Genomic DNA, 286,316 nt, shown 5'->3' with positions numbered 1-286,316 from the left:
TCTTTAGAGGAAGTAGCTCTTGGGATTGGTCTGAGAGTAAACGAGAGCAAAGCAAAATATTTGCCCTGCCTTAAAACAAGCTTCAATAGCAACCATTTAGAAATTGAGGAATATAAATTGGAGGTTGTTGACAATTTTGTTTACTATGTTTTGAATTCAACAGGGTCAATATTGCAATGGAAATAGAAAAGAGACTCGTTATAGCCAATAGATGTTTTAGTTGAATTCAAAAATATAATCTAATGTAATTCATAGAAAAATAAGTTTTATTGTATAAATATCGTTTAAAATCAATTTTAACATACGCTTGTGAAGCCTGGACCATGTCTCCTACAGATGAGGGTATTTTGGGTACTTTAGAGAGAAAAGTCTTGAGCAGTATTTTTCGAGGTATTCAAAAAAATGGCGTGTGGCTTAGAACAAATTTAGAGCTTTATCACTTATATAATAAACCCAACATTATTAACTTCATTAAATGACAAAAAAAAAAAAACTGAGCAGGCCACATTATCAGAATGAATGAAGATCATACCCAGGGATGAAAGACTTCCGCGAAAAAGCGGAAATCCGCCTTTTCTCCCAATTTTTAAAATTTCCGACCATGTTCCAAAAACTAAAATTTTTGAGGAGTCCAATTAGAGAACCCAAGCCTCCCGAACGATAGTCGGATTACCGCGACTTCCGCTATAGAGAGGAAAGGAGTCTAAGCGTTTCGTTTCCGACCGCCGATATTTGATTTCTTTTGTTCGGCTGATTTTCGGAATTTTAAATATTAGAAACAGCGCCGGAATCTGCTAAAATCGCGATTTTAATATCAATCATCGATTTTCGTATTTAACTGATTTAAAAGTTACGTGTTGCGATTTAAAAGAAGTACTAGCAATTCCTATTCACTCAATTTAAAAATCCAGTATAGCGATTTGTATTTAAGCCTTTTTAAAACCCAATATCGCGATTTGTATTCTCGCGAGTTTAAAATCCAACATCGCGATTCGTATTCACGCATTTTTAAATCCAATATTGCGATTCGTTATCACGCAGTTGTAATATCAGATATCGTTTTTCTTATTTGTACGCTATTTAAAAATTACTCATTGCGATTCGTATTCACGTGATCTAAAAATTATGCATCACGATTCTTAATTACGCTATTTAAAAATTCAATATCGCAATCTGTATTTTCGTGTTTTTAAAATCCAACCGCACGATTCATATTTACGCGATTTTAAAATCCAAAATCGCGATTCATATTCATGCGATTTTAAAATCCAAAATCGCGATTCATATTCACGAGATTTTAAAATCCAAAATCGCGATTCATATTCCCGAGATTTTAAAATCCAAAATCGCGAGTCATATTCACGTGATTTTGAAATCCAAAATCACGATTCATATTCACGCGATTTAAAATCCAACCGCGCGATTCATATTCTCGCGATTTTGAAATCCAAAATCACGATTCATATTCACGCGATTTTAAAATACAATATCGTGATTCATATTCACGCGATTTTAAAATCCAATATCGCGATTCTTGAAAGAAGTAGAAGTAAGTTTTCTCTTGAATTAGTTACTGTAAAGATGTGGTATATTTTTCATTAGTAAGTAATTTAATAGTCGTGCCTTCCTATAATTGCTTAATTTTTTTTTGATATAGTAGTGGTCACAATTTTAAAATTATATTTATGAAAAATTTAAAGTTAACTGTCTAAATGCTTCTGCCACTTTAAATTTTAAACATAAATCTCCCAGCATAGTTAAAAGTTGCTTTTATAAATCTCAGTATCATATAGAGAACTCCCCCCCCCCTCACCTCCCAGAGGCATACATTGTAAAAGTTCAGCTTATTTTTGTCCACTTTCATGCCTGCATACCACAAAAAGAGTGTTTAATGTCAGATCAATTAACACGCAAAAAAAAAAAAAAAAGGTAGAACGAATTTGAGATGGACAGAAGGTCTAGAAAAAAAACCTTTTGGTCTTAAAAACTAGAAAATGCTAACAGGAAAAAGGTTTGCTTGGAAAAACTTTTCGAGAAGACAAAGGTCCACCCTGGGCTGTCGAGCCATTGTTTATTGAATAACTCAATAATGTTCCATGATTTTTTGTAGCATATAATGCATGTTAATAAAAATAACTCATAACATTTCTATGCACAAAGTTTATTTCAAGAACGTACACAAAGTTCTGCAATTTAAATACATAAAAATCACTTCATAAGCTTCATGTGAGAGAACTCTCCTTATGTTTCAACCATGCTACTATTATGAATAACTGCTACAAACTGACAAAACTTATAAGAATACATTTTATTTGTTAAAAGGTATTTCATTTAGCAAAAGACTTCAGAAACAACCAACCATATGTTCGAAAAAATTACAAACTCAAATTTCTTCAGGGTTAAAATATTAGAAAATAAAAAAAAATTTCTAAGCATGAAATTTTAAAAAAAATTGAAGTTACAGACACTTAGTGTCATGATGGATGTAACATATCTACATCAGTTACAAATCAATAAATTTAATTTAAAAAAATAATAAATATTGAAAATGGCACTCGTTAGTCATAAATATATTTGAGAGAGATAAAACTACTCTATTAACTCTTGTCCTTTTTGATTATCCCAAAATTCAATTCAAATTCGATATCATTTAGACTTAAATATATTTGCAAGGTAAATATTTTCAGATGAAGTGTTTTACTTAGAACTTTAAAAGAAATTGCATTTTAAATATTGACAACATTATTTGATGTCAGGACTTGAAATTAATGGTGGTTAGTTGTTCCAAGCGTGTTAAAATGAGACTCAGATCACCGTAAAATATTTAACAATGGTCCTTCAGACCAGCACATTTCATCATAATTGTGCAATCACATAAACTCTATATTAAAATTTTTTATATCAATTTATTTTATTAACTAAAAATAATAGAAACAGATAAATGAACCAGGGAAAATGTGTGTAGACTATAGTCCATTCCACCTTAAGTTGGCACTGGAGAGAAAGGTAGGAAATGTAATACTCCGCCTTAGAAAAGTAGTTCTTCGCTATTTTGGAATTAATTGCAGTTTAAATGCGCGTACAAATATAAATAAATGTTGTATAGTAAGAAAAGTTTGTCTTGAAACATGCATTAGAAGTTTTTCATGTTTAAATGTATTTAACTTATAAATATCTTCTCAGTAAAGCGAATGTACAAAGAAGAAGGTGTTTTAGTTTGGCGCTGAATTAGTTTTCAAGGCCAAGGAATCGGCTCGTTGGCTATGTTTCTACACTAGTCAGCCAGCTTTTCCATTCTCCTTGGCTTTGCTTAAGTGTCCTATCTCTTGTGCAGTTCTTATTTTGTTTTCTTTTTGTATTTGATTATTTAATTTTCTAACTATTAACCTCATCTGTACAATATTTAATGAACAATTTTTTCCCCTGAGAATGAATGAAAAAAAAAAAAAAAAAGAAAACACCCTAATAGACAGGTGAATATTATTAAACTGATGACAGTTGAGCATATTTGCTGAGTAGCTAATTCAATATGTGATTTTATTATTATTTTTTTACTGCAAATGTAAAAATTGTTTTCGCTTTATTCAATCTCTGTGAAGATTCAGATTTTGCGCCATGTGTAGCTCTGAAGTACAATTCGCTTTTTATAGGAACTTAAATAATGTGATGGCAGAAATTTAAGCTTTTTAGTTTGTTCAATTAAAGGGACTTTTAAATATTATCTGAAATACAATTTCCATAATAGAAGTGTAAAAATCCGTTAGTTATAAACTAATAAAATGTATAGGAATTGAAATAATTTCAAAAAAGACGCAAAATTTGAATCATTAATTTTTTTTAAACATCGAAAGGTTAATTTAAACCAATCAATATTTTAATAATTATTTTTGAAATACAAAGCCAAAAAAGCTGAGAAATCCTTTCTCTTATGTAGAAAATATTAAGATATTTCAGTATCTGACAAAATATTTCGACACTAACTAATTCTACTATACTTAAATAACAAATTATACGGATTTTTCTCTTAAGCCTCCTTTCACCCGCAAAGATCCTGAAAAGTAAAGGAAAGTTCTGATATTTCAAAATATGTATTTTCTTTTGAAGAAATGCGCCTACCCATTCATGTAGAATTTCGCCTGATGAGAAATTGTAGATTGAATTCAATTAAGGGCTACCCCACAAAGAGTTTGCAGAAGGAACTGTCAACTGTTAAAATATTAAATGAATAACATGATAACCACCAGGATAGGTGGTTATCATGTTATTCAAAGAGTTCCTGTTGAGTCTAAGAGGGTGGGATATGACAGCTGAAAACATGGGTGGGGGGCGTACAAGCAGTATGCGCCCCCCATGTGGATAATACTAATTATTTTTTTTAGGTAAGCTCTTTTGTCTCTTAGAAGTAAATATATTTCAGAAAAAAAATATTTTTATAGTAAAAAAAAAACTTTTCTGAAAATTTTTTACTTATAAAAAAAAAGAACAGTAAATATTAAAAAAAAAACATAGGTATGATATTTTTCATGATCAATGATTTCCTGCCTATGTTGACTTTTTCTTCCCCAACAAAACACCAATGAGGGATAAATTAATGTACATTAATCTACAAAAAATAAACATATAAAAATAAATATTTTAAACAAAGTATTTATGCGCATCTATGCATTTCTTTTTTTTACTTAGATTTCAGCAAAAAAGAATTTATTTAAATATATTTTTTTCTTCTGTTGTTTAAAATTAGTTTCGTTTAGTTAAAAAATCATAATAAGAAAAATCTGCTTCTTAAATACTAATTAAGAAATTAGCTTACAACTAGTATCTTAAAATAATAATTAAGAGAAATGCTCTAAAAAATCGTGCTCTTTTCCGTATTCTGTACAAAATTTTAGTACGATTCTTGGTTTAAAAAAAAAAAAAAAATTGGCGTTTTGCTTTCTTAAACGCCAATACTGGCCATTGTCTCTCCCTTTTTTGCTACCTCATTCCCATAATGACTTAAAGAGTAACCCAATTTCCATGACAATGGCTGTAATCCGGTCTACCTACCTTTCTCTCTAGTGCCAACTTAAGGTGGAATGGACTATAATGATATCTTTTAGTCACTGGTCCCTGAGGCCAGTAATTAAGTTTTCTTATTTTTAACCTTTTTTTTTCTTAGTATGTCATTAGTCCTAAAATCTTTAATAAATTACCAAATTTGTCTTCAAATAAACGTAAGAAATACATTTTCTTATTATATTGTTTGTAAAATAGTGGTATTTTTTAGGATATAATATAAAAAGTTGAAACTAATCTAAATTTAATTTACTAAAACATTAAAGTGCTTAAAACCTTACAGAAATTTCTATTTCTTGAACATTGGTATATAAAAACAGAACAACAGCTTTACTTTGGAGAAGGCAAAAATCAGATATGAGATAAAAAGATGTAGCTACTCATCAGGTGGATTACAGAGAGAACTTAATCGGGGGGGGGGGGGAACGCACTGGACAAATGACAAAGTTACACAGCAGATACATACATTATAAGAGGTATATATTCATATGCAATGATCTCAGATCATATGCCGTGTGACAATTTATTAACAAATCTGAGAAAATAAATTTAATTTTCATTATGTCAATATTTTTTCTGTTACAGCACATTTTAAACAATGATAGAAATAATTGATTAAAAAAAATACTAGCTGAGCATATTCAAAAGATCTGACTAGCCTATCACAGATTTAACTTTTTAGATTTCTTCCTATTATAAGATTCTTTATGTCATGGTAAATTAAGTAATATTTAATACAACATTAATTACTTCTTATATAATCACAACATGATCAAAAAACAAACTTTTCACTTCTTTGCGTAATTGTTTCTTTTATAAAAGATGTGTACAAAAAGTAATTGTTTCATTCAAAAATTTGTTAATAAAATGCTTTCTTGTTTATCACATATGTTCAGAAAATCATTAAGACTATTTATTCTTAATTATAAGTCATTCTCCTTCATAATCTTTTATTTATTTACGGTTTCCATTTTGTAAAAGTTAATCTATTATTTATCATATAATGTAACATCTGCAACACCAAATGTTACTTCCATAACAAATTAATTTGCATTTCTTATAATTATAAAAATTTTTTTTTTTTAAAAACTAGAATGTTTTTGAATTGCATAATCCCCTAAATAAATATTAAAAAACTTTCTTTTTTTTTAAATTTTGGAATAAATAATTGAAATAGGAAAATTAATTGCCTATTGTGCAATTTTGATATTTGTGAGTTACAACATCCGTAAAAGTAGATTTTTATGTTTAAAAAAATTTCAAATTCTGGAAGATAAGAAAGAAAGTTTTAGAACAAATAGACTGGACCCCAAGAAAAATATTAAAGCTATTTTATGATTTTTAAGTTATAAGCATTAAAAAGTCGACAAATGCAATGTCCTTAACAGTTGCCTAATTGCTCCAAAGTAAGACTGGTCCAACCAATATCTAAATAAGAAATCATATATTTTCAGAGGCAAGCAATAACAAATAATTTTTTAATTATATAAAATAAAACCAATGCAAAAATAAAAAAATTAATTAGCAAAAATGTTAGAGATGTAACATAATTTAAATGATTCAGATAAATAGCAGATTCTATAAAGCAGTGTTCCCCAACCCCCGGTCCGTAGATCAAATGGTACCGGGCCGCCCATTTCATTGAAACTAAATTTAAATTCCCAGTTCATAGTTTGATTAGTTAAATTCTTAGTTTGAATTCCTGGACATAAGCAACACACTTCGGGTGTCATTGTCTCGGATTACCCCCAGAGGGAACCGTCTCATTGCACAGAAACAAGCTCAGGATTCTCATTGATTTAACGTTCTAGTAAGTTAAAAAACTTTATATTTGTTTTTTGGTGTAACTGTATTTTATTTTGAAGGCATGTTTAAATACAATTAAATTAGAATTAATAAATCAAAATAATCTAAAATATAAACAATCTACGCCCCCCCCCCTTAGTTGGCCACAGTAAAATTATGAAACGTTGTCAGGTCCGCGATGATAAAAAGGTTGGGGAACACTGCTATAAAGTATATACTACGGATAACAACTGACAAAAGAAAATTTTCACTATTAGCAAAAATGAGAAAGAGTAAAAACAAGAAATTATTCCCCCACCACTTTTTAATGCATAAGTTTTACTCTAAATACTGTACATATGATTATTATGCATATGACAGTACATATGATTATTATTCATAATAACAAGACTATGTTGAGTTAAATTACTTAATTATTGTTGAGTTAAATTCTGGAAGATAAGAAAGAAAGTTTTAGAACAAATAGACTGGACCCCAAGAAAAATATTAAAGCTATTTTATGATTTTTAAGTTATAAGCATTAAAAAGTCGACAAATTCAATGTCCTTAACAGTTGCCTAATTGCTCCAAAGTAAGACTGGTCCAACCAATATCTAAATAAGAAATCATATATTTTCAGAGGCAAGCAATAACAAATAATTTTTTAATTATATAAAATAAAACCAATGCAAAAATAAAAAAATTAATTAGCAAAAATGTTAGAGATGTAACATAATTTAAATGATTCAGATAAATAGCAGATTCTATAAAGCAGTGTTCCCCAACCCCCGGTCCGTAGATCAAATGGTACCGGGCCGCCCATTTCATTGAAACTAAATTTAAATTCCCAGTTCATAGTTTGATTAGTTAAATTCTTAGTTTGAATTCCTGGACATAAGCAACACCCTTCGGGTGTCATTGTCTCGGATTACCCCCAGAGGGAACCGTCTCATTGCACAGAAACAAGCTCAGGATTCTCATTGATTTAACGTTCTAGTAAGTTAAAAAACTTTATATTTGTTTTTTGGTGTAACTGTATTTTATTTTGAAGGCATGTTTAAATACAATTAAATTAGAATTAATAAATCAAAATAATCTAAAATATAAACAATCTACGCCCCCCCCCCCCTTAGTTGGCCACAGTAAAATTATGAAACGTTGTCAGGTCCGCGATGATAAAAAGGTTGGGGAACACTGCTATAAAGTATATACTACGGATAACAACTGACAAAAGAAAATTTTCACTATTAGCAAAAATGAGAAAGAGTAAAAACAAGAATTTATTCCCCCACCACTTTTTAATGCATAAGTTTTACTCTAAATACTGTACATATGATTATTATGCATATGACAGTACATATGATTATTATTCATAATAACAAGACTATGTTGAGTTAAATTACTTTTGATGGGAAAATGTTACACAGTAGACAACAATAGGGTTTTATGCTAGTATGAAGTTTATAATGCTTATCTAAGCTTTCCTTCAGCAAAAATCTTTTTTTGCATATATTACAAGGATAAGGTAATTCATTTGAATGAACAACTCTGTGTCTCATTAAATTTCTGTGTTGCGTAAAACCTTTATTGCACACTATACAAGAATAATTTTTTTCTCTAATATGAATAAGATTATGTCTCTCTAAATACTGCTTTTGAGCAAATCTTTTATCACATACATTACAAGAGAATACCTCTTTTTTATTCTTAGAATGATCAGACATATGTTTAGTTAACCGCGATTTTATTGCAAATCTTTTATTACATAAATTACATGAAAATGGCTTGGTATGAATCATACGATGACTGTACAAATTGTTTCCAGTTGTGAACCTTTTTTGACATATACTACAAGAGTAAGGCTTCTCTTCAGAATGACGACGACTGTGTTTTCTTAAATATGCCTTCACAGCAAAACTTTTATTACATATCTTACATGAATATAGCTTCTGTCCAGTATGAATAATATTATGATCCCTGAGAGTAGGCATCGAAGTAAACTTTTTATGACATATGTTACAAGAATATGGTTTCTCTCCTGTATGAAATCTCAAATGAAGGTTCAGATAGCTCTTACTTGTAAACTTTTTATCACATATATTACAAGAATATAGTTTCTCTCCAGTATGAAATCTCAAATGAAGGTTCAGATAGCTCTTACTTGTAAACTTTTTATCACATATATTACAAGAATATAGTTTCTCTCCAGTATGAGTTCTGTAATGTATGTTCAGTTGGTTCTTTATGGAAAACTTTTTATCACATATATTACAAGAATAAGGATATTCTCCAGTGTGAATATGAGAATGCATTGTTAAAGTTGTCTTGTAGGAAAATTTTTTATCACATATATTGCAAGAAAAAGGCTTTTCCTTACAGTGAACTACAGAATGCCGAATCAATAAATTTTTTTGACGAAACGATTTATGACATATGTCACATGAAATTGAGTTTTTTGCAGACATGGATGCAAATATAAAATATTTTCAGTAGTTTTTTTTTCCTGCAGAAGCAACACTGAATATTGTTCCTTCCTTTGAACTTGATAATTTATAAATATAATATAAATATTTCCTTTTTTTTTTCAATCTAAATTGGTTAGCTTCTGTCTAAGTTATTAGTGAATGAAATTTTTTTAATGCACAACAAATACAACTGCTTAAAATATGTATACTTGCAATATGATTTAAATACTAAGACAATGTTTTCTAAACCAACAAAGAATTATCAAAAATAAAAAAATTCTCCCAAGAATCAATGCAATTCAATTAAAATATTTTTTTTTCCTTTACTTAAATTTAACAGAGGTCTTATAAACAGAAATACTTAAATTTATGAAATAGAAATGTCTTTGTAAATTATTATGCTTTTAATGATCAGTAGCGATTACTTTCAGATAACTGTACCATCAATATATCATCAAGGAGTGAAATATCTTCCCCTCTTGGTGTAAAAACGGATCTCCTGAAAAAGGCTGAAGAACTATGAAAGAAAAAGGAGAATTTAACTCAAAGAATTTTAAGAACAAAGAAAATTTAACTATGCAGACAGATATTTAAAAGACATTTGACATTTTTGTATGCACACAAATTCTTAAAATCACAACTTATTTCAAATATTATTCAAAATAATAAATATATAACTAACTTTTTTAACATGCACTTGTGTTTATCTTAAGTATCAATTTTAAAGATATATGTAGACAATAAACATCTGCTTATAGCTTTCTTAGTAGTAATATCTTAATGTGACAGAAATAGGCCAAGGGGCACGGGCAGGGTTGCCATGCGTAATATTTTTTCACAAAAAAATAGGGATGCTGTATTGGCGGGGTCTCTATTAACTAGGTTTGGAATTGGTAACTAATTTTAAACCATAGTTTCTACTACAGAATAGCAACAAGGAGATGATAACGTCGGATCAATGGGCTTTTCGCACTATGATTGGCTGTTGAGTATCACTCATGGTTGCAAGAATTTGAGAAGTTATCGCGTTTATTGTGAATTAAAATAAAAATTTCAATAATTTTGTGCACGCCTGTTTGTGTTCTCGCGTAATCTCGTACTTGGTGTGATGAAACAATTGGTTCATTGATGGATTGTGTTTACATTTATTTCGTAAACAGCATAGTAAACAGCCACTGGAAAAGAGGAGATTTGTGCTTAAAAAAGAAATTAGGCGAAAATGTTTTCGAATTTTTCGATATTTATAAATGTAACAATAAAAATGAATGTTTTCTTTGCTATGTTTATTATTTGTTTTTAAATAAAATTATGTCATTTTGATATTAAGAGTATGTTAACGGGTACTCTTAAATACTTTTAAATTAGTATTCTCTTTTAAAAGCTTAGCTGCAATATTTATATAATTTTCTTACGTTCTGTTGTAAGGAAAAGAAAATTCGGATCTAAATTAAAAGAATAATTATGCCATGTAATGTCTAATCATCCTATGCATATTTCCTAACATTTGTACTTAATTATTAAGCATTGTAATTGTAACATAAAAAATAATTCTGCAGTAAAGTTCAAATTGATGTTTAAGTGTTTATATATTATGTTTATTCGACATTAAAAGTGTTTCTACTTATAACATTTTTGAATGAATTTGTAACGAGCAGTTTTAATAAAATGAAATTATGGCTAGTTAATAAAACTATGGCAAGATTTAAAAATTATCGATAAAATTTTTATGTGGTTATCAATTATTATATATTTATTTGGAAGTAATGAAAAGTAATAATATATTTGTGAATCTAAGCACATCATGATAAACAATAATATTGAAATGATAAAAATTCTGTGGAAATAACAATAATATTGGAAATGAAAAAAATTCATGTTACATGAAATTTATTTTCGAAATAGTTGACTACTTACTTTTATGATGATAGATTAGATTTTTGATTACATATTTACTGCTGTGTATTAAGAGTTAGGTCAAATGTGCATCAAGTGGCTAGTATAAAAATGTTGCTTTTTTTAAACTTACCACTGCCTTATTAGAAAAACAATTTTGTAACAATCAAATAATAAATATATAAAAATCTATATTTGAAGCATATAAGAGTAAAATTTTTTATTTTTTGATTTAGAAACTATCAATTAAAATGATCCTTTAAAATTTGAATTATATTTATATAATAAGTAGAAGGAAATATTAGCAAAGGAAAAATTTCATAATGAGTCATTCCACAACAGATCAATCACTTTTGAACTGACCCACCTACTATTTTAATGAAATTTGGTGGAGCATGCACACATGATAATGTAAACAATTCGAACAGTTTTTAATTTGAAATTTGTCCAAGTTATAAACACGTGAAAAAATAAAATTTTCATTGAAAAAACCACTAATTTGCATGCATATAAATAACTGCAACTTTTTTTTTTTTACTTAAAAAAAGTTACTTTAAGAACTTTACTTTATAAGTTACTTTTTTTTTTACTTTAGAAGAAAGTAAATGGTGTTTAAAAAAAGATTTGAAACACCATTGCAATAGACCTTTCATTTGATACCTTATATGACTTTCTGAGGCTAGGTCAACTTTCAAAGCAACCTGATTAGGCCTTTGACCTGTGATATGTGATCTCAAAGAATTACGAAAGAAATATTTTTTATTGACTGCAACATTCTTCTACACCTTTCAAATTTGTAGCATAGAAATTGAAATTTAAAAAAAAAAACATTAATTATTGCAAACCAAAATTTTTATTAATTGAAAGTGGTATGCTGTACAACTTTTTTCCCCTTTAAGACATTTCATACAATATACGTAGAAAACTGAGTAAAAAGCCTAAAATTCTTAAACCAATATATAAATCAATGATCATTCATACCAAAAGTAATATTTATCCCATACTTTTGGCTCCTAAAATGTATCGAAAATAACATTTTTATTTTTAGCAAGTGTATTATATTTTTCTTATTAAAAAATGGTTTACCTTTTGATATGCAAAAAATATTTAAAATAGTTTCGAGATATGAATAACATTTATTTCATAGAAAATAATTTATAAAATTAAAATTATGATTATTAACTCTGTTACAATATGTTATGAACAGAATTAGTAATTTTTTAAACATATAAGCATTATAAAATTTTATGAAATAGTTAGGAATGATGTAGTGCTATTTTTTTGTTAATTATTTTTATCTCATCAGACGGTATGAAAAAGTCTTAACCTGTTGTTGTTAGTACTTCAACCTTCTAAATGATCCATGATTTATTTACTTTCAATATCAAAGGCTTCCGTGGGTACGAGTATGACAGTAAGGGTCCATGAGGCTGTAGAAAACGTATCTTAACTTCTTCGTAGTTTATATTTACATCTAAAATACATCGTATCCACCATTGACTGTACTGCAAAATAACAACATACCCTCTAATATCTTCTAAGAGCAGTTCTAAAGGATGTAACACCACTGACTGGATCTTACTTTCAGATGAATTTGAATACATTTTCTTTTTAATTGATGTGTGGCTTTCGTGTCTGTTTTAATTGATTTTTTTGTGTACCGGAGATTGTGTGGCTTTTCTAAAAAGTGTCTCTATTTCTCACAATCATAATATGATTTTATAATACACAAAATTTGTTTATTGATGACAATATTAAAAAGTCTAAATAATTTACTCTAATTTTTATTTCATTAAAGTTTTTTTTAAAAGTTTTTTACAGGATTGTTTTGTGTTGGATGAATATCTAATTTAAACTGGTCTAAATGTTGCTAGCATATATATATATATTTTTTTTTTCTGAAAAAGTTATGTATGAATGCTGAAACATGAAGGAAGAAATTTTTTTTACAGTACAACTGTCTCGTTTTATGTTAAAAGGGCATTTATTTTTTATGCTTTGTTTAGAAACATAAGGAGACCAAAGAACATCTTAAGGGATTGTGGATCTCATTTCAAATCAACTTAAGTAAATAGAATTAAATTGTTTGTTATTATTTGAATTAACAGTATTTGTTTATGCTTACATGGTTACTGCTACTTTATAGCCTAAAATAAAAATTTTTTGCTTTGCAATCTAATGGAGAAGTGTATTATTTCTTCTTAGTCTAAATCAACTACAGTTTAAATGGTCATAAAAAGTATATTAAATTCTTAATTTATTTACCATTTGTATCAATGTTAATGTACTCAAAGTTTGGTATGAAATAAAACCTAATATAAAAAAGAAGCTGCTTTTTTACATAGTCTTAAAAAAAAGCTACAAGTAAAGTAAAGTTTCATTTTTTCATAACAGGTTACACATATATATTTTTTTTTTCATTTTTTTATCATGGCTAAAATAAATTTTTATACATTTAATACAGAAAATGAGATTTGTTAAATATTTAGTTAATTTTTTACGCATGAAAAAAATATATATATAATTTTTATTTTATTTGCATGTATAGAATTGGCATTTTATTTATAATCTGCACTAAGGCTCTTTCTCATACTGTTTAGCAGTTTTGGAATTTTGACATTTTTTTAAAAAAATTATTGGATATAGCTTTTCTTATTTTATTTATTTTTGTCGTTTCTTAGATGACCCTTTGACTATTCTTGGGCTGCAACCCGCAAACAGTAAGCCTATACTTATCCCCATGATTCATGCATAGAATGAAAAGGCATTACTCCATTAATTTAACAGTACTTTTTATTATTTATTTTTAATTGTTCATTTGTAAAATCGCTGTTTGAACTCTAATGCACCATTGAAAAAGATTTTCCTTAGAGCATGAGTGGTGAGTTTTCATTGCTTATTACTAAGGAAAATAGTGAGGTTAACTGGTAATCAATAAATAATGTTTCAATTTTGATTTGCTACATTTTATATATGAATTAATTGTATTTGAAGAGAAGTGTGCTTAGGATGGAGCTCAAACTGGGCCGACTCTTTCTAGATGAAATTTCATTTATAGTTTAATGACAGCATTACCAGAATCGACTATACTGTTCCAAACGTCAATGATATTAAAAACTCTAAGAAAGCTCATCAATATTTGCAACATGCCTGATAAACCTAGTATGAAACACAAGGATAAAAGCAGCAGAATTTTATTTATTTACTTTTTTTTTTCCTAAGTGCCTTCGACATTCTAAATGCTCCTCAATATCGTTTGAACACTAAGTTGTTCTTTTTTTCGTAAGATCTATGTAACTTTTTGCAATAGCTCATTCTAAAGAGCGGTCGAAAATATGAGCACAAATGCTATGACAATTCGCATTTCAGTTGTAACTATGAAGTTAAATTCAAGAATTTAAAAATATTTTTACATTACAGTAAAATTCATTTGTCCAAAACTAATGTTGAAGTTCCTTTAAGAATTAAATATTATTTGTATTTTATTCATTAATGATTATAAAAAGAAGTGTATTTTAAAAGGTATGAAACATTTTATATCATTCTTAACATCATAAATTTTCAACATAATTTTGAAGAGACGTAGTAATTACAGGAAGTTAAAAAATTATATTTTTAAATTTTAGGTATTAGAAAAGCTATTTATCTTATTTAAATTTGATTGTGAAAATTACCTAATTAATAATCACGTAAAATACTGTACATCATACAGGGTGTTCTGTAATTACATCTAATACGTTGTAAAAGCTGCAAATTGATATTTCATAGAGGAGAAAAAATGACAACGTCATCGTATCAGTTAAATTAATTGTTAAATAGGCGGTATGAAAAATAGAAAATCAGTTTGAATGACCGATGACACACGAACGTGTTAAGTTTTAATCGCCTTCTAAGTATTGTTTTCTCTAGTAATCACAAGTTTTTAGCCAATCCCACCTTCATCAGTCATGATTCATTAAATTTTGATTTTTTTTTCCTTGCCTAGTTATTAATTTATGACAATGTGTGTACTCGTTTTTTTTACTTAAATTTCATCAAGGATTTTAAAAATATACATTATGGTTGAACTTTATGAAATGCCCTGTTTAAGTTGAAACCTTTTATTGTTTTTAAATGAAATTATTACGACAACCAGTTTCGACAACAATGACTGGAGTAGGATGATTTGAATGCAGTCATCCAACTCCATCCAAACTCAAATATGTTATGCAGTTTAAGTAATGATATTTAAGAGCTTTAAATCTGACTCTAAAAAAAAAAAAAAAATCGGGATATTATTGAAAAATGTGATTGGAGCGCGTGATTTTTATTTTATTTCATAATCGTCGTTCAACAGCCGACCCAATTTTGGGTTTACTGTTACCAATGTTCAACAACGTCGCCTTGTAATTTTGGACCCAATCCAGAAGACCAGGGAACTCTTGGATCAAGTGTTGGGAAAATTTTTTATTGAAACTAACCCGCGTTTGCGTTACACGAAGAAAAAAACCACGAAATCCCATAATCCGTCTACCGTGGAGGATATTTTACATCAGCACTGTAGTAGGTGCGAGCCGGGTGCGGAATTCGTATCGACCAGCCATTATTGGGATTCGAATCTGGTTCAACTCATTCGGAGGCGAATACTTTTTCCCTTGGTTCCATCTTCACTGAGTATTAACTCTACAGGATGTTCCAATTTTATTGATTGGTACCAATTTTATTGTTTTGTCTAAATTTAGTCATCTTCAAAATGTAAATAGCAATTCAAGCGTAATTTATGGAAATAAACGGTTTTTTTCTCTTAATCCGCAACGATTAATGAGAAGCAACCATGAGGGTTGATCAGCAACGTAAGCAAGGGGCGGAACTTTCCAGTTTTTAATTATAAAATTACAAAACTACGGAGTTGAACATTAGTGGTCGTAAACCCAAAAAATGGGTCAGCTGTTCAACGACGGTTATAAAATAAAATCTATATTTTAAATAAGGCGAGTGAAAAAGTCCACAGCCGGCCGAAGACTGCCCGTATAGTAAATGGTGACTGATGCAAGTTAAATCTATCGAGTTGCAAAGTCCTCCATGTTCCTATAACAAATCAAACAAAAATTTCCTTGTCTACTGAATTTGTTCAAAATTAAAAGGTTACAGAGTTGAACATTAGGAGTCGTAAACCTAAAATTGGATCGGCTGTTCAACGACGGTTATAAAATAAAATCTATATTTTAAATAAGGTGAGTGAAAAAGTCTTTCTCACAGTTCAAATAAGGGGGGAAATCAAAACTGTTACTCAATGCATGATTTGAAACCAAAAGTAGATTACAAGACAGGATGTGAATATTAAAGTGCAAAAGCGTTTAGTTTAGAATAGTAAATTAAGAAAAGGACTTCGACAAAGGAATAACATAAAAAGATAAGTTGAAGCGTTTTATGTCACACACACACACATATATAGGGAGGGGGGAGAGACTCCCTCCACTCTATAAGTACTGCCGCGATCATAATTTTACTGCTTATAATCTTAGCTTAACTAAATTACGCCGAAGGAAAAAAAATGTAGCTTTAACTTAAACTAAACTCAGTGGCGCGACAGCCCCTAGGGGGCCAAGGCCTACTAGGCCCATCTCAGTTTTCTTGACATTGGGCTCTGGGGTGCAGGAGCAGATGTTCCAGTTAGGTGGTCAGCCGAACGCGGAACCCCCAGTGCATGTTCCCAAGCATGCTTGGTACTCATTTGTCTACCCACTAAGGGATGAAAGGCTGAGTCAATCTTGCCCGGCCTGAGGATCGAACCCAGGACCTGTGGCACGGGAGCGCGAAGCACTACCACTCAGCCACCGGGCGTCTAGCTTTAACTTACGATAATTTAAAATCTGTTCTCCTATTTATATCCAATTATGTTAGAGGCCATGTGTCCTTTTCGCTCGCACTCACTTGTTTTTTCCTATATTTTAAAAACATGAATGTAATTATAAATGGATGCAGAATTTAACAGAGTATTTATAGTTTGTCTAAGCTAAGAACTCCCCCCGCCACATGGTCTGAGACCGTCTGCTGCTATGGATACAATAATAGCGTATTTCAGGGAAGGTAGCTAGCCGACCGGCCTGTGGAAGGGTTAGGGAACTGCCCTTGCACCAGAAAGGTTCTGGGATCGAATCCCGGGCAAGGCATGGATGTTCTTTTCTTCTCTGTACTATCTGTCCTTACTGTGGGAGCAACGTTGGCCCACCTAATATGGTGCCCTGTTAATGTCCGAATTGACGAAAAATGTTAACACAGGCGGGCATTGAGGGGGAGGGAAGGTAGCTTCTCTTCACTCTAGGGCTAACACAATAGACCGAAAAAAAAGTCCTCTTACTCTCACCGAATCTTAGCCAAAATCTGTCCTAAGCAATGACCCCACACTCCTTGAAATAGTTAGACCTCGTTACCATAGTCACCGCCAAGGGTCTTGACAAATGGCTAGGCGAGTTTTTACTTTAGACAAACTATACGTTAACTAGTTCATTAAACATTTTTTTAGGAAAAATTGCACGTTGAGACATAAAGGTTTGCCACCCCTGGACTAAACCATCCGACAGAGAGCAATGAAATTTGGCATACTAATAGTTCGTCGCACGAAGGTTACTGTTGACATTAAAACATTCTATTACAAACCGTTCGAGTGAAAAACGGATTGGAACTTTCTTGCGTCATGTCCACTTAATTGCATGTTGGATAATCGAATAACCCGCTTACACGAATGGAACCAAATCATTTTGTATGCAACTAATGTTAAATTTCCCCGTTTAAACTGACATTCTTTGTTTTTTGTCCCCGCCTAATTGCATGAAGAAGAGGTACTGAAATGAAAAAAAAATTATTTTGGAGAAATGCTTCACTAACTAAAATGAAATTTTCGTTTTTCAGTTAAGATAAGGATACAATAGGTGGTCACTTCAAAAGGGTCCTGTTCATTAGTTGGTCTAAGCAGGTGTTAGGGGTAAAATTGAAAAAAAAAATCAAATCTTGCTGCTAGTTATACATTGAAGTGAGCGACGAGTGCTTTACATCTCATTGACTTATAGTTTGTTTACGGTAAGAACTCCCCCCGCCACTAAATCTGAGGCCGTCTGCTGCTAAGGAAACAAGAATAGCGCATTTCAGGGAGGGTAGCTTCTCTTTACTTTAGGACAGCGTTTTCCCAAACTTATGACTTTTGTGTACCTTTTCTAAATTTTTCGTAACGCTGTGTACCACTAATAAAAAATGAGTGCATTTTTTACTATAAAAAAATTGCACAAAAGTTAAAAATCACAACTGGCTGTTGACACCACTAATTATTAACTGCTAACTCCGTAAATTTTCATGGCTAGCTTTGTTTTTAAATAAGTTTGTTTGAAATTTTCGTTTATTGCAAGATACTTCGCATAAGGACGCGTACCCTCGCTAAACTGTGCCCGTATCCCTGGGGGTACGCGAACCACACTTTGGGAAACTCTGCTTTAGGGCAATATGAAGAAAAAGATTCCCTTTCTCTCTCCCACCCGAGACAAAATATATCCTAAATAGTGACCCACACCCCTATTTGAAATAGCTATACCTTGTTACCATAGTCACCCCCACGGGTCCAGACGAATAGGGGAGTTCTTACTTTAGACAAATTGTACTTACTTACACATCATTTAGAATTTTAAAAAGGCACAGAGTGATTTGTTTTGTAGTCAAGATTTGTGGTCCCCTCCTGGTGCGCTATAAGCTTAATAAGAAAAAATTTCAAAAACGTAACACATCAGTATACAGTGCAAGGGCGCCAGCAGAATAATCTAAAAGGGGGTGCAACCCTCTAATAAACTAATCCCCCCCCCCCAAAAAAAAGAAGAAAAAGTTTAAAAAATTCCGTTATTACATTTTGTTTTGTTATTACATATACTTTCATTGTTAATTTTCTTCAAGATTCATTTCTTCATTATTTTTTTAAAAAAAAAGTTCGAATTTGATAGAGGGGCAGCAAATTCATCAAAACAATGCATCTGAAGAGTTTACTGCAATTTTCACGAACGCAGAACACATTTACGAAGAATCAGGCATTGAAACGAATCGACCTCGAGTGGCATCTAGACAAGTTCATAGATCGAATGTGCCTTCTGAAAACGCAGAAGAATTTTTTAGGAGATCAATCTTTATTCCTTATTTGGACTTCATTATATCTTCTTTAAAGACCGTTTTTCTTCTACACAAAGAAAAGCATTTTCACTCTTACAGCTTTACCCGAATGCGATGAACAAACTGGACGAAGTGTCATATCCTGAAGTTTTATAAGATATATATACTATGTATAAAGATCTGCTCTCATCGAATTTCATCACTGACGCTACAACGTGGTACGAAATGTGGAGGAATAGAGAAAATTCTTACGAATCCCTCGAATACATCGATTTAGTTATTGAAGTCACAACGTTTTATCCGGCTGTAGAGGCGGCAATCAAAATTGGCCTAACTCTTCCAGCTACTACGTGCACTATTGAACGCACTTTTAGTACAATGTGAAGCATCAAAATATGGAATAAATCTACAAAGTCTCACGAGAGATTAAGTAGTTTGTGCCATAGAGTTGTATTTCAACTCTATGGTTTGTGCATGCTCAGTGTGCATAAGAAAAGAATCAAAGATGACTCAGAATTTATTGAAAACGTTGTAAACAGATTTGGACAGCAAACAAGACGATTATAATTCTTGTTTGATTAAACAATTCTTTAATTGTTTATGTATCAATGATTAGTTAATTATTTGATTTTGAATAAAAATATTTTTAATAAAAATTTTTTATAACAAAATTGTTTTTCGGTATCTCCTTAATTGCTTTTAAAAAAAGCCAGGGGGGTGCAAGTGCACCTCCTTGCACCCCCCTGCCGGCGCCCTTGATACAGTGTGTCTTTCTCTTAAGTAAGAATAATTATTGCTTAATCCAGAGAATAACTCTGAGAATGGTTGCAAGTTCAGCGAGAAAAGGATGGATTTGAATTAATCGGGGGGGGGGGGACAATGAATCTGGGAAACGATATACTTAAAAAAATTCCAAACTAAAATAGCTCATTAATTTGGAAATTCTCAAGACGAGGTTAGAAAAAAAAATAATCTGAATATGCGTTTGAAAGGAATACGCAATTATTCATGAAAGTCTTAATAGAAACTGAAAATCTAATTTTGATAAATTGACAAATTAAACGAGTATAAAAATAGTCTTCAATTATAGATTTTTTCAGAAGGGATCAAATAATATTTTAGTACCTATATATTATACTATTCACTAATATTGATTTATTTTTATATAACTTTAAATGACATTTATATTTTATGATACTAACACAGATACTATTAATCAAAATTGTTTATTGATCATAAAACTAAGTTTATTTAATCAAAACACTATACTTTGCATTAAATACAATTAAAAATAAAATTTCGCAGAAATTTAGGATAGAATATTGCACTATCCTTTTAATCGAATAACCCGCTCAATTGCATAGATTTCGCTGGAACTGATGATATTCTTTTAAGCGGGGTTGACTGGTTAAGCCTTAGCCGTTGTTTCCTCAAAAATCTTAAAGATAACATCATTGATACTTTATAGATCTATTTAATAACAATAAAAAAGAGTTATTGCTTGTACTTTATTTAGTTTTTTTTCTCGCTATGTCATAATTTCAATCAACAGTTCCGCAATTGACTGATTGTTGACACGTTCTCAGCAGATCACCGAAGTCGAGCATCACTGGCCGCTGTCAGCGTGCGGGTGAAAAACTACTTGGATCAATCTGTGAAGGGACCGAGGGTGTGAGGTATTGGTCCTCGTTAAAATGTTATACGTACGTACTTGACTTCACGCGCATGTCGTCGGTCTATCGAAGCGAAGGGAGCCTCACCTGTGCAGAGTTCAAAATTGTGATGGCATGTCTTCAGATGATTGTCAGGAATGTTTTCCAGACCGTTACCAATAGCCCATTGAGCAGCTTTAGTGCGACGTAAACAACAACAATGAAAAAAAAATTTGCGTGGTAGCACTATATCACCAAATTATCTCTAAAGTTATCTGAAATCACGTATTTAATTTGTCACGTCTGTCAAAATGTGTTTCGGTATAAGTAAATAATTTAAAAACAGCGGTAATTAAAATAAAATAAAAATTCTTTTGCAATGAAAGGCAAAATTAATGGGAAAGTGGTACTAATTTGCTTAGGAAAAACGTACAAAATTACTACAGTGTTATTAACCGCTGTCCCTCTTTTCTTTTTCTCTGGCCTTTTAATTCCTAGTAAGAATATATATATATTTTTGGTATTCTCTCTTTAAAAATAAAAAGTCAAACAGCTGATAAAAAATATTTGTTAGATTACGGAATTATAGATTTTACTGAAATATAAAATTCAAAATAATTAGTTTGGAAAAATCTTTTTTTGATTCATATTCAAAAATGTATTAATGATTTTGTAAATTAAAAAAGTTTCAATTATAAATAACTGCTTCGCTAAGATTTAAATAACTGTATATTAGTTAAATTGTTTGAAAATGAGCCGCGTTTGAAATATTTGACTTTTTATGCAGAAAAAAACATGGTGTTTCACGTTATATTTCATCTCACCAAATATTATTAAAATCACCAAATATTATTTCTCACTTATCCTGACATGAATAAATACAAAGAAATAATGAAAAAAAATATATTTAATGAAAATTCTGAGTCAAAGTGTTAATGCTGACACTCAGTTCATTTAAGTAATGTAATAGATGCATATTGAAATACTAAAAAGTAAGCCATTATGTTACAAAAAGCAACATTTATGGAGTACAGGTGCTTATTCGTTTAGATTAATCGTAAACAAGCGCCATACTATTATTGCCGCCAATGATGCTTAATTAATATAGGTAATTCCTTTTATATAAATTAAAAAAATTACTTATTTACAAAAATTTCAAGTTAATGGTAAATTTCGATATTATGCCTAGTAATGCTGAATACAGTTAATCTCAATTTTAATGGGCTGAACTACAAAAAACAGGTTTTGTTATGTTTTTGCTTATTAATTTTGTCAGTATATACCTTTCAGTTTTGTCCACGATTTCATTGGGTTTTTCAGTATCGAGTTATTGTTTTTTAATTTTATTAATCCTGTTCGAAGAGTGGATATTCAGCTAGTTGAAAATAAAATAAAGTTGAATTACAGTTATAAAAATTAGTTCGTTAAAAATAAGTTAACTAACGCTTTTGGTTTCCCAAAACTCTGGTTTTTTTCTCAGGTCAAGAGCTCTTGCTCAATACTTATCAATATTTTAGTCAAATGACTTCTAAACGTACTATTGAACGTATTTTCAAAATTTTAATTAAATATAGTAGCATTAAATTCTAACTTGAGATTCATTTAAATCTAAATAGTTGCAGTGTTAAAGTAGTAGCACCTTGGATACATATGTACTATAAAATAGTATCTTTCTCTTGATATACATCTTCAAGAAAGAATAAATAAATGAGATATATTTTCTTTTGAATATATTTATTTTTAGTGGTAAGAGTACAGCATATGTAAAAAGTATAAAAAAGGAAGAAAAAATTCTGAGAATTTGAAGCACGTATATTTGTTTTTATTCTTACACAATAGACAGAATATGATAGCTAGCTTGACTCTATGAAGGTGCTTGCAGATGCAATCATATAAGGTCTATGACCACTACTAGTGGCATCATCCTGAGAAAAAAAGCAGCTAAGTCTTTCTTTATAACTATTGCATAGCTGCCAACCTTAGGAATCAAAAATTAGGAACACTATAAGAGACAAAATTGTATGCACTAATTACGAGAGTAAGATAAAAATTTAACTATTAAATCATAACATTAATAGACATATATTTAAATATGTAAATTAGTAAAACAAAACTATAAACGCTATCTTTTGTGGGAAACTTATAATATTAATATTTTATAATTAGGAATACCGGTATAATATATTAAAAACAAACATTACCTAATAATATATAATTATTTATCTCAAAATTATAAAACACAGGTAAATAATAATCTACATCATAAACAAATATTTCTGATGCAAGTGTTTAAATACTACAAAAAAAAATTTCCAAAAATAATAATTTAGTAAAATAATCAGCAACAGACAGCTATTGGAATAATATTTTCCAATAAAAAGCTACTAAAAATTACTTTAGCACAATAATCACAGGATGCGTGCTTGTGGCAATCAGAAAAAAGGATTGGTTTAAAATCAAAAATTTTATGAAAATTCAGATTTTTTATAAAAATATCAGATTTTCAGATTGTATTCCGTGCCGGAAAATAAAGAGCTTAATTATTTTTATGAATTTTAAAAATATACAATTATATTTAATACATATAGCAAAATCAATGACTGAAATGTTATCTTGTTACGGTACAGAGATATTCTTCAAACTAAATGAGAATCTGCATAAACCATTGTAGAAAATCAAGTCCTGGTAAACATATCTCACAGAAAAGCTTTAAGCAGAAAATGCTGTGAGACTATTCCCCGGGACAAACATGAATCATCAGTAGAATCCAGGCAAAAGCTAGAAGAGAACAAGTTGATTCAAGCTTCAAATTAATATTGTAATCAAGATACCTTTTTAAGATTTCAACCAATGGTTAAGTATATAGATAAAAGCACAACTCTTCACCTTGTGAATCTAATAAAGGATTGCATACATTAGTTTGAATCAATTTGAATTACAGAGTGAAAGAACATTTAGCACAGAAGTATACGTTTTAAGTTATAAGCACAGATTAACACAAAAAAAAAATTAATTATTAAACTTGGCATATCCATCTTTTTCCATGCATATGGCATACTTGCGACACTTTCAGAGTGGTCTCACAACTCTTTTGGGTGGAAGCATCACTCAAACTTATACTCGGGGATTTGACACATCTGTCACTTTAAAATCAAGACATAAAAAAGGAGTGTAAATTATTGCAACGTTAGGTTTGTTGCTCGATTTTTTCTTTTAAATTCTTTTTGCAGATCCCCAATTTAGTCAGGTTACTTACATCTGAAAGAGAGGGGAAGTGTCTGATTAATATTATTTAATATTTCTATTGCAGCATCAATCAGGGTTTACACATAAAGACTAATGGCTTTAAGAACAAGACAATCACAGGACATTACATCACAGCATTTAATAGTTAGTCACAGGACAGATTTTTTTATTATTTCTTTACACAACCTAAACGACCCCACAGACAATTGTTCAGTTGGTGTGTGCACTGTTGAGTAACTGTTTACCCTAGAGACAGCCATGTAGGCTTCTTAAAGGCACGAGTCCATGATGGATCATGGAATGTGCATGTTGTGTTATCCCCACGCTGACTTTTATTGATGAGCCAGTACATGTTGATGTGTTTGTCTGTTGTTCAGGTTTGATTGCACTGCTCCCAGTTTTTTAGTATCTAATCATCTAAATTCTGTCGACATCACCAGTTCTTTAATGAATATTATTTTCTAAACCTTTTTCAAGAATAAAAAATAAAATCATAAATTAATTTTCTAAACTTATTAGTATCTAGATCAAACATTAAATTAGTTTTTATTTAGAATGCAATAAATGCCACGAATAAAAACAAAAGTAATAAATATTTTTGAAATAATCAAATTAAAAAATATATATATTATTAATTTTATTAATAAAAAGAGGAATATGCTAACTGGAAGGGCACTGTCTTTTTCTTAACCAGGGTTTGATTAAAGACAAATACTGATAAACATTAAAAGATCATTTAATTCATTCAGACTTTAATTATTTTATTAACACTGTAATAATTTATAAACAGTGCTGTACTAACAGTAAACAATCCATACTATAACAATACAGTTGGGGAAAAAAACTCTGGTAAATGCCACTGTTTATAATATACAATTCTCTGAATAATCAAAACAAAAAACATTATAGTAATAATACAGAAAGATACTAACTGAGACACTCGTATTAGCTTCTGTTGAGTCTACATCTCATTTAAGCTAACAAAGAATAGAATTAGATTAATCTCCGTGCAATCGGAAATTTTTTATAATATCTTTTAGTGTTGAACAATATACCCATTGCTATTTTGAAATAGCAATGGGCATTATTCATTAGCGTTATTAGCATTATTCATTTAGTATATTTTACCATAGGCGTTTAAAGTGGAAGAGAATTTATAATTCAGGGACAATGCTCTAAACAATCTTTCCTCTGTGCTTTAAGGGTAGAACCAGAATCATTGAGAGAGAGAACTAGTCATAAAATATTCTATTGCATCTAAACATTTTTCTGCATTGTGTAAAGTAGCACAGAGAAGAATATTAGAAAAAAACACTCTCTACTGAATACATTCTGAATATTTTTCTTTACAGTATCATAGTACTAAATCTGTTCAAGTACTGTCAGGGATCTGTCCAGACATTTTGTGAAAGGTCCATATTTGTAAAATTGAGAAAAAATTACTCGTAATTTGTGAATATAAAATAAACGTTAAGTCACATTCTTTCAACCAGGGTCCTGCTTTTGTGAATTTGTGCAAATAGGGTCTGCTATTGCAAAAAAAAACTTTTTCAAGGAGTTCCCAACATTGTAAAATTATAATTAAAAAAATTAAAATTTAAAAAATAAACAGCAATTGCTGCTACTAAATTAGTGATGCAACATACAAATATTTGGCATTTTGCCTATACTGCTGAACGTAGAATATTCATTTCGGACGAATAAAGGAAGAAGCGTCTGCCGAAGACAAAATTTATTTCGTTTACATCTGACGTTCTCCCCCCTCTCCTGGGAAGGGTTTATTCAATTAACAAAACAATAATGAAGATAAACGAATTTGTGAAGGGCCTGAGTAAAAGATAAATTATTTTGTGAAATGTCCGTTTTTATGAGAAGATATTTTGTGAATAGTTTGTTAACGGACCCAAATTTCTTCTAAACAGACTTCTGACCATGACTACTCTTTCTTATTTGTATGGGATGAGTTCTGGTTATCTGGCTAAATGTCAAGACAAGATTACAATATTTTCATATAATTAGTATATAAAGTTGTGTATATATACACTTCCTTTTTTTAGCATTCTTCAAAGATGTTTGCCAGTTGAATATGGACCTGGCAGTTCAAGTGTATGTGATCTTAACCAATACATTCATCCACAGATAAAGCTGATTCGCAGAACATTAGCCCAAGTAAAATTCACAAAGTTTTAATTACTTCATTGAATTGCTTTACAGTGACGTTTTCAATATCAACAAAATGTTGTATGTTTCAATATCAACAGCATATGCTGATCTTTTAGCAAGAGAAATTTCTAAACTCTTGGTTCGAGAAAAACAACTCAGGAATATTTCTGTAATGTGATCCGCCGCGACAACTACAATCGCCAAGGTGTTCAACAGATTTTAAACTTGCAAATTTAATAACAAACAAATAAAAAAAAATACATGTAGATAGTTGCCCGGGGGTGGTTACGAGTTATACCTTCCGAGTTCTAGTTCTCTTCACTTTTTTTTAGACTGGCTGCCCAGAATTATTCTTCCACAGATCACTAAACAAAATCTCCCCAATAACCCCACAAATTTTATTAACCACAAAAGCCAGTTTTTTAAAGTTGGGCATTGTACCCAATTGCACATCATTAGTTCCTTTATTTTTAAAAAAAGCAAAACAAATTATTTTTTTATAGCACAACCATAAGTAATATTAAAAAATAAATAAATCAGTATCTGAATTAGAATAGTTACACAAGATACAAACAATGCCAACAAATGGTTTAGATACATAATCATTGAATATGTAAATAAATTACATTTTAACCTACCAACATGAATTAAGACAAAAACACTATCGTCCCTTCACAACTGCATACTTAATTTGTCCATACCGATTCCAGGGTGTGCAAACATCGATATCCCATTTTCATTCAGCATTTAAGTAATTAGCTAAATACTTCTCCAGGGAATCACCTAATTAAAAAAACAAAACAAAGTATTTTATTAGTTTGTATTTTATGAAGAGAAAGAAGAAATATGAAAGGTTTGCTTTACATTGTCCATTTATATGTAAACTGTCAAAAATCTTAGGATAATGAAAAAAATACAATTATAGATATAGTTTGAGAAGTTAAATAATTGAAAAAATTCAATTTCATATTAATATCCAATAAAGATAACTTGCTAATCTGAATTATCTTCTAATTTATTATAGTATTTGTATTATTTATTTTAAATAAAACAAATTATTGAGTACAAATTGATTTGCACATAAATGTGATACACCTACAGAATAAAAATTTTTTTTGAAAGTATGCATGCTCATAATTTATTCAATAGTTAAGACAACCTAAAAGAATAATAATGAATGCAGTAACTGTGAATGAAAATGATAAATATTATCTAATTTTGTTCCATTTCTCTCAGAATTTTTTTTTAGATTAGTTTACAATAAAATTGAAACAAATTATTTTAGACATGATCAAAAACTCTTCACTATTTTTAAGAAAATTCAATATTAAACTTTCTATATAAAATAAATTTCAATTAGCAATATATTTCCTAGAAAAAAAAGATACCTCTGTATTATGTCACTAAAATAAACATAAATCAAGTAATTTAACTAAATGAAATTTCATTACCAGTGTTTTCACTACAGCGCGAGAATCTCGCATATTTTTTTTTATTTTCCCGCATTAAAAAATGATTAACGCGAGAAGTTCGCGCACTGAATTTATCAATTTTAAAATGCACGAATCTCTTGAATTTTGGAAAAAATTTAGTCTTCCGCCATTTTGAAAAAGACATGAAAACAGCTACGACAAGTGTTGAGAAAAAAAGTGAGTTCTTTATAAGTTGTTTAAAGTTATCTCTAGTTTTCGCTGTTAATGAATTACCAAACTCCCTCATCGACAATTTAGAGCAATTTGTATAAGTTTAAGTCTGTGAAAACTAATCTGGAAGACCTGACAAAGAGTATGAACATGGAAATAACTTCAACGAACTTCACTATTCCATAACAGAAATAATTGAAGAACCTATGCTGGCAGATGTAGAGAATAGGAAAGTGTGTGCACAATGCTACAAATTTAATTAGTGATTCCGAATAGTTCAGCATCTGTTGCAAGGTTATTTAGCCCCCAAACCGAATTAAAACAAAATATCGTAACAGATCGATTGGTAAGCATTTGAGCAAACCTAATGAGAATAGCTAATGAAAAAGTAGATACAGAACATTTTCGATATGATAATGCAGCAAAAATATTCAATGTTCAATGGTTTAGAAGTCAGAAGATGTTAAAAAGTTATTATAATTACTTAAAAATATTATAATAAATTTTTAACATCTTCTGACTTCTAAACTCAGAATAGAAAAAATAGAAATGTTTTTTTTCCAAGTCTATTCCTGTTTTTTTAATTTTTAGAAATCTCACTTAACTTTTTGAAATCTCACCCTGTTTTTGAGAAAGGGTGAGAAATTCTCTCCATTTTTTTTTCAGCAATGAATACACTGATTACTAAGCTGCTTCACACATTTTCGACAGATCAAACAAAGGATTTCTAAGGAAGCAGAGAAAAACTTTGATAAATGAATTTTTTTTATAACGATTTTCTTAAAATACATACATTTTACAAACTATTTACTTCAAAATCAAAAGCGTGGTATTCACAGATATTTAATAAAATTCATTAATCTTTTTTGAATTTCATGTAATTTTTTTAATATACTGCTATGAAACGTACACTAATATTATAAATCTTTAATTAATAAGAATTACCTGTAATTAAAACTTTCACGATGATAAAATATGAAATCCCGCGCAGTTAAATAGAGAAAATGGCTTCCTCTAACAATAGCTTTTGTTTAAATAACGCCAATTGCTTTGGCGAAAAAGTTTGTAGGGTCAATCAATATAGGGTTATAAGAAGATTGATGGATAAAAGCTAGCGTCAAGCTCACTCCGCCCAGTTATCAATTCCTAAATTGACCAAATATCGTCACAAATCTGGTTCTCATTCGAAGCTCCGATTTCGCAGACGCGAATTTTGATGAACGAATTTTTGGTATTACCAATTTTAGTATTACGACTACTGATATTCAATTCCCTAGCCTTGTAATTTTGAACAAGGGAACTCCTGGATCGAGTATCATGAGAAATTTGCCGTCGTGGATGGCTTTTTGAACCACGAAAACTTCCCATGGTTAGCCTGGCGGCAAGGTGACTCTAACCTACGATCCTACAGCCACTGAGGATATTTTACATCAGCACTGTGGTAGGTGCATGCCGGATGCGGAATTCGCATCGCTGGGATTCGAACCCGGTTGGTTCATCTCATTGCAAAGCGAACGCTCCATCCCCTGAGTCATCACGGCTCATAGTATTTGATTCAGTTTTTTTAGACATCTCGTCTGAAAATTGTTCTGCTTATAAAAAATTAACGAATGGATTGAAATAAATTCGTAAATAGATATTGCCTAATTTCTTAATTATCGAAGTACAATTTTGAATAATTAAGTCTTTTTTGAAAAAAAGCTTGAAAAATCAACACTTGTTTCATAAGTTTCTCATAAGTCCTACAAATTTATAGTAGTGGTATTAAATTCACATAGTACGAATTAATATTTTTAAAAACTACTTTACTGTTTAGTGTTCTGATTATAACATTTGAAAGTTGTTCTCAAGAGCGTGGGTTCGAATCCCTTGGTTGCCTGTCGTATCGTATGTAAATAAAAGAGAAAACTATTGAATATTATTTTTTTAGTACAGAATTAAAAGCATTTTTTTTTATGGATGGTTAAACATGTAAAGCTAAGCACAGATGGTGAAATGGGTAAAAATTAGTTGTAAGATTTCCGATTATTTTTTTACGCCTTTAGTTATTTTACACAAACATACCAAATAAGGGATAACACTCAAAACGTGGCATAACATTCAGGCAACCATCCATGGTATAACTAAGCACCGGTAGCGTTAGGGATAAAAACTCACCATAAGACTTCCGGGCTACTAACGATTGATTTTTACGCATAAGCTTGGAAACGTAAGCCAATATTATTATACTTGTAGTGTTCACAATATTACGCGTTCTTTCAATTTAACTTTCAATATAACATATAACAAATCTATTGAAATATATTGCAAATCTATGATGCTACCCAAAAAATAACAACCGGTGGTATTTTACGCAATTATAGCCAAATAAGGGATAACACTCAAAACGTAGCAAACCTTACACTTTATTTATGCTGTAACATTAATTTTCTTAAATTTGCTCTCGGTTCACGACCTGCTAGAATTTATAAATTACAGAAAACTCATATAAATGGTAAAATTTCGCTTAAATTTGATAAAATATTGCAATAATAAGACTTCCTAGTATATCAAAGCCTGTTCACACATCATCTCGAAAGCATAACATAAGCGAAGGGATACACTGGAAGTTTTCTATAGTTCATCCGGTTCCATGGAGCTTGCTGTTGTTTACATTCAGTCAATCATCCCATGGTCGACCGTATAAACATAAGCACAGGTTGCGCTAGGGGTTAAAATTCAACTTAAGACTTACGGGTTACTACTTCCGATTCATTTTTATGCCTAAGTTTGAAGAAGCGAGCCATCTGATAGTATCATACTTGTTGTGTTTTTAATGTAACACGTTCCTTCAATTTAACTTTAAACAATACAAACAACGAATTCGATAGACTTCGCAAGCATGCTTCTCAAAAAATAACAAACGGTGATATTTTACACAAATATAGCCAAATAAGGGATAACACTCAAAACATGGTAAACCTTACGCTTTATTTATTTTGTGATATTCATTTTTAAGTATTTTATGGCTATCGACTTTTTAGAATTTATAAATTGCAGAAAAATCTTAAGAATGGTAAAATTACGCGTAAACACCGATCATAATAAAACTTCATAAAAAAATCGAGCCTGTACACACATTGCCTCGGGAGGGATACACTAAGTGGAGGGATACACTGGAAGTCTGAATATTTCTTGAGTTCTTTATAAGTAGTAATGGCATATATTTTGCTTTAACATTTAACTTTAATTTTCAAAATTTGCCTCGTTTATTTGAGTACCCTGAGAGTAAACACGAGACAAAGCCACAAAATTGCAGAGATATTACATCAGGCACAAAGGGGTCCTAATTGTAATGTCCATGCCTTTAAAATAGAAGAATATGGATGGTGTTTTCTACACTAGGGAAAGCTGCAAGCTCGGTACCTCCTAAATTTCCGGGTTACCATTTACTCTACTATTTATTATTTTTATTTATTTATTACTATTTACTATATACTCCTAAATTTCCGGGTTACTGGTGTTAACAATGCTAAAAGTGTTAACACTAATGTAAGATGGTGCACAGCTTGCAACAAGAACAAAGAGTAATAAACTTATGGAATGAGGCCATATCAGGACTGCCAAAAAAGCGAGTTATTCAAAATCTAGCAACCATGTCACCTTTTTTAACAATATATCTCTAAAAAACTAAGGCAAATTTTCACTTCAAACTCACCAGAATTACATATTAACATTAATATCTTATGAAATATGGCAGATTTGAGCTCAGAAATTATCTAATTTATTTCTTTTATTGAAAACAAAATTATCCGTTTGAAAACATTGCCTATCAGAATAACATGTAGTAAGCAGCTGCAAACTTTTTAACCGGAACTAGAGTAGGTGCCGAGCTCGAGATTGTTATTGTTTACATTTCTATTGAAAACACCATCCATAGCACGTGCTCTAAACATACATAATATTATATATTTTCTTTTAACATTAACCTATGATTTTGGCACTTCGTCAGATGTATAATTATAACGTACTAAACTAATACAACAATTTGCAAAATTATGGATGGTGTTTTCAATATAAATGTAAACAATAACAATTTCGAGCTCAATACCTGCTCTAGTTCCTATTTAGAAAGTTTTCGACTGCTTACTACAGCTTATTCTGCGAGGCGAGATTTTCAAACGGATAATTTTGCTTTCAATAAATTAGATTCTTGTGCTCTATCTATATGCATAAAGGCCTTTATTTTGCTTCAATAATTGCTTATAATTTTCAAAATTTGCTCCATTTATTTTATCAGTTGGTGTAAACATATTCCAAGCAGCAACTTTATAGACAAATTAGAGTTCAGAGACAAAAGGGTCGAATTTTAATGCCCTTTTTTGTGTACATTTTCTGCTTATACATGAAGGCCTATATTTTTCTTTAATATTAACTTATAATTTTCAAAATTTTCCCCATTTACTATTATAACATATCTAAACATAAGGTCAAGCTACAAAATTGAAGAGGAATTATTTTTAGCGCAAGGGGGCTTCATAACTTTCCTTTTATTTTAGAAAAATATATCTTTTGTTCTAATTTTACATAATGGTTTATATCTTCTCTTAATATTTACCTATAATTTTTGAAATTTGATCAGATATTTTCTAATTGCGTACTAAACTGCCACACTAAAAACGCTACTGTCTTTTACAATAATTCAGTTTTTTTGTCTGGTCTTGTAATTTAAAATATTGTTTGCACTAATTAATTAGCGTACTTGAAGTCACCCCTTTGAACCATTAATATTGAGTCCCACACAGTTGAGATCCGATTATTAGATTAAAAACCAAAAATTATTCAGGGTAATTAAGGTCGAAGTAAAACAATTTTTATTATTTTTTTTTGTTTACTTCTGTTTTATATTCTGACTTAAATTATGAGACTGCTACCGAAAAAAGCAAACTAATTTACATGTAAAATACTTTTTTTCTTTTTAAAGTTTTTTTTTAAAATATTATTTCAAATTCTTTAAAATACTACAAATTCTTATTTAAATATCGGTTGAAAAGTTTTTGAAAAAGTTGTTTACTTTTGAGTTTTTGTTAAAACTGTTAAGATTTTAACAAGTGTAAGAGATTTGTTGCAAGAAAATGAATATATGATAATAAATTTTTTTTTTTTTTACATTGATTTGGATGCAAAATTTTCTTACATTTTCTTTCATACGATGATTATATTTTTTCGCTAGATCTTAGTTTACTACTGTTCAGTAATACGAAAGTTCCTGGTTCAATTCCTCCTTCTTTTCACGCAATTGTAATTCCAATGTAATTGATAAAACTATTTATCGTTCGCTATTTTTTATTCATTCTCAAAGTTTTAAACTTATAATGCTGCGAAACAGTAGAAAAACTGAAAATGTTTATTGTTTACCACCAGATGGAACATGCAAAAAGGTTACAAGGTTAGAGGGCACCATTTGACCAACGTTCCGCATGTTATACACACATAAAATACAATGATACATACCCATTTTTAACTGTTTATGTAGGAATACTATGAATTTTTACTTTCGTTTAACTGCATTTTAAATAATGATTTCATCATAATTACTTGAGAATTTAAAAGTTATTTTTGTAGAACCATGTGTTCTTTTTGGGTACCAGTTATTATTATTTTTTTTTTTTACGTATATCTTGAGAACTAACTCATGAATTTAATTGGTAAGCAGTTTTTTCTTTCTTTCCTCATAAAAGTAAAGAGAAAAAAATGTCTTTTTTCTTAACTTTCTTTTTGACCAGTTTTTTTTACTTCCATTAGACAACATACTATACTACCAAAAATAGATGGTAAATAAGGTCAAAACCACAATAATTGGTATTAACTATCCTCTATTCTATACAATAGGGTATTTTTTATAGATTGAAGTTGATCATTGACTATTTTAAATAATATTACTGAACTATTTTAAACATTTTTATGAATACCTACGACGGAATAATAAAATAATCGCACTTTTCTATTTCACCGTCTCAAGTAAATTCAGCTATTATATTTATTATTAAAAATAGCGGGGATATTTCCGTATCGTGACCTGTTGCTTCAAATGAATGAAGAAAAAAATATCCCTCGTAGGGAATTTTCCTAGGTTGACAATGAGTTATACCCATCAAGTTGGTCCCGTTCTGTGATGTTTTTATTCATTTGTTTATTTTTATTTTTTTTACTTTATTTTATTTTATTGCAAGCCGATATGCGCAGAAATAGCCAAAACTTGGTGATTATTCTGTCACAGATCACAATTTTCCTGAAATATCTGTCACCGAGAAAATAATATTAATCATCATCATAATAATAAGAAATAAACAGTTGTGTGCTGCCTGTGAAACTTTATTACCTGGGGGGGGGGCGAAAAGGAAAAGTATCAAATTAGCAATTCATATGAAAACTTAGTACAATGAATAAAAACAGAAAGTCAGAATTTTTTTTTTTTATTTTTTTTTTTTATTTTTTCATTTATGTATTAATGTTTTAGATAACTTTGTTTACAATAGCTTGGTTATTATGAATTTTCTTTTCACATATTGAAATAATCAGCAACACCTTTGAAGCTTTTATCTTCTAATGAAATAATTTTTTTTTTTTTTTTTTTTTTTTTTTTTTTAGGATTCTGATTTTTTACTTGAAATGAAAAGATTCTTCTGCAGCTATTGAAACTTTTTATTCTAAAGGAAATAATAATGAAATAAATTAGTTTCTTTCAATACAATTTTCGATAAAAACAAAATGATTCATGCATTCATCTAAATGATATTAAGGCTGTTTTTCGAAGTCTCCGTAGTATGAAATTATGCTTTTTTGCGAATAATATGCTATTTTTATAACTGCTGTGAGTTTACAACTTATTATGTCAAGTTTAGCCTATCTACAGCCAGCGCTGTCAACGCTTATTTTGAAAATGACCTCAAACCGTCAATATGGAGAAAAGCCACAGTTTTGAGAAAATGAAAAAAGTTTGTGGTCTAATTTTTTAATATTTAAAAACTTAATCACTGCTGCATTACTTGGGCTTATAAAAATTTTCAAAAACTGAGAATAAGGCAGTGATTTTGATAATATTCTTCTAGGTGGGAAAATGTCACCAAATAGATGATTTTTAAAAAAAGTTTAATAACTTTCAAAATATTTAAGTTATTTGTTTGTTCTAAAGCCCAGATAATTCTTCAAGGTAAGTTTATATATATAATTTAAAATCATTGCATTGCCTCAAGTGTAAGGAACTTAAAATATGGCTTTTTATTTATTTTCGTTGGCTACAGAGCTTGGAAAAACAGCATAGAGTTCTTAATTTATATTATATGCCTCCAGATCAGTTCCACAAAATCTCAAGAGATGATCATTTTCAAAAATATTTTTTCTATTATTTATTTTTCATTTAACTCTAATTAAAAGCTGTTGAGTTCCTCTAAATCCTCGCCTTACAATTTGCTGTGCACTTTCTAATGTTTGGCCAAGTGGGCTGAATTCTGTAATTCTTTACTAAGGATTAAATATAAATTGACTAATGGTAGTATAACTAAGAATAAAAGATGAAACGGAGAGCTTTAATGTGCTAATTTTTATTTAAGATTAAATAATAGGGCTGTTGGTTATTAAAATGAGGATTAGTTTTAGTCGGTGTAGTTAAAAGAGTTATAATAGGGTTAAAAGACGCCATTTGTTATGGAAAAAATGCATGATGGTTAGCAACTATTGTGTATGTCTAATTTAGTTCTGTTGAAATAATTTTATTTTTAAATTAATGAATAATTTTATTGAATTAACAATTGAGGATAACAAACTATGCAATCAATTAATCAAATTAGAGTTAGAACCATACTTTTCTGACAAAAACAAAATTAGTTGCCCAAAAACATCGCCTCAGACGATAATCAATAATAAGCAAACAGTGGCTTTTTAACCGTTAACGTATAAGATCGAGTTCCATTATTAAATATGCATATTTTTGAATTAACAACGCCATCGAGCCATAAGAGGTTTGGACAAAAAATATAAAAAATTATAAAACACAATTAAATACAAAACTATTCAAATGAAAGAAAACAATTTACTCACCTGTCATACTCTTCTTGCTATTTTATCATCAACCAATAGCTCAATTATGGAATTGTTTATTTGAAATTTGACCATTGTTTCATTTTTATCATAAGTCTGGTTTCAATCATAAGATAGCATAATGAAACGCAGCACACTTTTTGAATCAAGTACAACAAAACTTTTCTATTCATATTTTCTTTTACTTTTTTCATAGCAGCAATTATCAATAGATCAAGTGAGCGGTTATTTAGAACTTGACCGCTACTTAATCTTGATCATAGTGTTTGTAATCCAGTTCCAGTCCATTTATCACGTCCAGTTCCAGTCCATTTATCAATTCCATGTAAACATTAAATCGTAGCACCCTTTTAGTTAAGGAAAACCAGATATTTGACCATCTAGATTTTTCTCCAATTTTTTCAGAGTAGTAATGGTATCATCGATCAAAAAATCCAATATGGAATCGGCTATTTGCAGCTTAACCATTACCTCCTCTTGATTATAATTAATCCAATCTGGTTCTTCCTCTTTGATCTCACTTACTAAAATAGTATCCACAAGATCTCTCTCCTCGCAGCCAAGTTTCATTGTAGACCATGTTGGTCTCTTCTTTTCCCATGCATTTATCTGATGTTTTGGTAACAGCCCTAAAGATTTTTCCACTTCTATCTGAAGCACGGACAATATTTTGTCTTTGTCGCACGGGAAAGTTGGCTTTGGAGCTAACCTCTTTGGCTTAAGCCACGGTTGAAACACTTCTTGTGTTTCCCTAAAGGGATATTAAATAAGTGTGAGGAAATTATTTTAAGTAAATGACGTAGTTTAAGTCTAGAAATAAAATAAAACTTTTATAATATGTTACCATGAAAGTGAGTGAATGTTGACATTGGTGAACGACTAAAATATTTGTTAAATGTCATTTCCTTGCACTGTCAAAAATAAATGTCTAAATTCAGTACGAACTGATGGTGACAAAGTAATTAAATTGAATATTTTTACTTTTCAATTAACTAATTGAATATTATAATTTTCAGACATTCATCGAAGAAAATATTTGTGAAAGTCAATATTCACCTGTGGGAAATTTATTTCATTTTTAATAAGAACTTCTTCCATAAAGATTTCCAAAAAAATATTTTGAATATTGAAAGCTTTATTAATCAGTTTAAGTTAAATATGAAGAAAAACTTATGGATTAATAAATAAAAAAATTATTTATCATTTCAGAAAAAAATATCGTGAAATATTTGATTGAGATACAAGTGTAAAGACTTTTATTTTTCTTAAGCTGTGACATAAAAATAAATTACAGTATAGCTATTTATTGGAGGAAACTAAAACATTATGATTAACAAAATTGATTCAATAAAAAATTAACTTGAGCGGCATTGAACCTTTTGCAGTTTATGTCTTTTCCCGTTACGAATATTTTTTTTTTACTGCTCCAGTCGTGTGTCTGCTCTGTGCCATACTAATCTTATCGGATAGGTTTTGAAAATATGTATGATTCAGGTATAGTTTCCCTGCATATTGTGTTCATTCTATAAAAGGTAATTCGTTCCAGTGTGACAACTGCGTATAAACTTAATATGGTAGCAAAAAGTTAAACATCTAAAACTTAAATGAGAGAGTAAAACTCATTAATATAATTTTTTTATTTTTGATAATACAAAACTAATTTTTTTTGCATTTTTGCTATAGAGATGTCCACAAGTTACTTTCTATTTAAATTTTTTTAATAAAAAATATTACTTTATGCTGTTATTAATTAAACTTCTTGTTAAAGGAGAATTTAATTTTTTTTAAAATTTTTTGTTAATAATAGGATTTAGGATTTAAAATAAATATTAAGTGAGGTGTTCTTAAAAACATACACCACTTTATAGTAATGAAGAAAAGAAAAAAGTCCCAACAAGGTCATTAATAGACGTTAAGATTTCTTTTTCCTGGCACTAAAGCTTTTTCTACCCAAAACTGAAATTTTTTTTTGCCGAGCATAAAAAAGCTATAAATAATGTTTGTTTTATAAATATTTTATTATTAAATAATTCCACATGTGCTCCTATGATGTAAAACTTTTAACTTCAACAAATTATGTTTTTAAAGTTAATTTAAAAGGATTGGGGTAATTTTAAGGTAAGTCCTACTTTCAGCAAATGTTGCACTTTCACATCAGATGATTCCTAAGCAGTTCTTCCAGTGAATTTTTATTTAAATTTCAGTATTTTTACTGGATAAGGATCAGAGAAACATTTTTGTGGCATTTTACACTGAAAATAATCCCCAGAACAATTTGAAATTGTAGCTGAATATTTTGACCCAAGCCTTTCAATTCTAAGATAGAAACTTTATAGAAATTTTTTACTCACTGATACAAATCCATCAAAATCTCTTTCGAAACATCAAAAATCAAGTCCAAATATTCAATTTGGCAAGGGCTTGTAAGCCCTAATTTTTCTACCACATCATCAAAATTAGGATCATTAATGTCCACTAGTAGGACTCCATCCTTTTTAGCAGCCATAAATACATCAGTCAGATGTTCCATGATGTGGCCAATATTTCCTGTCACTTGAGCAATAGGATCACTCTGATCGCTTGCAATATAAACCTCTTTTTCAGAGGAAGATTGCTCATTTTGATACTTGGTGGAAGTTTTCTTTGGCCCTTCAAGGGCATTAAGCATATCAAGAAGTTCCTCATCCGTCAATACTACTTCAAAATTGACATTATTATCTACCTTTGATTGCTCAATTTTATCAGCCAACATTGATTTTACGTTGACACCAAGCATATCAAGTAGTTCTTCATCAGTCAATATTTCCAAGTTGACAAAATCATCCACAACTCCTCTTTCAATTTTTTCAACCAACATTGGCTGTACATCAACACCAAGTATATCAAAAAGCTCTTCATCCGTCAGAACTTCTATGTCAATATCTATTTTGATGACATCATGCTTAGTTCTTTCATTTGAACTAAACTCGCCACTGGTGTCTTTTTTGAAAAAGAAAGAATACTATTTAACAACTGCGAGTATAGAAATGATACTAATAATTAGCATACCTTAATATATTTGTTGCTTGGCAAATAGCAATCTTTAAGCGTCAATCGTTTAATAGAAATATTTATTTATAACCTTAATTATATTCATACTGTTAATTTCATTAAAAAATTTAATGTTATTTATAATTTAATTTATAAAAAATATAACTAACCATAGAGACTTTGAAATAATGTGTCCCTATAATTGCTCGCTCCCTTTCTATAACTGACTTGTGTAAAAGAAACGTCTAATATCAACGGAAAGTGATTTTGTAAATAACATTCCCCCTCTTACAAGGGAAAAAAATTGGTATATTGCATCATAGTTTTCGAGCTCCTCTATTTGGGAAAAATATGATTAAGGAATCATCTTTCTAAATAAACTAAGCTGCAATATTCTTCTGGAGTTCCTGATAAAATTTAAACAATAAAATACAGTTTAGTGGCAAATGTTTTACAGGTTTTGTATTTGATATTTGACCCTGAAGAATGAATGATGAACCATGATTCTGTTTTCGAAACTGATTTCGATAAACATGTAAAGAGATGCTGGCAACGAAGAGGGCTCATCTCATTGCACTGTACATGGTAAAGAGAAGTTCTTCAACTGTAAGACGATGCCTTCTCTCATTTCACGCAACAGATTATTCAGACATTGTTTCAGGCTATGAAGTGTTGCCTCAGCCTCCTTATTCATCTGACTTGTAACTTTTAGAATTTCAATTGTGTAGTCTCCTAAGTCACAATCTGTCTGTCAAAGGGTTAACCCAAAAAAATGCAGAAGTTTAATGAGCAGAAATTTTCGCATGCCAGTCACAAAAATCTATTGGACTGTTCATTGCGTAACCAGACAAGGGACAATAGTGTGTTAATGTAGTGGATGGTATTATTTTTCTATTTGTGATCTGCAGACTTTAATATGTATTATCCTCCTTAGATAACTTTCTGTTTGACAAATGATTCGTGCAAAGGTATATATATATATATATATATAGTTGCATCACGAAAATTGAAGCTGATAGTTTCGTAAGAAACTGTGCTTTCGGGCAGTTTATATGCAAGTTCGGTGTCAAATTAATTTTCACGAAAACAAAGGGAAACAAATATAGTTAAAATATTGAATAAGTACATTATTAAAATTTCAAAGAAGTGATATTTCAGTATTTTAAAAAAGTAACAAATTGTTGATATGCAATCTTCGCTTGTTTCACAATATCTTGTTTGAAATATTTAAATTAAACTTATATTTATCATTAGTGATCAATTAATTATTGTGCTAACTATATACATATTCAACTTTCGCAACTGCGCATTCAGAGATTAAGAGGTTTGTATAAGATAAGTGAAGGATTACCATATTTGCCAGAAAAATCATCACTAGAATCAATTGATTCCACACTACTCAAGACTTCAGCACTTTTCTCTGGCTGGAAAAAATATTAAAATAATTAGATATTTTGCAATAATTTTATAAATGTTTTAAGGAGAATGAAAAAATAAAAGGAATTTACACTTGGTTCGTAATCTAAATTTCATAAATGATATCGTGATTGCGTGATTTAATTGGAGCAGATGAATCAAAGTTAAATCTCTATCAGGATTGCATCAACATGAAACTGATCAAAGTCACTTTTGACGAATAAATATAGTTTTTAAATTTGTTTGTATTTGAAATCGATGGAGTAAAAATTTACCCTTGGGTGTCTCTCTTATTTTTGAAGACAGCCGGAAAGAAAACTGACTTAAAAGTGAAATTTTATAACATTTAATTGGGATAATAGTAGGATAAAATAGAAGATTTTCTTTAGAATAAAAGCTCCAAAGTACAGTGCCGAATTCAAACGGAACCAAATACCATGCTTTTACCATCTGTTTCACTTGATGTAATATTATACTTTGATATTTCAAGAAATTCTTAAAAGTGGCGAAAAAAATCTTAATCAAATTTCCCTACATTAATAAAAAAAATCTTAATCAAATTACCCTACATGAAGCGAAACATTAATTTCAAATATTTTGTCCCAAAGCTTAAATATAGCATGTAATTGCATAAGAACACATACATGCATATTAAGAGAATTGAGATGAAATTTGCATTAAGTATACATTAATATATGAACAGAATTACATGAATATGGGTAAAAAATAATGTTAAAAAATTGCCCTTAAATGTCATAACTTCCAAGTACCACAAAAGAGATTAAATGTAATCACGATCTAATAGTTTGAAATATTTTTTTAAAAATAAAAATGTACTTATAGTTATTTAAAAAAAGTATTTCAAACTATAGAGGGATAGAGAAACGTTAGCACTAAAAGTAAAGCTTAATTTATAAAAGGCAAAATGATAGAAAATCATAAACTGATTATGTACAAAAAATTAAAAAAAACTAGTGCCATCCGACACAACTTAATCAATGTCCATGTTTAACTATTCTATAGACCAATAACAAAATTTCGAATAGAGCTGAGGAGAAATGTTTGGTAGTATGTCACATTTAATTTTTCCTGAAATAACTGAGTGAGACGCTATACGATAGCTAGAACAGTAGTATCGTTGGCATTTGTATGAGGAATGTTACCATTTACCTGAAACTCCAAATCAGCACCCTCACCATCATCAACATCACCATCGCCGCCACAGCAGCACAAATAAGCGAAAAATCGCTTTATTCGTTGAAAGTATTCCATAATGGAATCAAAATCACTTTTTGAAAACTCTTGAATAAAAATCAAGTTATAGCCCCAAATACAAGCTTTGGAATGACAAAAATTTCTTTTAATTCTGTCATTGTTGCGTTTTGAACAATCATTTTGCTTAGTTACATTTTCCTGACAATCAAAAATATTCTTACTGCACTTAATGTCGTTGTTTCCCATTGTTAAGAAGTTGTATAAAAATACCTATTGTTGATAATATTGTAACATTGTTTCAATATGATTAAAATGCACATCCTTTTAGAGTATTGATACCAATGGTAACTTTTATCTCAGGTTGACCACTAAAAGTCCACAAACCATTTTTCCCACTTAACTCAGTAATAGTTAAGAAAATTAAACACTCGTTACTCATTAAACCTCCAAGCGTTGAGTCCTTCAATAAAATTTTACAGAATTATTTCTGTTTCCTATTTTCCCATTCAATAAAATGGAGAATATTTTAATGCTTTTAAGACTGCATCAGAAAGTTAGAGAAAAACTGGAATTAACGCTCAGAGGGTTAAGAGAAAAACTTACTCTATATTAGCGATGACTTTGGGTATACTTTTTGAGACCTGAGCCCACTCAAGCCCGAGATTGACGCCTGATAATTTCTTCTGTCCATAGTATGAGGATAATTAATCTTTAAAAATATACATTAACAAATGAAAATTACATAATTTTCCCAAAATGGATTACATATTAAGTTTAAAAAAATAGAAGAAAGAAATGTTTTACGCTACATTTATTAGTAAAAAGCTCGATATTTAATATCAGAATAAGGGAATTGGCTTACTCATTACATGTAATAATTTGTTCCCTCTTATGTTTAATATTTATTCAAGTTGATTGAATTGTCTTTTATATTCATAACTCACAATTACAGTATTGGTATAAGTCATAACTCACAATTGTAATTGATTGCATAGCGTGGTACAGATAGAGTATTGAAATGGCTTCTGCTCTTATACATTTTCTTCCCTTTTGAATAAGCATAATGCATTTATAAAGTATCGAGCCCACAGAATTCCTAGTCAAATTACATATTTCTTCTAAAACACTCCCAACGAATCTGAAAATCTCTTTCACTCATTATTCAGCTGGCAGGTATACTTGAAATTTTACGTTCAATTAGTGATAAATTACGAAAAGAAGAATATTTTCTGCACGCCAACGAATATTCATGTTCAATTTCTTCTTTTAGAGAAATATACTGCGCTTAATCATATAATTCATAAATTTGCCACCTTATTGGTGCTTCATACCATATTACCATTAGCATCTCATTGCTTTACGAGAATCAAACTCCTTTTTTTTGGTTTTGAATAATTATTTTTCTGAAATGTAATATTTAAAATTTGTCCACGTACAGGGTTCGAACCACGGACCCTCGGGATCAGCAATATGTTATTTCATACCACTTAACAGTACCGGTTCACCTGACTTATAACAAACTTTTTTAAGTAATTTCTGCTGTTTGTCAAGATAACGCCTAAGATTATGCCTCAATGTGTGCCTTCTAATTTGTCTATAATTATTTCCTTGGGGCTGGGATAGCCTGGTTGGTAGGGCACTGGGCCCATGTCCATGTCATGGTTGTGGGTTCGATCCCAGCCGACCGAACACTCCCCGTGCAGGAAATGGTGACTGGTGCACGTTAAATCTGTAAAGTCACAAAGTCCTCCATGTTCCCATAACAAATTATATCTCTGGGGGTACTGATCCTGGAGTTTTTTATGTCTTCCGGATTGGTACAAAATCACAAAGATACGGAGTTGAATATTAATGCTCGTGAACTCAAAATTGGGTCTGCTGTTCAACGACTATTATAAAATAAAATGTAATTATTTCCTTCGGTATAGTAACATATTATATTATAGCATCTCTGACCGAGTTTTAAAATTATAGGTTAATATTAAGAAGAAGTATGGGGTATTATATATATACAGCATATGAAATAAAATTTCCCTTACTTAACGTTTTTATTATCTACGCACTTACAAAAGAAAATTATATTAAGTAAAGGAATATTTTATCGTTAGTTGCCAAATACGATTCCCTACAAAATTATAAAAAAAAAAAACTTTTCAAAATTTTTTCTGCGAATGCGCAGATAAAAGTACTAGCTTTAATATTCATATATTTCGCAGTTTTTAACGAATTTTTTTAAAATTTTAAATCAATAATTTTTTAATTAATATTAAATTTCTCCAAAAATTTCGTTTAATTCCGTTGAATATTAATGAAATTATAGCAAAATATATATATATTTTTTTAATAAAAATTTAATATCTCCATAAATATTTACTCTAGGTTTGCAAAACGTTATGCAATTATCGAAAAATAACAACAAAATTAATCGATATAAGTTAAAAAATTTTTAATATATATATATATATATACACTGAAGAGCCAAAAAAACTGGTATACCTGCCTAATATCGTGTAGGGCCCCCGCTAGCACGCAGAAGTGCCGCAACACGGCGTGGCATGGATTCGATCAATGTGTGAAGTAGTGCTGGAGATAACTGACACCATGAATCCTGCAGGGCTGTCCATAAACCAGTGGGAGTAAGAGGGGGTGGAGATATCTTCTGAACATCACGTTTCAAGTCATCCCAAACATCCCAGCGATGTCGTAGATTTGATGTTTTACCGGATTTCTGATACTCACGGTATACTCGTGAAATGCATACTTATGCCTGTACTAGTTTTTTTGGCTCTTCAGTGTATATATATATATATATGTATATATAAAGAGAGAGAGAGAGAGAGAGAGAGAGATAAACAATGCAATGATTTGAAACTTATGTGGTAAAAATTCATTTATTTGTGGAAAGCATTTAATTAAATCTAATATAATTTTATACAAATAACGAAAGTTATTTCAAATTTCCCCCACTGTATTTATAAAATTTCAACATAAGTATATTATGGAGTGTTTCCCATTTCTCAGTCATTCCATAATACAAGGCTTGCAATGAGCTGATAATGTGTTTTTGTAAATCCATTTCACAAAGCTGGAAACACGTGTATAGACTCCAGCCACTTCTGGTAAGGCACAACGACGTCCAAATGAAACAAGACCACATAGCACATATTCATCATTTAGGCGGACAACTAGACCGCTTCCAGAATCTCCCTGGGGAAAAAAAAAAGAGATAGAATCACATTTGAGAAACCTTATTAATAATTTTAAGGATGGTAAGATAAAAATTGTAAAACTTCTTTTTGTCTGTTATACAGGGTGACCTAGGATCAGTGGGACAGACTTTTAGGGAAGGTAGTGGACATCAAAAGGATTGAGAATTGCAAAGTGACCCGTGGTCGGAAACGTCGTGGGAAAGAAGTATGGCAGGTATAGGAAATAAATCAACACAAGAATAAATGAGATAATTTAAAATAGTTGTTGCACAAAGATATTAGGTCTATGGTAGATGATGTGTGAAAATGTCTCAAAAAGAAGTTTTGAAATTTCCACCATTGCTAGCGATGCATGCGTTACATCGGGTTATGAAGTGGCGTACTCGCACAAATATGCATGGATTTTGTTCGATATCCGTAGCAGCACACACGATTCTTGTAACCGGATCCATTTTGGAAGAAACAGGTGCTGCGCACAAAGCACTTTTCAGTGCACTCCAAGGGAAGAAATTCTTATAGCTTAAATCTGGAGAGCGTGATGGCCTGTGAACAGGTCAACCACGTCCAATTCATTTCGTGAAAAACAAAATCGAACGAAGTTTCCGATAAGTTGCTGTTCAAATCTGAACCCTTGTTATGTCCCCTACCCACCCTTAAAGCTTGTCCCAATTATCCTTGGACGCCCTGTATAAAGAACTAAAATTATAACAGTGTTTGTAACTTGAACAGCGAAATATTTGATCAGCCAATAAAAATTTTAAGAAATTTCAAAATACTGGCAACTTTATTTCGGTCGATCATGTATATAATTCTTATGGCTATTCTTGACCAAAAATTTGGTTCATATTTCTCAGCTTCGTAAAGTCTTAAAAGGAATTTAACTTACAGTGCATGCGTCCCTTCCTCCTTCCCCTCCGGCACACATCATATTAGACTGAATTTCAGTTTTAAATTTTGATTGGCATTTTTCATTTGACACGACTGGAAGTTCAACAGACTGTAGACTGTCAGCGCTGATGCCACCTGCAATTTATAAATTGAATACTATAGCGCTATATCCTATTTTAATTCTAATTTTCAGTGAGCAAAAATATTAATTTTAGGTGGTAATTATTTATTTTTATTGGAATATTTACATATTGGACATTTTGTTATATTGGACACTTCTACAACTATTCAACGAGTTTTATCCTTGATTCAGTCAGATATCGAGGAAAATTTGCTAGGGCAGCCCCAGACATTTTATTTATGCTGAAAGGCTAAAAAGAATTACTGAGCTATTTGCAACAATTTGGATTTCTCTTAAGTAGCAGTGATTGTCCTGAATGAATCGCATGCATTGGGAAAGCTGTATTAGCGACAATACGAAGACAATAATGGCTTTACACAATCGTATGGCGAAGCAGATTTTGGTAGAAGCATTCAATCGCCACATCCTAACTGTGCATGGACATTACATTTTCAAAAAAACCAACGAAAGAACATTCTGTGGTGTTTAGGGGAAGTTTCTTTGCAGAATAGTATGTTACCATGGGGTACATCAGCGAGAGAAAGCAAATAATTTTATCAATATCTTATCTGTATAGAGCAATTAGAAGTTTTTTTTCTCTAACAGCGATCTGTATGGCAAAATTTCTCTAACACCACAGATTGAGCCGTGATGGTTCAGGGCTTCCGAATCCCGCCGATGACCGGTCAATACGAATTCCATATCCAGCTTGCACCGACCACAGTGCTGACGTAAAATATCCTCAGTAGTAGACGAATCATGGGTTAGAGTCCTCTTGCCATCAGGCTAACCGTGGTAGTTTCCTCTCTATGTAATGCAAATACGGGTTAGTTCCATCAAAAAGTCTTCCACGAAAGCAAATTTCCCCACTACTTGATCCTGGAGTTCCTTTGTCTTCTGGTTGGATTCAAAATTCAAGGCAACGAAGTTGAACACTAGTAATCGTAAACAAAATAAAATAGCACCACAGAGTGTTCACTTGTTAGAAAAAGAATATTTAATAGTAAGAAAGATCTCGTAGATTCAATGTTAAACAAATTATTCACACCATAAAAAAGCAAAAACAATCAGTATATGAAGGGAGGTTCAGTTTTAAAGGGAATGATAGTGAGGGGGAGATTTAAAAGACTAGTGACGGACGTTTCAGTTTTTTTTTTAATTAGTCGGCGTAACAGAGTACGTACCTCCTATTAATCTTGTGTTGATAAAAATATTCACAGAATGTTAATCAACACATTAAACAAACTACGAGTAAATAACACTAAAATAATTATCATATAAGAATTCTGCGATATGGTTGTGACCAAGGCACCATCTTCTACAATCAGATTCCCAATCTACTGGAATCCCACAACACAGGAATTATATTACTTGATTAAAATTAACTTTATTCGCTTCAAAAATATACAAATTGGAAATAACAGTAGACATATTTAAAACGCTCAAAAACAGGCGTCCATTTTCAATACTTACCTGATGTAAATGTTCATTCTCTAATTTATTCACGTCTGTGCAACTCTTAAAAATGGGCGCCTGTTTATGAGAGCTTGAAACATGTCGATTGTTATTTCAAATTTGTACATTTTCGATGCGAATGAAGTTTCTAATAAAGTACTAATCCTAACGCTTCAGTTTCTTGGGATAATTTATTTATTGAGTAGCACATTTAATGCAGAAAAAATGTCATAATTATTTAATTTATTGCTATTTAATTAACTTCTAATTCAAGTAACTGATAATATTTTAAGTTGAAATTAAGTTTTCAGATTTGAAACTACATACAATGTATGTTAAACCATGCAAAACTTTGTGTAAGTTATAATTCAATTTTTTTTAATCATTACTAAATCTTTGATCATTACTAAATCACAGGTACATGATCCAACGGTATGACCGGTTTGAAAGTCCACCAGCTCCAATAGTAAATTGAGACTTGATGCTACGCCGTGTAACAAAATGAGCAGTACATTAGGAGTACATTCAACACACACGTTACATTCAACACTTGTTGGAGTACATTCAACACATACCTTCTGCATGCTTATACATTTTTTAATGAACTTTTACACCTTACGTAGAATATCTATGAAGTAAGGGCATTCATTATGACCTGTACTCTTTATAGACTTGGATTAGCCACTCTTGAAAAGTATTCATTTTTTCATTGACGAAACAGATTAGTGAGTAAACGAAATTTTTTTTTCCAAACTATATTTTTACAAGGTGCAATATTTAATTTTTACGACACTTATACAGGGCGCTCCGTCAGTACTTCCTTTAATATTTCCTTTTCCTTTTTCTGAAAATGAAATCAAAACTATATAAAGATTAAGGTTAGCAAATCTAATGTCAAACGTTGACAAAACTATCGAAACCAATTGATTGCCAGAGAAAACAGAAGGTGAAATGTGATTAATGGGAACAAACTCAAATTTAAACCGGCAATCAAAATTGATTTTGGTGCAATTTTGATTGGTTTTTGTCTCGACTTTTCAATAGTCATTCATTCTTTTTCTTTTACTGGGCTAACATTAATTCGCGTATGCGTTTAATAATCTTTTCTCCATTTTTTTTATTTGAATTCTAAATATTAAAGGCGGTGACCAAGGAGCATCCTGAATAACATTTATGGTCATTTTGAACTTACTGTAATTTAAGCGTCCCCATCCATAAAGATTGACTATTGTTCCTGGCTTCAAATTCAAATTTGGAGATGGCAACCATACAGTTCTTATTCCGGAATCCCACTGTACTGGTTCTTCGAATTCTATCACAGCAATGTCATGAAAGAATTTGCCAGGGGTGTAAGATGGGTGACTCTTTATAGATCGAATTTTGCGTAATTGCCCTTGTGGTGAACTGTGAATAGCGTAATCTCCCACATCTACCAGGACCTCCTCAGCTTGTCGACTGCCAATAAAGGACATATTGTAGCAAAAAAATATCAAAAACATTATTTTTTACGGGTAACGAAGCTTTTGGGATGTTGTTGCATGCTGTTCACGCACCCCTGATCATGGTTTTCTAGAAAAGGAGAATATGATTTGTGATTTTTCAGCAAAAAATTTACCAATCAGAAGCTCATTTTCCCTCGACGGTAATTGGAATGGTCAATTAATCAACATTTCACTTTGTGACTAGCTAAGTTAACCGAGCATAAAGCCCAAACAAACGAAAAACTCCCTGACCAGCTTCTCCTTTTTTCTTGACGATGATTGGAGGTGCGTGAATTACACGCAGTGAGAACAGTTTTTTTAAGTAGTTAGAAGGTTTCATGTGGTCCCGAATCAACTCGGATCGTATCACTGTCACAAGTGCAAGTATTTCCATATTTGCCGTGTATTCCGTAATCGCCTCAATTGATACATATTTTAAGAATTATTGCCAAAAACGCAACTTGTAGAACAAAGGGAGAATTCACGTTGCATGGGAAAATAATCGAGTGTGCGAATTCGGTGATGCAAACGGAATCCCGATTGTTTAGTTTTTTGCGGTTAAAATATTTCATCAATCAGATTCTCATTTGCACCTCCTTACTTAAATATGCGACTTTTTTCGCATATAATGTAAATGATCCTATACACATTAGAGGTCACATATTAACTATATAATTAGAAGGAAAAAAAAGAAAAGAAAAATGACATCGTCAATAAACAGTCATTTAAGAAAATAATTCCCAGAAAAGTAGAATCAAATCCATCAAAATCAGTTTGTCTTACCGAAAAACTAGAGTTTTTTTTTTTTTTTTTTTTTGCATTGAACTTTATGAAAAACTGCATGTTTATGGAAAACTACATGAACCTAAAAATATGTACTAAGGACGGAGATTGTAGAACACCAGAGCAAAAATTATGCACATTTATAGATTTAACAGTAATAACTTGGTTAGCTATAAATCCACTTCATTAATGATTAATCATGCAATTAAGACAACACATATATCATTGCTAAAAGAACGAACAAAAGAAAAATCGTGGGGAAATGACATCCTTAATCTCCCCGCTTGCCCAAGAAGTAGTGCTGTAGCTGCCTTTCGTCTTGCTACCAAGCACGATAGCTTATACGCCCATCTTTTCCGTCTTAAAATAGTGGATAATCCTGCCTGCCCCCTCTGCCGCAGTGATGCGACGATGAATGCTGAACACAGGGGCGTACGCAAGGGGGGGTTTAGGGGTTTAACCCCCCCCTTGAGCTCAGACAAAGTGAATTTACAAAATAATACAGACAAAAATAAAAATTTTAGTAGAAATTATGCGGGTTATTATTTTTTAAGACTATATATTTTTATTTGCCTTATGCCTACTTTTTTTTTCTCACGGTATTTCTCAGAATACTGATAAAACATTTACTATAATAGGGTTGTATTTTTGAAACCAAATTCACGTGATACTGTTACGGGCGAGGCCCGATCATTGGTTCCTTACTGACCTGCCAGTCGCGATAGTTTTCGAGACTGGCTGGCATTCGCGAGGTCTGGAATCCTAGACGTTCTGTCGTCTTTGAGACAATTCGAGAATTTTGTAGATGCGGTTAAAAAAAATTATATGAAAGGGGGTTACATTTATTTTCGATTTTAGTCAGACTAAGAGTTATCTCTGCCGCTTGTCCTTCGGAGCTTGTTTCTAAATCTGTTTTGTTTTGGAGACTCTGTGCTCGTTGAAGTTATTCATTCCAGCTCGAAACTTTGAGATCGTAGCTTAGTGGATATTTCTGTGCCAATATATATGTATATATTTTTGCTGTTCTTGGATCTTTAGGATGTCTAAACGCAAGAATTTAACAATTTTTAATTACTTTGAGAAAAAATCACGACCTGAAATTAGTGAGGTGACAGCATCTAGTACCAATGTAAGTTTTTCTGTTGAACAGAAATGTGATACTTCCGTTGAAGAAAACGTTTCTAGCGTAACAGAATCTGATGAATGTGAAAGCGGCCCTCAAAGTGTTACTTCCCACCCATATGACATTGGACTTTTTTCAGAAGATAATACATGCGAGGATAAAAAACTGGATATACTTAAAAATGTTTGGGAACCCAATCCAGCATTTGTTTTTTCTGAAAAAGGAAAAAGAAAATTGAAATTTCAGTACAAATGGCTTTATCGCTGGAAATGGCTTGCATATTCAGAGGTTAAGGGTGGTGCTTTTTGCAAATTTTGTGTACTTTTCGCCCCAAGTGGTGCCGGTTCTGGAAAGCAACCTTTAGGCCAACTGTGCAATGTAAAATTTGACAACTGGAAAAATGCTGTAGAGCGATTTTCTGAACACGAGAAATGTCTTTATCACACTGCTGGGACATTAAACGATATTTTATTTGGAAAGATGAAACCTGTGGATGAACAAGTTGACAGTGCAGCAAGCAGAAGAAAATTAGAAAATAGAAAAAACATTACTCCAATCATTGAAACCATCTTATTTTGTGGAAATCAAGGTCTCGCTCTAAGAGGACATAAGGATTCGGGAATAATTGCTGAACAACCAGGTGAAGAGAACGACGGAAATTTTCGAGCATTGCTTCGTTTCCGGAGTAAGAACAATTCGACTCTTAAGAACATTTTAGAGTCAAGCAGAAAAAATGCTCAGTATACCAGCCCTCGATTTCAGAACGAAGTTATTGAGGTTTGCAATATTTTAATCCTACAAAAACTAGTCAGCAAGATTAATGATGCAACTTGCTTTTGCATTCTTGCAGATGAAACAACTGATATTACAGGTATAGAGCAATTATCGTTATGCGTTCGATATGTCGATAAAGAAAATTTTAACATCACCGAACAGTTTTTTCAATTCATTCCGGTGCATGACTTAACCGGAAAAGCAATAGCAACAACAATATTAGACCAATTACAGTCTATGAAAGTTGATATAAAAAAGTTACGTGGACAGGGGTACGATGGTGCTGCATCAATGAGTGGGAAAATTAATGGTGTACAAGCCCACGTAAGAAGTATTGTCCCATCAGCTCTCTATGTACATTGCTCTGCTCATAGCCTCAATTTGGCTGTATCAAATGCATGCGAAATAACTGGCATTAGAAATTGCTTAGGGACAATTAAAACATTATACGACTTTTTAAATACGCCAAAAAGACAGTATGTCCTATCTTCAGCAATAGAGGAGATGTAAACCAGCTCTAAGAGGGAGAAAATTAAACAGCTATGTGCAACCCGTTGGATGGAAAGATACGACTCAGTAACCGCTGTGGTGGAACTTTTCGAGCCTATCGACGAAACACTACAAAAAATATCAGAATGGAAGGATAAGGAATCAGCTACCCAGGCTAATTCTTTACTGTGCACAGTATCTAATTGCCAGTTCGTAATATCTCTTTTGTGCATTTACAAAGTTTTCACCATAGCAATCCATCTCTGTAGATACCTACAAAAAACAAGCATAGATTTGATAGAGGCAGTGAGTCTTGCAGAAGATGTCATTAAAGATCTAAAATTAATGCTTGAAAATGCCACTGAAACATTCTCTGAAATATTCAGCTCTTCTTCTCTTATGCTAACAAGCATTGGATCTTCCACTTCCATGCAAATCCCTAGAATAACAGGAAGACAGAAAAATCGCGATAATTTTCCCTCATCGACACCGGAAACATATTTCAGAGTTAGTGTTTTTATTCCATTTATAGAAAATTTTATAACACAATTAAACTTAAGATTTGTATCGCATCGTGATATTTTGAAAGGATTTCAGTGTCCTCTACCTGCCGATCCTTTCATTTGCCAACCTTCAAACATAAAGGCTTTTGAAGCATTAGTGGAATTTTACGCTGGAGATTTGGATACCTGTAAAGAAAGCCTTAAGTCTGAACTAAAACTCTGGTATAAAAGATTAAAAAGGATTAGTGAAGACGGAGGTAGTGTTCCAAAAACTGCGGCGGATGCTCTTGGAATGTGCAATAAAGATATAACACCAAACATTTTCAAACTCCTAGAAATATTGGTCGTTCTACCTGTTTCAACGAGTGCAAACGAAAGATCCTTTTCGACTTTGCGCCGTTTGAAGACTTATTTACGCAACTCAACGGGAAATAATAGAATGAATGGATTGGCGCTCTTAAGCATTCATAGAAACTTTACCCCAGCTGTCGAAGACATTTTAAACGAACTTGCAAAAAAAACCCCGTCGTTTGGATATTACAGTATAAATCAATAAATTTTTAGCGTGTTTATATACTGGTTTAATTCCCTATTTGTTGGTAAGTCATTTTTTAGTTAAATTCATTGGTTTTCTATGGAATATTCACATTTATATGGTTATTATTTAGGTAGCTGTTACAGTATGAGTAGTATTTTCTGCCTTGATTTATTCCTACTTTTTAATAAAAATAAAATATTTTACCTCTTATTATAAAAAAAATTATATTCTTAAACTTAAAAAATAAAAACAAAATTTAACTAAACAATGTTGTCGAAATCAAAAGTCAAAATTGTCTAGCTGTCTAAATTAGGGAAGTAATAGTGCTTTATTACATACTCGAATTTCTTTTAGTAATTTCTGAAAATTATGACCCCCCCCCCCCTTGAAAAAATTCTGCGTACGCCACTGGTTGAACATCTTCTCAACTGTTCAGTTCTCACAAAGAACTGCATCTACTCCCGATACTAGGAGGCCAGAGAACTTTTGTTCAATTTAAGTTCTTGATTTAATTTTTGTGTTTGATGTTTTGTTTTTGAATTTTGTATATTTCATCTCCTTCTGTATTTGTATTTTTATTTTCTCTTGATCTCTGTACTGAGTTAGGATAACGTCTATACCGCCTGCTGCATTAGAAGTAAAAAAAAAAAAAAAGATTTAACAGTGGTATAAACTAATGCACAGTTTGCAAACGGAAAAAAAATGAAGAGCATTCAGAATTTTATAAACGAACGCATCTTTATATAAATATTAGCTTTCTTCAATATATCCTTGTAATATGAAAATTAGAATATCTGTGATTCAAGCACTTATGGAAGGTTGACCATGTAAAGCTAAGCACAGATGGCGCTGGGGATTAATATTCATCGTAAAACTTCCGGGTTACTTCTAATTTTTATGTCTAAGCTTGAAAAAGCGCCCCATCCAATATTATTACACTTGTAGTGTTTTCAATATAGCGTGTTCTTTCAATTTAATTTAAAAAGAAACAAATAAAAAATGAATTCGAAACCTGAGCAGGCTTGCTATGATACTACGCAAAAAATAACTAACTGCGCAACTTTAGACAAATATTTCAAAACTAGTGGGCTGCGCCCCCTGCTCGCTAACGCTCGCCAACTCCCGAAAATTGCTACGCAATCTTATATGGTTTGCTTCGCAAACCAATCTCGTTTCGCTCGCTACTAACTTAGGTACATTGCAAATGCACAAAATTCTAAGAATTCAAAACAATCATTAAAATCCATTTAAAAACTTTTTTTTTAAAAAAAATTAAATCTTTTTAGCCAATACTAAGTCAATAAAATAAATTTGAATTCAAATAAATGACATGCAATTCGTTAAACCTATTAGAAATGTGCTATAGTATAATTCGTGATATAAATCAAAAATCCTCAAAAAAATTCGTAATATATAAATTCTTGAAAAAAAAGCGCTTTCGACAAAATGCTAAAATAGAGATCTATCGACAAAGACTACTCACTTCTGCCTAACTTAATAGTATGAGATTGCCGCAGCTGATGCTCTCTGGTTATTTCAGTTTCCGTTTTTAAAAGCGCTATATGTTGAACCACCTCAGCTAGATTTGGCATATGACATTTTTAGCGGCAATCATTGGTCGATTCGCCGTGTAAGAGAATTAGTAACGTAAACAAAACAAAGCAAAGCAAACGTTGCCATAGGCGGAAAAGAAATACCGCCAAAATTTGGGAGCCACGTAAGAGAATTATATATGGATGGTGTGTTCTACACTAGGGAACGTTTAGTTCGAGAAACTAAACGATGCTTAGTGCCATCGTTTAGTTCGAGAAACTAAACGATGCCTATAAGAAAACTAACTTGAAGGGTATAACTCATAGCTACTCATATATATATACACGTATATATACACAAATAATAAAATAAAAATTAATATAAAGAGAAACTAAAAAAGGGGGAAACCAATAGTCGTTTTCAAGACGCATCTATGGATGGTGTTTTCTATACTAGAGAACGCTGCAAGCTCGGTACCGCCTAAATTTCCGGGTTACTGTTTCCGTTGTATTTTAAAGCCATTTAGCATCATTGTGTTTTGAGATTCTTGCAAACAATGTATTTTATTACTTATTACTTATGTTTACAATGCTAACAATACTTGTGTTTGCAATACTAAAAGTGTTAACACTAACGTAAGATGGTGCACAGCTTTTGCAACACGAACAAACAGTAATAAACAAATGGAAAGAGGCCAAATCAAGACTGCCAAAAAAGCGAGTTATTCAAAATCTAGCAACCATGTCACCTTTTTTAAATAATAAATAACAAAATAACTAAAACACATTTTCACTCTAAACTCCCCAGAATTACATAATAACATTAATATCTTATGAAAGACGGCAGATTTGAGCTCAGAAATTATCTAATTTATTTCTTTTATTGAAAACAAAATTATCCGTTTGAAAACATCGCCTATCAGAATAACATGTAGTAAGCAGCTGCAAACTTTTTAACCGGAACTAGAGTAGGTCCCGAGCTCGATATTGTTATTGTTTACATTTCTATTGAAAACACCATCCATATTAGATAAGGGATAACATGCAAAACATGGTTCACGATGTGATAGAATTTATAAATTACAGTAAAATCTTACGAATGGTAAAATTTCGCGTAAATTAAAACGAAAATCACAGTAATAAAACTTTTCGGAACGGTACTAACGAAAATATAACTAACGGTAATAAAACTAACGGGAGTTTTCTAAATTTCTTTCGACTTTGGGAAGCTAGAAAAGATCAATCTCAGATCCAGTAGCCCCAGAGGTACTGATTTGTGATGGGAACTTGGGGGACTTTGCGACCCCGACAGAAGAATTGTTCGAGTAAACATGCATATGATTCAATAACCTTTTCAAGCAATGGGCGGCAGTGACTGCGTGACTATCAGTAATCAGAGTTGCTCCACAAAACTGGTGATAACCTTCTTTTTCCTCTCTGGCTTGAAAATCATCCACCAAACAGCTCTGCATTGGTACAAAAAAAAAAAAAAAAAAAAAAAAAAAAAACAGTAATGTACAGTGTGCAAAAAATAAATGGACCATCTTGAATAAGATTTGATTTAATGATTGGACCTTTGAGTTCTAGGAGTCAATCTTGATGGTTTGATGAGGTGATCTAAAATGAGCTAATTAATTAGTACAAACTATATTTTAAGTTCCAAAATTAGACATAAAAACACACTTTTACAGAATAAACATACCTTTTTTATGATGGATTAGGATCTCTGACTCCCAAAACATATGGGGTAGCCGCAATCTGGGAAATAAGGTCCCAGTAGTTTGATCAGGAGAGCGATTCAAAGTTTGCACCCCATGTTTATTTTACTTTTCGCGTACTTCATATCTCGAGAACTTATCAAGAGAAATGAAAATTTTTTGCACACAATTATAAAATTCTTTTATCCGAAAATAATTCCACGCAAAAAATAAATTTTAGTAAACATTTATTATTTTATTTAATAATTGTTGAAAAAAGTTCGAATTGTAAAACGCAATTTTTACATAATTTAAAATAGCAAACTATAACATTTGAACGAAATCGGTCGAATAATTCCTCAAAAATCCAATTCTAAAAAAGCGATTCGATTTCTTAGGAACAATACAACAAATTTAGCTCAACTTTTATATTTTGCCATTTAAACTTGCATAGTTTAGAATGATGTAAAAATTGTATACTTTACAATTCTAAATTTTTTCGACTATTATTAAATAAAATAAAAAATAATAAATATTTACTACATTTTTCTTGTGTGGAATTACCTATGGATAAACGAATTTCATAATTGTGTGCAAAAACTTTTCAATTTGCTTAAAAAGTTCTCGAGATATGGCGAAATGCGCCAAAAATAAAATTAACATTGTAAGGTCAAAACTTTGGATCGCTTTTTTGACCATAATATGGTAACCATAACTTTCAGATTGCGGCTACCCCCAACATTTTGGGAGTCAGAAATCAGAATTTGTCGAAAAAAGGTATGTTCATTTAGAGAAAGTACGTTTTTGTGTCTGATTTCTTAACTTAAACTATCATCAGCACTAATTAATTAGCATACCCAAATAGATAACCCATTTGAAACATTAAGTTTTAGTCCTAAAATGTGAAGATCCTATCATTAGATCGAAAATAATTCAGCGTGGTCTGTTTTTTTATTTTGTGCTCAGTTAAACAAAGATATTAAAAAGAATCCTTATAGTATCCATTAAGGTATTAAAAAGTATTCAACATTAAAAAGTACTAGTGGGCTGCGCCCCCTGCTCGCTAACGCTCGCCAACCCTCTAAAATTGCTACGCAATCTTATATGGTTTACTTCGCTCGCTACTAACTTAGGTACATTGCAAATGCTCAAAATTCTAAGAATTCAAAACAATCATTCAAATCCATATAACAACTTTCTTTTTTAAAAAAAAATTAAATCTTTTTAGTAAATACTAAGTCATTAAAATAAATTTGAATTCAAATAAATGACATGTAATTCGTTAAACCTATTAGAAATGTGCTATAGTATAAAATCTTAAGATAAAATTTATAAAACTGATATCTCTTTTAAAAGGTTAAAATTTTGGCTATAATCAAGTCTATTAAAAATTGAAACAAGTGAATTGCAATGGAAAAACCTGCATAAACAAATATATTCTAGTAAAACAAATAAATTCGTGATATAAATCAAAAATCGTCAAATAAATTCGTAATATATAAATTCGTGAAAAAAAAGCGCTTTCGACAAAATACTAAAATAGAGATCTATCGACAAAGACTACTCACTTCTACCTAGCTTATGCTCTCTCTGGTTATTTCAGTTTCCGTTTTTAAAAGCGCTATATGTTGAGCCATCTCAGGTAGAATTGGCATGTGACATTTTTAGCGGCAATCATTGGTCGATTTTCTAGCGTTGCCATTCGGGGAGTTGTAATGAGGTTTTTTTTGTCGCCGTGTAAGAGAAATATATATATAGATTCCTATAGTAAATTAATGTTTCATTAAGTTATAAGCAAGATTTTCTTAATTTGACTAAATTTGAACAATTAAAGTAGTTGTTTATGAAAATGTATTATTAACATGAGATTTAAAAAATAAAAGGAATAAAAAGTAAGAACTTACTAATTTTCAACCACAACAAGTTGGCGGAGAACCTAGAGGATGAGTTTACTTTTTTGTATGTTGGGTAGAAAGCTTTTTAAATAAGCTAGATTTTTTGTTCATTTCTTGTTAACAATATGACAAATAAAGTGTCTATATTCACTTCCCCAAGATTCATCGTTCCTCTTTCGTTTCGTCTTCCATGGCCTTCTTCCCCCTAAATCACTGGAGTAAACTCTACCGGTTCGCTTTACTCTCACTTAGCCCACACTAACTTGTGAAGGATGGAAGATCCATTCATCCAGTTCAACAAAATAAAGTTTGTTATAAAGTCTTAAGATATCGTTCTTTTACTTTAATTCCTTGAAATTTTTTTTGGAGAACAAGTTGCGTTTCTTAATTTTTTTTCCTTCCTAAATTGATAAAATATGCAGTTCTTATTGATTTCTTAAAAAATAAACGAATATTATTATGTCTTCTAGTGTGATCGAAAACTACCCGGCGTTTCTGCCATAGCTGTCAAAAGATAGAGCCCATAAAAAATAGCGGCACAATTCGGTTACGTTACTACTGATGCACAACCAATGATAAATAATATTGGGTGAGTTACTGAATAACGGATACTGTCTGCCTGAATAGAGAACTCCCCTTGTCAGCAGTCTAGAGCACCGTCGGTAACTATGGTTATGAGGAGTTGCTGGTTAAAGTACTTTATGTAGGGGTAAATTTTTAGGATCAATTTTGACTCTGGTCGGCGAGCAGATCATTAAAAGTTTCTCTCTTTGAATTGCACGTTCCTTGCTTCCATAACAGCAGTCAGTCACAGACTCAGCGATTGGAGTTCTTTGGTTAGAAAGACAGTAGTTAAGATTAGTCTGTCCTATTTTTATTGCACTATAAACCCAATTGTTTCAGAATTATGTAATTTTGAGTCTTCTTTTTAAAAAATTACATTGAGTCCTGCAAAACTTTAAAATATCTTTTTAAAAAAATTAATAAATAAATAAATGTCAATACTTACAGCATAAGGAAATAATCCTCGTGCAGCATTGTGTCCACCAACTACTCGTGTCTGTTTAAAACTTCCATTACTACCACAAGGACAAAGTTCCCCTGTTTGTTTGTAGGGGAAAAGGAAGTTTACAACGTAATTGTGTGTTATTATGAGCCATCAATAAATCTAGTGTATACAAAAGCTTCGTTTATTTTTGAAGAATCTATCATTTGAACCACTTATTATATAAAAAATACAACTTTAGTCATTTTAAAATACGACTGATATCGTTAGAATTCAAACCAAAATTTGCTACTCGCGACCTAAAACACTCGAATACGCCATCTGGGAATAAGATCAATTCTTGGGAATAAGAACCTCTCTCCTTCCTTCTCTTCCCCTGCTCTAATGCATGGAAATGATGTTCTCAATTTACATAATTTTTTTTTCTTATGCATCTACATTAATCAAAAATATATTTACAAATTTCCATGATGCTAAAATTAAGTACTATGTTTAATGCAGTTTTGAGTTCCACACTTTTTCCAGAATTCTGTTATGCGCCACCAACAGCGCATTTCGATCGCCAATCGACTACGTTTCGAACTATGTTTTAGTTAAATGATATAGCATTATCGGAAAGTTGCAACATTAGCGATTTTTCATAAATTTTTTCTATCTTCTCTCCCCCTGAAAACACCAATGGAGGAAAATGTGAATAGAAACGATAATTAATAGATTAAATAATAAAGTTTTTAATAAAAAGTTAGTTTTTATAGATTAAAAAAATTTCGCAACAACGCAATAGGAGATATATACCTACAAACTATTAACAAAAAATTATTAACAGAAGCACACTTTTGCATTAAATCAAGACAACACAAACAAATACACAATTATGCACACAATAACACAATCAAAATCTAAAAGGGTATTTATCCATAGCCACCGAGAGTGAAGGCCTCTCAGTAGATTTGTGACGTCATCCTCTGACGGGTTAGCGAAGCATAAGATAACGCGGTATTCAGGTTTGTATTAAGAGAAAACTATAATAAATAATTCAAACTTTTGAGCCACGTAATATATTTTTGCCTCAGCTAATTTAATAGCACTTAAATTTTTTTTCAAGTGGTGAATTTTTAGCTTTTTCAGTTATTTTTAAAGTTATAACTCAATAAAATGAACCTGTAGGACTTCTTGATGCTTTTCAATAGAAATGAATGAATAGAAATGAAGAAAGCAAATTTAATAAGAAATTTTTCACTTTTAATTTTTAAATCTTGATTCCTTATAACTATTTTTAATATCAAAAGAATAAATCTTATTTAAGTGTATAATTTATTATTTTCTAATATGTAATTAAACATTAGATTTAATCATATATTTGAAAATAAGAAATAATACATTTTAATAATGAAACGGTTACGAGACAAATAAAAATATGTTATATCATGGCAAAACAAATAAGAGACAAATAAAGAAATAATAGTTTTATTGGCACATTTATGAAGTTTTTATTTTACATATACTCTTCCAGACTTATAAAATAAGCATTAAATTTGGGATAAAATGAGAATAGTATATAAATATATATATATATATAACTTAGATCTCTGGAGCAAACTCAAAATTCATTAATCCTTAAGATTGCAAAAATCTAAATTCAAATTTTATTTATTTTTTCTTAAAGAAAAGGACATATACTCTTCCAGACTTATAAAATAAACATAAAAATGGGAATAAAATGAGAATAGTACATATAAGCTGAAGCAAACTCAAAATTTATTTATCCTTAAAATTGCAAAAATCTAAATTTAAATTTTATTTATTTTTTTAAAAAAAAATAGTGTTTCTTTTTTAGTTTTAGTATAGATCATTATATGGTAGTTCAAAAAATAATAAAGAAAATAATAACATAACAATTTAATAATATTTTTTTGTTGCCAGATTTGTACAAAAATATATTACAAGGAGGAAATATTGATTGGATAATTATAGGGAAAAAAACATATTCTAAGAAAATAGAGAAGATTTTTTAATATGAACAAACTACTTTGAATATTAATTAAAAAGTTGTCTATTATATTCTAATATATATACACTAGCAAGTAACGGCAGAATTTTAGATTGGTTAGCTTCGTGGGGAAAATTACAATGTTCGGGCTATATATATCTATACATATTTTAAATATAGATATATACATACATGCCTTTCACAAAATGAGGGAGAAAATGATACAGAACGAAACAGTTTCAGGTGCGAGTTTTAAAACGAATTCAACATAGTAAATAAAATATATTAGTTTACAGAACTGTCCTTAATTGGTATAAAATGTTAATTGTTAAAATAGTTAAAAAAATTTTTTTAAGGTATCAGCACAAAGACAACAAAAGATAACACAAATACGATTCATCTGTATTCGAAAGATTCATACCATATGAATCAAGAACAACAGTTTCATTAATATTCATTAAAATAATAACATACAAAACTTAAAATGGCTACTAATAATGAATCAAATTCTTTTTTTATTAATATAATCTAATGTACTACCGGAGTTTTTTTTTTCAAGTATGAATATTTATGAAGTTTTACTCATATGATCGTAAGCTATCGTTAAGAATAAATAAGCTTCAAATGCCAATCAACATTGTTATTAATTTTTCTTTCTTTTAAAAGTATAAAACTAAAGATTCTTTACTAGTTTTTTTAAATAATATAAATGTTAACTCTTAATGACATCTTATATTTGTTTATATATACATTTAGACACGACAAATGATGTTTAAATTTGTTTTATTCCACGTCTAAGAGTTTTGCAAAAGCACGAATGTTTTGCTAGTTTCATATTCTAATGTTTGCCAACAATAAGCAATACCTAAAGCAATGTAATTCTTAAATACAATTTATTTCAATATTTAATTAAAAAGCTTATTATTAAGTCTGCAAAAACGAATATTAAAACATGAAAGATAAATAACACTTACTCGACTATTAACGGTTATTTGATAACTGTCTCGTTTGGTAGAATTAATCCATTTTTTTTTTTTTAAATTTCCTCATTTTTTGGAAACTTAAATACTGATACTTTAAGCACATTTTTGTAGTTCCCTTTACATCTTGGAACTACACACGATTATTTTAAATCGTTTAAAAGGACACATCCGACGGACAAACAACACTGCTATTCAATGAAGGACAAATATTTGAAATTGGCGGCTAATCACATATCCCCACAGAATGTGACGTCACTGAAAGACCTTGATGATCTCGCAGGCCTTATTTCTCGGTGGCTATGATTTATCTCACAGGAAATACATACATCTAGTTTTTTATTTAAAATATTTTTTAAGGATTTTTTTTTATCTAATTATAAAATAAGACAGGATGTTTATAAATCGGGTATTTTGAATCTCTAAGTGTCTAAAAACTTGAATTGTATCGTCAACACAAATTTAAATTGTTGCCATTGTTTGATTAAACTTTTCTCCTATCTGTTCCAATTTTGGTCTTAGTCATCGAAATGGTAAACCATAAAGTTCTTAAATTTTGTTTTAAATTCAGAAAAATGTTTGCGATAAACAACTCTCAATTTTCTTAAAGCCTTAACTTACACCAAGAAATTTTTACAGAAAAAACAAGAAAATTTTGGCATGTTTGATACTAATCGGTCAATATTAACAATAAAAATACGCCGGATAAAAGTGAATATTTTAAACTAATTTATCACATTAACCGGTTGTTATTAATAATAACCAATGAAGTTTGGTCAAAACCATTCTTCCATGTTTTTATTTCTCACTTTGACCAAAAGAAGGGATTATTATAATTTTTGACCAATTAGTATTGATAATAACCGAATTTATCACTTGTATACATATAGCGAAATATACATATACAGGTATATCACTCCTGGCTCTAAAAGGTAAAATACATTTTGAGAACTTACTTTTGTCAGCTACTGGAAATACAGTCTAAAAATTAAAAAAATTCTGTACTTGAAAGAAATCAATTAATATTAATAAATGCATTGATTTAACAAAATACTTTATACATTTTAATAAAGAAAAGATTTTTTATTTATGACCATTGCTGAGCAGCCGACGCAATTCTGAGTTTAGAATTATCAATGTTCAACTTTGTAGTCTTGAAATTTTGTACCCGACCTAGAAGTCAAGGTAACTCCAGGATCAAGCATTGGGATCAACTAGCCTTAGTGCAGAACCTTTTAAAGAAACTAACCTAACTATGAAAAATCAAGAAAACCTCCCACGGTTAGCCCGATGAAAAGAGGATTCTAACCCATGATCCGTCTACCACTGAGGATATTTTACGTCAGCACTGTGGTCAGTGTGAGCCGAAACAGAATTCGTATCAATCAGCGGCCGCTGGGCCATCTTAGTGGAAGGCGAAAGCTCTATCTACAATACATAGAAGAATTTTGCAGAAATAGTGTATTCCATACTGGCCGTTCTCTTAGCTTATAAAATTATTTCGAAAATAAAAATCATAAAATTTATTGCAATTTATTTAAAAATTTATTGCAATAAAATGGCGTCAAGCACAATTAATTTCAGTCTTAAATTGTTAAATATTCCAAATCTCTGAATGCTTAAGCACCGAGCAAACTAGCAAATCCTATTAAATAGTTAAATCTATCCGAACATGAAAGATCTTTTCCTTGCAGCTTTTACTTACATAATTCTTTTTTTTATATATATAATAACGTGATTATTACTTATTAAAACAAGAATAATAGCAATAGACAAAAGTACATATATATTGAATTAAACTACATTGCACATTTTATCTTCTTTATCAAAATTAAATAATAGCAGGGTTTTAACTTTCTTTACGAAAAAGGTAATTTTTTTTACTGAATAAATTGCATTGCTTACATATTTAATTTTTAAATAAATCCTTCCATCAAATTTGTTTTAATCATTATTTTAATAAAAAAAAATAAATGAAAAATCAATCTTCTGACGCATTGATTTAGCATTTTGAAATTTTGATCTTCTAACTTTGTACAATTCAGATGTGGGCTGATAGTTAGACACGGATAATTACAACGGTCAGAGAGCGGGAGGGTGACCACTTTGATCAGCTGGCAAAGGGACAGAGATTGTTTGATATCAGTCCTCGTTAAGCATTGATAATGTGAAGTGCACAATTGTGCGCGCAGGTCGTCGGGCTACATAAGTGGAGAATTAAAATTGTTATGGCATGTCTACGGATCATCATGAGGGATTTTTTCCAAACCGTCGCCAATAGCCCATAGTGCAGCTCTATGATGACGTAAATAAAATACTACTATTACAACTAATTATTTTTAAAAACTTATTGAAATTAGTTTGAAAATATTAAAAAAAAAATTTTTTTTGTCAATTGTGTATTTTTTTTTTCTTCCAATAATTTATTTTCGGAAAACCAGAGCTGCAATTTGACCAGTCAAGCCGCAGGTTGTGCACTTCGAAGTAACTTTTCATATGCAAAGAAACAAAAAGTTTTCTTTTCTTTTTTTTCCTTAAAGAAATGTTTGAGATATTTCAATTAGTACTGAGACAGCTGAAAAATGAAATTTTAGAACTAATTATTTAAAACGATACTATCGCAATTAAAATTTAAAAAAAAATACATCTTACCTTGGCATAAATACCCATAAAATGAAAGTACTGGAACCAGATTGTTAAAAACATTATGTTTTTTTATACTACCTCAAACAATTTTGAAAATCTGTCACACGAAGAACAGCTTGAAGTGGGCAACGTCATTAGAAATGTCTTTGCTTTTTTTGACAGAGCTTAGAAAAAACACATGTGGTTGGAATAATGTGCGATTTGCACTGATTATACTTTAACATTTGTTACGTCAAAGAAAACATAACTGGCTTGAGGTTTATTTTAGGAGTGTAACACTACTTTAATTATACACATCAAAATTTATATAACATTTAATTTCCGGGCGATTTTATTTTTATTTTAGTACATTTTGCTGATTTCCTTTAGTGATTAAAAAATTGAATATAACCATGATCTAAATTTAATATTATTTCATATTTTAATATTTATCACTTGGAATTATAACAGTTTTCTTACGTGATGCGAAGTTAGGCCAACTGCAAAATTTTACTGAGAGATACCTCCGAACTTTACTAAATTTCATGGACTATAAATATAGCTAATAAGCATAGAAAATTTTATTAATCATGTTCCTTTTTTTTGGCGCAATAGAAAATTCTACGAGTCCCCCAAGTCTTACGTCAAAACACTAAACTCTTTGTAGGGAGAGTCTCGCAGGGAAGGAAGGGGGTGCAAGGAACAAAAAAGAATACAATCCAGTAAATACCTTAATAGTAAATCCTTGGTTCTAAATAAATTATAATGATCAATTTTTTGAGTAGATCTAGCAGAAGCATAAAGCTCTTCCAATAATCCATCCTCTATAATGAACAATATTTTACTGATCTTAAAAAAAAATTGAAGGACTAAATATTGTTTAAGGCATACATAGAATCACAGAAAACCTGAGATACTAAATAAAAAATTTATTATTGCAAGAAATAAAAAAAAAATTTTCTTGCATGGTTAATTGTTTTTGCTTGCCTGGTAAATAATTTTTCTTGCCTCATTAAAGACGAGACGGGCTTAGCCCGAGACCAACGAGGGCTCGTCGACTGAAAAAAGGTTTCAAGCGGGCTCGGACTTAATTTTTAGTTCAGACTCGATACAATTTTCATAAACTTTTTTATTACCTTTAAACCAAAGTATGGTATAGTTATGAAGTATAAAAAATTTAATTGCTGGCGATAAAAAGCTTTTAATGACTAATTTACTTGTAGTGGCATCAAAAGCTCAGTGGTGGGATCTTAAAATTTGGACGTATACCTCGAGCGGACTAGTACTCAATGTAATCCTATGTGTCTCGGGCTCCAACCTGTTTAAGCGAGCCTGAACTCATATAAGATTACTCATCCAATATCTTCTTTGGACCCTCAAATTGTCTTCTCTGTAACGTCTGATTTCTCGGACATTGGCGTGTCTCCGGTTGATACTCTGACATGGATAAAGCCAAGGATCACTTACATTCCTTCCACTGTCCGAGAGATCGACCATTATGGACAAGGAAGTTTGATGGTTTAGGAAAGCATCATGTTGGAGATTAGTATAATCTCTCATGTCTATTATGAATCGCAACTGTTATGAACAAATAGACGCGTCTTTGGAGTCGTATGCTTGCTTTCTTAGGGATTCAGTTGGCTCTAACTCTCTTTTAATGAACGACAGTGCGCGGTCACATAGACCTCCTCATGTTGAATACTTTGAGAATTTGAAGATATTTGCCAGATGGATAGGGCATCCAGATCTCCAGACCTGATTACGATAGCAATTTTTTTAAAGACTACTTTGACAGATGAGTTGCTGCTTTGAGTTCTCCCTGTTTTGTCTCCTCTCCTCATTCTAAGTACTTACTTTTTAGTATGGAAGTGGATGATTTAATATATTGCAGATAGGAGTGGACGCACTCCTTACTAGAGCCAATCTTTTTATTGTTACCACGAGAATTTTCCAAATATAACTGTGATTGCTTTCTCACAGAAGATACTATTTGGCTAAGTGTTTTTTCTTTTGTTTCTTAATTTTTTAAAGTCATGTTTTGAATTCATGTAAGTTTCCATGCTAAATTTCCTAGAAACTTTTTGTCTCTACATTCCATATTTTTTAAATTAGATACAGTAAATCTTAGCTCTGGAAGGTCAGAATACATGTGTAATATTCTGATCTTCCAAATTTAAACGGTAATTGTTATAAGTTTCAACATTAACACTTTCCCCCCCCCCCACTAGTTTGTTATCTATAAAAAGGAAGCTTGCTTAATCAAATATAGAGTTTTTTAAAGGAGCATAAATAATTTATCAATTACAATAACAAAATTAACTAAAATTAGAAATTTTAAAAAAGGTTTGCCACACAAGTATTAGCTCCTTGAAACAAGGGTATACACTACCCTTGTTTCAAGGGTATACCTATACCCTTGCTCGAAGAAAAATACCTCAATTTTGGTCCGGTTTGGAGAGACAAAATTTTATAAAAAATTCTTGTAAGGAAAAATTGGAGTTTCATTGAAAAAGATCTGGAGAATTTTGTGATAAATTGCTTGTCTTGAGGACAGGATGTAGAAGTTTAGAGAATTAGTCGTGTAATTAACATAATTCTGCAGTCTCCGATTCATTTTACACACAATTCTGATACATTTTGCAGTGTCTTAAGGAAAAATCAAAATATCCTTCAAAGGGGTCAGGGCTAAAGAGAAGAGCTGGTTCATTCCTTACTCAAAAGCTGAAGCTACGATTCCCACCTCATGATGTCACACCACACACAGATCTAGAAAATCACAGCTGAAGGATATGAAAATTTAGCTGTTAGTATAAGAAATAAGTTGAATGTTCGACACTTTTCTGATAATAGCTGTCAAACTTTACACTGCTAACAAATTATTTCTGTTTAAAAATATAGTATTCATACATTTTCTTGATATTCCCTTATACGATTAAAAAATAACATTTTTAAGTTAGAAAAATTTTATCAATGGTTGTTCACAGAGCTCGAAAAACCGCCCGTCCTCGGCGATTTACTTCATTTAGAAGACATTGCTCGACGTAGCGAAAAAGAAAATGATATTGATTAATTAAAAAAAGGCAATACCCTCGGATAACTAGACCTTTGTCATTTAAATTATTTCATAAAAGAAATACTAGGTTACTATTAGTAACCTAGCATTTCTTTTATTACTGTATAATGTAATCATAGTAACTACTAATTCATTGTGCAATTTATATAAATGTTTGTAATAAATAAGAGAAAATTATATTTTTATTCATTTAGAAGCTACGGGTTAATTTCAAAGGAGAACGGGTACATTGTTGGACAAGCCGTCTTCGGGGACTGGTAAAATTTCTGATTTTTTTCGAGCCCTGGTTGTTCATTATAGTTTTTCTAATTATAGATTTTAACTTTTGCTGTTAAATAAAAGAAAGTATATAGATGCACTTTTATAGTTACATATTGTTCGATAATTTGGTTCGATTTAATTGGGATGTCTATTTTAGTATATACATATACACTGGTTATCATAAATTAAGGAAAAATCACAAAAATAGCGATAACTCTTTCAAAAGTAAGCCAAACCGTGCAAAATTTGCATATGTTGTCCACTAAGAGTAGCTGAGTAAAATTGCAATATGCAAATTAGTGGCGCTGCACTCGGCTTACGTCATCTGCCTGGAGCATAAAAGTCCAAGTTTGAGAGAAAGCACACAAATTTTACTGTGATTGCGACATTGAAAATCTGAGATAGCCAATTCGTAATAATGACCTCTAGGCATCATTTGCCTGAAGAACTACGATGGAGAGCCATCGGGAGACTAGAGGCAGGGCAGAGTCAATCAGAAGTGGCCAGATGGCTAAATGTGAGTCCATCTGTGGTTCATAGACTTTGGAGGCAATTTCAAACCACAGATTCGGCATCTAGGAGGTTCAGTCAAGGACGGCCAACAGTTACGACCAGTGCCGATGACCGATATTTGACATTAAGTGCACGCAGGAATAGAACCGCTACTCCGACACATCTTAGATCCTCTCTTGCTGCAGCCACCGGAAGGTTGGTGTCAACGTCAACTGTGCGCAGAAGGCTCCACGAAGGTGGTCTGTATGCGAGACGACCAGCCATTTGCGTGCCGCTCACATCACGCCATAGAAGAGACCGTTTGCAGTGGGCCCGACAACATGTCCACTGGACGTCAGATCAATGGAGGCCTGTTCTCTTTACGGATGAGTCCAGGTTTAGTCTAGAAAGTGACAGTAGACGTTATTTGATATGGAGAGAACCTGGGACCCGTTATCATCCATCAAACATCCGTGAAAGAGATGCATACGGAAGAGGCAGTGTCTGTGTTTGGGGAGGCATATCCTTAGGAGGGCGCACATACCTCCATGTCTTTCCAAGGGGAACCGTGAATGCTCAGGTTTATCGAGACAACATCCTTGATGCTTATGTGCGCCCATATGCCGGGGCAATTGGTGATTGCTTCCTGTTACAGGACGATAATGCAAGACCACACAGAGCTCGCATTGTTGATGATTATCTTCAACAGGAAACAATTACTCGCATGGAGTGGCCAGCTCGATCCCCGGACTTGAATCCTATCGAGCACGTTTGGGATGCTCTAGGGAGGCGTGTATCTGCCATCAATCCGCCCCCTCAGACCCTTGCAACTGCTTTACAAGAGCAATGGCTCTCACTTCCTATTGAACTGATAGACCGCATAATTGAAAGCATCACACATCGCTGTTTGTGCTGTATTGCTTCTAGAGGCAATCATATTCCATATTAAAGGTACTTTTTCTATTGCAAACCGATACTTCCAATTTGTTTATTTTATACATGTGCTAATTTCTATACTACTATTAATGTCTGATAATTTCTTTTTATGTTGTTTAATACCTTACTATGTGTTGTATATTGTGGGTAAGTTTCATAAAATTCCATGTGTAATTTCTTGAGTTATCGCGATTTTTGTGAATTTTCCTTAATTTATGATAACCAGTGTATAATATAAATTTTTTTAATACACTATCACTAAGAAACAAGAACCTTAAATGCTAATTACTTAAAAAAAATAATAATAATCCTTGAGCATATAATAATGTAAATATAACACTTGCGCATAAATATTTTGAATAATGACATGAAATTGGAAGAATTTTTTAAGCATTAATAACAATTATTTTTGATTCAGGATTTTTTTGACCTTGTAAATCCCCCCCCCCCTTTTCTGTTTAAAGTTAGGAGACAGTATCAATTTCAATGGCTAATGAAAGTTCTTACCCGTCTCTTATATTCACAGAAATTCTACCATAACATTTTATAATTCATTTGATGTCACCTTTTATATATTCTGAAGTAAAACATGGAAAATAATGATTTCTCATTTTGTGCTTTATAATTCTCGTCGGTTGCTATCTGATATTTGACAACTACTGTTAAATTTTTGCAATCAGATGAGGAAGAAATCGCCTCAAAATAAAAAAAAAATATGGAAAACAATGAATGTATTATTTTAAAAAAGAATGCTAGTTACATGGGAAACAATTTATTTTTAAAGCTAGAAGTTGATGCTGCACTGCCGTTACCTCACCGACTGAAATCAGAAGCTCGCAGTTGCACGAGTCTCTTCAATTTAGTGACCTAACCCTTCTGATGACTCTTTAGCCCAGTCAAAAGGTTACATCCTTTAAGTGTGAATCAAAAATGCTATCGAAATCTAACAAATCACTAGAATACTAGAAGTATGAAACCTGTTTGATTGCCGAAGGAAATAGAGCCTCAGAGCTTTTTTATTGACAACCTCAGAATTGCTGTTTTTTGACTTGTGTCACTTTTCTTGCCGGGGGTGCGACTAATGTTACATCAGGCAAATAAGCCAAAAACAGTTTTGAATTATTTGAATCTCGTTCTCCCGACAAATGATTTAACAGATATCAAATATGTTTTCTTTTTACCTCACTTTTAAGTGAGGTAAAGATATTACTTTGCGACTCATACTGTGAATGCTTTTTTGACTACATTTTTGAAAAATATTCTTAAACTATTGCTAGTATACTTGACAATAGTTCTTGAGGTTTATAAATGTTTGAAGTTAATAGGACATAAAAGACATTAACTTATGAAAACAAAATTTATTATAAGCTTTTATAAATAATACACTGAATTTTTTTTCAGAAACAAATGCCAGCATTTGTTATGAAAATGAAGCGATAAATATAATTTATAATAAAGCCTGTTAGAATTATATACATTAGAAATAGATATACAGTCAAGCAACATAACTTTCTTTCAAACATTAAATACATGCTAGACAGTTACGTGATTTTGCATAGAACCTTAAAAAGATCTAAACATTTTTTCAACTTCAATTACCAACCAAGGGATCTCAACAAGAAAAAAATTTCATACTAGTAATGCAAATATAAAAAAGAGCACAACAAAAGCAATTAAGCAAATATACTAGTTTATACTAAATTTCACACTCTTGAACTAATGCACAGAAATTAAGTAAAATATTAAAAAATTATCTGAAAAGATATCCTGCAATGACTCTTTTCAAATATTGTTTGCATTTCTCAATTGACAATATAAATTTGAGCCTTAATCCTATTTTAAGGCAGAGAGTAAAAAAAAAAAAAAATTAAAAAAAAAAAAAGATTTTTTTTAAAAAATTCAAATATTTATTAAGCATTACCATAAACATAAATTAAATAAAAATTCATTTATTTTTATATAAAAAGAGGTATGAAAACAACTGGCATGAATTGTAATGGCTAATATTTAGATCAGAACTTCTTATTAAGAATTAATAATAGAGGGCTGCCATGGAAAAAAATGAACAACACAGTTGCTTTTAGTAGCCTAAATCATGAAAATAGTTGCCGAAAACTATGAAAATAAATGCCTAAATAAGAAAAAAAATAAGACTAAAATTTAATTAATGTCTTAATTGTCATATACCATGATCCATTTAGTCTAATTGGTGGCAAATATGATAATTTTTATATAAACATTAGCGTTCTAGCACTAAATTCTTATATCAAAAAAATTAGTACATAAAAAAAAATTCAATAACTGATTTAGCAAATATATATTGTGAAACAAAATAGATGTACAATGGAATCTGTGAAAAATTGAGTGCATTAAAAAGTGATGACTCAATTTTGCAATTCAAATTTTTTTTTTATTCTTTAAAAAAAAAAATTTCATTATGTTCAGAAGCTACCATATGCCACAGGTTGTCAACCCAATTTATACTTAAAAAAAAATTGCTAGGAGCACAGAAAAGTCTCCTTTTCCTGAAAATAGTTGCTTTTTTAGACTTTTCATGCAAAAAAAGTTGCCATAGTTGCCTCAGGTCAAAAATAGTTGCTTGTGGTATCCCTGTAATAGAACAATAATTTGTTGCCCTACTTGTGGAAAAAAAAAAATGTCATACTATATCTACACGCATAGATATATATTTATTTAGCTTATAACATGTATCTTGGTATATATTATAAGCTTAATATTTAAAATTAAATAATCAGAAATCAAAAATAAATAATAATAAAAAATTTAAGTAACAAAATCATTCATTTTATTTATCCCTTTAAGAGTGAGATTTCAAATTCAGATCATGGTTGCTTTATAGCAAACTGGTTTTTCCTATTTATTAAAAAAATATGAACACAACAGGAGAAATCTTTATACACATTTGCCCAAATGACATGATACAAAATTGATTAATACAAGTGTGATTGATACACATATACCTGATTCTTGAATAGATCAATGGTGGGTGAGCCTTACCTATAGCAATGATTTATACAAAATTACAATACTCATATTACAATACAATGAACCAGGGGTGCATACAATTTTCAAAGCCTAATATTTCGCATGAGAGCCGTGATGGCTAAGGAGATAGAGCTTTCGCGTTTCATTGACGCAAACTCAGGGTTCCCACTCTATAATGAGATTGAAATTCAAGGACTTTCCAGGACTTTTCAAGGACCTCAACAAAATTTTCAAGGACCTTAATCTAAGACCAATTTTAAAAATTATTCTCTTCTATTTTACTAGAAGCAACAATGCTTGTTGCGGCAATAATTAATTTCAAATATAATACCTAAATGCTTTGCCTATATAGAGAGAAGAGAGTATATGTATTATGGACTAAAATTTATATTTTTTTAAAAACAACCCTACTGGTTTTACATATTAATTCACAAAATCATTTTCAGCACAATCTATAACTAATGGTAATGAGGTGTTAATGGTGAAATCTTTTAATCCTGTGTGTGAAGGCTGCATGAAAGACAGAGCTAAATCTTAGGTATTCCATATTCCATAACCCCCTCCTCTCCTCTATTAAACATCGTTTCTGAAATTATTCATCCATAATTTACACAACGTCCTCTAAATGTTATGCAGCAACAATTCTTTCTGAAAATAAAAATTTGAAGGAACATATCCCATTTTCACCATGTTTAAAAGCATTATTCGTTATGTGTAATCCACAACTGCCAATGAATATGACCTGGTGGGAATATTTCTCTTTTAATTCACACTGAAGCTTCTAATAGAATTTCCAATTGACATAGGGTCCATCCATGGATAATTGAAGTATTTTAGAGAGCTTATATTTTAGAGAGCTTAACCATCATCCATGCATTTGTAAAAAGAGGACAAAATATTTTCTGCAGTTCCATGACCCATAAATTGGGAGTTAAGATACTTAGTGCAAACTTTATTATCAATTCCTTACCATAATGTCCATCTGCTTAGATTGTAGAGACTGATTTAACGTCTCATCAAAGAGTACAGTGTAGCAATCAACATTTTTCAGCTCATTTATAAGAATCCCTTTGAAGTATAGTGCCAATCCAAAGGAGCCCAAATAGCTCACTTTGTGGCACTACAAAAAAATTTTCTCGCTATACAGCTATCAGCAAACATTTTGGAGAACAATTTACTAATCCCTTCACAGGAGTTACATGAATAATTACTAGTGATGCACTTCAGACTCCAGAGAATTTCAGCATCAAGCACATTCCTTTTGAGCAGATAAAAAGACTATGTTACCTCGGCCACTAAAGTTTCTGTTTCACATGGGGCACACGATGTTGAAGGAGTATTTACACCAGATGAATTAGATGTTGAGGTCTTTGGAAAAAGAGAACTCAGGGCATGAGACTGCTTTTTTGTTTTACCTTTCTTGGATGTGTGATTTCAGAGCAGATTCTTCCATTTTCGCGATATCGATCTCCTTCATGCATATACGGCACTTGGCTCTGAACTTCTTTTCAGACATCGATAAAATCCATTCTTTATAAGCTTGATTATCCATCCATTGGGGATTAAAATAGCACTTCCCAGGCATAACTAGTCTAAACTACATAACACAAATACGAAGCCGTGCCTTTGCGAATAAGCTTTACAATAAAGTTTTGAAATGACGCAAACGTAAGGACAAGTGCGGATGGTAACACGGCAAATTTATTGAAAACTACAAGGTACATATTGTTACGAAATTCGAGAGTATTCCAGTTTCGATAAGAAAAAAGATCTAAGCATATGCGACAGAAGATGAAGTGGTGTCTCGCCCCGAACGCATTGATTGTCTGCTGTGCTCCGCGCGCTTGGCAGACACCAAGACGCTACGCCCGGTTAGAAACGGTGGCGTTAAAAACCACGTGAGAGAGCTCGGGAACAAAACAGAAAGAACGAGAAAGACCCGCGGGTGTTTTATAAAAAGGGCCGCCGGCAGTATTGGACAAATTCAAGAACTTATCAAGTTTTTCAAGGACCCAAGACGTTTTTCAAGCACTTTCAAGGACCTAAATTTAGCAAAAAAAAAATTCAAGGACTTTCAAGGACTCTCAAGGACCGTGGGAACCCTGAAACTGGGTTCGAATCCTAGTAGATACGAATTCCGCATCCGGCCTGCACCAACTACAGTGCTAACTTGAAGTATCCTCAGCGGTAGATAGATCATGGGTTAGAGTTTCCTTACGGTTAGGCTAATCGTGGGAGGTTCTCGCGGTCTTCCTCTCCGTGTAATGCAAATGCGGGAAATATTTCTCATTAAGTTGGGGGGTTTTTTCGGGGGGGGGGGGATTTGAAATTTCTCCCAAAATGAAATCACTTTCTTTAGTTACAATAACTTTTCCTTAACACAGAAAAAAAAAATCATTTAATTTTACACAATTCTTAAATATACTAGAATATGTTTTAAAAATAATAGAAATCGAAGTACATAGAAAAAGTAATGATTTAAAAAAACTAAACTTAGAGCTCTTCACTTTAAGAAAAATCAAAATAGATAATCAAAGTGGCGTATAATTTATTTATTATTTTTGCAGGGAAAAATTTTCTAAAGCAAAATTTTTTTACAATGTAGTAATATTTATTAGTTCGACCAAATATTTCCCCATGGCTGTGTGAATTATAGTCAAAAATCATTCCCACGATCAGACATACCCTGCACCCCTGAGCATTTTTTAATCAATTAATGGAAGAACAATGATTCGATTATCTTAACGTAGAGAATTTAATTCATTCAATTTAAGTAAAATAAAATTTTTAGTATTTTATTAAGTACAAAATGACCTTAAAGATGCAGATATTTTCTTTTTGTTACAATAATCAGAATTGAAAAAAAGTAAAAAGCAATTCTTCACTTTTTTTTTTAAAAAATTCTAATACTAAAGCTTAAATTAGCATTTTTACTCATAGATATGTACACATTCAATGCAAACTGAGTGCTCATTTAAAAGCCAGCTAGGAATTTTTGCACATAACTAACAGAAAGAAACAAAACAGTCAAAAATATTAAAATGAATGTTGACAATGCATGAAAGGAAAAGGAACATAATGGATGACTTAGCTCTTATCTCAGAAAAAAAAATCTCTTATATACCACTTTTTTTTAAAAAACTCATTGCTGTTTAACAATTAATGAGATTATATCCTAAAAATTTATTAGGTAAAAAAATCTTCAAATATCGTAGAATTTTTATGAAATTTTTTGTAACTAGTAGACATCTTGGTTATAGAAATGTATGTTACATATTTAGGTAATAAGATTTCTATAATAAACAATCTTTTTTAGTGAGGGGAGGAGGTTACCACTGGAATATTTGATGAGAAATAAAGATTTAGTAAGAAAATTCAAAAGAAGTGACTAAAAATAGAAATCTGGAATACACTGCGGGGTGTATACAATAAAACTACCATGATTTATGAATGAATAATTGGGAACTACAGCATGTCCAAGATATTGGACAATATGCAAATGAAAACATTGTACTTGCAGTTTTAAAATTAATATTTTGAAAGCAAATTTCATTTCAGATACCTTTTTTTTTCCATATTGTTTTCTTAAAAAAAAAAAAAAAATAAATAAAATTATCAGGAATAAAACCAGTCCTGATTAATATGACCTATCCTACTATATATACATAAAAATTATAAGTATTAATAGAAAATAAAAACTTTGACTGAATAACTAAAAATTTAACAACATTAAAATAATTTATTATCTTTACACAGGGTTTGTTAATGGATCCAAATCTTTACTAAACAAGCCCCTAACTATACTACATGGAAGCAGCATTCATTTGTAGCAGCATACTGTTAATATATACAGACAATAAATAAAGGCATTGATAGACAAGAAAAACTTCATGCAAATTACAAAAAAAAAAATCCATCCTTTTTTTGTGTGGATTTATTTAATAGTATTTAACTGCTTCAGACTGTTACTCGATCGAAATATGTCTTTAATTAAAGTAATATATTTTTCAGTTCACTAACTTTTTTCTTTGCTGAAAAGTAAAAATAGGCTAAAAAATTATGTTAAAAATTGCCTTTTTAAACAACCTATAACATATTAACTTTTTCCAAACATAAATTCAAGCCTCAAATGTGAACTCCCTAGTTTAAGGAACCTACCTCAATACTGTACAAAAAAATGTTAAAATATAAATAAGCTAAGAGAATAATTATTAATGCTAACATTTTCTTTTTAAGGACATCTCAATTTCCATATTTTGAACCTTTAACGACCCTATTTTGGGGTCAGAATGGCTAGAAAGTTAGTCAATATGATCATTACATTCAGAAGTTTTTAAGTAAACAGTTTTATTTCAAGATTTGTTTCATCTTGCAAATTTAAATTCAAAACATTGTAAGCACCTCTAGAATACTTAACGCTTTAATAATGGGTTTTACATTATATTATGACAGTCACAACGTTATTGTAGTTTGTTTCAATTATGCAACAGATAAGATATTATATTGCCATATTTGTATGTTTTTAATTACTGTTATAAGAAATCTTGCAATTTTAGGAAAATGTAAACAATAAAAAGGGAAAACTATTGCATATAATTTTAGTTAATTATTTTCTTAATTTAAATTAATTGGCAACAAGAACAACAAAAAAATATCTATCTGAAAACAATATCTATCTAAATTGAATAGCTTTTGAGTTTCCAAAAAGTTTTAAAAAAAAGTTGGAGATTTGAGAAACTCTGAGAGTTTAAAAAAAGGCAAACTTTTAAAATTTCATTTCACAAGAATTATTGGATCGACCATGTTCAAATTTCGTAATTTAAAATTACATATTTTAAAATGTAAATATTTGCATACCTTACAAATCAAAACTTTCTTAACCATTATTAAAAACATCAAATCATTTTTTGCATGAAACTTTTTTTTTGATGAGAGCTTCATAATTATGTGCAAAAAGTTTTTGAATATCTAAAATACATATGGTTAAATACGCAAATAATATTAAGAGGGTTATACTTATAACTGATTTCTTGGCTTAACTATCGGAATGTGGGTATTCCAATTTGCGTATATTTTGGCTACCAAGAATCCACGTGTATTGGAAAAAACTAAAAAGAAAAAAAAGGATGTTTATTCTGAGAGTGTAGGATTTTGCCTCTAATGGTGTTACTAAATTAATAGTAAGAATAAATTATTTAGGATATAAGAGGTCAAACCATTGAAACTTCAGAGTAAAAATAATTTAACATGATATCATTCTTTGTTCATTACACAAATTCAAAAAACCAATTCTAAATAAAAGAGAAAACTCAACATACTTTACAACAATAATCAGTAAATACAATTACTTAATTGCTGGTATGTACCTCTCAATTGTGCCCAGAGCCATTAGTTTTTCCATTCTAGCATATTGTTCTTCAGAAAAACAACAATTCAACTTAGCTCTTAAATCTTCATTTTGTTTTTCAAGATCTTGACATTTTTTGCTCATAACTTTATTGTCTTTGTCTAGTTCTTGAAGTCTAAAACTCATGGCTTTGTTGTGCTTTTCAAGTTCTAAAATAACTCGGCTCATTGCTTTGTTGTGTTTTTCAAATTCCTGTATTTCTTGCCGCATTGATTCATTTTCCTTTTTTAATACAGCTATTTGCTTCTCTCGCTCATTTTCTTCTTCTTCCTCTGCTTCTGATTCAATTTCTGTTTCAGAATCCTGAAATTATAACCAAAAGTTGTAAATACTTAAAAATATTCAGTACAATAGATTTTTTGTTTAAAAAAAGTTACAAATGTGTAAAAAGCTTTCACATTAATATAATAATACTTCAGCGAAACTATAATTCTGAAGTTGAAACACATGCATATAAGGCATCTAACAAACACACCCAGACGTGCCAACCTAGCAAAATTAACATTCAGGAGTTTCCTTAACAAGAATTCAGGAGGGATAAAAAAAGGCACACGGTATGCAATATTTGACACTTCTAAGGAATTTTAAGTAAAAAATTTATTAAATATAAGAATGCAAGAAATTTTACACACTAATAGAGCACAAATTGTGGAAAAATATTAAATGGAAATAAAATAATTAAACACAGATTTAGAAACAAAATTATATTAGGTAAATACTCTTTATTTAAAAAATAAATACCATTTCCTTAATAAAACATTATTCAAAAACCCTTGACACTGTAATAAAAATGAACAAAAACTTATAAAAAATAAACAAATTGAAGAACTATTTTATTTTAAAAAACCAATTCAATACTAATGTATAATAATACTAATGTCTGTACAATAGAGAATCAATTATCCGGGATGCTCGGGACCATCGCCATCCCGGATGTCTTAATTTCCCGGTTTTCTGGATTGACCAAAAAGTGTCGTTAATCGATATTTTATCGAGCCCAAATTACAAGGAAAAAGTGTAAACACATTTTAAAGTAAGAGAGAAAAAAAGAGCACCCCTAAATCGAAAAAGGAAAAAAATTGTAGAAAAATAACATTTAAAAGAATAAAAAAATTTGCAAGTTTAGACAAGAAAAACAAGCTTAAAAGGAAAACTTATTAATCTAAATAAAAACGACACTTGAAAATTATCGAACCGAAACGATAGTTAAAAAACGGCACTAGCATAAATATTAAAACCTGGAACAAGGCAAGATCAATTGAATTTATAAAAAAAAATTAAAAAAAAACCCTAATGATAAAATTTAGGAATAAAAATAATTTATTGAGTGCGAAATTTATCAGGAAAAGGAAGAAAAAAAAAATCAAACGTAGTGGAATCTGAAAAACAAAACTGCAATCTACTTCATAAATTAATTGCATGTTTAAATTAATAAACAATTTTCCTTTTATTTATTTTTTTTTATAAAAACACTACTTTTAATTAAAGCAGGTGCGATTCTACATCAAGAAAAACTTGCGAATGGTACCGCACTTCCAAAGAATCAGAATTTATTCAAAAGGAAATTTTTTTTATTTTTTATTAATCAATGTCAAAGAGATAAATATATTTTTCTCTTTCATCTTCTGTTTACTGATATGCATGTGCAATGCATTTTCCCCACCCCCTCGTAAATCAAACAGAACACGAAATCAGCATGCCACTCCTCTGAGTTCGATTGACGGCCTAAAGGAGAAAATAAAGATCTAAAATCCTCAAGGTCGCGGAAGAAATGACGTTTCTCTGGGTAAACGGGGGAAAAAAAATTCTCCCCTTTGTCACATTTTCCTCTACTCAACTTCAAGGATGAGTCCAATTTCCACTTCTTTTTTCCATATCGTTTTAGTTCAAAATGGCGGGAGAAACGAGCGAAACTTTTTCCCGGATTATCTGGATACCGCATAAATGGTTCTCTACTGTATGCATAAAAAAAGAGTTGCAGATTTAGCTCTTCGCAATTAAGTCTTGCTAAAGTCATTGGTACATGATTTTTTGAAATTGGTTGCATACTTCCGTTTCGACTTAGACATCCTTGAAAAAAAAATTTTAATATACGAAGACTAAGCGAATAATGGATATCACGTTGCTAGTTTACAAGTTTGTTGCCAACCGAGTTTCCCCACTCCTGTACGGACGTCACTCGATATCGTCATGTGACGTCATCGCATTCAACTCCACACGAAGATTCCTACGAATCCCAGTGTAAGGGGGCGGGTGAAATAGGAGTGTTAAAGAGGGGTAACGTTGAAGAGGAGGGAAAAATAAAGCACGTGCAGCTACGCCTCAGGCAGATGGTAGTTCGATAAGAGGGGATGGAATTCACCCTGAAAGAAAAACAAAACTTCCGCAATCGCGGAAAAATTAGGTAATTGTGAGTTTGGCCGTCGATTGCAGTAAAATTCGGGAGTTTTTTTAAATCAATTCTGGAGGGCGGGAGAATAACTCAAAATTCGGGAGACTCCCGCAAAATGCGGGAGAGTTGGCACGTCTGCACACCGTATACGTTCGATGCTCAGTGATAGAATAGTGTAAGACAGTTTAAATTCCTATAAACATAATACAGTCAAACCCCGCTATAGTGAACTCCCGGATACAGTGAACGAAATGTTCGGTCCCGTGCCTTGCTATACACGTATAATGTTATTTTTTGTGGATATAGTGAACCAAAAAAGTGAGGAAGTTGGATATAGTGAACTTTTTTCTGTCTTCGACTGATTTTTTTCTTCTTTTTTTTTTGGTAACAATTTTGAAAATTTTTACCAATGTTTAAAACCATCTATAGAGTGCAGAGTTGGGTTTTTGATGTCAAAAAGTGGTTTTTGACATGACAAGCGTATAATACTGCATTAAACTGTCAAAAACTGAAGTTTGCCAAGAATATATATAAACTTCAAAACTACCAACAGTTGCCATGCATTATATGGAAATTTAATTATACTATAGGTAATCAGCAGGTTTTAAAATATTTTTTTATTAAAATTAAGGTTAAATAACAGATTTAAAATCTTAGAAATTTATATTCAAATGCATGTGCAGAAAAATTTTGCACAAAAATTGTTTAAATATTTATATTTTGAAAAAAAAATTTCTTTTTTTTGATATTTAAGAAAATTAAAAGTTTATTACCATGCATTTTTGACATATAAGGAACATATAACTAATATTTATATTTATAAGGAGCTTACAAGTTATGTTGTATAAATACAAACTTGATACAAGTGTATAAATTTTTTTTTTAATGTTAGACCGAATATCTTTATTATCCAGTATGTTAATTTGAATTCATATTGCTTATTATCCCAAAGTGTCCTTGCTTCCACTTTTACTTCTTACATTAAACCAGTATTTGACTATGGTTCAGAAATCCTTGTTACTGCCTCGGACAGTGCGTTATCAAAACTCGATTTGGTTCAAAACAAAGCACTAAGGCTCATCACTGGTTCTGCGATCTCAACCCCTATTTCTGCCATGCAGCTACAGACAGAAATTTATAATTTATCTGACAAACGAACTTATGCTGTCCTTTCTCTTGGTGAAAGATTGTTGAGAAAGGAGCACTTTTGGCCGTACTACAATCTTCCTCAAACTAGACTTAAATCTCAACATTCCTTTCTTTTTGAGTACCGGAGACTTGCAGAGATCTTTGAGGTCTCCAACTCCAAACTTTGCATCTATAGGCCACCTGTTTTTACGGGCCTTCTGAGATATGCCACTGCCAGATTTGACTTGGTACTGCCTGTTCGGAAATCGGACTTCCACCAGACCGAGTTGTATCCTATTGCTCTGGCCACTATACACGAGAGATACCCTTACGAGCAATGGCTGCAGGTTTTTACTGATGGATCCGCCACTTTTTCAACTGGTAAAGCTGGAGCTGGTGCTTACTCCAAATATTTCAGCCTTAGAGAACCTCTTGACACTTGGGCAGATAATTTTGATGGAGAAGTGTTTGCAATCCTTATGGCTATTACAGCTATTGGTGAACCATCTGAACAAAACATTGTTATCTTTGTCGATTCTCAGGCTGCTATTCAGACCATTTCTGAATATAATTTATATCCCTCTGAACTCGAATTTAAGTGTAAACAACGCATTGACTCTCTTCTTTGTTCTGGAAGAGAGGTAGTCCTCCAGTGGATCCCTGGCCACTGTGGTATTTACGGAAATGAACGGGCTGACATGTTGGCTAGAGAGGCTTCAGCACTGCATCCATCTTCTCATCCAGTTCCTCTTAGAAATGCAAGGCGGCTTCTTAAGAGCAAATGCAGGCACAGAACAATATCTGCTCTTAGGGACTTAACTGATGGGAAATCCTGGGCTAGCCTTCTTGATGACCAGCAGCGCTCTCACCTTTCCCTCCTTCCCAGAGCTGAGGGAGTTACTTGCCTTAGATTAATTACCGGACATGACTACTTACAGGCCCATTTATTTAAAATTAACTTGGTCAATTCACCTCTTTGTGTGCTCTGTAGCACTTCGCCAATGACTGGGGAGCATTTATTAGATTGCCCCTCTCTTCTTGACATTCGTTCCTCTGATGACTTTTGTGCCCTCTCACCTTCTGGAGCTACTTCAGTGTTGTATTGGACTGCAAGACGCCTTATGTCTGAGAAGACGATGGCGGGCGTAATTTAAAAAAAAAAAAAAAAAAAAATATTGCTTATTATATTTATTTATAATTATTACACTTATCATTTTAAAACAAATTTTATCTCTTAATTTTTTTTTCTCCACTTGTATTAAGAATACAAATAATGTATATCTTGAAAGTAAGAAGTAATTATTCAACAGCTGAATATTTAGATATTCAACAAAACTATATAGTATTCAGCAAAATGAAATTCACAAGTATTTGGATAAACTAAATTTTCAGCATAGTAAATGAATAGGCTGAATATACTGTAAATCGACACTAACTACTCTGTGTATTTAACAGAAAGCACTTAAATTTGTATTGTCTTATGTTAACTATGAATTTAAAAAATTGAAGATTTAAAATTCTGATTTTTCTGAAAAACTAACAACCAATCACAAAAGTCAAACTAAACAGAAGAACATTACAGTCACTGATCCATGAAATATTTGAACAAATTATTATGGAAATTTTTTAGTTATCCTAATTAAATACATAATTTTAAAAATTAGAACGTGCATCACACTACATAATCAAAATGAAAATGATGGAAGTAGAAATTTAATTCAAAATTCAATAGTCTAGTTCATTTGCTCCTCGCAGCATACGGCAGCACATAACTAGTTTTGAACATTTTTCCACCACCAAACAAAGTATGTTGAAAGCAGTTCACTAATCCCCCTCCCCCCAGTTTACTTTAGAAGAGCTAAAAATAGACAAAAATTCCCTGATTGTGAATGTTGCATGTGCCCAACCTGTTTAAAAGATTTTTCTTTAAAAGATGTCTAATGTACAAAACTGCTAATGTTTATTTTTAAAAATGTCTAATTTTTAGTATAATCTATATTATACACTAAATTTGGTTTTAGATAAATTTCTTAATAATATCACTGCAGATTTTCAATAACACATGAAAATGAAAACATAATATTACAAAAGATGTGAGCTTTCAAAAGTACAAGATTTTGGTTACTATTCAAAATATAAGTGTTTCTTCAAAATTTTAAATTAATTTTTTCTAGAACATATTTAGAAACACTATCCTTTATAAAAAATATATTAATTTTATGTATTAATTAAATATCACTTATGAATATAGGTTTTTGACATTTTCGACAGTGAGGTTTTTGACTTGACGGTTTAAACCGTCAAAAACTGTCACATGTCAAAAACCTGCCAACCCTGATAGAGGGGAGTGTAGAGAGAAGCATTTTTTTTTTGTTTGTTTCTTTTATCTCACTTTCCAATTCCTAAACAACCAAGCAGATGTTTCCAACCCAGGCAGATGATGCACCTGTAAGGTTTCAGTGGGAATGAGTAATTATTCATTATTGGTCAAAGGGTTGAACACACTAATATGTGTTGATAAGGCCCTCATTTCAACTACTTTTTGCTCTCAGTTCAGTTAAAAAAAGTCTGCAAGCAAGTGTCTCGAATTTAACTATGGCGACCATTGATGATAAAATGGGCATAATCAGAAAAATTGAAAATGGATGCAATCGCGTTGATATTTGCAGATAATATAAACTATCCAAATCTGCAGTTTGTAACATATGGAAAAATAGGCAATTAATAATTTGTGCTCATGAGAAAAATCTAAATGTCAGAAGTTTTTTTAAAAAAGCAGATCACAAGGATGTTGAAGATGCATTACTGAAGTGGTTCACCAATCGAAGAAGCCGCAATTTTCCACTATCTGGACAAATGTCGATGAATTTGCTACGCAATTTTATGAAACTACTTTTATGTGTGCAAATGGCAGGTTAGACAGGTTTAAAAAGTGGAAAAACAGAAATTCAGGAAAAATTATCTGAGAGTCGGGAAGTGTTTCCATATCTGATGTTGAGGATTGCTCATCAGCTAAAGATTACAAATTTCTTTTTTGTACTCAAGGCGAAGAGAAATGAAAAATAACACATTTTTTGCTACTACATAATGCTCTCCAGACATTTATTTGAATAATGTGTAATAAAAGGGAGGAGTTTGGGGACCATTAGTTAAATTGTCTGCATAACGGATATAGTGAACCGAAATTTCGGTCCCTTGAAGGTTCACTATAGCGGGGTTTGACTGTGTATATATATATTTGAAAATTGTATTCAAATTTTCAGTTGTTCAAGTGATTTTTTAGGAAAAGAAAACTTTTACTATTTAACATTCACAAAACCTCTAATACTTTAATTAATAGAAATAAAAAATGAAATAAATTATCAAATAAATAATGAATATTATTTTACACTTCAAAGTTTTTTTTTTTTAACCTTACAAATTTTCCTCAATTAAAATATTTTTAATCGCATTACAGTCTTTCTTTTCTCTAAACTATTTTAAATAAAACTTTTGCATTGCGTGATATTACAAAAAAAAATTTTTTTTTTCCCCTCCAATGTTTATGTGTGTGTAGTAGATGTATGTAGTGTTATGTTATGTATGTTGTGTAGTGTTATGTATGTAGATATATTTGATATGATAAAAAGGGAATTCTTTTTTTAAATATTAGTTTTTATTTTTGAATGAACTCTAGTAATTAAAAGCACTTAATTTTCTGCTAATATATTTGGAAGTGCTTATACAGCAAACATGGTAATATTTATGTAAAGATTACTACATTTGCTGTCAACATGTTCAAATACGAGTATGGCCCTTTATCAGTCAACCTGCAATGCAAGTGGTCCTTTGTTAATCAATCTGTTGTGCAAGTGGTCTTTCAGCTTTTGAACAAGTTTTTTTTCTTTCCATCAACTATTTATTCCAAGACAATAAAATATTACAATTGGATATTTTCCTATTAAGTTTTTGAAGCATTCGACTTACATACCCAGTATACCAAAAATTTTCTAAGACATAATCAAAAATAAGGGGTAGACTTTTGCACAGGAATATAAGGTAGCTACATTTGCCCACTACAGCAAATGTTTCAAAATAAAATAAAATCATAGTACAGTAAAGAATATTATTACTTTAATAATCAAATGATGTTTCACATCATGAACTTACTGACTCAAGGATAGGAGTTGGTATCTTTCGAGGCCGCCCTTTACGTCGTTTAGGGTGAACATTTTCTTTTTGTGATGATTGTGCTTTTTCTTCTGATGAAGTATTGTTGGTCTGCGAGTTAGATTTTTTCTTCGAGGAACTATCCCGCTTTTGTTTCTTCCTTCTTTTCTCCTTAGGTTCTGGATTTGGATCATATATCGTTTCCAAATCACTTGGTATTCTTTCTTTACGTTTCTTCCTGGAAGATTCAACAGGTTCGGGGAAAACTGTGGGAATAGCATTTGGCTTTAACTTTCGCCAACCATCTTGACGATGCAACTCAAATTGAGTTTCTTCAAAATGTATCTAAAAAAAAAAAATATAGCCGTTTAGTTTTAAACAGTCGAAAAATATCACTAAAAATAAACTTAGATGTGTAATTTAGAAAATTATATGAGCAAATTTAACATTCCATACTAAAAATATAACAGGATTCCTATTCTAACAAGATTTCCTACTAGAATTTAGATTAGAATTTCCTACTTTATATTAGGATAGAATGATTTCCTACATCATTAGGATACTTTACTTTAATAAAAGCTCTTTCAAAAAATTTTCCATTCCCCAATTTTGTTTTTGTTACACACAAACTATTTCATTAGAAATATATTATCAGCAATAAAACATTTTATTATAGAAAAGAAAAGTCAAATATTAAATTTTTTAAGCAACAGAACATTATTAAATGAAGGATTAATTTTATACCACACAAGTATATAATTTAAAATCAAAATTTATTTATACAAAAAGCTTAATTTTTAAAACAAATTACTATTTAGCAGAATTAAAAGTTACCTTCAAATATAGTTTGAAACATGAAATTAGAAAAGAAATTTTTTTTTTGGATAAATTTTATATTATGATTTTAATTGCAATATGGTTACATTAAACCAAAATGTAACCATATTGCAATAAAATTTGTTCATGAAATAATTGCGGTAGAATGCATTTTTTTACCTTAAATTTCACTTGCTACTTATTGTTAATGACTAGCTATTTTGTGACTGGTAATATTCCTAACATACAAATTTAAGAGGATATTCATAAGGTAAATCCTAGGTAATATTCCTAACATAATGATTAAGGACTGTTTAAGGTATAGTGAGAATATTCCAGGTGTTGGTAAAGAATACAATTGCCCCCCCCCCCAAATAAAATCTTTGATAATTCCTGCCTACACAAAAACCTTGTATATAAAGAAGCAAAATATCAAAAATTTTAATCAGAAAAAAAAATTAGGTACGATAAAAATCATAGTCACTCTACCCTTCTCAAATTACGATTATATTACTCATTGAAGTAAACTGACGGTCTTTTAATCATTAGATTAAAAAAGCAATGAACGGGATATTTTGTTATGCTTGTAAATAGTTGTGTGCAGAAAATAAAATAATCGAATTTTTCTAAAGAAATAAAATGATTTAAAAATAGGACCGTCCTCTTTTGTATAAAACTTAATAACTTTTTTTTTTTAAACAAGTACATTTTTTAATAACACTTTAAGCAAGTGTAAAGTTTATTTACAGCCAAATGCATTTCAATAAATGAGTGTATTTTTAGTTTATAGAAAAATGAGTCGTATCAAAAAGAATAAGTTACAAAGATATTAAATCTATAAAATTAGCAAGCGATATTTTGGTACTACTAATAAATATATACTATTATTCTTTCTGAGCAATTTATGTTAATCATTAAATGTAGAGAAGATATACAAACAGTTAATAATTTTTTCTTCTTCCCACAATTATTGACCACATAATTAGGTAAACAGAGTATAAATTATGCTTTCTAAAATATTTCTTTATATCCTGAAATTATTTACTAGACAATAAAGTATACAAATAGAGTAAAAAATAAATTTATTTAAAATAATCTTATTACAGATGTAAATCTGTAAAAATCCTAATGTTTACATAACTATTTTATAATCACTCAGTTTTTATTTAAAAAAAAAAAAGATTTAATTTTTTTAAAAAAAATCATTGAACATTGCAAGAGGAAATATTGTTTTTAAATAGATTCTGCATTCAAGATGTTTAAAAATACCCATTTGCATAAAACATAGTTTATCATCTTCACAAAATAAAAATCTCCATCTAAATACTTTAATGCAGTTATACATTAAAACACCAAAAAGAAAAAAAAAGTTTTAAAAATACATAATCTGAACTCACACTAGAAAACTAACATGAATTTAATAAAATACATTCTAAATGTAAAATCAGTGCATAATACACTATATACTTAAAAAACTGTATACACTTAAAATGCATTACATTTGCATTAGACATGATGAGTAATGGTAACAAAGAGAAGATTTTTCTATCGTGATCTGCGGCAGAATAAATGATAAGTCTCTGCAACTTTTAAGCACCAACCTGAAAGAAACTAAAATAAATAAATAATAATAATAGAATCGGATTAACTTGAGCCATCCCTGGTTAAACCTCTACAAGCTTTTTAAAAACATTAGCAAGTTTATTAGATACCTTGGCAATTGTAATTGGCATGGCAGATCAAGATATGGAAATATCCTGATAGCAAAGAACATCAAAATAGATGTTTTACAAATCATTTTCATTCTTTGTATTATATAAAAATAAAAACTCAAATAATATGAAAATAAAAAGAAATGAAATAAATAATTTACATAATTTGTGAAAAAACAATAAGTCTGTTAAAAAAATTATTAATAAGTGACAGTCAATTTCAAATCACATAGCTTAATTTTTTCAAATTCATTGTTTAAAGAGCTTTGTGAAAGAATGGTTAGAAATTATTTTTTAAATCAGGGATAAGAGTAGTCAGAAAGTAAAACAGAGGAAATCCAAGAATATATATATATATACACAAAAATTTGACAAAAAAAATTTCGATTTTTAAACTTGCAAACCATGTGATTATAAATCCCGATATGAGGCTTTTAAATTATGTGAATATGAAACTCTACATCGAATTTAAAAAACGCGAAAATACAAATCACGACATTGGATTTTAAGCTCGCGTGAATACGAATTCTACCATAGGGTTTTTAAAGCACACAAATACAAGTCGCGATATTGGATTTTTAAATCTCGCAAATAAGAATCGCAATGCACGATATTTAAATCGCCTGAATAAGAATTGCAACACTCACCTTTTAAATCAGGTAAACATGAAAATTTATGTTTGATAATTAAATCGCGATTTTAAAAATGCATGAATACAAAACACGATATTAGATTTTTAAATCTCGTAAATAAGAATCATAATGTACGATTTTTAAATAGCGTGAATAAGAATCTCCACACGTAACTTTTAAATCAGGTAAATACGAAAATCGATGATTGATATTAAAATCGCGTGAATAAGAATCGAGATATTTGCAGTCTGGACTTGGGAGTTCTAAAAGGCTTGTTTGTATTGTTTTAGTTTAGACGTAATAAATAAAAATTTACAAGATTAATTGAATGAGCAAATAAATATTTTCACCGCAAATCCACCTTTATTTTTTTCACGCCAGAATACAGGAAGCAGCGACGTCTGAATTACAAAAATACGAGCTATCCGGCGGGCGGATAAAAAATAAGAAAAATCTTATTTTCTGTGCGTGTAATCGGAGAAAATAGCTAATATAAGTAAAAATGCAGATGGGTTAGCAGCTAGGACGTAGTTTGAATTTTCTGTTTATCTTTAAAAATTGTAAATAAATATAACTATTTTATTTCAACGACTGAATTTAAAAAAAAAAAAAAGGTAAAAAAAAAAGGGCTGAAATTCGAGAGACAAAAGCGAAGAAATCTCATCCCTACATAAAGGTCGACCAGTGTTATCCCAAAGAAATGATTTTTAGAGAAACTTCAGAGGGTGGGATAATTTCGCTCTGCGGAAAATTAAATTCCCCATAAAATATTTTAACTTACGCAAAAAAAATATTTCTGCGGAAATTAGGGGGGAAAAATTTGAAAAAAGAAAAGCGGAAATCAGTGAAACCGTGGAAGAATCACATCTCTGTTAAATACAATTGTTGCAAAAAATTTTTTTTTAATTATCGGGTCATTCCATGTCAGTTCATCCAGCCGTGGCACCCAACATCTCAGATTTTGATGAAAATTTTTACACTTATACAGGGTGCGTAGCCAAATCTTTGAATCAAAAATAAGCACTTTTTAAAAACTTTTCAAGCACTTTACAAAAATTTTCAAGCACTCAAAAAATTCATATTCAATTAGTGATATCATTGAAAAATAAAAAATTTTTATAAACAGTTTTAGCGTTAACAAAAACCCAAAAAGAAACAGACGTAAATCGATACAATCATTACTTTCCCAAATCATCGAGTGAATTCAACTTGACCCTGAACTCAGAACAAAAGTACCTGTACCCCCTACGTCAAAAAAGTGTTAGAAGTAAAATAAAATAAACAATAATAAAATTAAAATAAATTAAAAAGAAAAACATTTCATAGGGATCTGATATTCTCCATCCGAATTGGAGAACTCGGGCTTCGGTTTCAAGTGTGCGTGCATGCGCAAGTCATAACGTGGGTACGACATGAAGTCCGCGTGAATGATTACGTAGCAAACACCCCATTTTTCGTGAGATGCATGGGATCCACCAGATATCACTGAAGGGAGAAGAATTATTCGGGAAAAAAAGCACTTTTTAAAAACGACAGCTGAAAAATGCACCTTTAAAAGCTTTTAAAAACGAAATCCCCAAAAAAGCACCTTTAAGTACTTTTTACAAACGCTACGCACCCTGTTATAGAATTTTTTGTGTCAATTTCAAAAGTATAAATTATATTTAAATCGGTTAGGGGTTTAAAAGTTACAAGCATTTATATTTTGGCCGAAATGGCACATTTGCCACCATTTTGATTCATTGATTGTAACTCACCTTATATTTGTCATAGAGCAATATTTTTTATTTTGTTCAGAACACAGTAATCTGTCATTTAAACATTTTTTTAATAACATTTTTTTAACAAATAAGTATCTTACTTATTTTGTAAATGCAGGGGTCTATCTAGGTTTTTCTGAGAGGTACCTATTTTGTGAAAATTTAGACATAATTTGTGAAAAATTATATTAAGAAATCAACACAAAAATATGGATTTATCGTTTCTTAAGGGATACAAAAATAAAATTTTAAGAAAAAGTATTTTGTGAAACTACCGTTTTTCCTAAAGTTGAATTTGTGAAGGTACTGCTAAACGGTAGTAAATTCAGCCTGGACAGACCCCTGAAATGGGTCTGTTTTGCAGATTTTTGATCAACGGAGTTGAGTAACTTCAGGAGATTTCTGGCAACTCGCCCACTTCAATTTCAAAACTATTTTATTCAAAGATAGTTGAAAGTGCAAACTAACATCTGACATAAATATTTTGATAGATGGTTCACTCACTTTTTTAAGAAAAATATTTTTCTTATAAATTATTATGCATTAAAAGTACTGGTAGTTTGATGAATGACCCAATCTGCAAATTTAAATGGTGTTCTGCTTCAAGTTTAATTAAAAACTTATAAATATTTTTTCCCTTGGAAAAAATATTTATAAGTGTTTGCACAAAGCAAATGAATTCTTTAGTGATTTAGTCAATTGTTTTACAATGAAATACAGGTGAAAATTTTTATATTGTGATCTGCAATTGCAAATTCTTGGCAACTTTCAGTCAGTGCCATTTAGTTCGAGAAACTAAACGATGCCTATAAGAAAACTAACTTGAAGGGTATAACTCATAGCTACTCATATATATATATACACGTATATATATATACACAAATAATAATAAAAAATTAATATAAAGAGAAACTAAAAAAGGGGGAAACCAATAGTCGTTTTCAAGACACATCTATGGATGGTGTTTTCTATACTAGCGAACGCTGCAAGCTCGGAATCGCCTAAATTTCCGGGTTACTGTTTCCGTTGTATTTTAAAGCCATTTGGCATCATTGTGTTTTGAGATTCTTGCAAACGATGTATTTTATTACTTGTGTTTACAATGATAAAGTGTTAACACTAACACGTAAGATGGTGCACAGCTTGCAACAAGAACAAACAGTAATAAACTTATGGAAAGAGGCCATATCAAAACTGCCAAAAAAGCGAGTTATAGCAACCATGTCACCTTTTTTAACAATATATCTCTAAAAAACTAAAACAAATTTTCACTTCAAACTTACCAGAATTACATATTAACATTACAATTAATTATTACATATCTTATGAAATATGGCAGATTTGAGCTCAGAAATTATCTAATTTATTTCATCTATTGAAAACAAAATTATCCGTTTGAAAACATCGCCTATCAGAATAACATGTAGTACGCAGCTGCAAACTTTTTAACCGGAACTAGAGTAGGTGCCAAACTCGAGATTGTTTACATTTCTATTGAAAACACCATCCATTGGTATAAATCAATGCGATATTTCTGAATAAAGAATAATTATCCTAAGATAAAAATTATTTTTTATATGTGCCGATATCGGAAAAAATATTTCGTTGAAAAAGATCATGAGATAATAGAAAAAAGTAATCAAACATACGGGCGTGTAGCAAAATGGTGCTTAGGTTTCCATGCTCCGCTTTAGGATCCATGTTAGTTGTGCTTATAGCTCGAATTGAATAAAAAAAAAAATATATATTTGATGGAAGAAGAAAATTTTTTAAAAGTAAAACATTAGTGCTGCCATCTATGAGAAAAATTAGTAAAAAAGTATAATTCTGAAATTAATTCATTGAAACCCAAAAATGGAGAAAATGTTATTAAATTTATAATAATAAAAAATTGCTTAACGGATTAATTTAAATAGCAGACTAAATAAATTATTGACTGTCTTTTTTTTGTTTCTTGTGACTTCAATATAGATTATCTAAAATAGTGTTGATGTTTTATAAGTCACTACAAAGAGAATAAAGAAACCGAACATAAAAAGCTGTGGAATACGTAGCCAAATTTTTAAGTAATTAAAATATCTTAGTATCTTAAATGTCGTTCTAACGTCTTAGTTGTGAATGTAAATTTTTAATTATCTGACCACGTGTGATTCACTAATTATTTCATTATATCTTTTACTCTTTCTTTATGATACCAAGTAGATTTTTTTCCTGATAATATACTAAACTGTTTTGTTTAATTCTTTACTTTAACACGATTCCCAAGATATTATTGTAGTATAATTTGTTATCAGGAAAATGCCTTATTTTGTTAAACAGGAAATACTATATATTTTCAATTTTAGAGTTACCTGATTTTAAAAAAATGCTATAAAATATACGCAATTCCCGAACATATTTTAGCAAAAAAAAAATTTAAAAAACGTGGGAAGAAGGCTAACATACTTTTTACAGAAACTGTGAAAACTAATTTTTCCTATATTTCGTCAAAAGAGGATAAGAATGATATTGCTCCAAGGGACCTACTCAATAATTTCGCTGTTTCCAGAATGAAATCTGTTTGATCGAAACATATTATTCCTTGAAAATTAAAATGAGGAAAAAATTAACTTTTATTATTTATATAAGCTTATTCAATTTACTTTATGATAGCGGTATTAAGGTTAAAGATATGCGATGGAAGCCCGCCCCCTTTACTATTATACTATAAATGTATTAAATCATGTATCTTGAATAATTTATTTTAAGCAAATTATTTAGTAATTTTAAGCAAATAAGGGCATAAAAATAAACACGATCGAAATACTTCGAAAGTATACCCTAAAATATATGTAGAATAAACTTTGGAATCGATATATAAAAAATACCTTTTCAAACAATTTAGAGTAGGACGGAAAAACTGACTTGTTTGACATAGTTGTCCCTGTAACTATTTAATTTCGATTCCTGGTGCTAGGGGACATTCCATTTCCACATTTGACTTTTACTTTTGAAATTTCAATTGTAAACAGAATTTTTTGATGTCCTTAAATTAAAATGTTAAGACTTGCAGCATCAAAAAAAAAAAAAAACAATAATAATAATAAAATTGTACTGCATTGATTTTTTTACAAAGTAGTGAATTATTATTATTTTCAATCTAAGAACCTGTGCCTATAACTTATGTAAAACTTATTTTAATATCGAGCGAAATAATTTAATATGTTGTGTAACTATATGGATAATCCCAAGAAACTGAATCGAAAATATAAAAATTTCATTGATTTAAAAAAATAATAGATGATAATAAAAATAGACATGTTTTGAGCGTCCAATAATAAAAGTCACAAGTTATTCAAGCCTGACAAATCTTGAGAATGGGCGATTATATTTGAACGCTCGAAACTTGTCGACTTTTACTACCCTCTTCATATGTTTTGAAGCCAGTTGACTTTTTTATCGTCAATTATACTGTTTACAGTTGGGTCTAAATGTTTTACAGTTGGGTCTTGATCATTATTTTGATAAGGATTTTACAATCGTTAAAGTAAACATATGCATTTTAATATTTTATCAGGATTCACGTGGTCTTTAAAATCGTAAGAGCATCAATATTGCAAAAGTTATATTTAACTTAAAAATTAAAATTTTGAGACCAGATATTTTGAGTTTATGAAATTAAATATTTTATCTTTTAAGTTTTTGAGCCCCCATTTCAGTATCTTAAGGATCTTATGAGCTCTGTTTAAAAAGAAAGTATCAGATATATATAAGAAAACAAAAATAATCACAGTAGCAGTATTTGGTAGTAAATGTAGCATATTGTAATTGAAGAATATGCTGTGCGACATTTTATGGTGAATTTGCGAACGTAAATTTCAGAATGTATCGAAACATGAGGATGCTATTTGCTAATCATCTTTATCCAAAGAAAACCATGTAACCTAAATATCTAGCAGAATGAAGAGATTTTTTAAACAATGAATCATACAATATGCAACATATTATTTTAATATCTTATTCTTAAACATAACATATTTCAATGTTTTTAAAATGCCACTAAACATTCAGCAATTCCTTGAGTTATAGAAAAAAGAAATATCAAAAATTATAGAAAACCTTGTGAATGTGCATTAGAATTACTATACAATCTACATTTTATTTTTCAAGCACTGTTTTTTTCTTCATACTTCCTTGCCTAGAAGACTCGATTAAAGCTATAAAAATAATTACCGTAAAATACCGATAAAGCGCCCCCCTTAATTTTGACGAAAATCGGCGTGATATAGAGGGGGGCCGATAAACGGTACTCAAGAAAATTCTAAGCACCGTCTTTCTTTTCTGCTCAATCTTTTACATTCAACTCTCCCACCACACCCTAAATTTTTCTCACATTCTTATCAGTGAGTGTACATTCCAATCAAGGTGACCTTGACTTCTAATCTTTTTCGTTTTTTCTTTTAAGAAATTTATATTGTTAAGACAAAAAAAATCAGCTATATTCTTTTTATTTTGAATTTTATTCTGTTGAAGTAACTTACTTTATTTTATCTTTTAAAAATAAAAACGAAGCCTGAAGAAAAAAATAATAATAAATCTGTATCAAAGGAAACATCTGTTTCTAAAGCAGTTTAAAATAAAGTGAGAAGTAAAAACACCCGCATTTCCAATGAACAAAATAAAGAAATGGAAGTTGGAAAAAACTGATCAATCAATCTTGACAGCTGTGCTTTACTGCCCCCGAATTTCCCTCCTCTGTTTGACCATAAATTGGCCACACCCAGTTGACATTGAAACTACCACATGGACAATAAAATGAATTTATCCCTTTTGCGATTTTTTATTCGATTCATTAATTTTTTTTATTTTGCCGCTTTTTATTTTTTCTTGTTAATTGTTGCTTGCTTGCTTTTTTTCTTTTTTTATCGTTATTAATTTTTAGCTTGTTTTTTGTTGCTATTCATTGTTAGTTTGTTAGCATTTAGTTTAAAAAGCTTTTTTTTTTTCTTGCGAGGTAAGCGTCTTTTGTTAAAACAAAATGTTATCTAAAAGAAAAAACGAGAACTATGATCTCGCTCCAAAGAAGAAACGATTATTTCTTCTTCATAGGATTCTGATTATTTCTTCTTCTCTTATGATGGGCCAGTTTTAAATTCACCCCATCATAATCTATGATCGAAACTTGACTAAATTTATTGGTTTTTCTGAAATTAACAGTGGAATTGAATTATAGTAATATTTGGGGGCCATATTGGAATTTCCGAAAGAGATCCGAAGTGCGGCATTTCGTCAGTCCCGTGAGTGTCGGATTTAGGGTCCTATTCTTCCTTTTCTGTTCACTTAAATTACAATTGCTAAGGCGCTAAATAGATTTCTAGCTTGCGATTTTTCTTCAAGCTGGGGGTGGATACAAGATGCATACCTTTTAAATTTTCTCCTTATGCGATGTTTTTTTAAAATTATTATTTCGTTTATTTATTTTCTTACAGGCTGCTGCCGAAAGTTAGCTAAGAATTGGCGATGTTCTGCAGCAGATCGCGATACGGGCGAATATTTCGTCGACTTCGTTATTAATTTTTTTTAATAGTCAGAAAATTATTTCTTAAATAACTTTCCTTGACAAATTTTTTTGCTACAAAAAAATATTTCGTCGGAAGCGCCGCTGCATGTAGGAGGGGGGGGCGTTTTTTGGGTACTGATTGGCAATCTGCATAGATGTGAAACTACAGGGGGGCGCTTTATCGAGTTGGGGCGCTTTATCGGTATTTTACGGTATCCCTAAAATTTTGTATATAGTTATAATAAGCTATGTTAATTTGATTTTAGTATGAAATCCTCGAATGTAGAATACAAAATATTGTATGTAGAATAGCAAAAACAGCATAATCTAAATAATATCAGATAAAAATTTCATGTATTTAAATTCTAAAAACTTAGAAAATCATAAAGAATTTATAAATCGATTCAAATTTTCTTTTCAAGGGAATTAAAATAAATTTTTTTAGTTAGCACTAATTAATTAGCATATTTGAGGTCACCCCCAGGAACCATTAAGATTGACACTTAGCTCGTGAAAATCTGATCATTAGAACAAAAGTTATTCAGGGTGATTCGTTTTTTTTTTTTTTTTTTTTTGCGGACTGTACAATTGGATAGAAAGTTGCTTATAGACTTTATCCTTCATTCATACATCCTTACATAATTTCAAAAACTACACGTATCACCTGTATTCATTTGGGGTGGTTCTTTATGAACCAGAGCCCATTCCATTTATACCAAAATAATAATAATAAAAAATAATAATAATAAATTAATTAAATATTAAACTGGTTATTACACTGGACAATTAAAATAATAAATTAATTTTAAGAAGCTACAAATTATTAAGAAGTAACTTAAAAAATATTTAACTAATCCAGTATAAAGGTCCATCCAAACTATTCCGTCCAGTGGCTTTAGGAATAGTTAATCACAGTTAGTCCCTACCTTAAAAAAAATCAGAGCTCATTCTAAAAGCAGAAAAATTAAATAAAAAATAAAAATTAATGTACCAAGTTTTTTATGATATTTTTAAAATAGAATTTAGGAAATGAACTAGGAAAATGGCTATTAATTAAATAGTTTTTATATTTATCAGTATCTAATAAAAACTCGTTATAGTTAGAATTATTCCTGTAAAATCTATGAATTTGATTGGTAATAATAATAGAAAAAACTTTATTGGCTAAGTTAGAGCTAAAATCAATGCATTTTTTTTATAGGAAAGTTAAAATAATTTCTTTTGTCAAAAAGTTTAAATGTAATATTTTTATCTTCATTAATATTAAGAGTCAAATCTAAAAAATTTGCTGAAGAATTACTATTATTGGTTTTATTAAGAATTAATTCACAAAGAACAGGCAGGATTCAGAAACAATATGTCTACAAATAATTCAATAATGAAGTTAGTTCATAAGATCAAAACAGAGTTCGACTCTAAAAGAAGCTCCTTGGCAGTCTTTGTTGACTTTCAGGGTGCTTACGACACTATCTGGATAAAAAAGTTACTTTACAAACTTGATAAAATCGGAATAAGAGGAAATATGTGGAAATGGGCAAGAAGATTTTTAACCTAAAGATGGGTAAGAACAATATGGAATGACACGGAATCTCAATTCCGGCAAAGTATAATCGGTTTACTTCAAGGAGCAGTTTGCAGTTGCTCTCTCTTCAGCATATATATCAATGACCTCATAACAATTTTAAAAGAAATTTCCGTGGTTAATGTCTCCATGTTTGCCGATGATGTAGTCATTTGGATCGAGGCAACTAACTCCAGAAAATATCAAGATCAGAAACATTTCCTCGAGAGCACCATGAATGAAACATTGAAAATACTTCAAACTTGGTGCATTGATAGTAATATGCTTTTAAATAAGATCAAAACTATGTATCAATTCTTTTCCCTCCGAAAAATTAAGATGGATTTTGAATTGAAGATAGATGATGCTACACTAAGTAGGAGTGATTGTACAAAATATCTAGGCGTAACACTAGATAACAAATTAAACTTCACTGATCAGGTGAAAGTCACTGCAGAAAAAATGGAAGGCAGAATATCAATGATAAAAAGACTAGCCGGAGCCAAATGGGGATGAAATCAAGCAACCCTGAATACAATGTATAACACATATGTTAAACCCATAATCAAATATGGTAGTGAGGCCTTGATTTCTGCGGCAAAGAGTAGTATTGACAAACTAGAAAAGGCGCAAAATAAAGCCCTTAGAGTTATCGTTGGAGCAGTAAAAACTACCCCAGTCACAGCAATGCAATTGTATACTTCCAACCCCCCATCAACATCGAAATTCAAAAGCAGGCAGTCGGAAGCTACATCAAAATTTTGACCTCACACAGAGCAGAGTGGATTCTAAATCAGGAACCCAGTACTCTCAAAACTCAAGTATCACAAGTAGAAATATGTCAAAACACACTTCAAGTTCTCGATGCTAACATTCCTACTGAAAGCACATATAAAATTATCAACCCACTTGAATATGTAGACATCGAAAACAACTTGACTGTAGGGAACTTGAGGAAAAAAGACAGTATTGAGGCAGAGCTGAGAGCAACTGCGTTGCAAATGATCTGCGAAAAATACCCAGAAAGCGACTGGCTACATGTATATACTGATGGATCTTAGATACAAGATAGATCTGGTGTTTTTTGTAAACTATTTCTCCAAAGTGCCCCTGTGGGTCATTATATGACCAATTTTGACGCAGAGATTCAAGCAATTTATCTTGCATTACAGAACCTAGAAACAAGATCTAATGAGTTCCTAAGGGTGGTTCTATTGGTAGACTCCATTTCTGCAATCCAAACAATCACAGAAAACCAATGTTTTAAAACTAAGCTGTTAAACGAAATTCAGCTGGATATAAACCTCCTCAAGGAAATGAATAAAACTATAGTTATACAGTGGATCCCTTCACATATTGGTATTGAAAGCAATGAGAACGCAGATTATCTGGCAAAAAACCGTACAACCATGCCTCAAGAAATAACAACCGTCACACCTGATACTCTTAAAAAATACATTATGAAAAAACTCAACGAAATAAATAATTATGATTTAACTATAGAATCAAAAGGCAAAATATGGGAAAATATTCAAGATAATTGGAAATTTCTCTGTTACCAACCCCGTAAAGAAGCAGTAACCCAATTTAGGCTTAAAACAGGTCACGATTGCTTATCAGAACATTTATATAACATAAAAATTCTTCCCAGCAAACCATGTCCAATTTGTGACAAAGGTGTATTAAACTCTGATCACCTCAAGGGACTAGATAGGAACTCCTAGAAAAGTGGGAATGTTACTAAATTGTATTGGGACGCAAAAACTCTCATGAATTGTCACTAACGTTACCTTTTTCATGCTAATGTTTAAAATTTTATAGTGTTGAAATGTTTATTGATTCAATTGTTTATTGTTCTTTCTTGTTCACTTGTCCTAAATTGTTTCTTTGTTATTTTTCTGCTCCTTTGTGATGCAGTGAGCTGTCAAATTTTCTGGATTGAATTCCTAATAAAGCCATATGAAACACAGACTTAATTCATTTGGATAAATATGTTTGGCTAGAATATCGAAATCATTAAAATTAATAACTAATAGATCATCAATGAATCTGAGAAAGAAATGATTAATTGGAAGATTAACACATGATTATACAAACCTATATTCTTGTAGAAAAAGAAAAATATTGCAGATGTTAGTACTAAAATTATTACCCATGGGCATACCATATATGTTGAAAAAGGTGGTCATTAAAAAGAATATAATTGTTGTTAAGGTTAATATGTACTAGGAAGTTCCAGGTATCTTCATTAATAATATCACTGAGATTAAACATGCTATGAATTTGAAGAAGGTCATCATGAATTTTATTTGTTGGAAGGGAAGTATATAGGTTTTCAAAATTAAAACAGTGAATTGAATCAACATTATTTAAAGTTTTTAGTGTATTTAAAGCCTGAATGCTATTTTTAATATTCCAATTTAAAAAATTATTATTTTTAGTAAGCTTATTAACTTTGCTATAAACTTTAAGAATGTTCTCAAAGTAAATACCAATTTTTTTCATGTTAATATTAACGCCACTAGCAATAAACCTGAATTTGGTTGGAGTCTTATGGAATTTCAATTGGCAAAAAGGAATGGAAAATTGTAAATATTATTTGGTTTAATTTTAAGTCTTTTATAAATAGCATTAATTTTATTAATAATAATATCACTGTTGGTGTTAAGTTTTTTGTGTGTTATATTGCGATTAAGTTCATTGGAAAGAAGTTGTTTGTAAAAATTTTTTTCAAATAATTGCAAAATTATTACTAGCTTTATCAACAGCGTTAATACAAAATTTATTTTGAATATTTTTAATATCTTGTTTTAGAAAAAGAGTAAAAAATTAAATCCTTATGAAAAACTAATTTGTCCCTTTTAATATTGATTTTAAAATCTTTAATGATATTCTCTCTCCATTCAAAAAAACCTTCAATTGGGAAATTATGTTTGTAAGATAATTTTAAAATAAAATCGAGATTTTTAATAAAAATAGAAATTACTTTATTTCTAGAAGTTGGAAAAGACGGTCTAAATTTAGAAACTAAAGACAAAAATTTTTTAATTTTATTATTATCAATAATATCTAAATCACCTGTAATAACATGTTTATGGAAGGTATCAAAAAAAGAAGTATCCTTATACTCATCCCAATTACACACACAGTTCAAATTATGTGTAGCTAAATTTCTATAATTGTAGATTAAATTTTTTAGACTTTTTGTATACCTAAAAGTTGGTTTACATACAATTAAGTTGGACAGGAAGAAGGTTTTTATTTTTACCAATAATTGCATTTATGTTAAGATTATTAAAAATTTTATTAGTAAAATCTAAAACAAAATAATCTGGTTTGGGTAAATTCTTATGCTTATAATTATTTTTAAACCTATATCTAGCTAAATCTTCAACTGAATTTAAAACATTTGCAAAATCTTGTTTTGAATCAATTTTTACTTGATCTAACTTTAAAAAATTTAAAAGTTTGTTATGAAAATTAAGTTTAACCCTTAAAATCTTAGTTTTAATAGATTTAATAGCATTAGGCTGATCATAACAATTAATGCAATCATAAACAAAATCTTTTAAGTTATATTTAATTTTATAATATATATATTAATATATATATATATATATATATATATATATGTATTATAATATATATATATATATATATAATATATATATATAAATAATATATATATATATTAAAAAATTGCAAAATCTTATTGGCGCCTTGATGATTGTAATTGGCAGCGTAGATCATGATACGGAAAGATCCCCAAATACATAAATTCTTCTTATGTATTTTTGTAATTAGTATGTTTCAATCATCTTAATAGAATGTTATGTTTCCATAGTATGATGTAGGGATAAATATTTGGATACAAATAATGAGACTTTTACAATACAAATAATGAGAGTAACATAAATAAACCATGTTTTCAGAATTAGGTGGTTAAAAGTAAACACATCATATATTTTCTGCATAGATAAACATACTTTAACTAGAGGAAAGAATAATAAATCCTAGGGTATAAATAATACCACTTAGTTAAACAATGTAAGCATCAATACATAAATACAAGAGCCAATTGGAATTACCTTTTAAACTGTGTAAAATATAAAATAAAAATTTTGTAAATTAAATAGAAAGGTATAATTTGCTGCTAAAATTCAATAGCTTGAGCTGTCAGATACTTAAGAGAGAAAACAAAACAATAAAAAACGAACTTTAAATTTACTAATCCAAAGCAATTTAAATCAAACAACGTTATTCAATGACATGTTAAAAATCATAGAGATCACTAAATCTAAATACATTAATTAGCACACAATAAAAATTAGAATAGTACCTCACATAATCTAGTATAAGGTGCAGTGTCGTTAACATCTAATTTACAATTAGCAACCCATATTTTTCTTCTCAATTGATCTCTAGGAAATCTAAACAATCTCACATGGTTCCGAGTTGAATTTTTGCAGTTTGGTGCGACACAACAAACCATTTTATTGTAAACATACTCACTTTATCAATACAAGAGCGAACTCTCAGCGCGAAACAAAGATGGCAGACATATGGCATGCACCAACCAAAAAGTGTTCGTTTGCAATCAAAGCATTTCAATCAATAAGCAATCAGCACAATATAATGCACTTCCGTTTGGATTAAAAATTTCACATTATAAATAGTGCAGCACGAAAATAAATATTTACCTCGCATAATTTTGCGTAAGCGCCGGGTTCGTTTTGCAAACCCGAATTTTCCTTCCATACTTTTCTTCGTCCTTCTTCACTCGGAAATTTGAAGAATCGCATTTGCTTGATGCGAGAGGAATTGGAACATTTAGCTGCAGCACAAACTACCATTTTATAAAAATGGTACTTTAAAAGTACGAAATGGATAACTGATTAGAATCAATTAGTTGCGTGGTCTAAAATGGCAGATTTAAGTTGTTATGTTAACATTAGGACGATGATCGACAGCAAGGAGAAAAGGGTGGTGGGAGGGGAGGAGGAAAGTGGGTTTTGGTTTTGTTTTGATTCAAGAGCGGTGAGGAGGGGAGGGTAGATCAAAGTTTGCTGGTTAAGTTAGAATGCTTCTGACTGCCTACTTCTGTGTGGTTCAAGAGTTATATGCTTGTCAGTATTTTTTTTTTTTTTAAAAAGCGTTCAAGATTGATCTCATAATTACCTCTTGTTTTATTTTATGCGATAATGGATAATGCGATAATGGAAAACACAACATAAAGTTGTAATGGCAAAATATCTGTCATATGGATGAGTGATCGTGTAAAGCTAAGGGTGGTGGCGCTAGAGGTTAAATTGCTCTCGCAAGACTTTCGGGTTACTGCTTCCGATATATTTTTACGCCGCAGATTGAAAAAAAAACGCCATCATATTATTGCATCATATCTTTTTCAGTATTTCACATGTACCGAGTTCTTTCTTTCAGCCTTTAAACTTCAGCACTATCATATTAATATTATAATCATTAGAATATTTTCTAATTAGGCTAACTTAAAAAGATATTCTTAAAGATATTTTTGGCGACATTTTATTCAAATGTAGCCAAATAAAGGATAAAATACAAAACATGGCAAACCTTAAGAATTATTCACAATGAGATATTAATTTTCCAAAATTTGGCCTTATGACCTCTGAGAATCAATACATTTCTGAAAGCTCTTATGAATGGTACAATTATGTTTAGATTTGAACCCAAATTACAATAACAAAACTGCATAGAATATTAGGCTTGTTCACACATCGCCTCGTAGTCATAACATAAGCGGAGGGATACACCGGAAATTTTCTAAATTTCTTCCGGTTTAAGGACGCTTGTTATTGTTTACATTAAGCCACCCATCCATATCTTTCAAAAACACTTTTGCAATCTTAGAACATATTTATAATTAAAAAACACTTTTATTAGATCGTTTTAAATTTTATGAAAAATATCTTTTTAGCTGGTATTTTGTTTTAAAAAGGATCTAACAAATGAAACAACGCAAAAGAAGAAGGAAAAAACATCGCACAAATTTTAACACAAAAGGAAAAAAAAAATCGCAAATGTGCTAAATACCAGATAGATTTTTTTTCCTTTTTCTTGTTTTTACCTTATTGTTCTTGTTTTTAGGAGTTCAAATCTTCTTTTTTAAGGAATTCAAATCGATGATGCTAGACAAAATTTTCTTTATTTGTCCGAAATATTGAAGAGGACTGTTAAAGATTTTTAATCATTGATGAGGACATGTACCAACCGTCCCCCGCCCCCACCAACGACTCTCATGGATCAGATCATAAAAAGTTTGTTAAAAAAATTAAAAAATAAACCCACCTGAAACACGAAAATAAAAACGTAATTTAAAGATACAGGAAAAAAGCTTTCTAGAGAGGGGAGGGGCAGTAAAAAAGATTCAAGTTTTTTTTTAGTAATAGAAAATTGACAGAGTTTTATGGGCACCACCAAACGAACTTCATTCTTCTGTAAACTATTCTTTAAGAAATTTTTAAACAAAAAATATAAAAATATTCTACGTGTTTTGGAATAAAAAGTTCCTTTTTTAAACTTAATATAAATATTTCTTGAAATGTATGGGTGTTTTTAAATTGACGCTCATTTTTTTTTAAATATAGAACCAGTTTAGGTGAATTTCGTGATTTGAAATACAATAAAAAAATTCGCAGCGTTCACCCTTATGTTAGCTGTATACAATTATGCATACTTAAAATTTATAGTGTTGTATACAATATAAATTCCTTTTTAAAATACTTTATAAATATTTCTTATCAAAACTGTTTTAAATAGTTTTCAATCAAATTGTCGCATTTGATCGCTCACTTTTTAGCATAAAAAACATTTCAAATAAATTCCACATTGTAAAAGAGTTATAAAAATTTCGCAAAATTTCAACCATCATGCAAGCGTATAGTACATTCTTTGGCGCGTTTTGACTAACAATTTTATTTCCTCAAAAAATTAAATATTTCTTAAAGACATAAATTTTTTTTTGAACAAATTGATGTTCATTTTTTAATATGAAACCGATTGAAAGTTGACTACGTTCTGCAAAATATACCAAATAAAAAATTCACTGAGTATCCAACCTTATTTTAGCTATATATACACTCTCTAAACTTATCGCATTGTGGACAACATAAATTCTTTTTTTTCTTCTTTTTTTGAATCTCAATGAATATTTCCTGACATTTATATGGGTATTTTCAGTCAATATGTCACTTACTTTTTCATATGAGAAAAATCTCATATTTATTCCGTACTGCACAGAATTGTAAAAATTTCGCAAAACGTTAACTATTATGTTAGCGATGTATATACTACATACTTTGAATTAACATGCTTTAGCCCGAACAAGGTCTTTTTTAAAAAATTTTCAATTAGCGTTTTTTGACAAATATAGATGTTTTTAAAATAAATTGAGATTCAATTTTTAATATGAACTCAGTTTCAAATAAATTTCGCATGGCAAAAAAATCATAAAATAATTGCTTTATGCTCTCTTTTGCTAGTCTACTTGTAAGAGGAAATTTATAAAAGTTAGAATAGTTCAAAAATAGTTTTTGTAATCACACAAAAAAATTATGCAGTTTGAAAATACTTTTTATAATCATACAAAAAAATTATACTGTTCAAAACTTGCAATTAGAAATTGAGTTGCGCTTTTTTTTATTGACTATGGCTGCACCCCTGACATTATTAACTTTTTTAAACGACAAAGTATAAAATGGGCAGGCCACGTTATCAGAATGGGCGAAGACCGTACCACAAAAAGAGTTTTCAATGCCAGACCAGTTGGCACACGAAAAGAGGCAGGTCGAATTTAAGATGGATAGATGGCCTAGAGAAAGACCATTTGGTCTTAAAAACCAAAAGTTGGAAAATACAAGAAATAAAAAAAAAGGTTAGCGTGGAAAAAACTTCTTAAGAAGACCAAGGCCCACCCTAGGCTGTCGAACAATTTGATGATGATGATGACTGTACCATCAGAAGTACTGTGGCGTAACTACCACTATAAATATTAAATACCGAATCACTAGCATATAAGAGATGTTAACTTGATTCTATCAGGAGGTACCTTTTGATAGATGAAGGTTGACATAGTCCAAGATTAAATCCCCTCATTGGTGACCTACGGATGTGATAAGAAATTGTCAATATTGATGGATGAATCCACATTAAACAGTTGATTTGCTTAAAAAAAAATATACTGCTCAAAGAAAAAAAAAAAGAAAGAAATCCGGTGAAGTGTAAATAAAGTCTCCCGGTTAATAAATAATAATGAGCGAAATGCTAGAAAAAAAATAATAATACCGAAAAGCTATAAAAAAATGATGGGAAAAAATAGCGAAAAAGCTATAAAAAAAAAAAATAACGAGCGAAATGTTTGGAAGAAAAAATAAATAAATATAATGAGCAAAAAATTGAAGTTAATAAATAAAACAGCATTAATCAACTAGTGGTATCTGTTCATCGAATTCTATCACAGATAAAATTCTGGAAGGGGAGTACTGTGGCGTAACTACCACTATAAATATTAAATACCGAATCACTAGTATATAAGAGATGTTAACTTGATTCTATAATGAGGTACCTTTTGATAGATGAAGGTTGACATAGTCTAAGATTAAATCCCCTCAGTACCGGGTCCCTATGCAATTTCCTGCTTCTCCCCATACTTTCTTGCGTACAGACCAGCGGTCTCAAGTGGTGTTCCGTGGAACTCTAGGGTTCCATGGCAGTGACAAAGAGGTTCCAAGAGTTAGGATGTATGTTTCAAACAGTAATATTTGAAAACTTTAATTATTGTTAGATTCCCAATCAGCAATCCACTATTCATTGCATACATCGGTTGCTCTAATATTATCTAATATATATAATTCTCTTACGTGGCTCCCAAATTTTGGCTGTATTTCTTTTCCGCCGGTGGTAACGTTAGCTTTGTTTTGTTTACGTTTTGAAAACACCAAAGCAGTCTGCCTTTTAATGATGTGTTTCCGATTTAATATATAATTCTCTTACATGGCTTCCAAATTTCGGCTGAAGTACTTTGTACAACTAAATAAGATTCCTTTCACTTTCATTTTTTCACTTTTAACTTCATTTCGGATTGCGAAGCAATCCGAAATGAACCGCGAAAGCAGTTCCGGGGGTTGGCGAGCGCCAGCGAGCAGGGGGCGAAGCCTCCTAGTTTAAAATAAATTGCCATTGTGAAAAAGAAGCAGATAATTTTTTTTAAATAAATATATATTTTTTTAATAACAATGAATTTCATAAATTAGGAAAATATCAAGCACTTATAAAACTTCCATAGTTATTTCCCATCACCCTTTTCAAATGAAAATAAAATTACCAAATTTGTTTATAAATATTCTTTCCTTATAACAATTTTCAACGTTTTAAATTAGTTCAGTTTTAGTTTTTATTTTAAAGAAAATCGCATTTCTGCTTGTTTCATTCATTTTCAGCTGCAAGTATACATTACATCAATTTGTTTATAAATGTGCTTTCCTTATAACAATTTTCACCGTTTAAAATTAGTTCAGTTTTAGTTTTTATTTCAAAGAAAATCACATTTTTGCTTGTTTCATTCATTTTAAGCTGAAAGTATACATTACATCAAAAACAAATTTTAGAATAACTAGACCAGATAACAGCTTCGTGATATCGAATTTAATAGACGGACATAAAAACTGACTTGGAATTAACTATTCCTCATTCCTCTTATAAAATGTTTTTAAAATTAAGTATTTTATTGCTAAATATGCTCGCATTTTTTTAAATTTTATTTACTTTATTTATGAAGGTGTGGTTCCGTCGGCAGGTTCCATTGCAGAAGAAAAATATGGAACAGCTGTTTTAGACCATGGTTTGAAGCAAATTAGTTTAGTTTTCTTGTTTCGGTTACTATTTGTTAAAGGATCGCAAAACTATTTTAGTTATTTGTTTTATTTTCGATCGACACGAATGCACCGATTACAAAGCGAATGTAATTTCGTTCTTTTATTTTTAATTAAATCGAACTTGTTCTAAAATATTAGGACCTTTGTGCAAATTTTATTGAAAAGAATGTCGCTATATATCTAAAAATATTGATTTCAGTACCTTATTATTTTCACAACGCACTAAGAAAAATCAATGTAATTAGTGTTGTATAAGGAGCTTTTAAAGCTTAATAGAAACAGTTTAAGGAAGATAATTGGTCTTTTCTCTTTGTCGAGGTTGTCATCTTGAAGAAGAGAAATCACGACATATACTCTATGATTGTGAGGTCTATTCTGCTCAAAGATTTCAGCATTTAAGGCAGCAGCAGCTGAGAACTGCAAGATGTTTCTGTAAGGTGCTTGTTGAATTTTATTTCAGCTATAAGGCTTTCATGCTAATTATGATTTAGGGTTTGGGCACAATAGACCTCTGGTCGATGTTTTTTGTTTGGTCGTATGCCTGTTTAGGCAGTGGGGGTACGATTGTTCTTGTTTCTCAGTGGCGCCATCTATGTCCAGGAATTCGACTTCTGCCACGCCATTCACACAACCACAACCCGTTTATCGGGCGGGTCACATTCACACACAAAGGAGAAATGACATAGAACACACACAGAGAGAAAGAAACATCCATGCCTTGCCCGGGATTCGAACCCAGGACCTTTCTGATACAAGGACAGTTCTCTGCCCCCTACACAGGCCGGTCGGCTCCGGTCGATGTGCCCTGCTCTTTGGAGCTGCCCAATCTCTAAGCCTAAGTCTAAGTTGTATAAGTCATAGTTACAAAGTCTTAATGACGAAATGCACATAAAGGAGAAATACATATTATCACAGAAATAATGTACAGAAATTGATACTTTTAGATGTATTGCGGAAAAAGAATGACATTGACTGAGATAGGACAACTGTCGTAAAATTTCAGGACATGTACAGTTAAATTAAATATTACACTAATTTTAATAATACTTTTTACATTAATTTTTCAGTGAATTCCAACTTTTTTTTTTTTTTTTACTTTTTTTTTCTATTTTCGTTTAAAGTAAAATTTTTTTCGAACTAATCTCAACCATGTACATAAAAAGAAAAAAATGCGCTTTAAGTTTGATAGAATTCCTCTGTACAGTTCGCCATTGAGCACATTTTATCAATGACTTTTGCCACAATGATAACTCTATTTTTTTCAGTGAATTCCGCCATTTTCCCTTTTTGTTTTTTAAAGTACTTTAAAAGTGAAATTAATTATACACATAAAAGAGAGGGAAAAAAACGCGTTTTAATTGAAATCAATACCTCAAATCAAAAACTATTAAAATATTTAAAAGCTGAAATTTTTTTTAATAATCACTATTGGTTTCGCATCATTTGTTTAAAAGCAAAAATCTGTTACAAAAATAAAAAGTGTGAAATGTTATTTCTTATAAAAAGAAAAAATATTTTACTTAATGAACTCGTTTCTGGTTGAGTAAGCTTTATTATTTAAAATTTTTTGATATTCTCTAGCACTTATTTCCTTCATAAGATTTAAATATTTTGGAATATTAATCGATAAATGTTTATTTTAAAATACCTTCATAATCGAAGTTTATAAGCATATTTAAGTTTTGAAACAGTTTATTGTATTTAGAAGACTTAGATGAAACTAACACGTCTATTCGCCCACGGTTTGCTAGATGCTAGAGTGGTTTGAAAATATCTTCCTATCAGCTATGGTAGAGATACGAACCCGCGTTATTTGTATCTAAAGAGGAATCGTAAATATCGTAATATCGGGAATTAATTAATCATATACTTGCAGCCGCTGGGACCAATCAAAATTTCGACCGTATTTCAAATATCTGGAGTGTTCAAATTTTGACTTGATCTCCGTGCCTGATACAATACAATTTACAATTGTTTTCTTACTGTGGCAAACAAAATTTATCCACATTTTATCTCCAATCAGAACTTAGACCTCATTCAGATTATCTATAGTGCTCAAATAACAATCAAAATTCTGTGTTTAATTACAACGCAGGTTAAGATTGCCTCCTAATTGTAGCAAACATAATTTTTCACCATTTTACGGTCAAACAAATTTTGAAACCCATTCTGACTATCTAGAGTACTCAAATCTCAACTGAAGCTATGTGCCCAATAACACAGCAAGTTAAAATTGTTTCTTCAATGCGGCAAGCACATTTTTTCCCCATTTTATTGCCAGTTAAAACTTTGAAAACTTTCCGAATTAAAAAAGAAAAGAAAACAGAAATCAAACTATTATGGAGACAACATATCAAATTTCCTTTTTTTATTTAAAATTATATTTATCAAGTGAATCAAAAAGTAAATAATTTAATTTTTTCATACTTTGAATTTAAAGTGCATGATGTCTCACTTTTGTAATCAACTTTTATCACCACCAAAATTCCCCTCATATTTTTCGAAAGAGATAAGCCATATATTTTTTTCATTTTGGATGTGATAAAACGATTTTCTCTTTTTTAGTTTTTTCGAAAACCGTTTTCTTTTTTTAATATTATTTAATTATTGAGATAGTATTCATGTTTGAAGTTTTAGGCAAGGAAGGTTAAAAGTTCATTCGTGCATCTGATAACCATATGGTCATCGATTTATGCCTTAATTACTGTTATATTCTTTTTAAATATGTAATTAAATATAGTATAAAATAAATAATTTTTTATAAGTTAAAAAAAGTTATTGTTACGCAATTTTTTTGATCCAAGATAAAAAAGATTTGAACTTCTATGTAACCATTGGATGCTGATGGAACACCGGTGTCAACTTCTATATGTTTTTTCTTTGACATTCTAATTACAATCAAAAATAAATTTTGCTATTTTTTAGCTATAAAAAATAGTCTAATACTAGTAACAAAAAAAATCTCTTAGTGTCGCAAAATTATATATTTGTACTAAAATATAAAAATTAAAAAAAATCGTTTGAAAAAAAAATTTCTTTATTCATATTCAAAAATTTATATCAATAATTGATTTTGCAGAAATTTCAATGATGAATAACTGTTTCTTATAGATCTAAATAGATGCAAATTTAAAAAAAATATTGTTTGGAAGTAAGCCGTGTTTGGAATATTTTACTTATTACAGAATTTTATTAATTTATTACTTATTAATTTATTACAAACAATAAGACATAGGCGTTTTGTGCTGTATTTCATAACCACAGAATACTAAATAAAATATTTTTCACTTGTTCAGACTTAAATTAATACAAAGTAATGAAAAATATGCTTAATAAAATTCTGTTAAAAATTGGTAAAACACACAACACAACATAAACAAAACATACATATCACACAATCAACCACGGACTGGCTCACAATAGCAGCCAACGTGATTGATCACCACACACGCCTCACCACTGACCCTGCTCACAGACAGTGAGTCCGGAGCTTTTCAGCTACCCGTGATGGCCATTTATGTTAAATGTAAAAAAAAAAAAAAAAAAAAAAAAATACCTGTGACGTGACTAGCTATTTTATATTGTACTGTTATTGTCGATGTCCATCCTTTGAGTCTGTAATGTAACGCTGCTAGTTAATCTATATAAAATTAAATTGTCGCTACTAGACCGGGATAGCCTGGTCAGTGGGGTGCCGGGCCCATGTCCAAGAGTTCGTGGGCTCGGTCCCCGCCGGTCGAAGACTCCCCGTGTAGTAAATGGTGACTGATGCACGTGTAATCTGTCGAGTCTCAAAGTCCTCCATGTTCTCATTACAAATCAATACCTCTGGGGGTATCGATCCAGGAGTTTCCTTGTCTTCTGAATTGGTTCAAAATTACAAGGCTACGGAGCTGAACATTAGTAGTCATAAGTAGTCGTAACCCCAAAATAGGGTCGGCTGTTCAACGGCGGTCATATAATAAAATAAAATAAAAATTCTGCGTCAAAGGGTTAATAGTCTTGTAATCCCCCCTTTTTTTTAGTAGCGTCCAATGGCAATCGTTACAATGAATGATTCGTGTTAGATCTAGATAATCAAGAAAAAAATAAGTGAAGGAAAAAATAGGAGACTAGTCAATCGTCAGTCAAATCCGGAATCTGCAAACTAGCAAATTGGTGGATCAATGATTCGGCATACAGGATGCTCCGCATATATAATTTTGGAAATCTATATATCTGCATTCCTAATAATATATATTTTTAATAACAAGATATATAACGATAAATTATTTATCTTGTTACTTATAATAGAATGTTTTTAATCTTTATTTTTTTTAAAATTCAATATTTGAAAATTTGAATTTTTTATGAATAGCGTCCCATGGCAACCCTTACTATGAATGACTGTTGTTATGCGGAGTGACTCAAGAAATAAATAAACGAGGGAAGAAAAAAAAAAGAAAACGAATCGATGATCAATCAAATCCGGAATCAGCGAACTAGCAAATAAGTGAATCAATGATTCGGTATAGAGGATATTCCTCATATATAATTTTAGAAACCTATATATGTTCATTCCTAATACTAATATGTATTTTTTAAAATAAGATACAGAATGATAAAGTATATATCTTGTTACTTATAATATGTGTTTTTAATAAATATTTTTAAAAAAAATTGTCGAAAATGAATACGAAAAATAATACACAATTAAGATTGAAAATTAATATTTAAGTGACGAAGATACAAAAATAGTGCGTGGATTCCCTCCGCACGGAAGAAGTTAAACTTCGCAACCTGCGACTTTAATTGTAGAAGAATCAGCAGTCGTAGAATGATCACTAGTTCTATTCAACGGCTCTTTTTCCTGCCCCGCTCGCTTCCGTGCTCTGTAATCACGGTAATATTGTGCATTTTTCCCTCGTGGACCTCTTGAACCAGTGGAAGTGCTTGTGTTGCCTCATCGTCTCGCCCTCGAAAATGTATTTGCATTAATAATGCATGTGAATGCGTCATAATGTAATTTCAAAAGAGAAAACCGAACAATCAATTGTTATTCACAAGACACGTACCTTGACATAACCTTAAATCCGTCTCATTGTCCGTGGGATTGTTTTCACTCATTTTTTACAATTGTTATCCACTAAGTTTGAAAATAAAAAATATTACCCTATTAAATTATATGTGTATCAAAACAAACTAAAAAAATATTTATAGAGAAACAGTAATTTTATTATTTTTATGCTAGTGAGAACCAAAACAATATGGAAATGAATGAGGGAAAACTGGATCCTACCACGTGATTTCCCGGCCAATAAAAATGTAGCGTTAAACGTTTAACACAAACTTGTTGGAAGTCGCATAAGAAGGCTATTAAAATTGACAAATCATTGCTGAAAAAGGCTCATGTACAAATTATCAAAGCATGTTTGACTGCCGGTAGCAGCAGAAGAGGGTTAAAAGATGATTTTTCGAAGCATTTTCAAGTTTCAATTGGCAATGAGACAGATTTTGTTGTTTTGTACACTAGCTTATCTCAGTAATAATTTGTAAACAACGAAAGCATTTTTGCTATAAGAAATCAGTTAAATATTAATTTTTGACTCTTATTTTTTCATTCTTTTTTTGCCATCAATTCTAAAAGTATAGCTGGTTGTCATAGTGGAATATCCTGCATAGTGAAGCTACTGCATGTTCTTCGGGGTGGCTGAGCGGTAGAGGATAGCAAAATACAGCGAATTAGGGAAACGACGAATTAAACATTTGCCATGTTTACAAGTTGAAAAAATTAATTTTGTGCTTAAATAAGCGAATCGTTGAATGGACGAATCATTTTGTAAACAAAGGAAGAAGATTGTTATGCTGTCATTTGTGGAAAATTCGTTAATAACCGTTATTTATTTATTTATCCATATATTTATTTAACTATGAGACTCTGCTGAATAACCCCCGTAATTGCTTCTTATTCATAATTGATTTTTTCCCGAAACGTCAATATTTAGCTAAAAAATATAGAGTGTTTTGTTTTCAAACTAGACAATTATTGTACCTTTATGTAAGAACATTTTGTTAATATGTTAATCGTGGCAAAATGTACGATTACCCAGATTTTAAAAATAAATATTTGTACTTAAAAAAAAATTAACCTAAGGAATACAGATTGTGAATCTCAATAAGAAGAAATTTAACTCCTGGACGAGACTTAGAACAATTCAAATAGAGATCACTCTTTCTGAAATTTTTTATTTTAATATAAGTGTTAAGATTTTTATCTAATCGTGAGCTTATAAAATAAAGATCGTTTGAGAAGAAAATTAATCTTCTATAATATAGGAGAAATAGTCGATATTTAAAGCAAAAAGGTTGGGGAAAAATCAAGAAAATCTAAAATTTAAATTGTTTACTTATTGCAAGTAAATTTGCAATAACTTTCTAACAAACTTGAATTTCAGAATAAAATTCGAGGTACGATAACGAATGAAAATGGCTCGTTCAGAAAGTCTAATTTTAACTCCGTTGTTTCATTTCAGCAAACTACAGTTCCACAAAACAACTCAGTGTCAATATCGTAATTGCAAGTTCATAAATTTTACAGTTTGCATGTGTGGGAGCGGAGTTATCGACCATGCAAATCTTCATCTATCAAAAGGTACCTCGTGATTGAATCAAGTTAGCATGTCTTATATACCAGTGAATTGAAGTTTAATTTTCGTAGTGGTAGTTATGCCACAATACTCCCCCACCAGAATTTTATCAGAGATGGAATTCGATGAACGGTTTCCACTTAGTTGCTGTACTTGTGAAAGACCGGGAGAGAGTCACCGGATTTTTTGAGTGCTGAATGTGAGAGGTGTATTAACTTCACAGACGTGGTCGCTCCTGTGTTGCCTTTAGCAGTCGAGTGTATGCAAGCAGACGTTGTGTTTACGGCACAGGTAGACGTAAACCTGTGCCGTAAACCATTTCAGGACAGGAACCTTTCAAGTCATCTTTGAATGCTGATCTGATTCCTAGTAAAACGATAGGAAGAGTCTCGGTCCATCGAAGTTTGTTGTGGCACATACCTTTCTTTAAGGTTCTATGCAGGCGTTCGATCATACCATGATACGGCGTGGTACGTATTCTTTTTATCCCCAGCATGGACGATAGATTGGTAAACAATTTTGACATGAATTGTCGGCCTTGATCACTTGTTATTACAACTGGCACTCCAAACCGGGAAATCCAATTAGTAACGAAAAGTTTTGCAACAGTTGATCGAGACGAGACTGTGTAGCAACAGCGTGAGGAAGATTGGATAATGTTGCAGTCACAAGTAGCAAGTCAACTGTTCAATGTAGTCCATCCAACGAAGTACGTGTTACTGTCAATAGATTGCGAAGTAGGCGTTACTGCGAGTACAAATCACGCCCGGGTCACCAATGTGGGGGCGGAGTTATCGACCATGCCAACCTTCATCTATCAAAAGGTACCTCGTGATTGAATCAAGTTAGCATGTCTTATGTACCAGTGAATTGAAGTTTAATTTTCGTAGTGGTAGTTACGCCACGCGTGTAACAAAACAAAATGTCACGGTAGGGAAAAAAAGGGAGAAAAAATTTGCGAAGAAAGCACTTAAAATTGATAATAAACTACACTTGAACTTTAAAAAGCTGGAATTAAGTTCACAAACAAAACTGTTTTTTTTTAGCAAATTAAATTTCAACTCTGTGGCCTGCACAGCAACCCGTTTGGTATTTTTCATAGTTTGTCTACGGTAAGAACTCCCCCTGCCACAATGTCTGCTATGGAAACAAGAATAGCGCATTTCAAGGAGGGTAGCTTCTCTTCACTCTAGGGCTAACACAATAGACTGAAGAAAAAGATTCCCTTTCTCTTGCCGACACGAGCCAAAACTTGTCCTAAACAATGACCTCACACTCCTACTTGAAATAGTCACCTGATTAACATAGTCACCTCCACGGGTTCAGACGAATGACTAGGGGAGTTCTTACATAAGACAAACAATACGTTAAAAATATTTTTCGAAATAATTTCGAACATTTTTTTATTCCATCGCACTGCCGTAAATTTTTTTTACAAACATTCGAAATTTCAAAGTCTTATAGTTTTTGCGCAACAAAAGAAAATGTAACATTTAGTTGAGCATCCCAAAATTGCATCAGCTATGTGATTTTTTAGATAGAGTTAAACTAAAATGATTCTTATAAAATACAGTGCTCATAGACACGAAAAATCCATTAAAAAAAATGCATATTTTCACCTATCTATTTTATTTAATTTATACTATTTTTATTTTGTTTGCTTTAATTTTAATAGGAAAAAAAATTTTGATGAAATTATTCATCAGAAACAAATTTACCGATTATAAACATTAATAAAATGATTTACCCGTTAAAAATTAATCTATTAAATTATTTCAGTAAATTTTTTATGTACATTTTATAATTGCTTCTATTAATCAATTTTCTGCTACAGAAGCTTCCGTTATTTATTAAAAAAATGACATCTATAATAACAATACGTTTATATGTATTTACATAAAAAATTGGCAAAATGCTTCACAACCTGCTGTCACGAAAAAATTTGGAATTTCTCTTGATTTCACTTCCTTTAACTTAATCGGTCATGTAAGTTATTGTATGTATGTATTGAAAAAAAAAGGGAAAATAGACAAGTTCTTTTTTTTTTTAGTAGCGTCGAACGAAACAAAACTTTTTTAATTGTTAATTTGGCTTCTTTGGGAAATCCAAGCCAAGCGTGACAAATTTAACTTCTTCCATTGGTGGTTCATAAGACACTATAACTTCGTCACAATCTGGATAAGTTTTCGCTTGGCCCTTTATAAAGAACGTGATAAAAAGTCTTTTCTTTCGAAGGGTTTCAACCTTATCGTGATAACACAGGTGAGTTTATTAAAAATTTATTGATCTTTATTTATCTATAAAAAAGGAATGGCATTAAAGGAAGGAAATAATAATATAAATTTACTTTCTATAAATTAAAAAAAAAATCTTTTTTTTTCTCATCTAATTGAATTTTTATTTTTAATACTTTATGCATTATAACACGAACGCATATTTCACAAATTTCTGAGTTTTGTCCTTTACTTGTTAATATTACATAACCAGCAAATATTAGTAAAGACTTATGAACATCTAGTTAAAACTCAATACTGCATAGAATCAATTTTTTAAAGAAGGTGCATGCAATCTTTTTTTTAAATTAACACTTGATGACAGCCCTAAATTTAAAGATATCACCAAGATTTTTTTTTCAAGTCCATCCTCCTATGTAAGAGATTAAATAAAAGATGAAGTTATAGATTTATATTAATTAATTTTGCCATTAATACTAACATTCTTTATTTTGGCTGCTAATATTGGATAATATTTATAAACTTGTAGTTAAAATGCGATTTCCTTTTTCAATGCACAAATATGCAACTTTCATCCGAAATGATATTTTATTTCGGTCCGTTTTTGCATATGTTATTTTAAATTGTAAGCATGCCATAATTTTCTTTTCATTAATTAACCCTAAAATTATAAATGTCATGATTAGTGATAATTTATTTTTTGTTATTTCCGATATCACAAGAATAATAATGATCTTACCTATATATTATTTTTAAATGTAAGAGATTTTTCAACTGATTCTGGCCATATTTGGTTTATATATGATTACTGTTTTTGCCTATCATTGGTCAAGTTTTTGCAGATAAAATTATTTTCGTCTATTTGAATAAAAAATATATTAGGTAAGCTTAAAGATATGAACCAGAACAAATGACTTAAATTGAATTAATAATATAATTTATACCTTAAAATGAAAGGAGGACGTTTATCACACAGTATAATATTTGATTTGTTTAAATCGCGAAATTTAAATTTTATGTCTTTTATTAAATTTTGTTCACCACCCAAAAATTTTAGAATTGCATCCAGGGGTGGGCAGAGAGAGGGTGTGCAAAGGAACAAACCGCCTAGGTATCTAATTCAGCTAAATCGACGACTTAACATCTTTTAATCTGATACTTTTATTTTTATTATAAAATTATGATTTTTATACACATTAATATTTAGCTGATGAAAAATATTTTATGAAGAACTAAATGTGAATTTTCAACAAATTTAATTATGAAGATTTACGTAATTAAATTTTAGATATTCTTTACATCTAAGAAATATGCAAAAATATTTTCTAGGATACAATAAATTTTTTCATTAGCGAATAATTTCTAATTATTATCACATAGAAATAAGTTTAAAGTATAAGTTTAGATTTTTATAAATAACTAATTTTAATGCTTTTCTCTTTTTTTTCTTTAAAGCAAAGGGGTGTATTTTTTGCCTCTCGCTGCTACACTCCTTTTTTTTTTGTAAGGGACATCGAATCAAGAAGTTTACCCAAGGCATTCAGGCACCTTTGCACACCACTGATTTCAAATAAATAAGTTGTACGACAAATGTTTTTTATATAATTTATGATAAAAATTTTGATTGTGTAAAAAACTTAATTTAGCTTATACTTTTTACAAATAAGCTTCTAATTTTTTTTTCCTTTTAAAAAATTTGTTTGATCAATATTTCAAATTCTATGTTCAATTTTTGATAATCCCTTTGAGATTATTAAGTCTGTAGATTTAGATTGGTAAACAGGTTAACTCAAAAGTATTGTTCAAATATCTGCGTGTAGGTCAGAAATATGATTCCAAGCAAGAATCCTACTGAAATATATGGTCACATACTCAATACAAACGTTCTAGCATAACTGAATGCTACATGTTTTCACCGACGAGATAGCCACCTCGTTCACCAGACCTGTCCTCTTCTAGTTGATTTCTTCCCATTGATTGATCGGATTACTATCTTCTTTTCTTTGGTTGCCAAACGAAAAATTGTTCGGCAATCGATGCGTCGTCGTTACAAGAAGCATTTTACAGTTGCAGGACACAATTTTGAAGATTTGATCTGCAACTTTCTTATGAACAAATTTGTTGTGCATTATCAACTTTGAACACTACATTATCATCATTTTTGTCGCGTCTTACAACTTTTAGTCTCCGAGTTTGTGTGATATCCCTAAATCACTTTTCTTCCTTATCATGTTCCTGATATATATCTAGATTTTGGAACAATAGTTCAAACTTCTACGTTCTTTTAAAAATTCATTTTAAACTCAGTAGAAACATTAAATAATTTATTAAGAGAGTAATTTATGTTCATCTCAAGTTAGGCCTAAATTTTTATGATTTGTATATTGTACTGGGACATCTACGATGATGTAACTTAAATCTATGATGTACTTAGATTTATATTGATAAAAGTGTCTCTTTTTTTGAAAATGTTAGGTAATAAAAAATTAAAATCCTTAAACTTCAATTCTTGAAAATTACGCAAATACTCAGATACTGTCAAGTATGAAGATAAAACCTTAATTGTTTGAGGGTCTAATGCTAAATATACTAATTAATTAGTACAAATGATATTTTAATACTGAAAGAATTCGAAGAGCTCACTTTCTTCGAGTAAAAATACTTTTATTTCATAGATTTGGGTTCTTGAACTTGAACTTCAAAATATCGAGATCAGCTGCTATTTGGAAACTATGATTCCAATAGTTTAGTTAGAAGAACAATCAGAAAATCAACAATTGTAACTATTAGAACAATTAGAAACAATCAGAATTATTTTAGCCTGTCTTTGAAACTATTTAAAAAAATTTTAAAAAAATTTGATAATATTTAGATAATTCTAGGAAAAAAAATTATAAATAGTTGTATTATTAAATTTATTAATTATCGAAAAGAATTCGAATTTTAAAGTGAGTATCCTTGTTTAGATAATTTTGAACTGAGAACCCATAAATTACAAAATCCTACAGTTGAACGAAATTGATCGAATAGTTTTTGCGCAACAACGTTTAAAAAGCATCGTAATTTTAATTTTAATTTTCCGATCACTACCTGATCATTCCGGTCACTATTTTGGCTATATTTTCTACAGTATCCTTATATTTTGAGGGTCAATAATACAAAACCGTCGGAAAAAATATTTACGAAATGTTCGTCTTTATGTTTAAATTCTTAACTTATTGTTTGTCTAAGTTAGTTTCAATTCCTCAATCCTTGGATCATTAAGATTGCACGTGAAAATCAGATCATGAGATTAAAAAAATAGTGCGTGGAGTCCCTCCGCGCGGAAGAAGTTAAACTTCGCAACCTGCGACGTTAATTGTAGAAGAATCAACAGTCGTAGAAGGATCACTAGTTCTATTCAACGACTCTTTTTCCTGCTCCGCTCGCTTCCGTGCTCACGGCTTGTAATCACGGTAATATTGTGCTTTTTCCCCTCGTGGACCTCTTGAACCTGTGGAAATGCTTGTGGTGCCTCATCGTCTCGCCCTGGAAAATGTATTTACAAGAGACGTACCTCGACATAACCTTAAATCCGTCGCATTGCTCGTGGGATTGTTTTCACTCATTTTTTACAATTGTTATACACTAAATTTGAAAATAAAAAATACTACCCTATTAAATTATATGTGTATCAAAACAAACTAAAAAAATATTTATAGAAAAACAATACTTTTATTATTTTTATGCTAGTGAGAACCAAAACAATATGGAAATGAATGAGGGAAAACTGGATCCTACCACGTGATTTCCCGGCCAATAAAAATGTAGCGTTAAACGTTTAACGCAACCTTGTTGGAAGTCGCTTAAGAAGTATAACTTCAAAAATATTCTGAAGTTTTGTTTTCTCATTTTACAAGTTTAAAGTAAAATTATCGCAATTAATTCAGAAGCGGTTTTTGTATTATTTACTGCATGCGCTTATTTCCCCTTCTATTAGGACATGCGTGAGCAAATTTATTCAGTATTTAGAATATGTTAATAAACTTAACAGTTGAAGAAAAATTCCTAAAAAATTTATATGAAATATCATGAAAGTTTGGTGATTAAGGAAGTAAAACTTTTGTTTCATCATCCAATGGAAACTTGAATAAAGAGTATGAATCGTCGAAATTCGTGAAAGTGTTAATAGTTATCTCTTTTCTCTTAAGTGTAAATTATACAACCCTAGATAGAACTCTGCTCTCTACTTTTGCGCAAATGTTAAAAAAAATTTTTTTTTTCATTTAATTTTAGATCCTGCTCTTTTGGTAAGGGCTATTTGCCATGAAAATAAAAGATACAGCATGGATTATATTCATGCTTTCTGGTAAGTTGCACTTATTTTTATTGCTTGTAATATTAAGTATTTTAGTGCTTAGAATTACTTGAGAAAAACTAACTACAATTTTTGAAGTTTTTTTTCTCACTTTATTTACTAAATATTTGAAAAAAATTAATGAATACAATATTTCTCTACATTAAAAATTGCAAGATCAGCTGCTGCCACTGTTTTGGGTGTTCAACTTCACTTTACATTTTGTTTTATACTGCTAAAACGATTAGATAGAATTTCGTCGATGTTTAAAAAATTTATTAGAAAGTACAACAAGGAAATAAAAAGTTTAGCGTTTGATAATTAGTTCGAGAAATACTAACTGTCAAGCTTGTAGTAAAAAATATCATGCAAGCCGATCTACAGCCTGTTGAAATGCAACTATGGAGATGAAATTTCATATTGTGACAAAGCCATTTTTATTTCTTAACTTGATGGTATTTTTTTAAAAACACACTTCGAATTCAATTTTAAGCGTTTTTTGGGAAATTTTAAAGTTTTTTTTTTGCATTATTTATTATTTATCCATTGTGGTTGAAAAATGTATTTTACTCTCTCCCGAGATTTTTACATATGCTAACGTTTAAGTTGATGAAGAAAGTAACAAGAAAAGAAGAGGTATTAAATGATGCCAAATATAAGTTTCAAACGTTTATACTAAAATTTTAATTAAAAAAAAATTAATACAAGATGCAGAAAAACCTTTCCCCATTTGCACTGTTATAATTTTCGTTAACGAGTAAAATTCCTTCTCATTTATTTCTTATTATTGCGTTATATATTCGGTTTTACGAAGATTAAATTTTTTTATCAAGTAAATATGATTTATTTATTGATTTTTTAGTCTCATTATAAAGCTTATCATAAGAAATATATAGGAAACAATACACCTCTTATTATTTAGATAAAATGATCAAGTGCGTAGACAAGTAGGTACAAATCAAAGATCATATATTTTATGCTATTTGTAAACTAAAGCCCTTATAACTTCCTAATTATTAGTTCTGTCGACCTACATTAGATGTTATTCGATTTAGCATTAAAAAATTTGAGTTAGCAATACCTTCCTTGTCTACTCTATAGGAATGTTTAAGTTTCTTTCACTTTTGATCCCCTGCAACTCAGTAAATTCAAAATGGTGGTTAAAACTGGTATCAAGCATGTGACTGGTGCACGTTAAATATGTCGGGTTACAAAGTTCTCCATGTCCCCATAACAAATTCTACCTTTGGTGATACTGAATTGGAGACTGATTGTTCTCTGGATCAAGTCAAAATTGCGATCTGAAAAATTGCAAAATTGTGATGTATGAAAGGGTCCTCCCTATCAACGGGTGTGGTGTATGGGTGTGACAGAAGTCGAGTTCTTGTCCATAGATGGCGCCACTGGAAAACAAGAACAATCGCATCCCCTCTGCCTCAATGGCCGGCGACAACAGCTAGTATCAAGTGAAGAGGCTAACTTCAGATATCCTTGAACCCAAACGACAAATTTGAAAGCAAATTTTAACATTCTTTTAAATATTTCCGTATACAAATACTTTGAAAATTTAATATTTTCCATTATTGTTCTCTTATTTCATAAAACTAGCACATAAATAATTTCAAAATATTATTTTAAGCTTATTTTTTGGGAGTTTGTTTCAAACATAAATGTAATTTTTCATTTCGTGATTTATTTTTGTAGATTCAGCGCACTTAAGGCAAGAGTTTTCGTATTCTAACAAAATGATTTTTGTATTTATTATATAGCACAAAAACTGTTTTGCAAGGATACGAAACGATTGGTAGATATTAAATAGATTTCAGTTTACTTGGTTTAAAAATTGAATTTTTTTTTCAATTGCGTTAACCTTTGAAAATTTAGTGCAACTTCTCTAAGATTCAATATGAGAATTCTCCAATTAATAGGTTTTTGATGAATCGTCAAAAACATATTACTGATTCCTCATAGAAGTAAACCGTACATCTAAATATAGAGCTGATAAAGAAAAACGGCTTTAAAATTTATAAAAAGGTCGTCAAATGTTATCAAAATCAATCAGATCTTAGGAATGCCTAAGAAGCTGTTCCAAATATCCGAAAGTAAAATAGATAGGTAAAAAATGCTTTCATATTTGTCAAACCTTAATTAATCCCTATTGTCCCCCCCCCCCATTGCAAATTTTTTTTGTACTTTTTCAATTTATTTCTTATTTGAAATTAGATGTAAAAATATTTTTACTAGTTTTGAGTGTTAAATTTTCAAAATTTTTTTCGGATGATTGATTTACTGCGAATTTCTTAATAAATTGACATATTTGAAATAAACGCACTCATTTTAACTCTGATTCATTTTATAAATTGTTCGCCAAGAAGCAATTTACAAATAAACTAATATAAATATAACTAAAATGCAAATCTTGTACATTAAATACGTAAGCGTACACTTGTGTGCAGGCGGAGCCAGAAGAGAAGCAGGCTTTATAAGTGCGCAAAAGTTAAGACGCATTTTGTTCGCTAGCACGATTCGGCGAATTTCTCTGTGTTATTTCGCAGCGATAGGTTAAATTCTAATTGCAATAGTAAAATTGAGCAATCTCCAGCGTTTAGATGATGGAATAAGGTGGTGAATTGTGGAGAGGCTAGAAGCAGACCAATCTTAGGTCCAGATTTGTAGATAGTTCAATTTAACGTCCAGCGTCGTGTGTAACTTATGGAAACAGTACCAGGATTCCGGATCCATCGAGACAAAGCCTAGGTAAGGTGGTACAAGAGCCACGACGGCCAGAGACGATCACCATTTGTCCATTATAGCGAGGCTACAGCTTCTCAGCTCTCTCGTGACTTGTATGCAGTCACAGGAACCCGTGTTCCAAGGATGACTGTTTCCAAACGACTTCATGAGAAGGGGTTGTTTGCAAGAAAACCTGCTGTTTGCGTCCAGCTCAATTCTACAGGCGAGAGAGTCCGTTCAGCATGGTGCAGAGAGCATAGAGATTGGAGTATGGATCATTGGCCCACCGTTTTCTTCACTAATAAGTCCCGGTTCAGTCTAAACACCGATTCTCGCCCTAGGGTCATATGGAGAGAACCAGGCACCCGCTACTTACCCACCAATGTCAGCAAAATAAACCATTACGACGGAGCAGGTTTTATGGTCTGGGCAGGCATCATGTTGGATGGCCGCACACCTCTCCTTGTCTTTGAAAGAGCTCTGTGACTGGTGTAAGGTATAGGGATCAGATCATGGATCACCATATTCGCTTTTTCAGGGGTGCAGTTAGCCCTGAGTTCATTTTATTGTACGATAACGCTAGGCTACTTAGAGATATTCTGGTCGACGAATATATAGAGAGTGAGGATATTCGCCGGATGGATTGACCAGCTAGATCTCCAGACCTTAGCACAATTGAGCATGTCTAGGGCGCTCTGGGGAAGGCAATAGCAACTCGCTACCCTCCTCCGAGAATCATCCAGGGAATGAAAATAGCATTGCTGAACCAGTGGGAACAATCGCCACAGAAAATGATAAACTGCCTTATTTCAAGCATGAAATCACACTGCAAGGTCTGCATATCTGTAAGACGGGACCATTTCCTCGATTAACCCAGTTTTTTGCTTATTCTGCAACTGCTGTTTCCTAGCTTCTGGTTCCAACGAGTGTTACACGCGATCATGCGTGTGTATCACGATTGTTGAGTGGTTATTTGTTTCGCATTGTATCAATGTACACTGACTGAGCAAAACTCATGGGATACCCACCTAATATCTGGTCGGGCCCTCTCTGGCCCTACGGAGTGCAGCGATACGGCGTGGAAGTGAGTCCGCAAGGCTCTGCAACACGTCCGGAGGTAGTTGGCACCACACATCCTGCTGAGCGGTAGCCGATTTTGGCCTGTTCGTGGGTTGAGGATTCAATGCCCTGAGCCTGACGTCGGGGGCATCCCAGATATGTTCAATGGGGTTCATATCAGGTGGTTCAGTCGTGGTGGTTCAGTCGTTGGATCTCACCTGCATGCTGGTCGAACCAGGCACGGACGATATTGGTGCGATGTGGGGCTGCATTGTCATCTTGATACACAGCAATGTCATCAGGGTGTTGAAACATGACAAAAGGGTGGAGATGGTCTCCAAGCAGCTGAAGATACCACTGACCAGCCAATGTGGCACCCAGAACGAGCAGGGGGCCCATTCCATGCCATGAAAATGCGCCCCACACCATGACTGATCGGCCACCGGCCTGGACTGCGCCCACTTGGCATGCTGGATCCATCGCTTCGTGCGGTGTGCGCCACACACGGTGCCTTCCATCAGCATGGAACAGTTGATAACGTGATTCGTCAGACCAGATCACGTTACGGCACTGTTGCAGTGTCCATCCGTGGTGATTGGTGGCAAATGCGCGCCGAATTGTCCGATTACGCTGGGTTAGCAGTGGCATACGTGTGGGGCGACGGCTCTCATACCCGAGAACACGCATGTTCCGACGAATTGTCCACTGGGACACGTCTCTATCACGGCCAGTGTTGAATTCAGCCGTGATTTGTTACACATTTGCTCTCCTCTCTCGAGTTACCACTCGTCTCAGGTATCGCCTGTCTCGGTCACTTAGGGCCTGTGGACGCCCGGTATGATGTCTGTTGTGGACTGTGACACCCTCATTCACCCATTCTCGGTAAACTCTCGATACGGTTGACCTTGGGAAGCCGAATTCCTGAGCAGCTTCCGAAATGGAATGTCCCATGCGTCGGGCACCCACAACCATGCTGCGTTGGAATGCCGTCAACTCACGACGACGTTGCATTCAATTTACCTGATCACTACCACACTCACTTCAAGCAATGTCTAACACACAACTGAGACCGTCGCGGAGGCCACCAGGTCACGTTGGTCACACGTGCTGTCCATCCACAAATCAGAGCCCTGCTATCCCATGAGTTTTGCTCAGTCAGTGTATATGTACATGTTACGGACAATGTAATTATTTAGGTCAGTATTCATAATGCTTAGTTATTATGAATGATGACCATTAAAATTGGGCAATTTGATAAATTTGAATTACTTTACGATAATTATAAATACCGCGATTATTTCTTTGGGCACTTTGATTAATTGACAGCAATGGGACAACCACGTGCGTGCGGTGTGATTCTGGCTGGCCAATGTTCACTGGTTAATGTTGACAATCAAATTAGTCGCTTTAGTGAATGTCCGAAATATTTATTACATCCAATTTGATACAAATTTTTTCGGGGATATAATTACATTTATTCGATATTTTAATACTTATTGATAGGCTAGAACAAACATCAGTGTTTGGAGTATCGGGCAAATATATACCGGGCAATGGCACTTGACTTTAAAAAAATATCATTGTAGGGTATACCGGGCAAATGTATACCGGGCAGTGGCACTTGACCTTAAAAAAACATCAGTGAATGATATAACTGGCAAATGTATACCGGGTAATGGCACTTAACCAGACCTAGTATGACTAGACCTTTGGTAAATGTCCGAAATATATACTAGGTCTAGTGCCACTTTTGCTATAGCTTAAATATTAAAAAAAATTAAACAAAGCGTTTGAATCAATTTTAAACTTATACCGAAATTATTGCCTTAAAATTTAAAAAAAAATATTAAAAACTGCGCCAGATAAGAGTAATTGAAGTAGTTGCTTTATACAGCGCGTGTGCGGCAAAAATTAAAAAAAAAATTATCCAGGTGCATCTAAAAGTGGATGAATATCCCAAGACACCCTGTGGCTATGTGTGACACAAATTGCCCACTTGACTTTTAGCATTATACATAATGACCGGGCAATGTAATAATTGCAACATAATTTATCATTTTGTCACATCCTTTTGGGCACTTTTTAAATTGCCCGGGCATTATAAACAATGCCCAATTATTTACATTGCCCGCGACATATTTATTTATTTCAAATGGCAGAGGTAATTGACATGAAAAAGCAAAAACATAGGAACAAAACAAGAAAGTAAAAAGTCATTTCCTTAGGAGCGCTCTTGCTTCCGAATATCGCTCGGTAGATGACGACCTGCGGAGGGCCCTGCAGCAACCCGCGACACACACATATCAAATTTCATTAAAATCGGTTCAGTAGTCTCAGAGATAATTGTAAATTCTCTTAATATTTTAGACCAGTGTACATGGAAATATTTATCATCCTTTTTCAATTTTTTATTCTACCTTTTATATCTGATTGAAACAAATAATTAGAATATTATTTGTTTCAATAGGATTGGTGTCGGATAAAGAATCCTTTATTGGAATGGGGATATTTTCAATCGAAATATAAGATCCCGTTATTTGAACTCTGTCATTTCTTCCTAGTTCATTATTGTTTAAATGAAAACGTAGTTTGTACAATTATGTGTTTCGTTATAACTGCTGTTAAAAAAACTGTTTTTTTTTTACTATTTATGAAAATTAAAAACAATATATATCCTTACATCGACATTTCTCGAGATCTTGAGTTATTATTAAAAATAGATCCGCCTATATTAACTTATTGCTCTAAATGCTAAACAGATATTTTCTTCACACTTTCTGGAAAACAAAGCACAACGAAATAAAAAAAATCAGTTCAGTGTACGGACAGTTCCTTTTCACAGTCAAAGACAGACAAGGAAAATTAAGAATAAGGTTTTTTTTTTTGGTCAGTTCTGTGTCTATTGTCTATATCAACGAAACGTTTTTAAGGGAAATAATCTATCAGTCTTTTTTCTGTTATTCATATTAATTGGAAGTTTTACTGTCAAATAAAGAAGAAGAAAAAATCAATTTTTGTTCTTTGTTGATTATTTGGTACATTTGAAGAGGGTTGATTAATATGAATGTGATGCGAAGCGTGATACGAATTCAACTAAAAATGAAGTTTATTCACCTTAACTCAAATGCAATCAAAAGTAGCGTTGTGTATTTTGTTATTGTTCAGCATAAACCATAAACTGTGTAATTAAATGTCACAGTAAAGTATTTTCCAAAGTTTCTTTTTGCCCCAGTCACGGTAAAGCCTTCCCTTTAAATTTAACAGCAACCTTTTAATAAATGTTATTAGTTTTTTGATGAATAAACAAGAAGAGTCATATCGGGACTTGCGCCCCAAAAAGTTGCTAAATTTTGAATTTTGATGACAATCACGCAGAAGTCCACGAAAAATTAAAAAAAAAAAAAAGATGAAGATCAATATGAAAAGTTGATACATTTTGGAGGCATCCGGGCACTAGCACGCTAAAAACTGTAAATAAGGAAAAAAAAGAATAAATTAAAGGTGGGTACTAACTTTGATGTCACATTAAACCATGGGTAACCTCCTACATACTTTTTAAAACTTTTTATAAGGATAAGAACTCTTAGGTACCAGAGGAACGGCGCACCTTCACTGGTTTTTAAAAAAAAATCCTCACTTTTCGCCAATTTTTCAGTTCTTTTTTAGGAAATGCAAATTGTTCTGTTTATTGCAAAAATTGTTTATTTCTGTAATTTTTTATTGCTTGTATTTCTTTACTACATTCATTATTTTTTCATTATTGTTTTTTTCTTTCTTTATTACTGTAAAAGAAATTTTTTTTAAAGATGTTTAAAAAGTAAAAGTTCTCCGAGCAGTATCTCCCTACCCTTGCTTATTTTTTTTTTATTCAGCTTTAACGCGTTCACGCCGGGAAAAGTGAAAATATTGGTACGGGAAAAGAGAAAATACTGGTAGAAGAACTATTTCAATATTAGATAATATTCCGGAGGAGTTAATCTATTCTCAACAATAACAATTCACTGTAAGGAAATTTATCACGGCGAAGAAGCAATTCAATATAAAAATTGCATCCGTTAAAAACAATTGGTAGTTATGGATTTTTATTATATATCCCGAAAAAAAACTAAAAATTGAAATTTATTGTTACCAGTTTTTACTCCGGTGCGCTGCCAAGATGAGACAATCTAGCGTGACCCACCGGTGGGTCACCCCGGCATGAACGTGTTAAATTAAGTCAAGAATTTTCTTTAAAAAATGTAATAAACCTCATTTCCAAGTGGTTATGTATAATTTAGAGAATTCTAAACCAAACACAGTTTAGAAACCAAATAGAAATTTGCATCTTATTTTGAAAAAGAAGTGCATAAAAAGTTGGGATTTTAGCGTTTCTTTACTAAAAAACTTGCCATTGCCATATTGTTTGGCGCCTAGGCTACGGTAGTTGGCGCGAACAAGTACCAATGCGGAAATATCACACAGTAAACACTCATCAATTTAATGTTTCCGTCATACCGTCAATCCGTCTTTTTTTTTGTTTATTTAATTCTGTGACAAATTCTATTTTAAGCAGAGAGAAGAAATATACATTGGTAATTTATACACCAGCATAGTAACATAAATATTTATAATATTCAGCATAAAAATATATTTAAGAAAAAGAAAAATGGAAAAGAGAATATTTAAATAAAACTGTTATTTACCTTTAAGTGCTGAGAAAAATACTTAGCTTTTATTAACACGTAAAGAAGAAACATCCGAAACAATGTATGGAATTAAAATAAAAATCAAACGATAAAAGAGAATACCATAAATTCAATTAAAAAAACGGTAAATTCTTCGTCGAACTAGTAGTTAGGCGTACTATCACACCATATGCTAGGATAATAAAAAAATCATTGCCATTTTCCCGTGTTTTAAACTGAAATTATTTTTAATTTTTTTTATATTATTAATTTAACTCTGTGACAAATTCTACTTTAAAATGAAAGAAGAAAAACATACACTAATAATTTGTACATCACCATAGTAACAAGAAGAAAGAACCATTTTCAATATTTATTTTTCTATTAGTTTAAAGGTATTAAAGGTGCATGTTAAGCACATAAGTATTTATAATATTCAATACAAATAAAAGGAGAGAATATTTAAGTAAAATTGTAATTTGTTCTTAGTATTAAGAACTAAAGTAGTTATTTTTTTATTAACACTCGATATCCTTTAAAGAAACTTTAAAAGAGTTTATAAAATTAAATTAAAACCAAACAATTGGGTATAATATAAAAAAAACACAACTACTTCCACTTAGTAGGAATAACATTTACCATGACGCAATGCTAAATTCTATGCCACTATCCACATAAATCAATTATTAATCAAAAATCGAATATCAATTACTTTTCTTTATAATGCAATAAAATCTGGCGAGCAGCTATTTAAACGATCAAACACTTCGTTTGTTTATTTGTGGCTTGAAGTTAGGCTCGCAGAAAATGCCGTTCATGGGTTAAATTTAGTAGGAATAACACAACCTGTGACGTAGGCTATAGTATACCCAATTAAAGAGAATACCATAAATTCAATTTAAAAAGAAAAAGATAAATTCTTCGTCTAACTAGTTGTTAGGCTTATTATCACATCGTGGTGCTACATATGTTAGGATAATAAAAAAATTATTGCTATTTTCCTGTGTTCTAAATTTAAAATTTCTGCTTTTTTTCTTTCTTATTATAAGTTTAACTCTGTGACAAATTCTACTTTAAATTGGGGGAAGAAAAACATTCATTCACAATTTATACATCAATATAATAACAAGAAGAAAGAGCAGTTTTCAGAATTTATTTTTCTATTAGTTTAAAGGTATTAAAGATGGCTGTGAATCAAATAAATATTAACAATATTTAACATAAAGATATATCTACGAACAAGAAAAATAGAAAAGAGAGAATTTTTTTAGAATATTTAAATAGAATTGCAATTTAATTTAACTGCTGAGAAAAATACGTTTTTATTAACGCTTGATATCCTTAAAGAAAAAAAAACATCCTAACAGTTTATAGAACTAAAATAAAGCTAAGCAATTAAAGAGTGATTCTATAAATTTAATTTTAAAAAAAAAAGACAAATTCTTCGATTAACTGGTACTTAAGTTTATTACAGCACCGTGACGGTATCCATGTATGACGGGAAAAAAAATTATTGCCATTTTCCTGTGTCCAGTGTTTTGATTTAAAAAAAGAACTTGTATTTTCTTATGTTCTAGTATTTGAATAAAAATATTTTTATTCCTATTTGTGGCATAAATTCTCCTTGTTGATTCGAATTAAAATTTGAAAATAAGTCAAATTAAAATCTTGTTACTCATTAATTTTTCAAAGGAATAACTGGATGATAGTTCGAATTGGAAAAAAATAGTCTGTTATGTTTTTTATTAGTTTAACTCTGTGACAAATTCTATTTTAAACTGAGAGAGGAAAAACATATATTAATAATTTATGCATCAACGTAATAACATGATGAAAGAACAGTTTTCAGAATTTATTTTTCGATTAGGTTAAAGGTGTTAAAGATGCATGTTAAGCACATAAATATTTATAACATTCAACATAAAAATATAACTAAAAACAAGAAAAAGAGAAAAAGCTAATCTAATATATATAATTCTCTTACGTGGCTCCCAAATTTTGACTATATTTCTTTTCCGCTGGTGGCAACAGTTTTCATTTTTAAAGAAGTACATTGTACAACTAAATAAGATTCTTTTCACAACACTTAAATATTTACTTTATTTTCTTCATATATATCGAGAACAGTCGGCAAAGAATTCTGTTAGGCTAAAAAACATTTCGCTGAAAAAAAAAAAAAACGAATTCTAAAATAAATAAAAATTAACAACTAAAAAATATAAATGCTGTTGCCAGCCATAGAACTTTTTGAAAGTTAACTTAGCAACATAGATCAAAATGACATAGAAGCGCAACTAGATCAAAATTATGAATTACCGTAGAATTTTTTGAAAGTTAACTTAGTAACATAAATCAAAATGACATAGAAGCGCAACTAGATCAAAATTATGATACCTGAGCGCTTGACGTAACAAATTCTTCAATTCTATGAGTGTTGTATCGCCAAGTGCCCAGATTAACAATTGTGTTTTTAAAGAAATTCTATAAAAAGTTTTAAATAAAAAAAACTTCTATCCAGCTATTTCTACAACTGCTTCTTGAAGAACTTGGCTCATTGATTAAAAATATTGTTTTAATTTTACAGTACTAATTTTACTTCTACTAACATTATTGCTATGACCCTCTTTCATTACATTTTACAACTTCATGATAAATTTGAGGACTTTAAGTTGTTTTGTGGTTGAATACTGACATTTAGAAATGTGTACATTAAAAAAATAAGATTTAGAGGTTAAGAGTTGCCTCAGAAAAATTTGAATTGCTGACACTGAATTTAATAATGGAAAGAATCGTTTTTGTGAAAAAATTGAATTGTATTGCTGACATCAAAACTAAAAATATTGTGTTTCAACTTAACAATACTACCTTAATTTTACTGACATTTTGAACAAAATTTAGGTTTAGAATTGCCTCGGAGAAATTTGAATTGTTAACAATGACTTAAACAAAAAGTTTTATTTTAACTGACAAATACTATATTTTAATTTTAACTTTTTCTATGACTAAACTCATTTTCTTACTCTTTTTTTTTTGTCTTTTATACATTTTATATTTTTGTGATAAAATAAAAAACTTATAGTTGTTCTGCTTCTGAACACTGATGAAAACAAAAACTTCATCAACAATCAAAAATATATGCATTTATTTTACAAATTCCATATTATTAGGGTGGCGCGATTCAGAGAATTAAAAATACAAAATTATCTTCATCGAAGCCGTTGCTTTACATCCGGCGTTCAGTGGCAGACTACTATTTCATATTGTTTTACAATATATGGCTTTAGCCCTCTGGTGGGAAAGACTTTAAAACATAACTTACAACAGTTACTTTTCTCAACAACTGAAATTTAGAATAGTGTGATTAAACAAAATATGTGAACTGTTTGCAATTTCAAATTAATATTGAAATGTACAGGTTTAGAATTTTCTACAGTGAAAAGTTTTCATAACTTCAGTATTCAAAAAAGTATACAGAAGCTAGACGTTAAAAATGTATCCAATGAGCGAGCAAAGCGAGCATTGGATTGCGAAGCAATCCGAAATGAACTGCGAAGCAGTTCATTTCGGATTAATTAGCAGGGCAGGCTTCGCCCCCTTCATTAGCAGGGGTCGCAGCCTCCTAGTATTTCAATAAAATTGTAATTTACTTTAAGTGAAGAGAAAAATACGTTTTTATTAACATTTGATATCTTTGAAGAAAAAATATCCAAGCAGTTTATGGAATTAAAATAAAGCCAAATAATTAAAGTGTGATTCCATAAATTCAATTTAAAAAAAAGACTAATTCTTCGATAAACTAGTAGTTAAGTTTATTACCGCACCTTGACGCTATGTATGTTAGGAGAGGAAAAAATCATTGCCATTTTCTCGTGTCCGGTGTTTTGATTAAAAAATAATAATAATAATAAAAAAAATATAAAAAATTTTAAAAAACTTATTGTATTTTCTTATGTCCTAGTATTTGAATGAAAATTCTTTTATTTTTATTTGTGGCATAAACTATCTTTGTTGATTAGAATTAAAATTTGATAATAAGCCTAACATTTTCTTTAACCCTAACATTTGTTCCCTAACATTTTCTTTACATTTCTTTTTGTATACATGATTCATACATTTTTTTTTTCATATACATGAACACTCGCTGCTTGAATTTCATGTTATGAAAGAACTATTATAATAGATATTTTTAAAGTCTTCGAAAAAAACGACGTCTAAAAATTATGCATATAAGAGACGGTAAATTAAAATTTAAATTTGATAAAAACAAAGACGTTATCAAAATTGAGCGAATCATTATTGATCAAAGCAAGAAAAAAGAGTTAAAATCACCAAAACCAAGTTTATCAAAGAAAAAGTTGCAAGGAAGTTCTTAAACAAACAAACAAAGCGCATTCCCGTTTCGATAAATAAATAAATTGGGCATTAAGTTTATTTTAACTCCTCCTTTACTTTGATTGAACCCTATAGTAATCATCTGATTATGATTTTTTTCAAACATCAAATATTTTTTACAAACGATACATAACCTCGATTATAAACATGACTTTTAAATATATTTTTATTATTTTAGGTGTTTTTCTCGCAGCAGCAGATGACGGTAAGCTTTTAATTTTAATAAAAGTTAAGTAAAGTTTTAATTGAAGTATTTTTAACTTAGTGTTCAAGCAAAAATTATAATATTCAAAAATCATAACATTTTGGTAAATATAATCAAGACTTTACTAACACACAAATTACTTATTAACCCTAAAGTAATTTATTGAGAGTAGCTAGAGATATCAAGACTTGAATAACACACAAATTACTTATTGACACTAAAATAATTTATTGAGAGTAGATAGAGATATCAAGACTTTAATAACACACAAATTACTTACTAACACTAAAGTAATTTATTGAGAGTAGCTAGAGATATCAGGACTTTATTCAAGACTTTAATAACACGCAAATTACTTATTAACCCTAAAATATTTTATTGAGAGTAGCTAGAGATATCAAGACTTTAAAAACACACAAATTACTTTACTAACACAAAAATTATTTATTGAGAGTAGATAGAGATATCAAGACTTTAACAACACGCAAATTGCTTATTAACACTAAAATAATTTATTGAATGTAGTTAGAGATATCAGGACTTTATTCAAGACTTTAATAACACGCAAATTACTAATTAACCCTAAAATCTTTTATTGAGAGTAGCTAGAGATATCAAGACTTTAATAACACACAAATTACTTATTGACACTAAAATAATTTATTGAGAGTAGATAGAGATATCAAGACTTTAATAACACACAGATTACTTAATGACGCTAAAATAATTTATTGAGAGTAGATAGAGATATCAAGACTTTAACAACACGCAAATTACTTATTAACAATATAATAATTTATTGAGAGTAGCAAAATATGTTATAGAGTGAGTTCTTTACGGTATCACGAGCTAGTAATTAAATTTCTCAAGTTCAAACACGGTAAATTTAATCAAGATTTTAATTACACATAAATTACGAACACTAAAATAATTTATTGAGAGTAGCAAGAGATGTTGTAGAGTGAGTCCTTTACGGTATCACGAGTTGATAATGATAAATGACCATTTTTACATTCTCAATTTCTGTAGCAGTTAACTGTTTTTTCTACAATTAGATAATTCATTTCGTAATAAACCTAGATAAAGACGAGAAAACTAAGAAAATTGAACCTAGATATGATGATGACCATGATAATCACCGCCACCACGATGATGATGATGACGGCGTTCCTGATTATTGTCCGAAAGATAATGGAATGTTTCCGAATGATAATGATTGTTCAACATTTTACAACTGTATTGATGGTCAAGCTATACTCCAAAGCTGTGCCCCTGGTCTATTGTTCGACAAGGAAAAGAAAATGTGCAATTTTCCAAATCAAGCAAAATGTTCTAGTAAGTTAAATTTTTCTTAAATAATGACTAAAACTTTTCATGAATCGAAATTTCCTGTTCTTGGTTTATCAGCGTATACTTAATTCTGATTTAAAAAAAATGTGATCAAGCCAGTTGAAAGCGATAAAGAAGTAATTTTCTTCTACACATATCTTCAATTGAGTTTTTTTGTTTTTGTTTCCCGCAGTGGACTGATCGTTAAAACGCAATTCCCACCAGATCACCGAAGTCAAGCATCACTCCCTGCGGTCAGTGTGCGGGTGGGTGACCACTTGGATCAGTCTGCGTAGGGACCAAGGGTGTGTGGTATTAGTCCTCGTTTAAATGTTCTACCGTAAAATGATCGACTTATGAACTACAACAATTGTCTTGAGATCGCAGACAAGTTTAATTTCGCAGAATTTATTTTATTGCTTTATTTAAATACAGTTCAAGACAAAAGAGCACATTATATACAAATGTTTATAGAACAAACATGGATGTTTTTATTCTTAGAAAGTAACGCTTTTTTCTGAAAATCACGACGTTGGCAATCTTTTTATGTTAACTATAAGATAAGAGATATTCCTCAAATTAATGTATTAATCCCGTACGCTCTCATACTTAAATTTTTGAAGTAATTGCGCATGCGCTCCTGGTGTGCACATTTTTAATGTTAATAGCGCAGACTTCAATATCCAATTTCACAATTTATTTTAATAAATTTTATATTTCTTAATTAAGTACAAATTGTCTTGATATTTAAAAAGGATATAATATATTCTTCCAATTGTCTTGATATTAAAATCGATGCAATTTATTTTTTACAATATTAAGTATCTGTCACTTTCCCTTACAGACATGTGTCAAGGTCCAAATGGTATGTTTCCTAGTCCTCATCGTTGTGATGAATATGTTCTCTGCAACAACAATAAGCCAAAAGTTGTAAGATGTAAAAAAGGTCTTTACTTCGATCCTAATTTGCAAGTGTGCAACTATAAGGGCCAAGTTCTTTGCAATCTGCGTAAGTCTTTTACTAACTAATCTTTCATATTTTATAATATATTTGTTTAAAAGAAATGGGCCTAATAGTTATAATAATATTATACTGGGCCGGGATAGACTGGTTGGTAGGGCACTGGGACCATGTCCAAGAGTTTATGGGTTAGATACCCGCCGTCCGTAGACTCCCCGTGTAGTAAATGGTGAATGATGCACTTTAAATCTGTCGAGTCGTAAAGTCCTTCATGTTTCCATAACAAACCAATATCTCTGGGGGTATTGATCGAGGTGTCCTCTTGTCTTCTGAATTAGTTCAAAATTACAAGGTTACGGAGTTGAACATTAGTAGTCGTAAACCCAAAAATTGGGTCGGTTGTTCAACGACGTATATAAAATATAAAAATACACCGAAGAGCCATTACATTATGACCACCCTGCTAATAACATGCAGGACCACCTTTAGCCCTCAAAACTTCTAGCACTTTGATTCTACAAGGTGCTGATAGGTAGTCTGAGGTATCTGGTACCAAGCGCTCACCAACTGGTCCTGCAATTCCCTCACATTGAGAGGGGATAGCGTGGCAGCACGAATTTGATTTTCCAAGTAGGACCACAAATGCTCTATTGGATTAAGGTCAGGTGAATTTGGGGGCCAATATATGACTTGAAAGTCAGTGGAATGTTCCTCGAACCACTCCATGACGATTCGACCCTTATGACATGGTGCATTATCCTGTTGGTAAACACCACCACCAGCAGGAAAAACTGTTGCCATGAATGGGTGAACCTGGTCTGCAACTATGTTCAAGTAGCTTACAGACGTCAGGGATTGTTCCATGAGGATTATGGGTCCGAATGTGCCCCTTGAAAACATTGTTCTTGGGCGAGAAACCATGAAAACCTGGGCGAGCCCATTGTTATAGATGGAGGGTGGTCATAATGTAATGGCTCTTCGGTGTAATATTATACTAATTTCAAACTTATTCAAGCAATGTCATGTATTTATAATAACATATGAGAAGTTATGAAAACATTTATCGGGATCATGTACATGTTTTGAAAATATCTGTATAATCATTTAAAAACAAAATCCTGAAATTCAAAAATAAAAGTTATTAATGCTTAAAAATTCTTCCAATTTCATAATATATTTTTTAATGTCATTATTTAAAATATTTATGGGTTTTAATTCTAACGCCTTAATTTTAAATATTTATGAACAAGTATAATACTTCCATTATTATATGCTCATGGATTATGGCTTTTAGTAATTAGCATCTAAGATTTATTTTTGTTTTGTATAAAAACATTTGCTATTGTTTATATAAATATTTTTTATAGTGTCTCATAACCCAGTAGTTGCATTGCAAGAGAATAAAATTTCCAGTTCTTTAATAAGTAACGAACATGGTTTTCCGTATTGGAAAATAAAAATAAACATTGATAGGTGATATTCGTTCGCACTAATTTTCTTAACATAAAATAAACGTATATGTACAGGCCGCATGAATATAATTAAACTGAATTTGTGCCGAGCTAACAATTTAAGCAGTCCAAAACATTAAATTTCATTTAAAGTACAATAAATTGGAAAATATTAATAATTGCTGAGATAGTCTCATTATCGTCTGTTAGCGTTCAATTAGTTTGCCATTAAAATTTTTTAGTGGTTTTCATTTGCACGTAATGTAAATTATAATTATTTTCATTCAAAAAGTCTTTCGAAATATGATTTTACTCCAGTGTTTAAGTCACTTTGCTACTTAGGTTGGGTACAAAAATACAAAAAAGTACAAAAATACGAAGAGCATTTCACAACATTTACTAAGGGTATAGGCCATAATCAAGGATAATAATAAAAAAAAAATGATTGATTACTAAAAAGTAATTTCATTGATATTATGAACATATACATGGAATCCTGTACCATCAAGAAATCAGAAAAACATTTTCGTGGTTTTCCTGTGCTTGTATTGCGAAATTTAATTTTTTTTAATTTTAATTTAATTTTACATAAAATAGGTTATATAAGTAGCTTTATAAATATGATTTTACTCCGATACTTAAATTGCAAATTACTTTGATTTCTAAGTTGTGTTAAAACTTAATAATATAAGAAGAGTGCTACAAATCATTCAATAAGATGACTGTCTGTCAAGGATGATAAAAATAATATTGATTATGAAAATAATTTCATTCCGATAATGAAAAATTAACTGGAATTCTATTACCGTTCAGCAATCTAGAAGGCTTTTTCGTGGTTTTCCTTTTCCTGTGACACAAAATTTGATTACCTTAATTTAATCTTAATTAAAATAATTTATTCTTTTAACTTTTGTGAATTTAATTCTACTCCGATACTTAAATTGTTAATTACTTTGATTTATTGGATGAATTAAAAATAAGAACTTTTCGTTATCTTCACAAAGATGATGAGCCATCTATCAAGAATGATTATTAAAAAATAATTCCTTTTAGATAATGAACATTTAGCTGAAATCTTATTGCCGATAAAAGCAATATGATAAACATTTTTGTGAGCTAGGCGTGGGGAAAAAAATCAAAAACGATTACTAAAACATGACGCATCATTAATGGAGAAGCCGGGAAAAAAATCAAAACATCTTCGATTGCCGTATGATACCGATAGGTGAACTTTGATTACTAGAAACACCTTTTTTTAGCTTTTGATACTTTCAATTCTATCTTCTTCTATAGCGATTAGTTAGATTTTGATAACCTCTTTGTGTTATTGCTGGCATAAACATCAATTTGCTACCCTGGATGTGTCCCTGGTTTTTAGATTTCGCTTCTGAGAAGGATTCTAAAAATAAACATTAAGGGTGATGCTTAAGAAACACCTTGTGTATTATATTTTGTATTTATCCTTTTATTTTGTTCCCACATTTAAAAATAATTATATTAATATTACTTTTTAAATTTGTGAAAAATAATAGCTTGTTTTTTTTTTTAAATCTTTTTCAGCCAAAAGAAAAAAGAAAGACAAATCAGGTAATTATAAAGATGATGATCATAAGAAACCTACTGTTATTATAAAGTACATAGAAAGCTCTAAATCACGCGGAACTGATAATGATGACGACGAGATGAAAGCATTAGCTGCGGCAAGTGTCAAGTCTGTTTGCCCCAAGGCTAGAGGTTTATTTGCACATGCTGAAAATTGCAAATCATTTTACCAATGTTACGATGGAGAGGTAAAACTAAAATCCTGTCCCCCGGGATTGTTATTCGACGATTTTAAGCATTCATGTGCTTATGAAAAAGACGTAGATTGTGGCAGTAGGCTCGTATTTCATAAGTAAAAGGTTTCTTTTATATTTTTAATACTCGCAGAATGGACACCGGTGTCTCTTTTATATATTTTTTTCCTGACGCTCTAATTCCATGAAAATATATATTTTGGCATTTTTTAATTATAAAAAACAGTCTAACAATTACTAAAAAGAATCTGTTAGATTATCGGAATTATATTTATATTAAAATATTAAATAAAAAATTGTTCAGAATTTTTTAAAATTTCTATTTTAAAATTTATCAATAATGTATTTCGTAAGTTAAAGAAATTTCAATGACATATAACTGTTTCTCTTAGATCTAAATAACTGCAATTAAGTACAAATTTAAAAAAATTATTGTTTGGAAGATTTTATAATTAATGCAGAAAACAACACCGGTGTTTCATGTTGTATTTCATAATCATAAATTAATACAAAATAATGAAAAAGTAATTATGAAAAAATTTTTTTTTAATAAAGATTCTGTATCAAAGGGATATAAAGCATGTAACGAACATCTCGGGGGACAGTGTTGGTAAATGCTAATTATTTTGATACATAAGGTATTTAGTAATGACCGCTCTTAAAATATTTATTTAGAACTGCTGCCGAAAATTTAGTAAAATTATATGCACTTTGGGTGTCACTAAATGATATTTAAGATGAGGAAAGAAACTGATCTGAAATCTGACCGTTCACTATTGAGGAGGCGGAACAGGAAAAAAAAAAACGAAATTGAAAAGAGGTCATACCAACGAATTTCTTTTAGCAATCAAACTAGTTTTGCTGTTTGCCTTCCTCACAAGTGATTCGTCATATTTGGAATAAGTTTTTTTCCTCTTCAGTTTTTATTTGCGACCCCTTAATATATATTTTGTTTTAAAAACCGGATTTTGAAACAATATAAACAGTGGTGATTGCAGAAAATTATGTATTTTTTATGCAAGGTGTCAGAAAGAATGCGTTTTGCTAGCAAGTATCATTTTATAATTTATAGTACATATTTAATATCAGTTTTCTATGTTTATAACATTCTAGTTAACAGTATGAGTCCCAAAACTGTATTGTTTTAATTTATTGATTTTTATTTATTACGATTTCCCCTTTTTTGGAGACTGATTATTTCTATTAATTCACTTTATTTGACCTATCCTCTTAGAAGTAAAAAAATTTCCATTATAGGGTATTGACGTCAAAATGACGCCAAGCGAGTAAAATATTTAAGCAATTTTCTGTGTCAGGTCATTCTAACGCACCATATTACTGAAGATTTTCATTTCTTGTTCGTAAAATATGCTTGTAAATGCTAAAAAAATAAATTACGTGAAACATTTATTTTGTAGTTGGCATTTTCGCAGTCAAATTTCAGATGCAGAGAATTTTACGTTAAGAATCCTTAACTTATTACTTTACACTGCATGTAATTTTCGTCTTAGTTTTTCAAAACAACTTACATTTCATGTTGTAAGAAATGGGTTTAGGTCATTTTAAATTTTTAGAAGGTGGTAAATCTTGTTGCCTACTGTTTTAAAATACACTTTGAGAATTCTGTGAAAGAGTTCTACTACATGTCCCATTATGTGTTTTCACTGTATGTTCCATAATTATCATTCTAATGTACATTTTAAAACCACTGTAAAAAAAAAATAAAGTAAAAAATATTTTCGATAGGGGTTGTAAATTAATATTTACTTGAGAAAAAAAATGTTACAGATATCTGAATGGTTATTTCAGTTTATTTAAGGATAAAGCTTAGAAGCATTTCCGAACATTTTAGTTCCAAACAACAAATAAACTGAATTTTGCTCTGACCGATCCATATAATGGTTCGTCAGTTTCTGATAATGTTTTATTTCTCTCACTTAAATACTAATTTCTGAACATTAATGCATGTACTGATTTACATTTAAATATACATTTTTAGTACAAAATGTTTTTTTAAATCTAAATTTTTCATATTCTCATTAAATTTAAATGTAATTTTTTTTAATTTATTACAAATGGTTTTAAACTAGAATTCAAAGTTTCTCAGTACTTCTAAGAATATATTAAGATTTGCTTAAATTTAGAAATTTTAAAAAATTGAATATGTTTTTTAACACTTTTGTTTATTATTCCATGTGTACATATAGATGCCCTTCTGTTTATTTATTTCTGTGTGAAAACACTTTACCAACATTGCATAATGTTGTTGTTTATTAAAGTGAAACTTATTTCATAATTGTGACGAATATTTTTGAGAATGAGAATTGTATTTCAATATAATTATGCAACAGTGCAGAATTGTTTTATATTAATTGGATGATTTTTATGAAATAAAGAAAATTTTCTAAATGTTTTGTTTTTTATTAATTTTTAAGCATTGAAGAACATTCCGTTCTTCAATCACATTCAACAACCTTCAATCATTAAAAAATAACTAGGGGTAAAATGATTAGAATAATTGACGTTTAAAATCTTTAACCGCCTTCTAAAATTTAAACTGATCTAGATTATAATTGTAGTTTATATTTTTAAGAATTATTGTATGTTATATTTAGTTTTGGCGGTATTATATTGCAGAAAAACTCAAAAGACAAAACAAAGAAGTTATTCGGAAGAACTGTAGTAATTTGAACATAAAGGGGAAAGGTTAAAAATACAAAATATCCTAAGTTCGAATTCCCAAAAATATGCCTTAATTAAAAAATAACAATAAATACTCTAACTCTGAGCTGTATTTAACTTAGATATTTAATATCTCTTCTAAGAATTACTTATTTTTAATTAAAATTTTCGTATAATATTATAATAAATAAAAAATTCATAAGCACTTGGGATGATATGATGATTAGCCACATTTCAGACTGATTAAGAAAGTAACAGAGAACTCCTGTATAGCCAATAAGATGATTCTAAGTATTATGTTATCCAATGGAAATTGCAGATGCTTGCACCTACCTCTCTCGAAACAATATTAAGGATTAATTTGAAGTAAAATGTCACTTTTGGAATCTCTTAAATCCTTTATGAACACTTTAATTGTACTCAAACTAAAAAATAATGTCAGAACCTTTCCGTCAAATTAAAATAGTTTTACTTTATTTACAAAATATTTGGTTAATTATTTAATTAGGGAAATTAATAAGTATAGAAAGTAGAGATGGTTTTTGATTTTCTCTGGATTAGCCTTCGATTTAACCAAATTTATGAGAAAAATTTCGAATGAAAGATCAAATTGGTGTTGGCAGAAAAAGGAAATTCCAGGTTTGTCATCAGAAATGTTACTTCAGCGGTTCCCGAAAGGGGTTCCGCGTAACCCTAAGTTTCCGTGGAAAGGACACAAGGGCTCCGTGAGTTGGAACTCTTTTTTTAACTTGTAAATAGTTTTGTAACTTCTAATAGATTTGTGCCCAACCAATAATCGAATTTTTATCTAAGTTAACAGTTGGGCTGAAAAGTTCGTAGGCTAACATAGAAAAAATTCCATTTTATTATTCAATATAGTTTCCTTCAAGGGCGATACAACGATTATAGCGGCCATATAATTTGTCGATACCATTTTAATAGTACGATTTGTCTCTAACCTCAAAATAGGCCTTTGTTTCGGTGATTACTTCTTCATCGGCTCCAAATTTCTTTCCAGCAAGCATTCTCTTGAGGTTTGAGAACAGGAAAAAGTCGCTGGGGACCAGATCTGGAGAATACGGTGGATGCGGAAGTAAATCGAAGACCAATTCATATAATTTTTCCATCGTTTTCATTGACTTGTGACACGGTGCATTGTCTTGATGAAACAGCACTTTCTTCTTCTTCAAATGGGGTCGTTTTTCTGCGATTTCGTAGTTCAAACGCTCCAACAACGCTATGTAATAGTCGCTGTTGATGGTTTTTCCCTTTTCAACAAAGTCAATGAATATTATACCATCAGCATCCCAAAATACTGACGCCATAACTTTGCCAGCTGACTGTTGCGCCTTTCCACGCTTTGGAGTTGGTTCGTCTCGTGCAGTTCACTCGGCAGACGGTCGATTGAACTCCTGTGTGAAATTATGGAGCTATGTTTCACCCATTGTCCCATATTGACGCATAAATTCGGGTTTATTACGATTAAACAGCTTCAAACACAGCTCAGAATCATCAATTCGTTGTTGTTTTTGTCCAATTGGGAGCTTGTGCGGCACCCACTTTGCCTAGAGCTTTCGCATACCCAAATATTCATTCACGATATGTTCAGCACGTTCCTTTGAAATCTTTAGAGTCTCAGATATTTTGATCAACTTCACTTTACGGTAATCTAAAATTATTTTGTGGACTTTTTTGATGTTTTCGTCTGTAACAGCCTCTTTGGGGCGACTACTGTGTGCATCGTCGTCGGTGCTCATTTCGTTTCGTTTAAATTTAGCAAACCACTGCTCAATGGTTGATTTTCCTTGTACAGAGTCCGAATAATGTTTCCCAAGCCAAGCCTTGGCTTCAAGAGTATTTTTTTTTCGCTAAAAAGCAATGCTTTAAAAACACACGAAATTCCTTTTTATCCATTGTTTTTAAACTAACAAAAGTTGCTTTACTAAAAATACTATATCTCACAAACTAATAGTCCGACGACAGTTCTCAAATTTATACACGTGTCTTTCAAAGGTTAGAACTAACTAAAAATCATATATATTTAATAATAATAGCCACATCTATGTGTCAGTCAACGAACTTTTCAGCCCAACTGTTAGTTTCATGATATTATATTAGTAAAATGTCAATAAAAAGAAATGGCTAATTATAAAAAAATATTTTCTTGCAAAAACAACATATTGAAAGGATTACTAAAATGACATGCATTTACAGATGATTGCATCAGTGTTTCTCAACGAACTTTAGAATTCAAAATAAAATTCTCAATTTCAAGAATGAAGAATTAATTTTTTTGATAAAAATTATCACAGTTTATAAGTGTTCTCCGTAACCGTGATTCAGCTAATTGTATTCAAAATTGATTTATGCGTATGTCAAAAACTACTAAGCTAGAAGCTGCTGTAGACTAGGGAATTCAACTACCTAACATAAAATCTAATTTTAAGACAATTATTGATGAAACAATAAAAATAATTTCGTTTTTCACATTAAATGTTCCTAAATTAATTTGTAGTGTATTTTTTTTCTATTAGCATATACACACTTGCTAATGAACTCTTTTTAATAAGCCAAAAGAAGTTCAATTGCTTAGAGTTCTATAGCTGAAAAGAATTGGGAACCTTTTATTGTCGCCATTGTAGCCAATCTTTTGATTTTCAAGGACCACCATGTCGAAAGTATTTAGTCTCGAAGATCACCCTTTCATCACCACCAAAAGAAAAAAAAACCGCAGATCACCACCCCATCAACACAAAAAGAAAAAAAAGAAAGGGAAAAAAAAAAAAAAAACACCGCAGATCTCCATCAAAAAGAAGAAAAAAACTCCGAAACCATAGCATGTTTGAGCGATTTTTAAGAATTTTACTAATTAAAAATTAACCAAGGGGGCAAGTTTTAAACTGGATGTATATTGTACATTTTCAATCAATTAACTTAAGCCGCAGTGGCTCAGGAGATAAATAATTCACATTCCAATGAGGTGAACCGAGTTTGAATCAAAGCGATGACTGGCCGTTACGATTTCCGCATCCGGCTCGCACGGACCACAGTGCTGACACAAAATATCCTCAATGGTAGACGGATCATTGGTTAGAAGTAGTCCCCTTGCCGTCAGGCTAACCGTAGGAGGTTTCAGCGATTTTCCTCTCCATGCAACGCATTTATGGGTAAGTTCCATCAAAAAGTCCTCCACGAAGACAAATTTCTCCCAATACTTGTTCCCTTGTCTTTTGTATTGTGCTTAAAATTACAAGGCTTAGTAGTCGTCGACCCAAAATTGAGTCGGCTGCTCAACAACGGATATAAAATAAAGTAAAATAAATTAATTTGAGCCGTGGTGGCTAAGGGGATAGAACGCTCGCGTTCCAATGAGGTGAACCGGGTTCGAATCCCTGCGATAACTTTTCCGCACCCAGCTCGCTCCGACCACAGTGCTGACATACAATATCCTCAGTGGTAGACGAATCATGGGTAAAAAGTAACCTGCCGTAGGTTTTCCTCTCCATGTAACGCAAATGCGTTTTAGTTCCATCAAAAAGTCCTCAACGAAGGCGAAATCTCTCCCAATTCTCCAGGAGTTCCCTTGTCTTTTGAATTGGGTTCAAAATTGCAAGGCTAGGAAGTTGAACATTGGTAGGCGTATGTCACTTAAAAAAAGATGTTCGAATTGAGCATTTATTGAAGTACAGTCAAACCCCGCTATAGTGAACACGGCTTATAGGGAACTCCCGGATATAGTGAACGAAATGTTCGGTCCCGTGCCTTGCTATACACGCATAATGTTATTTTTTGTGGATATAGTGAACTAAAAAAGTGAGGAAGTTGGATATAATGAACTTTTTTCTGTCTTCGACTGATTTTTTTTCTCCATTTTTTTTGTAATAATTTTGAAATTTCTACTTTAAAAATAAATACATATACCGATTTTCAGAACCATCTATAGAGGGGAATGTAGCGATAATCATTTTTCTTGTTTGCTTCTTTTATCTCACTTTCCCATCCCTAAACAAACCAAACAGATGTTTCCAACTCAGGCAGATGATCCACCTGTAAGGTGTCAGTGGGATCACTATGCATTTTCTGTCAAAGGGAATGAGTAATTATTCATTATTGGTCAAAGGGTAGGACATTAATATGCGTTGATAAGACCCTCATTTCTATTCCTTCCTGCTCTCAGTTCAGTTGAAAAAATCCTGCAAACAAGTGTCTCAAATTTAACTATGGCGAGCAGTAAACGTAAAACGTTCTCCATTGATGATAAAATGGGCAGAATCAGAAAAATTGAAAATGGATGCAGTCAAGCTGATATTTTCAGGGAATATAAACTAACCATATCTGCAGCTTCTGAAGTGGTTCACCAATCGAAGAAGCCGCAATTTTCCACTATCTGGACAAATGTCGATGAATTTGCTACGAGATTTTATGAAACTACTTTTATGTGCTCGAATGGCAGGTTAGACAGGTTTAGAAAGCGGAATAACAGAAATTCAGGAAAAATTATCTGAGAGTCGGGAAGTGTTTCCTTATCTGATGTTGAGGATTGCTCATCAGCTAAAGATTACAAATTTGTTTTTTGTTTTTTTGTACGCAAGATGAAGAGTGATGAAAAGTAGCAAAATTTTTGCTACTACATAATGTTTTTCAGTCATTTATTTGAATAATGTGTAATAAAGGGGAGAAGTTTGGGAATCATTAGTTAAATTGCCTGCGAAACGGATATACAGGGTAACAAAAAAGTATAGGGATCACTTTTGTGGTTATCTACCACTAAAGTTTTATAACCTTTTTACATATATAGCATACTGATCTAAAGCTCTACTATTAGACTTTCAATTGCAATACTATTTCATAAAATCATAAAAATGCTTTTGAAGAAATTTGACAAAAAGCTGATTGGTCTAGTACAAGCATTTTTAGAACTTCGATGGAGCCACAGGATTATACAAACCCATTTTAAAAAGAAAGGTATTGCGATTTCACTCAGCCATATCAGTCGCATCAAGAATTCAAAACTCGGATCGATGCAAAATAATGCAAAACCAAAAAGAAGTGGTGACCAAGCAAATTGAAGAAATCAGATTTGCAGAAGCTTGATAAGATGGCATCAAAACCGGATCCACCAACACAGGCAAGCATGGCTAAAGCTCCTAACGTGAGTCAGCAAGTTGTAAGCTATCAACTAAAACAAAAGTTGAAGAAAAAATGCCATAAAAAACCTAAATGTCATCATTTAAGTGAGAGATTGGTGCAGATTAGGAGGCAACGTTCATGGCCCCTCTACAAGCTTCTCCGTAAGGACAGATGGCGAAAGTTCATTACAACTGATGAAGCTTAGATCTATCTATCTGATGCCAATGCTAAATCTAAAGTTCAATATCTTAGCCGTGGGCAGAACAGGCGAGACTTGACACCATCAACCACAGTGCCTCATCCCAAAGGCGTAATGGTTTGGATGGACATATCCGCCCATGGCGTGACCAAACCTCGGTTTGTGAAACCTGGGGCCAAAATAAATTCTGAGTATTACACACAGAAGATATTAACGCCCTTTCTTAAGGATGATTACTGCAAATTGTTCCCTAATGGTGATGCTGTGTTCCATCAGGACTCTGACCCATCGCATGCATCTAATTTCATTCAGAAATTCCTAACAGATCGGCAAGTGCAATTCCTGAGACCAGAACAATGGATTCCAAACAGTCCTGATGCCGCACCATGCGACTATTTCCTATGGGGACATCTGAAAAACAAACTGAATAAGCGAAGAATTTCTACATTGAGAGGCCTTCAAAGAGCTATTAGAGAAGAGGTGAAGAAAATCCCCCAGGAAATCATTTTGCGGGCTTTAAAATCATGGCCGAAGCGTTGTAGACAAATCTATTAAGCCGGAGGTCAGCATCGCTGAATTATGTAATAAATTTTGGAAATAAAAGCATTCAAAAATGATCCCTATATTTTTTTGTTACCCTGTAGTTAACTCCCGGTTATAGTGAGCCGAAATTTCGGTCCCTTGAAAGTTCACTATAGCGGGGTTTGACTGTATAAACTTTAAACTTTCTCGAAATTTTTTATTAAAATCCGTTTAATCGTAAGGTCGAAGATATGTATTATTACACAATAGAGATTTACTAAGGTCAAATATATATGTTATAAATGTTAATATAGGTTATGGTAGTCAAGGAAAGTTTGTTTATCTCATATATACATATCCATACCTATTTTTCCTCTTGATTCAACCTTTAGAAAATAATAAACCGTTCCCCCACGAATTAGCTATATTATCTCGATATTAATGAAACTGCATTTTATCGGCTTATACCAAAGATTTCATAGTCAAGATTTTATTGATTTTACAGTTTTGATATTAAAAAAATCAAAACAAAAGATCGAACTCTGAAGAATTCAGTAATATCAGAAAAATTTGTAATTACATTGCAAACAATCCGATTTCCATAATATTAAAATATTTATTTTCCTATACAAAGTAATTCAGAAAGAGCCGTTTATATATATATTTTTACAATCGTTAGCAAAGAGCTGCGATGGTTCAGGGGATAGAGCGTTCGCCTTCCAATCCGGCGAACCTGGTTCGAATCCCAGTTGAATTCCGCATCCGGCTTGCACCGACCACAGTGCTGACGTGAAATATCCTCCGTGGTAGACGGATTATGGGTTAGAGTTCCTTTGCCACAGGCTAACTGTGGGAGGTTCTAGTGGTCTTCCTCTCCATGTAACGCAAATGCGGGTTAGCTCCATCAAAAAATCCTCCACGAAGGCAAATTTCTCCCGATACTCGATCCAGGAGTTCCCTTGTCTTCTGGATTAGGTTCAAAATTACAAGGCTACGAGTTGAACATTAGTAGTCGTAAACCCATAAAATTGGGTTTGCTGTTCAACGACGGTTATAATAAAAATAAAAAACTTAGCAAAACTGAAAGCAAAAAAGTATACATTTAGGGGTTTGCAAATTAATCTGCAAACAAGAGGGGAAAAGAAAACGTTGTCAAAATCTCACAAATGAGAATTAAAGAAGGCGCGTTTAATAAATGTCATAACAGGTTTAATTGGAGGTAGAAAGTGTTTATAAGTCGATACGTTGTATAAAATGAACTCTTACATTTGATTCAGATATATTTCTGGTACATCGAGTGTATCAGTCAACCACTTAAAAAAACAAAATATAAAAAATTTTTAAAATTGAAAAACGTAAAAAAATTATTGCCCGCAAACTTTCTCAAGTTAAAATTATTTCTCTCATATATTTACCCTCAAATGAAAAACAGAGAAATCTTTTTTTATGCGTAATGAAAATATGATGACAGAAAATGCAAAATAAATCGTACATAGCAAATTTAAAATAGTTTTTAAAAGGAGTAAATTTGAACAGAGTTACTCATATCTATCTCATTGTTTATGATGCATTAATATTATAACATAATATATTATGACATAATAACATAATATAATTACATCCGACTTTATTAACGTTGTATAAGTCAACCCCCTGATTTCCGTAAAATTTTGGGAATTTGAATTGTCGACTTATACACTAGAATATACTGTAATCTTCTTTCAACTCTTTTGTAATCATACCTGTCTTGTTGTTTATTAAATCCATCTTTTTGTACAGCAATTTGTCAGATTTTCGATAGTGTTTTTATTCTTCTTAGCTTAGATTAATTTTCAATCCCCAAAGTGTACCTTCATTTTTCTTAAGGATTCTAAAAGCACATATTAAAGGCGGTCTTAAAGAACACCCTTCATTTAAACATCTTAAAACTATTAACAGTGGTTAAGCGTGTTCCATGTGTAAGACAATTATTTGTTCTATCTACTATTTCTATTTTAACTTTTATTCTATGCATGTGCAGACCGTGGCCAAATTATTATACGCACTATAAGATTCTATGGATAATCTTAATTAATCAGATGATACTGTACAGCTTTATTGTTTTTACACGGCTGAAACCGGTTTGCGTTCGTGTATCAATTGGTTAACATTGTGATGCAATACGTTAAAAATAAATACTAACAGGAAGTATATAAAAAATCTCCTGAATAAAATCCCATTACATGTATGTTTGAAAATAAAAGTATTGCATGCAAACTCGTGCAAAACATGTAATTATCAAAAACCCACAGTGCGTCTAATAATTTGGTTTAATTATTATAATATACTAATATAATAGCTGAAATAATAAATATTCTATATTTATGTAATATATCGTCTGATTTATACAATCATCGAATTTATATTATAAATTATCTAATTTAAATCAAATGATACACGAACGTAAACAAGTGCAAACCGGTTTCAGTCGTGTAAAAACAATAAATAGTATTACCTGATAAGTAAGTAGTATCACCTGATAATAAATTTTTTACATAGAATCTTATAATGAGTCTAATAATTTGGCTAGGGTCTGTGTGTGCTATTTGTTTTTACGCAGAAAACTAAGTAAAATAGTCCTTGTTTTAAAAGGTATTCGTATAATAAACTTTCGCATTATAATTTTACTAATTAATATAGATACTTTTAATGTATATATCCATTCCAGGTAAATATATTCCAACCAAACAGTGTCCCAAACCGACTGGAATATTCCAGAACAGTTCAAATTGTAGCACATTCTACATGTGCAATGGTGGTGAATATCATTTGCAAGAGTGTCCCAGAGGATTACATTTCAATAGTAAAAAAACTGAATGCACGTTTCCAAAATACGCTAATTGCAAAAGTGAGTATTATTTGCCTTGTAGGTTTATTGGGTAAAAGTAATAATGAGAAAAAATTGATATTTAGTTAGTTATATTTTGTTATAGAAAACACATCACATTGTGTTAGTCAAATTAATGAGATTTTTGGCAGTACAAGAAGTTTAAAAAATTAGCAAAAACTATTATATTCTAATTGACGATGCTTTGAATAAATTAATAGACATGATCATTCACTCATACTAAGAACAAAAAAGGTTTACAAAACTATGTGCAGTTTTTATATAATAACTTGAACACATTAACCCTTTGGCATAGATGTCCCTATTATATATTTTTTTTCGAAAGCTCTAATTACAAGCAACAATATATTTGGTATTTTTTAATTTTTAAAAATAGTCTTATAGCTATTAAAAAAAATCTGTTAGATTATCGGACTTATATTTGTACTAATATATAAAATCTAAAAAATGTAGTTAGAATTTTTTTTTCATTTAAATTAAAAAAATTATCACCAAATGAATTTGTAAATTAAAGAAATTTCAATGACGAATTTCTCTTAGATATAGACTGCAAATAAGTGTAAATTTATACTGCAAATAAGTGCAAATTTGAAAAGTTGCAAGGAAGTGAGACGTGTTTCGAAGATTTTGTTTTTTAACGCAGAAAAAAAAGCAGTATTTCATGATGTTTTTTATAACCATAAATTATTAATATGCTAAATATAATATTTTTCATTTATTTTAACCTGAAATTAATGCAAAAAAAATGAAAAAAAATATGAAGAATATAATAAACAAAAATGCTGCGTCCAAGGGTTATAAAAAAATCCAGAAAGCTGCTATCTTACTTTTTCAAACATGAACTACCACAGACCTTCTAAATTTTGGATTTATGTAAAAATTAAATAGTTAATTAAATCGAAACACAATCAATATCTAAAGTTTTACATTAAATGTCGCAATAAGTTAGTCTTAAGGTTTATTCAAAATTTTTGACAGAATTGATGCAAATGGAAATATATTATTATCATTGATACAATAACTCTCGAAATTGAGTATAAATTACATAGCCTCTACCTAAAATGTTTAAATTTCAACTTTCTAATCGATGTATTGATATAAATTTGACAACATTATAAAAATAAAAGTTATGTGACACAAAAATTGTACAAAACTTTTCTGGTTCATTTTATTATTTGGTTGTTTTATGACACAGAAGAATTAAACCCTATCTATTTATTTAAATTACCAGTTAATAACTGTCACCAACATTTTAAATTTCGTATTGATGTAAAAATAAATTAATTATAAATTAAAACTCAGGTAATATCTAATGGTATATATCGCAATAAGTTTGTCGTAATGTTTATTTAAAAGTTATGAGGAAATTGATAAAAAATGAAAGAATATCATTATCATTGTTGCAATTGCTCTCAAAATGTATCAATTAAATAGCATTTGACTAAAATTTATCTAAACTATCTATTTATTTATTTTAATTGCAGCTAATAACAAAAACACATTTTCAGGTAAGGAAGAAAAACCTAAGCCCCCTCCTACACAATCAGGTATATATTACTTTATTACCTATTGCAATGATTTTGATTTAGTAGAGCAGCAATTCCCAAATGGTGTTCCGTGGAAGAGTTAAAGAGGTTCGATCAGTCGGTATTTTTTTTACCACCAGTGATTATTAGATCCATCCTATAATTCATTTAATGCTTCGGTTGCCTTTATGAAATCGGCAAGTGAAATATAGTTCGCTCACCAAGAGTTGGCACTTGGCTCCGCCTTCATCACGTGGTATCCGACGATACTATTTCCCTATTTTCGGGAGAAGGATGTGAACGATCCTGAAAAAGGTTGTTATTTGGCGATCGTATGACAAAATATTTATCTCGCAATCTTTACGTGCATTTTTTAAACATTAAATATGTCATAAATTTGCTATTTCTCTCTTTAGAATAAGTAGTCTGTCCTTTTTGAGACATTCTGCTGGGAAAACAGCAGTTTTTAATTTTAAAATATATTTAATTAGCTAGAGCAGTGGTCGGCAAACTTATTAACCAAAGAGCCAAATATGAACATTACAACAATTTTTTAAAAAATTGGGAGCCAAATCTGCTTGTTTAGTAAACTTTTATTACACTAAATAAGTAGTACACTAAATAAAACTAAATTTCATACTTAATAAATATTTATTAATGCGAACAATGTCCACTACTTCAGAGAAAGTATGCGCGCTCATGCTTGTGGTACCTTTGTATCACACCGGAGTACGCCGTAAACATACGAACAATTTCAGCTGGTAGCTTGTACATGGTTTGTGTTAACGTTTACGAAAACTAATAAAATTAAACTCGATATTCGTTGCGTATTTTTACAACAATATAAAATTTTAAATACCTATCCATCTTTTAACTTAAACAAAAAATTATGCATGTTCTCGACTTATAGAAGAATTTTAATTTATCAAAATAAGATATATTTTTTTTACCAAGTTTTTTCTTTTAAATGAAAATATTATTGCGCCCTCCGTGGATATTTGTGATAGAGCCGCACTTAAGGAGCTAAAGAGCCACATGCGGCTCTGGAGCCACACTTTGCCGACCACTGAGCTAGAGTAACGAAAAGTATAATAACAGATGATAAAGCGAAGTAAGTGATTGAAAAATAATTCACTTTTTGCGTTGGTGCGCATTAAGGGTTGTCTCAATTTGAAGCGCGGAGATATTTGTTGATGCATTAGCGGAGTAGCACAGTAGTGAGTGAAAGTGTTCACTCACATAAAGAAACTTGAAGATTTAAACATTTCTTTATTTCATACAGTACCATCTCGATACAGCGTACAACTGAAGATATTAAACATAATTACATCTTAACAAAAATGTTGGTACATCACCGGTAACAACAACACAGTGACGTGACATAGTGAAGAGACAAGACAAGAAGTCGACTGATACCATGCTTACAACAATGCATGCATTATATACAGATTCCATAATTATATGCACGGATGACGTCACTTACGTTATCTGAAAAGAAAATGGCTGTTGCCACCACACGACCGAAACTTAATTCTGTTAACTTGATGTATTCAGAGGAGTAACAAACCACTCCAACAATATTTCTCCTCTTACTCCCGCGCAGAAATGAACTCTTCGTCCGAGGAGGTGGAGCCAAGTGCCAACTCCTGGTGAACGAACTATACAAATGAAGTAGGCATAGCATTTTTGAAAGGAAAATATAATATTTTAATAACAATATATTGAACAAATTATGAAAAGTACAAGTACTTATAAAATATTACATTAGTATTCCCTATCGCGCTTTCCTATTTTTTTATTAAAATATAATAACTAAGTTCTTTAATAAAGAAATATGTTTTTTTCCAAAACCATTTTTAACGTTTATAACAGTTCTTTTAAGTTTTCATTTTGAATAAATCGTAATTTGTCTTTTTTTTCTTCCTTCTCATGTACAGTCTCGAGCCAAATTATTAGATACAATATAAGATTCTTTGTAAAATCTTAATTATTAGGTGATACAACACAGCTTTATTGTTTTTTAAGCGGCTGAAACCGGTTTGTTTTTGTTCACGTTAATCTATCAATTGATTAACATTGTAATGCAATACAATAAATAAAAATAGAAAGTATATAAAAAAATCTCCTGAATAAAAATCCATTACATGTATGTTTAAATATAAAAATATTGCGTACACACACCTGCAAGACATGTAATTATTAAAAAATAACAGTGAGTCTAGAAATTAGGACTAAATTCTACCGGATATAATAAATATTCCATATTTATATAATATATAATCTAATCGTCAAATTTAAATAATATATCAGCTAATCAAATCAATTGATACACGAACCTAAGCAAGTGCAAACAGGTTTCAGTCAAGTAAAAACAATAAAGCTGCATAGTATGACCTGACAATTAAGATTTTACATAGAATCTCATAGTGTGTCTAATAATTTGGCACCAAAAATAAATTCATTACTTGACTAGGTTATAGTAGCCGGAAAAAATTGGGAACCGCTGATGTAGATTAGTAATACTTAAATCAAATTATTTTGGTTTTCCTCCCTAGCTCGAAGGAATGCAAAAAGCAAATACTGTCCAAAGATGGATGGAATATTTGAAAATGAAGCCAATTGCAGTAGCTTCTATTTCTGCGTCAATGGTATGGCCTACCTTCAGGAATGTCCACAAGGTTTAGTGTTTGATATACGCAACATAAAATGTGATTTACCTAAAGTCGTAGGCTGCAAACGTAAGTTATTTCATTTTCAGTTTCCTTCCTAAATTTATTTAGGAATAAACTAATTGAGAATTTATTTATTAAGAGTGTCTCATTTTATCATTAGGCATTAAACGCTCGGGCCTATGCCAAATATTAATTTTTTTTTGTTTTGCGGTCAAATATAAGGTTATAAAAAGTTGATAAGTATAAGCTCAAATTAACTAATGCATCATAATTTAGTTATATTTTAAATTAAACCGGTGAGTAATTTTTTTTTCTTCTGTTGTATGAGATTTTTTAACAGATCTTAAATATTTTTGTATCAATTTTTGTATTGTTATTCTATTTCTTGTTGAAATGAACAAGTTCAAAAAATATATGACAGGGAGTCGTATAAATGTTGCTGCAACCTTCTATGGAGAAGTAAGGGAGCATCATCAGAATTAAAACTGCACATAAACCCATGCCAGGGTATGTCATCATACGCCACTAGAGGCGCTTTCATATTAAGAACTGTTTCTTTACGTGCTTCCGAACAGATCATAATAGGGTAAGCGCCCCTAGCCGAGTATGAAGACATTTCTAGGCATGATATTCTGTGAGATTTTAATCCTGATGATGTTCACTCTCCAAGACAAGATGATGACTCTCCAAGAAATTTGTCGCAAGTCCCGCAGTGGACTGATCGTTAAAACACGGTTCCCAGCAGATCACCGAAGTCAAGCATCACTGGCTGCGGTCAGTGTGCGGGTGGGTGACCACTTGGATCAGTCTGCATAGGGACCGAGGGCGTGCGGTATTGGTCCTCGTTAAACTGTTCTACCGTAAAGTGCTCGACTTCGCGTGCAGGTCGTCGGGATGCCGAAGCGGGGGTGCCATCCCCTCCACAGAGGATCAAAATTGTGATGGCATGTCTTCGGATCATCCTCTGGGATGTTTCCCAGATCGTCGCCAATAGCCCATTGTGCAGCTCTAGTGCGACGTAAATGAACAAATTAAATCAAAATTTGTCATAACTTTTACACGGCCTACTGTTAAATATAACTTTTTCGAACAAAAATAGACTATAGTTTGTCTAAAATAAGAACTCCTCCAGTCATTCGTCTAGACCTATGGCGGTGACTATGGTAACGAGGTATGACTATTTCTAGTAGGGGTGCGGGGTCGGGTCGACGAGAGAAAGGGAATCTTTTCCTTCGGTCTATTGTGTTAGTCCTTGAGTGAAGCTACCCTCCCTAAAATGCGTCAATCTTGTTTCCATAGCACCAGACGGCTTTAGACTTTGTGTCGGGAGGAGTTCTTAGCTTAGACAGACTATAAAAATGTTTAAAATGTTTTTTTTTTAATATGTAGCTTTAAGAGCATTTTGTATGTAAACATTCTGTAAATTTGGTTTCAAGTTATAATGAGTGGAGTTGCAAGTCTCTTACAAATGACATTTTTAGCCTATATTTTTTCGAATTTAACGACAGTTCTATACCACAGGACATTTATTTCAAGATAAAACCCCCTTTAATATTAAAGTTTATTGAAAAAAAAAGTAATAATTTAGTACGCAATTGAAAAAAGTATCGAGATTCTCCGTGACTGATGGGACCGCCGATTGGACAATGACCAATAGATGGTAGTTAAAACCTTCGACTACAACTCCTACATCGAACTTTTCCGAAAAATTGTTCCTTGAATCCTCGAAATTAAAATCGCTCTTTGAATCTTCGAAAATGTCGATATTATAACTAAGTAGATATTATTTTAAATTCGATACTTGTATGACTTCTTCTTTAGATACGATTAAAAATTAAGATATTTCATTAAAATAGTAATACTTAACAGTTAAAGAAATAGAGCGTGAGAAACAAATTTGAACAAAGTATTGAAACAGTGCAAAACCTTAATAAGAAAAGAGATGGATATCAATACCTGATACGCAAATTTATAAACTCCTTATTACTAAAAGATTCTTCAGGGAATATTTTGAAACTTGGAAACTATTGCGAATGATGCATCTATTTGATTTATGAACTTTTTTAATAACTCGCTCAAACATATTGGGACTTTCCCATTCCTGTTATCTTAGTAAAACATTAAATAATCTGATTTCGGTTACTAAACAATCTCATCAAGTGTCAAGCCACTACCCAACATTCTTACGTTAATTTATCTTCTATCAATCTCAGCACAAAGAAGTCCTTAATTTAGGTTTAAATTTCGCTGCTACTTCCAAATTTTCCGTCACCAATATTATTGTCTCTCAGAAAATCCTCCGCGGCCGTGTCGTATGATTATGCGGCTAGTAAAAGATCCCTGGGGTGCCTTATTGGCTCTTGGCATTTCCGACAAAATTAAATTCCTAGTGCACTTTAGCATCCAAATACAGTCTCGGTGCTGCCATCTAGTGTGGCAGAAATTAGACGTCCAAATTAACATGGCCAACGGTATCTCACCCATTGTGGTGGTCCTGAAAGAGTGATACCACTTCTGGAGAGCGCACTAGGTCTGCTCATCGGGAAGACTGATTGTGCAGCTCGTAGGAAATAAAAAAAAAGTATATTATTGTCCCATTAGAATCAACATTTAGATGGAGTAAAGTTTTCCCTGTTCAAAGCGATACTCTCCGCTTTAAATTTATAACACTGTTTGCAGTGTGTCTACTACTACTACGAAAATGCAATTTCAATTGACTAGTATATAAGACATGTTAACTGGTTTCTAAGTGGGGTACATTTTCATTGATGAAGGCTGACATTGTCGATAACTATTATCCCCACATTGGTGACCCGGACGTGATGTGAACACGCCTACCTTCACAGAAACTCCCACTTCAATTTGAATATACCTACATTGAAAAGTTGACTTGCTACTGCGGCATTATCCACCTCCTCGCGCTGTTGTTGTTGTCATTGATTTGTGTCTGATAAAAATGCAAATGTGAAAAGTGGTACGATTTATTCACCTCGTGCAAATATAAAATTTTGCACCTTTCTCTAAAAAAGGAATAAAACCATCTCTAACTCATGTGTTGGTAAAATTACTTTTTAATAATATTTAACATATTTTTAAGGCAATATATGTATTTTTTGTTTTGTTTATATCAATAATTTTACTTTGCAATTAAAATTTACCATTATCACTACTAAAACGTAATGATAGTTATTCATTTAAGTCGATAAAGCGAATTAAAGTTTGAATTAATATTATGTGATTGTATTTGAATTAGCTCCACCTGGAATCCTGTCAGTTTTGACATGCCCGAAAGAAACAGGAATATTTCGGCATCCAACAGAGTGCGGTACCTTCTTTCTGTGTCAAAGGAACAGAGCCTATAAATATGAATGTCCTGAAGGGCTGGTCTTTGATTACTTCGATAAGAAATGCGTATATTCCAGCAACATAAAATGTCCAGGTATAGTTAACAGTCTTTTTTTTTTATGGTGTAGAATTTCATATAAAATATTTAGTTTTTATTTACGTACTATGGGTATTAACTTAATTTCGTTTTTATTTATGCACTATGGGTATTAACTTAATTTTGTTTTTATTTAAGTACTATGAGTATTAACTTAATTTCGTTTTTATTTGCGCGCTATGGGTATTAACTTACTTTCGTTTTTATTTACGCTTTATGGGTATTAACTTAATTTCGTTTTTATTTACGTACTATGGGTATTAACTTAATTTCGTTTTTATTTACGTACTATGGGTATTAACTTTAATTTCGTTTTTATTTACGTACTATGGGTATTAACTTTAATTTCGCTTTTATTTGCGCGCTATGGGTATTAACTTACTTTCACTTAAAATAATATTGGTGGAGCTGTTGTTGTAGTTCATTTAAGTCGCACTAGAGCTGCACAAAGGACAGTGATTAAATATATATATATATATATATAGTTGAAAAAATTAGATAAAATTTATTTTCTATTTTACAATTGTCCCGCAGTCGACTGATCGTAAAGACACGGTTCCCTGTATTCAATAGCGAAGTCAAGCATCACTAGCTGAGGTCAGGAAGGTGACCACTTTGATCAGCCTGCGGAGTAATCGAGGGTACGCGGCATTGGTCCTCTTTAAACTGTTCTACAGTAAAGTGCTTGTATTCGTGCGCAGGTCACCGGGCTACCATACCAAGGGAGCCCATCTGCAGAGGATCAAAATTGCGATGGCATCTCTTCGGATCATCCACAGGGATGTTTCCCAGACAGTCGCCAATATCCCTTTGTGCAGCTCTAGTGCAACGTAACCTATTTTTAGATTTTGTTCATACAATATATTCACCCAATAAGATCTGAAACACCTTCTTGATTATTGAACGACTTCAACTATAGCTATGAAAGAGGTGTCTAAGTATAATAAAGTGGTTACGTGCCTTGATAAAATACTCTTCATTACAAACTAACGGAATCGAGGAGTTAGCGTTCCTATCTCGAAGACCTTTAAGAGGTAAGAAGAAAAACTGAATTACAAAAGTGAAGAGAATTGTTGATTTGTTGCAAAACGAAACAATCATGAAAAGAAAAAAGTTAATAAAGGATACCTTTACTTTCATTTTCAACGTACATAGCATCAGAATAGGTAGTGTGATAACTAATTTTTTCAACGTACATAGCATCGGAATAGATAGTGTGATAAATAATTTTTTCAACGTACATAGCATCGGAATAGATAGTGTGATAAATAATTTTTTCAACGTACATAGCATCGGAATAGATAGTGTGATAAATAATTTTTTCAACGTACATAGCATCGGAATAGATAGTGTGATAAATAATTTTTTCAACGTACATAGCATCGGAATAGATAGTGTGATAAATAATTTTTTCAACGTACATAGCATCGGAATAGATAGTGTGATAACTAGTCCCCCCCCCCTTTCTAAAATCATTTCGCCGCACCACACCGTAGGATATCGCGAAAGCACAAAAGCGCGTTTAAAGTGCTTCAATTCATATTAAATTGATCCTTGTAATTAATTCCCCTTTTTTCGGTAGTTTTTTTTTTAAATCAATTATTACGTAACGTAGCCGTTTTACTTTACCCAGCGCCATCTTTTATAGCTATAGCTGAAGTGGTATGAAAGTTCCAGTTTAGTGGACATTCTCTATTTTCAAATATAAATTTTTCACTAAATTTGTTTTTACTTTTTAGAAGATTACTTGGAGCGGAGAAAACATCAGAACTATTACATGAAAATCAAGCAGATAAACAAAGCTGATTATGTGACGTGATATTATGGTGATAATTGGACATATATAGCTTCGCAACACATTTCTATTTATTTGAATATTTATACTACTATGTGGCCAAAATTAAATAAAGATTTTTAAAAGTACACAAATATTCATAATTTCTCTTTCTCTCTCTCTTTTTTAAGTCTCTGATCGTTATTACATAGTAAAAAGGAAGCTAAACTTTTTTAGTAAAGTACATACAAACAAGAAAAATTAAATTGATATCAGAAAAACATATAAAAACAAGAAAAGTTAAATTGATAGTAAAGCTTATAAAAATGTGGAAAGTTAAATTGGTAGCAAAGCGTATAAAAACAAGAAAAATTACGGATGTAAAGCAAATGGAAACAAGAAAAATTAAATTGATAATTAAAATCTATTAACTTTTGAATAAAATTTTTTTTGTTAATAGCCATACTTTAATAAATCTGATATATAAATATAGATTTTATTTTCCTTTCTTTCAATTTTATAGCAGAAGTTCACAAAGGAAACTTATGTTATCTTTATTAGTGAATGTCCCTCCCAAAGTACACTTATTACATTAATTGAAGTATTTTCTGAAAGTTAATTAGAACATTCCTCGGCGCATTCTTATGTATAATACGTCTTCATTAATCCAATGTTAAAATTTTTGATGGTTTTCCATTGATGGACCAACATAGTCTTATGATAACCATCAAAAATTGCATCATGAATCATTACATTTTGTGACAGTAACCAAGTTAAGTAACTATCCCCCTAATGTAGGAATTCGGACTGATTTATGATGGTCCAACATAAGAATAGCAACTTGTTTTGATTTTTTTCATGTTGAATAGTTCCTTAAAAATCAAATGTTGGGACTATTATAAACCTCCGTTACCCCATTGGACTGATTTATGATGAGCCAACATAAAAAAAAACGGAATTGTTATGATGATATATTCTTACTTGAGTCGCTCAGAAGCCAATGCGATTAAGTCCAAAACACAACAATTGAGAAAATTAATGTTTTTTGATACATTAGTTTTAAAATTCTTGGTTTATTAATTTAATTAGAAAAGTGTATAAAGTCTTTTTTCGAGGTGTAAACTCTGTAAAAAAACACGATATGTACAGGATGTGTAAATAAAAACGTAAGTATTTATTGAAATAATGACAGCATCTTAAAAATTTTAGGACTTATACCTTTTGGCAGCTGAAAAAGATAAGAAATTTATGTCTACTAGTATAAGCGAACTTTTATTTTTCCCAATCATCACTAGATACAGTGACTAATAGAAAATAAACTGTTGGATTATTTCAAAAATTGTTTTTTACTTCAAAACTAGAGTGGCACTTTTCTTTCTTTTAGGAAATGAAAATAAAATAAATAAATAAAAACCACATTTTAAAAAAATACTACGAAAAATACCATACCCCTTTTTTTGGTGAAAAAATACTACGTCTGGCAACCCTGATGTTACTATGAATTTCTTGTTTTTCAGTGTTACCAACAAATATCGAAAGAAGAAGAATAATTTAATTTTTATTTCTAAGTTTATGTAAAAAAATATTGATAAAAGGTGGACTTATTCACAATGGCTTCTGAAATTATTATACAATATATTCAGAAGCTATTAAAAAAAGGGCTGTCTAACCTAGAAAAAAGTAACCAACGAGTAAATCCTTTAATAACTAAGAAGATTATTATTTATTTCATCAAAATTTCCAAAAATCAGAAAATATCAAAAAATGGACTTAACCGCATTGGCTTCTGAGCGGCTCACTTATTAACAACAGTTTCCATGAAACAATCATATATTATTAAAAGCTAATACTTGAGATATACTTTTCAATATTGTCCTCACATTACTTTAACACTAATACAAACATAATTCAAATTTAGCTGCTTAGTGTACACCAGTAGCATGATACAGAAGATTATAAGATATTTATATAACGCAGGAAAGCCTAACCAAATTTACGCAATATTCTTACGAGATACATTAGAGTCATTTGGATTTTAATTTATAAAAACAATTTAATTACTATAAATACAATATATAATTAGACTTTATAACCTAAAGAGACAACGTGGCAAAATTGTAGAATATTTTATTACGTTTTTGTTTAGCCCCAGTACAACTTAAAGGCTAAATAAAAATATATTTATGTGGTGAAGATCAAAACGAAATTTTTTTAATAATCACTTAATAGGTCGAAATCATGTACAAATTATAAAGAAATAATTACATCTGATTTAAACATTTGTTTAACGACCTTCTAAATGATTTTTAATACTGCATCTTAAAAACCACTGCTTGAAGAGTGGGATATCAAATTTTAAGTTTAATTTATTTTCTACCATTTAAACTTGATCTTCTATCTATTAATACGATTTTAAAACTTTTTAAACTAACTGTATCGTAGTCAGATAAACAAAGAAATAGCATTCTTTTTTTTTTTCTTTCAGTTTTCAGATTACTCGCGCAATAAATGATTTTAAAACGAACTACTCTTTGGTGACATTGTTTCTCCGATTCCTGATAAACAGGCTCAAATTCTTACACGCAGTTAAAAGGTTACTATCATATGCATGTTTTAAACGAGTTTGAGTATTTTTATTTAAGAATTAGCAAGATCCTGATAAGCTGTTAAGCAGCATAATGATAGGAACTGTATTAAAGGCTTACAAGCAATTTCATTCTCTAAAACCTCAACAATATTATTATAGACCAAAGTTATAATTTAATATAGTCTTTGATGATTCAAAGGTAGCCTTGTTTATGGTAGGCGCTTGAGAAACTCAGCAATTTCTTTATGCCCAAATTTATCAGCATACCTTGAGGGACTCCACTCAAATATGTCTCTAGCATCGGCAGGGAATCCACTATCCAATAGAAATTTCACGATATTCAGGTACCCATATGCTGCAGCTAAGTGAAGCACCGTTCTTCCGACTTTATCTCTAGCATTAGTAAAATCTTTCTCTACGCATCCCTCTAATAGCTGTAATACTTTATTTCTGTCATTGTTTAAGACTGCAATGTGTACTTTACATTCATTTTCATCATCAGCTACCATATAATCGAAAAATTTGCAGATTAATCTATTCTCATTCCCGAAAACTTGTTCACATAAAAAATTCCTTATTTTTTGATGCTTTAGATACTTTTTCTGGGATAAAAAATATGCTGCAAAAAATTCAGCGAAACTATAGTGAGTAAAGATCGGTTTACCATTAACAAAATGGCTAATGAAACCAACAGAGCCTTCTTCTTGTGTCTGTTTTTTAAATTGTTCTACTTTTTCTATCTTGTTTTCTAAGAACTTATTTAAGTCTTCTTCGCAAAAAACTGCGCTTAGTGCTAAAAAAGACAATTTTTTTAAAAAAGAGGCATAAAGAACATTGTACACTGCACCTGATTTTGATAAATCAAAGTGCAAATTTTGTGTAATATATACATCATGTTTGATTTTGACAAAGATATTATACAGGTTAAGCAAATTCAGTTTTTCGGGCAAGTTTGAGTCACTCAGCCAGTCTTTAGACTTACATTGAAAAACTTCAGCCAGTATTGTTAAATGTAATGGTAATCCTGTAAATTCTATACTTTCATCATTATTAAGCTGCGATATTGAATTAAGTAACTTATTCGCATAATTCTCCAAATATTTTTCTTCTGTCACGATGGGGTCCAGAACTTTAGACCAATTCTTTTTAATGAACACAACCTGATCCTCTCTAGATAAGGGCTTTAGACTATACGATAGCAAACTTAATGTATCTTCCAGCGCATCTTTCGTGTGAGGACGAGTAGTTATGTACAGCTTCTCTATTTTTGAGTCCTTTAAACCTTTTAATAGTTCAACAACTTTCTCTTTGTATTTTGGAATTATTTCATCAAACCCATCAAATAATATGGTCACTTTACCAGTAGTAGCAAGTCTATGCATAAATAAATCTCTCTCTAAAGGAGTATTTAAATTTAATGAATGGAGTAAAAATTCTAAAATATTATCTTCATGAAAATCTGCACTTCCTAGCTTATATGCAAAATCATTAAAATTAATTTTCACTACCCATAAATAGGGATTGCTCTTTTTCATCTCTTGTGCAAGTTTAGTTAATGCAGTGGTTTTGCCTGCACCAGGTTCTGCACTTATAATTACTATACTGTCATCTATATCACAATACTTAGAAACGTACTTTAAATCTATAAACTCACGTAATCTAGTTAGAACACCACGAGATTTTTGCCATAATAATATGTTATCTTCTTCTTTAAGCCAATGAATATTGTAATTTTCATTTTCATTACAAAATTTATCAAAATCTTCGGTAGACTCAGAAATCAACACTATATCTTGATTTGCTCCACATTTTGATTTATCCACCTGTTTGTCGTAGTTAATAAAAAATCTAAACGTTTCCTTGATTTCTTCTTTAATTTTTACATTGCGTGTAAATATACGATCGATATAGTCATTCTCAATATCGCATAAATCAGGAAGTGCCTTACCTACTTCTATTATGTCGTTATTGATAAGCTTAAATAATGTTTCTTCATTTATAATGTGTTTTGTATTATCTTCGATTAAGTTACCGAGTTTCATTTCTGCTCCTTGAAAATAAATTTTTTTCGATAAAAGTCTCTTTTGTGAATGCTCCGTTATATCACTAAATTTTATCTTTGATTTATCCACAATCTCCACGAAAAATTCTCCATCATTTTCAAAAATATGTTCGAAGCTGAACTTTTTTCGAGTAACTAATATAAATTTAAATTTAGGCTTAATTCTGAGAACACTATGTAAATCTTTAAAAAAAGTAGCCACTTCTTTAGGATCACGATTACACTCAACCACAAATAACACAGAATCTTCTTTATTTACATACTTTGAGAATCCAGTCAGTGGAAAGAAATGCTCTAAATTTAGAAGCTGCTCTAGACTTAAGAAAAAAGTTTCCCATCTTGGATATTCGTTGTCAGTCTCTTGAAGGAACTTGTGTATTTTTTTAATTCCTATTAAAGAATGCATTTCAAAAACTATCTGAAGGAATTGCAAGCTGTCATCCTTTAAGAACTCTGAAAGGTCTTCCATTATTGAGTTTCTAAGCTCTATATGTGTAATAGATTGAAGATATTCTCTCGACTTATTTTTATAAACATTTTTATGTATATTTAAACTTTTCAACTCATTTTTAATTTCAATGTGTATATTGGGAAAAAGAAATAAAATATTTTTGACACACGTAATCAAGTTCACCAGTTCCCCTTCCGAAAAGCATTTGATGACACCTCTTCCAGCTCCCTCTTTTAACTCATAATGTTCCAATATTTTCTCTACTTGTTCTTTTGTTATTTTTCCTTTAGTTCTTTCCTCAAGCGAGAAAAACAATTTTACTGAGTTTGATAGTATTGCAAGTGGTTTTAAAATCTGATAAGCAACAAGAAAGTCAAACTCAGACTGTGTAAAAATATTGGCTCGACATTCATCTTTTTCAACTGCTTCTACCTGATAACGAAGAGTACAGTATTCATTATCGTCTGGGAGGGGATTATAATAATTAGTACAGTCTGCTAATTTATGGAAGTACGCATATTCTTCTTGATTATAAGACAAAGATTTCGAAAGAAATTTACCTACCATTCCACCCATACTTTCCTTTACCAGTGGCCAATCTATTATCTTCATTATTTTGTTGGCCGAACACCTCTTTTCATTGAAAACAAGAGCATCCCATATTTTGTGAATATCGTGAGCATCGTGAGTGTAGTTGAAAAAATTCCAACTAGATGAGATTGTTGGTAAATCTTCAATAAACACCCGATATAAACTGCCAACATTAAGATGTGAGTTGAAAGTATTCACCAAATTTGGAGCAGAAAGATAAATTGTGATATCTAACAACGAGGATAAATAAGTTTTACCACCATAACGCTCAATAAAATCTTTTTCCATCTTCAACAGCATTTCTTCGCAGCCAGGGCTATCAAATACCACCGTATGAGTGTGAAAACCTTCTTTCTCGCTTCGAACAAAGAACTCTTCCTCGAACAATTTGGGTGTAAGATATTCGGTAGAAAACGAGGTTATTTGTGCAAGCCATCCTCCAAGAGAATGCCCAGTAATAGAAAGAGTCAAGTAAACTGAAAACAATTTTACTAGTCTCTTAAGTTTTTTAGCAACATTATTAGTAAAAGTAGCTGCGGAACTCATTTGAGAAGTGTATTTATTAGACCAAATACCTTGGTAATCTTGCAAAATATCTTTCATGTTTGCTGGAACACCTTTATGAGCTATAACGACTTGTAGGTAATTAGGATTCCAATATGCCGCTCCGAAATAGCCATCACTGAAATTTACAGCAGTAGTTAATAAAACCCAACCTTGCTCTAGTGGACTTGAACAGCTTTCCCATTCGCTATAAACTCTACACGAAAACTCTGCTAAAAGACAATCGCTGGGATATATATGTCTATCAAGCAGAACGTAGCTTGTATCTCTTTTTATATCAGATGCAATTACTGACATAAAGTTTTCATTACTTAATAGCAAATCAACTACTCTTAAACTTTTCGGAAAGGGATACTTCATCCTCGTCATGGAACTTGTGTCATCTTTTGAAGTTGGATTGTTTGCTTTAAAATCGCTCATGTTGGACTGACCTTTGTTTTCTAGCCACCCGTTGAACTCCAGAGCAACAGCGTCTTGTCCACCTATCAAGAAAAAACCATCTTTAAACATTTAAGCAACACGTATCTTTTACATAAAACTTCTAAGATTTCCGGGGAATATTTGTAAGCCTTGTCAATTTGTATTTACAATAACTTTGAAAATTATTTTTGTTTTTCATTATTTTTTTATAATTAACATTTATAAAAAAAACAACATTGTTACATTTTATAACGTTAAACGTCAGAATTACATTTATTTCATCTCAATAAACATCGCTTGCAAAGTGAAGAAGAAATTGTTTTGTGATTGGCAAATCCCCTTTAAATTTGAAAAAAATATCCCTTTTCTTATAAGGGAGATTGAGTATCGTCCCCTCTCTCTTCTATATTATCGAAAACACTTATGCAGATATCGTTTAAAAAACGATAAAATTTCGCGGTGGCAACAAAGAATAGACTAAATTTTTATCATAATCCCTATTCTGATCTTAAATCTATAAAAAAAATTTAAATTAGAGAAGTAATCACACAACTCACACAGTGCCCTACAAATAGGAAAGATCTTACTGCCAGACCATGTGCAAAATTTAAACAAAATGAAATTTTTATTTACAATTTTTAAATAATTTGTATTTGCAAACTTTGCTACATGTATGTTAGATGAAGCCGAGTTGAGGTTAAAGACGAATTTGGACTGATGAAAATAGTGCTGCGGCCGGGAATGTCATTGGAAAAATTTATGTTTCTTTGTTCGAGCGACGGTTTAGAAACGGAATAGTTGTAAATATTTTTGTCATCAGAAGACTAAATTTCCTGGAGGGTGTTGGTTAGTCATGATGTTGCAGTACCACCGGTATTGCGATAATAAGTAACTAATAATATGTTTCAAACGGATAAGCTGTATATTTCGCTTTCAAAAGATTAAATACAGAACATGAATGGGGTGGTGCTTTTTCACTGTTTCGGTTTTAATGTTTATGTTTTCCTCATAAGTAAGATGATCTCCGAAGCAAGGAATATTCGTGAGAACGAGAGTTTGAATCCAGCCGACCAAAGACTACCCGTGTAGTAAACAGTGACTGATGTGCGTTAAATCTGTTGGGTCACAAAATCCTCAAATATTTCCATAACAAATTATTCCTCTGGAGGTATTGTATTAAAGCTTGATCATTCTCTCGTTCAGGTTAAAATTACGATTTTTTGATGAATGAATGATCTTATAAAGAGGGTGTTATGTATGGGTGTGAAGAAAGTTGAATTTTTGACCATAGATGGTGCCACTGGAAAACAAGAACAATCGCACCCCCCAGTGCCGTAATGGCTTGCAACAACAGTAACAGAGTGAAAAGAATTCTGAAACAATAACTTTAAGATTTTTATTCAAAACGAACTTTAAAACTATGTATTAGATAAGCCATGCTGTATATTGCGTATAACACAATTTTTATAACTGCATAAATTATAAATATTTTCAATAAACAGTTGGTTTAAATTCTGTTAAATGCGTGGAAAAGAAAGTAGGGACAAAGCAAAGCGGCTGTATCTGACGTTGTATTACACATACATTGCATCGAAAATATTGATTTTTATGTATCTACATTTATTAAAAACTTATATAGTAAAAGAATTTAAATGCTTAATATCAATTGGAATTTTTTTTTAAGTATTTAAAATTACTTTAAAGTCATGGAACATCAAAAGTGCAAGTTATTTGAAAATTACCTATATTAAGGCCCACATATTATTTAGTTCCCAAACATTATAAGAAAAGAATGTTGGCTTTATGCTTCATTTCGTAAAAAATCACCATACTACTAGTGACACCAGTGAAGCTTTATTAATTGTGGTAATAGATTCTACTGATACTGTAGCAATAGGTATCTAATGTACCAATGCAGGTAATGTGGAAATGAAATCGCTATTTTGAGAATTGCTTAAATGGAGCAGTTCAAAAATGAATATTAATCAAAGGTTTTCTTGCATCATGCTTTTTTTCATATTTTAATTATAAAATGTATCTGCACACAGACAAAACTGGACTTAAATGCAAAAGTTTCTAACTAGGGAACCAAACGAGCTAGAATTGAGAAATAATCCCACAGGAACTACAAATGCACTTCCGGGAGTCTGTGAGCTCAGTGAGCAAAGGGTGGGCCCTCTATTGTTATTATATAAAATACTATTGTTCTAGCCTTAATATACGAAATTATAACACTATAAAAATTATATTTTTTAAGAAAAGGGGACATTTTTTTTCCACATTAGGAATAGAAAATCGAATACTGAAACATGAATCGAGTGAATAATCGTAAATAATTGCAAATTTTTGAATGAAAATATCGGCATAGATTTTCCTTTTTTTCTGTTTCAATGAGACTTTGCACCGTAAAAACATTTTTAAAAACGGATTTTAATTATTCACAATAACGATGACATTTTTTGGAACCTAAGAACGGAAGCAAGAAGAAGCACTCGACAGTTGAAAACGTCTTTAATATTTAAATTAGCCACTTCACACACATGACATCTAGAGAAAATGATAAAAACAAGTGTTTTCACAACCCCTTTCAAGGAAAAATTGCATAAAACTTACTTTTCAGGCGACTCACAAACCGTTGAAATAATTTTTACCTCTTTTTATTAGGGAGGAGAGAGCATATTATATAAAGACAAAATTTTACAATGCAGTAAATTGATATCTTAGATTGCAGTGAGTTAGAAACTTTATTTAACTATTGACTATAGCACCTGGTTCCACCATCTAGTGGTAAAAGCAAAATTTAAACGTTCACCACTATTTTGAAGAATGCATAATCTATAGATTTTTAAGCGACAAAATGGTTTATTCAATCTTTGTCCATTTTAGGCATATAAAAAGAAATTTTTCAATTAAATTAAGATTTTGTTTAAATTCGGAGTTGTAAAATATAACCTACATGATAACAAATTGGTTATTAATCTTCATTATCGTCATAGTATTATTTGTTACTATATTTTGACTTGAGCCTCAACAAGGAGAGTTGTGAAATAATGGCTCCGATGACACTGACAGAGTTTGAACCCTCAACCCTAAGTTTAGTAAGCTCAATTTCATAATTTTAAATCCTTCAGAGTTTTTTTTTAAAAAAAAAAAAACTTTGATATATTTAGAAAATGCAACTTCTGAAAACATACATCTAAGAGTATACATCTAAGAGTATACTCTTAAATAAGCAGAATATTTATAAAATAGAAGGGAAGAGAAAAAGTAAAGGGAAAAACAGCAGACAAGAAATAAAAACATTTATGAACAGAAAATGACCAAAATTAATATTATTACCGTCTGATTTAAGTGGTGTGCTATTATAAATTTCGGTAGTTTATTTTGCAATACAAAAACAGCAACTTTAGATGAAGAAAGAGGGAAAAAATAAATGTTTTGAAAAAAAAAATAATAATAATAAAAAATAAATTTTTAAAGACCGGTGTAAAATGTAAAAACAATTGAGTCCGATTTTTTTTTCTTTTTCCAAAAAACCACATTTGTTATAAAAATAAATACACTAAAAGCATTAAACCAAAGCTAGTGATTTTTTGAAAATTGAGGATACGCGAAATAAGAGGCAAGAAAAAAATCTTAGATTTTTTAAAACAACTTAGGCGGAATAAAATGGTTGAATAAATATCACGGCGAATGTCTTTATATACCACCTGCCTTTTTCTATCTGCAAATTCCCCAGCTAAAAGTAAACTGCAGTTTTTCTACAGAACTGAAGTAATTTTGTAGTTTTTCTAGGGTTAACTGCAGATTTTCTGTAGTGCAATCTTAACTGTAAAAACACTGCAGTTATTTTGCAGCTAATGTGAAGTAATTTATCATCAATTTATTTCAAAAAAACTTTTGGCTATTGTCTACAAAATTACTGCAGTTTCAGTAAGGTCACTTTAAAATCATAAATTTAGAAAAAGCTGAAACTTAAAATCCGTGATTATGTTGCAGTAAATTTGAATTAATATGCAGTTATTGTTTCAGAAGTATATTTTCTGATAAATATGCAGAAAAACTAGTTACTTTGCATTGTTGTCAAATTGAAAGAGTTTGAGGTTGGTAAATCAACTTTTTATAATGTTTATGCCTTTTTTTCTTTTTTGATTAAAAATTTCTTATATTTAGGTAAAAATTCTATACATACATATTGATAACGGAAATAACGTACACTTTCTATATTCATAAAAGCTAAAATTTATAAAATACATACTTGATTTAATTATAATTACTTATAATTCAGAAGCGTCAAAAACATTTAAATTTAAGTAAGATTTTGACACAATTTAATAAGTTTAATATATGCCTAAAATAAGGTATTTAAATATTTCTGTATTTTAGTAATTTTATTATTTATTTATTTTTGACTTAAGAGAACTACTTTTGTAGAAAGTTTACAGTAAAAACAATATTGAAGTAAAGGTAAGTAGTTAATATGAATTAGTCAATTTTTTTTATTCGAATTCATACTAAGCTAAGATTATTGCAGAGAAAAAATTATACTTATTTTGTCTAATCACAACAAATATTAAGTTTGGATTTTAAACAAATTTATATCGAAAGAGTTTACAAAATTGAATTTGAAAATGGATATTTAGTACAAATTTTTAGCTTGAAACCTCTCCTTCAAAAATTTATTAATTTTAATTTGCCAATTTAATTTGAGTAAATGTCACACCTGCAACTTTGGATCGGGCAATACATATCTTTTAAAATATATTTCTTCATTGCTTTGAAATATAGAATTGCTTTATATTTTCTATATAATTACTTATAATGTTATAATATAAAATAAAGTTTAAAATAAAATATCTTTTATCATCCTAAAAAGTATTAATATTAATAATATTTTTCTGGGATTTGGCGAATATATTATATATATTCAGAGTTGAGTTTTTTAAAATTTCCGGATTTAAAGTGTAACATTTCACTTAACAACTCTCTACAGATCTGGTTAAAATTTAGTCTTATTGTTGAGAAATCTGACCATTAGATCAAATGTTAATAAAGAAAAAAATTTTTTTTTGTGTGTGTGTGTGTTTATATTATACATTTTACTTTATATCCGTCGTTGAAAATCCGACCCAATTTTTTTGGGTTTAATACTACCAATGCTAACTCTGTAGCCTTGTAATTTTGAACCCAATCCAGAAGAAAAGGAAACTTATGGATCAAGTATTGAGAAAGACTTGCTTACGTGGAGAACTTTTTGGTTGAAATAACCCTCAGTTGTCTATTAAAATTCTACCACAATCGACATTAAAAAGTAAATTTTCAAATTCGCTTATTTCCCATTTTAAACCAAAATATGTTAGATTTCAATGTAGATTCCGGATGACCTAAATAATATATTACGTGTATTATTCTTTTGCTGTTATTTTACAGTGCGTGAAAAAAATACTCGGACCACCTTAAATAACTTTTGATCTAATAGTCGAATCTTCACGTTGTGAGATTCAATGTTAATGCTTCAAGGGATGACCTCAAATGTGCTAATTAGTAAGTGCAGACGATATTTTAAGTTACAACATCAGACTCAAAAACGTACTTTCTCAGAATAAACATGCCATTTTTCAACGGATTCAGATACCTGAATTCCGAAATAAAGTGGTAGCCGCAATCTATGAAATATGATCCCAATAAATTAGTCAGGAGAGAGGTCCAAAGTTGGGTCCCTTTAATATCAATTTTACTGGTTGCGTATTTCCCCATGTCTCGAGAACTTCTTACACGAATTTAAAAATTCATTTATTTAAAGATAACTCCAAGCAAAATTTAACTTCTAGTAAATATTTATAATTTTTATTATTTTATTTATTGAAAGTCGAAAATTTTTTTTTAATTGCAATTGCAATTTTTTACATAATTTTAAAAAGTGCAATTAGAAATGACAAAATACAAAATTTGAACGAAATCAGTCGAATAGTTCCTGAGAAATCGAATTTTGAAAAAGATTTTAAAAATTAACATTAAGGAGCTCAAACTTCCGACCCCTCTCCTTACAAATTTATTGGGACTATATTCTCCAGATTGCAGCTATCTCTCATATTTTCCTATCCTCAAAAATTCGAATCCGCCGAAAAAAAGGTCTGTTTATTCAGTGAAAGTATGCTTTTTGTCCGATTATGTAACATAAAATATCGTTTGCCCAAATAATTAGCATACTTGAGATCACCCTCTTGAACAATCAAAATTAATTAGGTAACAGCATTAGATCGAATGTTATTTAGGGTGGTCCGTTGTTTCTTTCATAACATACTTACTTAAATATTAAGAGTTATATAATTAAAATTAAATATCTCATTAACTACTTGTGCGAAATATATCAATAAAAAATTTAATAGATGTATGAATATTTTTTTAATCATATAATTCACACAAAATCATTAAGTGAACTCATCATCCGGCAATGATTGTCCAATGATGCAATATCATACACATGTCTCTACCTTAAAGCTGTTATAGTAGGCACTATTTTCCTTAATTGCTTTAAACTAAATTCAAATACAATATATATATTCTTCATATCTTTTTTTCCTGAAAGCATTTAGTTAATTAAAGCTTTATTGTTTTTTAGTATACTGTTTATTAGTATATATTTTTAATTATTTATAGAAGCAATACTTAATGTTTCATTAACTACTTGTGTGTCGAATGAAAAATTCGTTACATATTTCAACTTGAGCAATAATATTTGAACTGTATAAATTAACTGCTGTTAATATTTTGAACTGTATAAATAAATTTATATAATTACTCTATAAATAAAATTATGTTTCTCTATGTAAATATTAATGAAACAATTAAGTTGAGCCATATTTCGGTAAGATTAAAAGTTAAAAGTCAGGGATGAGGTTGGCCAAATGTCAAAAAAGCTGAATTTTCACGCGGTAAATCTTACGTGATTTATAGCAAAAATATCAGTAGCATATTCTCATCCAGTTTCGCTGATGTTGTAATGCTTATATATAGTAATAATCGTCGATAAAAAAACTGCCACATTTATAGTTACTAATTCAAGAAGAAAACTTACTTTTTACAAGAATCGAGATAAAGGATTTTAAAATCACGTGAATACAAATAGCGATCTTGGATTTTAAAATCGCGTGAATATAAACCATGATATTGAAATCACTTGTATGAAAATCGATATTGAATTTCAAAAATGTGAAAATACAAATCATGATGCGAAATTCTCAGATTGCGTAAATACGAATAATGATGCATAATTTCTAAATGGCGTGAATACGAATCCAAAGTCTAATTTCTAAATCACGTGTAAATACGAAAATAGATGTTGGATATTACAACCGCAAAAACGAATCACGACATTGGATAAACTCGCATGAATACGAATCTCTACATAGAATTTTAAAAACGTCTCAATACAAATCGCGATATTGGGATTTTTAAATCTCGTAAATAAGAATTGCAATGAACAATAGTGAAATCGCGTGAATAAGAATAGCAACGTGCACCTTTTAAATCAGGTAAAAATGAAAATCGATGTTTGATATAAAAATGCAGCGTCGTCTGAATTATGAAAATATGAGCTATTGAACAAACGGGTAAAAACGAGAAATATCTTATTTTCTGCTGATAAAAGCTAAGAGCTAAAATAAGTAGATATGCAGAAGGGTTGATGGCAGTTACGTCGTATAATTTTCTATATCTTTTGATATATTATATCTATATATCAAATCGGAAATAAATATAATTATTTTATTTCAACTGCTGAATTTTCAGAAAAAGCGGAATATTTATATAAAAAAAAAATTCTAAGAAAATCGGAGTTTTTGATAATAAAAAAAAAGAAGAAAAAAGGCTGAAATTCGTGAGACAAAAGCAAAAAAGGCGGAAATCCGCTAAAAAGCGGAAAAATCTCATCCCTGAAAAGTGAAACTCTTTAACGCTCATGCAATATCAAAAACCGACTCGATATCACATTAGTGTCCCTCCCCATAAACAGTAATATTAGACAATTTTGCCTTTTAAGTGCAATATAGAGTAAACTAACCAGTGAAGGAGAAGGAACACTTAAGCTTCGCTTGCCTTTTAAAAAATCATATTAATTTCAAAATTTGTAATTTTAGTTAAATGACAGTGTCAACATATTTGTTACTAATTACAAATTATGTAAGAAAATTGTAGAGAACTTACATAATATTGTTTTAAAGTTTTGGAGGTTCAAATAACAAGTAGTAAGAAGACCAAGTGAACGAACAGCTCTTACCAGTGAATGAACACTTAATTTTGGTTGTTTTTTAATGCTCTTTATGAATTTATAAGCCATACAAATATTTAAAAACAAGCCTATTCTTGAAATTAGAACTAGAACATATAAATACTTGGAAAATGTAAAATTTTTTTTGTAATCATGAATTGAAAATTAAAGTGTCAACATATTAGCACATACTGTTCATTCACTGGGAAATCTATCCCCAGTAAAGGAACATACCTGTTCCCTCACTGGTTAGAAGTTGTTTTTCGTATTTTTAACATACTTTTGATGTGGAACATCACTAAAGGTGCAAGAAAATTAAAGTTTATCTTTTATTTTCATTAACTTGTTCCTTCACTGGTTTTTCATCGTTTGGTGATCCAGTGAATAAACACCCCTTTATTTCAGTACTTTATTATGCTATGATGCTTAAAAAAAATAAAACGTAACTTCAATAACTATATTTTGAATTCTCTTTTTCACATTGAGAAAAATAAAACTATTACATGCAATTAATTCCACTTCAAACTTATAAATAAAAACACTCACCTTATAATTTTTTCAAAGAAACAAGGTGTTGCAGAGATAATAACAAATTCAAAAATTTTTCCAGAGAAGTCTATTTAACCAGGTAATCCAAAACATTGTTAGATGACTACCTATTGTTTGGCAGTAAGCTATTGTTACCTATTAATCTAAAGAAAAACTTTCAAATTCTTATTTTTAATCAATATATATGAAATGTTCCTTCACTGGGTAGTGTTCTTTCACTGGTTGGTTTACCCTATTACGATGAAAAAAAGTTTTCTTTTATTATTTTTTTTAAATCATTAATAATATAGGGGAATAATTTTTTAGTGTTTTGTTTGATGAGGTTCATGGATGCATTTAAAAATATCTTTGAGTTGCTGATTTCAAATTTGCAATCGGTTTCTCTCTTCAAGCTGCAGCTTTTACGTAATTTAATTAATATATTATTTTCCCTGATTTTTTTTTTAAATTCCCTTGAATGAATACTAAGTGTCCTCACTTCTCTTATACGTAAGCAATGGTATTTCGACTTCCGACAAGTTGAGATGGTCACATGTTTTTTGTCCTTTTTATTTTCAAAGAAACAGACATGTATAAGTATGTATATAAGCCTATATGTTCTATATATATATTCATACAAAAAGTAAACTAAACTAAAAATATTAAATTTCAGCTTTCAGAATAAAATTTTCAGATTTGAAATCTCCACACCCAAATCAGCTTAGATCAAATGCGACAATTCCTCAGTCTAATTTATGATTCCATAGCAGTGTTTTCATTACAGAAAAAAAATGAGAGAGAATTTCTCACCCCTTCTCACAAACAGGGTGAGATTTCAAAAAGCTAAGTGAGATTTTTAAAAATTAAAAAAAAAATGCGAATAGACTTGGAAAAAAAATACTTCTTTAATTATAATACATTTTTAACATCTTCTAATTTTTAAAGCATTGAATATTTTTGCTGCATCATCATATGGAAAACGTTCTATATCTACTTTCTCATTAGGTTGCTCAAATGTTTATCAGTCATTTGTATAAGATATTCTGTCTTAATTCGGTTTTGAGTGTTAAGTGACCTTGCAACAACCATCCGTGAACACGTGGTTGCAGAAAAATGTGTTCTGTCATTCGGGGGGGGGGGGGGCATTGTGTTCTGCTGTTCGCACCGGTTCTGAACAATACTGGTAAATAGGGAAGCTAGATAACAGGGAGCCATGTTGAAAATAATGAAAGATCAAGGAAGAAAAGTAAAACGGATTTTATTCAAACTGGCAGAAGACAAATTTTTTTCCAAAATCCGCTCATTTTGAAATTGATCAATAGAGTGCGCGATCTTCTCGTGTTAATAATTTTTTAATGCGAGAAAAGAAAAAAATAAGCGAGATTCTCGCGCTGTAGTGAAAACACTGCATAGTCTTTTTTTTTTAGAGAGTCTTAGAGAGTCTACGGTACAATCGAATTATTATTAAAAATGAGCTTTATTGTCACAGCTATAATATTCCTAATAATGTTTAAAAAGAAGCTGTTTAACCCTCATTCCTTTCCTTCAAATATTGATTAGATTTAAGCAAGGCTGCTATCTTAAAACTGTAATAATAGGCGCAAATTTTGTAAAACGCTTTACTTTCAAAAAATTATGAGAAATTTTTAAAACTTATTTCCGTTTAAATTATTTAAAATTTGCAATGAGTACTAGATACAAGATGAACATACAACCATATTGCATACATGTTTTATTTAGAAGTCAAAATAATAATTAAAGTGATAAATAAACATTCCTAAATTGTCCACACGAAAGAAATAATGATTTTTAATAAAAAATGTTTTGGAGTATACAGTTTAAGTTAATTTTTAAATTCTTTGCTTCATATATCTTTTCTTTAAAACGGCGGACGGTAGGCGTTATCAATCAGCAATACAAGAAAAAAATATCTTCACTATCGGATATGGTTACTTACCTTTTATAAATCACTTAATTCGTGCATTTATTAGAGCAATTTCATTCTAACAAAATTAAGTTGAACATAGCAATTTTTGAAATCGAAATTTTTTAATATGCCTAAAATGATTCATGAAGCATAACTTTCTGTATCAATAATATAATTCAAAATTACAAATTTATCTTACCTGCATGAAGTCATAAATGTAAACCAGAAACTTTACTCATTCAATGAAAATGTTTTGCAAGTGTTTGATTTTGGAGCGTTTGCTTTCGAATAAGTTTCCGGCTGACTATTTCTGTTACGATTAAGGTATTAAAATCTCTGGTGAAAAGTTATTTAAAATTGTTTGTAAATTTATTTGGCAACAATCATGAACAGCTGCAAAATGTAAATAAACAGATGTGCATTTTTTTTCGCAATTTATCTACGAAAAGCATGGCTAATGAATTTGATGATTTATTTGAAAATTTTGTATCAACTCATGAACAACAACTGAAGAAACTTGCAATCCCGCAGAGCAAGTGGAAGCATTTATTCAAGAAATTAAATCTATCGGTAATGCGGGAAATGATTTTTTTAAAGACATGAAAAGAAAGCAAAAAAAAAAAAGTTTTGTAATTAAAATTTTATGTATTTGTGTATTATTTGTAATAGAAAACCTTAAATTTTGGTTAAAATGTGTTCAAATTATTTTGAAAATATTTCGTAGTAATATTCTAATTTAACTTATTTACGAAACTTAATAAATTTATTTCAATGTTATGTGTACTTGGTGTGTTTAAAAATTTTTCATCAAATAATTTTTTCCGTATTTTTTTTTTTTTTTTTGTTGAAAAAATTCATGGAAATTTTTATTTTTTACTAATGTTGCTTTTAATCCATACATGCTGTTAAAATGATAAGAGCAAAATACAACACAATAACTATTGCAAACTGCATTGTATGTGATTTACAAATGTATTGTCTCATTTCTTTTTCTTCATAGTCTTAAAACTTCTGATAATTGGGAATTGTGATAATTTAAAAAAACACTTAATTTTTTATATTATTTGTATTTTCTTTATTGAGATGCTCTATATTAAAATTATTATTTTTTGTTCTTGCAGTCATTTGATGCTGGAAATGATTTTATTTATTCTCAAGTAAGTAAAATAAAGATTTTCTTTATTCAAATTTTTCTTTATGAATCTTGTTTTTCTACACAAAATTAATTCACTGATGATCATACTACGTGTACACATGTTTCCAAACAACTTTGTGATTACTTATATACCATAAAAGTCGGTTACAATTTTACAATAGCAGACTGATTTATCATTGCGGTGGGTTCTTAGTTTCATTATAGTGAGCTCTTAAGCTGTAGAAGGAAATTGACACATTTTCCTCTTTATTTGAAACAACTATTTTGATTAAGAGAATTTAACTAAGTGAATTTAAAAGAAAAGTTACAACACAAAGAATGAGTAATGTCTCAATTTTGATGAAACATGCTACTTGGTGACAAAAACACAGACCAAAACATAAAATCAAAAAACTAATAGAGATTCCCTTACATCGATTGCTGGTCCAGGGGCACATTGATAATTATTTTGTTAATTTTAAGGGTAGACCCCACCCTGAATATTTCAAAAATTCAAAAAAAAATATTTATTGCATTTTTCGAATCTTTGTACTCTTTCTAATGTCTGTCTAAAACGATTTTTCGGTACCTAACTTCGTTTGGAAGTTATGCCGGTGAATAGAGAGTCGTCGCTAAGCAGGTAGAAAGGCCTGTTCGGCCGGATTAGGACGGGCGACATTCTTTTTGTGTCTCATCCATTCTGTTGACTGTATATAGAAGCTTATTGTGGGTATTTCATTTATTGACCATTATATGTATGAAATTAAACGTTTTTCTCTACCATAAGTCAAAACTTTAAACGCTTTCTTCTCAAAACGCTGTTTTTTGACCTGGACGAAGGTTTTTCTCATAATCTATGCACTGAAATAAGCTGTTCTTTATTTTAAATCACGTAAAAATATATTCTTTAGAAAGTAGCATAGGATTTTTTTGATATTTTTATATTTCGATTTTGTATTAGCATTTTAATAAATATTTTTTTAATGTAAAACTGAACTTTTTTTTTAACATGGAGCTGCCACCAACTAATTTTTTATTATTTTGTAAAAGAAAAAATTTTAAAATATACTTAAATTGTAGTTAAATAACATAAAAGAAACAAGGAGTCTCTGCATTGTCTCTATTACTTAAAAAAAATTCAAGAAAAACGTTAATATTTTACCATCTCAGGGTGGAGTCCCCCCTCAAGCCCTGTATAATTCTTATAAAAACTAGTATGACTGTTAAAAAATTAATTTTCACAACATTACATACTCTAGTTTCTATCACCCTACCAAATTAAATTGGTGTATAGTACAGATATTGTTGTGAAGCGATTTGTTCAGTGATAGATTTTTTTATTAACTTAAGATAGTTTATTTCCTATATCTTTAAAAAATAAGATGTTATGTCGTTATTTAAACATTTCTTGTAAAATGTTTAGGAGACTGAAACAAATGTGCAGAAAACTAATGTTTAAAATTATTTTAGGTTTCAGATGATGATGAAAATTCTGAAGAAGAGGGTGGTCAACTAAGGGTGTTTACTAAATATTCTATGGATCCTGATGACGATGACCAGTAATAATCAGAGATATTTTTTTTATTTGGTTTTCGACTATAGTCATTATTTATTTTATCACTCATGTTTAATTCATAATAATTTTATAAAAAAGCTTTTTTTTTTAAATTTTTTTTTTTTTTTTTTTACCCTTTTAAGATTTTTCTTATCTGCAAATGTTTGATAAAAGATTCATTTTCATTAATTAGGTTAGGTTTCGAGTTTTGCGAATAAAAGAAGTTATTTTGTTTTTTGCTTTGTTATTAGTTAAATTTATTTTCAAGAGTATTTTGATTTTATTAGAGCTTATAATTTAAATATATTAATTGAAAATAATGTTGTTAGTTTTATGTCTGTATGATTTTGAAATATATATTACTCCTCAATAGCAAGGTTACGTATGATGTTCAGCGACAAGATTTTTAATAATTACTAATGTTCTGTAGATATTGTCAAAAATGAATAGTTCTCATTGGTTAAAATGTTAGCATTTTTAAAAATTACTAATATTAATTAATTATTAATTAATTAATGATAGTAATTTTTATTTAATTAATATTATGTAATTAATGCAATTAATATTTATTAATTAATTACTAATATTAATTAATTAATATTAATTATTAAAATATAGATAAGTGATAATGGCACTTATATTCATTCATTCTATATTTAAAATAAGGGAAATATTCTTTGATTTTTATTAAAATATAGATAAGTGATACGCTTTAACATTTTCAATCTCTGAAGTGTTAACGTGAAATCCCAAATTTGCAAAACTGGCTGGAGTTAGCAGTCTACTTGACAAATGTTTGGTTATCTAGTAACATAATAATAATTAAATATATTACCATTTATATATATTAACACATATAATAAATATATTAAAATTTTTTAATGTCTTGATATAAGTCATCTTATTATGAATGAAAATAAAACATAATAAAATGCTTTTTGTTATCATACAATGCTTTTATTGTAATTATGAGAAAAAAATTTATTTTTTAGCATATATTTAATTGATCATGCCTTCACATACACACTAAACATTGCAAGGACAGTTTTGGCTGGATTGGAGAATTTACTTGATAGAATGTGTAACATCATGAATGTATCTCAAGAAAATTTATCAAAAGAAGAAAAAATCAATATTGTACTTAGTAAAATGTGGAAGTAAGTTTCTTTCTTTTGCCTTACGCATGTCTTTCTTCCTATCTATATCATGTTAAAAAAAATATTATCTTCAGTTCAATGTTAGTTTACTAGATTTTTTTGTATAACTAGTAAACTAATATTCTCATTTTTACTGATACTCAATGCAAAGATCAGGGGTTTTCTAATTATTTCAAGTTGTGGAATTATGTTAAAAGATTTAAAACGTTTTCATCGCACCTAAACTTGTTATACCTGCTTCTAATATATTATATTTTATTGTGGAACTATTAGGGACAAATGGAATGGTAAATAGCATGAATATAAAATTATTATTATAACTTAAAGTAATTAGAATTAAATTGATTCTAGGCAATTATTAGTAAGTTAAATTAATGGTAGTGCATACTTAATTTGCTTTTTGTGTAAATGGCACTGATGAAGCTGCATGTGTGTTTAGTGTGATGGGTAAGTTCCTGCTGCTCATTCTCAATGCAGATACATTCAAATCCCAAAATAAAGCTCAGGATATTTCTAATGAAGCTATATTAGTACTCCCAAAATAAGTATTTGGAAGAGAACTGCTATGGCTCAGTGGATAGAGCGTTCGCTTTCCAATGAGGTGGACCGGGTTCAAATCCCAGCGATGGCTGGTCAATACGAATCCGCATCCAGCTTGCACTGGCCACATTGCTGACGGGAAATATCCTCAGTGGTAGATGGATCATGGGTTAGAGTCCCCTTTTCGTCAGGTTAATTTCATCAAGAAGTCTACCACAAAGACAAATTTCTCCCAATACTTGATCCAGGAGTTCTCTTGTCTTATGGATTGTGTTCAAAATTACAAGGCTGCTTAGTTGAACATTAGTAGTCGTAAAATTAGTAGTCGTATAGTCTGTTCAACGACGGTTATAAAATAAAATAAAAATTACTTGGAACACTTAATCTTTTTGTGTGTCACAGTGCTTATGACACTGAGCCAACATTTAAAACACTTTAACTCTATCTCCAACGGCAGCTTAAAATTCACCTAGCTTCTAATGTTTCAGTTTGTGCTTGTTTGAAAAGTGATGTAACTTCTCTAATTGCATTGCCATAATCACACCATTGGTGTTGTAATTGTGGATTCTTTATCTCCAAAAAACTCTTGTCCAGCTACTGGTTTTGTGGAAGTGCTTAATTTCTCTTTTTAATCACTTTATATGATTTTGCACTCTAAATGGAAATGAGGGAATGGTAAAGAATGTGTTCATAATTTATATTTTGTTTTTAAAAATGTGATGCATCAGTTTCATGAAAATAAAATTGAATTTAACGTGTATAATTAGTTCCTATTAAATACCTATCGACGTTGTTTTTGTTTGACTATTTGTTTATCTTATAAAATTGTTGTAACTAAATGTGTTTAATTTTATTTTTAGGTTCAACAACTCATATGTTGTGAAGAACTCAGAACAAGTAAGTAATTTTAGTGTTTTTAAAATACCTTGAATTTTTTTATACCTGCCAATATTTTTGTGAGTAACTGGACATGTGGTGTCAGAGATTATAATTTCACAAATTTTTAAGGAGTACAAAAAAAATTCACCCTATATTTAAATTTAGGTAAAAAAATTTAAAAAAAAAAAAAACAGCTTCATAACTGTTAATTATTAAAAACACACTTGTTTTCTCATGTTTTAAAACAATTTTTTTGGTTTTTGGTTAATTTTGGTATAAAAGAAATCTTCATATTTTTATTATATTAGTTTATATTATAATTTAAAACTTGAAATATAATCATTTAAATGATTTATTTATAATAATTCTCAGGTTACTGTATCTATTTTTTATTATTTGTCATCCTTCTTTCGCATTAAACTACTAACATAAGAACACATTAAAATTTCAGTTACAAAACATTTAAATAGTGCTCTAAAAGTATTTCAAAAAGGCATTACAAGTTTTTTTGATTAAAAAAAATTGCCTATGTGTAAATGTTCTGATCCAATTGAATATCTATAGCTCCTTTCTTAATAGTTGAAAAAAAAATATATGCTACTTCATTTACTGAATTTTTTAAAAAAAATATTTGTTTGAAATGCATATAATTTTTTACCAGTGATACACCGTTTAAAAATTCCATTTATTTTTTAAGGATGAGTCTTTTGTTAGGTGGTGGTATATAATGGATGAGTTTGGATCTGCTATCAGACACTCAGAAGAACCTAATTTTATAATAGTACCCTTTTTTTATGCACCAGACAATGTGACATATTCACTTCTTTTTCCAAAAGTTTCTGTTCTAGAAGGAGGTAGGTCATTTATTTTGTGAATTTTTATTATTTACCATAACAAAATAAATTAAAATTTCTTTTTATGTTAGTCCTTTACATTACTAGTTTTGTAAAAAAACAGTTTTTAGGATACTAAAAAGAATATGTACTTATTATAGATTTATTTTAGTTAGTATTCTGCCCAGAAGCAGAAAGTGCCTAAAACTGTGCCGTACTGTATTTATTTTGTGAATTTTTATTATTTACCATAACAAAATAAATTAAAATTTCTTTTTATTTTAGTCCTTTACATTACTAGTTTTGTAAAAAAAAACAGTTTTTAGGATACTAAAAAGAATATGTACTTATTATAGATTTATTTTAGTTAGTATTCTGCCCAGAAGCAGAAAGTGCCTAAAACTGTGCCGTACGTCGCAGAACAAACGAAGTCCTGCAGAACAATTTGTATCGTGAATAAGTGACAGCATTTTCCTGCTAACCCCCGATCACCTGCCTTCGGTAGTCTTGCAGAGCAATTCCCAACCCTGATCTCATACATTCTTCGGTAGACCATAATGACCTGACGGTTTAAAAGTTACTCTCATAATCTTGCAGAACATTTCCTTCCACCATCTCATTCATCACCCCTACATTTTTAGATAAATTTTCTTATGTTTAAATTTTTGACTTAAAAATCCTTGATAAGCCGCTTTACTCCTTTTGTTTACTTGTTAAATTCAGAGATTTCTAATTTCATAAAGTTTCTGACTTCTATATTTTCCATTCCCATTTCAGAAGCAATTTGTGAATCGTGAGGAGCCACGATTGACAGAATTGTTTCTAAAAGACCAAATGTTTTCGATGGAGATGAAGAAGTTGTTGGAACAACAGACTAGCGAATGTTTGTGTTTGCAAATGGTGCACCATCTGGGCACTAGTCCTTTCGAAAGATTTTTAAGGCAGCCCTTATTTTAATGTTCGGACCTTCATATCATAGGCATTTAATTAATAATTCAGCATCATTAACAAAATTTTGTACTTCAAAAGTGATTGAGAAGGTAACAAATCAAGAATGTTTACCTTGATTTAAAAAAGAATGTTGTGCATCTGTGTATGATCCTGTATTTTAATAAATTAAAATGTAGTATTTTAACGTAAAGTTGACTTTTTTTCGCTGTGAAATGCTTGCCGAACATTTGTATAAATCAATAAGTCCTGTTGCAGAACATTTGAAAATATTCTGCTTATGGGGTATTCTGCATATAAATCTGAAAATTGCTTAAGAAAACAAAAACTTTGTTCTATTTTCATTAGTTTCTCATTATTTTCTCACTAGTTTCATATTAGTTCTCATTAGTATGAGAGAATTTACATTAGTCAGAGAGAATTTATTTCATTAGTAAACTTTGTTCTATTTTCATTATTTTTTCACTAGTTTCGTATAAGTTCTCATTAGTAAGAGAGAATTTACTTTACCTTAGTCAGAGAGAATTTATTTCATTAGTAAGAGAGAATTTACTATTTATACTTTTCAGCTTTGTTATTATCTTAAACAAATTTTGTGTACCTTATATTTAAGCTTCAGCCACTTGAACTTAAATTTGTCCATTCTCCTTGTATAATAAAATGTTTCTGAAATTTTAAAATATTTATTTCCAGGAACTTTCTTGGCTAGTAATACAGTATGTTCTCGACATCTCAAAGTTGAAGGGATGCCAAAAGAGTTTTGAGATAGCGAGTTTTCGAGATAATCAAAGCTAAATATGTACTAAAAAGTGTAAAAATATATTCTGAAATAGCACTGCAAAAAGTATTACAGTACAGAACCCGTTATCCGGAAATCAGAAAACCGGAAAACCAAAAAACCGGAACGAAATTCGAGAAATTTTCCCGCCATTTTTTTTAAAAGATATTTTTTTTCCTCATAAGATTTTAGGATTTTTCTTTCTTTTTTGAAGGATGTTTACCTTACCATCACTTTGGAAATAATCATTAGTGTATTACTTCATTGTTTTTTCCTCTTTTTAAGATTATTTCCATAATTTTTTTTTTTTTTTAGTTGGATTTAACAATAAAAAAAACTGCTTTTTGTAGTGATTCAGAAAACCGGAAAAATCAGTTATCCGGAATAGCGATGGTCCCGATCGTTCCGGATAATCGGTTCCCTACTGTATCATGAAATATAAGAACAACTACTGATAATTATGTATGTAATGATAGTTGACTATGAGTCTAAATACAGCAATGATATTTAAAAGTAAGACGAAACTAATTATGCATTAAATAGAAAAGAATTGGTTTACTATAAACTTACACTGTGATTTTTACGAAAAAATTCTTTTTATGTTTCGAAAAATATTCGACATAGCAATGTTTTGAAAAGAAACTCTTCGGCCTAAGAAATCAAATTAATATTAGCTGACATGTTATGCCAAGGGGGTAAATATATATATATATTTTTTTTATATAACATGAATTTCCAGATATAGAAGTTTGAGATATCGAGAGTATACTGTATGTGTTTGTCCTGGAAAATTGCAAAAGATAAATATTTTGTTCCATTCTGACTAATTCTAATTTAGTTTTTAATTTGTTTACAGTTTTATTGTTATTATGTCAAAAGAATTACGAGCACCATATGTTAAATTTTCATTTTTTTAAATATTATTGTTTGCTTTTTTTTAAAGAGGAAGTTACTTGTTGCTATCCACGATTTCAAATGTCGATGTTGGATGAAATGAAAGCAGTATTGAAATATCCCTGGGAAAAGTGTGACTTATCATATATAGATTTCAACCAAACTGAACCAGATTTTGAATACTTGACAGTAAGTATTGCCATTAAAATTTTAAATCATATTTTATCATCTGATTTTTCTTTCATAATGATCTATTTAAGAGGCAGGGTGCCTAGTATTTTTAAAAATTGCATAAATGTGCTTATTTTTGATTTAATTTTTTTTTAAAAGCCCTTTCAGGTGCTTTTTTTATTTAGGGTTTGTAAAAAGTGCTTAATTTTCTATCTTTTAAAAGATTTTTTTTTTCTGTGTCAATTGTCGTTCTAAATTACAAAAAATACATGATTTTTACAATTTTCTCTGCAATTTTTATCAGAAACTAGTTATTTTATCATGGTTATGAAAAGTTTGTGAATTTACTTTATTTTACGTTTATAAATTCAAAACTTTAAGAAAAATTTATTTTATTACTGCCAATTATTATTGTTTATTTTTTTAGAAAGTGGTTACAAAAGTTTTTTCAGTGCTTAAAGGGTGCTTATTTTTTGATGAAAAATCTGGCTATGCACCCTGAAAAACGTTTAGCTATGTGTATAACGGTAGGGAAAAAATTGTATTCTGAAAAAGTTTTTGTATTATAAGATGTAAATTTCATGGTTTACAAAAGTTGTATCTAATATATGCTAATTAAGTAGTATTAAGATATAAAATTAGACAGGTTAGTGGTTAAGATATAAAATTAAACACAAAACATATTTCTCTGAGTTAAAATGTATTTTTTGCAAGATTGTAGTCATTGAGCCTCAAAATATGAAAGAGAACTGCCCTGGAAAATATAGTAATAATATTGTAGTCGGGATGTCAGTGAACAGTTTCTCAATGTGTTTTTTTTATCATTATTATTATTTTACTTATGTGTTTAAGATTTTCACTTTATTTGTAAAATTAATAGGGTAAAGCAAAAAATCTTTTTACCATACTAGAAAACAGTTAATAAATACTACAGGGAAAAATAATTTATAACCAGAGTTCTCCCTAGAAATAAAAAGGGCAGGATCCTTCCTCACTTAACATCTTAAATATTTATCTGTGTAAGATTACGTAAAAACTGAATTTTATGCCCAAGTGTTTTTAAATTATGCTCCCCCACTAATTTAATGAGTATATTTCGAATAGCAATTCTCTCTCATTATCAAAATAAGATTTGTAGTTTATAAAAATAATTAATGGCATGTACATATATTTTTTCTTCAAAAAAATGACTAATAAAAAAAACAACCTTGAAAGCTTTTTTTTCTGTAATTTAAATCGAAAATTATGAGAAAATAAACATTTAAAGATGATTTTTTTTTAAAAAAAAATCATCTTTATTTTATTTAGGTATCTTTATTTTATTTAGGTATTTATTAAAAAAATAGTTTTAAAAATCACTTAAAATTTTTTTAAATATTTCCTTCCCCCCCCCCCTAAAAATATACTTATAAAAATTTAACCAATTGAAGAATAATCCTAATAAAGTAAATATTTGTAATAGTAATCAGAATTGAACCTATAACCACAGATAATTTTACCAGTATGTAATTATTATTTAAAAACACTGAATACATTTTTTTCAAAATGGAATCTGAATAAAAAAGGCAGTGTTTTTAAGGGATGGCTGCATTACTTTTACAAAAAAGGCAAAGAGAGTGCATTTATTGACCTCAAAGGTTAAGCAGGGGGGCACCCTTCAAATAATGCTTGGGGATAATACTGTTATAACAATTATAAGTTAAGTTAATAAGTTAATAATTATTTTAAATCTTTAGATCTAAAAATTTTGTGCTTATTTTTTTAAGTGTTTTAATTTAACGAAAATTTAAATAATTTGGTTGAATAGTTCCTAAAATTACTATTTTAAAAATAAATTTTTGTTAAAGCACTTATAATTTTAAATCACTTTTAATTGGTTTATTTTAAAAGTACATAGTTTACCTTGTATGTAATTATGCATTATAATTGAAGTTTTTTTTAGATTACTAAATTAAGTGATAATAATTATTAATCAGAAATTATTTATTATAATGTAAAAATTCATGAAAGATGTAAGGCAAGACAAATAGATTTTTTATTGCTTATGATTTCCAGTTATAAGATTTACATATAGATTGTTTTGACAAGAAAGAGTTATTTGCTTCTTGTTTAAACATTTTTCTTCTACTGATAGTCATGGTTAATAGTGTCTTTAATTAAATTTTTCAGTCTGGTCGCGTTGTTGAAGAGCTACCTGACATTGGCATCGAAATTCCAAATCTATTGGATATTAAGAAAATTAAAGTGTATACTGACTATCCTGAAGTTTCTGAATTTTTAACAATTCCTCGATTTTATTTCACAAATGAAAAAAGTGAAGCTCATATACTCTGGTTAGCTGGACGGGTATATGATTATAGGTAAGTTTTTTTGCTTATGAATATTAAGTGCTCCATGTTATAATGCTAATAAAACTGACAACTGCAGGATGCATAAAAAATTTTTTTTTCACCATTGTTACTTCAATCCTCTAGGGGTCTTACCAACCTAAAAAAACTTACTAATGATTTATGTTATATTACATTTTCAACATTAAGAAGCTTGTTTTAGTTGCTTTAACAATAAAAATATATGAGAAATCATATTTAGGAATTTAATTTAATTGATATTTTAATTTTGTAACAAGATTGTGTTTACAGTGTTTTGGGGATGTCTCTTTGTGGGGAAAAATGATCTGTGATTTGTTTTGTATATACAGTGTGCTAGACCATTTTAAGATAAAATGTTTTGCATTATTAGTAGTCTTTGTTATGCATTATTGTTTTCATATTCTTTATTCATTGAATGTTTAAAATACTCTTTGCAAATAAAGCAGAAATTATTAGATACTTTGTCAACTACACAAATAATAAAATTATATTTGAATTCCTTATTAGATTTAATAATATCTGAATTGAAATAAAAACCTTGGTATTCAGTATTATTGTTTGAAAAATTTAATTTAAAATAATATAAATTATAATAAAAAATAATTAAAATAACAAAATAATTATAATTAAAATAACAAAATTTCCATTCGCTAACTTCATATACAGACTAATTAAATTTACTAGAAGGAGAAATCGATATGATTTAATTAATATTTTGATGTTGTGTTAAAAGCATTTTGTTTAAAGTTTTTTTTTTTTTAACATATCTTTTTGTGAGGAGAAATGATCTGTAATTTGTTTTGTGCTCTACTATGTGCTAGATCATATTAAGATGGAATGTTATGCATTATTAGTAGTCTTTGGAACAGCAAACTGGTTTTTCCTTTTGTAAAGAACTGTATTTGTCCTTAGAAATTAGTCAATACTATAATTATTTTAACCTTTAGCAATATTTGTTTTAAATTCTCCTTATTGTTTTAAATGTTTTCATTGGTTTAATTATTATTAGAGACAAAAAGATGCACAAATGATTACTAAGAACATCTTTAACTTGTAATAATCTTAATAGCTTTGGTATTAAAATCTCCTTGGACTTTTAAAGCTTAATTATAAAATGCTAGTTGTTGTACATAGTTTCGATATTTGTTTACATCATATGTGTCACCAACATAACACAAGCTACAATACCTTCAGTCCATTTGAGTAACAGTTGAGTTTCAGATCTAGATCATCCTTGCTTCAGTAAATGTGGTAATTTTTTAACTGACTCTGAAATAAACTAAAAATAAAAGTTTTTTTTTGTTAAAATTATTTAAAAAGCATTTAAATTTTCACTAATATGTAATCATAATGTTTACACCAATTAAAACACCTAATTAGGACCAATTCATTCATTCAAGCCCAAGTTAATTGTTATTTGGAGGACTAAAATGAAATAAAAATTGCTCTTACCCAGCTACTATCCAAAAATATCCATAATTAGAAATTGTACAATTCTTTATTCAGAAGTTAAAAATGCAGTAAATAAGTACACTCTAGTTAGTTTGAAATTTTAAAGTGTGTATTGAGTAATGTTTAACAATTTCCTTGGGTCCCGACTTGAGAAAGTTATATATATGTATATAATTTTTTTTTTTTAACTTTTTGAACTGAAGAAAAAATATCATTTACATCCTGCTGCATTAGGTATGTTTCCACAGTTTTCCATTTCTACATTAGAATCATTTTGATAAATCAACAATTTCAATTCTGCAGATACACTGTTTATCACATTTGACAAAATTTTTGAATTTTATCCTTTTCTGCTTTGTGTAAGGAGGATACTGTGATTGTTTAAAAAGCTGTCTAATATTTTATTACCCTAACAAGCAAGCAAAAAAATTTTCTTCTTTCAGCTAGTGAACTAATTTAAAAGCTGGGAGTTTATTATTCATTAAATAGAATTTTTTATCTTCATTTTAATTTCGGAAAAAAGAAAAATTCTTTAAATCACGAAATTGCTTTACTTAGAGTTTGTTAAATTAGAGGCCAACTGTATTTACTCATCATATGATAAAATATTTATTAGATATATTTGTTGGAAATTGCTATTAGAGTTTGTGTGAAATAAGTGTTTATCTTTAAATCTGTCTAATCTAAAAGTAAAATTGCTTGATTTGAAAAATGAAAATGTTCTTAATACTAATAGGGACTGATCTAATCTTGAAGGAAAAAAAAAAGCATAGAATGCAATTTTTTCAAAAACTCTTCAGCAATATTAAGAAGAGAAACTAAAAGTTACTCTAAATTAAATGAATTAATGAAAGTCAAAAAGAAAAAAAAAGATGTCTGCCTTTTTACTGGGGGAACCAACTTCATTATGTACATTTTTTTAATTTCATAAATGGAAATATTGATTAATGCATTTTTAATTAAAATATATCTAACAATTGCCATTACTGTTAAAAACCAAAACTTCTAATAAATCTAAGTTTTTCAGTATTCTTATTTGATTCCCATTATTGCAAATTGACTGTATTGTGAATTATCATAGTAATAAATGTGTGTTTTTAAAAAGATTAGAAATAGTAGAGAAATTCATTAAAAAATTTTGAGTCTATTAAAAAATAACTTTTATTATTGAACTTCACCGCATTAAAATAAGCTTAATGCATCCAAGTTATTTTTATTGTAAGAAATAGTCATTTGAATAAAAATGAAAGGTCCTAGTGTTAATCTTAAACATTTGTAGCTGATTTACAATTACTCATATACTTAAATTTGTTTTCAATTTCATTCTTGTTAAGATTCCTGACTGGTGGAATTATGTAATTTGAAATCTTATACTCTCACTGGTCACCATGTATGTTCTTGCTTATTTACATCTACTTATAATTTTTTTCGTTTTAATTACATTTATTTACCCTTAAATAATTAAAAAAATTTTTTTAACCTTTTCCTTACTGCTGGTACAATAAGTGGACTATAATGATAGACTTCATCCTGTACTGCACTATAAGCAAAGGTTAATTTTGACTTTTTTTTTTGTTTGCAATTTTTGAATTTTATCTATCCAAATTTGTCTTGACTATTCTATTTTACAATTTTTTTTCTTAATTTTTAGACAACTAGCAGAGTCATCTTCTAATTCCTTCTATGTCAACCAGTTTCCTTCAGAACAAGTTCTTATAAACAAGGATTTATTGGCCATAGTATGTCGAAGGTCTGCCGAGGGTGCGAGCTTTGATCCATTTTCCATGGAATCATTTCCTACGTGGTTACCAACTACTTTCAGTTTATTAACAGAGTTACCCAAATTTGTATCGTATTTCCAAAATCGTGAAAAAAGGTAATTTCTATCTGTTTATTTGTGTTAACTGCTTTTAAAAAATATGTACTTATATATTTCATATTTCATACAAAGTTGAGTATATGTACTAAGTGCAAAAAAAGTAAATAAATATTGTTCTGTTGCTTTAAGTATTTAGACCATATTTTCCAGATTGGGGTTACTTTTTCCCCCTTAGTGAAAATCCAATTCGTGAAAAGAAAAAAGCATTATGTTATTTCAGAAAAGTGCAACTTCTTAACTTTATTGTCTGCACAATTAATTTGCTTATTTAATATTTTATAACAGTTGTTGAACAGCCAACCAAATTCTTGGATTTATGGCTACTAATGTTCAACTACGTGGTCTTGTAATTTTGAACCTGATCCAAGGACAAAGGAAACTCCTTGATCTAATATTGCGAGAAATTTGCCTTTGTAGAGGCAGGGTGCGTACAGACTCCTTAGAAACTCCTTGGAAATAAAAAAGGTCTCCAAGGAGTACTTGGAACTACTTAGATTTCCAAATTAGTCCTTATAAACTCCTTAGATGTTGCATAGATGAAGGGTGTTGCATAGATGAACTTACTAGGTCCGCTGATGAATTTGCTGTCCAAACAGGGAAGCTAAATGATATGACTTAGCTATCAAAATCTAATAGTTTAAGAAAAACTTTAAAAAAAATGAATTGCAAGAGTTAGAAGAAAAAAATAACAGCAAATAATTTTAATTTTACGTGTTACAAGCAAACTTAATTAATGATTTACAGTGATTTTTTTTTTTTTTTTGTATAAAATGTCTTAGATTTTCTTCTGTATTCAAATTTAAAAATATAAGATTGGAAAGATTTTCTGTTTATCTTTAACATCTGCACTATGTACTTTAACAAGGTTTATTGGAATATTTGAAACTGGAAAATGAATTTATGTGTGAAAGTGATAACTTTATTTATTTTTCTTGATTAAGTTTGACAAAGTCGAAATCTATTTCAAAAGGGCTAGAAGAAATATCTTATACAAAATATAAATTTTTACAAGTTCTTATAATAACTGCTTTTCAATTTTAAAAAAAGACTGTCCAGTTATCTTTTAAACAAAGTTTTTAAATTTTTGATAAGTTTCGGACTAAAATTTTAAACTCCTTGGATTTCTTCTTCTGATCTCCGTATGAACCCTGGTGGAGGACTTTTTTGATGGAACTAACCTGTATTTGCGTTACATGAAGAGGAAGACCATGAGAACCTCCCACGGTTAGCCTGACACCAAGAGAACTCTAACCCCTGATCCGTCTACCACTGAGAATATTTCACATCAGCACTATGGTTGGTGCAAGCGGGATGTGGAATTCGTATCGACCAGCCATTACTGGGATTTGAACCTGGTTTACCTCATTGGAAGGCGAATGCTCTGTTCCCTGAGCCATCACAGCTCTGCTTACAAAGATTAGACACTTGAACCATTAAGATTGAGTAATAGTACATGAAAACTCAGTTATAAAACAAAAAGTTATTAAAGGTGTGCTATTTTTTGCCCACTGTACAAACCTTGAAAATCAACATTGTGGATAATATAGAAAGTGGCTGTTATAAAAAAAAGGACGTGTTACAGTAGTAATCTATATGTATTTCTTCTTTATTGTGAACAATTTTGATTTTCCCTAGAGCATTTTTTACTTTAAAGTGTATTCTTCATATATGGATCATTCTCACGAAAACTGTCATTTTTCAGTTCATAAAATCCCAAAAAAGTAAAGTGAATAAAAAGCTCTGAAACTTTTTATGTTAATAGAAATATGTAATGGCATTATAAAGAAAGTATATATCCTATAAATTATACTTAATATTTAAATAAATAAATTAATTTCACTGTTTAAAAGGTGAGAGAATGACGCTAATAGTGAGGGAATGATATTTTATTTTAATACATGTTTTTCTCTAAGTTACAGCTACCTCAAGTTTGAAAATGATAACATACTAAGTATATCTAACATTTATCATAATTTAGTTTTATATACTTAATAGTTTTTAAAGGTTTGGGAAATAGAATTGGCTGGCACGATTGAACAAAAAAAAATTTTTAATAATATACTCATCTTGAATCATTCCCTCACTTCAGCATCATTCCCTCACTTCAGCTTCATTCCCTCACTTTATACACCAGTGAGGGAATGACAAATTTAATAAAATTTAAGAATAACAGTTAGGCCTAATTTATTTCTGAAATCAATCACATACAATTATATTCATACAAGAAAGCAACATATAATTATCCACTTTCTCGATGAAGTTGTATTTTATTTTACTCTAAAAAACGACATGAGGGAATGACAAATGTAAAAAATTTTTCCTGGTTTGATTCATTCAAATTTATTCCGCAGCAAACCTTCTTTAAGTTGAAGATGGAAACATACTGCAATTTTGTTCTATGATGCCAGTTGTTAACTGTTAAAGTTTTTATTAAAATATTTTTATTCTAAGAAGATTGCAGGTGATAAGAACATTGTTGTGAGGGAATGACGCGAAACACTAGGGACAAAGTTTGAAATAGTGCTGTGTTAATATTTTTATCAGAAATTAAATTTAAAATTGATTTTCTGAATTCTATATTTCAATATTCTGAAATAAAAAACACGAATTTGTAAATTTTTTTATTTTTATTTCAGAAACTATTTTTTCTTTTTTTAAATCAACAGTGAGGACAAGTGAGGGAATGACATATTGGTATATCTTAATAACCTGAAATAAATAAAAAATAAAAATTGATAATTTTATTTTTATTCTTTTGTTAGCCTGCACTCTGAAGGACACTTTCCCTGAATTTTTTTTTTTAGTAAGTTGTAAAAAAAACATAAAATGTACTGGGGATATGAAAATGACTGTTTTTGTGAGAATGACCCATATAATGGAGATAGATATTTTTTAATTCCATAAAATAGCTAAGTAGATGTGAGTTTTAGCTCTGTCACAAAATTAAAAACTATGCAGCAAACATTTAATTTCTCATAAAATTAAATATGAGCTATTTTATGTTAAACCCTAGATAAATTATTTAAGTGTATTAATTAATTAATTGAAATATGCTTTTTCTAAAAAAATTCATTTGTTGCCATATTTCCAAAATCAAGGGAAAAAAATAATTGATTTAGTTTCTTAAATATCAGTTATAGAAACTAAAGCCCAATAGTTTTTTTTAGTCACCCTATTGTCTATTTTTTTTCCATGTTGCAAATAAAAAATAAGCATCCAGATAGCATTTTTTTCAGATAGCAATTCAATGTTTAAAATAAAAGCCTTTTTGAATTTTTTCTTCTTAAATTATTTTTTGGAAATCAATGAGTTTCTCTTCATTATTGTATAAAATGAATATATTTATGATTTAACTGATTTAATATTGATCTTTTCGCCTAATCTTTTTGTTTGACTTCAAAACCAAATACAGCAATTCACAATATCATTTAATGTTTTAATTACAAGTTGAGTTTATCTTTTTAACCTAAGCTCTACTTTTATATACTTAAAATATTTTTAACCATTTGAATTTAGGTAACATTAACCAATTTGAATTTGTGCTCTTAGATAAGTAAGCTTGTTTATTTTTGTCAGAATATAATTGTGATGAAAAGAAAATTTCTAAATTATTTTAAAATAAATCTTCTTCTGACTAAAATAAATATTAAAAAAAAAAAAAAAAAAAACTGCTTAAAGTGATCTGTGTTTTCATCTTGAAATGCTATTTCAAAATATTCAAATTAATGTACGTAAATTCAAATTAATATATAATATATATAATATAATTTTCAAATTAATATATGTAAAATCTATATATAAACATATGCATGATGTCCTGAAATCACTGCTTTAAATTTATATTTTTATAATTCTTAACCAAAAGCTTAGTAATCATACTAAAGGTCCCACGTTAATATTTGAGTGAAGGGGGAAAAAATCACTATTGAAACCATCACTAGTGATAATGTTGAAATAAAAAAAAATTTGAAAACCAGAAAATTACTTGAGAAAATTTGGAGATGTGTTTATTTATCTCCTTAGAAACTCATTTCTGCTTCTTCCAATAATAAAATGAATTTTGATGTTTTTTATGCCCACTGTTCCCAGAATAGATTTGTTACATCACGACAGCATTTTTAGTTTTTCATTGCTTAAATTTAAATATGCATACCTTTTTGACTTCATTTTTCTTCAAATATATATTTATGGCAGAAATCATCAAACACCCTCTGTGTTTTCTATATATTTAACAATTTATATGTGAATTTCCATTTTAGGAATTTAGATAACACATGGATATGCAAACCGTTCAACTTAGCCAGAGGTTTAGACATTTGCGTAACTGATAACCTAGATCAAATAATTCGTCTCACAGAAATCAGACCTATGGTAATTATTTATTTTGCATTTAACTTATTTAAATTAAATGGTATTTCATAATAATATCATGTTGCACTATACTTTCAAAATATTATTTTTTATATTTTAATAGATTGCTTGTAAAAACATAATACATTGTATAGCATGGCATGTACGTACACTGCTTTCAAAATATTATTTATATTACAATTATATTTTAATATGTAGCTTGTAAATACATAGTGTAACATGGTATGTAAATACATACCCAACAAGCACACGACTTTAGGGCTAGTGAAGGGACAATGTCGGCTCACCTAAAGTGCCATTACGGCGGGCTTTTCATTGCCGTATCGGTTCCGTTAATAAAGTGAAATCTGGGCCAGAATGAGGGCCAGTGCATGGCATTTCAGGCAAAGCGACGGCAATCGTTAAAGGACCGGAACTAGTTTGTTGCCTCTGGATTACTTTGCCATTTTTGCCTGTTAAATACCGGAAAAAATTTTTTTTTTCACAGAATAAAGAGAAAATTGCCGTAAAGGCTTTTATTGTACCTTTATGATGTCTTTTTTGCCTTTTTATCAAAAGCTGAATATGTTCACTGGCACACGTCGTTGCCTCACTTGCCGTTAAGGCACCTTAACTGTTGGCTGATTAGAAAACGTCTATGCCGTTTTCGCCCGTATCGCACCTTTATTTCAGGTGCTTAGGCGAACTTCTTTGCCTTATTTGCCGGCGTACCACCCTTAACTCACCTCAAACTCAGTTTAATAGAAAGTTTTAATGCCGTCCTTGCCGGTATCACACCTTTATATCAGATGTTTAGGCGAACTTCTTTGCCTTATTTGCTGATATACCACCCTTAACTCACCTCACACTTGGTTCAATAGAAAACTTTAATGCCATCCTTGCCGTTATCACACCTTTATGTTAGGTGTATCGGCAATTTTTTTTTTGTCACTTACTTATTTATTAGAGTTCTCCTTAAATTTCAAAGACTTTTTGCTGCATGTTGTTGATAACAATTCTTATTTAAGGAACATAAATTGTTTTCTCTTACTCTGCTGATATCAGCTATAGTAATTTATTGCATTTTAACTTTTTATATTGTAATAAAGCAATAACTGCCATTACATGCAAAAAACTTATGCTAATATAAAAAGCAAACTGTTGGAAAAAATTGCTTAATTTATGGTAAATTATCATCCAATGAATCTTCTTACATAATATAATAGATTTCTTTTTTATTTCATTTTAATCAATTATAAATGCAATAAGTTAAAAGTAGAATCATATAAAAACATTGTGTGTTTAATTGAGTGTTCACATTTTTTTACACATTATGAGGTAAAATTAAATAAAAATTTTATTCTAAGATTAAAACATATTGCGACTTAATGTATAAGTTATTTAAGTTATGAAAAAAAATTAAAATAATTATATATATTAATGTATAAGTTATTTAAGTTATAAAAAAATGAAAATAATTATATATATTAAACCTACAATTAGCTTTTTTTGATAGAAACAAAGCCACAACCCAGTCATTATTTTTGTTTTCAATATTATTCATATTTAATATTGGATAACTTTCTTTCAATATTATTCATATTCAATATTAGATAAATAAGACACATTATAAATATTTTTAAAAATATATATATACTGGGCACCTGTAAATAACACATCAGTTTCTGTGATTTTAAATAAATAAAGCTGGAATTTTAATAAAAATAAAATGCATAAAATTTAAAATAAAACATGACCTTAAGAAAAGAATATTATTTTATTTCAATATAACAAATCAAAATACAAACAAGTACATAACTGTACAATAACTTCTTTATAAGCATTCTCTTTCACAATGAATCTAGTTTTCCTGCAAAAAAGTAACCAATTTATTTTACAACAGATTTATTAAATAATACGTACAGAAACAAAATATCTAATTAATTTTTGACGAATTTTAATTCTGGGTTAAGTTATAATATCAATTAATTCTAACTATTCAAAATACTTTTATTGATCCCAGGGAAATATTCGAAGAAAAATTCTATTCAATAATTTTCAAAAATTTTGTTTTTCTCTTATAAATATAGTACGCTATAGAATTTAATAAAGTTGCTCAAACCACCTGTTTTTTTTTATTACTTACAAGCGAGCATTGATTGTCACAAAAATAAATTTAAGCTGATTGTAACAAAAGGTAATAATAGCACAAAATGAATATTCCAGCTCGCAATAAAAAAAAAATTTGTAAAATAGCGGATTCATTTGGATGGAAAAAAATTGCAGCATCAAATATTAAAAGAACTATGAATAATATCCTATGAATTAACGAAACAACCTGGATAAAACTTCTCTTTACAGTATTATGAAACAATTAATTAGTTTATATATAGAGAGAACAATGATTGACTTTAAAAAAGTTAAAAGTGGTGACCAAACTTCATTACTTTAAACTCATCTGTTATAAACTGTTAACTTTTAAAATGCTTCCATAAGTTAGAAGACTAATTGAAGCGGTACATATCGCTTAACAATGCTTATATATTGCATTTTGTAACTACAGATCAATCTATTTAATAATTGAACATAAAAATGCATTTTAAATAAAGAATTTGATAGCAAAGCTTTAATATTTTTTAATTTAGAAAGAATACATTCTCACCAAAATAGTTTGTAGCTATTAATATGTGATGTAATGTTAATATTTAAACAAAATTTAACTTTTTTACGATTAAGAACTATGAACGAATTTTTTACTTTAAATTAATATGTGAAAATATTTTAAGTTTATATAAAATTAAATTATTTAATTAAAAGAAATTTTAACCTCAAGGAAATAAACAAACTAAAGGTTTTTAAAAATGCAAAAAATAATAATGTAAAATTTTTTAAAATAGTACGTTTAAAATCTGAAAATATGTTATTTGATTAAAATTTCTAACAATTAAAAGAATATATGATCGTTCAAAATTATACTCCATTAAGTATTAATTACTTAAAAATGATATACCAATTATTATAGAAGAAGTTATTAAGATATGCGATAAAGAGGAATGATTTTCTGAATTTGTAATGAATTTACAAACTAACTAAAGAATATAAATTTTATGCCATCAAGATAGGTTGGTTTAAACTAAACGGTTTTTTAAAATATTAAAATTTTTTTTATACATAAAAAATTTTAATTTGAAGAGAACCAGTTGAAAAAAAAAGTTTAAAACCAGTGAAATATATATATATACGTATATATATTAAACATCATAACAGTACATAGCACTTAATAACAGCTATGCAATAATTTTAAGATTTATTTTATAATAAATTTTTACTTTTAAATTTTTAATATTTAAAAATTATGAAAAGAAATTTACTTTAAGATGACATGTAAGCTATGATAAAATCAAATCATTTGACTAAAAAAGAAATTTCTCTCAACAAATACAAGTAATTCTAGTATAGGCATAATTTTTAAAAAAACGAGCTGAAACTTTTTTAAAAAAGTAATAAATTTAGGCGGCTAAAAAGCTAAGAGTTTAGGAAAGTACTTTTGAAAATCAAGAACAGGTATTTTGATTAAAAAATTTCGATTTAAAAAAAAAATATTTCCTTATAAAATTTTTCCTTTAAAATCATAAAAAATTATTTATTGATAATCTGAAAATATTTTAATACAAATTACAGTCGAAGAAATTATTAAAATTGCAGTTCTACATATAGAATATAAAGTAGATTTTCTAATTTTGCTATGAACTTGTAAAATAGATTCCACAAATTATAGAATGTAAAATCGGTGCTACTGAGTTAAAATGTAGTTTTATCATGTTCTTACCTTTTCTGTTGATTCTCGTTCATTCTAATTCTAGTACTCAACCATTCTATTTCATTCACATTCTCAGAATTTCTGGACTTTTCATGAAAGAAAGAAAAATAATTAGAATATGAGCGTGGAAAAAACTGTTATAAATCAACAAAATAAAAACATTAAATTAAAAAAAAAACTGCTTAGAACTCATTTCTAGACAATAAGTTTATGTTTACCAGCTATCTTGTACATGCACAATGCTTATCGGAAATTATTACTAACTACTGAAGATATTTCTTATAAAATAATTACCATTGGCAAATACTATAGAATATAGTTCAAAATTGAAATGCGAAATTTAGATTATTTTTTTTAGAATTAGGTAAAATTAGATAAGTTATGATAAAATTAAATCATTTGACGAAAAAAATGTTTCCCACCTCAAAAAAAATTCTAGTATATTTAAAATTTTCAATTTTAGTCTAGCATGTGTATGGTATGTTTGTTAGTCTAGTATGTGGTCAACATTTACAAAAGTCAAAAATAAACTTGAAAATTTTTTAGGAAAGTACTTTTGCTAATCAGAAATAAGTATTTTGATTAAAAAATGTTAAGGATTCAAAAAAATATTTTCTTTAAAATTATAAACAATTATTTACTAATAATCATAAAGTATTTCAATAATTCAATAATACTAAGTTAAAATGTAGTTTTAACATGTTCTTACCTTCTTTTCTGTTGACTGCCATTTTCAGTCTCTCCAGACTTTTCATGAAAGAAAAAGAAAACAATAAGAATATAACCATAGAAAAAACAGCAAAAAATCAACAAAGTAAGAACAATGAATTGAGAAAAAAAAACTGCTTCTAACTATTTACAATACAATATATCTGACAATAAGTTTAATGTTTACCATCTATTTTTAATATGCTCAATGCTTATCGTAAACTAGTATTAACTACTGATGATCTTGCCTTTAAAATAATTACACTAGGCAAATGCTATAAAATATAGTTCAGAATTGAAAGGGTAAATTTAGAGGACAAGTTTATATCTAAAATAAAAAATCGAATTTAAAGTCCTAACTTATTATGCATCTTTTTCAAAAATGGGGTAAAATGTGTGTTTAGATAAATTCTGCCTAATATTTATAATAAAATTACATTATCAAATCAATCAAATATTATAAATGACAATCATTAAGAAAATAGTAATTTATAGTTCTTTTATAACATGACGTAGTATTAAAGTGAAAAATTTTCTTTTTTAAATTTTGTTCTCTAATTCAAATTTAGAAAAGGAATAAGATATGAAAGGAAAAAAAAATCTGGCATAACAGACATAGAAGTCTATTCAAATTATAGATACTAAAATAGTCCAATATATTACTTTTGTCCGGGTTACCCTTAATTTTAGAAATAAAATTCCTTGCCTCTTCCATTATAATTTCAAAAAATATTTAGATTAATTTTTTGCAGTAATCATCAGAAATATATATATATATTCAACAGTCAATTAAAATCACTTTTTTTTTACGGAAAATATGTCAAGCATAATGCTTTTTTAAAAATAAAATTTCAATAGGTGAAAGTTCAACAGGAAGAGATTTAAAATAAACAACCCTATAAATCTTAAGATGGAGAATGAATTAAGAAAAAGATAAATAGTAAAATTTGCACAAGAACTGGAAAAAGAGCTAGAAACAGAAAACTTAATTCTATGAAGAAAGAAAAAATATTATGCTGCAAATATTTCTATACTTAAAAAGAACTTTGAATTTATTTCTACAAAAAATATTCTTATTTTAAATAATTTTAAAAAATGCAAATATGTTGCAGTAGATTTCTTTTATGGGATAATAAAGTATATGTTTATCTTAATTACTTTTAACCTCATTGGCTACATAGTGTTAACGTGAATTTTAGAGTGAATTATATTTCACGTTTATTGCAAGATTTTTTTCATGTTTTGGCCGAAAATTACATCGTTCCTGACAGTTCCAGCATTTCTGTTTACTTAAAATCAAATTTCCTGTCCCTTTTGTACACAAAGATATGGGCCAAAACAATTTTTTTTACCATTCATTATAAATGTAACGTTCGTTATAAATATAAAGTTTTTCAAAAATATGAAAAAAATTTTAAAAGACATTTTAAGAAAATGCTTTTGCAGATTAAATTATGCGTTATTTATTTAAAAAATTTAAAAATGTTTTAAAAAACATACTTCAATAACAGTAAAGTTATTTCCTAATATTATTAAAAATTTAATCCTAAATTTTACCCTTAATATAAAGATTTGAGATGTTCTTACCTTTTATCTTGACCTTTCTTCCAAAAGATTTTTTCTTCCAAAAGATTTTTCTTACAGTATTTCCATCCGTGCAAAAAAAAAATTAAATAAATAACATTAATAAAAAGCAATTACAAAGCAACAAAAGCAAACTTAGAAAGAGTTTTCCCAGTTAATTTATTCTGAAAAATTAAGAGCTGAAAGCAAGTGTGAGACGAGTTTTAGATTGTTAAACGTTTCTAATTTAAAAAACTCTTATCAAAAAATTATTAAATTTAAATTATACGATAAACTAATAAAAAATTAGAAAATGTTAATACCATTTTTTTTTTTTTTTTTTTTTTTAGTGGTCGGAAACATATTTGAAGAAAACCCTTTAGGTCTGATCAGAAGTTTTATTTGAATCAAAAGGTGAAACGCGCTGTCAATACATGGTCCTGGCAAAAAATGACTACCGATTTTTTTAATAAATTAAATAAGGTAATTAAACTAAGTAAGTAAATTAATTAAAATAATTATTAAATTAAAAACTTTTTAAAAAAATAAAGAAGCATTTGATTTAAATAGCTATAGAAAATCATTTTTCTATTGTTAGGATTAATGGAACTTATAATTCATTTTAAAACTAAAATGGTAACATACACTATATTGGTTTTTAAGGGAAGAAAATAAAACAAGGATTTAAGGGAAACAATTACGCGGATAGGTGATCGGAAACGGGGAAATATAACGATTAAAAAATATAATTACTAAAAACTAAATAAAGAAAATAAAAACAAATTATTTGTGAAAAATTAATAAATAATAGTGTACTGGAAATATAACATGAGCTAAAGAATAAAAGTTTACTTACTTGTCCTTCTTAGGCTGTTGAGTATCGCATTCCTGCAATAAAACAGAAAGGAGACCTCTTTTGAAGTTGACCATTTCCATTATTTATCCCCTTTTTTTTCCAAATTTTTTGGCGACCATTGAATCTTTTGGCGTCTGGGGTAAGTGGACCACCTGGTAGAAGAGATTATTTCTTAGAATCGGGGAAGGGGGTTTAAAGTGCTTAGCGTTCGCTTTCCCCTCTCTTTTTCCCTTAACTTGAAGGATTGGAAACAAGGTCACTTAAATGATTCTTTTTAAAAATACGTGTCCTGTGATTTCAGACAGTAAGATGTCCTCAAATTAAGATCAATATTTATTTTTAAATTATTAAAAACAATTTCTGGTGATATAAAGGAAAAATAAATTAAATAACAAAAACATTTAGTTAATTACCAACGATAAATGAACTCTCGAAATTAAATAATTGCATTATGTCAAAACTTATTTGTATGCTTTTTTTTTCAGAAAAACTTTTATACTTCTACACTTGGAAATAATGCTTACATGAATGTTTTGACTTCCTGTGCAGAAAAATAAAATCCTGTTTCTCTATAAGATTAATATGTATTATTAATAAATATTATTAACTCTTTCTGTTAAGGAATTGTTCCATGCGAAAATTAAAAAAAGAAAAACAGGGAGTCTCTGACTCCCCCCGTTTCCGATCACCTATCCGCGTAATTGTTTCCCTTAAATCCTTGTTTTATTTTCTTCCCTTAAAAACCAATATTTTAAACTGAAACGCTGAATATTTTGCTTTTAAAATGTACAAGTGAAGTAGCGTTATGTAAGAATGTTTTGTTAAAATGCTAATCGTAACGACTTCGAGGACTACCTCAACTTGAAAATTATCATCTGCACTTTAAAGAAGATTTGACCTAAGGAATACAGATTGTGTATTACAATAATAAAACAAGAAAAATTGCAGAGAAATTATTTTATTTGTTGACGAGAATTTTAACAGTTTAAACTGAGAATACTTTTTATTGTTAGGTTTATTTATTTTTAAAAAAGTCAATTTAACTGTTAAGATTTATATCCTGCAACATGCAAATCCCTCTCTCTCTCTTTCGCTACTCTTAATTCACAATTCAGTCCGAGCTTACAAAATTAAAAAAAAGACAAAGATCTCCTGACGAAAAAATAAATTTTCTGCAAAAATGAATAAACAGTCAATATTTAAAATATACCTGAAAAAAATCACGAATGAACACTTAAATTAGAAATGACTTTCAAATAAATTGGAATTCGAAAGAAAATTCGTTTTAGGTTTACATATAAAAATGATTTTTTAGCTCATCGAATTTTAACTGCATAATTACATTTAAGTGGAAAATACGAAGAAAACAATTCGGTAAAATTACGGAACTGTATTGACATTTCTGGTTTAAAAAAAAAAAAAAAAAAAAATAACTTGGGTAATAAAATTAAAATATATCCTGCATTTAAACCATTTATTTGATAAATTTTCTATTCAAATTGTAAGGGTTTAACAGAAATTCTGGTTTTCACAAATATAGTTCTTATTACCACACATTTAGTAGAAAATACAAAACAGAACAGTTAATTTTATTGAATAAAGGCTTATAAGAAGAAAATGCTCTTTGCTAACATGATTATTTACCATATTTTACCAAAATTTAACAAACATTATAAAATTTCATCTTATTGTCAACCTAAAACATTACCCAAACACTTTGGTAAAAATTATCGAGTTTTTTGGTGTTTCCATAGAGCTAGAATTATGGTAAACTTAGCAATATTTTGGTAATTTTGATCATACATTTTCTCATCTTACAGATCATCCATATATAGTATTTTTTTTACATGTATAAGAGTTAATAATACTTATTATCGAATGTTAAATTTTCTCTGTATTTCTTTCTATAAACCATAGTAATTTCAAATTTTAAAATCTTGTTTTTGCTCAGAAAAACAAAATTTCATTTCTGTAGAGGAATTTTTGTGTCCAGCAGAGCGGCTCATACGATATTTTTTATCACTGAGTGTAGGAGTTAATAATTCTCAAACAAATTATCGATCATACATTTTCTTCATTCCATCGTAATCCCTGTACACTTCTCTACAGTCCATTGTAATTTGATTTTTCTAAATCTTGCAGTTTTTGCTCTACAAATAAAATACAGATAATAAAACGTAGATTGAAGTTATCAATGGCGCATACGGCAATAATTTAACTCCGTTGGCTACGCCCTAACGAATTTTTAATTTAGAAAGAAACGCATGGTATTGTAACGTATTATTATTTCTCTACTCAAAGAATTAAGGAGTTTTCCTCCCTAAACATTGCCCGTTCATAAATTTTTCTGTATTGGTTCAAAATTAAATGAAAACAGAGTACATTAATTATTTTTTCCTTCTGAACTTTTTTGCTAATTTAAGAAATGAAATACGGTTAGAAGTTTCTGAGTTAACTCATAAATATTAAGACAGTAAAAAATTTAAATGCATGAATTTCAAAAGATCTAATTTTAAATGCATTTGTGTCCAGATGAGAGAAGAATTGAATTTTAATAATTTATGAAGATGCGAAATAAGAAGATTTAACAATTTAGTTACCGTTAATTTTTCTTTTACAGTTTTCTTTTTATATTTTAGCTTTCTTCATTATTGCACGAACCACGAAATATAGTTAATTAAGTAAGTTACCGATTTATTATATCAATTGTTAGAATTATGACAGGTTGTAACTGATTTCTCGCTTTATAATATTTTAATGTTAATTTTAATTTGAATAATGTTAATTTTAAAACACATGAATGAGAATGAATTTGATTTATTTGAATCATTTACAAGCTCTGGACTGTTCAGATACAAGGAGTTTAAAAATCCAAAAAAGTGCAAAGAATTATGATGCTTTGTTGTACTTATAAAGCATAAAAAGCGAGACCCTCTCCATTTTTAACAAGTTATATTACTAATCAAATAAGACCTTGATATTAAATCAAAAAATATTTTTTTTAAAAATTAGAGTTCATTTATATATTTATTTTTCATTTACTTTTCTAATTTCCCACAAATGGTTGAAAGATTTTTGTTAGATACATTTTAGAAACACAATTTTGATCTGTAAATGACTTTTACGGTGTATTGCTTTTCGCAATCTGCGAAATATGAGAATTTTGCGTTTTTCTGTTATATTTTTGCTTATTTATTTTTTTAGGAAAAAAAATAAACAGTTCAATGAAAAACTTATTACGAACAATTGAACATAATAGTGGTCTTATGAAAATGTTAAATAATAATAATCGTTAGCAATATAAGGAAAGAAATTAAAACTGAAATTGATGATAGGGGAGATCGATTCAAAACATAAAAAAATAACAAAATATTGGAAAAGTCTGAAGTTTCTCAAGAACTCTGACCCCCAACAGGGTGGGATGTGAGAAACGCATAACCGGACATCGTTAACTTCTCAAGTTACCATACACTAACAAAGAGAGGAAAAGGATCTCTTTTTGAAACAGCTACATTCCATCACCAATCGTCCCCCTCAAAGTAAACTTTAACTTCTTAATTCTAAAATAAAGGTCTTTACTTCTTTTACTAACAAATATTTTAATATCATGAAGGGCACACAAATACACTTACAAACTCCTTTTTATTCCTGAAATTCTATTGCATAAAATTGATCATTAAAATTCTTATGATTCTCTTTTTGATATTGACTTTACATTTAATATATGCAGAAAAAAAAAAGCGCTAGTTCTTACAACGTACAAAAGTGCTTGCATTACAAACTACTAATTTTAGTGCAATCATTAATAATAATAATTCAAATTATTATAATTTTATCGAAAACTATTTAAAACAGCACTAATTCGATAATTAATTATTATGATGGGTCGCTCCTGGGAGAGCAACCCCCCTGTGTAAGGAAGGGACAGTGAGTAAACTTTGTTTTTATTTTAACGAAAATAATTCGAAACAATATTTTCATTTAAGGTTTGTTATAGTAGTGTAAAGATTAAGGTGTTAAAATTCTGAGTTGGAAACTTAAATCCTTTAATTTTCTATTAAGATATGTTTACTGGACTGCTCGAAATTGATTATATGGGGTTTATTTGATATAAACCCCATATAACCAATTTCGGGAGATATTATATTTATTTGAGCTAAGTCAAATAAAGAATGAATAAGTCAATACGGCAAAAAAAATTACTCAGCGTAAATTACTCAACGTTGAATTACAAGTTCCTTAAAATAAATATTCTACAAAAAATATGAATATAAAAAAAAAGAAAATTTTTTACAAAATAAGGAGTAAAAATTTAATTTAACTATGTCGTATTAGGTAAACTTCGTTATTCCTACTATAATTGCGAAATTTATTATATTTAACTGCAAATAAACTAAGAATAAGTTACTAGATATCAGATATTATTGATATAAAATTTTATTGAAAGATTGGTTTGAACTGTTTTCTAAAAACCGAATTAATCCAAATTAAAAAGATTATTAAAATAAAAAATTAAAAAAAGTATGTGTTATTAAGAGAGAAAAAATATACTTTACAATTACAATTTTGTTAATAAAATGATTAATGAAAGTCAAAGAATACTATTAGTTTAATAACATGAGAGAATTGTAAATGCACTATTCCAATCACTGGATACCCATTGATCATTTTTTTTCTTGGATAGATCTTTTATAAGGTCGTCATAAATTACAAAAGGTGTCTAAATTAATTTTTATCCTTTTGTCAGTCAATGGGCCAAATTGATAATTAATTCCAGTCAATATACGTTTCGTAGAACAATACAAAATTCTTTTCTTTCTTCAGTATTAATATTTATATAATAATTGCTGCCTAAAAGGAGAACAATAGTTGTGTATAAGTTAACTATAAAAAGATTATAAAATGCTTTAAAGTAATTTAATATAACACTATTAAAAATACGCTCTGGTGAAAATAAAAAGAAAAAACTCAGTCTGTAAAACAATGAATTCTAAGAATTTCAAAAATTGTCTTCTTTATTTTTTATTATTACATTTCGAGATGCTTTTTGATTTTCGAGACGCTATCATGATTTTTTTCATGACTCTTAGAATTCTTTACTTAAGATAATAGTGTTGAAGTTTTCGATTAAATTGGTCTAATCGAGAAGTGCGAACGCATGAGAACCTAGAATAATAACATTAACATTGATCATTCCTAAAACTTTCTTTTTATATGAAGTTGGAAAAATAAACTGCATTGCTAAATTAACGTAAAACGAGCAGATATTAATAAATTTCCTTCTCTGTCAGAAGACTGAAAAGGTCCCTGACACCGCCACTGTTTTGGGGTTTTCAACTTAACGTTACACTTTATCAGACACTGTTAGATTTAGAAACTTCACATTACGCAGATATGTAGGAGATTGAACGCAAATTGCAATGGAATTAAAAAATAATTCTAAAATTAAGTCAAGATTATTTTTATTCTTAAACTTGTTAGAAAAATAACACGTGGGCCGCTCTATGGCCGCAAGCATTCAGTTGCAGAAGTTAAATTTGGTATGCTGAAAGAGCCAAATTTAGTTTATAACCGTAACATAGAGTCTTTATTTCCTCTTAGAAACTCTTATTTGTCTGAAAGTTATTACAATTTAAAAGGTTCTTTTTAATTTTTTCTTTAACTAATAAATATTTATCGATTGTTGTGGAAAAATTTTTCATTTACGCGATTTTCATAATATCCCTCTTGACTTTATTAAAAATAATAAAAATAAAGAAAAAAATATATATAGAAAAAAGATTAGGTGTTGCCAAATATAAAACTTCGACATTTCATACCGATATTTGAAAATATATGTAGAATAAAGAGAAATAAGAATTGTTTCCTATATGATCTGTTAACAAGAAAAAATTACTTCTAATTTATTAATTCTTATTGTGTATCGCATTCTTCCTTTCTAAATGTAATATTTTTAAGCACAGTTATTTATTATTCAAATCCAGCTATCTTTTTTATTTTGTTAAAATTAACAAGTTAATATAATGAACTTAAATAAAAGTATAATAATTTTATATTAAACAAATAAATTTTAATCGACTTTTCAGGAAAAAAAAAACTTTTAAGAACATTCTTGAGAAAGGTTTGTACCCAATGCCTCTAGTTCTGAGAGAAAAAAAAACGATTTTGCGCGTGGGCATAAACTGCTTTTTTCATAGAACATCTTCAATGCGTAATAACTCTCGGCGAGACCGTTTTTCCTTATTTTTCATTTGTCAAAACTTAGTAATCCTTAAAATACAACTGCTGGCAATCCAATCGTAATTTTTATTTAAAAAAGTAGAAGAAAACGATTTGTACCTGATCTTCAATTATTTCAAACTTGATGAACGAGAATCAACTACAGGGATTATCGAGCGTAGCGAACAGGTGACGGTGCCTCCATGTAGAAAACAAGGATACATAAAAATAAATTGTGTCGAACAACTATTATCAGTAAGCGTATGATTAATATTTAAAATCGCCTCTAAAAAGGGACTGTAGAAGCTGATCAATTGATAAAAATGTATCTGCTGCAGTCAAGGTATAAATTATCGTCACAATCTGAAAAACATTTAATATATTTAAATATTTGCATGTTTACGAACTATGATCTGTTTTTGATTTTTTTTTAAATTAACCTCAAACTTTAACCGGATTTTAATAAATTAATTCTAAAAGAACTGCACTCTTTAAAAAATAGGTATGAAAATTGGATTCGTTTTGTACTATGAAAATTGCCAAGTCGATTCGGCAGCATGAAATACTATTTAATTTTTCGCCAGTTTATGGTTAAAAGTTAAAAGAGCTCCACTTAGTTCTAATTACATAATCATTCAATTTTGTCTAAATAGTTATGCCTTTTCTAAAATATTGATTTGCAAATTGACCGTAAATTTAAAACTATACCAACAGTTTAATTGGGCAAACAAATAAAATTTCGGTTCTCTTACCGTTATTTTCATATTTCAGCCATATTTCTGCCATTGTTTCCTAAGATTTAAAACACAGCACAATTTTAAAATTTGTTAACCCCAAAACCCCTTGTGAGAAAAAATAATGTTTTTAACTCATGTATAGGAAACATTTTGCAAATGACGTTTGAAAATGGATAAATGTGCGTTTATTATTTTGTATTGTCATGTTTCTTTCATTTTTCTACAACTAGGGAACATTATTGGAGAATGAGTAATTTTTCACACAATGCATTTTTATTTAAATCTTATATCGACTTCATAGAAGAAAAAATCGGTAACTTTTTTTAAATCATGCTATAACTTTTGTATTTTTTCCAGCTTTAAATACGAATCTATTTTGATTAACACTTGAATTGAAGTATGTGATGAATGTAAGTGTAAAGAAAGATTGAAACAGAGAAATTTAATGTTTAATTTTGTCTAATTTGCTATTAAAAGAATTGAGTTTTAAAATAAAACTCAATAAAGCAATTCTGGTTTTAAATAACTATTCCGCTATTTAATTGGTAAAGGCAATATGCAGTAGAACATTTTTTTATTTATGTCACATTTTATGCTAGAATAAATAGTGCAGACTCTTGCCACACATGAATGATAGATTTGCTTTTTTTTAGTAAGCAGAAACTTTTGTTGGAGGGTTGTCCTTGGGTGGGGGAGGGATATGGTTTCCGCAGAGTCCGCGGGGGGTTATGCCTCAGCCAGGACAGAAGCCGTACCGACTGTCATTCTGTGCAAATTGGCGAAATTCTATCAAAATTAAAAGAAAGGCAACCCTACAAGACCCGACACTTTATATTTTCTGCCATCTATCGGCAGGAATCGAAAACACGTCTAAAGTAAAAAATAAAAAAACAGCGCCATCTGTGTATTGCATTCAAAACAGTTTTTTTTTCCTTAATGTATATAAACTATTTTAAAAATAAATATAATACTGCATGAAAAAATATTCTTGTTATGCGAATAAAAAATAAATATAATTAACATTTTGAAAGTATAATTTTTATTTTTATCTATATTCTGTATTATAAGCTTAGAGAAAAAATTATTTGCTTAATATTTTGAAGTTTAATTAATAAAAATATCCAAATGTATTTTTATTATTTAAAAACATATTTTGAAGAATAAAATTTCCTAAGCAATTATTACCTTCAAGTATTGCTTAAAAGTTTACGGAAAAAAAAGTTACTTACTTTATTGGACTAGACGTTTGCTATAACCAATCAGAAAATTTAAACACGATTTTTTTAAAATTCAAAATTCCTAAGACCATTTAAACTATTTTGAATCCAGTTTTTAAGAAGTAAGTGATTAAACTAAGATATTAAGTTTAAAATGAACATTAAAATGAAAATAAAAATAATAAGCAGTTTATATAAATGAAAAGTTTACTTTTTTAAATGGTATACATTCATTATTACAAAATACTTAAATTGTAATAAAAGTTAGTAAATTAATGTAATAAAAAAGCATATTTCATTAAAAATCCTTGCTCTAAATTCAAGATATTTATAATTTCAAGGAGGATATAAGCAATTTACAATATTTTTTTCTATTTATTTTCTATAAATGGATTTTTTTATTTACATGAATTTTGAACTTACCAATTCATTTTTGTTTTAAAGAATGTTTAAAAAAAGAATCATAGTCTGAAAAAAATTCATGTTAATTTCATTTGGTTAATTTCATTGTTCTAGTTATAAGTATTAATATTTATTCTTATTTTTAAGGGAATATGTAAAAATTATACTTCAGAAAATGATTTCAAAAAGAAAAAATTAAAAAAAAAAATAATTATATATATTTATTTAAAAATTGTAATCAAATTTAAAATGATTATTTTTTTATTAAAATTACTTTTTTTAAAAATATAATAGGTAATGCCACAGAAAGTATATTTAGATTATAATAAAATAATAAAATTCTAGTTTTTAATATTCTATTTAAAAAATTAGCAGTTTTCAAAGAATAATAAAAACTGTTTTTTTCCTCTCAAAAAATACGGTTAATGTTTTATGAATTTTTTTCCTTTCTCTCCTGATTTTTTTTTCAAAGTTTTGAGTTAAAAGCACATTTTTTACCAACTCTGCATCTATTCATTATTAATCAATTGTAACATTACATTTAATTAACGGTATACAGTAAAGGTCCTGTAACTAATTAAGTGTAAGAGGCCAAACAGCGGTATACAATAAAGGTCCTGTAACTAATTTAGTGTAAGAGGCCAAACAGCGGTTTTATTTTTCGGGCCTGTATAAGTGAGGAGTTATTCCGCCTCTTCCTGAAATGCCTCAAAATAAACGATAAAGGACCCTATTGTACTTGCCTTTTGCCGTTATCCTACCTAGAATGCCAGCTTACGGCCTTACGTTTGCCGTGAGGTGTGTGCTTACTGGGTACATACCATGTTACACTATGCTTTCAAAATATTAATATTTCAATTACATTTTAATAGGTGGCTTGTAAATATATAAGTGATCCAGTTTTGTTCCCACGAGAAAACAAAGGTTTAGTCAAAATGGATTTAAGATTTATTGTTCTATTAAAAAGTATTCAAAATTTTGAGCTCTTTGTTTATAAGAGGTTTTGGCTTCGATTTGCTAACAAGTGAGTATTTAAATTCTGTGATTTTTTTTTAATGGTTTGTGTATGAATATTTATTTATTTTAATTTACTTAATTTTTCTTTATTTAATATTTTATGTGCAATTTTTTTAAGATATTTCATATGCAACAAAAATATATATATTCTAACAATTTTTTAAAATTATTTAATTTTTATCAGTTCATTTGACAGTCAACTTGCAAATTTTTAAATCAATGATATTGTTTGAAGAGAACAGGTTAAAAATTTTATCAAAAATTTGTTAAACCTTTGGTGAAAGAATACATAAATATTATTTATTATTATTATTTTAAATTTTAGTCCACTTTTAGCAAAAATTGTTTAATAAAACCTGCCAAGTTAAACTCTGTAGATTAATTACCTGTCTAAGGTTTCCTTAATTGTCAAGTATTATGTCAAAATCATTCATATCTTTCCATTTCTATAGATTTTCAGTAATTTCTAAAGACTTCTTTTCAGTGGCATATGTTACTTTTTGGTTCAATAAATTTAATTAAAAAAAGTTTTTTGGCCTTTATATTATTTGAATATTTTAAACATATGCATAAACCACAGATTAACGTATTGGTGTAGTCTTTTAGAGGTGGTAGAGTATATACTGTCCCACTTATTTTTGACATTAAAATAAACCATTAAAATAAACAAGAAATTTTTATTAAACTATGCTGCTTTTTATCAACTGCTTTTAATTTTGTAAAATATAAAGATGAAACAAATTGTTTTGTTTTGGATGTCTATAAAATAACTACAATTCCTACTGCTCTTGTCTAAAAGTTCAGTCCAAATTTTTCTCTCTCATAATGGTTTTTAATGCTGTAAAAAAATGTCGTTAAAAAAAACTGATGGCCTAAAAAAATTCTATTAATTCATAATACAAGTCTAGAACACTAATTTGAAAATTTTTAATTATAAAATGTTAATCAAAGGAAATTTTATACTTTTTTAAAATGGTAAAATTTCTACTTATACATTTTTTAAAATAAGATTTAAAAATATAGTCATCAATTTATATAGTTTTTTTTAACTTGAAATCAATGCATAAGCATTCTTTTATAGAACTGTAAATTGTCCAGCTGATTTTAACATTCATACTTACTTATAGGCCTTTCTCTTTGGATAACTTTGAAGATTATGAAAAACATTTCACAGTGATGAACTACAGTGAATTTCCTTTACAACAAGTAAACAAATGACATTATTATGTATCTAATTATTGCTTATGTCATCTTAAATGTATTGCTTAAATTGAATTATAATAATGTGATTTTTATAATTTATAGATGTTTTGCCATGACTTTATTGAAAGATTTGAAAATCATTACAGCTGCTATAAGTGGAATGATATTGAAGTAATTTTTTTTGTGTGCTATTGATAAGTTTTAATTTATGCAACTTTGTTTGCAGAATATTTTACAATTAATTTTTATGATAATTTTTTATGCTTATTTTTATATTATTTTATGATACTTTCTTTAATTAAATTTTCTGTAAGTGAGCATTGTGTGATTAATTTATAATACAATGTTAGAACTTAACTGATTAATTGATAATAATATTTTCTTACTTTCTTTTATGATAATTATTTTCACGATATTTGAGCTCTTTATTCATTCAAGGAATGTTAAAAGATGTTTCTTAAAATGAAGTTAAGATAAGATTTTTTAAGTTATAAGTGATTTTTAAATGAACAACAAAAATAAGCGAAGGACTTAATTGTTATTATGCTTTGCATTTATATTGAATAGACCAAATTTCTATTTTCTGTTTTTTTAATTTTAAATCTAAACACATAAGTTGTGAAATAAGAATGCAGTTGTACAAGACACTAGTGAGGCCGATAGTTTTATGTGTCCGTGAAGACTGGGAAATTAATAAAGCAGACAAATAGAAACTGATGACTTTCGAGAAAAATGTCTTAAGAATAATTATTGATGCAGTAAGAGAAAATGGAATTATTACAACTACGAATTACAATCAAAATACAAAGAACCTAACATAGTAAAAGTGAACAAGGTTTCTTAAATAAAGTGGCTAGGACACGATATAGCGATGAAAATCCTGTTAAAAAAATTTTTTAAAAAAGTACCTTCCAAGAAAAGAAAGAAAAAAAAAGAGGAAAGCCTAGAACAAGATAGTTGGATAGAGTAGAGAAGTTGTTAAAGGACTTGGGAGTATAAATATAGCATTAATTAGAACTAGATTGAGTAAACTGACTGAGATGTCCTTGGCCGGTAACTGGCTGTAGTGCTTAGAAAAAGAAGTTTTTCTATTTTCATTCACTATAGCATAGTTGCCAACTCTACTGGATTTTGGTAGTTTCTCCTGGTCTACTGGTTTATTTTAAATTCTCCTGGTTTTTGTACATTCTAGAAATTTCCCTAAAATTGAGTAGGTTTCCTAAAAAAAATTCCTATTGAAATAGAATTTTTGTACAGATTATTGCTTGTTTGAATAATTAAATAAGTATTACTGATAAATAATGAAGTGAACCTCATTTATAGAAATCAGCTCCAAACTTTTTTTGTTCTAAAATGTTCAGTTTATTTTTATTCAGAGCTACTCTTTTTAAATTAATTAAAGAAATCTTTTAACTATGTTTGATGATTTAAATGCTGAATTATGAGTAAACATAATACATAAAATTTTAAGTATGTTTAATGTCAATCATAACTGGAAAATATGGCAGTTTTTCTATTTTGATGACTATAAAAATCCCTAAAATTCCATATGTGTAAAATATTTAGTACACTATGCAACAATTACCATGAAATTTATATTATATTGTAAAATATAGTGGATTTTTTCCGATCCATGTTGGCAGCTATGCTGTAGGTATTTCCTAATCCAATTTTTATGACTTTTTCGTATAACCAAATAAGTGAACGTAATAAAGTTCTAAGCTAAAGAAACCTATTAGAAAAAATTAGAATAATAAAAAACCAAAATTTGGCCTTTTCATTACTTTTTTTCCCTATTTATACCTAGTGTTTGTATTTTTAGGCTGATATTTATAAAATGATTAAAGAAATCTTTATTGCTGCTGCAATGAAAGAACATCCTGCTGGTATAGGAGCATACAATGGATCCCGTGCAATGTATGGTTTAGATATTATGCTGGAATGGGATAGAAGTGGAGAGGGTGTGTATCCTGATAATTTATTTCCAGATATTTTATTTTACTTGTTTTAAAAATAAATTTATATTAGTTTTGATTTCATCACATCAATTACAAAAATTGTAAACCATGAAAAATCAAAACAGTATGTCCAAGCGTAAAGAGACATTGCAGCGTGCGGTCACTATACTCTGTGTGCATAAAAATACAGTATGTTTTTGCTCATTGGTAAAAGTTATTAAACTTTTTTTAATAAAGCAGTGCTTCTTATTAATTGGACTGCCAACTTTCTATGCTTTGTGGGAAAATTTCTTTAAGTGGTATCTAAGTATATGCTTCAATGTTTGATTCTTTTTGATAATTTGATTTTAAGTTACTTTCCTCAAACACTGCACATAACTGACTAAAAAGTTTACATAGAATGCCATTTTTTTCAGCTTTCTCATGTTAAGGAGTTTAAAATATTAGGAAGACTACCAAAAATTCGGAAACCTTTAGGTTTTAGTTGTCTACCATTTTGTAAAATATTTTGCAAAAAGCATAGTAGTTGGCAGTCCTGCTTTAATAATGATTAGGCAATTAGTTTTAAGGCAATTTGTTTTTTATTCCATATTTCGCAAACTTTTTGCCATTAATTGCATTCTAAGGAGTAATGTTATTCTTCCTTCATTGAAAGGGAATTGAAGTTGTTTCACATTTAATTTGAAACCCAAAAAAGATTTAGATAAGATTTAAAAAAATTTTTAAAACTTTTTTTAAATTAAAAGACTTGGTACTTGACCTTCAAGAAGAAGACCTCCTATGCCCACACATATGACGTCAGCGTCAGCTAATTTTTATCAGCAAAATGGCGTATTGAAGTTGAGTTAAGGTTCTCTACTTAAGTTAGAATGTTAATTAATGATAAGTTAATTCACTACAGAGCCGCATCGCACATCAAATTAGTTGAAACACAATTCTTTCTCGGTTACTTCTTTTACTTAACTTAGATTTATTATTAGTTTATGTATTTTATTGAAAACGTGATATATTTTTGATTTGTGTACCTGACAACTTTGATGTATAATTAGTTTGTTTATGTTCCATATGACTTTGTACCTGTCTTGGTGTTAAGTCTCTGTGTTAATATATATAGTAAAAGATCTTAAATCTTTGAGAAAGAATTTCAAATGCGTTACTTAAGATACTTAACCGGCTCAGCTTACTCTAAATAGAATAGAAAGAACAGTTACTAACGTAAGCAAATGCTTCGTTTCAACAACCAATCAGGATCGAGATCCCATTGAGTGGTTAAAATGACATATATGAAATATTGAATAGATAAGGAGACTTACCAGTCGTTATAATGGAATAGTCGCTCTAAGGAACTCTTATAAGATTATTCTTTATTATTATTCTTTAATTTAAAGCTTCCATACAGTTTCTTTTATGCATATTAATTTTTTTTTCTTCTGAAACTCTACATATGACATTTTTGTTTTCAGTACCAACAATTAGGCCTGTGATTTTGGAAGTAAATTGGATGCCCGACTGCAAAAGAGCTTGTCAATATTACCCAGAATTCTATGACGATGTATTTAGCGTTCTGTTTCTTGATGAAACAGCTGGTAAAAACGTTGTGCAATTGTAAAAGAAATAAAACATAATATTTTGTAAAGCCTTTTTTTTATTGATCAAATTGTGAAAGCAAATTTTAATTTAAATTGCTTCAAGTACCTATAAGGTGAAACGTCTTTATTTTATTTTTGAATATCTGAAATTAGTTAAAAGTATTGCAATTATTATAACTGCTTATTGTGGAAATAATATTAAAAGTAATGAAATGTCAATTTTTATTTTCAATTCTCCAGATTTCTTGCCAATTTCAAAATCTTTTCCATTTTATCTTTTTCAGACGATGCAAATTTCGATTTTTCAGTTGCTTCAAATACCTATAAAACATGAATTAGTGCTTATGCTGTTCTTAAATACGTAAAACTAATCATCTGATTTTAATTAGTTGTAAACCTAAAAATATATATTTGGTAATTGCAAATTCTATTTTACTGTATCACACAAATTGTTTCATTGCATTTATAAAATAGCCAAACCATAATCAATAGTTGAAGTACTTACCTTTAATGAGGATCGTAAATTTGGCGATAGCTTGAAGCTGATTATTGAACCCCTGAAATTTTTTTATTTTTATTAAATAAAAAAAGTTATTTAATTAATCAAATGCAAGGGTAATGAAATATAATTTTTTATTACTTGTCATCGCCTACAATAATAACAGGTTTGACTGGATTGAATTGAACGCTTGTGAGATTAACATTTTTCTTCGATGTATATAAATTATATGTTGCTGTTGGTTGATGCCGATTCATCATTATATCAAATATATGTACCTAAAATAAAATTTATGAAGATTTATAAAAAAGAATTTCTACATAATTAAGTTAATATTTTTATTTTTATAGGAACAAAAATAAGGAATAAACGAAATAAAATAATAAAAATACGAAATACGTAAATAATTAAATACTATAATACTAATACGAATAATACTTTGAAATACGAAAAAAAGAAAAGAATTTACAATGTTACTTTAATTATAATTATTGCCATTATAAGTAAAAATTAGATTTTCATGCATGAATAAGAATGAAAAAATCCTATTTTTCTTTTTTTGTTCTTATGTAGCAATTGCTCAAATTAAATGTTTAAAATTATAATTTAAAAACTTAATTAAACTTCTAGTTGATGCATTATGTATGTCTTGTTAATTTTAAATCTCGTATTAATATTTGGAATTGATGGTTATAAAGTTTTAAACACTGTTAAAATGCTGTTTTGTATTATATATTTCAAATGCAGTCAATTAAAATATTTTATAAAAGATCATTGGTCATGTTTATGCCATTTAACTTAGCACTTAATTAAAGTTGATGTTAATTCAAATCACATTATGATTCAATGAATAAAGCTTTTTATTTACTTTTAATTTAAATTGAAAAACTGTATGTTTAAAATATGTTATTGTAATTTTCTAAAGTTTAGCATCTGTGTTATCATTTAGTGCTAGGATTGCAATTTCATTTGAAATCTAATAATAGTTAATCGAAAGGTAATCTTTACTCAAGTCTAAGTTGTTTTTAGTTAAGACTTAGAATAGTAACTAAATTGTATAATTGAAATTAATTTATTTTAATTAGCAGTCTTTTCATTAAGCACTTTGTTTATTAATTAACAGATACAGGTCTGATAACAGGCTTGAATCTCCGGCACTATCTTCATGAATCCAAATTTTTCTGTAATCTCAATGCAGTCAGAGAGATATTATTGTAAAAATTAAGCTTAACCTAACATACAAGTAGTAAACTTAGCAAATATGAGGTCCTTTAAAATTATACATATAAATTTCATTTTTAAATTACATTTAAACTTTATATAATGCTAAAATGGTGTAAATCCTCATACAGTTAAATCTTTAACCAAGTAACAGGGGGAAAAAACTTTACTTTTTGTCCTTTGCGGTGTTTTCATTTCTGCTTTTTAAATTTTAAAAAAATAAAGTTTAGATATATTTTAAAAAAGGAATCTCGGCAATTTACTTTGACTCAACTGTTTGCTTTTTAAAAATAAAAATTAAACTACGATGAAAAATAATCTGCAGTGTCTACTGCCATGCTGGTGGGTTTTGGCTACCAGGTATACAGGGGGACCACAAAAACTCTGAATTATTAATTTTCACTCCCAATTTTATTATTAATTTTTCAGTAGTATTTTATTCTTACATACAAAATAAGTTACAAAATGTTTATACTTGCTGTTTAAATCGAAAATAAATATTGAAAAAAATATTGAAAGCCCAATGTTTTGTAATAATATTGAACTTCTAGGCACTTCAAATTCATATTAATTAAATTTTCCTTACTTTTTGGGGTTTTTTTAAATTAAATTCCTATATATTTCCCAGACTTTTCAAGGATGTTTCTATTAAATTCTCTGATATTTCCCTGTCTTTTCTGGGGAATTTAATTAAAACACCCAAAAAGTAAGGTGCTGAATCGCCTGACTAGCCAAGCGGTTTGCGTGCCTGACTACGAAACCTATGATTGCGGGTTCGAATCCTGCTTAATCGATGTGCTGTGTGGATGTGGCCCACCCTATAAACCGGTTTCGGTGGCACTGTGGAGTTGGTAATGTCGCTCACCTCTGTGACTTAGGTTCACTGGGGCCCATCGAGTAACGCTAAAGAGAAACACATTCGACATCTTCCGTAGAACAAAAGTTCAGTGCCTGCCATTAAAAAAAATATTTTTTTCTTCAAGATTTTTAACCTTTTCTGACATTCTCCCTGAGATAGAATATGGCTATTCCCCAGTGGTAGGGCAGTCAAAGATTCATAATTTCATAAAAACAATTTAATATGAATACAATTATTTTTATGAATTTGCATTTAGCGCTAAGATATTTTAGATATAGAGAAACATTTACAGAATATTTTATTGCGAAAATATTAATGAATTTTATGTGTAACTTGCAAGGAAAGTTCATGAAATGCTCTTATAATAGAAAACTGTTATGAAGTTTCAAATGTCACCTTTCCATCATTTGTAACAGCGGCAAAAAGGGAAGAAGAAAATGGTGCCCAAGTAACATCTTTAACTTCATTCAATAAATCAAAAGTAAAAACAGACTCCCTAAAACAATCAAAGGCATTAACCATGATTTAAAAAAACAATTTTTTGTATTGAATCTTATGCTTTTGATAGGTTTTTTAATACATATATACACTACACAATTTTTGACATTTTTTTAAAATTTCTCAAGAAATATTTAAAGAATTATTTTATAACTTTATATGCGTTTAGTTCATGCTAATTTTCATGCATAGCAATAAAGTTAAAAAGCTCTCAAAGGTTTGAGAGACAATAAATCATGAAAGAAAGAAAAAGAACACCCTATGCTAAAAAATCAAGTAATACGCTTGTAACTTGTATGGATTACTTTGATTGTTATTTGGAAGAACTATCAAAGTTATCGATCAAAGAATACTGTAACAAAGTACAGTCAAACCCCGCTACAGTGAACCTTCAAGGGACCGACATTTTGGTTCACTATAACCGGGAGTTCACTATATCCGTTACACAAACAATTTAACTAAGGTTCCTTAAATCCTCCCTTTTATTACACATTATTCAAATAAATGACTTAAAAATATTATACAGAAAATGTGTTATTTTTTTATTATTCTTCGTCTTGTGTACAAAAAAAAAATTTGTAATCTTTAGCTGATGAGCAATCCTCAACATCAGATATGGAAACACTTCCCGACTCACAGATAATTTTTCCTGAATTTCTGTTATTCCGTTTTTTAAACCTGCCTACTGCCATTTTAGCACATCAAAGTAGTCTCATAAAATCGCTTAGCAAATTTTAATGCTGAATTTAGATACTGGGAGATTGCGGTTTCTTCTAATGCTGAACCACTTCAGTAATGCCTCTTTAAGATCTTGTGATCTGCTTTTCTCAACTTTTTTCTGGCATCTAAATTTTTTTCATGAGAAGAAATTATTAGCTGCCTATTTTTTCATATGTTACAAACTGCAGATTTGGATAGTTTATATTCTTTGCAAATATCAGCTTGATTGCATCCATTTTCAATTTTTCTGATTATGCCCATTTTATCATCAATGAAGAACGTTTTACGCTTACAGCTCGCCATAGTAAAATTTGAGACACTTGTTTGCAGGATTTTTTAAACGGAACTGAGAACAAAAAGGAGTTGAAATGGGGGCCTTATCAACACATATTAGCGTCCATGGGTTGGAAACATCTGCATTGTTTGTTTAGGGATGGGAAAGTGAAATAAAAGAACCAAACAAGAAAAAATGCTTATTGCTACATTCCCCTCTATAGATGATTTTAAAAATCGGTATATGTATTTATTTTGAAATAGAAATTTTAAAATTATTACAAAAAGAAAAAATTAGCCGAAGACAGGAAAAAGTTCCTTATATCCAACTTCCTCACTTTTTTGGTCCACTATATCCACAAAAAATAACGTTATACGTGTATAGCAAGACACGGGGCCGAACATTTCGTTCACTATATCCGGGAGTTCACTATAGCGGGGTTTGACTGTATAACTATAATTTATCAATCAAAGTCTTCTTTGCAAATCTTTTTTGCAATAACTTGAAAAATTTTCAATAACATTAAACAAAATTTTTGGTGCAATTTAAAATTAATTATAAAATTTTCGTTTTAAAATTTAGAAAAAATTCATTAAAAACTTCACTAGATATGAGTATTTAAAGTAGTTCTCTTATGGTGCGCATGCACGAAAAAAAATTTTTTTTTCTTCATAATTTTGTAGTAAATTGTATTTGTCAATTAATAAAGAAATCAGATTTAAATATCTTAAATACATTAAAAGTTTCAAGCAATTTTCTAAGTAGTTTTTGTACTTATTAAAAGAAAGCTCTTATCCTGAAACCCTAATTAGTTTTTCAGGGATTTAACACACTTTTTATTTTATTCTTACAGTCCGGTTAATAGCAAATGCATTCCGGTAGTGTAAACTTGCAGTATTACAAAATTAAATTGGAAAACCCCTGATTATTTTGAGCTTTCTTTTAATAAGTACAAAAACTACTTAGAAAATTGCTTGAAACTCATAATGTTTTTAAGAGATTAAAATACGATTCACTATAAAATTAGTGGGAAAAAATTCAGCGCATGCACAACTACTTTAAATGCTCATATCTTGCGCAGTTTTTAACGAATTTTATAGTTAATTATGCTTCAAAAATTTTGCTTAATTTTATTGAATATTTTTAAAGTTATGGCAAAAAATTAGTTTTGTTAAAAAATGTCCATATTTTCATGAATACTTAAGATAGGTTTTTTCAAAATTTTGTGCAGTTGTTGCAAATAACGATTAAAGAAATCGATACAAGCTTATTGCTTCATTTTCTGGTATCGGGTGTTTAAAAATACTTGTTTTCTTTCGTGATTTATTACCGATCCCTGAAACATGGGCCCCCTTCGGCCCGCCCCTCCCCAGAAAATATATGCGTATTTGATTAATCATGTATAATTAAAAGTGAAATTAATTAGTTATTCAGCTAATTAAGTTAAAAATATTTAAATAGATAAAATTTTCTTTTATTAATTTTTTAATTCATTAAGCTATTTGTCGTTTTCTTTCATAAGCCCCCCCCCCTCTAAATTCAAACATATAGGCTCCCCTGTACCCTGAAAGCTTTAAATTTTATTACTAAGTATGAAAATTAGCATGAACTAAAATGATCTAAAGTTACAAAATTATCATGCGCGAGTATCTCTTGAGAAAATTTAAAAAAATGTCAAAAACTGAAGACTCTTTTATTATTGTAAGGTAATGCATATACTGGTCGCCTTCGGTAACCAGCTTAGTCGCTTTTCACGTTAAAGTAATTTGAATTAAGTTTTAACTATTATCAAGAGAAGATGTCTGTGTTAATGTCAAAGTTTTATATATATATATATATATATATATATATATATATATATATATATATATATATATATATATATATATATATATATATATATATATATATATATATATATATATATAAAAAATATAAAGGCAAGCTCCGTCACCATAACACTGTTTATGTTTAAAATTTCTACATCCAATTTAAGAATTAAAAAAGAATCTATGCAAATATTTAATGTCTGACTAACTATTCAATATTACTTAAAGTATTACTTAAGACAACCTAACAACATTAATTATATCTGTAGTGTTGTCAATGGATAGAAAAATACTCGACTTATAGGTGCTTCGTGAGAGAAAGATTTATATAGATACAACTGAGTGTTTCGTCACACTGACCTCGACCCGTTGGCCAGAAAAAGTAGTACTATTACATTTGTTTTTTATTAACTGGATATTTCTGTTGCCTAATATTTAAGCTTTAAAAAGAAATTGTATTTTGATTCTACATCCAAATATAAATATCCATATTATTAATATATAATGGTGTAAGAAACATTTTATTTCTACAAAATAAATTCTAATAATGGAATACCTGTGCTACCACTTTTTCTATTATTAAAAAATGAGCCATTGTTTTAAAACGACGCAAGGCACCAATGAGTTATTATATATTTTTAGAATTTTTGTAAAAAAAAAACACAAAAAGTATGCAAATTAAAGGTCACAAGTTCAAGAGAAAAAAGACACAAAACTGCTATAAAAAATTTTTGAATCATTAGTGGGAAAACATAAAAACCAGGTGTTATAATCACAATGTAAGAGGGCTAAACTAGCCCCCCCCCCCAAAAAAAAAAATTTATATTGTTTATTTTTTTTTAAAACATTATGATTATTTAATTACTACGAATATATTAAAAAAAATAATGCAATAATAATAAATAAATTATAAACTCATTACAAAAATTAAATTTAATTACAAAAAAGGGTAAGTTTAACAACCTGGTAATCGTGTACGAAAAAATTAAGAATATACTGATTATTGGTTACAAATTGTCATCATATATGACTGTTAATGTGATCGCGATATCAAGAAATCATGACCAAAAATTACAAATAATCATATTAGCTTGGAATCAAGATTACAAAATTTATTCTATACATTCCTGTAAAACTGTTTCATTGCTTTTAACTCCCCCAAACTTTTTCCTGTGTATATCTGTAAAACTGTCTCACTGCTTGGAACATACATTTGTAGCAAAAGTTGCTATGAACTGAGAAGGTAGGCTATGAAATTATCCAGAGTAAAACGACGCTTCTATTATAACTGATTTTGGACTACAAATTATCATCATTTACGATTACTGAATAATTACTTACAATGAAACAAGATTACAAAATTTTTACTATATGTTCCTGTAAAACTGTTTCAATACTTTAAACATGCATTTGAAACTAAACTAGCAAGGTGCACTTTTTGGGTTCTGCAGCTATTAAATACTAATTAGGATCTTTTACAATTACTAATGTAATCGTGGTTATAAAAAATAATTGTCAATGATTGCAAGCTATTGTAATTGTATGCATGGATGATCATAATTGCTTTCAATCGAGATTACTTGTAACCTTAAGAGTAATTACGTTTATAAGTAATCGCAAGCCGTGATAACGATAACAAATATATTGATTATTTGTTTAGTGTAGTTTCATGATTAAAAATAAAGTTTAGGGAGCAAACTATATTAGAATGGCATGATTTAGAAATTATTAACTTGACATTTTTTAGAAAATATTTTAGAATTGTTATGTTTACGGGTGGCCAACATTATAAAGCTAGTATTTGTAAGCAATTTTATTTAATTTTATAACCGTCGTTGAACAGCCGACCTAATTTTTGGGTTTGCTACTACTAATGTTAAACTCCGTAACTTTGTAGTATTGAACCCAATCCAGAAGACAAGGAAACTCCTGGATCTAGGATAGGGAGAAATTTGCCTTCGTGTAGGACTTTCTGATGGAACTAATCCGAATTTGCGTTACATGGAGAGGAAGACCACGAGAACCTCCCACGGTTAGCCTGACGACAAGGGGACTCTAACCCATGATCCGTCTATCACTGAGGATATTTCACGTCAGCACTGCGGTTGGTGCAATCCGGATGCAGAATTTGTACCGAACAGCCATCGCTGGGATCAAACCCGGTTCACCTCATTGGAAGGCGAACGCTCAATCCCCTGTGCCATCGCTGCTCTGTAAGCAATTATGATCAAAAATTTCTTGGTAAATTGAGTAACGGGAATTTTATCTAGCAAATATTTTAAAAAAACTAGTTCTAAATAGGAGGAACTATTCTCGCCAGACTTAAAACCCTTGTTACTGTTAATAGTTGAGGATATTTCAAAGACTTGGTACACAATCACATCAACTGAATTTGATCTATAATATTCAACAGTCGTCATTTCAGTACATCTAAATATTTTTTAATTGCTTACTTTAATGAATGGTCCCATATCCTTATTGTCCAATCAGCACTACAGGACAAGAATACTCTAGGATGAAATGGATTCCATTGAACATTGTACACAATGTTTTGATGATCTTTGTAAGAATCCAAATATTGGGCAGTGAACAAATTGGAGCATTTGTGAATCAACCCATTTTCAGTTCCGATCAAAAAAAGATCGCTGCAACTTGGATTGAAAGAAATCGATGTTCCACAGCCTATAATGAAATGCATCACTATCAGAATTGTTTAAGGTGTTGTAAATTATGGAAAAAGATATAGGGTGTCCATGAGGTGAATGATGATTGAGGGGATATAAATGTATGGTTTGTTGGGCTCTGCTTGGAAAACTATTTAATTTATTATCAGCAAAATGTAAAATGAATCATAAATTCCAGCTACTGACTAAAAAAAGCTATAAAACCATTTATTTGTCCCGGTGTCTGTTAGTTTTATTCTCGGACTACAACACGTTGTTGCTGCAGATAGTGCTTATTTTTCTTAGCACTGCCATCTGTTAACGAACTTTATAATTAATTTCGAAACTTTAAAAGAAAATCTCGTTCCGAAAAAGCAACACGCAGCAAACAGAACATTTCAATTTCTATCCGTTTTTCTTTATTTAATATTTCAAATCATCTGCCATTTTTGCTACTTCTGGTAATAATGCGCTATCTGCTCATCACAGATTTTATAACAAAAGTATAAAGAACATGTTACCTTATTTTCACTCGAGCAGCCACTTCAACTATGCAAAAGCCATCCACTTGTATCTCCTATGCATGACGGTACTCTAAGTAATTTTTTTTTTTTTTTTTGCTCGCAAGATGAAGAGTAATAAAGAAATAAAAGTTAACACATTTTTTGTTACTACGTATTATTTTTCATTGCAAGAACTGTTCCTGCATTAAAAGAAGCTTTCTTTTCTTTGGAGCTTGCTGCTAGGGATATGGGACTAATCATTAATACCGATAAGACCAAATACATGCCTGTACTTGCTAAATTAAATTCTAGTGAATCCTATCTGGAGATTGGTTCCCACAGGTTTCAGACTGTTCAGAATTTTACTTACCTTGGTTCAATAGTTACTGCCGACAATAACATAGACAATGAGATTCGGAAGTCGTCTAATTTGTTCAAATAAAGCTTTTAATGGTTTAAAACGTTTTTTGAAATCCTCTCTTTTATCAAAAAATACAAAACTTTTACTCTATAAAACATTAATTAGGCCAATACTTACCTACGGCTCTGAGACCTGGAACCTATTGAACCTGGAACCTGGTGAAAATAAAATTGCCATTTTTGAGAGAAAAGTTTTGAGGGCCATCCTTGGTGGGATAAAAATAAATAATTCCTGGAGAAGACGATATAATACTGAACTGTATAAAATCTACAGAGAGCCAGATATTGCGAAATTCATAAAAGTAAATCGAATGAACTGGGCAGCTCACATTTTCAGAAGGAATGAAGACTCAAATTTAAAGAAAATCCTATTACACAAACCCCTAACGAACAGGAAAAGAGGTAGACCCAGGCTGAGATGGCTGGATTTAGTTGAGACTGATTTCCTTACTCAAAAGGAGAAAAATTGGCGAACAAGTGTCAATAGAGAGAAGTGGATTCGAATTCAAAGGAAGGCACTGGCCCACCCTGGGCTGTCTAGCCAGATATGATGATGATGACGTATTATTTTTCAGTAATTTTTGTATTTTATTATATTGGTCATTTATTTAAATAATGTGTAAAAAAAAGGTGGGGAACCATTGGAACCATTAGTTAAAATTGTTGACGGATATAGTAAAATCCCGGTTATAGTGAACGAAAATTTCAGCCCCTTGAAGGTTCACTATAACGAAATTTGACTGCAGTTATATTTATATATATTATTAGTTACATTTATATATTGTTAGTAATGTACTATGTGTTATATTTTATCAATACTATAATTCTTTTGTACTTAGTTTGCTTTTAAACGTTTTTTAGTGTTTAGCGACATGGGTGATGTGTTTTTCTTGCTATTCATTACTATTTTTTATACGCAATAGGTACTTTAAATTGCCTAAAAAGCAGGCCTTTTTCAAAACCTCTTGTTACTTTGTTACTGTAATCCGAAAATAAAATAATAGTATGCAAGTAATAAATTCACTACTAAATGATCAATCCATGTGAAAACTTAAAATAAATCATTAAAATTTAACATCGATGTGAATAAAAAGCACAAAATGAGTGGTTCTTCACCCCCCCCCTGTTCTCAACACTTCCGCTATTTAATTCTATAACAAAACAGGCTAAATTACACCAAAGTTGCATAAATTAATGATTAGTTGATTCAATTCTTTAAATATAAAATCACAACTTTTCTTTTTTTTTTGTTCACGATACTTGCTACGATTTTTTTTTTGACAAAAAAAATTACTTTAATTATAATTTAGTTTAATTATTTCATCAAACATATGAATTATATAACAATTATTTTGCTGCTTATAATAGATGCTTTGAATAGTTATTTAACTTTGAATAATTAGATATTAAAAGCAAGACAAAATAATTAAGTATTATATCTAATTTTAAGATTCCTTCAAAAAGAACTCTTTTGAGAAAATTCTTGTAAACTTTGTTTTAAGCCAATCATAGATTATTACCAATAAGCCGTAACTCTCTAACTACATTAGATACGGGGACTTTAGTTTTTACTTACTTACAAAGCGATCATTCCCAGAGTTTCCAGTGAATATATCATTTTGGTAAAAATTTATAACTTCAGCTGGTATCAGTTCAGACTAAACAATAGAAGAATAATTCATTTGATTATTCAAAGTTAGATAAATTTTGAAAAAAAAAATATATTATGTATACAGGGTGCACCGCAATCACCGCCCTTAATGTATATGCTTCAAATCCTTGTTAAAACTATACACACTAAGATAAATTAAAGAGTAAATGTAAAACAAAACCATTAACTAAACTTGAGAAATTATTAACGAGAAATTAATTTTTAGAAAACACCATATATCAATAAAATATCGTAACCCTTTGACGTAGCTGGGACACCGATGTCTTTTTTGAATGTTTTTTTCCGCCGCTGTAACAAGCGAAAATATATTTAGGTATTTTTTAACTCTAAAAAACAGTCTAATAGTTACAAAAAAAATCTGTTAGATTATCGGAATTATATTTTTACTAAAATATAAAATCCAAGCGTAGTAGTTTGAAAAACTGTCTTTTTTCATTCACATTCTAAAATTTATCAGTAATTGATTTTGTAAGTTAAAGAAACTTTAATGATAAATAACTCGTTGATTCATGTTGATAAATCGGTGATTTATGTTTGTCGACTCTGATGTGGAAGTTTTCATTGCTGAGATAGTTGCGAATAATTTTGACAATCCCAGGTGGGAAATTTAGTTGTATTAATTATAGATTATGCCAAACTTTATCGACCGCTTTACTAATGTCCAGCATTAGGATAGCTGAAGATTGTTTAAGATGAAGACCCCTGGTTATATAGTTCACAATTCGAAGTGATTGCGTTATTAGTATGAGTTGCCAGCGTGCCTGACTGCGAAGCCAACGGTTTCGGGTTCGAACCCATCTCAGGGCATAGATGCTTCTCTTCTGTGTGTTGTTTTTTGATGTGTGAATGTGGCCCTCCCTTGTGAACGGGTGTCTTGGGCAGTCTGGCATGAGTAATGCTTCTTGTTTTCGTGATTTTGATTCGTAGGTACAAATGGGGTATGTTAAAATGAACAGAACTTTCGGCATATTCCAAGGCGAAGAACGAGAATTCAGTGCCTGACCGTTAATAATTATAATAATAATTTTAAAAAATTATTGTTTGGAATTGAGCCATTTTTGGGATATTTTAGCTTTAACTCTGAAAAATACACCGGTGTTTCATGCTGTTTTTGATAACCATAAATTATCAAATTGCTAAATATAATATTTTCCTCTTATTTTGGCCTAAGTTAGTACAGTACAGAACCCGTTATCCGGAAATCAGAAAACCGGAAAACCAAAAAACCGGAACGAAATTCGATAAATTTTCCCGCCATTTTTAAAAAAATTTTTTTTTTTTCCTCGTAAGATTTTAGGATTTTTCTTTCTTTTTTGAAATATGTTCACCTTACCATCATTTTGGAAATAATCATTAGTGTATTACTTCATCGTTTTTTCTTCTTTTTAAGATTATTTCCAAAAAAAAAATTCTTTTTTAGTTGGGTTTAACAATAAAAAAACGGCTTTTTTCAGAAAACCGGAAAAATCAGTTATCCGGAATAGCGATGGTCCCGATCGTTCCGGATAATCGGTTCCCTACTGTATAAAATAAAGAAAAAATATATAGATTTAATAAAATTCTTCGTCAAAGGGTTAATGATAACCGTCAATCAAACTTATTTTGATTATTTTAATCCAATCATCCGAAATAAGATTTTGATGAAGTTTTGTTTTTGTCCCATTTAAACATAAGTTTAATCATCCTTTCTTGAAATGCATTTTTGGTAGGTTGGCGTCGTATCCATCCTGAAGTTAAATGCGTTCACGAGCTGGAATCACTGTCCCAATTAAGTTTACAATGTAACCACAATAAATCTTAGTTTTTCAATCAAATTTTTGGTCATAGATGGCGCTACTGGAAAACAAGAACAATCGCACCAATCTGCCTTAACAAGCATACGAAAACAACAGCAACAAATCTTACCCTGGAGATGGAATTCGTCAAATTTTTGATAAGTTGCTAAATATGCCGAAAATGAATGAAAATAAACTTTCAAGCAAAAGCTCAGAAATTCTTTTTAAAAATATACATTAAAATCATTCATTACAGAACACCGTATCTACATAAATAAATACCTTTGCCAACAGCCAGTTTATAACCTTACTATCAGCAGATATCGAGCAAAAGTTATGCTGTCCGTCGATACTGTCAGGAAGCCATCTTACCTGCAGGTGAGTCAGAAATTAATTAAAAATTAACACTTTATTAACTGCAAAATTTGTTTACGTATGGCTACATAATTTATAAATCAGGATTTGAAAGAAGAGTGCAATTAATTTAAATTATTCATTAAATTTCATTATCATCATTGGCACAACAGCCTGCTAAACAGTTCTGGCAGATCTCACTTACATGGCTGACTATGTCACTATGCTCCAATCTGGAATTTTTATTGACTGCTTCTGGTGAAGTTCCGATTTTTCTCAAATCATAGACAGCCACAGTACCATCGGCAAAACCTACAGCTAATAAGTATGAGAAATGTTTGTGAAATTCTAGGCAATGGACTCCAGTTTTGCATGGAAATACTTTTTCCGGGTGGGAGGGGCTTTTTAAGCTGTAGATGCAGACGCATCCGCCCTGGCCTTTCTTTGCTACATTATCTGAAATAAATAAATATTCAATGAAAACAAATGAATTAAAACTAACTACTAATTGGATTTATTAAATTAGAGTGCCTAAATTAAGAAAGAGACGAAAGCTAAACGACGATACCTGGGTAAAAAAGGCCGACTGCCTGACTTTTCCTTTGCTTTATGGAACAAAAGAAGGCCAACATGCATACCCTCAAGGAAATGGTAGCTCTCCCCCCTTTTTGATTGTAAGTACGACTCTACACTTTATTTTATCGTTAAACAGCTGATCCATTTTTTAGTTCACGAATATCAAATTTCATCTCCGTAGCCTTGCAATTTTGATCTCAGCCCAGAAAACAAGAGAACGCCTGAATCAAGTATCGGGACACACTGGCCTTCGTGGAGGATTTTTTTGCATTTGCGTTGCATGGAAAGGAAAACCACGGAAACCTCACACGGTTGTCCCGACGGAAATGGAATTCTAACCACCTAACACTGAGGATATTTTACGTCAGCCTTGGGGTCGGTGTGAGGAGCTGGAAGCAGAGGCTGGAAGGTGAGGATTTGTATCAACCAGTCAAAGCTGGAATTGAAAGCTGGGTCAACTCATTTGGAGGCGAACGCTCTCTCCCCTGATCCATCGCGACTCAATTAAATTATAATGTCTTTAAATTCAATTGAAAGATTAGATCCGTGGATTACTTCTCTTCTTAGTATTACTTTATGCATGTCGTGTAACTCCTCATTTAATTGAAGAAAAGATAAAAATGTCTTAAGAAAATATAACCATTTGAAGGCTTGAGATTATCAATGAACAATAAGTCTAACACTTTTGTAACTTTCATACGACTGGAGTAAGTGTATAGTAATTACTCTTTCTGGAGTAAGAGTATAGTAATTACTCTTTATGGAGTAAGAGTATAGTAATTACTCTTTCTGGAGTAAGAGTATAGTAATTACTCTTTCTGGAGTAAGAGTATAATAATTACTCTTTCTGGAGTAAGAGTATAGTAATTAATCTTTCTGGATTAAGAGTATAATAATTACTCTTTCTGGAGTGAGAATATAGTAATTAAACTTTCTGGAGGAAGAGTATAGTAATTACTCGTTCTGGAGTAAGATAGTAATTACTCTTTCTGGAGTAAGAGTATAATAATTACTCTTTCTGGAGTAGGAGTATAATAATTACTCTTTCTGGAGTAAGAGTATAGTAATTACTCTTTCTGGAGTAAGAGTATAGTAGTTACTCTTTCTGGAGTAAGAGTATAGTAATTACTCTTTCTGGAGTAAGAGTATAATAATTACTCTTTCTGGAGTAAGAGTATAGTAATTAATCTTTCTGGAGTAAGAGTATAGTAGTTACTCTTTCTGGAGTAAGAGTATAGTAATTACTCTTTCTGGAGTAAGAGTATAATAATTACTCTTTCTGGAGTAAGAGTATAGTAGTTACTCTTTCTGGAGTAAGAGTATAGTAATTAATCTTTCTGGAGTAAGAGTATAATAATTACTCTATCTGGAGTAAGAGTATAGTAATTGTACTAAGGTATAGTAAAATAGCTGTGACGTTTATTGAATAATCCTTTGCTTAGCTACCTCTATTGGTTCAGTTCAAGGTTACTAATGCAATACATATTTTGAAACCATAAATTAAGATTAGGTAACGTAGAAAAAATTAATAGGTATCGTCTGCTCAGTTACTGGATAGGTAGGTAGATTCTTGGTTTATGTCAAACTAAAGCTGAATAATGGATTATCGGGACGGTCTGTGAAACATCCCTGAAGATGATCCAAAGACATGCCATCACAATTTCGATCCTCTGCATAGGGGATGACTCTTCTGCTTTGATATCCCGAAGACGACCTACGCGCGAACACTTTACAGCAGAACAATTGAACGAGAACCGATACCGTGCACCCTCGATTCATACGCAGGCAGATCAATGTGTTCACCCGTCCGCTTACTGAGCGCAATCAGTGATTATTGACTTAGGTGTTCAACTGGGACCTGTGTCCCCAGTCAACTGGAACACCTCATTTACTAGAATTTTTCCGTTTTTTCTTCCAAATTTTCGTTTTATAATGAATATTTTACCAGTTTCTTTGTTTAATAATTTTTTTCCGAGTAATTCTTTTATTGGTTTGATACTAATATTTTTGAACAGAATTCATTCGATCCAGTAATTTTGAAAACTCAAATGAAAACAAACCTTTTGAACTAAAATTTAAAAAAAAATTCTTTCATCAAACGATATGCGATATTTTTTATAGTTGTACTGCGCCTAATAGAAAACTAGATAAAAAAATAAACATGTTGAATGAAATGTATATAAAAACGTACAAGCACCAAAAGCTGCAGCAAACATATCAGGGTACTGACCATTCCAACTCAGGCTTGTGATAGACAATCCCTTCATGGGTTGATAGCTGAACTTCCAAAGGGCCAGTAGCGAACCCATTCCTTTATCTTTGAATTCATCCGCAGGAGTATCATAAAAACTGAAATCTGTGAGTAAAATAAAAGAATTATGAAGGGTTTGATTTTTGAAATCAATAAGGATCGGTCCAAAACAATTCAAAGTTATATGATGTTTAATAAGTTCTCATGCAGTTTTAAGGCTGTTTTTTTACAGGCTCTGACGTCAGATATGACGACTACCTATCTTCAACTCCGTAACCTAGTAATTTTTAACCCAATCCAGAAGACAAGGGAACTCCTAGATCAAGTACTGGAAAAACTTTGACTTCGTGGAGGACTTTCTGATGGAGCTAATGGATATTTGCTTTACATGAAAGGAAAAACCACGCAAACCTATCATATTCATTTCCATTTAGTTTTCTAATATGAACTTTCTCTGAAATCTCATTTTATTGTTTTTTATTAATCTCTGTGTCTCTCGCTTTTTCTCTATACCTCTTTTATCAATGAAAACAAACGGAAACTTTCCCCACTTTGAAATTACTCCAGAAACAAGATGCTTTTAAAATCCATTAGCACCTAATTTTTTCCCCTTTGTCTTGCTAATGACAAAGTCCGCAATCGGTTACTTTGAGGATAATGGAAGTGGAGTTTCAGAATAGAAATTTCTTATTTAACCTTTTGCTTACGGCTGGCATAACAGGTGGACAAGAAGGAATGGAAGTATAATGGGAGTGGTTCAGAACAGAAGTTTATTATTTAACCTCTTGTTTACGGCTGGTATAACGGGTGGACAAGAAAGAATGGAAGGATAATGGTTCAGAACAGAAGTTTATTATGTAACCTTTTGTTTACGGCTGGTATAACGGGTGGACAAGAATGAATGGAAGGATAATGGAAGTGGTTCAGAACAGAAGTTTATTATTTAACCTTATGCTTACGGCTGCTATAACGGGTGGACAAGAAAGAATGGAAGGATAATGGAAGTGGTTCAGAACAGAAGTTTATTATTTAACCTTTTGCTTACGGCTGGTATAGCGGATGGACAAGAAAGAATGGAAGGATAATGGAAGTGGTTCAGAACAGAAGTTTATTATTTAACCTCTTGTTTACGGCTGGTATAACGGGTGGACAAGAATGAATGGAAGGATAATGGAAGTGGTTCAGAACAGAAGTTCATTATTTAACCTTTTGTTTACGGCTGGTATAACGGGTGGACAAGAATGAATGGAAAGATAATGGAAGTGGTTCAGAACAGAAGTTTATTATTTAACCTTTTGTTTACGGCTGGTATAACGGGTGGACAAGAAAGAATGGAAGGATAATGGTTCAGAACAGAAGTTTATTATGTAACCTTCTGTTTACGGTTGGAATAACAGGTGGACAAGAATGAATGGCGGACTTCATCATACAAAGCGCTGTAAGCAAGGGGTTAAAGAAGAAAAATTCAGCTTCAGATGTCATAACCGAGTGCTAACACTTCTTTCCATCTTCTTCTTTTTAATGATCTTTAAAGCTTTGAGTTTAAAATCACTTTTTAAAACAGAATGCATTGGGCATTCTAAAGTCTCGAAATAAAAGATTGAGTAATGCGTTCGTTACGATACGAATACTGCATGAGAATTCATTGGATACCTCATATATAAATGGAATAATGAAGGAATTTACCTATATTAACATCGGAAAGCAAGTTCTGGTCTATCATTCTTTCACAAATTCGAAAAAATCGTAATTTCGTCAAGGGATCTTGGCCCTAAATAGTAAAGAAGAAATTTTACAACAGACGGTTTCAATATTTGTATACACTTGACTTTGTTAATAGTATCTTACTGATTCATTCTTTCGAAAGTTCTTCTTTGTCATTTTAGTTACGTCTTCTTCGTTTGTTTTCTTTCCCTCTGTTACCTAAACTTACAAAAAAAGTTTTTAATGTAATGTTCCTATAGGTCTCCCATCATGAATTCGCGTGTACAAAGTAAGCGTAAAGCGAACCGGAAGAATTTATTTCAGGGACTAAAGGGAAGAAAGCAGAAAGTACGGAGCGGAGAGTCGGAGGGAAGTGAATATAGACACCTTAATTGGAGTAGTGTTGAAAAAAAATGAATAAAAAATCTAACTTATTTAAAGAGCTTTTTATAATACAAAGAATCGAAATGGTATCAGATTCACCCGATATTTATTCATTATTCAGTCAGTATAGGCCCTAGACCCATTAAGGACGACATAAGCCATACATAGGACCAATGTTAAAAAATATAAACATTCCAATATCGGTTCATCGGTGCAGGATCATATGGGACCTATATTTAGCCAATCAAGAGCCCGATGGGGGCCATGGTAGAATTGTTGATAGGGATGAGGGAGAGGCTAGGTTTAGTAAACCACCCTAGTCGAAGCCTTCCCACTCCATTAACGAGCCTTCACCTTGCTGTCCATTGGAAAAGATTTTCTCTTTCTTTCTTTTCATCTATCTTGTACTGCTTCAATTTAGATACATATAGTGCAAGCCATTTGCGTCGTAAAAGAATTAACAGTACCTTAAGTTAAAAAGCTATTCCGCAGAAAAGGAAGATGTATATACCAAAAACAGTTTCAGTCTATGGCGACATTGAGGGCTGACGTCATTGAAACCTGGGATAATAAAAAAAATTTAATTTTATAAAGAAGCAAATTACAGTTTTTTCCCCTCGTAAAGAGTGGACTGTTTAATAAAGTAAAATAAAAAATAATTGCATTGGTTAAAGTACAATTAATAAATAGAAAAAGTCAGAATGAAAACTAAATTTATACCTCTCTTTCTTGATAAGTACTGACTATTTCAGATAGTGATACTGTGCCTTCAAAAACAAACTGGGGAGTAGGTACTGTTTCAGTCTCCTTCTCCTACATAAAATTTTTAAAAAAAAGTATGATGTGAATTAAATTATAAAATATGTAAGGATGAAATACAGTTCTATTGCATCTATATTAGAATATGTAAGGATAAAATATAGTTCTATCGCATCTATATTAGAATATAGATAAGAATAAAATATAGTTCTATCGCCTCTATATTAGAATATGTAAGGATAAAATATAGTTCTATCGCATCTATATTAGAATATAGATAAAGATAAAATATAGTTCTATCGCATCTCCATCTATATTAGAATATATAAGGATAAAATATAGTTCTATCGCATCTCCATCTATATTAGAATATATAAGGATAAAATATAGTTTTATCGCATCTATATTAAAATATGTAAGGATAAAATATAGTTCTATCGCATCTATATTAGAATATAGATAAGAATAAAATATAGTTCTATCGCATCTATATTAGAATATGTAAGGATAAAATATAGTTCTATCGCATCTATATTAGAATATCTAAGGATAAAATATAGTTCTATCGCATCTATATTAGAATATGTAAGGATAAAATATAGTTCCCTCGCATCGATATTAGAATATAGATAAGAATAAAATATTGTTCAAATATACTTCAAGGATGAAATATAGTAGGAGAAAAAACTTTGAATAAATTAAAAAGCATTTAAATATTCAAAGGACATTCTAATTATATCAGGTATCCCAAAAAATAACAGATTCCTTGAAAAGTAATGAAAGTAAAACTGAAGTAACTAATAAATTTACCGTTTGCTGTGTTTTGCTAAGGAAACGATTTTTTTAAGAGCAAATTTCGAAATTATTTATAGGCGGTGCACATAACTAAAAAACTAAAAGAAGGCTTCCAGGTGCATTTCAGTTCGTTTTAATTGAAATAGTTGCACGGGAATCTATTAATATTGTCCTCACACTACACTACGTTATTGCTGCAAATAATGCAACTTGAAAACCATGTTTTATAGTTTTCTTAGTAACAGCGCCATCTTTCGACGAAGTTTGTAACTAATTTTGAAATTAATATGTGGTTCCTTAAAAAGAGCACAACAAACCATTATTTATTAGTCAAGGTTAATTTTTTAGTATAAAGTATCCAATTTCGGAAGAAAAAAAATCTTCGTGTCTGAATACGTTGTTGATGTATAAGTGAAATCAAAAATTTTATTGCAATTTAGAAGTTTTAAAAAAACTATCTTATAGTCTGGGAAATGTGGTTGTTTTTCATGACTTTAAATTGATAAGGATTTAAAAAATGCATTGTATTAAGGACAGATATAACGTAATATCTTCACTGACGTTTTTCATTTTTTTTCAGATTACAATAAAATCTTACCATGTGCAAAAATGTCGGAGTTTGGGTTGCTCTATCACAAAAATTGAACTTATTTCTTCGCTTGGTATCCAATTCTTCAACTGTATCCTCACTCTTTTTTGTTTCTTAAAGAAAAGATAAAGAAAGCAAAGCACATTTAATTAGAACAATTCATGTGATTTATTTAAACGTGATTGAAATATTGATTAATGATTATAATTCATTTGATAATTTTAATTATTGTTCTTAACTATCTGTCGTAAATTTACAAACCTTGTTCATCTGCATCTGAGGACATCCTTTTGATATTGCCAAATTGTTCAAAAAATACGATGGCCTTATTTTGATTTTCGCGAACTCTGTAAGCTCTTTCCTATAATAAATTGAAAATTAATTCTTGTTTCATAATGTAAAATAGAGAAACCATGATTTATTTTCTACAGAAATAGTTTAAATATTAGCATTCAAATTTAGTACATTTTATAAACTTTGTCTTAGCCTTATTCTTAATTTTAATTAAAAACAAAAATATTGGAAATTTTAAAGAAAATGATCTCGAAGATCTGCCATTTATAGAATCATTTGCTTTAAAATTTATGGCATTGTTCTTCTTTCAAAATGTACCTTTGAATAAAAATAAAACTTGTCAAAACCTGTTCTTTGATTTATCTCAATATAAATATGTAATAAGTTACTAAATAATAACATGATCAATAGTTAGTATGAACGCCGTTATTAACTCTAATTAATCAAGAGTAGTTATTCAAACTTATTACCCACCATTCCATAGGGGCGAAATTTGAGAATATATATATATGAATCCAGAATCAGCTGTCCTTTTCCAACTATTCTAAAATAATCTATGCGTCACGCGTTCCAAAAATGAGCGTCGATTTAAAATTTCAATTAAAAAAAATAGCAGGAAAAAGATATTCGGTTTGCTGCATTTTGTTTCGGAAACTTCAAACTTTTTTCTCATCATGTTTCCAAATAAGTTGAAAAGTTCGTGAACAGATGGCGCTGCTGACAGAGGAAAACTACACGTATTCTTAATAAAAATCATTTGCAGCACAACAATAGATCAGTCTGAGAACAGATACCCTTTAAAAATCTTTCAATGCAATTACCTGGAACGCAACAGAAAATGTTGATTTAATTTTATAGTCAAGAGCGCTATTTTTTGAGGAACTTTGTAATGAGATTTGAAATTTAGTGAGGCGAATATTTAGCTTCTTTGGTAGAATCCAACAAACTAAACATTCAAATCTTCTTCGATTTTCGTTCAGTGGCTTTACACATTATTGGTAATTTTTCAACAAACTGTATTTTATAAATACGAAAAGAAATTCCCAAATATTTATTTATGTAAAATGGTTCAGATAAAATACTTACTTTGTAATTAAATTCCACAGAATTATCATCTGCTTCTGGAGCTCCAGTAGTAAGGACTGTAATTACTTCCTTATCAAGTTCCTTAACATAAAACACAGTTGTGAAATAAAAGGCATTATTTTATTTTATAATGATTGTTGATTGTTTTCATTTTTTCTTACCTATGTTTGTTTTGAGGTGGGACAATTTTTCTGTTTTATTAAAATATATTAAAATAACTTGAAAAATGTTTCGTTAATTATTTTTGAATTTGCATTCCATTTCTACAGTTCTTATTCGCTTCCCTTTCTTCATGAAAAGAAAAATTTCCCAACCACAAAACAAACAGAGGTAAAAAGTACGCAGCTGCTTATGTCAAAACCAACTACTAAACGACAATTTCTCTAAAAATCTATAGAAAAGCTAGTTTACCATCGAATGAAGTAAAAAATAATAGTAATAAAATACTAATAATGATAAACAGCGTTGTCACGTTACTTAAAATTTTTGAGAGGTACTTTTCAAAACAAAAATTATTTCTTTCACATCAATAATCAAAAATTTGTCTCTAAGGCAGATCGAAATCGGTATTTAAATTTAGGACAGTCAAAACATATTTTTCTAGAAACAATTTTGATATGATTTTTTTTAGGATTAGAAACAAGAACAGAAACAATACCAGGTACAAAAATGGTTAATTACTTTTTAGTAAGAAATAATAAAAATAATAATAGTAGATAACATCATACAAAATCTTTACAATCAATACGTATAAATAACAATAAAGAATATATAAAAATTACCTCCACAGTCAAACGTAGTATATTTACAGATTGAGGCAAAGTCTGTGAAAATTAAAATAAATAAAAACACAATTAATACAGAAAATTAGTGAAACATTTTCAGACATATATGCATTGTTAGAGAAAGATTTCAAAACAAAATAAATAAAAAACAACATTGTCTGCATGGTTCTTACAAATTTTTAAAAGTACTAATGGAAAGAAGTCGAATTGTTTGATCATTTAATGCATTTGTTATCATCAACACAAGTAATTTTATGAAGAAAATGATCTGAATGAATACTCTTTTTAACTAGGACAGAGTTTTCAAGTTTTAATTTTATGTCAGCTTTGTGATCGGTATAAGCTTGGAACATTATACGAATTGACCAGCTATCACCAGAATTCGAACCTAAGAAATTTTTAAAACGAGCGTTCTGAGTCATCTCGCATTTACAGACGATATTTAAGACATAAGCTCGTATTTACAGACGATATTTATGACATAAGCTCGTATTTACAGACGATATTTATGACAATAGCAAACTATATTTTTTGTAGGTTTTGTGAAGCGGAAAAAAAAAATAAAATAAAAAAGCTATCTAAATTTGACTGATCACTCTTAGGAAAGGCGGTGTACACAACACCAAAATCAGAATGATTGCCGGAGATAACTAAAAGAAGATGAAAGACGATTGTCAAAAATACTTCCATACTTCGACTCGTAATCAGACAAATTGTAATGCTTTGCGCGGTCGCTTTCTTTAATAGTGATTTATAAGATTTCAATAGCGCATTTGTTTCTCCGTTAAGAAATTACCAGCAACCCTTTTTGTATAAACTGGTTTTTTGACCAGAATTCTAAAAATATATATAAAGAGTGATCTTTGTGGAACACCTTATCAAAACAATGTAAATGGACTTTTGTTGACTACTGGAAGAAATGTACACAATTATGCATCAAGTTTTCGCAAAACCGTTTTGGCTAAAATTCAAATTTTTTTACGGGGCATTTCTTAAAAAAAAAAAAAATGCCAATTGAAATTTGTCTTACCTGCCGAACTTTTTCAATAAAATTTCTCCGTAACATTTCGAAAGTTTGCGAAACGATGAAGGAAACTCAATGAAAGGCACTCAGAAGAATTCAGATATTGTAAAAATGAGATGGTTCAGTTACCTTGGTAACAACTTCCACTTTTATACAGTACAGAGTTTTACCATGTATCAAATTTTCTCCGCAATTGATAAGTCACGCAATCTGAAATAATGATTCGAAATATGAGGAGTATTAGAACTCTATGAAATAAACAAAAAAAAAAAAATCATGTGAGATGACCAACATCATATGGGTAACCATTAAATTCCCATGGAAATTACACAGATTCAAATTTAAGTTGTTTTCCTTTTTTTAAAAAAAAGGAAAAACATTGGCATTGTAAAAAAAAAAAAAACGATTATTTTTTTAAAAAGCTGAATAAAAATTTTTAAAAGAATTTTCATTTAAAAGAAAGGAAATATGAAAGTTAACTTATAATAATAATAAAAATAAATTTTAGTATTTAAAACATTTCACTTAGTTTACTTAACTGTTCTCTTCAAACTTTTAAAGCTGAGAAATATTATTAAATTAAAAAAAGAAACTTTTCATTTACCTATATAAAAAAAAATTCTTTTATACCCTTACAAAATGTATATTTTTAGAAACCTTGCTAAAAATGAAGTAAAAAAAAAAATTATGAACAAAATTGGAGAAAACTAACATTCACGCAAAAGAGAAACGATTACACATTCAAAATCAGTCTAAACACTTGAGAGGAAAACGGGCAGAACATCATCAAAAACCAGATTAATTGTATAAGGAAACAGCGAAATATTTTTAATAGTCGCAATTCAGCTTTTTTTCTTCCGGCAATCAAAAAGGTTTTGATCATGTTTTCAGTCCAGTAGTCCGCTATTAATTTTAATCCTACGTGCTTTAGATTTTTGGCAATTCCAAAAATGCATAATAATAGCGTTCATTACAGAACAACAAAAAAATTATGATTTTAAAATTTAACTGTGGTGTACCCTCTCGAAAGTAAATAACACGCTTTGCAGCCTATAACAAAATGTATAAAGCATTTATAGTAGTTTCCGAGCCGTAGTAGCCCAGTGGTTAGAGAATCGAACTCAAGCCAGGGGGACCTAATAGTTTCGATAAACTCCACATAAAATCTGTGGAATCTAAACTCTTGAGGTATGTCGCTGAACAGACCCCGAGTACAACGATCTATAAAAAATTCCCTTCCCCTTCAGATCTATGTTAAAATTGAGGAAGTGGCTTCATGAATGACGGGTTCTGCCATCTATCTGGGAGGTTTTGAGCTAAGACGTACTTTTACCCTTGCGGTGCTCTCTTGTCAAACGAAAGGCACACCTTCCTGTTTTAATTCACAAAAAGCATATGGCTAGCAAGCTTTGCTTGTCCAAGTGTCATTAGAAGCAATACAGTAGTCTCCGCTTAATGAGATCATGTTTAAATTTATCAATCGTCTATTGTTATCACAATCAATTGGTTTGCATTTTCTCTATTCATTTGTATGTTAAAATTATCGCTTTCTGTGACCACTACATTGTTTATGTCATTAATATTTTTTTTTAATTTATTTTTCGAAAATCGTTTTAGCTGCCAAAGATCAACATATTAAATCGTTTTATCAAAATAAAATCAACGCAATGCCAAAACCTTTTCTTATCCTCTACTTTGGAAATTTTGAAAAATTGTGATGATCTTATTAGAAGAGGAAAACAAAATAAAAAGACATAATACTAACGAAATAGAGTTGACAAAGATGAGCAAATTGAAAAAGCTCGTAACACTGCGGCTCGAAAATGTGAAGTTACTGTCAACAGAACGTTTATATATGCAACAAAAAGTGGAAAATTGTAAGTTTAAAAACGATTTTGTTGTCACAAGCAGTTGGTTCCAGGGTATGCGGAAAAGGCTTGTTTTAAAACTGGTAACTTTATCTATTTTCGTGCTTCATTCATTGTAAACAACAAGTTCATATAATCAAAATCATTGCTTCCCAAAGTGATCACATTAAGCATTGATTATTTAGACTTTTAAATAAATTAAAAGAGATTCTTAATCATAATCTACTACATTATCAAGAGTAAAATATATAAGCAGTAAGAACTTCTCAGTGTTAAAATGATAAACTTAATTTTTTTTTTTTTTTTTTTGACTGATCAATTTTATGTTATATAGTTCTCCAGGAGTGACTACGCAACTCACAATAAACAGCCTTCTGTCCGAAAATTGTCTTACCTTTTTTCCGGTTTTAAAGTAAATGAACCTGCAGCACATGCTAGAAGGAAACAGAACAAATTAATATTTTTGTTGGTAATAATTTCTGATTTAAAGATCAAATTTGAAGAACGGTTTATATCAATTTTTCACATAAATGACGATTGAATCTTAATCTGTTGCATTTTGAGGATTAGGGGAGAGTCGGGTACCCCCGCCCCCCCGCCCACCGTCAATTTCATATATGTATGGAATATTTTTTCAAGTCAATGGGCCATCGGACATTGTTATATTAAAAAAAGATTACTTTCAAGGTTTCAAGTATTTATGCAGCTGTTAACATGGTAAACAATAGTTTTGAAAATATGTTGAATGCAGTAGTCATGAAATTAAGAAAAATTGGTTGAATGTTTCGATTAAACTTCATTTTAATACTAAAAAAATAATTTTTTTCTATACATACAGCATTTACGTATGAAGTCTTAAGTTTAATTTGCACAAAGAACGAAGCTTATATGTGAAAAATTGTTCGAGTAATTACAAAAAAATTGGATTTCGGGTAGCCCCGCTCACATGAATGTCGGGTATCACAGCCCAATTTTATTTCGTCGATAAATGTACGGTTGCAAAGATTATTATTTTATTGCTTCAAATTTGAATATTTTATGCATTTTTAACAACAAATATTGTTGTTATTATTAAATTATTGTTATTAAATGATAGAATTCACTAAAAGTATATAAATATGCAATAAATAAAATAATTTTGTGATAAAAAAGATAAATGAGGTTTATCTATTGTCAATACATTGGTCATTTTCATTTACACCTAAAAAAACAGTCAAAAAACATAATTTTTGTAACTGGGCAGGGCTACCCGACACATTTTGAAAAGAGCTAAAAAACATGTTTTTTTGAATTTCTATTTTTTTAAGTTAAACTATTCTTTTTTTGGTTTATTCCTTTTGCATTATTTAATTAGATGATAAAACAATAGAAACACACAAAAATATCCTTAAGTGGGCGGGGCTACCCGACTCTCCCCTACGTAGTTTTGACAACTAAACTTTAAAAAAATTAAACTCAGTGGCACGGCAGCCCATAGAGGAACCAAGGCCTACTGCACCCATCTCAGTCTTCTTGATCTTGGGTTCTGGGGTGCAGGAGCAGATGATCCGATCAGGTGCTAAGCCGAACGCGAAACCCTCAGTGTTCAGTCCCCAAGCATGCTTGGTACTCATTTATAGACCCACTGAAAGGATGAGTCAACCTTTACCGGCCCGAGGATTGAACCTAGGATCTGTGGCACGGGAGCGCGAAGAGCTACCACTTAGCCACTGGGCGTCATTTTGACATCTATAATGTGAAAAATCAGTTCTCCCTGGAAGTTGCTACACAGTGAAGATGGGTCATGCAATGGAAAAAAATATCCTGTCTGAGTAGTTCAGACATTTTTTTTTTATCTGAATCAGTTTTTATAAATAATTTTTATTTATTATCACATGACATTCAGTGAAATAAATTGAGAGAACAATAAGGAGGAATTAACTTGCAAATAATATTACATTAAGAGGTAATACTGCAGATTCAGTGTAATGCTTGCAGGATATTGCTTGCTGAGAAGCAAATTAGTGTTTCACATTGGAGTAGCGCATTGAAATAATCAAGTCCCGTAAAAAAATTTTTTAAAACTAAGTGGATGTTTCATGTTTGAAAAAACCAAAATCAATGAATTTTAACAGATAACTAATAATTATATCTACAATTTAACTAATAATTATTTCTTTAATGTATTTTAAAGAATACATATCAAAACAATAATTTCTTCAAAAAATTTTTAGAGAAATTTTTTTTAAAGAATCTGAGTCTTGTTTATCATATATCTTGGTTAGAAGTACCTTTATAAATATAGTATCTCTATAGTACAAAGCAATGTTTGATGAATACCAAGACCGACACTTATTTTTAATGTTTTTTTTTTAATCAGTTTAGGTTGTAAATATTTTTGAGTAAATTATTTTCGAACTTGACTTTTGTTGCGACTTGTTTTGATATGCTGTTAATACAAAATTTAAAAAAAATCTATAATTATTTAGATAATAAAGATATAAAATATCTTTATTGATGAATTATACATACAATAAAAAAGACATATTGAGCCATCGGATAATATTGACAATCAAAGACAAAAACATAAAGTTATTTCAATAAAAAAAACATGATTGTATAGAAAAAGTATAAATATTTAATAGTAGAAAATAAATATATATTTGAATACAAATGTATATAAAAATAGTAACATCTTTCTTATAATCTACAGAAAATTTTATAAAAACAATTGCTTCATTCAATCAGAAAAATAATATTTTAACAAAAATATGTGATTGTATACAACGTCTTGCTTTTTATTGCACATAGATTAAAAAATAACACTTTACTAATATTACATTTTTGACACTATTCAAAATAAAGAAAACCTAATTATTTTAATGAATTCTTTTTTTTTCTTATGGTTTAGCATAACAAACGATATTTAAGAGGTAATATTCCTTAAACTCTCAGGAATCAAATATGCAAATGATAACCTTATTCACGTTAGGCACTTTAACTGTTATGTTGTTTAAATGTAATCATTAATTTGGCACAACATGTTTTCAATTCATGAGCATGTGAGTGGTAGCCTGAAATGAAGCCTGAAATTGAGAATATCTAGCAAAATGCAGCAAAGTTGCACATGAGAGTGCTAGAATCTCACTAAACACAGCTCAGAAGAAGTACTTGCGGACTCGTAAGAATTTCATCATGTAAAATTATTGGCGCTTTCATTCGCTACGGACCAGCGGTACGACGAAATCGATTGTGGTTGAATGAAATGTAAAAGCATTGAATAGAACAATGTGAAAACCATGCTTTTGCATAATGTATGGCGAAAATCAACAAAAGAAAAAAATCTCATTTTCAAAAAGGAAATATTAAGCACTTTCCAAAAAAAAACATATGAGAAAAGCACCGTTAAGGGCTTTCAAAAAACGAGAATAAGCACTTTTTTAAAATGCTACGCACCATGTGTATACATAGAGATAAATAAAATATCGTAATGGTGTAACATTTATTGACATGACTTTATTAACATGATTATTTTGCTAATAGATCACTTTGATGATATATTGTAGTAAAAAACCTGCTTTTCTGACCTTTATTTTTATTAAATGGCCAATTTTTTATAAATATTCTTTGATTTTTGAGTGGTCAGCCATTTTGAAAAACTGTTGGACCCAGCAATAAACATTGCACATGCAACAAAATTTTTTTTCATCAGTCAATAATTGTGATAAATGCTTCATTTCAATTGAAATCCCTTAAAATAAGCATGAAAAGATCACAATATTTGTCCGTTACAACTAAGTACTTGTAGAAACTGAGTTCCAGAAAAAAATCATTAAATTTCATAATTAAAAATATACTTAATACATTTATTTTGTATTTATTATGAAGTGAAATGAAGTAGAAATTTTACAAATCTCAAAAACATTGCCCGCTAATAGAAGATATACTCTTTAATGACAAGCTATTCTCCAAAAGACTTAACATTGTATCAACCAAGTATTTAGATTTCTTTGCTAAATTCAGGGTCTAATAAATCAGGACAAATTATAAGTGAGTTCGAATCTGTTTCAAAAATTATAGTAAGAATAAAGAGCATAAATTGTAATAGAGTGTAAAAATTACAGTAAGAATTTTTCTAATTCATGATAAAAGATAGAAAATTTTTCTTTCATTTGAAATGGTTCTTAAGCTTAAGAGACAATTTTATTATAATCTCATCCCAGCTTAAAGAAGCATTTATATTAAAAATAAAATATAGAATTTTATTTTATTGAAAATTAATTGCTAAAATTTCTGAGATTTTTCAAATCTACAGGGAGTTATGACCCTCCTCCCTAATGGCTATATCAGGGGTTTTCAACTGGCGGTCCGGGGGCCGCATCCGCCCCGCAAAGCCTTTTTTTGTGGCCCGCGAATTAAAATATATTATTTGTCATTTTTTGCGGACAATTTTCGTAAAAAATATATATGGGTTTGAAATACTTTTTTCGTTAATAAAAATCTAATTTCTTCGTTTCTGTGAAATTTAACACACCAACGATGCAAAGAAATTTATTTCTCAGGTTTTGCATCCAAGAAAATATTTATTCAAATACAAAAATAATCGTGTATGTTGCTCTTTTTTATTTCATTTTTTTGAATTTTGGGAATATAATTTAGCATGTGCGTATTAGAATTTTTCTTGAAGAAATTCTCCGATTTAACTGTTTGAAACCACTCATTTTGAACGAAAATATTTACACACACACATTTGTAAATTTTAAATTTAAAATGTAAATATCTATTCTCTGGTGGTTGCAGCAGACAAACCTGAATTTTCACATTGTATATTTTAGTGTGCTACTAGGTAAGTTTCAATGCCAACTTTTTTAAAGTTTTATATCATAATAATTAGATATCTGTTGCACATTAATTGTTTAATACATAGGTGCATATTAAAGTTATTGTAGCCCAAATTTTTATTGTTTATTTAATATTTTTAAAAATATTATTAATATGCAACTAAATATTTTTAAAAATCTACCTCTTATTTTAATTTGTAATTCAGTACTTTTGTTTTGTACAACTTGGTAAAAATCTGACAGTAATATTTAATGTTCCTTCAAACATAAAAGAGTCCCAAATAAAATTATGATAAAGTTACGGCCCGCCATTTGATTTTTGTTTTTAATTGCGGCCCCCGGCCTCATGTAAGTTGGAAACCCTTGGGCTATACCACTGAAATAAAAAAAAAAGCATAACACTTAATATTCACAATTATGCATGTTCTCAGAAACACTGTAATTTATAAAAATCAAAAAAAAAAAAAAAAAATATTTTAGTCAAATTTTTAATGTCTGGTAGACAGATTATTTTAAATCATTCTACTCTTGGTATGCTAGTCATAAATTTGGCACTTGTGTCCCATACATATGGCAAAGAAAATTGTCCTTGAAAATAAGTGGTTTCTTTTGATATAATTTTTGGAAAATTACAGACTCAAATATTTTACATATTCAAAAATTTCTATCCTATAAAAACTACTGACATCTTTTTACATAATCTAAATAATTTTAATTAAAAAAAAAATAAAACTAATCTTAAAATATCTTTTTAAATGTATTCAGAATGTTACCCTTGATTATGACCTTACCTCAACCTTAAATTAAATATGAAACTAAATAATCACTTTTAATTAAAATTTAAAAAAATAAAACCTACATTATCCTCAAAAGTTGTTTAAAGATCACTGTACATTTAGACAAAATTTTAATATTTTCTTTTTTAAGTTTTTTTTAAAATTATTTTTATTAGAAAGTTTGTATTAGAAAATTTATTGTAGAAAAATATTACATATGCTTATTTCTGGTAGGAACAAATCCGTTTTTCTTGTTATAACTTTTATTTAGAAAAGTAAGAAAATTTAAAAGTTTAATTTGCTACGATAAAACTATAAAAATGTTTGATGTATATAGTAAAGGGTTGGTATACATAACATGGCAGTGCCTGATTTATCACAAGGCCTGAGAGACCCAGGAATAGGGTCCCCACATTTTTGGGAGTCCCCTAAGTGTTAAAATTATTCCTTTTTGTGTTTTTCCATAAGAATTGTCTCTAGAGCTATGAGCTGACAAAAATTTAAATATTTATAAGCTGAAATTTACAGATATATTGTAATTTATAAATAATTTAAAAACACTTCAATCAAACAACATGTAAATTCAGTTCAAAGCAACGACCAAGGGGTCCCTGACAGTTTTATGCCTAGGGCCCCCACAATTCTAGATCAGATCCTAAATACATGGTTAAATTATCAAAGTCGGAAAGTAGTGAATGATTTAGTATAATTATCATACATTCTTTTTTTAGAGGTCATCAAACAAAATGATAATATGAATAAAATCAACCCAATAAAAACATGGTCATAACAAAATTAAAAGATTTAAAAAAAAAGCCATTTTATCAATTAACTGTATAAAACATGAATTTATCAATAAACTTCAAAAAATGTTTTGAAACATACAAATTTCCTGTGATTTGGCATAAAATAATCTTAACATAGTAAACATTTAGGAACAATTACAGTAAAAAAAAAAAAATCAAAAAGTAATTTGACGACGCAAATAAATTAAGACACAAATGTATCCAATTGAGATGCTGAATCAAATAATACTTTTTATCAGAAACATTTGCTAAAGTTCCGTAACAGGAGTTAAATTAAAAGTCCATCCTCCCTCCCCATCCAAGTGTAGGAAAGAATTATGGAACTGAGCAAGACTTGACCTATGTCCAATACTTATAAGAGTAATGCCAAGTTCCATACATTTTCGGTAGAGTTTTTCCTCAAGCTGCAATCCAATGGAACTTGTTGCCTCATCTAAAAATGCTAGTTTGGGACGGTGGCAGAAAAGGCGAACAAAACTGAGGCGCTGCATTTCACCGGGAGATAGTACATCATACCAGTTCCACTCGACTTCATCAAACAAACCAACTTTCTCAAGTAGATGTTCAAGGTCAACAAATCTTAAATAGCTGTAGAAAAATAAAGCAATTTATAATTACAGGGTGTGTATAGAAATCTTTCAACAAACAATAAGCACCTTTTAAGTAACTTTTTAAGCACTCAAAAAATATTTTTAAGCACTATATACGCTAACAAAATGCAAAATAATTTTCAAAGGCTTTACATTTTCATTATAAAATAACTAGTTTCTCACAAAGATTTTATTAGCTGTTATAAAATGATCGATTTTATTAGTCGTTATAAATGCTTTTCTTGATTATATTGATCATTACAAAATGCTCGAGAGATTTTTCTGTTCCATTTCAGAGGGTGGAAAATGAAGCCTGAAATTGAGAATATCTTGCAAAATGCAGCAGAGTTGCACATGAGAGTGCAATAATCTCACCGAACATAGCTCAGTTGACGCACAAGCGGACTCCCAAGTATTTAATCAAACTTGTAAAATCATTGACGCTTTTATACGCTATGGACAGGCGATACGTCAAAATAGATTGTGGTCAAATTAATTGTGAAAACGGTGAATAGAACAATGTGAATAGCACAGTTTTCATAACACGTTACGAAAATCGACATGGTAAAGACAAAAATCTCATTTTTGAAAAGGGAAAAATAGCACTTTTTAAAAACATCCAATGAAAAAAGTACCTTTAAGCACGTTATAAAAACGCTACGCACCATGGTTTAGTTTAAAAAAATTGCTCTCCTCATCCATGATTGAAGGTCTTAAACTAAGACTTTCTAGGGAAATATTTTTATAGCCTTCAAATTTCTGGTCTTTTAAAACAAGTTATGGTCCTTCGAAAATGTGGGTGATGTTTGACAGCGAACTTTAATTTTCTCTACTTCTGCTTAGAAAGTTGACAGCCACTGAATCCACCTTATAGAGTATAGAGTACAATATTTTCAAACAGCTGATTTTTTTCAGATAACGAAACCAAAACTGTAATGCAAAAACACAAAACTACCGCATTGTATAAGAAAATATTATGGTTATTATTTTGGTAACATTAGTGCACGAATTTGAAGCGAAATTTTTTTCCCAGTTACTTATTATACATACTTAGAAAAACAAACAAATGCGGACAACTTAATTTTTATATTTGGAAAGAAATTGTTTCTCATGCCACTTTCAATTTCCTTATTGATCACATACAGAAAATCATAGAAACTTTGTTTTTGTACACCAATTACAAATGCAGGATTATAGTTTTTTCTCCCCCTTTTGAAAAGAATTATCTTTGAGTTAAGTTTAAAGGAAAGTCAGTTCCCAAGAAGGTAATGTCTTTTATTTTTCACAAAAGATTTTCCAACAATTAATTTGAATTCTTATATAGTTTCTAACTCATTATAAACATCAGTTATATTACAGAGATGAACAAATACTATAAGAATTAGGAAAATGTTGAACAATATAGTCATTGACAAATGTAAAAAAACATGTCAAACCAAATGGCATCAAAATAGACCAAATGTAATAACCGGGAAATATGTGAATAACCATGTAGTGATCGGTACCAATACCTCCTAGAAAGGAATCAAGCCTCACAACGGGTTACTATAGGCGATGATGACGTAGTAGAGTTAGGCCCAGAGGGAAACCAGTCAGGGTAGCCATTTTTACGAAAAACTCCGAATCTGATCAAACGAGCCATTGGCGATATTCTCAAGTATTATAACCTGTGTCGGCATTCAGCCAATTGGCGAATATTTTTGATTTGAATTTGTAAACAACCGTCTGTGTTCTGGTGTCAACGTTCTTCGTAAAATTTATATTTATTTTTCAAATGTTATAAATGTCAGCATTAATTTAATTCTTAGTGTTATGAATAATTGCATATGAGTGCTGTGTACCAAACTGCAGAGGATTTTACAAAGTTGATGGTACAAAAATATTAAATTTTGGATTTCCCAATACGTAAGAAATGGCTTGCCGCCATGCCAAGAGATTTTGAAGTTGCAAAGAATTCTAAAGTGAGTAATATTTGTTTTTATTTTTAAAAATTTAATTATGCTTCTTTATTATATTTTTACTAAGAGTAAATTATTTTAAATTGTGGATAAATTATTTATAATAATTAAGTTGTTCTTATCAATCATATCGCAAACTATTGTAATATATAGTTATTTTTATAGAGTTTTATTTTATAAAAATATTAATAATTTTAGTATTTTATTAAATTTTTGCTCAAACTTTAAACATTTTTGTTTGACCATAATATATTGTAATTTATTTGATTATGAAATTTAAATCTATTAATTTTTCTACAAAAATCTATTAATTTTTCATACAGGAATATAGTATGTACTATTTATTTTAAATGCACATATAAATATTGTATTCATTTTGTTATAGGTATGTGAGATGCATTTCAAGGAAAATGACATTAGAAAAGAGATAAATGACATTAGAATTATTTTTAAATGCTACTGAAAGTTAAACATATATCAGTAAAATTTATGTTTACATTTTATTTATCATTTTTTGAATTTGCTATTTAATAAAATATTTATTATCTAAGGTTGCTTACTTTATTTTAGTTTATCAGTGTGACGGGTAAAAATTATACTTTTTTAAATGTTACTGAAAGTTTAACATATTTCAGTAAATACATTTTATTTATCATTTTTTGAATTTGCTACTTAATAAAATATTTGTTATCTAAGGTTGCTTACTTTATTTTAGTTTATCAGTGTGATGGGTAAAAATTATACTTTTTTAAATGTTACTGAAAGTTTTAACATATTTCAGTAAAATTTGTGTTTACATTTTATTTATCGTTTTTTGAATTTGCTATTTAATAAAATATTTGTTATCTAAGGTTGCTTACTTTATTTTAGTTTATCAGTGTGATGGTAAAAATTATACTTTTTTAAATGTTACTGAAAGTTTTAACATATTTCAGTAAAATTTGTGTTTACATTTTATTTATCGTTTTTTGAATTTGCTATTTAATAAAATATTTGTTATCTAAGGTTGCTTACTTTAATTTTAGTTTATCACTTCTAACAATCACACTTCCACAGGAAAAAAGTACAAATTATAATCATGCTTTTGATATGTTTTTTTTTACTATCTAAACCTTGTTTGAAGACTGCATTTGATTTTCTAAATTTTTTTAAGCTCATTTTATGTCATTGTTTATAAACAATTTCTATTTTATTTCGTATGCTCTAGTTCTAATAACATGCAAAACATAATCATTAAAATCCAAAATAATCATCTACTAAAAATGTAAGTATCATATTATAAAAATTAGACCCCTTTCTTAGTTTTATGTCAAAACTATAATAATAATAAATGTGTAAAATCCCTTTAAAAATATATTTCTTTGTTTTTAATCCATACATTTTATAACAAAAAGTTAGATAAAATTTTCCAATTTATAAAATAAAACTGATATTTAATGCTTAAAAATATATTTTTTTTCATTCACACAACAGTTATTTTTGTTAGAATTGATTTATTGTTAATCATTTCTGAAAACAAATAAATATATTAAGCATTTTTACACAATTTAAGAACATTTAATCTAGACAAAAAAAATAATAATAATAATTTGTAGAAAGTAAAAAATTAGTAGAAGAGTAACGAAAAAGTGTCGAGAAACAGAAGGGAAAAAGAGAAGCTTCGTCAGAAGTGATCAGCAAATCTGGGCCTAACTGTATGAGTCATCGTTTTCCGTCCTTCGGCTTTCTTCCATCTAGGAGGTATTGTCGGTACCCCATCCCTATGCCCCTAGAGTAATAAGATTATCCATACAGCATCAGTATGTCATGCCTACTCTATAAATAAGATGATTTGTGAACAGTCTTCTGCTATATAATCTACCACTAAGTTACATTTTAACATTAACACCCAATTTACACAACGCCTGATTTTCTAAATATGATGTTAAACAAAAAAAAGTAAAAATAAGCTTTCGCAATTACGATTTAATAGCCTACTTTTGGACAAATTTTCAAGACTATTTATTAAAATAAAGCATTTAATAACCACAGTGGAAAAACCTGTTAAATGATATTTGAGTGGCAATAAATTTATAGTTCAAGTCGCCTACAATTTCCAGTATTTCGCATACCTGTTCCAAATGATTAGTCAATAAACACGGTCTTAACACTAAGCTTAATGAAAATGCAAATTAAAGAAATCATAAATTTTAACAATATTTTCTTATTTTGATAATAAAATTCATTTTTAATATTTTAATACGAAAAGATAGTAGATTTGAAAAAGCATTCCAGCAACAGCTCATGGTGGGCCAGGAAATATTGAGGTTAAAGCTCTAAAATTTTTTGACGGACTGCATGATTGTGGCCAGTTGTGCACAAGCTTTCTTTACCACTAAAAAATAAGAGGTTTTTTTTATATACAAAGATTAGATATAGAAATTTTTAAAAAAGAATAAAGTTGTTTACCTAATCACACGATTTATAAATTCTTCATTTTTCTGGAATTGTGATCCTCCAGTAATTCCCAAAGGATAAACAAGTTGTTCAATCAAACTACCATCAGATAATAGCGGATGTTGTGGTAGGAAAAAAATAGTGGACGGGTGGAAAGGGAGTTTCCTTATGATGTGGCCCTCAAGAATTGGCCACAAGCCTTTAATAACTCTAAATAAAGAAGTTTTGCCACTGCCACTATTTCCTGTAATTAGCATGTTGGTTCCAATTTTTATCTCCAATGAAAGGTCATAAAGCAATGTTTTTGAATCTCTTGGTGCACAGAACGTAACATTGCTCAACTGAATTGCTGGTTCTTTTTCCATTTCTAATCAATAGAAGAAAAAAAAACTAAATTAATCTATATTATACAAGATTACATAGAATGTAATGCAAATAGAACATTAAAAATTATAAGACAACTCGTAAAAAGAAAAAAAAATCAAAATTTGCTTGAAAAAATGAACATTTAAAATCTAGGAAGATCTTAACTAAAACTTGTTTTCAAAAACTTCTAATAAGTAAATATAATACTAGTTCTCCCAGTTTTAATTCATAAGCGAAATAATTAAACATAATTCAACTGCTGAAATCATTGTAGTTACACCACTCCTTCCTTAACTAGTTATTTACCTCATGCTTACTTATTACAATAAAGTTTAAAAGACAACAAAAACTAATTAAAAATAAACAATGTATCAGGTAATATTACATTTAATATTGAAATCAAAAATTAATTAAATAATAAATTTAAAAAAATAGTTAACTTTTTTTTCCTTATAACCTAGCTACTAAAATTTTTTGCAATGTTTAAAGCTTATTTTAATGTAATATTCAAAAAAAACTATAGCATAAAAGCACATTTCTTGTCCTTTTTTTTGCCACATGAACTTTAAAATGCTGTTTGTTTCTTTAAATAGAAGTAAAACCAGGTGTGATTATGTGACTATTTCCAAGACTGTTGGAGAGATCTCAAAAATTAAAAACAAAAAAAAATCTACTTTACCCTTTTCAGCAAAAATACATATAAAAGTTTGACATAAATAAATAAAAAAAATTATATTTTATTAATTTTTATTGCTATAAAACAAATTCCATGGCAATCTCCAAACGCCGAAGCAATTTTTTTCTGAGGTCTTTTTTTCTAAGAAGGATGTGTCCCCCTAAACTAAACGAAATAGATGTATTTTATTCTTATAAATAACAGAACATACCTAATATTATTGAAGTAAATACATACCAAAAGATTCTAATGCTTTTGGCTTCAAAATGCAACCTCCTTCAAATTCTTTATCAGAAGTTTCTTTTTTATCTTTTGGAACCATAGCATCTAATATTTCACAAACTCGATGAATCAACCCTCCTAACTCACCTATAGTTGTTGATATGTTTATAATGCTTGAAAAACAAGATATCAAATAAATTGATACAAAAGCATTTACACTAATTAGGGCACTAAGTTCTGGAGGAGTTAAATTATCATATTTCCCAGTGAAAATAGGTAAAGCAAGTATTAAATAGCTTATAACACTTCCGATGTAACTAAATATATTAACTGAAATATCTAATGGAAATTCTCTTAAATAAAGAGACTGCTGTGTGCCAATCAACTGCAACAGTTTCTTTTCTGATCGAGAAAATTCTGAAAAATTGGCATCCTGAAATGCGATTGACTCTGCATTCGTACGGACGTGCATGTGCTTGAATCTAAAGTTCCCTTCACATTTTTCTTGTTTTATAATAAGATTCATTATAGGCTTCATTAACAATCTATTGGCAACAGCAGAAATTAAAAAAACTAAAAAAATCCCCACTGGGCCGATCCAGCCAGTAGATTGATAACAGTTGTATGAATAGTAAGCTGTAGTAAAGGGGAATATAACAAAGGGATTTATGACAGAACTAAACTGTTTACAAAATTTATCAATATCTTGTGTAATTCGTTGATCAGGATTGTCAGTAAAATCATACTTAAAAGTATTCATAATATAAAATATATTCTTGTTGAAATACATAGAATGGAGTTTGTCAGTGAGTACTTCTCTGGAAGAAACATAAAACACGTTTATTATGTATTTTTTGCAACTTATCACAAAACAGATGGCAATTATTATAAGAGTGGCTTTCAAAACTTGTAACCAAAATCCGTTCAAATCCTTTTCACCCAGAACTTTATAAAAGCCGCTAGGAATGATGCCAACATTGTAAACAAGATATTGTTCTAATAAAGCAAACAAGCAAATTAATACTAACAACCATATATTGAGGTGAGCTGAAAATATAATTTTTAAAATTCTTTTTAGTCGACGAATGGTAAATATACCGCATCCTTTGCTTTTTGAGCTTGAGGAAGAGGAGTGGTTTTCATAAAGACTAGATTTTTCAGCTTCAATATCCATGGTATAAAACTTTAATAGCTAATAACTGCTTCTGAAACTACTAGTCTTTTACCATATCCACCTCCACCGATTTTTTGTTTATGGTAATCACCTGTTTATTTTGTTCGTTTATTTTCCAGAAAAGTTTCCGACTGACTATTTTTGTAATACCCAGGTTTAAAAGGATTCACTGCAAAAGAAGTTTCGAATTAGTTTTACGATAAAACTTTGAGTATAGATGAAACTAAACTGCTCATGTCCATTTTTAATGCTCATGTCATGTTTTTTGTGCTAGGGAATAAATTAGAGAGTTCAAAAACGATATTTAAAGAATTCCTTTGCCACATAACAGTTATTAAGATGGAGAATAATAGGCAGTCGATAGCGCTCTCCACTTCTGTGTGCTATAAATTTCAAATCAGAAGTTGGTAATGCAAGTTATACAAAGTTATTACTGTGTGAAGTTCTTTCCCCTTATTATTCTAAAGTTTCAAATTTAATTATTTATTCGTTTTCATTATTTATCTTCAAAATGATGATTCCTGGATTAGACGTGTGTCCGCCTTCTGAATATGAAGCTGATGTAGCTTTAGAATTGAAATCCTTTACGGGCACATTTTGTATTCCTAAATCAAAGATAGTATGATATTTAATTAATTTTTACCTTTTTAAATGTTTTACGTTAAAGTAACCAACATTAAAATTTTCAAATAAAGTAGTACTTTATAGCGCTGTACTTCATAGTACTTTAGTTTCGGTACCATTAATTAAAAATCTTCAGTATCATAGCCCGAAATGTTTTTGTCTATAGAAAAAAAACTATAATATGCCTATTCATGTACCTATATTTATGCTTTATTCATGATGATCTAGTTTTTTTCGGGGATATTTTCATACTGGTTGTTTTGTCAGAGGTTCCGATTCGCGAATCTCTCCTTTTATTCATACCATACAATGTATTGAAAATAAATTTTATGAGTATCTGAAATAAGTACTTTCTCCTATTATAAAATTCTCTTCAATTCTTATTTATAGTTTAAAATACATTAATTCTTGACTTCAAACTGATCGCTAATCAAAATAAAATAAGAACAGCCTGCATTATAATTTAGTTATGGCTTTATTGGTTCAAAAAAGAATAATAGATTAATTCTTTAGTAATGTCTTATTCATATTTTAATTCTAAAAATTGGTTACTCATAAATTATGTTGACACACTTGATTTTATATATTTTTGTCTACCCTCCTTTTACTGTCACACTTCACTATATTCTCCTACCTCCCTTGTCACATGTATATTTATATGTATTGTACATTTCATAATTACTTGCAGCTAAGAAACATAGCGCTACTTATGGTTTGTCTACAGTACAAACTCCCTCCTCCACAAAATCTGAAGCCCTCAGCTGCTAATGAAACAAGAATAGTGCATTTCAGGGAGGGTAGCTTCTCTTCACTCTAGGGCAGTGTTTCTTAACCTGTGGTTCATGGACCCCTTAGGGGTCCATGGGTCATATTTTGGGGGTCCACCGACTACTCCTAATTTTTAAAACGTTTGGATCAATAATATTTAAATAGCATTGATCTTTTTTTCTTTCTAAAAGGTGAAAATACATACATATTTGAAACTAGGTGATCGAGATACCCCACATTCAGTACGGACTGCACACAGCCCTCAAATATCCCTGTCATATTTTCCCCTTCCACTTTCAGTTTGTACCATCAGGGGCAACCCCCTGATGACGTCCGCTGTACTTTTTTTATTATCCCCTATCAAGCTACGTACATTTGACACCTTGTTCAGGTTACTAGAACTAGAATTTTTTACTAAGAAGAAAGCCTAGTTTTTGAAATCTGGAACATTAGACAAACTTGGATTTGGTATTCCACAAAAACCTCTGGTTGAGGGATCTCTCAAAGTTGCATATCATATTGCTAAAAGCAAGAAACCGCATACTATTGGAGAGACGTTAATTAAGCCATGTGCGCTGGAGATGGTTGAATTAGTTTGTAGATTGGAACAGAGAAAAAAAACTGGAGGCAATTCCATTTTCAAATGATGTGACACATTCAAGAATAGTTGAAATTTCTTGCAATATCTTGAAAAAGATCATCGATGAATTGAAAGTATCGCCATTTCCCTTGCAACTGGGTGAAACTACAGATATCTCGAATTATACTCAACTTCTTGTTTTTGTTCGTTACGTGTCTCTTGATACTATCAAAGAAAAATTCTTATTTTGTGAGACTCTTTTGCAAACTACAAAGGCAGTTGATGTTTTAGCAATGTTAAATGTTTCCTTTACCAAACAAGACTTCGGCTGGAAAGAAAAACTTCATTCACTTCGTACAGATGGAGCACCTGTGATGCTTGGCAATAAATCTGGTTCTGCCCTGTTGGTAAAAAAAAAAAATCTCCTAATGTTCTTGTTAATCATTGTTTTTTACATAAACATGAGCTTCCAACCAGCTTAAAAGAAGCATTATCAAAAGTTATTAAAACTGTAAATTTCATTAGACGTAGAGCTCTTAATCCTCGTCTCTTAAAAACGCTGTGTCAAGAAATGGACGTAGAGCATGAGGTACTTCTGTACCACACGGAATTGCGCTGGCTGTCACGAGAGCAGGTTTTGAAACAATTTTTCATGTTGAAGATCGAATTATCACTTGTTCTAGAAGAAAAAGACAACTCATTCTTCGAATATTTAAATAAAAAGGATTTTACCTATAAATTGGCTTACCTGGCAGATAATTTTAACCGCATGAACAATATAAGTCTTTTAATCCAAGGATCCGATATACCATTATGGATGCAACTGAGCATTCTAATTGAAGATGCCACTTTGAAAAAAATAGAATTCCAAATGAGATATATGCAAACTTTTAAATGTTGGACGAAGTGCTTTCTGAAAATGGATATTGGCAAGATAATTTGTTACTGAATAACTTAAAAATGAAATCTGTGAGCACCTGGAAGTACTTCAAGTTTCATTGAAAAAATATTTTAAATTGGATGAGATAAAGATAAAAGATGAGTTGTGGATTCGTCATCCTTTTCCTTGTGATATTGACTGTATCAATGATATGAACCTTGCCAAAGATGAGATTATGGATCTTAGAACAAAGTCCTTGCTAAAAATGGATTTCGATTCAAAAACACTCGGAGAGTTCTGGTCTTCTGTGAAAGAAGCCTACCCATTGCTTGTAAAGCGAGTGATTTCAGCTATAATTTCGTTAGCTACAGTGTATCTTAACGAAGCCGGACTTTCCACAGTTGTGACAATAAAAACAAAACATTGTTATCGATTGAATGTTGAACATGTTATACGCGTTGCTTTGTCGAAAACCATCCCTCTATTCAATTTATTATTTAAGGAAAAGCAGCAACAACCTTCAGATTAAAAATTTTAATTTAAATATTTTGTATACTATTGAAATAATAAAATTAAATGCTAAAATAAATAAAATACTAAAAATTGATGTTTTTTGCAATTTTTTTTTCTTAGGGGGGTGGTCCGTGACTTCTTAAAAAATTTTAAAAGGGGTCCATTGTATCAAAAAGGTTAAGAAACGCTGCTCTAGGGCTTACACAATAGACCGAAGAAAAAAATTCCCTATCTCTCGCTGATCCGAGTCAAAAGTCCTTAACAGTGACCCCTCACCCCTACTTGAAATAGTTATACCTCGTTACCAAAGTCACCGCCACGGATCAAAATGAATGGCTAGGGGAGTTCTTACTTTAGACAAACTATAGATCAGATTTCAAATTTTATTTTTAAATTTTAACTGCATTTTCACATGACATTAGTGAGAATAAAGATAAAAATTATAGCACATTTAACTTTTTGATGGAAAGGAAGAGAAAATTAAAAATAAATTACATAAATATTTAATGATTGTGCATGTAGCTTTTGGATGAAAGGGAAGAGAAAGAATAAATTGCATAAATATATCTGATGAAGTTAAAGTTCTTAGTGCCTTTTCCCAATCCTTGTCACAATTTCTTGAAATTCATTCTTCCCCTTTTAGTGTTATGGGAGACTCTGAAAGAAATAATTTTTAAAATACAACCAGGTAGTTTCACTTGTTCAGTTGGCAAATTCTGATATTGGTATGAAAATATCCACTAATAATACATTTTATTTCCTAAACTAGTAATGCATCAATTTGAGGAAGTAATACTGTTCTGTATTTCTCAGATTGAACATTTAATAATAATCCATTATTAAATTATTAATTGCCTTACATAATTAATGCAACCTTGTTTTTTTGCAACAAATTTTGTAGAAAAAAAATTTGTTTCTAATATGTTTATTTAAAATATGTTAGGATGAAAATTTCACATCTTTTTTATAAGATGTTTCCCCCTGCTTACTTGGATATGTTAAATTTCTGAAACCTCTGGTTTTTTTTATTTTTTTTAAAATTTATCTGTGATTAATAGTTTGCCATGAAATATCAACACGGTTTTCTAGCCTTAGAGCTGAACCAGATCTTTGGCCTTGTATCAATCAATAAATTATCTTAATAATGGTTAATGACAACAAGACATTTACATTATTTTACTTCTAAATAAAACATTGCTTTTGTTTTTAATTAATTATTACTGCGACATATTAATATTCAAAAATGCAAATTTTTTTTCTCAAATGTATTAAAAAGGTTGTGGTTAGTGTCTTCTTGATCACCGGTTGCCACTGATTCAGTATTTATACATTTTTAGTTGATAGACTGTGATGTCAATTTAGGTGTCTCTATAGCACTGTATCAAATCTTGAATACAAAATAAATAATAAAGGCTCTAGGACTATATAACCATCTATGTGAACTTGTTTACTCATAAATTACTTAATGAATTTTTTGTATATTTTATTTTTTAAGAAAATCAAGTCTTAGAGCATTTTGATTTAAATTATAGATTCATATTTATGTTTATTTATAGATACTTATTTTTTATTAAAATTGCAGACTGTTCTGAGAAGTTTTATAAAGTATATTAATTATTTTTCAGTATGGTGGTTGCCGTCGGATCGTTGAATTTGAAAAGAAATCTATGCTTAAAGGAACAACATCTTGGGTTTACAGTATGTGTTATTTGAATTATGTTTTAATCTGTTGTCTTTTTAAAAAGTGAGACCAAAATCAAAATAATTTAACTTAAGCTTACTATTTCAGACAATAATGAAAACTTAAGAAAAATATTACATTTAATATTATACATTAATAATATTATAATTTTAACTATACAAAATGTAATGAAATTGGTTTTAAAATATCATTAATTTTAGTTGTGAAACACTGTTATATTGAGGTATTATTTGCATTTTCTGTACCTCAATCTCTTAAATAATTGTTCAATTCCAATTTTATGTATACTAATTTATTCCCTCAAATAAACCATCTCACTAAAGGCATTCTGATTAAGTATGTGTTAATATATTAGTTTATGTCTATATTTTCAAAAGTTTTAAAATAAATTTTCAAGCTTTACCTGTATCTAAAAGTTTTATTCATTTAAGCACACAAAAGTATTTTGTTTTAAAATTGCTGGCAAAAAAAATTATAACATTGTTTTGAAAACTTAGATCATTTATTCTTCTTAGGTTTATTGGTTTTGATTTGTCTCTGAAATTTTTCTTTTTATATTTCAGGAAAATGTTTGGATGTGAGAAAAAATATAGAAGTTTGTGTTAAAAAGTCAAAAAGCGCAGATAAAAATAATATTGAGAAAGGTAAATTATTTTTGTATGTAATATTTGTAGTTGCTATTAATGCTTCTTCATTTTAATTCTGATTTGGGTTTTATTTTCAACGTTAATATTTCAACTTGGAAAATAAATGTGATATTGTAAATGTTCAAGTTTATTCATAGAAAAATTTTATTCGATTCAAAATAGATCAGGATGTTGTTAAAATTATTAAAACAAATTTGAATTGTAAATGCTGTAATGTTAACCATTTTAAAAAGTTTCTAAGACATATTTATTCTTAATATATTATCAGCTTTTAGACTTTCTTAAATTGAAAAATTTTCCCTCAAAAGAACTTAAAAATTTAAACGTATTTGTAATTAAATAATTGAAAATTAGCTATATATTTAAATTTAAAAACAAACTTAGAAACGTTTATATTTGATAATAATATCTGAACTTAAAAATACTAATTTCTAGTTTTTTATAATTATACTACATAAATAATTATAAATTTAACACCCTAGAGTTAATCAGATTTTTTATTATTATTTATTGAACAATCCAAGTAGCTATTTTAAATCCAAATGATATAATTTTAACTTGAAATTATGCCTCTCTTTTTTATATCTTTTATCCAACCTACTTTTTTTTAAATATCTTGTTAATTGGGACATTATATTTAATGTGTATGCTATTACGGTATATTAATATTCTTTTAATTTTATCATTTGACTTGATTTAAAATAATCAATTTGTGTAGTTTCAAAAAGTGTTAATTTTTTAATGCAAATTTCAAAAATGTAATTTTTTTAAAATTAATACTAAAAATTGAACCTTCTGGAGTCTTGTCACGTTAGACAAATAATGTGGTGAGCTTTGTCTTGAAAGTTTCATTTGTTTAAATGTCATTATGTGGTCTTCAAAATAGATTTTTTAAATTTGAAAAAAAGTGAATAAAAGACTATACAACTGTCAATTAATAGATTGCTCTGAATTTTAACTATGGTGCTCATTATAATACTCTGTTATTAATGGAAAAAATTTTTAAGAGTTATATACAGACTAAAATTTCTCTTTTCATTTAAAGTGTAATCATAAAATATTCAATTATATTTTATTATTATCAATAATAGTTATAGCAATTATTAATGTTTTAAAATGTTTAGATTTAGCTATCTTGCGACGAGAAATTCAAATTGTTCGACTCCTCAAAGATCAAAATGTGATGGAGTTTTACGAACCTGCTGTTGGAGAAACATTAGAGAAGTAAGTTTTTTGAATCATTGAATTAGTTATGATTTTTTTCTTCTTCTGCCTCAGTTTATGATCATTGATTGTGGTCAGTTCACTAACAGCAAATGACCATACAGGTATATTCCTATTTTTCGTGATAAAAATATTTTGTCTGAATTTCTTTCTTTTTCTCTGCTTTTCCTAATTTTTGTGTTTATTTAGAACATCCTGTTCTCTACGAATACTAATGTGAATTTTAAGCCTATGAATTATAAGTATTGGAATATTAAATTTTTTTATTCTTTATTTTTTTAAATTACTAATGTAAATAAGTTCTGATAAATTCCATAGGTAGAACTTAGGGGTTATTTAATATTGTATAACTTCATGATTCAAACTTGTTGCTTTACCTGCAAAATTTGGAACTTTTTGGAGAAAACTTATCAGAAAAGAAACTAATTTAACAATTTTAACTGGTTAAATTTTTATGATGATGAATTCAGGGATCATATGTTTTGTAGTTTAATTTTTTTATCTCTTTCATCTGATTTAAAAAATTACTAATCCAACAATAATCATGAAATTTTTAAATGGTGAATTTGGGGAGCATGTTTTAAATCATATGAACAATTTATTTTTTTTAAATCAATCTCTTTTTTAAGCTTCTTCTAAAACTTTGATAAAAATTATCAGTACGGATAATTTTGATACAATGAATTAATATACCTATAAACTCCTTATTATTATACAAGGGCACTAAAGTTTTGTTATGATAACAGTGCAATTTGTCATTTGAAAATATTAGTAATTTGTAAAGTGATATTATTCAAATAATGTACAGTATTTTTCTTTAAGAATAAATATTTATGTTATAACTTTTTTAAAACTCTTTTCAATTTTAGTGTTTATCTCATCTTTGAATGCTGTGATCTTTTCTTATCTGATTTGATCGAACAGAAAGTTGATGCCTTATTTCATAAAGCTGTGGTAAGATGGAATCTAATTTTTCTTTTTACTTCAATTCTTTTGTCTTGACCTGTCAACTGTTACATATTTTTGTGGTAACCTAAGTACAATTGCTTTGTTTAAGCTTATATAGTACAAATTATTTTTTGAATATAAGTTTTGGAATGTGTGAATAAATGTTTTAAAAATGTTTAATTTATTTTACATTAGCTTGTTAGTAGTTATTCATAAGGATGATTCCCTGAAAACTTGACATTTTCAAATCATAAATTCTTATAAACTAAAAGCTATTTTTAAAAAATCTAGAAAAAAAAATTCTTACTTAATTTTTATAAAGCACTTAACAAGAAAAATTAAAAGTAACTCAATTTAACAATGCTGTCAAGTAAATCTTCTGGTTCAGAAAATACTAGAAGAGGGTTAACATATTAGGAATGTCAATTTTTGTTCAGCACATTTATATTTTATACAATTTTGTTTATTTGTAGGTCAAAAATATAATGATGCAAACATTTCGAGCTTTGGACTACATTCACAAACATCATATAGTACACAGGTACAGCATTTTTTAAAAATATTCCATTGAATACAATTAATAAGTTTATTACCATATAAAAAAAGTTTAAATAGCTACTAGAATATTTTAGTAATATATAATAAATAGTAGAATTTAGTTAAGTAATATAATGTCTTAACTAGTCTTAATGTAGAAGCTACCAGTTTCAAAAACATGGATAGTTGTTTTTTTGAAATAATAAATAATATCTTGTTATACATAACAATCAGAAATTTTTTTGCAGTGATTAAAAGAAAGATTTTTGGCTCATTATCAAACATAAAACAAATTTTTTTTCTCGAATTACAATGACAAATTGTACAAAAATATACGAGTAACAAATGTTTTGAAAAATTATCGAATTATATAATTGCTTATTTATAAATAGTTTTAGGCCCAATAGTATAGTAAAATAATTGATGTTACCTATTCACGGGAAATTTTTATAGAAATTTATAAAATGAGTTTTTTTTTAATAATAAATAAAAAAGTTTCTCATTATTACAATAAAATTATTATTTTAGATAACGATACAAGACCTAAAAAAAATTGTAAAAGACAGTATTTTTCTCTAAATATAAGTATTATGTAAACAAAATCAATGTTTTAGGTAATATGAATGAAACCTATATAAGTTAAGAGTAACCAAATATAGAAAATGCTGACTTTTATGTTAATAAAATTATGTTTGTTAGCTCATTTATTTTCTTGGTGACTTTTCCCATGTTAAAATATCAATTATTTTTTCTAAATTAAGGTTTGTTTGTTTTTTGCTAGTTTATTAAAATACTTAGTGTGTATTTATGAGTTTGTAATTTTTTTGTAAATTTTTTTTGGATAATTTAGTTATTAATATTGTTTTTATATTTTAATTTTTCTTTTAAGGGATCTGAACCCAAAAAATCTGATGTTTCGAAAAGATGGGATTTTAAAGCTTGGTATGTTTGCATTTGCAATAATGAAATATTTATTTCATTTTTAAACTTCCCTATTAAACCTCTACTGAAAATTTTATAATTTAAGACTGGTAAAAATGTTTCCTTTACAACCTTTTTTCTATATAAAGTTTATGTTAAGATAATTTATTAATTTATCTTTTTAGCCAATTTTGAAAATGTTATCTGCTCATTGTAATTTTAAAATATTTACTTCATTTTTAAAATTCACTTTTAAATCTCTACTTAAAGCCTTATAATTTAAGACTGGTAAAAAATTTTCTTTTACAACCTTTTTCCTATGAATGTTAAAATAGTATATTTAATTTTTTATCTTTTCAGCTAATTTTGAAAATGCACGGGAATTGGATAATCCTGATATGAAATTAGAGAGCACTTGCAAAAAGTATGTTTTTTTTTCTTAAGTAAATTATTCAAAAATTTTTAAACATTTGTGTGTCAATGATAATTTTTTACCTTGTGTGCCTTTCCTTATGTGTTTACCTTATGTGTGTCATGGTTGTTATGTTTATTTATGATTTTTATTGTTGACTGTAATTGATAAACATTTGTTCAGATATACTTTTTATGTTTTTTTTTTTAAAGTAGTGGTCTCTTTTTCTTAAAAGAAAGTGTCTACATTTAATATATTAATAAGATAAGAAATAATTTAAAACTCTCTTTTTAAATTTGAATAATATAAAAATGATTTTGTGGGATATTTTGACAAAAGCTTTAAACCAAGTAATTTGATAATATATTTTATTTGTCTATAATTAAGTAATTCTAAGATAAGAATAAAGATTAATTTTTATGTTGAAGTATCAGGGTATGTTTTAAAAGTATTTTATAATATTTTGTAATATATTTGTATGTATTTAAGTTTTAGTGCCTTTTTTTTTTATTTGTAAAATTTTCTGCCTATAGTATTAAAGAACAGAGCTAAATTTTTTTGTGTAATATAAAATTTCTATCTTAGTGTAATTGAAAATTATAGGTGATTCCAAATTGTTTAAATTTTTTGAGCACCTGAATTAAGAACCATTCTGAATTCAAACTAGTATAATTTTTTAAAAATGATGAAATAAAGACCTATTTTTAAATATTATGTCATTCCTTGTTGAAGAAACTGATTTGAGTTTGTATAAGTTTCATAATTTTTAACAATTAATTGCTTTCCATGAAAACGTGATGTAATTATTCAATATGATTACACTTATTATGATTATGCTGTATTTATAATCATGTTGTACTTATAATTATGTTGCACTTTTAAGCATGTTGTACTTTTAAGCATGTTGTACTTTTAAGCATGTTGTACTTTTAAGCATGTTGTACTTTTAAGCATGTTGTACTTTTAATCATGTTGTACTTATAATCATGTTGTACTTATAATTATGTTGTACTTATAAATTATATTGTACTTATAATTATATTGTACTTATAATTGTGTTGTACTTATCTAATATAAATGTAATTATTCTCATATAAAAAGAATATAATTTTGAAAAATATTTATTTCTTTAAGCAAACATTTATTTCAATATAAATTTTTTACAATGTTCGAGGGATCTGGCCCTTGACAAGGGAACATTGAGACTTAAAATTAAACTTAATCAACAATTACAATTTAATCAATAATTACAATCAACAATTTCAATTTCACATATTCTTTAAATGTATAAAACTTGACTTCAATTCAACTTTATTTCTTAAGTGTGAAAATATATCAACTTTTTGGTAAAGTTAATTTCTTATTGTAATATGTGGAATGAATTTTTTCTGTAATTTACCTTGCTTTTTCAGTTATCATGCTCCTGAACTGATTTTGAAAGCTGCAACACATGGAACAGCTGTTGATATATGGTATTTAGTTTTCTATATATTTAGATGAAGTGTATCAATGATAAATAATACTGATATTAAATGACCTTGATCAATAACCTTAGTTAAAATCAATTATATGTACTTTTGATCCTACCTTCCTTGGTGCGTTGGGGACTTTTTTCATTTTATTTACTTTTACATTCTTTTTTTCCCAGTTTATCCTTGGTATTACCCTTAGCATTAAGGTGCATCTCAAAACTGTAGTTATTGCATTTTAAACTCTAAATTTAGAAACCTGTTGCTTTATTTTTATTAATATAAACTCATAACTTTCTGTTTTTGTTAATTACTTATTCATCTGAACAAAAAGTTTGATCTGATTCTGAAATTTTAAAAAATTTTAATCAATATTATAGCTTTAAAAATATAATCTGAATTCTATCAAAAAAATTTTAAATTATCTTGATATACTATCAATGATCCATAAACCTTTTTTTTCTTACAACATGTTACTAATACAACATCAGAAAATCAACTGCAAAGTAAAACTTAGCGATTCATATTCACACAATTTTAAAAGTTTTGTGTACAGTTAGTGAGAAAGTTGAGATTTTAGAAGTGAGTACAACATAAAAAATAATATTTTTTCAAACCACGTTTTTGTGGTGGAGAATAATAATTAAAAAATAAAAATTTGAAAAACGAAAAACGTGGGGCGCATGAAATACATAACAGTACATATACACATTTTCTTACTCATACACATGTACATATACATTCACATACACATGCATATACACAATCATATTCCACATTTAGATACAATTACAGATATACGTACACATATTCTCATGAGCACACATACACACTCTAATATAACATTACTGTTATGTATTTCATGCTCCCCACGTTTTTCAAATTTTTATTTTTAAATATTATTCTCCACTACAAAAACGTGGTTTTTGAAAATAAAATTTTTTATTTTGATTTTTTTAAATTATATTTTACTAATTTTAATTTTCTGTTTTTAGGGCCGCTGGTTGCCTTATTTGTGAACTGCTGCTTCGTGAAAGCAATATATTTTGTGGGAACACTTATGAGCTTATATACCAAAACATTATTAATATATTGGGTGTTCCAAATAATAATCTATGGCCTGTAAGTAATTCATATTTGAAAAAGGATGGAAATAATGTAGCATTCAGTTGTATTACTTTACTTTCTTTTTGTACACCAGATTAATCAAAAATAGATCAAAGAAAAACTAAAAATGTGTTGCTGTTTAGAAAACCAATTAATTTATTTCTTCCAAATTTCAAAATTAGCTGCTCAGATTGCCAACAGACTGTGCTGTTGTCTAATAAAAACTACTAGTGTTATTTTGTCCTTATTTTAGTATATGTTTAGAACATTAGGGGACTGTCCAGGCCAAATTTACTACCGTTTAGCGGTACCTTCACAATTTCAACTTTAGGAAAAATTGTAGTTTCACAAAATACTTTATCTTAAAATTTTATTTTTGCATCCCGTAAGAAGCGATAAATCCATATTTTTATCATACTTTTGTGTTGATTTACTAATATAATTTTTAATTTTCGCAAATTATGTCTAAATTTTCACATAATAGGTACCTCTCAGAAAAACCTAAACAGACCCCTGATCACATTTCTACTAATACAAATGCATATTTTTAAATAAGCAATTTTAAAAGTTTAAAGATTTAGATCTTCTATGCAGCATTTTTTATTTTAATTAATAATGCTTCAAAAAATCACAAATGTCAATAGTTCAAACTGAAAGATCATTCAGAATTTATTCACATGGTTCTGGCATGTAGCCTTACCCACAGTATCGATTGATTCAAATTTTTTATGATTTCAGTCATTTTATGTGAAGGAAACTCAAATAACAATTTTGTATTATCAAGTTTTTTTTATGTATGAATTCAAGGTCTTAACATTCATTTATTATTTTCAACAAATGCAGTCACGAATCTGGTAGTGTGGAGTTTTGTAGCTTTACAATTATCGATTTATCTAATTTTAAGAATGATTCATCCCAGTTCAGCATACAACAATCATGGAATTTTTATATTATGAGAGGTGATCCACTGAATTACCGTGAAATGTTAAGCAGCATATTTACTGTTTTCAACTCTAGATTATTGAAAACTAACCTTTATTTGACTCTTTCGCATATTTTTCAATTTCCTCAAGTAACCTAGTTAGCTATTCAGAATGCAACAAAGCATTTTTTTCTATTTTTTACCTTCATCTTTTAATTTTTCAATTTGAATCAAATTGTTGGATATTTGCAGTCTTTTATTACAGGCTGGAAAAGTCAGAAAATTTTATTAATTTGAAAAAGTTTGCAGAAATCAGAATATGTTAATAAAAAATAAAAAAAAGTCTAGCAAATTTAATTTGAAATTGAAATTAAGGTACATAGAAGTCCAATATATTTTTCAACAAAATGAGTCTTGTAGTGATCTTTTTTTTTTTTTTATTTACAAAAAAAAATTTTATTTAAATTTTAGTAACAAGTTTAATTGTCTTGTAATATGTTATAAGTATAAAAATATGACAAAATTGAAAAAGATAACAATAAAATTTGTGACTTCAATTACAAAAATCGGGGAAAATTGGTTAGAAAAAATCAGGGAATTTCTTTTCTGAGTGTTTGTCATCCTGATTTGATAATAGCGATATTATTTTTTTCACATCAGGTCTTTCCTTTTTCTGATTATTTTGCTTCTCCAATTATACTTTATTTTCAATTTATGTATGCAATTTAATTTTTAAAAAGTTGTATGTATTATGGTCATTTATTGTTATTATCAAAAATTAGTCTTTTCTGATTAGATTAATTTTTTAAGGGAGAAATATGAATGTGAAATTTTTTAAAATCATTCTGATATATTTGTTACCCTTGAAATGTTTTATAATATTTTGTAATAAATTCTGATCACATCATCTGAGTTTTTTCACATCATGTCTTTCAGCCTTTTTCTGATTATTTTGCTTCTCCAATTATACTTTATTTTCAATTTATGTATGCAATTAAATTTTTTAAAAGTTGTATGTATTATGGTCATTTATTGTTATTATCAAAAATTAGTCTTTTCTGATTAGATTAATTTTTTAAGGGAAAAATGTGAATGTGAAATTTTTTAAAATCATTCTGATATATTTGTTACCCTTGAAATGTTTTATTAAAAGCATTAATTGTTTAATTTTTTTTGAAGTAGAATTTGATTTAAAACCAATAGATCAATTTTATAATGAATGCATACATTCAAAGATTTTTAAAAATGTTGCAACTTTTTTTTTTCTTTTAGTAAATACTGGGTCATGGGATCTTTTTTTTAAATTTCGAGAATTTTATTTTTGCACGTTAAGCATGGATACTGAGCAATTTAACGTAACTAAAATAAACAGTTCGCATAGACAATAGATTTTAAATACCTATGTGTTTAACATCATGGTGTGGTACATAAAAAAAATCATGCTATTTTGTGAATTTATGAGTTGAAGATTCATTGTTGTCAAGTTGTGTCAAAAATGTTAACTATTGTTTGACTTAAACGGGAATTTGTAATGTATGTGTTCAGAACTACGCTAGATATTTTTTCAAATTGGTTTTTTCCCTGTAGATAAATGCTATAAATATTTGTATAAACTCTCTTTTTTCTTCTATTCTGTAATGAAATATTCAATTCGTTAATAAATAATTTCCCCTTAACAAAACCATTCTCAACGAATATAGCTTTTATAAATAAGGCAAAAATGTGACATGAAATTTAGGTTAAGGTACGCAAAAGTTATAACATATCTGCCAACATTTTTGCTGAGGAATTTTTCAAAACATTTTATGTGGAATCAGAATCATAAAGTTATTTTTAGTCACAATCAAGTTTTTTTTTAAATTTCATATTCAAAACATATTTTGTCTTAAAAGAAATTGTTATGTTTTTAATTATTGGTCCATGTTGCTTAGTAACTTATATGCATTTCATTTGCTTTTAGGGCTACTCAGATTTACCAGGACTTAAGCAAATGGAAATCACTAATGCGCATTCGTGAGTACATATTTCTCGAACATAAACTCTTCTAATTTAGTTGATTTTCTCATATAATAATACATTAGTTGATGTTATAAGAATAGATGGTTTAATTTGTTATTTTATAGTTAAGCATAAAGTAATTCATACTAGTTGCAGTAGAGACTGCTTGTAACTAAGATCAGGAGTCATTGTGCTCCAGAAAAAATCCGGATTTTTCGCCAACCGTGATCCGGAAGTTTCCGGAGATCGAATTCTTGTATGTCTTATTTACAGGGTGGCCACCCACCTGGAAAACCTTGAAAACCTGGAATTATCAGGGAATTTTTTTATACTGGAAAAAACCTGGAAATATCAGGGAAATTTGAATAAAAACCTGGAAAAATCAGGAAATTTTAAAGAAGACCTGGAAATTTTTTCTTTGATAATTTTTTTAATTTCACTAATTTAAATTATTTACTAATTTTCTTAATTTAAATTATTTCATCCCTTTTTTTAAACGGAAATGTATTGCTAAACTGTTGAAATATCATCAACTTAGCAATACTTTTCTTGCATCAAAATTTGCTCCATTACAGCTCTGTTAAATTAGAATGCCACGTAAAATTCTCCCACTGTTGCTAAGCGAATATAGAAACCTTTGACCGCTATGGGACTGTGCAATTTAGGAAAGATTCTGGTGGAGGTGGAAAAAGGGATTGGGATATTAGCTTCTGTTTTTAAATTCTGTCCTTGGACAGAATTTAAAAACAGCCCAATATATTTAAAAACAGCCCAATTATAGCTCCATTTATTTCTCAAGTTTGTTCTGATGCTTTAGTGGTAATTTTGATAAAATGTTTTTGTATTTTCAACTTTATAAATTCTCCAAAAGTTATTTGGTTATAATTTAATAATAATAGATTTCATATTGCATTCTTTTTCTGAAAGCTTTTCTACTCCCATTCAAAGAAATCTGTGAATTTTTTTTTTCAGCAAACCAACCCATCGCACATTTTTTTACTATCGCTAACAGCAATGTTTGTCAACAAATCATTACAATTGTTGCAGTAATGCTAATTTTTTTAATTTCATTTTAACCTTTTATAACATATTTTAATTTAAGAAAAAAAGGTTTTTTTAAGAACCAATTATATATTAATATTTAATTTTACTCTTTTGTTGGTTAATATATGATTTTTGATTCAAAATTTTGTACCAAAACATTAAAAAATCTTGCCAAATTGTCAAAAATAATTTTTTTCAAAATGATATGTTAAGAAAGGTTGCACATTGTGAATAAAATATTTTATAATATAGACACTTTTCTTGTACACATCCTAGACTTTATAAGAAAAAAGAAACGAAAACCTGGAAATTTTAAGATTTTTGTCTGGAAAACCTGGAAAAATCAGGGAAATTTGAAACCTGATTTGAGTGGCCACCCTGTATTTAAAATGATTTAGAGGTTGGAATTTTATGATACAACTTTCTTTTTTGTAAATATTTTTTTCCTAGTATGTACTTTGGAACTCCATTTTCAAAGGTGTAACTTAAAAACACAGTTTATTTTATATGTTTATAAGCAGAGCTACTTTATAAGCTTATATTCAAGATTAATATTCATTTTTTATCAATAAATAGTTATTATAATCATAAACTCAAGAAGGAAAGACATATTTTTAAATTTCAATTACTTCTCCAGGTCTTTCATTAGTATGTTTAAAATTTTAAATATATTTTAAGTGAACTAAAAAATATTGAGAAAAAGGAAAAAAAACTTGTTTAAATTTTTTCTAATTTTTTTCCTTTTTTTTTCCTTTTTTTTACTCAAGAAATTTTTTGGAATTTTGACTTGGGCTCACAATCACCCCTGTAAGATAATTTACAGTATTTAAAGTAAGTTTGTTTGAAAGTGATTTATTTTATAATAGGATTTATTAATTTAGATTTACTAGGACTTAAAGAAATAGAAATTACTTAAACGTCATTCATAAGTGCATATTTCTAGAACATAGATTTTTCTAATTTAGTTTATTTTCTGACATAATTCATGAGTCAATTTTGTAAGAATAAATTGTTTGATTTGTTATTTTATAGCTAAGCTTAAAGTAATTCAAATTTGTTACAGCAGAGAATGCTTGTAACTAAGCTAATTTACAATATCTAAAGTAAGTTTGTTTGAAAATAATTTATTTTAAAATAGAAATCATTAATTCAGGTTTACTGGGACTTATGGAAATTACTTTTGCTGATTCATGAGTACATATTTCTTAAAAGTAAAATATTCTAATAAAGTTAATTTTCTTACGCAGTAATTAAAGAGTCAATTTTATAAAAATACATTGTTTGATTTGTTATTTTATAGTTAGGCATAAAGTAATTCAAATTAGTTACAGTAGATAATGCTTGTAATTAAGATTTTTTACAATATCTAAAGTATATTTGTTTGCATGTAATTTAGTTTTAAATGGGAATCATTAAAATTGTTTCTTTTAAAAATTTGTTCAACATTGGATGCTATTTTCAATAAGCAATATTACTACAAACTTGCAGGATCTGACCTGACCAATTTATTACTCTCTGTTTTATAGACTGTTGTAAAATAAAATTTTAGATACAATTATATATTTTAGGAATGTTCTTGTTAATAAACTTATTATTAAATTTCTTCTTTACAACTACAGTGTATGATTAGCTCTAAAATTTACTGAAAAATTGTTTATTTTAACTATTAGTTAAGAATATATTATAAATATAAATTACAAATATTTATATTTATTGCAGTATTTATGTATATTAATTTTTATTTTAGATACAATTGTCTCAATATATTCTTCAAAAGAAGCTACCCACAGAGTACTGAAACTATTGAATTTCTGAAAAAAGTTTTTATATATGATCCATCCAAAAGGTGAGTTAAAGTTTACCATTATTACTAACAGAATCAGATATTTGAAAATTTTGAAAGTCTTTTTGTGTTGTTGGTAATTTTTATAAGAAAATTTAGCAAGTAGGTTCTGGTTTGTTACTTAATCAAATAAATTTTTTCTAGAATGAATTTCTTCCCATGAAAGCATTACAATGATTATTTTAGACTTTGGAAACTACAAATCATTTTAACCCAGGACTTATATATTTTTGGTTTCCTTTTTTCTAAAAACTGGTTCCGACTTAAACTATAAATTCTCTTATTGTAGTTCATTTACGTTGCGCTAGAGCTGGACAATGAGCTATTGGCAACGGAGGACTGGGAAACATCCCTGACGATGATCCGAAGACATGCCATCACAATTTTGATTCCCTGCAGAGGGAAGGGCACCCCTGCTTTGGTAGCCTGACAATTTGCACGCAAAGTCGAGCACTTTAAGGTAGAATGGTTCAACGAGGACCAATACCGCACACCCTCGGTCCCTACGCAGACTGATCCAAGTGGTCACCCACCCGCACACTGACCGCAGCCAGTGATGCTTGACTTCCGTGATCTGCTGAGAACCATGTCGTAACAATTATCCCACTGCTACAACAACTTTCTATTCTTCTTCTTCTTCTTCATAAGCGCAACAGCCTTTCACAGGCCAAAATGTTGGGAAAATGTAAACAAATAGAAATGTAAACAGTATTTTCCTCTTGGCTGTGTCACTTCCTATGGGAAGTTGTGTCACTTCTTAGAGGAAGTTGGGTCACTTCCTGTTATCTCAGCTAGAAGGAAGTGGGTGTTTCTGTTTTTAGTTAGTTATATCTTTGCTTTGGTTAGAGGATGTTTCTTCTCTTATGTTATGTTTAGAAAGAGCTATGTGATGTTAAAGAGTTATGTTTAGTTTATTTGAATGTAGTTTTTCTTACTTTATATTTAAAGATTTATATTCAATAAATATAGTTGTACCTTTTCCATGAAGTGAATTTTTGAGTAGTAATAGATGTCTTCAATATATTATACTTAGTAAACTGGCTCCTATTTTTCAACATTGGTTATGGGCCAAGACATTTTAGAAGGGGGCCGTGAACAATTTGTATTGATATTTAGAAATATATTTTGAAGAACTTTTATGGAGAATGGCTTTGCTACCAGAAGGCTTTAACTTATTAAGTTATGATAATTGGGACAGGTGGAAAACAGACATTAAAATTTTGTTATTAGATAAAGGCTGTTGGAAATTTATTGATGGAAAAGAAGAAGAGTTGGAAGATTCAGCTACAAGAAGAGAAAAACAGGAATTTGAATTAAGAAGAGATAGATCATTTTCTACACTGTATTATGCAATTCAGCCAGAATTCAGACCGCTTATTCAAGATTGTTTAGATGGTAAAAAGGCTTGGGAGAAATTGGTTCAGCATTTTGAGCCAAAAACAAGAGCTAGACTCATTCAGATACTTGATGAATTTTTTAGCATTAAGTATCAAGCTAATGAAAGTATAGGCCTTTTTATTGCTAGACTTAAAACAGTAGTGAAGAAGCTTAGTGAAGCAGGTCATGAATTAAATCAGTTGTTTCAAGGCTTCCAAGCAATAAGGCATCTACCACCTGAGTTCGCCAGTATAGTTCAGTTAATTTATCGTTGGAAGGATGAAGATTTTACGATTGATAAAATTGCCGAAGAACTGATAAGAGAAGAAAGCAGACTTGCACAAGTGAAAGCTGATATTCATCCAGAGGTTAGTGCGTTTAACATTTCTTCGATAAGTAAAGATGAAGAAAGATATGGAGACAGAAAAAAATCTCAAAGTAAATTTGTAGAAAGTAATAGAAAAGTCATTGGTCCATGTCATCACTGCCACAAGTATGGACATTTAGTTGCAAATTGTAGAGATAGATATGCCAGAAATGTCAAGTCAAAGTGGGGTAAACAGAAAAGGAATTTCAACGATCAGACAGCTGCTTTAGTTGAGACTTATTTAACACACTCTGTGGAAGTTGGTGAAACCATGATTAAAAATGATGATAAAATATGGGTTTTGGATTCCGCTGCAACTACACATTTCTGTAAAAACAAATTGTTAATGTCAAGTTATGAAGAAACAAATAATGTAAGCATGGCTTTGGCTGTTGGGGATACTTCTAGTAAGGTACTAGAAAAAGGAACTGTTGAATTCTCAGTTAAAGTAGGAGGAGAAATGAGTAATATAACTTTAACGAATGTTTTATACAACCCAAGTATTCGAAGGAACCTAATATCTATTTCACGATTAGAAGCTGCAGGAGCTAATTTTGTTGGAACGAAGGGAAAATTATGGATTTATTCAAATGATTGGTTGAAGTTATTTTATGCCACTAGAAAGGACGGATTGTACTACCTGAAGCCATACAAATATAAAACTGGAACTCCAAAAGCTGAAAATAGTGGATTTAATGTTGGCACTTGTAAATCAGGAACAGATATAGCTACATTGTGGCATAGGAGATATTGTCATATTAATTTTGACTACCTTAAGGAAGCTAGCAAGAACCAGAGTGTAAGGGGATTACCTAATATAGAAAAACCAGATGAAAATTGTGACACTTGCCTCCTTGCCAAGTCCAATAGAATCTCATTTAAATCAATTCCAAGTCGTACTTCTCAACCACTTGAAGTAGTATATATGGATGTCTGTGGTCCTATGCCGAAAACTTCAAAAGAAGGAAATAGGTATTTTTTGGCAATTATAGATGATTACAGTCGTGCAGTAGTTTTATACCTTATGAGGAATAAAAGTGAAGCATTTAGGAAATTTAAGAATTATCATGCAAAGATGGAACGCTTGACTGAAAGAAAATTAAAGTGTATCAGGAGTGACAATGGCGGTGAGTTCTGCAACAACCAATTTGAACAATACTTAGAAGAGCATGGAATTTGTGCTGAGCGAACTAATTACTATACGCCAGAAGAAAATGGTGTATGTGAAAGATTTAATAGAACTGCTCTGGATGCCATTAAATCTATGTTGAGGGATAGTAACATGAAGGAAGAATGGTGGGATGAAGCAGTATGTTGTTTTGTTCATACGTGGAACAGAATTTCAAGAAAAGGAAAGAAAACACCGTATGAGATGTTGTATGGAAAGAAACCACCAGTAATGTATTTTAAAGTGTTTGGATGTAAGGCTTATGTTGGTGTACCTAAACAAAAGAGAAATAAATTCCAAATGCGTGCCAAAGAAGGTATAATGTTAGGTTATGCTTTTTCAACCAAGGGTTACCGTATCTACTTACCTGAAGATCGTAAAGTTATAGAAACAAAAAATGTTAAATTCAATGAAAATGAATTTTCAGTGGAAGTCATCCTGGACCCAAGTAGAAAACCACCAAGAAGAGCAAAATGGAGTGAAAAAGAAGAATCAAGTGATGAAGATATTATTCATAGGCCAGAATTTGACTCAAGTTGTAGTCATGAAAGCATCAAGAAGGTATCAGATTTAAACTGGTTAAGAAAAGCAACTAAGCGATCAGATGGATCTAGAAATGATATTTATTATTTCATAGAAGGGTCTAAAAACCGATTTAGGTCATCAAATGACATTGAGAAATATTGTGATAGTCATGGAATTAAATTTGAAAAAGATATATTTGATTTTAGTGGTAGGAATGAATATTCTGGTAAAGTAACCAGAAATGAAGTCAGCATAGTACAAGAAGATGAAGCAAATTTAATTGAGTATAATGTTCCAAAAAGCTACAAAGAAGCAGTTGAGTCAAGAAATTGTGAAAAATGGAAGAATGCAATGGAAGAGGAAATTGAAATGATGAAGAAAAGAGAAGTGTGGTCATTGGTAGAGAAACCGAAAGATACTAAAGTGATAGGTAGTAGATGGGTGTACAACCTAAAAACCGATGAATCGAATAAAATTGTGAGACCTAAAGCCAGACTTGTTGCACAAGGATTTAAGCAACAACAGGGTATTGACTATTACGAAGTGTATAGTCCTGTGGTTAATTTTTCTCTCATAAGACTATGTTTTGCTATTTTTGTAGGTTTGATGAACTGGGTTCACTGTCAAGTCGATGTAAAAAGTGCATATTTATATGCAGACTTAACAGAAGAAATTTATATGGCACAACCTGAAGGTTTTGTAGTGGATCCATCAAAAGTGTGTAGATTAAAAAAGGCAATATATGGATTACATCAATCAGGACGTGAGTGGTACACTGAAGTAACTAGTGTGTTATATGAATTAAAGCTTGAAAAATTAGATTGGTGCAATGGAATATTCACAGGAGATAATGTGTTGCTATTGTTATATGTAGATGATATTGTGATAATGGGAAAAAGTCAAAAGAACATAGATCTAATTTTAAAAGAGTTGAATCAAAATTTTGAATTAAAGGTTTTGGGAGAAACAAGGAAACTTTTAGGTATAGAATTTGAGAAAATTAATGGTCATTTAGTAATCCACCAGAAAGAATATATAGAGAATACAGTGAAGCATTTTAGCAAGTGGTACAACATACCCATAGTTTCATTGCCAATAGCTAAAGGATTACATTTGTCAATGCAGGATTGCCCACAAACAGAAATGGAGAAAGCAGAAATGGAAAACATTCCATACCGAAGTGTTCTTGGATGTATGTCCTTTATAGCAAGTAGGACAAGACCTGAAACATCTTATGCTGTTAATATTTTATCGCAGTATCAAGAAAATCCTGGTATCAAACATTGGGAAGCTTTACTGAAATTATTAGGGTATCTGCAATATACAAAGGAAAATATGCTTGATTTGTCGAAAATCTTAGATTTGTCAATAAAGTGCTACACGGATGCAGACCATGCATCAAACAGAGATGACAGAGTGTCAATAGGAGGAACTATTGTGTATGTAGGTGATATCCCTATCTTGTGGAAAACCTTTAAACAGAAAAGTGTTTCAATTTCTACCATGGAGGCTGAGTATATCTCTTTATCGGAGTCAGCCAAGGAGTTAGTGTGGTTAAAAAATGTGCTAACTGATAAGAAACTCAAATTGGACGTACCAAGCTGTGAATTGTTTTGTGATAACAGGGCTGCTATTGATTTTTCTAAATCTGAGGTTGAGAACTCTCGCAGCAAACACATTGATGTTCGTTACCATTTTGTGAGACAATATGTGAATGACAAATTCTTTGAATTAAGATATGTTAGAACTTTGAACAATACAGCGGACGTGTTAACAAAGCCTGCGGTTAAAGAACGAATGCGATCCTTCTGTAATAAAATATATTTAAGGACTTAACTCAAGGTTACAAATAAGTGTTTAACTTTTTAGCACAGCAAAAGGAAAAAGGGGGCCGAATGTTGGGAAAATGTAAACAAATAGAAATGTAAACAGTATTTTCCTCTTGGCTGTGTCACTTCCTATGGGAAGTCACTTCTTAGAGGAAGTTGGGTCACTTCCTGTTATCTCAGCTAGAAGGAAGTGGGTGTTTCTGTTTTTAGTTAGTTATATCTTTGCTTTGGTTAGAGGATGTTTCTTCTCTTATGTTATGTTTAGAAAGAGCTATGTGATGTTAAAGAGTTATGTTTAGTTTATTTGAATGTAGTTTTTCTTACTTTATATTTAAAGATTTATATTCAATAAATATAGTTGTACCTTTTCCATGAAGTGAATTTTTGAGTAGTAATAGATGTCTTCAATATATTATACTTAGTAAGCTGGCTCCTATTTTTCAACAGTCCCTACGCAGACTGATCCAAGTGGTCACCCACCCGCACACTGACCGCAGCCAGTGATGCTTGACTTCGGTGATCTGCTGAGAACCATGTCGTAACAATTATCCCACTGCTACAACAACTTTCTATTCTTCTTCTTCATAAGCGCAACAGCCTTTCACAGGCCAAGGCTGACTCGCAGATTTTCCTCCATCTGGCCCTGTCCGGTGCGACGGCCCGCCATCGGTTGACTCCCAATAGCTTGAGGTCCTTTTCAACGTCGTCTATCCATCTTGTAGGTGGTCGTCCCCTACGTCTCGTCCCTTCAATTGTGGAAAAACTTTCTATTACTATGCACAATTATAATTATTCTATCTATTAATAGATAATTTCAAAACTGGACGAGATAGTTGAATAATTAGGTAATTACGGCTTTTAATTAGGTTTGACCGAACATCTGCATCAAGGAAATATATAGATATGTGTGTAAGTTTAGATATAGTCTTGCCTACATAAATCTCTGATATGGTTTTTGAAAACTTTTATCTGATAAACAAAAGTCATTTATTCCTTAGTTCCTATGAGTAATGAAATTTTGTTGTTTGCATTGTTTATTAAAAAAACATTAACACTTAAGTGTTATTGTTCTTTATTTAATGGTAAATTCATACATAATGTTAATAGATATAGAATTAAGTAGTAAATGACGCCTTGAAATTTTGCTAATTTGAATTTTGTTAACGTCGTATATATTCTACTTCTGGTTACTGATAGCTGGTTTGGAAAGTTGGCATCTCAGCTTCAATAAAAGCCATCTTTTTGTATTTTTATCGTATTATAGACAAAACAGTTTCTTATAGTTATATAATAAATATTGAATACTGATTTTTTTCAATTCTAAATTATAAAAGAATTATTAATGAATACTTGTAAATAATAAATATTAAAAAAAATAATAAATTGATAAGTTGGTGTAAAGATATATTTCCATTAAAAATTTCCTTTATATTTCTCCAAAATTTTTAATGGAAAATAATAACAATATTTTTTCTAATTTATAATTTTTGAGAAGTAGCACCGGCTCAGATTACCCCCAAATTTCAGATTACTGAAGTTTTACCAAATGTGAAAAAGAAATAAGAATTATTAAAATGAATTTGTTACTTTAATTTTTGAACTACATATACCTTTTTTTCAAACTTATTTATTATTTTTAGGATAACTGCCGAAAAATGCTTGCAGCACCCTTTCTTCCTAGAAATTCCATCTGGTATGTAAACTTACAAAACTATTTCCTTTTTACTTTTTGGGCATACAGATTTGAAGCATGATGTGTACCACTTTAGACACTTATACAAATTAATTACAAATAGGTTTGTAAATTGATTGAAAAGTGGTGTAAAATATTTAAACTATAATAATATTTACTTTTGTGATAATTGAAATTGTATATGTGTTATGCATACTCTTATTTTATGTTATTTTATAACTGGCATTGAATAGCTGACCCTTGTTTTTGAGTTTGAGACCACAAATTTTCAACTCTGTAGTTTGTAATTTTGGACCCAATTCAGAAGACAAGGAAACTCCAGTAACAAATATTGTGAGGACGTTTATTGGTGGAACTTACTCACATTTGCGTTACATGGAGAGGAAAACCTCCCACAGTTAGTCTGATGGCAATAGGACTCTAACCCATGTTCTGTCTACCATTGAGAATATTTTACATCAGCACTGTGTTCATTGTGAACTGGTTGCAGAATATGTATCAACCAGCCATCGCTGGGATTCGAAACTGTTTCACCTCATGAGGAGGCACACGCTCTATCCCCTGAGTCACCATGACTCCCATACTATTATTGTATTATCTGAATTCATTGCTTATTTATTTTTATCTACTCCTCATCAAAATGCATGAAGTAAATAAAATTTTCTCATCTGCCAGTTTTCTAGATTTACAAATATCAAAACGAAATTTAAATGCATGGATTTTAAATTTCTTTCTGTTTTCTACCATTTATAACATTATTTTAAATTATTGCATTTGATTAATTTTGCACATTCTGGGTCAGTGATTCTCAACCTTTTTTTTTGTGGCGGCACACTTTTCACCATTTCGAAATTTGACGGCACACAATGAAAAAAATTAGTTTAAAAGTTGATTACCTAACACTGTGTTAAATAGTTTGTGATAATAATTTTGAATGTGAAATAAAGTAATATGTACTACAAAAGCACGTTTATTATTATTATTTTTTTCGACTAATTTTTTATTAATTAGTAAAGGTTATTTATTTTTTTGCTAGTTATTAATTGTTAGCTTGTTTTCTATAGTTATTAACTGTTAGTTTTTTTACATTAATTATTATTTTTTTGCGATTTCTTGTTAACCAGTTTTATAGCTAATTATTAATTGTTAGCTTATTTTTTTGTTAGTTATCCTTTGTTAATTTGTTTTTAGAACTATTAATTGCATAGCTTGCTTTAATGATTAGTTTTTATTTCCGGTTGAAAGTTAATATTTAACTTTCATTCTTTTGTTAATTAATAATTTTAATAGTCATTAAATTTCCTACTTATTTCAACATTTTTTAAAATTGTATGTCAAAGACAATTTAAACACTTCCTTCTTATTTTAAGATTGTCAGAGACAAGACAATTGCCCACAAATATATATATATACACACACTTTTCTTTAATTTAAACTTTACTCGTAATAAAAAAAGCATTGTAATTTTTATTGTATCATTTCTAATATTTGACGGCACATTTTAAGAATTTGGCGGCACACAAAAGTGCCGCGGCACAGTGGTTGAGAATCACTGTTCTAGGTCATTGTGGGTTTTTACTGCATTTTTCCACTCACCTGGAAGAAATGCTTATTTGCTTTAATGGTGTTATTATGTAGTGTTAGTTTAAATAAGTTTAGTTTTAAAATAACTGTAACGAGTTTTAAGTCGTTAACATTTTCTTAAAACTTTTATCGTAGATGCTAGGTGTCATTCAAATATTATGCATGCAATTTTTGGTGATTTTGAATTCACTCTCTCCTCTTGTCAGCAAAAGTAAACAAACCAATAACCCTCCCCCCCCCACTCCCAGCATGCTTATGTAAGAAAATTGCAACACCCCTTTCCTGGGTTTTGCTTTTAACTCTGAATTTCACTGTATTAGTTTAATTTTAGGATTAAATTCTAATTAAAGATTAAATTTGTATGCAACAAAATTTACATTTTAATGTCTTCTATAAAATTTTGAGTAGCTTATTCATTAAAAATCTTTTGTGACTTCAAAAATAAGCAAATCACAAACCTCCAACCTTTCATTACTTACATAATCATTGAACGAACCCCTCGAGGCCAAGTAGCAAAATCCTCTGTTTTTATGGTATCCATTTTTTTTTCTTTCAAATCTCTTCATATAATTCTTGTCGGTATTTTTTAAAAAATTTATGTTTGATTATTTTTAGGTTGTCCTCAGAAGGAGATGTCTAAAGTGTTGAATGAAATTCTACAAAAAAGAAAAGCCATTTCAAAAACTCAGTGAAATTTTAGGAGGAATACTTTTTTTTGTATTTCATTATGAACTTTGTCATTACATTTGTCAGATAAGCATCATTTAATTTGTTCTAAAATTTAATTGGTATACGAGGTAGGGTCAAAATGTACCCGGAATAGATCAATAACAAATTATTAAAAAAATAGAACAATAATTTTACTTTATTGGCTTTCTAAATATTTCCGCCCTGCATCCACACATTTCTGCCAGCGCTCATATAACTGTTCAAAACACTCCCGGAATCCATTTGTGAACGGGTCATTCAGTTGCTTTTTTGCATTTTTCATTACCTCATCTAAATCTACTAAACCATGTCCGTTCAATTTGATTTTCAGCTGTGGATACAGATATAAATCTGCTGGCGCTAAATCGGGAGAATATAGAGTGCGTTCCAGAGTGGTATCACTGTGTTTGTTGAAGTACTTTTGTGCGCGATGTGGGGGAGCATTATCATGTGAAAGAAACCAATCATTTGTTGCCCATTTTTCAGGTCATTTAAAGATCTCCAGGTAAAGTTGTTTCTTGAAAGTTTGGCCTTCAGGAATAAAGAATGACGAGCTCATGATCGAAAAACAACTCTAACATCACTTTCCCTTGGCTTTTTTCCAAGCGTGATTTTTCTTTCCTTGGTAATGTTTTTCCCTTCCATTCACTTGGCTGATGTTTTGTCTTTAAATCATAAATAGAATACCATGTCTCATCACCTGTCATGATTTTCTTTAAAAAGCTGTCATCTTCATCAACCATGTCAATCAAATCTCTGTGCATGTTCACTCTTACTTCTCTCCAGCGAATTAAAAATTCTCTTTGTCAGAAGCAGAGGTGATTGTGCTCTGGAAAAAATCCGGATTTCCAAATTTTTCCCTAACTGCGCTCCGGAAGTTTCCGGAAATCTTAGGTCCAGAAGTTTCAAGAAATCGATCATGTGTAAAAATTCTTGTATATTTTATTTAAAAATATTAGAACTAGAATTTATACTTGGCATCTTTTATTTGTAAATATTTTTTCTGGTAGAATAATAAATGTGATTAGAGATAGAAATAAACTTAAACATAATTATTCATTTAAATTATGCTGTATATAATTTATTTAAAATTCAATGATTTAAATTTATGAAGACATTATGCTTCTTTAATGATTTTACTCAAGAAATTTTCTGGATTTTCGAGTTTGACTCACAATCACCCCTGCAGAAGCAAACTGCAGCTGATGCCAACAGCATCGGAGAGGAATTCCAGTTGCCTGTGAAATTTCGTTATTAGTGCTGCCAACCTCCAAAAAAAAAATTTCCTTTCCAACAAACACCTGCGTGAATGTAGGCGTCATTCCGGGAATTAGATTTGCCTCGTAAATCTATAAATACTGCATTGGACATTCATCTCTGTTTATTCTTGTATGTGTTCTTGAAATGACTCTGTTGAGCTATATATAAGAATTAGCTTAAATGAAAATGGGTGAATTATCATGTGGTACACCGTTACTGTATATAGAAGAAACACTGCTTTTTATATCTTTCTGAGTTTGTTAAAATACAGTCATTTGATATGTATATTGAATTTCATGTATGAATAAATATACAATTGTAAGTACTACTTTTGAATTATTGAAGTCAAACAGTTTATTTTGTGTGTATTCTAAAACAAAAGATTTGTTGTCTAAGAAAGATAATTTAATTTTGTTTAATAATTCCTATAGTTGGAATCAAAGTTAATCTGATTATTCTTAAACTTCTTACTTTATTATGATTTGTGTTTAATTTTACAAGTTCTTCAGATGAACTTGTTTCGGGGGGCTAATATTTATTTTCTTAACTTGCAAAAGGCCGC

The 286,316-nt window shown here is 29.8% G+C and overlaps 9 protein-coding genes and 2 long non-coding RNA genes across 17 annotated transcripts; 3 read left to right on the top strand and 8 right to left on the bottom strand.

Moving 5' to 3' along the window:
* Positions 1–8,097: 8,097 nt before the first annotated feature.
* LOC147811862 (uncharacterized) lies at positions 8,098–10,066 on the bottom strand. Its single transcript, XM_087161511.1, has 2 exons — positions 9,988–10,066; positions 8,098–9,822 (listed from the first exon to the last, which is right to left on the bottom strand). Exon 2 carries the CDS (start codon positions 9,303–9,305, stop codon positions 8,235–8,237), a length of 1,071 nt encoding a protein of 356 aa, XP_087017637.1. The 5' UTR covers positions 9,306–9,822; positions 9,988–10,066; the 3' UTR covers positions 8,098–8,234.
* A 12,764-nt stretch (positions 10,067–22,830) lies between these two features.
* LOC147811861 (uncharacterized) lies at positions 22,831–29,074 on the bottom strand. Its single transcript, XR_015433164.1, has 3 exons — positions 28,975–29,074; positions 27,025–27,169; positions 22,831–24,235 (listed from the first exon to the last, which is right to left on the bottom strand). It is a non-coding gene; the product is annotated as an uncharacterized LOC147811861 (long non-coding RNA).
* Positions 29,075–44,646: 15,572 nt separating this feature from the next.
* Positions 44,647–65,057, bottom strand: LOC107441529 (trypsin-3). Its single transcript, XM_043044505.3, has 7 exons — positions 64,886–65,057; positions 63,190–63,214; positions 59,267–59,358; positions 56,016–56,131; positions 48,635–48,897; positions 45,865–46,001; positions 44,647–44,976 (listed from the first exon to the last, which is right to left on the bottom strand). Exons 1-7 carry the CDS (start codon positions 64,937–64,939, stop codon positions 44,791–44,793), a joined length of 873 nt encoding a protein of 290 aa, XP_042900439.2. The 5' UTR covers positions 64,940–65,057; the 3' UTR covers positions 44,647–44,790.
* Positions 65,058–70,963: 5,906 nt separating this feature from the next.
* Positions 70,964–102,770, bottom strand: LOC107441537 (uncharacterized). Of its 6 annotated transcripts, none has more exons than XM_016054842.4 (4): positions 102,423–102,559; positions 88,018–88,119; positions 85,703–86,047; positions 70,964–78,336 (listed from the first exon to the last, which is right to left on the bottom strand). In XM_016054842.4, exons 2-4 carry the CDS (start codon positions 88,030–88,032, stop codon positions 77,971–77,973), a joined length of 726 nt encoding a protein of 241 aa, XP_015910328.1. In that variant the 5' UTR covers positions 88,033–88,119; positions 102,423–102,559; the 3' UTR covers positions 70,964–77,970. The 6 variants fall into 6 exon arrangements, with proteins under 6 accessions (XP_015910328.1, XP_042900441.1, XP_087017651.1 ...); XM_043044507.3 differs by lacking the exon at positions 102,423–102,559 and adding an exon at positions 92,272–92,349; XM_087161525.1 differs by lacking the exon at positions 102,423–102,559 and adding an exon at positions 91,906–92,224.
* Positions 102,771–116,404: 13,634 nt separating this feature from the next.
* On the top strand, positions 116,405–160,380 carry LOC107441530 (putative chitinase 10). The gene is made up of 11 exons (XM_016054830.4): positions 116,405–116,518; positions 120,766–120,838; positions 133,853–133,879; positions 134,960–135,214; positions 136,053–136,217; positions 139,181–139,207; positions 150,657–150,836; positions 152,345–152,383; positions 154,918–155,100; positions 158,288–158,473; positions 160,216–160,380. Exons 2-11 carry the CDS (start codon positions 120,796–120,798, stop codon positions 160,293–160,295), a joined length of 1,185 nt encoding a protein of 394 aa, XP_015910316.4. The 5' UTR covers positions 116,405–116,518; positions 120,766–120,795; the 3' UTR covers positions 160,296–160,380.
* Positions 160,381–161,946: 1,566 nt separating this feature from the next.
* LOC107441539 (uncharacterized) lies at positions 161,947–177,939 on the bottom strand. Its single transcript, XM_016054845.5, has 2 exons — positions 177,849–177,939; positions 161,947–166,987 (listed from the first exon to the last, which is right to left on the bottom strand). Exon 2 carries the CDS (start codon positions 166,923–166,925, stop codon positions 163,047–163,049), a length of 3,879 nt encoding a protein of 1,292 aa, XP_015910331.3. The 5' UTR covers positions 166,926–166,987; positions 177,849–177,939; the 3' UTR covers positions 161,947–163,046.
* Positions 177,940–178,041: 102 nt separating this feature from the next.
* TTLL12 (Tubulin tyrosine ligase-like 12) lies at positions 178,042–217,925 on the top strand. 2 transcript variants are annotated; one of them, XM_016054846.5, is made up of 15 exons: positions 178,042–178,219; positions 178,771–178,806; positions 180,255–180,343; positions 181,332–181,496; positions 182,897–182,933; positions 183,613–183,769; positions 186,418–186,557; positions 188,709–188,899; positions 192,012–192,236; positions 196,499–196,610; positions 212,984–213,135; positions 214,256–214,334; positions 214,434–214,502; positions 216,154–216,292; positions 217,753–217,925. In XM_016054846.5, exons 1-15 carry the CDS (start codon positions 178,064–178,066, stop codon positions 217,896–217,898), a joined length of 1,893 nt encoding a protein of 630 aa, XP_015910332.4. In that variant the 5' UTR covers positions 178,042–178,063; the 3' UTR covers positions 217,899–217,925. The 2 variants fall into 2 exon arrangements, with proteins under 2 accessions (XP_015910332.4, XP_042900444.2); XM_043044510.3 differs by lacking the exon at positions 216,154–216,292.
* On the bottom strand, positions 198,348–203,553 carry LOC147811860 (uncharacterized). The gene is made up of 4 exons (XR_015433163.1): positions 202,705–203,553; positions 201,119–201,156; positions 200,419–200,495; positions 198,348–198,459 (listed from the first exon to the last, which is right to left on the bottom strand). It is a non-coding gene; the product is annotated as an uncharacterized LOC147811860 (long non-coding RNA).
* Positions 217,917–241,454, bottom strand: LOC107441531 (dynein axonemal intermediate chain 1-like). Its single transcript, XM_071181842.2, has 17 exons — positions 241,419–241,454; positions 240,386–240,427; positions 239,604–239,684; positions 238,485–238,584; positions 238,233–238,336; positions 236,801–236,893; positions 235,841–235,915; positions 235,679–235,763; positions 233,933–234,097; positions 231,371–231,621; positions 231,094–231,183; positions 228,941–229,022; positions 226,232–226,460; positions 220,854–220,953; positions 218,519–218,655; positions 218,384–218,435; positions 217,917–218,199 (listed from the first exon to the last, which is right to left on the bottom strand). Exons 1-17 carry the CDS (start codon positions 241,452–241,454, stop codon positions 218,107–218,109), a joined length of 1,815 nt encoding a protein of 604 aa, XP_071037943.2. The 3' UTR covers positions 217,917–218,106.
* A 7,870-nt stretch (positions 241,455–249,324) lies between these two features.
* LOC107441528 (lysosomal cobalamin transporter ABCD4) lies at positions 249,325–257,229 on the bottom strand. Its single transcript, XM_016054828.5, has 3 exons — positions 255,946–257,229; positions 254,679–255,033; positions 249,325–250,270 (listed from the first exon to the last, which is right to left on the bottom strand). The coding sequence occupies exons 1-3, from the start codon at positions 257,102–257,104 to the stop codon at positions 249,931–249,933; spliced, it is 1,854 nt and encodes a 617-aa protein (XP_015910314.2). The 5' UTR covers positions 257,105–257,229; the 3' UTR covers positions 249,325–249,930.
* A 46-nt stretch (positions 257,230–257,275) lies between these two features.
* On the top strand, positions 257,276–286,079 carry LOC107441541 (cyclin-dependent kinase 10). Its single transcript, XM_087161510.1, has 14 exons — positions 257,276–257,723; positions 262,095–262,167; positions 262,735–262,815; positions 263,943–264,042; positions 264,912–264,996; positions 265,464–265,531; positions 266,417–266,469; positions 266,809–266,872; positions 268,273–268,332; positions 269,325–269,451; positions 272,319–272,371; positions 275,148–275,246; positions 282,150–282,202; positions 284,402–286,079. Exons 1-14 carry the CDS (start codon positions 257,616–257,618, stop codon positions 284,476–284,478), a joined length of 1,101 nt encoding a protein of 366 aa, XP_087017636.1. The 5' UTR covers positions 257,276–257,615; the 3' UTR covers positions 284,479–286,079.
* The last annotated feature ends 237 nt before the right edge of the window (positions 286,080–286,316 follow it).

This window comes from Parasteatoda tepidariorum, chromosome 4 (assembly GCF_982258835.1).
Source record: "Parasteatoda tepidariorum strain Cologne lab strain chromosome 4, Ptep-v5.0, whole genome shotgun sequence".
Taxonomy (NCBI): Eukaryota; Metazoa; Arthropoda; class Arachnida; order Araneae; family Theridiidae; genus Parasteatoda; species Parasteatoda tepidariorum.
Note: the sequence above shows the minus strand (reverse complement) of the source record. Positions and strands in the feature narration are given on the sequence as shown.

Bases quoted from the DNA above. Each gene is read 5' to 3' on its own strand.
- LOC107441539 (XM_016054845.5), bottom strand. From the start codon at position 166,925: ATGAGCGATTTTAAAGCAAACAATCCAACTTCAAAAGATGACACAAGT.
- LOC107441530 (XM_016054830.4), top strand. From the start codon at position 120,796: ATGAAAATAAAAGATACAGCATGGATTATATTCATGCTTTCTG. The intron at 133,880-134,959 runs GTAAGCTTTTAA...TAATAAACCTAG, and splicing joins TCTCGCAGCAGCAGATGACG to ATAAAGACGAGAAAACTAAG. The intron at 136,218-139,180 runs GTAAGTCTTTTA...AATCTTTTTCAG, and splicing joins CCAAGTTCTTTGCAATCTGC to CCAAAAGAAAAAAGAAAGAC.
- LOC107441531 (XM_071181842.2), bottom strand. From the start codon at position 241,454: ATGTTACGGAGAAATTTTATTGAAAAAGTTCGGCAG. The intron at 238,337-238,484 runs GTTTGTAAATTT...CTTTTCTTTAAG, and splicing joins CTCAGATGCAGATGAACAAG to AAACAAAAAAGAGTGAGGAT. The intron at 218,436-218,518 runs GTAATAAAAAAT...AAAAAATTTCAG, and splicing joins ATTATTGTAGGCGATGACAA to GGGTTCAATAATCAGCTTCA.
- LOC107441529 (XM_043044505.3), bottom strand. From the start codon at position 64,939: ATGTTTTTAACAATCTGGTTCCAGTACTTTCATTTTATGGGTATTTAT. The intron at 56,132-59,266 runs GTAAGTATTGAC...GTACCAATGCAG, and splicing joins GAGGATTATTTCCTTATGCT to AGCTGTTTGGTGGATGATTT. The intron at 44,977-45,864 runs GTAAGTTAAATT...TTTTTTCCCCAG, and splicing joins GAGGAAGGGACGCATGCACT to GGAGATTCTGGAAGCGGTCT.
- LOC107441537 (XM_016054838.4), bottom strand. From the start codon at position 102,575: ATGGTAGTTTGTGCTGCAGCTAAATGTTCCAATTCCTCTCGCATCAAG. The intron at 86,048-102,422 runs GTAAATATTTAT...TTTTTTTTTTAG, and splicing joins CTTACGCAAAATTATGCGAG to ATACATTTTGAAGAAACTCA. The intron at 78,337-85,702 runs GTAAGTTCATGA...TTATAATTTCAG, and splicing joins CAACTCCTATCCTTGAGTCA to GATTCTGAAACAGAAATTGA.
- LOC107441541 (XM_087161510.1), top strand. From the start codon at position 257,616: ATGATGATTCCTGGATTAGACGTGTGTCCGCCTTCTGAATATGAAGCT. The intron at 262,816-263,942 runs GTAAATTATTTT...TAAAATGTTTAG, and splicing joins TAAAAATAATATTGAGAAAG to ATTTAGCTATCTTGCGACGA. The intron at 266,873-268,272 runs GTATGTTTTTTT...TTGCTTTTTCAG, and splicing joins TTAGAGAGCACTTGCAAAAA to TTATCATGCTCCTGAACTGA.
- TTLL12 (XM_016054846.5), top strand. From the start codon at position 178,064: ATGTGCATTTTTTTTCGCAATTTATCTACGAAAAGCATGGCTAATGAA. The intron at 178,220-178,770 runs GTAATGCGGGAA...TTGTTCTTGCAG, and splicing joins TCAAGAAATTAAATCTATCG to TCATTTGATGCTGGAAATGA. The intron at 178,807-180,254 runs GTAAGTAAAATA...AAATTATTTTAG, and splicing joins ATGATTTTATTTATTCTCAA to GTTTCAGATGATGATGAAAA.
- LOC107441528 (XM_016054828.5), bottom strand. From the start codon at position 257,104: ATGGATATTGAAGCTGAAAAATCTAGTCTTTATGAAAACCACTCCTCT. The intron at 255,034-255,945 runs GTATGTATTTAC...TCTATTGATTAG, and splicing joins AAAAGCATTAGAATCTTTTG to AAATGGAAAAAGAACCAGCA. The intron at 250,271-254,678 runs GTAAACAACTTT...ATTTTTCTACAG, and splicing joins TTTATAAATCGTGTGATTAG to CTATTTAAGATTTGTTGACC.
- LOC147811862 (XM_087161511.1), bottom strand. From the start codon at position 9,305: ATGTCTGCAAAAAACTCAATTTCATGTGACATATGTCATAAATCGTTT.